Below are 287,557 nucleotides of genomic sequence, written 5' to 3'. Positions count from 1 at the left end.
ATGTCTCCTCTGAGGCAGATTAAGAAGAAATGAATTGAAATTTCATTGGTAACCACATGGCCCAAATTAGTCTCTGATAATTGTCAGTGAGATGCTTATCAGATTGTACAGAGCAAGTGAGGAATGTAAAATGGTACAAATGTAAATGATTTATATTACAAATGGAAATTGCCACTTTCATCAGCAAGTAGCTCAAAGAATATTTTAGCTGAAAAGCCAGGTCTATTTTGTTCAGAAGTAAACCCAGAAATGAGTACATAACAGGATCTCTATTTCAAGGGTTAATAAAAACACCTTTTATTCTGAAATTTTAAAAAGGGGTTGGCGGCGGGGGGGAGTTCCTTCTTGATAGAAATGCCAGGTTTAACCATTGGCATGTCGGAGAAAACACAAGTGACACCCAAGATAACTAGTGTAAGCTAAATTACAACATGTTCATTTTTTAAAATAGCTCTTTAAAATAACTCCAGTGCAACTCCAAAGTCAGTCATTCTTACTAGCAGTCTTAAAAAAAAAGTATTACCAACACTGGCTACATAAATGTAATTACCCATGCTCATTTCTGACATTCGCCTCTTCCCTAAAGACTACTAAATATAGCCACTTCAGCATGTAAGAATAGACTATCTTGGAAGATAAACAGGGCTTCAATAGTGCTTTATAACACTAAACTGATGTAAGGTTGCAATGTTCCCATGGGCTCATCTGGTGACACTACCGAAGTTAAAGCTGCAATGTATTTCAGTCTCCTAGGCTGAAACATGACCTTAGAAACCATCTAATGTGGTTGTTTTCAAACTTTCAGATGACTTTCCACCTTCTTTTTGCCCCATCACACTAAAAAGACACAGTATCATCCATCAATAATAACAGATGCAGAAAAAGACCCACAGGTCATTTGGAAATGTGCAGCCACCACCACACCCCACATTTCCACTCTGTGCCCAGTCTGAACAGCTTTCCCCATATTTCTATCCTTATTCACAAGCAAACCAGGAGGCTACTCGACAGAATCCTGGGATTCTGGGTAAATAGAGCTTGAAAAAAATCACTGATCTGGTCCAACCCTTCACTTTACAATTAAAAGTAAGATGAGAGGCAGTATGGCGTAACTAAAAAGGAGACCATGGAATAAAAGTCAATTCTGGTCCTAGCCCTTGCCAGGTGTATGACCTTGAGCAAATCTCTTAAACTCTTTACACTTCCTCATTATAAAATTGGTATGATCATATCTCCGCCCAGTATTTTCTATAAAATTCCTTTGTAAACAGCAGAGCATTACATACAATATGGTGTTTTTTTGTCTTGTTTTTGGCCACCACGTGGCTTGTGGGATCTTAGTTCCCCGACCAGGGACTGAACCCATGCCCACAGCAATGAAAGCTCAGAGTCCTAACCACTGGACCACGAAGGAATTCCCAATAAGGTGTTATTTTTATTGTCAGGTTATTATAAGCCAAGACAACACAGTGAGTTAAGAGCACCACCAGACCTGAAACTAGAGGCTCCTGACAGCCTCTCCAAGGCTTTTCTCACTACTTCACACAATACTTGTGTTCACTAGACCATTCTTATTAAATTCTCAAACTTGGGTTTTATAATAACCATTTTTATCAGGAAAACAAAATGGTACCATGCATAAATCAAAATCTTTAAGATTACGTGAAATAAATGTAAATGCAAGGAATTTACAGTCTCTGCAAGCCAAAAAGGGGAAACACAGATAAAGGGGGTACTTGCATTTTGCACGATGATATGCTGTGAATGCTCACTAAGGTACTAATGAAACAATTTTGACCATTCTGAGCTGCTGTGTGCTACTGATGTGCTGAAGAAAAAAATAAAAGCCTACAATAGGGCTGAATAATAACTGGAGGGTATACGCATTGATCAGAACACAACCGTTATTTTTAACGGTTAAAAATGTTGCAAAGCAATACATGGTTGAACTCCAGGTCAAATATAAATACAACTGGACAAAGTAATCTAACCTACAAATTATACATTAATAAAAGACTGAATGGGCATTATCTCTGCCACAAGCCTTACCACCTGGGTGCTGACCATTTAGTGCTCTCACATCTACTGGCCCTCCAGCCACTGAGCGTCCCCACTCATAAGCCTAAAATGAGTCATTGCTGTTTCATCTGCCTAAAGTGTGAGGAGGAAACAGTGAATTTAAGAAACCAGATGGAAAAAAGGATGGAGAAAATAAAGCCAGAGACGTCATTAAAATGTAGCATGAATGGGGAAAAAAGTGTGTGTATACATATATTATTCAAAGAATTTCTAAGACTAATGGAAAGCTTCTTCTCACCCCCAACCCCTCCAAAAAAACAACCCTTGGAAAATACTACCAACGTAATTTTTTTTTCAGAACACAAAAATTTCTTTTTAAAGTCGTGTTTATAAGCTCATATATATTCATAAAGTGATTCATTTGGTAGGAACATATAGTCATCCAGAAGCAGTGAACAAGCTATAGCTTTAAATGCTCAATCTACCCATCTAGACTTAAAGGTTATAGTAGCATTTCTGGAAAACATATTACTCATCACTGTTCTAACTATACATCTCTGTATAGAAAACATGGAAAACAGGGTGGACTAGTAGTACACAAGTTTGTCAGTGACAATGGTTAGAAAAGTCAAACCACGTTAGAAAATAGCATGGAACACTATTAACATCTGCATAGTTCATCACCCTGGAAATTTCACATCACAGACAATAAGCATATGGACTACTTTCAGGGAAGGCTGTTTTCTGAAAATGACTCACCCTAACCCATCTTCAGTGTCTAAACATGAGATGAGACAATGCAAAAATAAAGCAATGGGTCAATAATGCAACCAAATTATAGCAAAGTAAGGTAAACTAAACTATCTTGTAATTGATAGGTATGTCCTCCCTAAGTTCTGAGTAATTCTCCTCTTATTTCAATGAAGATAGTGCATTACACACATGCAGCCTGAACATACAGGATGCTTTTTATTACTGATAATAATACTAACTAAAATTTACAGAGTATTTATTGTTTAAAAAGCACTTGTATTATTATTACTACTACTATGATTGCCTCCATTTTGCAAAAGAACTGAAGCTCAGAGAAAGGAAATGAATTGCCTAAAATTATGAAGACAGTAAGAAATAATGGTAGGACTCAAATTCAACTGCTATGACTCTAAATTCTGTGATTTTCTTTAAAGTTAAACCTTTTTTCATTTATCAGCATGAAATCCTTCATTCATGAAACCTTTCGTTCATTCATTCCTTTATCTAGTCAAGAAATATTTATTCAACAACTATGTGTTGCACACCATTCTCTTCTTAAGGAAACAGAAAGGGTATGCCTGCTTTAGGTGGTAAAGAAGTGTATATTACAATCTAGCATAATGGTCAAGGACTGATTAATCCCTAAAAAAAAAGATACCAGCGTAGGAAGTGGCAAAAAGAAATGGGTATGTGGCACAATGGGAACACAGATGAGGAAGCCCTTAACTCTTCCTATAGAGGGCAAGAAAGTTTCCCATAGGAGGTTATAATGTTACCTGAATCTTGAACCATGAAAGAAATCTGGCCAGTAGATAGAGGAGGTAGGGGGCGTGTAGGAAATAAAAACAAGAGGGGCAAAGGCCAGAAAATTCATATATAATATATTGAGGAAACTAGCTCAGCATGACTAGGAGCCAAATCAGGCACCACCCGTGAAGGAGATGGAAAACAGGTAGGGGCCATGGCAATCAAGACCAGTCTTATTGATGCAATGCTAAGGAAAATGGGCTTTGTTTTACTGGAGATAGAAGACAGTGAAGGTGAGTAACATGCCGAAATTTATGCTTTAAAAAGATCAAACTGGTTTTAGTGTGGAGGTTGGAACTGAGGGATAAAAGGCCAGAAACAGGAAAATCAGTTAAAACTTTACTGCAGTAGTACAAAATATATGAGTGCCTCAATTAAGGCAGTGAAAAGGAGAATGAAGGGCAGGTAACAAATCAGAAGTCTATCTTGAAAACAGGATCTTAAAACTTAGTGATTGACAAGAAGTCGCCAGGCAAGGTTCAAGCAGTAATCTAGGCTAACTCAGATTTCTGGCTTATACTACTGGGTGAAGAAGGAGAAGCTATTTTGGTTAGATAAATAATGAGTTCTGTTTTAGGTAACTGAATTAAGTCTGTGATATCTATGTGGCATAAGGTCAAGATGTCCAAGATACAGTTAGAAACTGCACCCTAAAACAGCACCCTAAAACTCAGAAGAGGTATGGGATTTAGGAGTCATTTGAGTGTAAATTGTAGCTGAAGACATGGACCCGTCGCTGGTTAGCCCAGAAAGAATATAAATAGAGGAGACTGAGAAGGGAACATTAATGAACCCAAATATTTAAGGGATAAAGAGAAACAATGTCGGAAGACTGAGAAAAAGAGTTGTAGGAGGAGAGCCAAGATAAGATGTTTGGAAACCTAGAGAAAAGAGAATTCAAGAAAGAGCAGGGGGGCACTTCCCTGGTGGTCCAGTGGTTGAGACTCCGTGCCCCCAGTGCGGGGCCCTGGGTTCCATCCCTGGTCAGGGAACTAGATCCCGCATGCTGCCAGGAAGACTCGGCGCAGCCAAATGAATGAATGAATGAATAAATAAATACATAAATAAATAAATAAAAAAGAAAGAGCAAGAGTTACTGCAATTAAAAAAGAAAGAAACTAAAGAATAAAGTTTTACAAAGAAAGGGGAGTATGAGGGGACGTACACTGAAACAATATTTCTGTAAAGTATTCATATTTGGCAATGTGTGAAAGTTTTCAAAAGCCTGTAAGATACCCACACCCGATGACACAGTAATTCCACATCGAAGAGTCTATTCTAAGGAAGGAATCAGAAATCCTACAGTGGTTTATAAACAAAAATGTTCATCACAGGATTATTTATAATAGCAACAGAATGAAAAATTTTTTTGCTTCATAAAAAGATAGTTTTATTATAAAACAAAACATGGATACAGAAAGAAAAAGTAAAAGCTTGATAAGCTAAGGTGAATATTCTTTGTAACTGACATCCGGGTCAAGAAATAGCATGCTGGGACTTCCCTGGTGGTGCAGTGGTTAAGAATTCGCCTGCCAATGCAGGGGACACGGGTTCGATCCTGGTCCGGGAAGATCCCACATGCCGCGGAGCAACTAAACCCGTGCACCACAACTACTGAGCCTGCACTCTAGAGCCTGTGAGCCACAACTACTGAGCCCGTGTGCCACAACTACTGAAGCCCACGCGCCTAGAGCCCATGCTCCGCAACAAGAGAAGCCACCGCAGTGAGAAGCCTGTGCACCACAACGAAGAGTAGCCCCCACTCACCGCTAGAGAAAGCCTGCGCACAGCAACGAAGACCCAACACAGCCATAAATAAATAAATAAAAAGGGCAAGAAGAACAAAAGGGTAACATTTAAAAAAAAAAAAAAGAAAGAAATAGAATGCTGCCAGCCACCCCAGGAGCTTCTCTTTGTGCCTCATCCCAATCATAACCCTTCTCTGTCCTCCAAAGTATCCACTATCCTGGTGTTTACAGTAATCACCTCCTTGTATTTTAAGAGTTTAATTACTCAAATGTGCATCTCTAGACAATATTGTTTAATTTGGCAAAAATGTTTAAAATGTATGAGAGGAATGGCTAAATAAATTATAGTACATCCATACAATGAATATTAAAGTTATTAAAATTATGTTCATGGATAATTTTCAGTGACACAAAAAAAATTTATGATAATGTTTGTTGAAAAGAGCAGGACACAACCCCCATATTCAGTTAATTATGTAAAATTAAAATGCATAGAGTCAAAAAAGAAAAAGGTGTAAAACAACAAAATGTTAGTGGAAGTTATATACAGGTAGCGAGATCACTTGTGGTTTTTGTTTTCTTCTTTAGCCTTCCTTTTTGCATGTACCAAATTTAATAATGTTCATGTATTATTTTTTTCTTCTTTTTAAATTAACCATTTTTTTTTTTTTAGGGTATCTCATTGAGGCTCTACTTTGAATCCCGAATAACTAATGCTGAACATCTCTTCTTGTGCTTATGTGCCATCTGCATATCCTTGTCAGTCAAATGTCTTTGCATGTCTTCTGTCATTTACTAATTGTTTTTTTTCACTATTGAGGTTTAGAGTTCTTCATATATTATAGACAATAGTCTTTTGTTGGACATGTGGTTCACAAACATTTTCTCCCAGTCTGTAGTTCATCTTTTCATTCTTTTTAACACAGTCTTTAGCAGAGCAAAAGTTTCTAGTTTTCATGAAGTCCAATTTATCAAATTTTCTTTCTATGAATCCTGCCTTTGATATCAAGTCTGAGAAGTCTTTGCCTAGCTCTAGATTCCAAAAATTTCTCCTGCTCTTTTTCTAAAAGTTTTATAGTTTTATGTTTGCATTATTTAAGCCTATGATCCAGTTTGAGTTAATTTTTATATAATATATGAAGTTTAAGACAAAGTTCATTTTTTTGCTTATGGTGTCCAACTGCTCCAGCACCATTACTGAAAATGCTATCTTTCCTCTATTGAACTGCTTCTATATATTTGTCAAAAATCAATTGGGCAATGGCTAACAGGTACAGCGCTTCTTTTTTAGGTGATGAAAATGTTCAGGAATTAGATAGTGGTGAATGTTGTACAACTTGGTGAATATACTAAAATTCACTGAATTGTACACTTTAAAAGGGAAAATGTTATGGTTTGTGAGTTACAGCTCAATTTTTTAAAAAATCCACTGGAGATATAGGTATAGGTCCCTATTCTGTTACTCTGAGTTCTCTATTCTTTCCATTGATCTATGTGTCTGTCCCTCACACAAACTCGATTATTATAGCTGTGTAAGAAGTCTTGAAATCAGGTAGCATGATTCTTCCCATTTTTTTTTTATATTTTGCTATCCTAGTTCCTTTGTATTTCCATAGATATTTTATATTGAGAATAATCTTGTCTATATCTACAAAAAAAATCTTGCTGAAAGTTTTATAGGAATTGTACTAAACTCATATGTCAATCTGGGAAGACCTGATATCTTTATTATACTGAGCCTTCTAATCCAATATACACTGTTAGTATATTGAAATACAACTGATTTTTGCATGTTTATCTTATATCCTGTGACTTTGCTAATACACATATTATTTCTAGGAGTTTATCAGTAGATTGTTTTCTACATAGCCAATCATGACATCAGTAAATAGGGAGATTTTATTTCTTCCTTTCTGGCCTATATTTCCTTTGTTTCTTTTTCTTGCCTTATTGCCCTAGGTAGAACTTCCAGCACTATGTTGAATAAGAGTAATGAGAACAGACATCCTTGTCTTATGCCCAATCTTAGGAGAGAAGCATTCCATTTTCACCATTAAGTACAATGTTAGCTGTAGGGTTTTTTGTAAATGCTTTATATCAAGTTGAGAAAGTTGTGCTCAAAAAGGTTGGGCCCTTCTGAGATTATATATAAAAAGAGTCTGCAACTCATCAAGGGGGAAAGTAACTACTTGTATCTCTCTCTCCCTCTCTCATTATATATATCCAAAGATCACCCTATTAACCTCAGAAGGCAATATATGTACTATCTAAGCAATCCACTCTATGGTAAATTATCTACACTTGACTCTTAACAATGCTAATTAAATTCAACCATGATCTTTCCTATCAGGCATTTCCTACCAGAATAGCTCTGTCATAAACGTAAGACAACAACTTTCTGTTTTAAACTAGTAACCTAGATAACTTGGACAATTAGATTATTAAATACAGTAATGGCAGAGACTATGCCACACATTGCTTATATTCCTACTGTGCCTTGAACAGAACCAGAAATAAATAAAGCTATTGATTTAAGTCACTATTTTATGGCATCATTATACAGTTTTTTAAAAAGGAAAGGCCATGGGCTTCCCTGGTGGTACAGTGGTTGAGAGTCTGCCTGCCGATGCAGGGGACACGGGTTCGTGCCCTGGTCCGGGAAGATCCCACATGCCGCGGAGCGGCTGGGCCCGTGAGCCATGGCCACTGAGCCTGCGCGTCCGGAGCCTGTGCTCCGCAACAGGAGAGGCCACAGCAGTGAGAGGTCCATGTACCGAAAACAAATAAATAAATAAAAATAAATCATTCTTTCAAAAAAAAAAAAGATAAGGCCAAATGTTTCAACCCCTTCGATGTGAATTATAATGGACTACATCACTATTTAAGTATGACGGATATTTACAACCTATAGAGAGAAACAGTTTGCTTCCCACTTCTCAAATATCTCATCCAAATAATAAAAATGGGCTTCTTTTTCACATTTACTAAGAGGAGTCTAGATGAAAGTGGGAAAACACCCCTGTCAAGTTATAACAACTAAAGACTGAATATGCAGCAAAAATAATAATAAAAATTACTTGTCTACTTTTTGTAGATTCCTTAGGAATCTTTCCATTGACCAAGATTCTATTAATAGTCTGAAGCATTTAAAATATTTTCCCTTCGATGGCTATCATAACATAAGGTGGGGAAGGCTCAAAATGAGCAGACTGGTCTCTATTCAGGGTGTGTGTGTGTGTGTGTGTGTGTGTGTGTGTGTGTGTGTGTGTGTGTGTGTGTGTGTGTGTGTGTGTGTGTGTGTGTGTGTGTGTGTGTGTGTGTAATGTACACAAAGTGAGGTCCTCCTTGCAAAACTTTTTTAAAAAATTTTTTAATTTTATTTTATTTATTTTTATACAGCAGGTTCTTATTAGTTATTCATTTTATACATATTAGTGTATATATGTCAATCCCAATCTCCCAGTTCATCCCACCACCACCCCTGCCCTCCACCACCACTTTCCCCCCTTGGTGTCCATACGTTTGTTCTCTACACCTGTGTCTCAATTTCTGCCCTGCTTATAGTCATTACTTATTGTGGAAGTCAGGCTAATCCACAAATTAAAGCATTTTTCAAAGATTTTATTTTCAAGCCACTAACTTAGAAATGTTGCTTTATATAAAAGCACTCACCCTGTATATGTCAGTATAACCGAAAGCAATAAATATCTATCTGCCATTTCAAGCAGAATAGAAGTTATAAGTTCCTACCCCAGCTCCAGTATTTGGTGAGTGAGTATTTGCTCTTAGCTTGATTTCTTCTAGGCCTAGAACCGACTGACCCACACTAATTTGCTCAATAAACAATGGACCTAAAGCTTAACTACTAGTTGTTAGTCATCAAAAAAAAAAAAGCTGTTAGTACTCCCCCAGTTTCTTTTTACTTCTAAGTGGAACACAACCAAAACCCAGAGGGCAAATTCAAAAGAGAGAAGGGGGCAGGGAAACATGGCTTTGAGCAACCAGAAAGAAAATCAAAAGGTTCATGCAACCAAAGCTCATGCATTATGTTGAAGAGAAGGGTCTCTTGGGCCCTTACTAAAATCTTATTTTATATAAAAATCATTATTACATTTATCTCCTGGTTTCCAGCCCACAGCATATTAAAAGGGGAAAAAAGTAGAAAGAGGAACTAGGAGAGAAAAATATCCGTTGGAGTAGCAGTGACAGAAGAGACAGAAGTATTACAAAACAGAATTCAACAAAGCATTTAGTTCCTTCAGTTCATGGGAAAGAACTCTATACACTTCGGCACAAAAAATAATGTTCATAGTGATGACCCTAAGTTATCAAATAAATTTAAATTATACTCATATGTTCTGTTTAAAAAAAAAGAAAATATCAAATACATTAAACATACATATTCAGGAAAGTGTCACTATTAAGCTCATAAGTCAAACAGATCTTTAGACTGAAGCATGTACTGGCTCTGTAACCTTGGACAAGTTACTTATATTCACTAAGACCCAGTTTCCTTATATGTAAAATGGAGCTAATAAAACACACCTCATTGGGTTGTTGTCTGGTACTAAGAGCTCAACAATAATTAGTCATTTCTATTACTACTGCTCCACTACCACTATTATTCACATTAGAAGGATTTCTATTCCAAATGGTTTTTATTGAGGTATAATTACACACAATGAAACACACATATTAGCGTACCATTTGATGACTTTTGACAAATGTATGCACCCATGTAATTATCACTCCAATCAAGATCTAGGATACTTCCTCCAAAAAGTTCCCTCCTCTTTCCTACTCAATTCCATCCATCCACCTAGAGACAATCACTATTCTGATTTCCATAACCATCACTTAGTTTTTTACCTGTTCTACTATTCAGATAAATGGAATCATATAACATGTAGCCTATTGTGCCTGAATTCTTTTATTCAACATAATGTTTTTGAGATTCATTTCAAGTTTATCTTTTTAAATTTCTTTCACTGAAATCATAAAAAATTATTTGTATGAATATGCCACTACTTAAAATAAAATCATAGGGTATATAATGAAGATTCATTTACCAATAGTATTCACCATACAGAATATCTTACCATTGATATTAATAAAAGAAGCATTAATATAGAGAATGTAGATACTTCAAGGCCTATAGAGGGTCTTTTAATGATTAAATATTCCATACTTCTCACACACCAATAAATATACAATTGAGATTTCAGTTAGTCATAAAGCAATCTTTTATCATATCTGATGAATATTTTTTAATTCTGTAGATGATAAAGAATATCCTCAACACTATTAATAAATTAAAATCCTATACCTAAACAGGAGGAAGCTCCTGTGCCAACACTACTCTGGTTGACCCACTTAATGGAGAGCTTCAGCATAAGTCTTATATGAATTCAAACTCCTGATACAGACGCTACACAATTTTCTGCCTATAGGACAGTTCCCATCCATGCCCAGTATTGCTGAGTGTAGCAATACATTTTTACTAACATCCCTTAACACTGGTTTACAAGAAAGAACCTTATTTCCTGCGATGAGAAATAAGGCACAAGTTTAAAGAATTCATCTCTTTAGTCATTTTTAAATAATTAACTAATCTGTACAGCCGAAACCCATGCTCTGGCTGATAATATCAATAATAATGCAATTTCTCCCAACACAAATACATTTTAAGTCAAGTTAACTCAGGGAGGAAATTCTGCCTCATTAGTGAAGACCCTATCCTCTGTGAATTTAGACAATGACTAGGCTTAGAACTAGTTATCTAAGGAGAGTGGTTTTCAAAATAATATCCAAAAAATACGAGGACTTTAGCATTTACATTACTTTCATTTATTAAATAAACTGTAACTATTTTTAAGACTTCAATAACAGAGATGCACACAGATGTGTTATATGCCAATTTTAATAAAACGGAGACAAGCTCCAGGCAATTTCGCCTACCAGGTTAACTTGCTTTTGTGCAGGACTCAAAATAAGGCTTCTCCAGCCATTTCTGTCCATTTGCTGAATGTGAAATTCTTTAAGATATGCCCTTCACTAGAAAGACTGTAGCTGTGCACTGGTGTTTGTTCTTATTCTTCTTCTTACTCAGGACTGTGTATATCCACTTATGTAAAATGGTACAAGCACACACATATGCTGCACTCCATTAGTTGTCAGGCAGCACTGCCTCAGCACATGCTCTAGATGACACAGCATGACTGTCACAAAATAAGTGAACCTGTAACGTGAAAGTCTGGGTCCTTCTTGCCCTACTTTTATATTTATGATAGTATTATCATAAGCTTTCAATACTTCTTCAATAACTTAATGTCTGTGGTAAGGTAAAATGATTAATGAACAATATCAATGAACCATATCAAAATATGATTAAAATTCTGAGATTTAAGAAAAATATCTAATAATGAATATAGCAAGATTGGTCAGGCTCAAGGCAAATTGACAATTAGTGTTAGAAACCAATACCAACCAATTCTTCAACCATTATCAAACACACTGATAATAGTATGTGAAATGAAAGACTCTCATATCAATAAATAAGGTAATAGCTCTTTGTCAATGGAGGTCACCTTCTACAGCGAGAAAAAATATATATCTCAACTCCTTGATACGTTTAGTGAAGTTAAACCTTACAAAATAGATTTATGATCCCTGTCAAGTCATGACATAGTTTGTTGGGGGGAGGGGGGAAGAGTGAGCGTAAAAAGAAAGCTTAAGGTTATTGGGGGAGGAGAATTCAAACAAAATTTAAATCTAACAATGAAAATACCACAGCATTGTTCAAGGTAAGTTATCACACAGAACATGAGTAACTAGTACACACTCTGGAGGAAAAGCTTATTAAATCCTATACTACTAACACTGTAAAGAAGTTTATTGGATGAATATACTACTGTTTAAATATAATTATAACCATTAGTTGAAACAAGAAACTAGAGAAAAGCATCTACAATACTTGAATAATTGAAAGGCTAAAATTATGTGAAATCTCGACACTTTAGCTAGCAAGGTCATGAATGTTGAAAATCTCATCATGCAAGTGATGATGCAAAGGGTTTATTTGTCAAACATGCACAAAAGGAGGGAAAAAATTAATATTTAGATAACTTTTTAGTATGCCCTCAAATAAGTTGGTTAAAACATAATGAGATATGTACTAGTGATAATAAAACAATGACAGGAAAAACTGCAGAAGTAGTGGCTCTTATAAAAACTATTACTTAAATATAGTTTAAGTAAGAATGGCATGTTCCATAGATAAGCACGAGCTGTTAAGAAGATGCCAGCCAGTATGATTCAAACTATCAATTTATTAAGGCATGGTCTGTAAATTTCAGACTTCACAGAGCTATTTGGAACTATATAATGAGTTCCAGAAACTCTTCTTTCATTTGTGAAATTTGTTAGTTATCTAACCCCAAGTTCTATTATAAACAGTTCAAATAAAGCCCCCGCCCCCCCCCCCCCAAAAAAAACTTGCCGTTTTTAACTTTTCGTTACCAAGAAACTCCTTTAGTATCTCTCAGTTACAACACAGCTGCACCAGCTGGTGCATCCTGCTAATACTTTAAATAATTCTGCCAAGCAAGACTGTAATGCTACCAAGCTTTACAACTGCAAATAATGTCAACGATAAAATTAAGACAAAATCTCAACTGAACATACAAAACAAAATATATTTATCTGTTTTAAAATTTTGAGTGAATAAAAGACAACGACAGGCAACGAGGATTCTTTTTTTTTAGTGACTCTGATAATATTTTCAAACACTCAATGAGGATTTAAATTAGCCGAGAAACTTACACAACAATCACTCCAGATTGAACAAGTATGAATTAAGGAATATCAGTGATTCTACTACGAAATTAGGATTTCCCGCTACTCCATTTTAAAACTTCTAGAGCAGATTAACTGAAACGTTTTCAGAGCAATACAAACACAGCACAATGGTTAAGGGCACCAGATATGAGCCTAGCTCTGCCAAGTATTCACTATCTGTAAACTTTGTATTAGTTACCTTAACTCACTGTGCCTCAATTTTTTCATTTGTAGAGATAAAAGTAACTACCTACATTACTGGGTTGTTGTGTAAATCAATACACATAAAGCTCTTAACAGCAGTCTAGTGCCTGGGTGCTTAGAAATGTTAGATGCCATTGTTGTTTGTTGTTGTTAGGCAGGGTGGTCTTAAAAATGGTTACCATTTACAAGGACCCTTCTGTGTAAACCAGGATTTTTTTTGATACTGTGCAACTGAAACAAAACACAAAAATAACCTAGAGCTCCCTAGAGCTCAAACATAGACTGACTTTCTTTAAAGTTCAGCAAACTTAAATATATATTTATACTAATTTATCAGTTTTGCACTCATTAGGGCTCCAGATAAAAATTCATTTACAAAACCTCAGACTAGGTCAAAGAACTCAGGACAGAAATTTTGGCTATAAAAATGTTCTTTGAGAAACCAACCCAATCAGAAGTGGTCTTACACTCAACTTTTAAAATATCTGATAGAAGTAACAGTGCTAATTCATCCAAGCTCAAAATTGGATGCTCCCAGGTGAACCTGTTTTCAAAAGAATAAAAATATTTCAAAAAACGTTTTGGGGAAAAAAAAAGACAATGAATTATTTTCCTCTCAGTGAGTAACAAGATAATCCTAGTAAGGAATGTGTGTGAGGCTCAGATGAGAGAATTGTTTTCAGTGAGAGAAGAGAAACAATAAAGAAGAAAATACAAAACTACAAGGGAAAAATAAAAATTAAAACAATGTTATATGTGTTTTACCACAATTTAAATTTTTAATTAAGTCAAAATAAATTATTTTCCATGACCCCATGCATAGCATATAACTGTACTTCTCTAAAATCCAAGATCCAACCTTTTTGGACAGGATAGAAATAGGAAATAAAATTTTCAAAAATAATAATGTAAGTAATAAATTGTTCCTCATAAAAACACAAAGAATATGTAAGCTGTGTTTTCCTGAAAGTTGAGATATTGTGATATGGAGATATTTTACAAACAGTCCTCAGAAAAAAATAACCGTAACAAAAGGAAACGTGGAAATATGGATGCTATGGGGACAATTCATGGGTTCATGGGCTCATTCAAAGCTTTGGAAGGCCCACTCTGACTCTACTTAAAGAAGAGTCAGGGGCTTCCCTAGTGGCACAGTGGTTGAGAGTCCGCCTGCCGATGCAGGGGACACGGGTTTGTGCCCCGGTCCAGGAAGATCCCACATGCCGCAGAGCAGCTAGGCCCGTGAGCCACAGCCGCTGAACCTCCGCGGAGCCTGTGCTCCGCAACAGGAGAGGCCACAACAGTGAGAGGCCCGCGTAGCACAAAAAAAAAAAAAAAGAGAGTCAGCATTCTGACTATACTTAGAGAAGAGTCAGAGCTCCTGAAGACAAAAAGCCTTGAAACCTAAGGTAGCAATCATCATGGGAAATATTTTAGGAAGTAACTCGAGGTTTGTGTTTTCCCCACAATTTGTTAGAGGAAAGAAAGAAAAATGAAGATCTAACTACATCATCTCAAGAGGTCAGAACAGTTCCTTTAAAGTAAAATTTTAGACTTTTCTCCCCAAACAAAAATTGACATATCTGTTGTCACAATGCCATCACAGGCAACTTACATTAATGTACAGTTAGTTCCTTCAGAATTGTTACATGCCACCAAGCCAAAGTCAGCACAGAAAATATATTAAATGACTCTCTGGCAAAACAGAGCTTCCAACAGGGCAACGATAAACATAAAATAACTCTTATGAAAGTTGGGGTATTATATAAAAATATGCAGATTCCTTTTAAATTTGAAATCCCCAATTCATTAAGAAATAAATCCCCCCTTAAAAGAAACTCAGAGCACCATATCAACCAGGTCATTCAATTCTAATGTTACAGAGTGAATGCAGCAAAATTAGAACATGTTTTATACAATATTAACTAGTCATGTGAGATCTTAATTTTAAATGTTTGCTTGTTTATCTGCCCCCATAGCTAAGTACTGTATATCATTCGTTTCTGTCTTTAAAATATTTGGTGGTGAAAATTAAAGCTAAGTAAAGGATACTATCATTTTCTCTCCAAACAAAAAAACTACTTAAGATAAGTATTAATCTAGGAAGACTCTGGTGCCTGGTCTTTACACAGAATCTTGGTTGTGTCTGTAGGAAGGGGGAAAAACTGCTTTTATCAAGGTCAAAGGCAAACACTGCCAGGGAAAAATCAGTCACTGTAAAATGTATAGGGAATAATAAATCAACAACAGCCCTTCTCCTCAAGCAGCTTAACATTAACAATAAAAGTCAACTACAAGAGATAACACAAAGCAAAACAAGATTAACTGCCACATAACTCAGAGACAATTAGGCTGAGCTCAAACAAGGGAATGGATAACCTGGGCCAGAATAAACAGAAAGTTTCCCTAAGGCTAAGAAGCATTTAAGGAAGGTAATGGGCAGAAGTTCCTAGAACCAGGAAGGGCACTCAAGCACTGCTGTGCCTGTACTCTCATACTGATGAAGGAGGCTACCTTGGAAGGAAGTGGATCTGACACCTTTTATCAGCATTAAGCAACTAACATGAATGAGGATGGAAAAGAAATATAACTGATTTCCAGGTTTCTGCCACTCCCAAATAATAAAGCAAGCATCAAGACCTAAACTGGGTAAAACAGACTTCAGTGACTCAGCTTAGGACCAGCTGTAAATGAAGTTCTGGTTAAACAAAACAACTGCTTTCTTTGAACTTGCCTCCTGTGTCAGTAGGGTAATTGCCCTAGATAAAGAGACATCATCTTCAAAGGCAGAAATTATAAAAGACATGGCACTTTGTCACAGCTTACCCTCCCCCCCCCCCATATCCTCAAGTCCATTCTCGGACATATATACACTACCAAACGTAAAATAGATAGCTAGTGGGAAGCAGCCGCATAGCACAGGGAGATCAACTCGGTGCTTTGTGACCACCTAGAGGGGTGGGATAGGGAGGGTGGGAGGGAGGGAGACGCAAGAGGGAAGAGATATGGGAACATACGTATATGTATAACTGATTCACTGTTATAAAGCAGAAACTAACACACCATTGTAAAGCAATTATACTCCAATAAAGATGTAAAAAACAAATAAATAAAATCAGATAAATATCACCTGTAAAAAAAAAAGACAATGACAATCAAGCAAAAACAAACAAAAAAACATGCACAACAAAAGAACCACCACAGAGCCAGTGGTTCAAACGCTGCCTCCTTTCCTTGCCAAGAAACAAGTTAATTCCTATGCTAAATACCTTTCCTCTGTTTTCACATGGTTTTTCAAATGCTGAATGCATCAAGAAATCATACCTCTTAAGAAGTTCTAATGTTTTATGATTTCTCTTTTTTGTTGTGTGTTCTGTGGTCGAGATCTGTTTTGTCTTATTTCTGAATCAAAAGAAAGCAGAAACCTTAGCCAGAATAATTTACACCAGATATGTGAATTTACATATCAGACAATATTTTTAAAAACAGAAACATCCTCCTGGGGACTCTTCTTATAAGATGATTGAACTAAGGTGGCCTAAAGACAACCTTTTCCCCCTTCCAAGCACAATCTTCCTGTTCTCTCAGCCTCATCTGAACCTGCTCAACTAAACAAAGAACCACACAAAGAAAATTTCACAGAATACTAACTTCAATAATTTACAGACAAACCAACACACCCCTGGCTCCAGTCTAGAATAAATTACAAGGTTCTTTATTTGCAATGACTCTGCGCTCCTCTTCTCTTTATCCTCTTATCTCCACTCCTAATAATCTCATATTTCTTCCCTATACATGAATCAAAGCTAAGATTCTTTGAAATATCCCACACATTCACGCAGAATCTCTCAGATCAGAATCACCTCAGCTCTACATCGAGACTACAGCAATTCTCAGCACAGGAAGGTGACTCTTGAGGGTGCAATTTAAAAGAAAAAGCATAATTAATAAAATAAACCTTATTTGATCAATAAAAAGATACCCATTGCCTTCATATTACAAACACCAAAAATAAAGCTCAAAAATGAGAAAATATTCAGAACAAACTCAGTTTAAGACAGGCTTGCCATTAATGTACGTTTGTACGTGCAATGTACACTACAAGTCTTACTGCAGATCATAAATAGAAATGTTTCCTCTTCTCAGATAACAGTTTAATTTTGATAATTTTTATTTTAAGAGAGTATTTTTATTTTAAAAATAAGACAATTTTGTAACTATTTCAAAGTACTACAAAAGGGGATAAGGCATGAGATTTTTATGTTTATCAAAAGAGGCGATGAAAGCAGCAAAAATCTCTGATCAATGGCTAGAGCCACAAACTGCGTAACACAAACAACATCTCCTACAAAAAGTGAACTTACTGAATAAGAAAAATGTTGGAACCTAGTGCTTTGAGCTCCTAATCTAGTGCTCACTTATTTGCCGTGAAATAGAGAACAAATAACCTAAATGTTGGACTACTATCTTCCCCAAATTAGAAAATAAAATAATGTGAAGTAGAGGAAAAGAAAAAAAAGAATATCATAAAAAACAGATCTATTTAATACTTTCACTGAAATATGAAGGTCTAAGTTCAAAGGGCATTTTTTTTTCAAAGAGAGAAGCAGCTAGTTTTACATTAAATAAAATTTCCTGTTCTATAAGTAACATCAGTTGAGCACTTAATATGTACTGGGCACCATGCTAAGTGCTTTCCATGATTATCTGGTTTAATTCTCCCAAAGACACTAATGAAGTACCCACTGTTATTTTACAGAGGAGAAAACTGAGGTTTAGAACAGTTAAGAAACTTGCTAAACTAATAAATTAGGAAGCTGAAACTCTTATACAGGTCTTCAGACTCCAAAGCCTGGATTCACCACTATTCCCTCCACGAGGAAAGCAGCGGTTTCTAGCCTAGCACTGACTCTTCTTGGCTATACATAAAATCCTGCATCTCCCCATACACTCATCTCTACCGCTCCCTCAACCCACCTGAACTCTTGCTAATTGTTCTTTGTCATTTAGAACTTCTTACATGGCTAGATAAATGTCAACTTCAAAAAGGTGATAAGGAAAGTGCCTTACAATCTTGAAACACAGCTGATGGGCCCCTTTTCCAAAGCCTGGCTTACTCATTCATTCATCCATTCAAATATTCACTGAGCACCTACTATGGGAAGCAGTGCTGTGTAGAGATTAACAGCATGAGATTGCTTAGGTTCAAATCCTGGTTCCATCACTAACTTAATATGTGACTTTGAGTAATTTACCTCTCACTGCCTTAGTTGCTTGCCTCATCCATAAAACAGAGATACCTATAGGTCTGTAGTAAAGGATTAATCATGTAAAGAACTTAGAACAATGCCTGGCACTTCATAAACAAATGTTAGCTTATATTATTACTGTGTGGGGGACATTTAAGCTAGAAGCTATGCATGATAGAGGTGATATGGCATGGTATGCCCTCTCTTCTCAAGCTTGCAAAACATCTGCATAAATAACCACAGACCAATCTGTAAATACTACTACAGGTATTAGTAAATAAATGCTGTATGTCCGAGGAACGAGAGATTACTTCTAGCTAAAGAGATCAGGGGAGGTCTCATGGAAGAGCTAGAACTTCAGCTAGACCTTAATATAAAGGTAGAGAACATTCCAAGTACACAATAAAATCACGGAACAATTAAGAAATTGAGCTCCAGTAAGGAATCATCATGGGAGAACAGTGGTGAAAAACCTGAAAATGTAGGTAAGACTGGGGTCCGATTATCAAGAAACCTGAAGGTTCAAATAAGGAGTTCACAAAAATACTATCGTATTTTAAAATGTGAACTAGTATTAATATTCCCCCCAAGTGGAATACACACGTGGAAATGAGAGAGCGGAGGCGGGGGCGGGTAATGCAGGAGGAGTGGGAAAGAGAAAAAAAAAGCAAAGCAAGTCAGAGGAGTTGCAGAAATCCAGGCTTACGGGTAACACAATCATATATACCAGCTTTTCTCAAACTGTACAGTGGCCAACTAAATTCAAGAAAAGCTACACACTCCACCTCGTTTCTCTCTTCAGGGATTCACAAGGCACACTAGTATTTTACGAACTCTCAGATGTCCTATAGCAAAGAAACAGACTAATTTTGTTCACTATTTTGTTATTTTGTTGTGGAACCCTATCATTCCCCAAACTTACCTAATGATTCTTTTCCTCCTAGAACATATACTTAAACATTGCGGGACACTACTGTTCTACAGAACTTATTATGGAAAACTTTGATACTAAATATTTGGGAAAATGGGGTATGATCACATAAGAGAAAAGAGATATCTTGCAGCCCTATAATCATTTTTTGAAAGTCCCTTCTAAGATCACAGACTACTCTGGAAGTCTCCCTTATTTTGTTTTATCCTAAGTGGCAAATAAACGAACTAAAGGAGTACCATGAGTATCATACCTTTTTTTCTACCTTGAGAACAACAAAAATTTTAAGACTTATACTCCAACAACAATACAACTTGAATTAACTTCTAATTTACTTGCCCAAAGTGGCCCAAGAATTTCACAGATGTATTTTCCTTTCTTAAGCCAAAAAAAAAGGACTGGTAGAGCCTGTTTATGCCTACTCTCGTGTCTTTCTAATCTTTTTCTTTCCAATTTACCATTCTCTATTCTTCCATCCATAAGTGATTTTCCCTTTACTGGACCTCTTTTGTCCTAAATACCTCTGTCTTCTTTATTTCTCCCAGGTCCCTGTTGAAATTATTATCTTGAGCCTTTGGGCTCTCAGTATGATCAGAGAACGCATTCAACATAGGTGACAACACCATGGATGATAGACAGAAGGAGCAAATGCTGCAGTTTCACCATTCCAAACCCTAGTAGACACTGCCCATCCACCATAGCACTCCTCCCAAATAAACCCATAGTGCTCTCAACAGCTATTTCCAATCTCCTGAAAGTGAAACCGATTTACACATAGGTTCTATAGTTCCCATCTGCATTCTTTAGATTCCACCAGCTGAAATGTGAAATGCACTAGCAAACACATCTTACAGGTTACAAAAGAAACACAGATGGTCTTCAAGGCTGGAGTGGTGTCTTATTGCACATCTACATGAGTCTGGGTTTTAAAAGTCAGTACCTGCATCAAAAGTGCCTGAGACACACACAGGGCCTTACCAAAATAGTACCACATTCAGGAACCTTCGCCCAGTTAACATACCTATGGATGAATAAATAATGAAGATAAACTTTAAAACAACCTTGAAATATTTTACCTTCTAGGAGGCTTTCCGCTACCCTAATTGAATGTTTCAGTAAGTATGCATTTCATTATGCTTTCTTCCTGAGTTGGATTTCATCTAAATGTGGATAAAGCACTGTAATTAAGGAAAACCAATTGGCAAAAATGCTTTAAGAGCAAGACCTCTTTTAAAATAATTAATATCTGTCTCTGTTCAACTAAAAATGTGGAGTGCAGCAGCATGAAGGAAAATATAAGATTCATTCAATGACGGCACATAACTAAGCTAATTAAGGTAAGTAAAAAAAACTGTTTACTGTTCGTGCCCCGGTCCGGGAAGATCCCACATGCCGCGGAGCGGCTGGGCCCGTGAGCCATGGCCGCTGAGCCTGCACGTCCGGAGCCTGTGCTCCGCAACTGGAGAGGCCAAAACAGTGAGAGGCCCGTGTCCCGCAAAAAAAAAAAAAAAAAAGAGTCCTGTACCACAATGTTCATTGCAGCTCTATTTATAATAGCCAGGACATGGGAGCAACTTAAGTGTCCATCAACAGATGAATGGATATGGAAGATGTGGCACATATATAGAATGGAATATTACTCAGGTATAGAAAGAAACGAAATTGAGTTATTTGTAGTGAGGTGGATGGGCCTAGAGACTGTCATACAGAGTGAAGTCAGTCAGAAAGAGAAAAACAAACACCGTGTGCTAACACATATATGTGGAATCTAAAAAAAATAAAGGTTCTGATGAACCTTTAATAAATAAATAAATAAACTTCACTGTGTTGAGGGGACAGTCTAGGAACCTAGCCTGAGGAGCTGAGGACTGAAGATCCACTTTATTTTTATATGGTAATAGGTTTCTGTTTATACGATAAGTACGGATTTAATATTGAGATAGAAAAAGAAGTGAATTGCAGTTTAGAAATTGCTGTGTTTCCCTTCTGTTTTTTTCTTTAGTTATTAAACTTTCCCTTTCCTTAGTTTGTAGCGTTATTTCATGGCATCTTTGTGGGGCAGGATGTGATGATTTTTGCTGAATCAAAAACTACTACGGTTTCTCCAGTTTCACAGGTTAGAGAAACTGATGAAGTAAATAAGTTGTAATTTGAATATAGAGTCTGTTTTGGGGACTCCTGTGGGCATATCTTAGTTTTAAAAGGGAAAAAAAGATTTAGTGTTCTAAAGGGATATATAAACACAACTTTTTGACACTGGCTTCAGATTTCATTGGTTCAACAGATATCACTGTTGCATAATACATAATCTTCCAGTATGGTAGCTAATGAGATACAAAACTGCATAATTACAGCAACAATTATTTTCCTTATAGAATTTGACGGCTACTAAGTAAACAGTGGGGTTTTTTTGTTTTTTTTTGTTTGTTTTTTTTTGCAGTATGTGGGCCTCTCACTGTTGTGGCCTCTCCCGACGCGGAGCACAGGCTCCGGACGCGCAGGCTCAGCGGCCATGGTCACGGGCCCAGCTGCTCTGCAGCATGTGGGATCCTCCCAGACCAGGGCACGATCCCATGTCCCCTGCATCGGCAGGCGGACTCTCAACCACTGCGCCACCAGGGAAGCCCGGGTTGTTGTTTTTGATATTGAACTGCATGACCTACTTGTAAATTTTGGAGATTAATCCTTTGTCAGTTGCTTCATTTGCAAATATTTTCTCCCATTCTGAGGGTTGTCTTTTCGACTTGTTTATGGTTTCCTTTGTTGTGCAAAAGCTTGTAAGTTTCATTAGGTCCCATTTGTTTATTTTTGTTTTTCTTTCCATTTTTCTAGCAGCTGGGTCAAAAAGGATCCTGCTGTGATGTATGTTATAGTGTGTTCTGTCTATGTTTTCCTCAAGAGTTTTATAGTGTCTGGACTTACATTTAGGTCTTTAATCCATTTTGAGTTTATTTTTGTATATGGTCTTAGGGCGTGTTCTAATTTCATCCTTTTACATGTAACTGTCCAGTTTTCCCAGCACCACTTATTTAAGAGACTCTTTTCTCCATTCTATATTCCTGCCTCTGTTATCAAAGATAAGGTGACCATATGTGTCTGGGTTTATCACTGGGCTTTCTATTCTATTCCATTGATCTATATTTCTGTTTTTGTGCCAGTACCATACTGTCTTGATTACTGTAGCTTTGTGGTATAGTCTGAAAAGTCAGGGAGCCTGATTCCTCCAGCTCCGTTTCTCTTTCACAAGATTGCGTTGGTATTCGGGGTCGTTTGTGTTTCCATACAAATTGTGAAATTATTTGTTCTAGTTCTGTGAAAAATGCCATTGGTAGCTTGACAGGGATTGCACTGAATCTGTAGACTGCTTTGGGTAGTATAGTCATTTTCACAATGTTGATTCTTCCAATCCAAGAACATGGTATATCTCTCCACCTGTTGGTATCATCTTTAATTTCTTTCATCAGTGTCTTATAGTTTTCTGCATACAGGTCTTTAGTCTCCTTAGGTATGTTTACTCCTAGGTATTTTATTCTTTTTGTTGCAATGGTAAATGGGAGTGTTTCCTTCCTTTCTCTTTCAGATTTTTCATCATTAGTGTATAGGAATGCAAGAGATTTCTGTGCATTAATCCTGTATCCTGCTACATTACCAAATTCATTGATTAGCTCTAGTAGTTTTCTGGTAGCATCTTTGGGATTCTCTATGTATAGTATCATGTCACCTGCACACAGTGACAGTTTTACTTCTTCTTTTCCGATTTGGATTCTTTTTATTTCTTTTTCTTCTCTGATTGCTGTGGCTAAAACTCCCAAAACTATGCTGAATAATAGTGGTGAGAGGGGGCAACGTTGTCTTGTTCCTGATCTTAGTGGAAATGGTTTCAGTTTCTCACCACTGAGAATGATGTTGGCTGTGGGTTTGTCATATATGGCCTTTATTATGTTGAGGTTAAGTCTCCCGTATACCTACCTTCTGAAGAGTTTTTATCACAAATTGTTGTTGAATTTTGTCGAAAGTTTTCTGCATTTTCTGAGATGATTCTATGGTTTTTCTCCTTCACTTTGTTAATATGGTTTATCACATTGATTGATTTGTGAACACTGAAGAATCCTTGCATTCCTGGGACAAACCCAATTGATCATGGTGTATGATCCTTTTAATGTGCTGTTGGATTCTGTTTGCTAGTATTTTGTTGAGGATTTTTCCATCTATGTTCATCAGTGATACTAGTCTGTAGTTTTCTTTTTTTGTGACATCTTTGTTTGGTTTTGGTATCAGGGTGATGGCGGCCTCGTAGAATGAGTTTGGGAGTGTTCCTCCCTCTGCTATATTTTGGAAGAGTTTGAGAAGGATAGGTGTTAGCTTTTCTCTAAATGTCTGATAGAATTCGCCTGTGAAGCAATCTAGTCCTGGGCTTTGGTTAGTTGGAAGATTTTTAATCACAGTTTCAATTTCAGTGCTTGTGATTGGCCTGTTTATATTTTCTATTTATTCCAGGTTTAGTCTCAGGAGGTTGTGTTTCTCTAAGAATTTGTCCATTTCTTCCAGGTTGTCCATTTTATTGGCATATAGTTGCTTGCAGTAATCTCTCATGATCCTTCATATTTCTGCAGTGTCAGGGGTTACTTTTCCTTTTTCATTTCTAATTCTATTGATTTGATTCTTCTCCCTTTTTTTCTTGATGAGTCTGGCTAATGGTTTATCAATTTTGTTTATCTTCTCAAAGAACCAGCTTTTAGTTTTATTGATCTTAGCTAATGTTTCTTTCATTTCTTTTTCATTTATTTCCGATCTGATCTTTACGATTTCTTTCCTTCTGCTAAATTTGTGGGGGTTTTTTGTTCTTCTTTCTCTAGTTCCTTTAGGTGTAAGGTAAGATTGTTTATTTGAGATTTTTCTTGTTTCTTGAGGAAGGCTTGTATAGCTCTAAACTTCCCTCTTAGAACTGCTTTTGCTGCATCCCATAGGTTTTGGATCATCGTTGTTTTCATTGTCATTTGTCTCTAGGTATTTTCTGATTTCCTCTTTGATTTCTTCAGTGATCTCTTGCTTATTTACTAACGTATTGTTTAGCCTCCATGTGTTTGGGTTTTCTACGTTTTTTTCCTTGTAATTAATTTCTAATCTCATAGCACTGTGGTCAGAAAAGATGCGTGATATGATTTCAATTTTCTTAAATTTACCAAGGCTTGATGTGTGACCCAAGATATGATCTATCTTGGAGAATGTTCCATGCACACTTGAGAAGAAAGTATAATCTGCTGTTTTGGGATGGAATGTCCTATAAATATCCATTAAATCTATCTGGTCTGTTGTGTCATTTAAAGCTTGTGTCTCCTTATTAATTTTCTGTTTGGATGATCTGTCCGTTGGTGTAAGTGAGAAAGTCCCCCACTATTATTGAGTTACTAGCGATTTCCTCTTTTAGAGCTGTTAGCAGTTGCCTTATGTATTGAGGTGCTCATACGTTGGGTGCATTGTTATATCTTCTTCTTGGATTGATCCCTTGATCATTATATAGTGTCCTTCATTATGTAGTGTCCTTCCTTGTCTCTTGTAACATTCTTTATTTTAAAGTCTATTTTTTCTGATATGAGTATTGCTACTCCAGCTTTCTTGTGATTTCCATTTGCATTCTGGAATATCTTTTTCCATGCCCTCACTATCAGTCTCTATGTGTCCCTAGGTCTGTAGTGGGTCTCTTGTAGACAGCATATATATGGGTCTCGTTTTTGTATCCATTCAGCAAGACTCTGTCTTTTTTTTTTTTTTTTTTTTTTTTGCGGTATGCGGGCCTCTCACTGTTGTGGCCTCTCCTGTTGTGGAGTAAAGGCTCCAGATGCGCAGGCTCAGCAGCCATGGCTCATGGGCCCAGCCTCTCCATGGCATGTGGGATCTTCCTGGACCGGGGCACGAACCCGTGTCCCCTACATCGGCAGGCAGACTCTCAACCACTGCGCCACCAGGGAAGCCCAAGCCTCTGTCTTTTGGTTGGAGCATTTAATCCATTCACGTTTAAGGTAATTATCAATATGTATGTTCCTATTACCTTTTTCTTAATTGTTTTGGGTTTGTTTTTGTAGGTCCTTTTCTTCTCTTGTGTATCCCACTTAGAGAAGTTCCTTTAGCATTTGTAGAGCTGGTTTGGTGGTAATGAATTCTCTTAGCTTTTGCTTGTCTGTAAAGCTTTTGATTTCTCCATCAAATCTGAATGAGATCCTTGCTGGGTAGAGTAATCTTGGTTGTAGGTTCTTCCCTTTCATCACTTTAAGTATATCATGCCACTTCCTTCTGGCTTGTAGAGTTTCTGCTGAGAAATCAGCTGTTAACCTTATGGGAGTTCCCCTGTATGTTATTTGTCATTTTTCCCTTGTTGCTTTTACTAATTTTTCTTTAATTTTTGCCAATTTGATTACTATGTGTCTTGGCGTGTTTCTCCTTGGGTTTATCCTGTATGGGACTCTGTGCACTTCCTGGACTTGGGTGGCTATTTCCTTTCCCATGTTAAGGAAGTTTTTGACTATAATCTCTTCAAATATTTTCTCGGGTTCTTTCTCTCTCTCTTCTCCTTCTGGAAACCCTATAACGCGAATGTTGTTGTGTTTAATGTTGTCCCAGAGGTCTCTTAGACTGCCTTCATTTCTTTTCATTCTTTTTTCTTTATTCTGTTCCACAGCAGTGAATTCCACCATTCTATCTTCCAGGTCACTTATCCATTCTTCTGCCTCAGTTATTCTACTATTGATTCCTTCCAGAGAATTTTAAATTTCATTTATTGTGTTGTTCATCATTGTTTGTTTGCTCTTTAGTTCTTCTAGGTCCTTGTTAAATGTTCCTTGTATTTTCTCCATTCTATTTCCAAGATTTTGGATCATCTTTACCATCATTACTCTGAATTCTTTTTCAGGTAAACTTCCTATTTCTTCTTCATTTGTTTGGTCTGGTGGGTTTTTACCTTGCTCCTTCATCTGCTGTGTATTTCTCTGTCTTCTCATTTTGCTTAACTTACTGTGTTTGGGGTCTCCTTTCTGCAGGCTGCAGGTTTGTAGTTCCCGTTGTTTTTGATGTCTGCCCCCAGTGGCTAAGGTTGGTTCAGTGGGTTGTGTAGGCTTCCTGGTGGAGGGGACTGCTGCCTGTGTTCTGGTGGATGAGGTGGATCTTGTCTTTCTGGTGGGCAGGACCGCATCCGGTAGTGTGTTTTGGGGTGTCTGTGACCTTATTATGATTTTAGGCAGCCTCTCTGCTAATGGGTGGGGTTGCTTTCCTGTCTCGCTAGTTGTTTGGCATAGGTGTCCAGCACTGGAGCTTGCTGGTCGTTGAGTGGAGCTGGGTCTTAGCGTTGAGATGGAGATCTCCGAGAGAGCTTTCACCGTTTGATATTACATGGGGCTGGGAGGTCTCTGGTGGACCAACGTCCTGAACTCAGCTCTCCCACCACAGAGGCTCAGGCCTGACACCCGGCTGGAGCAAAAAGACTCTGTCAGCCACCCGGCGTAGATCTCAGCAACCTCAGCATATGATTTTCTTTCTTTCTTTGGCAGAGAACTTTCATCTTTTCACTTCAAGGAAGCAATTTACGGCTTCTCTTTGGCATATCTGAATTGCCAGCGTCACTACTCTGGTGCTTTGTGGCCATTATTAAGTAAAATCAGGGTCACTTGAACATAAGCACTGCAATACCATGAGGCGCGAAGTGACAAACGGCGGGACGTGCTGGACAAAGGGAACACAGTGAAGTTTAAATAAAATTTAAAAATAATACTGAAATCATCTTATATTCAACTCTCATAACTAAAGACTAACAACACTACCACTTACAAAACCAACTCCAGGTGACATTTTCATGGGAGTTCCCCCAAAATGCCTGAACTCTTCATAATCCTGCTAAATATACTAATCGTGCCTTAACATAGCTTGAACATAACAAAGCTTAGCTTCTGTATCATGTCGCTACTAGGATGAACATTAAACTGAGCTTCTCAGCCATAGGGCCCATGTCTTATTATTCAACCATATTTTGGCCTCCAAATCTAATTTCTATTTTCCCTGGTTCTGAACTTAAGTTATATTTTATAATATTATTGTATTCACTTTCACTTCCTGTCAGTATTTCAAATCCTTTGTAGAACAAACCGAGTATAAGTAATGTTTTATTCACCTTTGTGTCCTCAGTGTTTAGTGCAGTACCTGGCACATAAATTCTTCTTTTTTTTTAATTAATTTATTTGTTTGTTTTTATTTTTGGCTGTGTTGGGTCACTGTTGCTGTGCGCAGGCTTTCTCTAGTTGCGATGAGCAGGAGCTACTCTTTGTTGCAGTGCGCAGGCTTCTCATTGTGGTGGCTTCTCTTGTTGCGGAGCACAGGCTCTAGGCGTGCAGACTTCAGCAGCTGTGGCACTCGGGCTCAGTAGTTGTGGCTTGCAGGCTCTTGAGCGCAGGCTCAGTAGTTGTGGCGCATGGGCTTAGTTGCTCCACGGCATGTGGGATCTTCCCAGGCCAGGGCTCAAACCCATGTCCCTTGCGTTGGCAGGCAGATTCTTAACCACTGCGCCACCAGGGAAACCCAGCACATAAGTTCTTAATTCATGTTTCCTGACTTGAACGCTACTGCCCCAGTGCAGTTCTAGCTCAATAAAATACCTATGGCAAATGACCATAGCAAACCTTAGCAATATTATTTATTGGCCTGGATCAGAAGCTATATGCCCTGAGCTGGTGTTCTAGACAATGTTTTTGTCAATGAACAAAGGAATGTCAAAACTCTTTTTAAAATTGTTTTATTCCTTGAATCTTTTCAAAGAAAACAATCATTTCATTTTTACATAATAAATATAAAAATTCAAGTAGATGAAAGAGATTTTCAGATTTCAATTTGAATAACCATTATTTTTACTTACTTTTCTGTTTATTTTCACTTTCCAGGCTCTTTTCTTTTGAGTAGATGACAAAGAAACCTATTAAAATGCTTCTAAAATCATTTATCATTTATCATTTATTTATTTATTTATAAAAACCTATCTCATCTCAGTGATCACAGCAGACCTGTATCAGTCTATTGGACAGGAGAAGATGGCAGAAGAGTAGGACATGGAGATCACCTTCCTCCCCACAGATACATCAGAAATACATCTACACGTGGAACTGTTCCTATAGAACACCCACTGAACGCTGGCAGAAGACCTCAGACCTCCCAAAAGGCAAGAAACTCCCCACATACCTGGGTAGGGCAAAAGAAAAAACAGAGACAAAAGAATAGGGACGGGACGTGTATCAGTCTATTTCCATACATGGCAAGGCATAGTATATCTATAATATAATTCCTGTTTGGACAAGATTATGAGTCCTGGTGACTATATTTTAATTATGACTCATTCAGACAAGCCAAGACATACTACTAAACAAAAAGTAAACTGCTGACTTAAAGATCTGATGATACAAAACACAGTAGATTCTGCCAGGTAATAGTGTTTCCCTCTTCAGCAGCAAAAGGTACCAAGCCCTGTCACTTTAAAGATAGACCTCTTCACCCCATATTTTGTGCTGCCCCCCTCAAAAACAAAGTTAAAAACCTTAGGGTCCAATCTAAGTACCTACCTAACTGAGGCAAATCACTCAAACTATCCAATACTGAGGATAATAAATAAAGGAATCAAACTATCCAATACTGAGGATAATAAATAAAGGACAATAACATATGCAAATCAGCCACTATAATTTATCCAGTTATCTTTCTTGGACACAAACAACGGAGACGATGTTCAAGAACAAATATAGGAGATAAAGACTAGTGACAGGAGTTAAATAGATAATATTTGTATACATTAAACTACCACAAGTCAGTTCTACCTACTTCATTATTCTCCTTAAGCTCCAAAAACACAAAACAGAAGAAAAGTCTTCTATTCCAAAAGTTGTTTAGAAAGGATCTGTCAATATATAACCAAATATCTGCTTACTGATGGGAAAAATCTCTGTTCACCAGCCAAGGGACTTTGGAGAATAAGAACTGCATGTGGCATCTCCCCTTCACAGCCTCCTAATTCCACACCAGTTTGTAGTTATTCTTGTACTACAAGAGTATCAGTTTCAGAATGTAAGCCTCATAAGCCCCCAGGAAAGCCATTCTAGTGGAGCTGTTCCAGAAAGTTTCACTTTAGTTCCACAAAGAATCTAAGAGGCCCAGTCCATGACAAGAGTGAACAGTAATTGCTCTCTTGGTTTCCGTCTCTGACCTGTTAAGAGCAAAGCTTGGAGCTGTCTGTAATTCATAATCCATTTTAATATTCTGCTAGAACATTACAAAAATGTGGCTTTCACTAAAGGCCCTGGCATGAAGCTAAAATTGGGATTCTCAGTTACTAATCCTGTGTAGAATTTGTTCTAATTCTCAAAAAAGTAGAGGAAATTCTCCTCCCCCCCCCCCCAACCACCACAAATAAAAAGGGCAGTGGTGAGGCCCACAACACTTCTGACAGGCTGTATAACACACTGTCTTAATCACACTTCAAATAAATAACAAGTAGTAAGTAGGCTATTCTTCTCCGTGACATTACATTAAGCAAGTAATCTGCTCCATTATTCTGGCATCTATTTCTTTTTTTTTTTTTGTGGTACGTAGGCCTCTCACTGTTGTGGCCTCTCCGTTGCGGAGCACAGGCTCCGGACGCACAGGCTCAGAGGCCATGGCTCACGGGCCCAGCCGCTCCGCGGCCTGTGGGATCTTCCCGAACCGGGGCACGAACCCGTGTCACCTGCATCGGCAGGCGGACTCTCAACCACTGCGCCACCAGGGAAGCCCTGGCATCTATTTCTTAAAGTTTGATACAGCTATCACTTCCAAAACTTAGGCACTGTGTAAAAATGTATGGAGTAAATTGATGATTCTTAATTTCTGAGCTAGATCATCATCCAGTTTAAACACTTTTTTATAAAAGGAAACTAGAGTTCAAATGTGTTAAGTGATTTGGCCAAGGTCACATGGCCTAGGGTAGAGTCAGGACACGAACTGGGGTCTCCTGACTCCAGTCTCATGTTCATTATGACCAGAGGAACCAGACAATGAGACAGCTCTACTATTCATCAGTGCTAAGTGCAGTGGGTACTTTTCCTATCCATCTGTCTTTTAAAAGATACAGTCCCTCTCTGTTCTGCACAATAGCCTATGTGGAAACAGAGCACATATGAGCTAAATTACTATTCAAGGGTCATTTAAACAAGCATGATGCAACACTGAGGCACAATGTCCATGTTAAATAAGCAGCAAAATACAACCAAATAAAGGCTTTATTTAAGCCAAATTATGTGTATATGTCCCCACTCCATCATTCAACTACAAACCTTCTTTAGGGCAGAAACTGTTTCTTCTTGATCTCTATATACTTTGGAGTATTAGCTCCAAAAAGTTTTGCTTATATACCCCCTAAAATAAAACTGGGAGGAAAAAATCCTTCCTTGAATATTTTTAAGTTGATACTGAAAATTTTTTATCAAAAGTTTAAATCATTGCAAAGGCTGTACTTTCCTTTATAGATCAATATAGGCCAATTTAAAACTGACAACTAAAAAAAAAAAATTTATGTCATTAATTTAAATACATCCAATGAAATCTAAACACTTGAGTAATCTGATACCCACCATCCTCCTCCGTTTTAAAACTATAACAATATTTCATTTCCTATATGAAATGTTATACTATTTCTTTTCCTCCTTGAAATTATATCTCTATTCTTCTTCTTCCGTAGTATTTTATTTTAATATAAATAAATAAAAATTTTAATATAAATTTTTATCATCCTTTCCTGTAACGTATTGTTGTTGTTTTTAAATGACTGTTCTATGTTTTAATTAATTTATTTATTTATTTATTTATTTTTGGCTGTGTTGGGTCTTCGTTTCTGTGCGAGGGCTTTCTCTAGTTGTGGCAAGCAGGGGCCACTATTCATCGCGGTGCACGGGCCTCTCACTATCGCGGCCTCTCTTGTTGCGGAGCACAGGCTCCAGACGCGCAGGCTCAGTAGTTGTGGCTCACGGGCCTAGTTGCTCCGCGGCATGTGGGATCCTCCCAGACCAGGGCTCGAACCCGTGTCCCCGGCATTAGCAAGCAGGCAGATTCTCAACCACTGTGCCACCAGGGAAGCCCTGTTTTTTCCTTTTTTTTTTTTTTTTTTTGCGGTACACGGGCCTCTCACTGTTGTGGCCTCTCCCGTTGTAGAGCACAGGCTCCGGGCGCACAGGCTCAGCAGCCATGGCTCACGAGCCTAGCCGCTCCGCAGCATGTGGGATCTTCCCGGACCGGGGCACAAACCTCATGTCCCCTGCAACGGCAGGCGGACTCTCAACCACTGCGCCACCAGGGAAGCCCGAAGCCCTGTTTTTTTATTTATTAAAGTATTTCCTTTGGATTGAGTTCCTGTTACTATCATTGGTAGTTGCAATTGGTGAAAACAATGCAAATGTACTATAAATTTTGATAACTAACCATAAAAAGTTATTTCCTGTTTTGGAGATGCAGCTATTAATAAGATGTATGGAGAAGTGTATACACCTTGATAAAGAGAAGTTTCACACTTGATGCCAGTGTCACAGCTATCCTTTTGTTGGAACCCTGGAGTATTTTACACCTCAGATAAACATACATCAGTGAGATTCAAGATGAGTGAAAGGTATGGCTTTTTCTTTTGTCAACCAGAAGAGCTGGAACTAAAGGGAGAGTAGGAAAAGAGAGCAAGGATTTTGCCAGTCTTGTCTTCAGACAACAATTTCAGGAAAGAATATAAATGAATATTGAGGACTCTCAAAACTAGCCAACCTAGATACCTTTAGACATGTACTCAAATTTGAAGATCACTGCTCTAGCTGGGTTCATTTATTGGAACTTAATAAAATGACAACGATGCCTGGCAGACAGGAAGAATCAGTGTACATTTCCCACCACTAGGCAAATCTTATTTTTCCCCATCTCTCGTACACTTATTTAAATAAGACTAAAGTCTTATTCAGATATGGCAGTGTGATTTATTTTTAAAACATATATAGGACTTCCCTGGTGGCGGGCGCAGTGGTTAAGAATCCGACTGCCAATGCAGGGGACACAGCCCTGGTCCAGGAAGATCCCACATGCCACGGAGCAACTAAGCCCCTGCACCACAACTACTGAGCCTGCGCTCTAGAGCCTGCGAGCCACAACTACTGAGCCCACGTGCCACAACTACTGAAGCCAGAGTGCCTAGAGACCATGCTCTGCAACAAAGAGAAGCCACCACCATGAGAAGCCCGCATACCACAACGAAGAGTAGCTCCCGCTCGCTGCAACTAGAGGAAGCCTGCGTGCAGCAACAAAGAACGAATATAGCCAAAAATAAAGAAATTAATTTAAAAAAAAATATATATATACACATACAGCTCAGTCTGCCAAAGAATAATTGATCAAGTTGGCTACCGTCTTGGTACCACTTCTACACATACAATGATTTTTACACCACAAACATTCAGATTACTTTGCAAAAAACCAGAAGGTTTTTTAAGCATATATGAAAAGAAAAGTGTGTCACTGATGAAAATCATATTTTTGACACTTTTATAAAAACCCAAGGTGATTTACATTTCAAAAATTAATTAAAATACTTTTAATTCTATAAGGCCTATTAAAACTTTCCTTATAATTCACTATGAGACAGATTTCTCAAGATCTGTGAGGTATACATCCAAGACGGAATGGCAAGAACTTTAGCCTATCGAATTTAACAGGTCAGAACCTGCTTTGTTTAAAATACTTCTTGATCTCTCTCTGTGTTAATATATTTGTCTGGATTCTAAGAGATGGTAATTCCATCCTCATCTGATCTGCTCCTACTTCTACTCTGCCCACTAGGGTTATAGGGCACTGAGCAGTTACCAGGCTTAGGTCTGACAAAGCCACCCCCTTCTCCCACTAATCTTTGGCCTCACTTGGAGCTCAAATGTAAGTAACCTTATACTCATATTCCATCACACCAGGCAAACAGGTAACACCCCAAACCACATTACAGTTTAATACAGGAAGTTGGGAATACATTTTTTTGAGATATAATTCGCATACTATAAAATTCAACCTTTTAAAGTGCATAATTCAATGGTTTTTTGTATATTTAGAAGATTGTGCAACTATCTCCACTGTCTAATTCCAGAATATTTTCATCACCCCCAAAAGAAGTTCTATGCGCATTAGCAGTCACTCTCCACTCCCTCGTCTCTCATCCCCCTGTAGCTCCTGGCAACAACCAATCTACTTTCTGTCTCTATAGATTTGCCTATTCTGGACATTTCATATAAATGGTATCATACAGTACGTGGCCTTTTGTGTCTGGCTTCTTTCACTTAGCAAAATGTTTTCAAGCTTCATCCATGTTGCTGTGTTATCAGTACTTCATTATTTTTTATGGCTGAAATATATTCCGTTGTGTGGAAATACCTCATTTTGTTTATCCATTCATCAGTTGATGGGTATTTGGGTTGTTTTCACTTTTGGGCTATTATGAATAATGCTGCTATGAACATTTGTGTACATGTTTTTGTATGAACATATGTTTCAGATTTCTTGGGTATATACCTAGGAGTAGAATTGCTGAGTCATATGGTAACTCTATGTTTAACTTTTTGAGGAACTGCCAAATTGTTTTGCAAAGTGGCTGCACTATTTCATATTCCCACCAGCAATGTATGAGGGTTCCAATTTGCAAAATAAATTTTATTTTCCAAAATCTCTTCCTTTACAAGCCTTCTGCCTTCTTTAAAAAATGAGCATCAGGATAACACAAGATTGTAAATCAACTATACTTCAATTTTTAAAAAATGAGCATGAGGAAAATAAACTCTTTTCTCCACAATCCATTGTGTGTTTTAACAACTAGCTTATTTTTTAAAAAACATATTCTCTGTGAAGAATATAAGCATTAAAAGAGAATATAAACGGTATGGCTATAAAATATTGAGACTATCTTAACCAACACATTAGAATATTCACATCTAAATGAGTACTGTGCCTCATTTAATTACTTAAGGAGGTTATACACCCATCCCGTCTTTGGAAACTCCTCTTTTGAATTGCTTTCAAGGTCAGTTCATAAAAGTAGATAAAATCAGTCTTACAGTATCATATAGCCATACCTTTTTCCTGTTAAGGACCAGACACCATACTACCCAGCTTGATCACCCACCTAGTTTGTTTTGCAGACATGAGTTCAAGTGATTCCTGGCCACTTCCACAAGTCCAAAACAGCCTTTTGTAAAAAAAAAAAAAAAAAAAAAAGGGAAAAATAAGGAAGGAAGGAGGGAGGGAGAGAGGGAGGGAAGTTTTTTTCCTACCACTGAGAATATTCTTCAAAATGGAGTTTTTAAATGGACCTTGTATTATACTACAATTATATACGATATCATCATTGGGGGAGGCTAGCGGAAAGGTACACAGTACTCTATGTGCTATTCTGCAGTTTCTTGTGAGTCTATAATTATTTCAAAATAAGAAGGTTATAAAATACAGACCTTAAACAAGGGGCAGAGGGACTTCCCTGGTGGCGCAGTGGTTAAGAATCCGCCTTCCAATGCAGGGGACACGGGTTAGAGCCCTGGTCCGGGAAGATCCCACACGCCGCGGAGCAACTAAGCCCATGTGACACAACTACTGAGCCTGCGCTCTAGAGCCCACGAGTCACAACTACTGAGCCTGTGTGCCACAACTACTGAAGCCCGGGCGCCTAGAGCCCGTGCTCCACAACAAGAGAAATCACCGCAATGAGAAGCTGGCACACCGCAATGAAGAGTAGCCCCCGCATGCCGCAACTAGAGAAAGCCCGCCTGCAGCAACAAAGACCCAACGTAGCCAAAAATAAATAAATACATAAATTTATAGAAAAGAAATCTCTTCTCTGAATCAGTAAAAGGGAAAAGTTTTAACATTTCAATCTTTAGCAGACTTAATAAGAATAGAGTTGAAAAGGCAGAAACAGCTCTACTCATATGCAACAAAACAAAACAGGTCTGATAGAAAATAGACTTTCTAGCTTTGGACTGTGTTCCTTTAATCAAAAAACATTAGAGGTTCTCTTACACTCTGGGAGAAACTTCCTGCAAAGACCACACGCCATCCGCTGCATTCTGCCTGCTATAGGTAGGAAGCTTCATTGTAGTATCAAATTTCTGGTTGAAGAGCTCACTGAGGTCCTAAACAAACAGTTCTGTGTCTCTAATGCCATACTTTCAGAAAGCAATCATTTCCAGAAGATGTAAGACACTGATTGCTGAAACGCGGGAGGATCCAGCACTTTACTATGGGCCAAGCAAACAGCACGAATGATTCAATGTTCATTGGGGGCCACTGTGTACTAGATACCAGTGACACAGAGGTGACTAAAAGACAAGTTCTGCCTTCAAAGAAGCCACTTTCTATTGGGAAAAATACACCAAAAGAGTAACTGTAATAAAGGTGTAAATGCTATTGTAGACGTATGTAAGAGGTGCTCTGAGAATAATAACAGCTAATATTTATGAACTACTTCATATGTGCAGGTTCTATTCAAAGCATTTTTCCTATATTAATTCACTTAATCCTCACAATAAGAGTAACATTATACACTTTTTATAGATTAGAGGCACAGATAGGTTAAATAGTTTTATCCCACTTCTACAGCTACATTATTAACCAAGGCAGACTGACTCAGGGATTTTAACTACCCACTATATGGTCTCTTAAAAAAGGACCAATTAATGTTGCCTGGAAGGGCAGTTAAGACTAAAGAGAGGAAAAAGAGTAGATTAACATATTTATCAATGTATCCACTCATCACTGAAGGATGACCAGAAATTCACCACACAGATGAGGAGTTTGGGGTGGAGCTTTGGGTGCTTATTCACAGGGAGTGGTTGAGGGGGCAGCACCCTAAGCAAAAAGAAAAAAGAAGTAGCAATAACAGGGGAGGGACAAAGGCCTGAGTGTGTGGTGCAGTCGCTGAAGCGTCAGCAGTCTAACCTATAGACAGGGTAGGACCCAACAGTTCCAGGAACAAGAGATGAGGCTATAAAAGAAGACTGTGGGTCGTGGGCCTTGCAGGTTCACATGGCAGGTGAGAGGGACGCATCTGAGGCCTTTACCACTGAGTGACATGAGGAGATCTGCCTTCAGTAAACATAAATCCATGAAAGGTGGGAGGTAGCCTGGAGGCCGGGAGACCAGCTAGGAGGTAATAATAATTACCAATAATTATTATATTGTTGGTAACAATAATTCTGTGAAGAAGTGATAAGGAGTGGAACGAATGCAAGCAGATGCTCCTGAAGTAGAATCAACAGTACTTGGTGACTAACTGCAGGTGGAGGTAAGGAAGAGAAGGCAAACCGAAGAAGGTATTTCTCAGGCTCCTGTTCCAGGCAGAACAGGGCAAAAGGAAGATTGAATTTTGGGAAGAATAATAATAAATAATAATAAAGTAAGTCCTATTATTATCACCCTTTCGAAAATGGAGAATTTGAGGCTTAAAGAAAATGAGTCATTTAGCCATAGTCACTAAGCACTGAAGCCAGAGAAACACCTCAGATAGACAGTTTAAGGTACCTAGGGAGGTATCCAAGTGTGAGTCTTTAGTAGGCAGCTGAGTATCTTTGTATGGACCTCAGGAAAGCTGGGAGTCTTAGAGACAGAGTTACAGTAACAACACAACCTTACTATTATTACTATTCCTACTACTAGTATTTATGAAGCACTTGCTGTAAATGAGGTACGGTTTAAATGTTTTACATACATTATTTCATCTAATCCACATGACCCTGAGGTAGGTATCACTATTCTCCTTCATACAGAGAAAGAAACAGAGAAATGAAGTAAATTGTTCAGATCTCTCAGACAGAAAATAATGGAATCAGATTCAAACGTGGGTCTTTCTGATCTGGAGGAGGGACGAGAAGGGAAAGAGGACCTGAACATGAGTTGGGAGGAAGAGCTAAAGGACTGAATCCGGAAGAATATAAACACTTAAAAAGCAGGGAGAGAAAAAGAGTCAAAAGGGGCTTAAGAAGTAGTAGTGCATCAGTGAAGGGAAGAGAGAAATAGGAAGGCGCTTCTGTTTTGAAAACTAAAGGAAAGGAAGTTTTTAAAAAGAACAGGGTAATTATTAGTGTCAAATGATATAAAGAGCTCAGATAGAACAAGAGTTTAAATTAGGTAACTAGGTTTATCAGTGAGGCACTGAAAACCCTCCTCAGGTCAGTTTAACTGAAACTGCTGGGATAGACTAAAGATTACCACAGGTGTAGGAGAGAAAGAGAGGTGAAGAAACAGAAGTTAGGTGGTAAAAAGAAATAACATAAAAAATAAAGAGGTACTAGCAGGGTCAGTGAACTACACACTGTGTCCCATCTTTTCCTTTGTTTTTTTTTAAACAACCTTTAAAGATGTAAAAAGCATTTTTAGCTCGGATATACAAAAAACAGACTGCAGGACAAATCTGAGCAGTAGTTTCCCAGCCCCTTTTTAGAGCATGGTGGTTAAAAGCACATACTTTACAGCCAGACTGACTGGACTAACATCCAGCTCCTCACTATCTGGGTGACCTTGAGCAAGTCACTTAACTTCTCTGCGTCTTGCTTTCCTTACCTATAAGATGGAGAGAATAGCGGGAGCTACCTAATAGGGTCTTATGTAAGGATAAGTAAATACAAAAAAAGTATGTGGCTGCTGAAGAAAAGCCCTATTGATGTGGAGGATCTGTTAAAGGATCGGCAGACAGAAGAGAGCCAACAGAGGAGGTATGGAATGGAAAAGGTCTAGGGGTTTTTTTTGTTTTTTTTTTTTTTGCGGTACGCGGGCCTCTCACTGTTGTGGCCTCTCCCGTTGCGGAGCAGAGGCTCCGGACACACAGGCTCAGTGGCCATGGCTCACGGGCCTAGCCACTCCGCAGCATGTGGGATCTTCCCGGACCAGGGCACAAACCCATGTCCCCTGCATCGGCAGGCAGACTCTCAACCACTGCACCACCAGGGAAGCCCAAGGTCTAGTTTTTAAAAGTCCCAAAGAAGAAACGGAGAAACAGAATGAAGACAGTGAAGGTGAATGCACAGAGCACAGGCTCTATCCCAAACATTGGTCAAAGTATAAACTAATTTGGAAGAGAGCCTGTCAACTTTTATCAAATTTTCAAACGTGCACACCTTTTGATCCTTTCTCCTCTTCTAAAACTTGTCTGTGCATTTATATCCAAGCAAGTATAAAGCTATGAATGCAAAGATGTTCCCCCTTCAGTAGTGTTGGGAAAATGAAAAAATGGAAATAACTTAAAAGTGCATCAATTAGGGGAAAGGAGAAATGAAATAATGCATACAATGGAATCTTATCTAGCCATTTAGAAGAGATAAATATGCTGACATGGAAAGATTCTTATAATTTTTTAGTTAAACTTTTATTCTGAGATAATTGTAGAGTCACATGTATTGTAAGAAATAATACAGGGAATTCCCTGGCTGTCCAGTGGTTAGGACTCGGCGCTTTCACTGTCGTGGGCCCGCGTTCAGTCCTTGGTCGGGGAACTAAGATCCCACAAGCCACACAGCGCAGCCAAAAAAAAAAAAAAAAAAAAGAATACAGAGGGACTTCCCTGGTGGCACAGTGGTTAAGAATCTGCCTGCCAATACAGGGGAGAGAGGTTCAAGCCCTGGTCCAGGAAGATCCCACATGCCACTGAGCAACTACCCCCATGCGCCGCAACTACTAAGCCTGGGCTCTAGAGCCCGCGAGCCACAACTACTGAGCCTGCATGCTACAACTACTGAAGCCCATGCACCTAGAGCCCGTGCTCCGCAACAAAGAGAAGTCACTGCAAAATGTGAAGCCCACGCACCGCAACGAAGAGTAGTCCCCGCTCGCAGCAACTAGAGAGAAAGCCCGTGCACAGCAACGAAGACCCAGTGCAGCCAAAAATAGACAAATAAATTTATTTTTTAAAAAAACAGATATCCCATATACTCTTCACCTAGTTTCCCTAAATAGTGACCTCTCGCAAAGCTATAGTTCAATATAAAACGTTAACTTTTAATATAAAAAACAAACTTAGAATAGTATGCATATTACATACACTCCCTTTTGTGTATTTTAAGAGTGCATACAGTTTGTACATGTACAGAAGAAGGCATACATTTGACTGCTAGTAGTTGATAACTCTGCAAAATGGTAAAGGTTAAGGAAGAAAGAAAATGAAGGACACTTCCTTTGTGTACATTTACACTAAGTGTTCTTACAAAGTGCATATATTGCTTTTAGGATATCACAGGTAAACAGGTAGAGGGATTAACTTTTGAAATAAATAGGGCACCTATTCTTTTGATCAAAGGTATTTAACATTTGGAAGCAAAGGGGAAGGAAACTGAGGACAGTCACACTGAAAGCCTCTATTTACTCAATTAAGCAGAATGGCAGCTATGACTCATTCTGTCACAGCCTACTCACTGCCGGGCTCTGTTCTAGGCACTGGAGAATCAAAAATTAACCAGACAGGTGCGATCTCTGCACTCAAGGAACTCAGCACCTACCAAGGAAGGTGGACATTAACAGAAATGACACAGTTATAACTACCGGTACAGTGCAGCACAGCAGTTTAGAACAGGGGCTCTGGGGCCTGACTGCCAGGGTTCAAATCCCAACTCTCCTACCAAATGGCTCTGTGACTTTGGAAAAGTGACTTCACCCTCTTCACTTCAGTTTCCCCATCTACAAAATGGGGACAATTCTAGGCCCTATTTATTTACCCATCTATCTATCCCCTCGGGTTGCTGCAAAAACTAAAAAAGTCCACAAGTATAAGTGCTTAGAGTGGTGCCTGACACACAAACACTCAAATGTTTACCGTTACTGTTGTTACTCTCATGACCATTAACTATTTCAGGGAGAATATGGTCTATCTTCAGGTCAATGGAAGGTCAGCAAAAGCTTTTCCAAGCAAGTGACATATAAGTCCCAAAGAGGAGTCTGAATTAAACACCAGAAGAGAAAACCCGTCTGGCAGAAGAAAGAGAACCCTATGCTAAGAATGAGCTTGGCGTGTTAAGGATCTGAAAAAAGCCTGTAGAGTGGGGGCTCTGAGAGAAGAGAGATGGCTGGAAAACTAAAAAAGGCTGTTAAACTTGCCAGTTTATCTTTATCTGAATAACAAAAGGTGTTATACGGAAATAATAGATGTGCTGGGTTTTCTTAAATGGAGCATGTGGAAGCTTCTGTGATAGAGGGAGGTGAACCTGAGCTCAACAAAAATGGGTAAAGATTTAGAAAGAACAGTCATTCTGGTGAAGGAGAAATGAAATCAACTACAGACAAGTAAGAAGACTACTAAAGAGAATAACAAGCATAGATGAGGGGGGAACTCATGAATTAGTAACAGAACAAATTAATACGATTCAATCATTTCTTGAAGCCCTACAGCAGGAACACGGAAAATGGGCAGTATTGTTCATCCACAGCTGGAGATCTGCATGACATGTGGGAGAGAAGAACAAAGGTGCAGGAGAACTGAGGACACTTATGACTCATCGCAAGTGACCAGCTATGGTGTCCATATGGGATAAACCGATGCCAGGAAGAATGTCACAAATCTGGAGACAGAAGATTTAACGGGCTGGAGGCCTCAGTGAAATCAGAGAATACGTTCAGTAAATGGCAAACTGAGAAGGCAGGAAACTGCGTTCAGAGAGCCAAATTTCCAAATTTATGATTTCAGAGGTGGAAGTTCTGACTGGCCACAGGAACAGACTGCTACAGACAAGTGGAGGGACAGATAGCTGCAACAAAGATCAAGCCAGAATGAGATTAGGATATTGGACAAGTAAGCAAAATGGACATTAAAGGCACATGAGATCATGGAGGGAGTAAGAATAAACTATTACAAGGATTAGAATTAAATTTTCAGTTACATTCTTAAATATAATACCATGAGGAATGTGTTTTAAAGTATCTGGAATACAACAGGGATGCCTTGCTAAAAAACAAAGCTTCACCTATTCATTTAGCCAAATAATTTTCAAAGACCTCCCTACTATAGTAGGCATGCCTGACTAAAGCTCTTAGACAAACAGAGAAAGAAACTTTCTGGATTATTTGTCACAACTGGAGAGCAAGCCTCATGGTAATGGTAAAAACTAAAGGCATAGACAAGCCAAAAACTGGGAGGAAATCTTTGCAAAACATATATCTGACGAAGGACTGGCATCCAAAATAATGATACTAAGAACTCTTAAAAACTCAATAGTAAGAAAAAAAAATTGTAATGGGCAAAAGAGCTGAACCTCACCAAAGAAGATACACAGAGAGCAAACATGCATAGGAAAAGATGCACAGCTTCATATGTCATTAGTGAATCGAAAATTAAAAAATGAGATATCACTACACACCTATTAGAACAGCCAAAATCCAAAACACTGACAATACCAAACACTGGCAAAAATGTGAAACAGGAACTCTCTTTCACTGCTGGTGGGAATGCAAGATGGTGCAGCCGCTTTGGAAGACAGTTTGGCAGTTTCTTACAAATCTAAACATACTCTTACCATATAATCTAGCAGTCATGCTCCATGGTATTTACCCAAGTGAGCTGAAAACTTAAGTCCACACAAAAATCTGTATGTGGATGTTTACAGCAGTTTTATTCATAATTGCCCAAACTTGGAAGCAGACGAGATGTCCTCAGTGAATAGATAAATAAACTGTGGTACATCCAGACAATGAAATATTATTCAGGGATAAGATGAAATCAGCTACCGAGCCTCAAAAACACATGGAAGAACCTTAAATGCATACTGCTAAGTGAAAGAAGCCAACTTGAACAGGCTATATACTCTATGATTCCAACTATATATGATTCCAGAAATCTGGAAAAGGCAAAATTATGGAGTCAGTAAAAAGGCCAGTGTTTGCCAGGGAGCGGGGGTGGGGGAGGGAGGAATGAATAAGTAGAGCATGGGGTAGTTTTAGGGCAGTGAAAGTATTCTGTGTGATACCATAATCGTAGACACATGACATTAGACATAGGTCCAAATCCATAGAATGTACAAGATAAAATGTGGACCCTAATGTAAACTATGGACTTTAGTTTAAAATAATGTATCAATATTCGCTCATTAGTTATAACAAATGTACCACACTAGTGCAAGATGCTAATATTAGGGGAGAGAGAAGGTAAGGAGGTATATGGAAATTCTCTACATTCTGCTCAATTTTTCTGTAAACCTAAAACTGTTCCAAAAAATAAAGTCTATTAATTAAAAACTAAAACTACACTAAGGGCATTTACCATGTGAGTCACACGAGAGAAAATAATGTCTGCTACTGGTGAAGAAGTATATCCAAGAGGTTCAGGGTGCAAACTGCTTGAGCTGGATCTGGCTCTCCCACTTACTGGCTGTGTCACTTTGGGCAATAAGTCTCAGTTTCTTCACTGGTAAATTGGGGATGCTCATCATCACGGAGTTAAGAAGAGTCCATACATGTACAGCACTTAGAATAGTGACCAGAATAAATTAAGTGTTCAATAAATATTAGCTCCCTGTTACTCAAAATAAGGTCTATAAGCTTGTAAATCAATATTACCTGCGGGCTTGTCAGAAATGCAGACTCTCAGGCATGCCCAGATTTACTGAATCTGCTTTTGAATAAGATCCCCCAGGTAATTTCTGTGCATATAAGGTTGAGAAGTGCTGTGTCAGGTGGTACTACTAGCATCACAACTATTCTTCAACAGTGCCACTAGAAAAGGAGCATAAATACTGGAAGAATCCAAATTATCATTTGCTGATGATTATGACAGTCTAAAAAACAGAGAGTGAATCAACTGTAATAATTAATGAATTTTGAAATATATGCTAATGTGACAGTAATTAAAACATGTAGTACAGGTACACAGTACCCTTTATTAAGAGTATATGTTAACAAGACCATTTCAAACATGTAGGTAGTAAATGATAAAAAATATTGATAGCCAGTTGTCCTAGTAGTTTAAGTTAGATCTTTATCTCACACTATATTGAAAAACCTAAATATTAAAAATAAATTTACAAAACACCAGAAGAAAATACAGGGTATTTTAAACGCTCACGTAGGTATCTACATTCCTAAGCATACCATAAAACCCTGAAGTCATACTAGAACTACAGTTTTTAAAAACACTTTTATATGACAAAAAATACCACAAAAGTTAAAACTTAAGATAAATGATATGCGGAGAGAAAATACACCATATGTAACAAAGGATTAATAACCATAATATGATTTTTTAAAGGTCCTATATATGAATAAGAAAACAAACAACAGTCTTTCAAAAGCTAACAGAAAAAAATGGGGGTGGGGGAATAAAGTAGGTTTCATATGCAAAGGGAGTTACGAAAGCTACAGTACAACAAAATAAAATAAACGCCCCAAAATTTACCTACAAGTGTTTGTATGTACACAGGAAAAGGTATGGAAGAACATATACCAAACTGTTAATAGAAGTTACCTCTAGAGAGCAAAATGTGGGAATGTGGGACTGTCTTTTTCTTTATAAATTTCTACATAGGGTCTTCCCTGGTGGCTCAGTGGTTAAGAATCTGCCTGCCGATGCAGGGGACACAGGTTCGAGCCCTGGTCCGGGAAGATCCCACATGCCGCGGAGCAACTAAGCCCAGGCACCACAACTACTGAGCTTGTTCTCTAGAGCCCGCGAGCCACAACTACTAAAGCCCGTGTGCCTAGAGTCCGTGCTCCACAACAACAGAAGCCACAGCAATGAGAAGCCCATGCACCGCAACGAAGAGTAGCCCCCACTCACAACTAGAGAAAGCCCATGTGCAGCAACGAAGACCCAACGCACCCAAAAATAAAAACATTTATTTAAAAAAAAAAATTTCTACATAGATTGAACTTTTTACAATGTACATGCTTTTTTTTTTAACTTACCTTTGTTTAATTATAAAAGAAAAAATACTGATAGTTTTAGTGTAAAAGGCTAATATTTTCAGTAGGAATCACAAGCTTCCTGGTCTTCCCAACAACTACTTAACCTCAAAATCGTATGACATTTGGAAAATATATCTTCACATTATCAAAATTTTCCTAAGAATTCTTAACTAAAAATATGCCAACTTTTTGTCCTCACCAAATGGGCCACTGTATTCAATTTCAAGTGGCCCTCTGTTCAAAGCCGGTTCCAACCTAACTTCAAAAGTGAAGTGTCTAAACCAGACAAGAAATTTAGCAACATAACACAAAATATTGATATGGAACCCACATGTCCAAAATATGCCTAACAGTAACAGACAGCAACTGTTTAAGGGTAACTGCAAGTAACTCCATATCCACTTCAGTTTCAATTCTGAATCATTTCTCACTAAACTGGAAAAAAAAGTTTTGTGAGCCATTTGTCACCTCTGACTAAACACAGGCTTCAGCCCCCAAATCGCTAAGTGTGGAAAAAGTACATGCCCTTGAGAAGACTGCCAATGGAAGGGTTCTTCCAGAAAAAGTGGTTCACACACACAGCAGGAAAATCTTGTATAGAGGGAACTCGGCTACCACGTTCATTCCCTCAACCAATTTGAAAACTACTGGAAGTAAATGACTAAGAAGTAAAACATGAGACAAGATGAAAAAAATCTTACATACTGAAAAACACATAAAGTGGTTCAAGTCTGTTTGTTTTAAAAAGTTGTCTTTTGCTGAAATTAGAATATTACATTCTTTTGCTCTGGATGAAACAGAAATTAGCTTCACTAGTTTCCTATAATGCACTTAGAAATTTTTAGCTGCTCTCATGGATTATATGACTACTTATACTTAACAAAATGTATTACATGTAGATTCGCCTATTCTTCGCATCATTAGACCTGAATTTAATAAATAAATAAAACTACCAGTTGTTGGAATTCAGCACCCTCCCCTTTCCCTAACACTGTCGCTCAAACAAGTTTAAGCTAAAATAATCAGCATCCATGTCTCAGAAGATGTGACCATAACCACGATGAAACCTTAAATTAGTGAGGTTGGAAATCTTCCACAAAGCAAAGCAAAGATTCATTACCTTTCACCATTTATGTCACAGGCACAGTATCTTGGTTTCTAGAGCGGCCAGAGTCAGAACCACTAAGCAAGGCAGGACCCCCTGCTCAATCTAAATTCAGCTGCCAGGATATCTGCAACCAAAACAAACTGCAGGGTCTAGCTTCCCTTGTTCAAAAGGTAAACAATCCCTCTGGCCTGACTTACCAATAAAGATGTGAGTAAAAAGATTATCAGGAGGAGAGCAAACCCAAGTTTTAAGCTCTTAAGTTCTCAGTGAAGTTTCTTAAGATTCCTCACTTAAAAGAGAAAGACAAACCTTGTCAGTAATGTTAGAAATGGCACACTCTACTCCAGGAAAAACAAAACAAAAAAACCCTCTTCAGGTACACTGATAACTTTATCATACACCAATGAGCATATTATCAGAAAGATCTAGGAAAAAATGTGCCTGGAAGAATACAGCATTAAAATTCATACACTGGTCGAGAGAAAAAAGACCCAAAACTAAGGTCAAAATCCCTCAGTATTTTTAATGTTGGACTTGCTCCTGTCCAAGCTCCTAAGCTTGCTCTCAAGTGTAATTTGTCAGTAACTGCCAAGGAAAAAATTTTAAACAACGCAGAGTGCTTGTTTTATCCAATTTATAACATACTTCATTATCATCAGACAAACACTAAAAGTTACATAACCCTACGTCTTTGTAATTATCTCCTAAAGACATTTTAAATGAAAACAGCCCTACTATTTATTGCCTCCCTTTCTTAACTCCTTTTTCTTTATTTTTTGAGATTACTGACTCTCAAAACTGGATAATAGAGACTGGTTTACCCTTCCTCCAATTCATCTACCAGGCATTTGACCTTCAGTGGTAGTTTAGTGTTTAACCATCATTCACATTTCTTTTCTACTGATAAACACTGCCACAAATTAGGATGAACAATACAATTTGGCATGTTATCTTATCAGACTGTGTACTTACAATTATTGGCTGCTACCCAGATCTTGACTGGTCTACTCTTACACCTACGACAACTCCTTTTGGAAAAGCACCTTAAAACAGAACTTCAACTTAAGCTCTTTCTGCAGAAAAGGCAGGGTAATTAGTAACTAAACGGCCTACAAATTGAGTTCTCTTGAAACACTCAAAATAGTAAAGTTAAGTAGTAGATCTTAACTGCATTTGACTTTTAATTGCTATAAATCTTGTGCTAGAGAGAAATCAGGAATAGATCCCATAGAAAATAATTTGTCTCTAACGATTCTTTTTTTTTTTTCACATCTTTATTGGAGTATAATTGCTTTACAACGTTGTGTTAGTTTCTGCTGTACAACAAAGTGAATCAGCTATACGTATACATATATCCCCATATCCCCTCCCTCTTGAGCCTCCCTCCCACCCTCCCTATCCCACCCCTCTAGGTGGTCACAAAGCACCGAGCTGATCTCCCTGTGCTATGCAGTAGCACTAACCATTCATTTTACATTTGGTAGTGTATATATGTCAGTGCTACTCTCTCACATCGTCCCAGCTTCCCTTTCCCCCCCCATGTCCTCAAGTCCATTCTCTACATCTGCGTCTTTATTCCTGCCCTGCCACTAGGTTCATCAGTACCGTTTTTTTTTTAGATTCCATATATATGCATCTCTAACGCATAGGAATGTGGCTTGACTTCTTGCCCTGCTCTGATAAACCCCAAACTACTTTATTACTTTAAAAACTGAAAGGAGAAAATGAAGACTAAATTTTTAACTTTAACAGCTACTTAAAACAGTAAAATAAAAATAATCACACTAAATAATACATCTCATTAATGAAGGAAATGAATTTTTCATGCAGCAAATCAGACAACCCATAAACTTTTGAAAATAATTCATGAAAACAAATTTTAAACCTTACACTATATTTCATTTGAGAGCATGGAAATTTAAGTATGCTATAAGATAAACTATTCTATGTAAAGGAGTTTAACAAAATTGATGTATCTGTTATAACTATAAATGGCTATTTTCACACAAATCTAGCACCCTTCTTCAGTATCTTCAATTTTTTCTTAAATCTTCATAAATTGATTTTAATAAAGTTTATCCTCTGACTGATTGATTTTTTTAAACTTCTATCAATCTAAGATCCCTGACATCTTTACACCAAGGAGGGAGTCTGGTCTTCAATAGAAAACATGATTTTTCTATAAACCATGTTAGATATGGATGGGTATTATCCACACAAATTACTTATCTTTCAAATATTATTAAAATCTGATGATTAGTAAACAACACATTGCCATTGCCCCAAGTACCTGAGAAGTAGCTGGAAGACAGTTTGCATGTGCTTGTGTTATGGGTTAACAGCAAGGATTTCTTAGATATGATACCAAAAGCACAATTCATAAGAGAAAAATGGATAAACCGGAATTCAAAATAAAAACTCTTGCTCCTGCAAGACACTGTTGATATATGTATAACTGATTCAGTTTGCTGTACACCTGAAACTAACACAACATTGTAAATCAACTATACTCCAATAAATTTTTTAAATAAAATAATAAATAAAAGACACTCTTAAGAGGATAAAAAGATAAAGAAACGAAGAAAATCTTTGCAAAGCATTTATCTGATAAAGGACTTGTTTCCAGAATAATAAAGAATTCTTGAAACTCTACATTAAGAAAACAAACAACCCAATTTTTTAAAATAGGCAAAAGATCTGAACGAGTACTTCACCAAAGAAGATAAACAGCTAGCAAATAAGTACATGAAAAGATGTCAGTATCATTAGTTATCAGGAAAATGTAAATTAAAACCACAAGATAGCACTACACACTGATTAGAATGGTAATGGCTAAAATTTTATCACACTAGTGTTGGTGACGATAAAGAGCAACAGGAACTCTCACACACTGCTAGACAGAACGTAAGACAGTACAGCCACTTTGGAAGACAATCTGGCAGTTTCTTAAAAAGTTCAACACACACCTACTAACCAAAGGATCCAGCCATTCCACTCCAAGGTATTTACCCAAGAGAAATTAAAACATATATCTACCAAAAGTTTCACAAGTTCATAGCAGCTTTATTCACTATAGCCGAAAACTGGAAACAATTCAAGTGTTCAACTGACGAATGGATAAACAAATCCTGTTATATCCTTACAATGTAACAGTACTCCCATATACCACTCAGCAAAAAAACCTAACAAACTACTGATACAGGCAACAACAATGAATGATCCTAAACACAGGATGCTGATGAAAGAAGAGTACATCCTGGATAAGGCTGTTTACATGAAATTCCAGAAAAGGCAAAGCTAACCTATGGACAGCAAATCAGTGAATTTCTGGGGGTAAAGAGGGGTGGTAATGAATGCAAAGGGCAGTAAAGGAACTTCTGGGGATAACAGAAAAGTTCTTATATCTTGATTATGTGACCATTATTTGAGTGAGTATATCTGTCAAAATGCAAAACATGTATCTAAAATGGTTCAATTTTACTGAACGTAAATTATACATCAATCAAGTTGATTAAGAATATTAAAAGCAAGATACATAGTGGTAGCAATCAGAAGCATAAGGTAGGGGCATAACATTACACTGGGCAGATTTATCAATGGCAATGAAACAACTACCACCAAACAAACAGACAGGACAGAGGATAAACAAAGTGATGGGTCCTGATCTGCTAAAAAATCCTGGCTAGAACCACTTTTAAAAATTAAGGGCTGGGGGCTTCCCTGGTGGCGCAGTGGTTGAGAGTCCGCCTGCCAATGCAGGGGACACGGGTTCGTGCCCCAGTCCGGGAAGATCCCACATGCCACGGAGTGGCTAGGCCCATGAGCCATGGCCGCTGAGCCTGCGTGTCCGGAGCCTGTGCTCCGCAACAGGAGAGGCCACAACACTGAGAGGCTCGTGTACTGCAAAAAAAAAAAAAAAAATTAAGGGCTGGGAGGGACTTCCCTGGCAGTCCAGTGGTTGGGACTTCGCCTTCCAATGCAGGGGATGCGGGTTCGATCTCTGGTCAGGGAGCCAAGATCCCACATGCCTTGCGGCCAAAAAGCCAAAAAACATAAAACAGAAGCAATGCTGTAACAAATTCAATAAAGACTTTAAAAATGGTCCACATCAAAAAAAAAATAAACTTAAAAAAAAAATTAAGAGTTGGGAATTCCCTGGCGGTCCAGTGGTTGGGACTCCACACTTCCACCCATGCCCCCACGCAGGGGGCACGGGTTTGATACCTGGTTGGGGAACTAGAATCCTGCATTCCACAGGGCACGGCCAAAAAAATAAATAAAGAAAAAAAAACTTACAGGACATCCCTGGTGGCATGGCGGTTGAGAATCCGCCTGCCAATGCAGGGGACACGGGTTCGATCCCTGATCTGGGAAGATCCCACATGCCATGGAGCAACTAAGCCCATGCGCCACAACTACTGAAGCCCGCGTGCCTAGAGCCCGTGCTCCACAACAAGAGAAGCCACTGCAATGAGAAGCCTGCGCACCACAACGAAGAGTAGCCCCTGCTCGCCACAACTAGAGAAAGCCTGCGCGCAGCTACAAAGACCCAACGCAGCCAAAAATAAAAATAATTAATTTAAAAAAAATTTAAGGGCAAAGAAAAATATATATTCCCAAGAAGAAGGTGGGGTGAGAAAAGGCAGAAAATGCTTAAAGTCAACATTACCTATATGTACTACACATCTCAAATAGAAAAGAATACCAGTTACACAGAAAACAATTACCTTTAATTAAGCAAAGGGAGTAGAAGGAGCTCAGTACCCAAGATATCTGATCTGAACCCAGATCTGCCACTGACTCACACTTTATTAAGGGCATTAACTCTGAGCACCTCAGTGTCCCTCCCCTTTTTGAAACAGAAATATTAATTACGGTCGCTGAATAGCCCTTTTGAGACACTGTAGAAATAATTTATGTGAAAAAAGTTTAAGTTATACAGGAAAGTTATATTCTCCATGCAAAAGCATGCAACTAAGAATATACTACATTATCATCAAATCAAATTAATAATTGGGTATCTTAAGAGTCAAAACTGGCTCTCCAACCCAAAATGTCTCCCTATAGCCTATAAAGGCAAGCCCAAATGCCTCAGCTAAAAATTCATGTCCTTTATGAACTGACCCAATCCCATCTATCTAAAACATCTTGTATTAATCCAAATTCATCTACTTCTCCCAAACGTAGTATTTTCCCTCCCTGGACATGCTGTCCCCATACTTCTGTCAGCAATCCAACTCCTATACTTTGTTTAAAGGTGATCCCAAAGTCCACTGGCCTAATAAAACCTGCTTATCCCTGGGGGGAAGGATAAATTAGGAGGTTGGAATTAACATATACACACTAGTATATATAAAATAGATAACCAACAAGGACCTACTGTAGCACAGGGAACTATACTCAATATTCTGTAATAACCTATAAGGGAAGAGAATCTGAAAAAGAATATATATACATACATATATATGTATAACTGAATCACTGTGCTGTACACCGGAAACTAACATGATATTGTAAATTGACTATAATGCAATTTTTTTTTAATGGTAAAGAAACAAAACAAAAACTGCTTATCCGTAACCAAAAATGTTCTTTCCTTTTTCTTAATTTCTAGTGCTTACTCAGCACTATAAAACATGGCATTTAATTTTAAACCATAGTTTCCTATTCTCTAATTATGTATTGCCTTTTAAATCTTATTTCTTCACCTACAGAAAGGAAGAGCCTTAGAGATGCATAGTATGACTTCTACCCTGTTGTAATGTACCACACTGTTGGGAAGACAGAAAGTAGAGCTTGTTGCTTTCTCGATGATGCTGTATTACAGACAGATTACCAACTTAAGGGGATGGAAATCTAAACCACATTCCATTTTGGCAACATCAGCAAGAATCTATGGTTTTACTTGCCCCACCTGGAGTGAAGCTGGAAGAAGGCAGAAGTGTAGGTTTGACAATTCTATACCTAAGTTGTTGGGCTTTTTGTTTTTCTGTGGGTTTTAGTGTTTTGCTTTTTTCTTTTTTTTTAGTTTTTATTATTATGGGAACTTTCAAATATACACAAGAGTAGAAAGAAACTGTACAGTGCACCTCCCGTACCCATCAGCCATCTATGACAATTATAAACACAGGGCCATTTGTACCTGTACTCCTGACCACTTCTTCCTCTCCCCAGCAGATCCCAGATACCATATTATGTCATCTACATTACGTCAGTATGTATTTCTAAAAGCTAAGTACTTTTTCTTTTGAATATGACCACAATATTATTACTCTATCTAAAAAGATAATAATAATTCCTTAACATCAAATATCTAGTCAATGTTCAAATATCCTCATTCTCATATAATAATTTTTTTATCAATTGGTTTGTTCAAGTCAGGATCTCAGATTACTTCAGGAGGAAAAACGGTTTCTTTTCTCCTGCTCCATGGCCTTCCACTCCTTCAATTCCATATCCTACCTCTCTTAACTTTTAGGTGTAGGCAGAAGAGCATTTCCTTTTCCCAGTACCTACTACTCTCCTTCTTAATCAAGAAAACATCTATCCTCAGTCCCGATACTGAAGTCTATCATTACCTCAGAGCTCTTACCACATTCAGAAAAACATTTAATCCAATGACACAGCCTCCTTCCTTCACAGTTAAGCTGTCCATTTCATTTACTACTCCAAAGAGTTTTGAACTCTAACATCATATAAATATAAATAATGAAGCCCCATTAAACGATTATCTTTCCATTTCTATGAATCTCTCTGAGGAGCTCAATTTTAAGTTCTTACATTGTCAGCTTCCCATTTTAAGTGAGTTACTCTTAACAATTCATGAACTAAGGCACAGTAGGTAAGGCATTTAAGCCCAAAAGATTACAGGTACAACGCTGAGAGATCAACATTGGGTTGGCTCTCTTCCTTAGCCATGAAATTCATCCCTCACTAGTCACAAAGGGAACCAGGTAAGAAGCTATGTAATAATCAGCTCAAAAACAAACCCTAATAATCAGCTCAAAAAAAAAAAAAAACCCTTCATTAGAAAATAATATAAATGCAGACAGTGAATCAGTGGGGTTATTTTCATTCATTGTGAACACATATTAATAGAAGCAGATAGCAAATGTTTGGAAAACAACTAGAAGAGAAGAGAAAAAGAAAGCATAATCTTCACAACTACTTCTAAACCCTAAGAGCTAGTAACTTGGACATTCAGCAGGGCAGGATGAATCAAAACCCTTTTATTACCCACTTGCTTGGACTCAGCATTGTGAAGGACAAAAAACAACATGGCAGTCTCTGTCTTTAAGGAACCCACACTCTGGTAAAATTAGACTAAGGTATATCAATAAGCACTAAATTGTGCAAAGCACATTTAAAGCAGTGGAGCTCATGGAAGGGGTCAGCAAAGGCTAAAGAAGTCAAAGAGAATTATGTGACAGTCAGAAGAGCTGAACCTTGAAGGCAGGACATAGTAGGAATCAGTAACACTAGGACACACTGTAAGCACATGAGGGTGGAGACCATGCCTCTTTCACCACTCCATCCTAATGCCTGGCACAGAGCCTAGAACACAGGCGACCCTCAAATATTTGTGGATAAATAGAAGGACGAAAGGTAGAGGGAAAAAAAGAAAAGAAAGAAGGGGGGGAAAAAAAGAATAGGCATTCCAGATAAGAGGGTTTTTTTAAATTATTTTTTACTGGAGTATAGTTGAAAGAGTTTTTTTTTTTTTTAAATGAAAGATTAAACATGGCAATTTCATGAGGCAGTAAGGAAACACTGAATGGTGAGAAATTAGGTAAAATAGGTAAAATGAACCCAGCCTATCCATAGTTTTAAAAGTCAGCCAAAAAGATATAAAACTGCTTCCATATTAAGTACTAAAATGAATATGTCCAGAAAGCACAGTTATGTTTCCACTTTTCAGGAACACTAACAAAAAGTATAAATGGCCATTTTTCCTAAAATGGTCATTCATCTTTGTAATATTATTGGGCATAACCTAGAAACTGTGCTAACATTTCCCCAGAGGTGAACTAATACCATTTGCTGGTAAAGATGAGTAATTCTTTGTTTTTGTTTTTGTTTTTTGCGGTACACGGGCCTCTCACTGTTGTGGCCTCTCCCGTTGCGGAGCACAGGCTCCAGACGCGCAGGCTCAGTGGCCATGGCTCACGGGCCCAGCCGCTCCGCGGTATGTGGGATCTTCCCGGACCGGGGCACGAACCCGTGTACCCTGCATCGGCAGGCGGACTCTCAACCACTGCGCCACCAGGGAAGCCCTAAGATGAGTAATTCTTTTCCTGAATTTTTACTATCTGGAAATGTGACTGGGTTATCACTAAGGTCAGTCTCTTTGGTGGTTGTTTAATCAAATGCCTGAGACTCACCACAATTAAAGCAAGAGACGGCTGAGTGCAATCTAGCATAAAAGCCAGTGACTAATGCTGAATCACAGCTTCCAAGCGGTTATTTCACCATAATGTCAACCTCCCATATTAACACCCCCTACAGTGGTCCTTGGAAGTACATCAAAAGTATTATCCAATAGTACTCTCCAATATTTTGCAGGATAATGCTAAAGAATTGAGGGTGGTAAAATCTAGTCAGGTCTTCAGCCTATAAGCCAAAATTTGTGAAGTCAAGGAAATTCTTACCTCCTCAGACTACACAATGGGAGGAGTATTCATGATTATGGCATATACTCAGTGAATATGAATTCCCCAGACATTTCCCCCCAAGAAATGTTCCAGGTCCTGGCTACCACCAGCTACAGTCTTCAGTGGCAGCTATATAATCTCTATATAGAAGGACTTTAGGAACGTCAATCTAATGAGGGAAGGGGACCTTGGAGAATTCATCATAAAGCTACATATGCATGGTAAGTGTATTACTTTCATTTAAATTATATGCATGTTCAGAGTGAGTGTGGCCAGCTGTTAGCATCTCCAGTCATTTTCCTCAGCATTCCTTCTACTCTTCCAGCCCAAATCATGAGAAAAAGGCAAGCTGTCTGCTTATAGATTAACACTGTTATAATGACAGTGATAGAATTCTGGTTATTTACAATTTCACTGTTCAATTTGGGTGCCTAACACCTGGTAAGATGGAACTAACAAGAGCCCTGGAGTCATACTGACCTACTTATAAAATCTCAGCTCTACCACTTAAAAGATTTGTGACCTTGAACAAGTTACCAAACTGAATCTCAGTTTCCTCTATGGAAACTAGGTGTAACAACAGTTTCTTTGCAAAGCTGTTGAGAGATTAAGCATGAAATTATATGAAGTAACCAGAACATAGTAGGCACTTAGCATATGGTAATTATGATGGAAGGCTGGTGACCAGGCCTATACTCAGGTTTCCAAATACTATTAACTATATAATGAAAGCCTTTATCAGCCTCACTCTCTCTAGTCCAGTTGTGAGGTGACTTACCTACCCTTGTATAATCTCATCTGCTGTCTAGAGGAAAAAGGCTCCCTCCCACTAATCAGTCTTGGGGCCAAAAGTGACTCTGACATTACAGCCATCTCCTTGCCATGCTATCATCTCCTCCCTGTCTCTGGAGCCTCTAGAAAATCCTATGTTTTCTCTATTGCCTATTTGTTTCATGGCCTTAGGCTACATGCACTCCCTTAACAAATTCTGAATGCCCAGTTTTGCCCCCAGTCTATTCTAGGAAACTCTGAAAGTATCCAGTTTCTCAAGAACGACCATGTTTTGGTTTGCCCTACTACTATACTCCAAGAAGGCAGCCAACCCATCATGTTCTGCCAATGCCTAAAAACCTTTTTGTCTCTGTCACAGGCTGATTGCCAGCTCTTCTCTCCCCTGGTAAGCGAGATCCTGATTTCTAGAATGACAGGTACATCTCTCTCTCTCACAAGCTTGCCTCACTCAGGTTTATTTCATCTTATTCTCCCACCAGCACTTCCCCACATCCCCACAACAGTATTTCTAGTTTGGGAAAAGTGGAAAGATACTCAAATCAGAGTTAAAAGACCTTGGTTCTTCTACCTCGACCTCTGTTAGTCAAATTTATTCTTCTTTGTAAAATGCTGTGCTTACCTCACAAGATCGCAGTAAGGCTCAAATAAGACATCTGTGAATATGTTATAGAGATCCAAGATATTATTATAACTATAACAAGTTTCTGTTGTGACTTAATATTTACTTTTTTTATTTTTATTTTTTGACTGGATCAGGTCTTAGCTGTGGCGCACGGGATCTTCATTGAGGCATGAGGGATTTTTCGCTGCAGCGCGTGGGCTTCTCTCTAGTTGTGGCGTATGGGTCTTCTCTCTCTATTTGTGGCACGCGGGCTCTCTCATTGAGGCGCACAAGCTCAGTAGTTGTGGTGCATGGGGATCGAATTGGATTGCATTAGAAAGCGGATTCTTTACCACTGGACCACCAAGGAAGTCCCAACATTTACTTTTTTTAAAAAAAAAAAATCTTTATTGGAGTCTAATTACTTTACTATGTTGTGTTAGTTTCTACTGTATAACAAAGCGAATCAGCTATATGCATATGTATATACCCATACCCCCTCCCTCTTGCACCTCCCTCCCACCCTCCCTATCCCACCCCTCTAGGTGGTCACAAAGCACCGAGCTGATCTCCCTGTGCTACTCCCTGTGCTATGCAGCTGCTTCCCACTAGCTATCTATTTTACATTTGGTAGTGTATACATGTCAACGTTACTCTCTCACTTCGTCCCAGCTTACCCTTCCCCCTCCTGGTGTCCTTAAGTCCATTCTCTAGTCTGCGTCCTTATTCCTGTCCTGCCCCTAGGTTCTTCAGAACCATTTATTTTTAGATTCCATATATATGTTAGCACACGGTATTTGTTTATCTCTTTCTGACTTACTTCACTCTGTATGAGAGACCCTAGGTCCATCCACCTCACTACAAATAACTCAATTTCGTTTATTTTTCTGGCTGAGTAATACTTCATTGTATATATGTGCCACATCTTCTTTAACCATTCATCTGTTGATGGACACTTAGGTTGCTTCCATGTCCTGGCTATTGTAAATAGTGCTGCAATGAACATTGTGGTACATGATTTTGAATTATGGTTTTCTCAGGGTATATGCCCAGTAGTGGGATTGCTGGGTCGTATGGTAGTTCTACTTTTAGGTTTTTTTTTGGCGGTACGCGGGCCTCTCACTGTTGCGGCCTCTCCCGCTGTGGAGCACAGGCTCCGGACACGCAGGCTCAGCGGCCATGGCTCACGGGCCCAGCCACTCCGCAGCATGTGGGATCTTCCCGGACTGGGGCACGAACCCGTGTCCCCTGCATCGGCAGGCAGACTCTCAACCACTGCACCACCAGGGAAGCCCTACTTTTAGTTTTTTAAGGAACCTCCATACTGTTCTCCATAGTGGCTGTATCAATTTACATTCCCACCAACAGTGCAAGAGGGTTCCCTTTTCTCCACACCCTCTCCAGCATTTATTGTTTGTAGATTTTTTTTGATGGCCATTCTGACCGGTGTGAGGTATTACCTCCTTATAGTTTTGATTTGCATTTCTCTAATGATTAGTGATGTTGAGCATCTTTTCACGTGTTTGTTAGCAATCTGTATACCTTCTTTGGAGAAATGTCTATTTAGGTCTCTGCCCATTTTTGGATTGGGTTGTTCATTTTTTTTGATATCGAGCTGCATGAGCTGCTTGTATATTTTGGAGATTAATCCTTTGTCAGTTGCTTTGTTTGCAAATATTTTCTCCCATTCTGAGGGTTGCCTTCATCTTTTTTTATGGTTTCCTTTGCTGTGCAAAAGCTTTTAAGTCTCATTAGGTCCCATGTGTTTATTTTTGTTTTTATTTCCATTTCTCTAGGAGGTGGGTCAAATAGGATCTTGCTGTAATTTATGTCAGAGTGTTCTGCCTATGTTTTCCTCTAATAAGAGTTTTTATAGTGTGTGGCCTTACATTTAGGTCTTTAATCCATTTTGAGTTTATATTTGTGTATGGTGTTAGGAAGTGTTCTAATTTCATTCTTTTACATGTAGCTGTCCAGTTTTCCCAGCACCACTTATTGAAGAGGCTGTCTTTTCTCCACTGTATACTCTTGCCTCCTTTATCAAAGATAAGGTGACCATAAGTGCGTGGGTTTATCTCTGGGCTTTCTATCCTGTTCCATTGATCTATATTTCTGTTTTTGTGCCACTGTCTTGATTACTGTAGCTTTCCAACATTTACTTTTGAATATAAAACCCTAACTTTTTTTTTTTTTTTTTTGCGGTACGCGGGCCTCTCACTGTTGTGGCCTCTCCTGTTGCGGAGCACAGGCTCCGGACGCGCAGGCTCAGCGGCCATGGCTCACGGGCCCAGCCGCTCCGCGGCATGTGGGATCTTCGCGGACCGGGGCACGAACCCGTGTCCCCTGCATCAGCAGGCGGACTCTCAACCACTGCGCCACCAGGGAAGCCCAAACCCTAACATTTTTTAACTCCTCTAGCATTATTTATATTAGCAAAGGATCAGAAATAACTCAAATAGTCATCTACTAGGGGACTAACTAAAAAAATATATGATACATCTTTTCATGGGAATACTGTATAGCATTTTTTTAAATTAGAAAGCTCCTTATATAGCTACATGTAATAATCCTTAAGATATAATAGTGAAAAAAGATGCAGATCAGTGAGTATAATTTACTACAATTTGTTTTAAAAGAGGGGGTACAGTAAATAGATACACACATTTACTTATAAACACATAAAAAATATCACAGGATATATGACACTGATAATACTGACTATATAGGAAGGAGATCTGGATCGCCATGGGGTATGTGCAGACAGAAAACTTTTCTCTGTATTTCACTCTTTTGTAGCTTTAAAATTTTTGAAACCCTAGCCCCTAGAGGGGGTAGGAAAATCATCTCTTCATACAACTATACACCTGAGAAATAATATGGACCATTAATGAGGATGACAGCATAACTGACAATTCATTTCCTGGGCCAGCCTCAACATCAAAATTACCACCACCTAAAACAAACTATGTTCCCTTCCATGATCTCATTCCATCAAGTGACCAGAGTTAATTTATTCCTTCTAGTCAGACTTCCTGACTTGCTAATTATGTATCCATGTGCTATGCATTTCCACACTCAACGCTATTTATAAACTCTTAAAACTTATTGTCTTAAGGGATCTACTGCAAGTCTTAGAAAGGCCCTCTGAACCATAACATTTTCCACCTTCAAGCCTGGTCAAGGATCATTCCAATGCTAACTTTTCTGAACCAAAGACTGAGTTCTTCCTCTTAATTACTCAAGGTTCACCACAGGATCCAAGTAAATCAGTAATTTGAGTCTCTTTGGTTAGATGACTCTACTGCAGACCACCCCCTACTCAGAGAAGAGTAGATTATGTTAATTTCCTCTAATCTGGAAGAAAAACACTCCTTCCAAACCTTGCAAAATAACTCTTCCAGGGCCATAAATAAAATGTATGAAGGCAACATCCTCCCAAACCTAAACTGTAAACAACATTGCCTTAAACATGACTTTAGTCATGCTGGAATGATATCATAGGAGCTAAAACACTGCTCAAAACAGCAGCAAGTGCTACCTCCATTCTTGCTGTCCTATGACAAACAGGGTATTTTTGGACCTAGCCTATGAAGCAGCACTCTGTTGATTATGAGCTCCATCCTCTGAATTCCTTTCACATTCAACCTTGGTTTTCACTTTTCTGGCACAGCGCTCCAAAACCTCAATGCAATACATAACGAAATGCTGGGTTACTTTAGCGCAGACAGGTCAAGCCTCCAAAAGCTTTCTAATTAGGAAATCTCTTCAGTGAAAGCATATAGAAATGTGCTGACTCCTTTTCCCTTCTCTCTTTTTCCAACAGCTATTTGCTTTCTCCGGAGCAAATCTTCAGTCAAACACAAAAGCCAGCCACCTAGCAAAGCTCAAATACAGACAGGTGTTTTGCAAGCACAGTTAAATCTCAGGAGTAACTGATCAACATGAGATAACATCTATTAACAAGGTGCTTATTGGTGTGCTGGGACAGTTAACTGCCTAAAAATCTCTGTTAAGACTAGCATTGAGAAAAATGAGGAATACAACTAAAAGAAAAAGTAAGCCCACTTTCCACCAACAGAAAACTCGCAAAAGAAAGAATCACGTTAAGTCAACTGGTCCTGCCACACAAAAACACTTTATTCCAGGGTTGTTTTTCAGTGATACTTAATTCCATGATGGAGACTAGGGACCGTAAACAAACCTTTTTGAGTATTTTTCTATTTTAATTCTACTAAAGTCCATGGTTAGGCTTATTAAGAAAAAGTCTGAGAGAGTATGACAAAACCATTGGGTTTTTTTTGACAAAATGGGTACTCATCTGAAAATATACTTGTAAATTAGCAGTTACTTAGAATTAAGAGTTTCGTTGAAACACCCTAGAATACTGTTCCAACTGAAAAGAAAGCAAGGATCTTATCACAATAGGTATGCCCTGTTCCATTAGCTCTGTTCCCCAAACATCAAGTTTCTCTGCTTTAAACTTCTTTAATACTCACAAGACCCTAAAGTTGGTTCCTGCATGAGACAGACATGACAGAAAATCCCAAGAGAATGTTAATTTCAGACTGTAAGAATTTCTAATGTTTAACAGAGAAAAGAAGGCTCAAGAAAAAGAAGTGATTATTTAGCAATGTTACCTGGGCTTTGCCCAAGTCATATCCGAATCGATTTACTGCACGCCACAGGAGGGAAACAAGTCAAGCACAGGTGAAAACTCAAGGTCACTAAACTGAATTCTGTATAGCACTTTTAAGTAGTATCTGTTTCACTATGGGCTTTGACTTCAGCTGGGTGCCAGTGCAATTTCTTGATGCCTTTTCTGCCACCTATCCTCTCTCTCTGTATTCTGCATTAAAAGACTGTGAGGAAAATGTTATGTTTTCTAGAGATACCCAAGATTATAAAATGAGAGGTTTTTTTTTTTTAAAAAGGACACTTAGGGGCTTCCCTGGTGGCGCAGTGGTTGAGAGTCCGCCTGCCGACGCAGGGGACACGGGTTCGTGCCCCGGTCCGCGAAGATCCCACATGCCACGGAGCGGCTGGGCCCGTGAGCCATGGCCGCTGAGCCTGCGCGTCCAGAGCCTGTGCTCTGCAATGGGAGAGGCCACAACAGTGAAAGGCCCGCGTACCGCAAAAAAAAAAAAAAAAATACACTTAGGATGTCAAGCCAGAACGACGTATGTCATATCCTAGAAAAGCTCTTCAACAAGTAACACTCCCAGATCATTTCTACTTTGCAGGCTCTCAGAATGCATTAAATGTTTCATAAGTTAAATGAATGTTTTCTAAGGGAGAGCAAGGAGTTTTACTAAAGGAGATTACAGTGCTTCCCAAACTGGTATTATATTTAAGAATGTTTGAGGCTGACCTTCCAAATATACTTTAAGTACTACAAAGCTATAATAATTAAAGCTGTACAGTATCGAAGCAAGTAAAGACAGCACAATCAATGGATTAAAAGAGTTCAGAAATGTACCCAAGTATCTGGAGATTTTGTAGACAGAGTAGCTTTTTATTTTTTTATTTTTTATTTATTTTTTGTGTGTGGGATATGCGGGCCTCTCACTGTTGTGGCCTCTTCCGTTGCGGAGCACAGGCTCCGTACGTGCAGGCTCAGCGGCCATGGCTCACGGGCCCAGCCGCTCTGCGGCATGTGGGATCTTCGCGGACCGGGGCACAAACCCGTGTCCCCTGCATCGGCAGGCGGGCTCTCAACCACTGCGCCACCAGGGAAGCCCCAAAGTAGCTTTTTAAATCAAGAGGGAAAAGATGGATTATTTAATAATATTGTTTTGGGACAGACAACAAACTAGACATCTGGGGAAAAAGATAGATTCATTCACTCAATAAATGGAGGGCCTATTACCTGCAAGCACTGTGCTAGATACCGAAAATAACAACATGGGAAAAACTGTACAATCCGTTGCCCTCAAGGAGCTTCCAGTCAAGGGGAAGAAGAGCCATTAATAACCACAAAAATGAATGTAAACCTGCAGCTCCAATAAATTTCACAACTGATTCCCTTCTCACCTGGCTTAAACCAAAATGCATTCCATATGAAACAAAGATCTAATTTTAAAAACAAAACCATAAAAATACTTGAAGAAAACATGGGTAAATATTTTTATAAGATTAGGATGAGGAAGAAAACTGAGAAACCTTAAAGTAAAAAACAAAAAAAAATCTGACTACATGAAAATGTTTACATTTTATAGTAAAAAAATACACATATACTGTCGAGACAAACACAGAAACATATCTATAATATTTTAATAGGTAACTAATTTCCCTAATATTCAAAAAGCTATGCACATTAATGAGAAAAAGCCAAAAAGCCCAAAAGAAAAATAGACAGGACACAGATAATTCCAAGGAAAAATACGAATAGCCAATAGACAAATTAAATGATAGTCAAATTCACTAATAAATAACTACAAACTAAGATGACATTTTCTCACCTGTCAGACTGACTCCCTAAAAAGACAGTTGGTTGCCAATGTTTAAAGAGAGCAGAGGAGCACTGTCATACACTCTCATTGAGTGAATTAGCTTGGCCTTTCTTGGAGGGCAATTTAGCAACATTTATAAAATTTTAAGCACTCATACTTTGACTCAGGCATTCCACCTCTAGTGAATTATTCTATTAAATTACTGAGAAAATGAAGAACTTAGTTTCTAACATTGTATATATCATAATGGAAAAGAACACAAAACTTTTGGGAGGTTTACTCTAGGTTGGACCTAATAAAACACTTTTTTTTTTTTTTTTTTTTAGTTGTGGCTCGCAGGCTCTAGAGCACAGGCTCAGTAGTTGTGGCACGTGGGCTTAGTTGTTCTGTGGCAATGTGGGATCTTCCTGGACCAGGGATCGAACCCATGTCCCCTGTATTGGCAGGCGGATTCTTAACCACTGCACCACCAAAGAAGCCCTTTTTTTTTTTTAAATTTATCTATTTATTTATTTATTTGGCTGCAGAAGATCTTCATTGCGGCATGCGGGATCTTTAGTTGTGGCATGAGGGAATCTTTTAGTTGCGGCATGTGGGATCTAGTTCCCTGACCAGGGATTGAACCCGGGCCCCCTGCATTGGAAGCATGGAGTCTTAACCACTGGACCACCAGGGAAGTCCCCAAAACATTTGTATTTTTAAAAATTAAATTAAATCTGAGATTTATAAGTCTTTTGAATAATAAACAGTGCAAAAGCAAATAGAAAACCAGTACAAGCATACAAATATAAATGTGCAGAAACTGTTAAGTGACATATAATCTGAAATAAAAAAATAAAAGCCGGAAACAACCCTCAACCTATCAATAGGGCACTACTTAAATAAATTATAGTATATCCATAAAATGGAATACTCTGCAGTATTAAAAAGCTTGAGACTAGAGCAAAATGTATTGATGTGATAGAACGTGGAGATATATTATTAAAATAAAAAATGAGTAGCAAAACCACTATATATAAAATAAACAACAAAGACCTGTATAGCACAGGGAACTATATTCAATACCTTGTAATAACCTATAATGGAAAAGAAGATATACATATATACTACTGAATCACTTTGTTATACACCTGAAACTAACACAACATTGTAAATCAACTGTACTCCAATTCAAAAACAAAAAACCAAATAGCAAAGAAAACATCGGCAGTACATTCTTTGACGTTGATCTTAGTAATATTTTTGGAATATGTCTCTTCAGGCAAGGAAGCAAAAATAAATAAATAAATGAAACTACATCAAACTAAAAAGCTTTTGCATAGAGAAGGAAACCATCAACAAAATGAAAAGGCCACCTACTGAACTGGGAGACGATATCTGCAAATGATATACCCAATTAATATTTAGTTAATATCCAAAATATACATAGAACTCATACAACTCAACATAAAGAAAACAAACAACCCAATTATAAAATGGGCAGAGGATCTGAATAGACATTTTTCCAAAGAAGATATACAGATGGCCAACAGGTACATGAAAAGATGCTCAACATCACTTATCATCAGGGAAATGAAAATCAAAACCACAGTGAGATATCACTTCACACCTGTCACAATGGCAGGTCAAAAAGACACGAATAACAAGTGTTGGCGAGGATGTGGAGAAAAGGGAACCTTCGTGCACTGTTGATGGGAATGTAAATTGGTGCAGCCACTATGGAAAACAGTATGGAGATGACTCAAAAAATTAAAAAGAAACCTACCAGATGATCCAGCAATTCCATTCCTAGGTATTTATCCAAAGAAAACAAAGCCACTAATCAGAAAAGATATAGGCACCCCTGTGTTCACTGCAGCATTACTTACAATAGCCAAGATATGGAAGCAACCTAAGTACCCATCAACAGATGAATGTATAAAGACTTGGCATATATATATATATATATATATATATATATATATATATATACACATACACACACACACACACACACACACACACACACACACACAATGGAATATTATTACTCAGCCATAGAAAAGAATGAAATCCTGCCATTTATGACAACATGGATGGACCTAGAGGGCATTATGCCAAGTGAAATAAGTCAGAGAAAGACAAGTACTATATGATTTCACTTACATGTGGAATCTTAAAAAATAAAACAAATGAATAAACATAACAAAATAGAAACAGAGTCATAGATACAGAGAACAAACAGGTGGTTGCCAGAGAGGAGGGTGGGTAGGGCAAGAAGAGAAATAGGTGAGAGAGATTAAGAGGTACAAACTTCCTGTTGCAAAATAAATGAGTCGCGAGTATGAAATGCACAGTGAGGGGAATACTGTCAATAATTATGTAATATATTTTTATGGTGACAGATCGTAACTAGACTTATCATGGTGATCATTTTGAAATGCACAGAAATAATGAACCACTATGTTGTGTAACAAGAACTAACACAGTATTGTAGGTCAATTGTACTTCAAAAACAAACAAACAAACTCACAGAAAAGGAGATCAGATTTGTGGTTACCAGAGACAGGGGGAGGGGGAGGAGGAACTGGATGAAGGGAGTCAAAGCTACAAATTTCCAGTTGTAAGACAAATAAGTACTACAGATGTAATGGTACAACATGATAAATATAATTAACACTGCTATTATGTTATATGTGAAAGTTAACAGAGTATATCCTAAGAGAAAGGATTTCACAAGGAAAAGGAACTTTCACTTTTGATGTTATTTACTTTGTAGAGTCTGATTATTTTATAAGACACATGTATCAGATAGATACATACATAGATGTTTTTAAAGAGACTTTGCGGCTATAAAATGTCCTGGAAAAGGGAGATCTATCCCAAAGTGAGAGAAAGGTACAAAATGAGTACAGAGGAAAATATTTCAATAGAACATGTAATTTCAGAGTTAGAATAACTTTACAAATAAGGAAACTAGAGCATTAAAATTTAAAACCTTTGTGCTGCAAACAAAACCATCACAAAAGTGAAAAGACAACCTACAAAATAGGAGAAAATATTTGTATGTCATATATCTGATAAAGGACTTATATCCAGAATATATAAAGAATCCTTGCAACTCAACAATAAAAAGACAACCCAACTAAAAAAATGGGCAAAGAATCTAAATAGACACTTCTCCAAAGATCTACAAATGGTCCCTTAGCACAGAAAAGATACTCAACACCATGAGTCAGAAGAGAAATGCAAATCAAAACCACAATGAGCTACCACTTCACATTCACTTGGATGGCTAAATCAAAAAGAAAGAAAATAAGTTTTGGTAAGCATGTGGAAAAACTGGAACCCTCATACATTACTGGTCAGAATGGAAAATGGTGCAGCCATTTTGGAAAACAGTTTGGCAATTCCTCAAAAAGTTAAATATGGAATGTTTATGATGCAAAAATTCCACTCCTAGGTATATGCCCAAGAAAAATTGAAACACATGTCCCACAAAACTTTGTACACGAGGGGAATTCCCTGGCAGTCCAGTGGTTAAGACTCCACGCTTCCAACGCACAGGGCATGGGTTCCGTCCCTGGTCAGGGAACTGAGATCCTACATGCCGCTCAGTGCAGCCAAATAAATAAATAAAATAACGTAATTTAAAAAAAAAATTGGTACACGAATGTTCACAACAGCATTGTTCATAATAGCCAAAAGTGGGACTAATGCAAATGTCCACAATTTCATGAATGAATATACAATATGCAATATATCCATACAATGGAATATTATTCAGCCATAAAAAGGAAGGAAATTCTGACATGTGCTACAACATAGATGAACCTTGAAGACATTATACTAAGTGAAAGAAGCCAGACATGAAAGGCAATATGTTGTATGATTCCATTTATATGAAATGTCCAGAATGGGCAAATCTATAGAGACTGATTAGTGATTGATTAGGGTTGCAGGACGGAGGCTGAAGAAATGGACAGTGACTGCTAATGGGTCACTTCTTTTAAGAGGAATAAAAACATTCTAAAATGGATTCTGGGGGACTTCCTTGGTGGCGCAGTGGTTAAGAATCCGCCTGCCAATGCAGGGGACACGGGTTCGAGCCCTGGTCTGGGAAGATCCCACATGCCGCAGAGCAACTAAGCCCGTGCACCACAACTACTGAGCCTGCGCTCTAGAGCCTGTGAGCCGCAACTACTGAGCCCGCGTGCTACTGAAGCCCGCGTGCCTAGAGCCTGTGCTCCGTGACAATAGAAGCCACCGCAATGAGAATCCCGCGCACCGCAACGAAGAGTAGCCCCTGCTCGCCGCAACTAGACAAAGCCCGCACACAGCAATGAAGACCCAATGCAGCCAAAAATAAATAAATAAATTTTTAAAATAAATAAATAAAAATAAAATAAAATAAAATGGATTGTGGGGACTCCCCTGGTGGCTGCAAATCACCTTCCAATGCAGGGGACACGGGTTGGATCCCTGGTCAGGGAACTAAGATCCCACATGCTTCAGGGCAACTAAGCCCGAGCACCTCAACTACTGAGCCCGCGTGCTCTAGAGCCCATGCACTACAACTAGAGAGCCCATGTGCCACAACTACTGAGCCCACGTGCTCTGGAGCCCAAGCGCCACAACAAGAGAGATGCCCGCATGCTGCAACTAAGACCCATTGAGCCAAATAAATAAATAAATAAATATTTTTAAAAATAAAAAATAAAATGGATTGTGGCGGGGAATTCCCTGACGGTCCAGTGGTTAGGACTCTGTGCTTTCACTGCTGGGGCCCAGGTTCGATCCCTGGTCAGGGAACTAAGATCCCGCAAAACGCGCAGCACAACCAAAAAAGGAAAAAAAAATGGATTGTGGTGATGGTTGCACAACTCTGTGAATATACTAAAAACACTGAATCAGGTGAATTGTATGGTATGGGAATTATATCTCAATGCAGCTGTTGAAAAATGATATACATTAAAAAGAAACTGGAAGAAACTTCCCTGGTGGCGCAGTGGTTAAGAATCCTCCTGCCAATGCAGGGGACACCGGTTCAAGACCTGGTCTGGGAAGATCCCACATGCCGTGGACCACCTAAGCCCCTGCACCACAACTACTGAACCTGTACTCCAGAGCCCGTGCTCCACAAGAGAAGCCACCGCACTGAGAAGCCCGCACACCGCAACGAAGAGTAGCCCCCGCTCGCCGCAACTAGAGAAAGCCCGCGTGCAGCAACGAAGACCCAGTGCAGCCAAAAAATAAATAAATAAATAAAATTTTTTTAGAAAAAGAAAGACACTGGAAGCCCTATGGGGTTAAGTGACCTGCCCAAAGAAAGCTGCCAGGCTAGTAAAAACTGAGACGTGAAACACGTGCCCTGACTCCCACAGCAATGCTCAGTGCATCACTTAGACTGCCTCGAGCTGCTCTGATGGGCCAAAAAGGTTCCCCAAAGACTGGAAAAGCAGAAAACACTGCTACTAGCATAAGGAAAGGAAGAGAAATTTAGGTAACACAACTAAAATGTTGTTTTCAAATTTTAATGTGACTCCAAAATTGATTCTTGGCCTAAAAATCTAAAAAAAATTGATAGAAGAGGTTGTGACTTAGTAAAACAGTACCCCTTTTACTAAGAGCTCAATCAGAGCAGGGCACGGGATGCAGCTGCTGGCTGAAAAGGAAGAAGGAAAATGAGATGAGAAGAGGCAGCAGGCTGAAATCACCGGCCACTCTTCTGCATATGTCAGAGGCCAATGGCTAACAATGCTTCAAACAAGCTTTATTCTTGAGGACTGTGAAATCCTGTACCGAGATCCGCAAGTATCAGCTCAAAACTGAATTACCTCCCAGAATTACTATACACATATAAGATATTTAGAAATAAAAAATTAACATGGTATCTCTGCAGCTGACTTGGACACAAAGATCACTGCTGGAATACAACTGCCCCATTTGACTAGAATAACAATATCACTGTTGATGTAGAAATGGAAAGTAAGCCAAGAACATACAATCACTAAAAACATTATTTTGAGGGTTTAAAAAAATGAGCTACCAAAAAACCTCATCTATTGTCAGAACACTGCTTAGGCAACACTAGAACATTTCGACAGAAGGAAAGGACAACAGCAGGCAGGAAGCAGAAAGAAAGAAGTAAGAAATCCTGCAGGTGCCCAGCTAATCCTAATAAGAAACACACAGCTCTACTCCTGCCTTCCACAATAACAACAATCCTGTTCCTTGTGGTATACGAACACGATTTCTTTTGCCAGGAACAGAAAACAACTTACTACGTGAAAATGTCAACTTGTTCCATGGAACACTACACTGGCAGTGAACAGATATAAACCTTTCAAACTACAAAGTTTTGGCTGTTTCCTCAACCAAATTTTAACATCACTGGCCTATTGTCAAATTCAGTCCAGTTCATGCAAACTCTAACACAAGTGGACAAAAATACTACGCTGAAGTATACACTATAAATAAAAAACTCTATAAAATATCTTGTCCTCAAATTTCTAACAATTTGGCTTACTTATAAGTATAAAATTAATGCAGAAGTTCTCTTAACCCACCACCTCTCAACCAACCTGCCGAAATAACTGATGCTTCCCCTTTCCTCTGTAAAACAACTGGGGCCCCAGCATGCAAGCTGGCCCCAATTAATAGCCACTCCCTCTACTCCTGGATATTTCTGCTCCCATCCATTAAGTTGCATGCTTACCAAGAATTAACTGGTTTTCCCCAAACCTATTTATACCAGTTGTTCTTGTTATTATAGTAATGCAGTTTAATTATCTATGTAAACGGATGAGAAATCTGGGAGAAAAGAAAAACATGTTTCTTTGAAAACTAAGTTGAATGCTTAAAATGACTTGGTAAAGTCAAATTAGATGTGGATGAGACAAGTGTAAAAGACTAGGGGGAGAGAATCAAGAACTCAAGAGAGATTCTGTACTCATATTGCTTCACAAATGCCTTTAAATTCCTACTCTGCTTTAAAAAAGCAAAACAAAACTGGAAATCATAGATGATGAACTATGGGTATGTTTAACACAAACATGATGAAGAACTTCAATCAGGACATCAATATACAGAGAAAGGTCTACATCTAAGATTAGCGAATGTGTTTCTTAGACAAACTGCAAAGAAAAGAAAAGGAGGGGAAATCTATAGAGTAAAACAAACAATTTTTTAATACAAAACTTAAGGGACATCAATCAATTATAATGTATGGACTTTATTTAGACCCTGATTCAAACAAACAAGTGGATAAAAAAAGAAAAAAAATATATTTATGTATATAACACTAATTTGATACTTAATGACATTAGAGAATTATTGTTAATTGTTTTAGGTAGGATAATGGTACTGTGATTATGTTTTTTGAGAAACAATCCTGGCCTATATAGAGATACATGCCAAAATATTCACAGATGAAAAAAATTCTGGGAATTGCTTCAAAATAAACTAGGGAGAAAAGAGAAGCTGGAAGTGATATGGGTGAAAGATTGGCCATCAGGTAATAATTGCTTACACTGAGTGATAGGTCGATGGGGGTTCATTATATCATTCTTTTTAATTTTGCTTATGTTTGAAATTTTCCATAATAAACACTTTTTGAAAAAGAGTAGTGGATTAATGCATATTCACATTTTAAATTAAAATAAAATATTAAAAGTATATATGCATCATTATTTCTGATTTCCCTGCTTCATTCATTTCCCCTAATTAACTAAGCAAATCATAACCCAAACTGACTGTATAAAAGGCCTTCTATTGGAGACAAAAGAAAAGAGCATATTGTCAGATGCCTAAAATACAGCAGTGGTAACCCCCAAACATTCTAAGAACAATATTCCACATGACCCAATTACCCCTGAAAACCTCTTAACGCATACAGTGCGTAAAGTAAATACAAACATAACAGGACTGGTGTATCACCACATTTATTCACATAATTATTTCCTTTACAATTTCCTCACCACCTTTTTACCATTAAAAAAAGAGAGGAGTAATTTACAACCTTCATCAATCTCTGAAATTCTCATTCAAGTTTACCGAAGGATAGTTATTTAAAAATCAAAGATTCAAGTAATCAGAGTCTTTCTCATTAACCTTTCTTCTCTCCTTCGGCAATTTCTCCAATTTAAGTTTATGTCTCTTTGTAAAAGACCAGGAGAGAATGATGATTCATAAAAAACAACTGAAAAGGTTAGAGTCACACTTAACTCTTTTCATTCCTCGTCCAGGTTTGGTTCAGAGAAGGAAGGATTAGGCAGCTGCTCCAGCCCTCTTTAATGTGTCCCATACCTACTGCCCTAGGTTTAGAGGTGCAGCAGAGACTTAAAAGCCCTACACTCCCAAACCAAGGAGGGCAGAAGCGGAGACAAAATAAAAAAAGAAGAGTTCATTCACTTCTGGGAGGCTAAACCCTGGCACAACCTTTCTGGAAAGCAATGTGCCAATATATGAATCAGATATCTTAAAAACATGTATACCCTCTGACCCAATAATTTCACATCCAACAATCTATCCTGAGAAAAAATCAGAAATGCTTCAAAGATTCATGCACAAAAATGGTCATCACAGAAAATTTCTAACAGTGAAAAACTGGGAAGAACCTTAAATTATGAAAAAGTTAAAAAAATAATGGCAGTCATACAACAGCAAAGTACACATCCATTAAAATTGATGTTTACAAATAGTTTAAAATGATGAGAAAATGCTTATAATGATAAGGGGGGAAGAAATAAAATAGTATATCAATATGATCTCAATTATGTATTTTACAATATTAATAACTGTTGCCTCTGGGGGGCAGAATTATGGGTGATTTTTTTCCTTCTGCTTCTTTATAGTTTTCTGAGTTTTCCCAATTATAATCAGAAAAAAATAGGGCAAGGTGGTAGAAGTGAGCCAGTAATAATAAGCAACTGGGTTGAAGAGAATTTATGCTCAAGACTTCTTGTATTCCTCCTCTATCAGGTCCCGGCTGCGAGCATTCAATTGCTCCTTTAACTTAACCCTTTGCCCACCCTGACAAGAATAACACTTATCCTCTTGTCTTCTAGTATCAGTAGCCGCTACTTTTTGCCTACAGATGACAGAAAAAATACTATTTGAATGAATCCATTTAAGGTAAGGACCAATAAAAGTAACCCATTGAAATTAAGGACCAGTGACAGAAAAACCGTAGTCGTTTTAATCAGATCACTTAGTATAAAGAAAAGAACAAGTGGTAACTCCAACAAAGAGTGTGAAGTTACTTCAGGAAGTGCCAGCAGCCCAAGACAGCTTAGTGGGCCTCCTAGGCAGAAGAGGGAAAACAAGGCACTGGCTGACCATACTGACTGTACCCATGGGAACTTCTCAAGGAAGTAACCCAATGGGAACCTGTATGTGTAAGAACCTTCTCCTTAAAATAAGGGATTTGAATTTAAATTGCAGGATTTACTTTAAATTATACTGAACTTCTTAATAATGAAAGTTTGAGATATGCCAAAAGTAACTTGCCCAGAAAGGCTGTGAAATCTCCTTACCTAGAGATTTGTGAGAAAAAGGTAGAATATTATTTTTCTTTAACATCTTAACTGGAGATAGAAAATTTCAATAATAAAATTCTAAGATGCATTGAGTATAAAAAGCAAACTCAGCTCCCATTTTTTAAAATAAATTTATTTATTTTTGGCTGCGTTGGGTCTTCGTTGCTGGGCGCAGGCTTCCTCTAGTTGCAGCGAACGCGGGCTACTCTCCATTGCGGTGCACGGGCTTCTCATTGCGGTGGCTTCACTTGTTGGGGAGCACGGGCTCTAGACACGCGGGCTTCAGTAGTTGTGGCACGTGGGCTCAGTAGTTGTGGCTCACAGGCTCTAGAGCACAGGCTCAGTAGTTGTGGCACACGGGCTTAGCTGCTCCGCGGCATGTGGAATCTTCCCAGACCAGGGCTCAAACCCGTGTGCCCTGCGTTGGCAGGCAGATTCTTAACCACTGCGCCACCAAGGAAGCACCCTTTTTTTTTTTTTTTTAATCCTTACATTCATTCACTAAATGAGTATTTACAGGCATTGTAGTAGGCACTGGGAATACAGCAGCAAACAATAGCTTAAAATCCCTGCCCACATGGAGCTGACATTAAATTATCACCCTGTGCCTCCTAACCAGCTTTAAAAGTTAGGTATTTTCTTCTTTTTCTTTTTAAGTAAAATGATTTTTAGAAATTTCAAGCATGTCAAAACACTGCCAGAAAACAAACAGCACCTAGCATTTGGACTGATCCAGAGACGCCCTTAATAAATACTGGGGAAACAAGACTAAAAAACTGTGTCTCAGGCACTGGGGTGGCAGGCAGACAATTTCACTATATACGAGTTTGCACGTTTTGAATTTTGTGCCATATATCATTCATTCCTAGTTTTTGATAAACAATTTTTCAAAAGCTTATTGGCTGGCTGGCTGGAATGAATGAATGAAAAATTTCTTCTCCAAAAAATTCAGTCTCAAGAAATGTGGTTGGTTAACCTAAAATTTCACATTCAATTCTTCTGGAGGGAGCAAAGAGAAGCAAAGCCTACTGCTAGTAAGCATGGACTGGAGCTGAAACTAGGTAGAAATTTGAAGATTTCTCAGAAATTCCTAATCAATACCTAAATATAGTTTAAGATAACTGGCCAAAAGTACCCAAATGAGTGAGCCCAGCCTACACAGAGGAGCTTAAACAGGCGATGGGTTTGCATCTCCTTCCTTTTCAGTTTCTGGGAAATGAGACTGAGTATTTACAATCTGATTCCTAACTCTCTGACAAGCTAAATTCTGAGAAGAAATACTTATCAATGTGGCCAGGGACTCCTGGTCTACAGTGGATCACACACCTCCTGAACAGACATATGTTCTAACATAACTTCTCTACGGCTCATCCAACAGTTTTGTCCTTAGCTGATGGAATTTTACTCTGAACAGATCCAAAAGAAACCCTCTCAAGCTAATTCATCCAAGACTGTTGAGGGCTTCTCAAAGACATTGCCAAGGTCATTATACACATTCCCATGGACAAAAGTCCATAAGAATGTACACAATTTTCATCCTCTGGATGTTATCAGTCATCCACAAGACAGCATGACTATACTATTATGCCAGAAGGGGCCAAGCTATAATAGGGACCTATTATAAAGGAGGTAGGGACTCACCTGATGGGTGAGGTCATTCACCTGGGGAACAGGCCAAGCTCTTAGATGAGAAACTAGAACCACATAAGAGGAGCCCTAGATAAATGGTTCTCTTGGCCCTCACCTGCATCATCAAGGTATGTATCTTGGTGACCAGTTCTCTTAATGAGTTATAAGATGGCACTATTCCCTGGAAACTGGTAGTGTTCTGGTAAATAAGGAGTCCATCTAAGAAATGTACCTTCAAAGACAGACCAGACCAACCCAACACAGCAAAAGTATAATTTCTCATGTTCCCTGAGTGTGAGCTAGATATAGTGGCAAGAGCAAACTATATAAGGCAGACTGTGTTTATGGTCATTGCTTTTTCTGTGTTTCTTTCTCTTTTTACTTCCTTAGCATTTTGAAAGGCTCTTTTGACACCTCAGTCATGTCAAGGGAGCACCAAGGGGCATTTGAGTAGGAGATTGAAAGGCAAAGCAGTGTACCTATGGAGGACTGCAGGTAAGTGACAGAGGTGATAGAGTGAAACAATGCCAAAGGACAGGTTAAATACAGTGTTGGTATATCCCCTATTTGGAAAATTTTCCTCTCATCATGACTTCTCATCTTTGGAGTTTAATAGAGAGGATAAATAATCTTAGACTTTAATTAGTAGGTGTATCTTGTTTCTCTAATGAAAGAGTAAGTATTCAGAGGGCAAGGGCAATGTTTTCTATGATTGGAGGAGTCACGGTAGAGTTAACTAGGAGTAGGATACCTGGATTCTATTTCTACCTCCCCCACTAACTAGCTATAGGATTCTGGGCAAATGGGGGGTGGGAGAGGTATAGGAGAGAGCTGTGAGTCTAACAGATAATTGATCTAAACTACTTTGATGGCTCCTAAAAGCCTGAGATTCTAAATTCCGTTAAGTCCATCTTTCTAGACTCTAGAAAAGAAAGAGTTGGAATAGAACATCTCTAAGATCTTTTTTTTTAATAAACTTATTTATTCATTCATTCATTCATTCTGTGTTGGGTCTTTGTTGCTGTCCACTGGCTTTCTCTAGTTGCGGCAAGCAGGGGCTTCTCTTTGTTACGAAGCACAGGCTCTAGGCACACGGGCTTCGGCAGTTGTGGCACGTGGGCTCAGTAGTTGTGGCACGTGGGCTCTAGAGCGCAGGCTCAGTAGTGGCGCACGGGCTTAGTTGCTCCGCGGCACGTGGGATCTTCCTGAACCAGGGATTGAACCCGTGTCCCCTGCATTGGCAGGCAGATTCTTAACCGCTGCGCCACCAGGGAAGTCCCCCAACATGAGTTTTTAAAAACATAAATCAGATAATGTCAGTGCTCTGCTTTGATATCTTCTGAGGTCAGTCCCCTGTTTCACACCCAATTCCATAAAATGGCCTATAAGACCCATATGATCTGGCCCCTGTCTAACTTTCTGATCTCATTCCTTACCATCCTTTCTCTTGTTCACTAAGCTCTAGGCACCCTGACCTTGGGTCTAATCTTTGGACAAACCAAGTTCATTTCTACCCCAAGGCCGCTGCACGTGCCATTCCTTCTGCACTGAATATTCCATCTTCTGAATCTTCCCAAGCTGCCTCTTTCTCATCATTCAGTTGTCAGCTCAAATATCACCACCCTGGAAAGGCCTTCCAGCACCCTGCCCCAGACACTCTCTAGCCCATTTATTTTCTCCATAGTATTTGTCACTATATAAAATTATTTGTTTACATTTTCTTGCCTATCTCCTCCCATCGGAAAATAAGTTCCAAGAAGGCAAGAGCTTTTTTTCTCTTTTGTTTTTGGGGTACTCGAGAGCCAGAGTAGAACCTGACACAAAATCTGCATTCAGTAAACATACGCTGAATGAATGAATGGACAAGGGAAAGGTTCCATCTCTGTGCAGAGAAGTTTTAGGTGTTTTTTAGACTTACAAAGGCTCTGGTAAGAAGAGCACATTTCTTTTTCCTTCCAAAGCATCCATTTTGTTCTCTTTTATGCCAGGAACTAGAAAACATTAGCCAGATTGATGCTTGGAAAATGAAAACAGCACTTCTGGCACAGAAATAACTAGTCTGGGCACCTCTGGCTTGAGCCAGATCTATGACTTTCTAGGGAGCTGGCACCAAAGTCAGAATGTTAAAATAAACAGTTTTGATGCTGAAAGTGGAATACTGGTATTTTGACTCTGGAAAAACTAGTCCAAATCAGTCTTAGCTCTTCACAAAGTTTCAACAAACCTTTCTCAAAATGAAGTTAGTTGTCTTTCAATAGTCATTTCTAGATTATCTAGGGATGGAACTATCCTCCTCAAATGTAACTAATATAAATCTTGCTTTCAATTTCTTTTTGACATAATTCTCTTTTCTATTTACTAATGAATCTTGTTTTCAGCCTTCTAACGAGCACAAGCATCATCCTTAGAAGTGAAAATAATACTATTGGCCCACTTTGAGTTGTTCTCCTTGTGGAAATGAGTTTGCACTAAACCACACAGCACACAGATACGTCCTGGCTCGTCAGTATTTGGAAGGGGGTCAGGGAGCACAATGTTTTTTCTGTGTAATATCTCAAGTTAAGAATCCTGACCTTAGCCCTCTAGGTAGCACACCCTGCACCCAAGTGCAAGTGTCTCCTTAAGCTTGTAGGAATATTTCTTCATATTCTCCATGAAATTTAAGGGAATCTCTGGAGAAAAGACTGCACTCAAACTCTGTTCTGTCACCAGTCTGACAAAGTGTAGCTACACAAACACCCTGAATATTCAAGGCAGCCCAAATAAAAGCCAGTGTTAGTCACAGTTTTCATTAGACAAGTCTCATAACTATTTTAAAAGTTTAATGGAAAACTATATTTTTAAATGTCAATCGCATGAAATTAGCCCATAGTCCACAGGAATTAAATCCACTCTCTCAAAGAGGCACGTGAAATAATAGCAAACTACTTTTTTAACCTGAAAGCAGCACATCATCAGGATGACATCTACCTACACTAAACAAATGGCATTCACGAACTGTTCCAAAGTGGTGAAAAGCAAACAAAGGGGGCTATGTCTTACTCATTTTTGTTACTATTGCACCTGATGATGATGAAGAAGATGGTGATAGGGACTTCCCTGGTGGTCCAGTGGCTAAGCCTCCGTGCTCACAATGCAGGGGGCCCGGGTTTGATCCCTGGTCAGGGGACTAGATCCCACATGCTGCAACTAAGAGTTTGCATGCCACAACTAAAAATCCCACGTGCCGCAACAAAGATCTTACACACAGCAACAAAGATTCTGAGTGCTGCAACTAAGACCCAGCACAGCCAGATAAATGAATAAATATTTTTTAAAAAGAAGGTGATAATATTTACTATATACCTACTATGTGCCAGGTACATCTGTTCTAATAGTTTCACATATATTATCTTATATAATCTTCATAACACCCAAACTTGTGAGGTAAGTACTATTGTTATCTCATTTCATAGATGAGGAAATCCAAGCACAGACAGGTTAAATTACCCAGCTATGAAGTAGCAGAAGATCCAAACCCAGGCAGTCTCATCCAAAGCTCAAGCTCTTACCACAAACCAATAAACAGGCAGGTGATATATCAATATATTTGTTAAAATACATTTTTAAAGTATTTGACCAATGGCTTTTATAGTCATGTATGCTCTTTTTTTAAATGCATACAAAATATATCTACTCTTCGTTCCCATTCATCCAACCAGTGAAAGTATGATTAGGTACAGGCAACCAAATAAGCAATTGAGAAGAGAAAATCTTTTCTTTTTTTCAATCTCTTTAATATTTTATAGTGTCCTACCAAAAGAATAGGGCCAGAGAATCTCAGACCAAGGCGCCTCCAGAAAAGGGGACTCAAAGAAGGTAGGACAAAGACAGCCAGGGTGAGCTGCTGACCAAAGTATGTCACAGATGAATATTCTCTCCTGTTAACTGTTCTGCACTGACGCTCTAAGCACTGCAGTGCTGCCAATATTAAGTCTGAGCTCATGAATGCCGTGCTGCAAAAGTCACCAACAACCAAACAGGAAAATATTTCCCTTTCTCTACTAATTTTATTCATCCCAGAGTCCTGATCTAGGAGGTTTGAGAGTTAACAGAATTTGGGAAAGGGCCAGCTTTACCACTTATTATTGGACCGAGCACAGTAGCTTAGTCAATAAATAAAGTTTACTTTAGCCTCTCAGTCCATGGAATAGGTAATGTGTGTAAGAAAAGGTGACCATAAGTATTCCTCTGATGTTCAGAAAACACCTATTACCTAACCTCTTTCAGACAACACAAATATCATCTGAATTACCTAAGTCTGATGGTTATATATGGTTATAGGAAAGACCTAGACCATTCAGTGGCCTACAGGGAGAAAAAGGAGAAAGAAAAAAAATCACATACCTCCAAAAAAATAAAACAAAAAACATGATACATTCTGAAAAGAGATGGGGAAAAAAAATAGCTAGCTCTCTTTGGTTCCAAGTGACCTGACTGAAGAAGTAAGATAAACACTGCAGTGCATGGGAGAAAAATCCATCTACCTGAGTAACGGAACAGCAGCTTCTGCCACTGCCAATACCCAGGCACCTTCCTTGCCATTATATAACCAAACCATGGCCTCAATAGGCCATCATACTGTATGTCAACAGTTCTTAGACACATCTGAGCTGTCAGCATTTGAGAAACCTTTCCAAAGTGGATTCAGATAAGCATGAAGCAGGCCAAAATATGTTCATCATTTACTCAGAGCACATGACAGCTCCTTGTGAATTAAGCTTCACTCACGTCGTCAGAGTAAGTTAAGTAGAGAAACACAGGGTGCCTATAACTGTAACTAGGAAATTGCACACTGCTACAGAAACACAAATGAGTGCTGGTGTGGTCCTGTCACACATGCAACTCATTGCCCAAGCCATTTCAGCCTCATTCAAGATTTTGAATATTTCCATGCATAGGAATTGCATAACTGCACACCACAAATGATCAAAGAAAAAACCAACATAAACAGTGACACCCATTTATAAACAAGCTGATGTTTAAAATGCTGCAGTCCTAAAGGATACCAAAGACTTTGAGAAAAACTTAGACACAGACACACACACACACACACACACACACACACACACACACACACTGGAAAATTAGAAAGCGGGGAGACCAGCCATAATTAGCCACTGGCTTTTCTGACTACTGAAGATAGAAATGTCTCTATTATATATAAAGCCAAGAATCAACTGTTTGCAATTACATTTACAAAAATATTCAACCCTCTCTGTCACAGATTTTTTTAATCAATATTTTGGTGTATCCAAGGGCTGTAAGATACAAAATTCTTTAAACCAGAGATACCATAAACCAGGCAACCAATTAAGTTCATAGAGTCTGTCCCCCAGAGGTCAGAGCAAAATAATCACAGGAGCTCGACGTGATTACTTAGGTGGGAGGGGGAGGCCGTGGCGAAAGGAAATACCAAAACAAGGAACAAGGCTCCAACAACTAGAGCTGTTTGTAAACATAAATTTGGCTTGGCTAACAGTAAACACAACTGGAAACACTCAGGGGTGCAGAGATGCACCAGAGTCTTGGCTCAGTCTACTCCCCGCCAGGGGGCTGAGAGGAGCACCAGGAAACCTGGCACTTTGGGATCTCATTCCGCTCAGACCTGCAGACTTGAGGCCCTCTGACAGACACTGACAGAAAGGCTGAAGGCGGCCCCCCCAGAGGAAGTGAAACTGACCAATCAATTTTCCACAGCCACCCCCCAAAGCCACCCTGCTAAGAAGGGCCCCTAACAGTCTGACAGAAAGGAGGGAAAAAGGGACTTCGGGTCATAAGTGAGCAGGAGACAAGGCAGAGGTAAGTCACTGCCTTCTGAAAGCAAGGGGCTGCCATAAGAGCAGAAACAAGGTAGGTGACAAGAACCAGAGGCTAGGCTGAGGAGGGGAGGGGAATTGACGCGGCTTTGGTAGGAAGCAGCAGCAGCTGTAACAGTTCTTCATTAGTCAGGGTGAGGGAAACACAAATTGCAGCTTTAAATATAATGAATGACTACATCTAAAGTATTCATTCAAGTGAGAGACGGAGCAAAGAAAGAAATCCGGAGTACAAATGGGCTTGTGAGTCCTGTCAAAATCAAACAATTCCTCCTCGGGTCTTCGATTCCAATACTCCCAATGAAGAAGACCACAGGAAAGAGCCAACCACATTTCCTCCAAAAATGAATTTTCTATGTAAAATATTAAACGGATATGGCTTCCTAACTGACCTTGCCCAATTGCACCACCACAGCTCCACAAATCCCTTGGGAACCAAAGGGCCCCATGAGTGTCTGGGTTCCTCACACACCTCCTCAGTCACCAGGCTTTCCCCTCACCACTGACAGCCCACTCTGGGCTCTATAAGGCCCACAGTTCTGGACCCTCCAACAACTAAATATAACCAGCAATCCAGCTCTCCCAAACTGTTTAACCCCTGAGTACCTAGGGCCACCACAAACCTGGGCCCCCCTTGGGCCTCTGTTCCCTGACCCCCTTCCTGCAGAAAAATAAAGTGCTTTTTTTCCTCCACATTTCCCCATTTTTTTCATCACCTCCTCCAATAATCCTGTCTGTCCTCAGACTCCCATTCCCACCATCTATCAGTCTTGGACGATCAAATGCTGATTGGTGCCTCTGTCAGAAGGTACCAGGTCCCTCATACCTCTCAGTACCCTGTACCCACCACATACCCCTGGGACGTGCCCCAGCTATCCTCGTTCCCCTCATAATCCCACATCTGCGGGCTGCCGGTTTCACCCGTTTTCCCCCCATCCTCCTGGTCCACATTTCCTATTCCCCTGCCCTCATTCCCTTAGGATTTCCTAACTGCTGGTTCCAGAGGCTTCTTAGCTTACTGCCTCCTGGCTCCGGGAGAGTTCCAAACCTCTTCTTTCCAATCATCCCTTCTACGACCCTCCGCACAGCCCAGGGAGCCCCCTCCCCATCCCCGGCTCCCTAGCTCCCCAGGTCCCCGCGCTCAGTGGCCCCCTGCGTCCCCTCTGCCGTGCAATTACCCTCTCCCGGGTCCCCCGGTGTCCCCCACCTTCTGCTCGCCCTCTCCGCACTCTCGCTCGACAGCCCCCTACCCGTTTCCCCGGTCCCCAACGCTCTCCCGAGCCCCGCTCCCGCGCCGACCCCTCAGCCTCGGTGTCGCGGGGCTCTCCTGCGCCCTCAGCACTCGGACGGTCCCGGGCCGCGCAGCCCCGCCGCCGCCCGGTCCCACCGCGCCACTACCTTGGCCTTGGTGACGAGGTGCGTGGCCCGCTTGACCACAGCGAAGTTGCCCTTGCCGATGGTGCGGTCGATCTCGTAGTAGCCGATGCGGGCAGGCACCGGCCCGCGGGAGGCCGGGGCTGAGGGACGCGGCGGGCCAGCCGCCGGGGGCACAGCAGCGGGGGCAGCCGGGGGCCCCGAGGCGGGCGGAGGCAGCAGGCGGCCCGCCGGCCCGGCTCCCCCCGCTCCGGCCCCGGCAGCCCCGCCAGCTCCGCTCGCCGCCGCCGCCGCCATCTTGTTGTGCAGTGAAACCTCCGGGGCCGCGGGGAGCCGGCGGGGGGAGGGGGGGAGGGGGCAGAGGGGCGGGAAAAGAGGTTGGGGGGAGCCTGGGGACGTCACTCCGGGAGGCGGAGCGCCCGCGCCGCCGGGGCCTGGCGCCATGGCAACCGCTCGTCACGTGCCGACGCGCGTCACTGCCTAGAGCCATGGCAACCGTGACCTCACCGGCGAGCTCGACCTTCCCGCGTGGGCACGGTTCCTCGGGTGTCGGCTCCCGGGTGCCCCCCTTCGGGGAGGAGACAGTGGGCACCGCCAGTGTGCCAGCAGGTTCCAAGCCGCCGCAGCGTTGCCGGAGCCGGGGGGTGCTTATGCCTGACCCAAACCCGCCCTCGATCCCCCCGGAACAGCGAATGTGACCCCTAGTGTGACCTCTGTCCCAGTTCGGCAATCACCCAGGCTCCTTTAAAACAAAGTATTTCCTCATCACCAGAAATATTAGCACTGTCCCACTTTAGCCCTTGAGGCCCCAAAGGCAGGAATAGCTACAGTATCGAAGCAACTGTAACCAAGTCGGAAGCGAGGCAGGGGAATTCTTCAGTAAAATTCCTTCCTCTTAAAAAACCCAACTCACCCGGTACAACCACTCTAATTGTCACCGAATGTAGAGGAATGGGGAAATTAGGATTTGCGTGCTCAAGGGCGGAGAAACCAGCCCAAACACGCATTCCAGTCATTGGGTGGGTGAGGGCCAGAGCAGGGACGTCATTTTCCTTCCTCCCACCCCGTCTCTGAATAAGTCTATAGCTAGATGATTGTCAAAGAAGTGCCTGCGTCCTATTTCTGTCACTTGTAGAACCCTGATGAAGCAGTGGTGCACGTCATGGTTAAATGCGTTACGTCTGTTGGGCAAAATAAGTAAATAATAAAATAAAAATTCACCCTTACCAGCGACTCTCCAAGGACATTAAAGGTGATCAAATCAAATTCCAGTAGTAAATCTCATATCCCTTTTTCTTCTCTCCTGTGTTATCTGCTATTCCACACCCTCCAGAGCCCTCACTATCTCCCGGGTTTCCCCCTCTTTCCCCCCCACCCTTTATTAAGTAGATGGGCTTTAACAGCTTCAGGTAGGGCCGGGGAGGGGTAGGCTACTGGACTGTCAATAACGAGATGGTCTGGTCAGGCAAGTGGGGAGGAGGGAAGGCTGTGAGCACTCCAATGCTGAAATGTATTCCTCCTTCCAGTCCTGACCCCTCCACATCTATGTCTCTCCTGATGGCAGAACTGTGTTGTCAGGTCACTGCATGTACAATATTAAAAACTGACACCCAGGGCACTGTGAATGTATGAGAAGCAGAGCCCCTATTTACTCTCTCTGACCAAAAGATATTTACTAGCTCTCTGATTCCCCATCTGACTATGAATAATGGCTGGGACTAGGACAGGACAGGGAGGTCATTCCACAATTGCCTTGAATCAATTCCCTGGTTGCTGTTCCAAATTACCAGCACAATTAACACTAATTGGCTTCTTTACTAGCAAATAAGGATAAGGATGAAGTGGTCCTCAGCTTCTTGCAGTGGTTAAGCCGTTTCATTGGTTGAGCTCATTCAATTGCATATAAATGATGGCATGTGGCCAGCCTCTCATCACTTTGACCCTAATCACCTGCCTCGAACAGGGACTGTATATTAACTTTGGTGCTGGGCCCCAGGGTCCCAGTTATACTATCTCCTTAAGGAAAGGAGGAGGATGGGGGTCTCAACAGAAAACTTATGAGCAGTAAGGCAAGGGGGAAAACTCTTTTGCTCCGAGGGCTGCAAGAGCAGCACAGAAACCATTCTCGTAACAACTTTACAGCCTCTCCTCCACCCATGGAGATCATCTGAACATCAGGTACAGCAACTTCTGCTGCTCTCTGGAGGGTGTCAAAAACAAAGAAGCCTCTGGGGAGAAACTAGAAAATGGAGCATTGGTCTAACTTCCCAGAAGAAGAGGCAGGCAGATCACTCTTGTCCCTAGTAATGGCCAGAATGTGTATGCTGTGTATTATGTGATTTATGCTCTGTGCCTGTATGGATAGAGGCCAGTAGATGCTGTGTCCTATTGAGACTTGGACAAAGACTTGCTGGAGATTTCTCTGAAGAGTCCTCTTTGGTGAGAATAATATAGAAAATTAGGGAGGGGATTGATGAACGAAGATCATCAGGGAAAAAGGAAAACAGTTTAGATGTATGTATTTAATAATTATTTGTCGAATACCAAGAACCGAGTTAAATTTGGGAGGAACTCACAATAACAACAGTCTGCCAGGCACTATGCTAAGCAGTTTATATAAATGAACTTACTTAATCTTGAACAACCCTGTGAGACAGAATATATTATTATCCCCATTTTGCAGATAAGGAAAATGAGGCACAGAGGGATTAAAGGAGTTGACCATGGTCATAGGGCTAGAAAGTGAATCCTAGAATTAGCATTCAAACCCAGGAAGCCTACCTCTGGAAGCTGAGATCCTCCCCCACTGGATTATAAACCCTGTCAGAGTAGTAGCTAGTAGGAAAAGTAGTTCCCCCCAAAACTCAGTTTAGACCCAGGGAAGAAGAAGACTTGGAGAGTTCTGGAGAACAGGGCAGAGCAGGCACCGAAGCATATCAATAAAGAACAACAGATAGCAAAACTGATTGAAGTGATGGCTTTACTTGCAAGTAGCTCCAGAAAGAGGCTCACTACTTATTGTGCAGGAGTTTTGCTGCCCTTAGAAAACAGACGGGAAGGTGTGTTCCTGCCCTGCTGCAGATTCAGAGGGGTAGCTTGAGGGCTGGATTCTCGGAGTCCTGCAGTCCAGGGTGGAGACAGAGCTAGCCACCACCCAGCTTCCAATCCACCACCATAACAATTTGCTCTTTTCTAAAAAAGCAAAAGATAGATTCAAAGATGAAAATGAGACATTTTCCTCCATAATGTCATTGCGTTTTGTTTCTAAAATTTGAAAAGGGCAAACCAAGGCATTCTTGATGGATAGGATAGGCCCTTAAGAACTTCTGGAAGTGATGCAAAACCTCTGAGGACCTAAGGTCTGAGTGGGGAGTGATATAAGCAGTGGGAGGGAATACATTAACTCTTTTAAAGTCTGCAGAGCAGTTTACCAACAACCCGAAAGGAAACTGCAGCCTCACCACATAACTCCATAGATTCTCAGAGGCATCGGAACCTTGAAGAAAGTCTAACGCCTCACTCTACGTTGTCCCAGCTCATTACTGCTCTGAAAGAAGCTAGCATTATATGAGCATTCAGTGACACAGAAGCGTTATTCAGAAACTCCGTATGACAAAAGGCAACATCATATAATGTTTACATGCCACATATTCCCAAACAAGGCCATTATTAACCAGTTATAAATTCTGCCGTCACACAGAAATCAGGTCACTGTTGGATACACATTGTCAGGACACTCAGTGTGCCCTGGTTCTCTGGGTGAGCTGAAGGTGCATCTTCTCTCTGTTGGGGCAGTGCTCTGAGTTACCACCTCAGCTCTTGCCTTTCCTTTCCTATCCCAGACCAACCTAGTCATGACCAAGTGCATCCTCTGCGTGCCCAGAAACAGGTCTGAGCGAAGTAAGTACATAGTCTCCTGCTGTAAAATATCTTGGGGAGGGGGCTTGAGAGCAGCTTTCGGTCAAGGATTTTCTGTCCTGCTTGCCTACATTTTTCTTTTTAATGCAACCATTCAAGCTACTAAATGAAACATAAAAATTACCCTTACTACTTTGCATATGGCCTAGGATACGGTTTAAGCATTTTTAGATTATTATTAAATAATTACCCTTTAGATCATCCAAAAGACCTTTAAGTGTGATTTGTTTTAAGGTTTTCTGCATTCTTAGATGTGACTATATTATCATTTGGGATCAATGTTTTCCTCAGGTAAATACACCTGTGGTTTTATAAGGAAAATCAGTGGGAAAATATATTTAGTAAAGAAAAAGAGCTCATTCAGAACAACTTTTTTCACAAAAGGATATGATCCTTAAGGTAAGTCACACTTAGTTACTCTGTGATCAACTCCCAAATATTTACACTAATTAAAAAAATATGTTTGGGGCTTCCCTGGAGGTCCAGTGGTTAAGACTCTGCACCAATGCAGGGGACACAGGTTCGATCCCTGGTTGGGGAACTAAGATCCTGCATGCTGCATAGCTCGACCAAAAAAAAAACAAAAAACTATATATATATATATGTTTAACAATTTCTTTCTTTCTCTTAAATGAAAAGTATGATACTCAACAAATATTAAGATTTTGGCATATTTGGATGCTTTTCTTTCCCTTGAATATAGAAGTGTATCTCAATTCTAGGAATTCACCTCATTTCACAGAAAATAAAGGCACGCTTCAAAGGTCTACGTTAGACAGAAGTTCTTTATTTCCCTGGGTCTAAACCGACAGAACTGCAGCTTTCCTCTTTTCACTTTATCTTCACATCTCTCCTGACTACAAAGCCATCATCTCTGCTACACCTGCCTTGGGAATTGCCTCTCAGTTTTTAGTGCTCACCTTCAAACAGCCCTGCATTGTTTTGGTAGACACTACAGAAACACTGTTTTTACACTGCTTTTACGGCAGCTTCCTTTCATTATAATTGGGGTTTGCTTAATTTTTCTACCAGCCTTTCCAGCTATTAGTTAAGAAAAATTTATACTATTGGGATTGATTTCTGTAGATAGCTAATCTACCTTTGTTTGCTTCATTCCCACCACAATTTTCCTCAGTTAAACTAGAAAATCCATCATCTGCCTCTAAGGCCGAAAGTAGCCCTCTCCCTTGTCTGCAGCGACACCTGCTGGTCAAAGTTCTAAACTACATGATTCCTAGCTGGACTCCCTTTTCCATTCCACTTAGGCTTTCTAGTCCTCTCTGTTTAAACTACAGGCAGTTGAAAACCACAATCCCACAGCAGGAGCCAGGAAGCTGGAATCCAAATGCAAGCCGGTTCCAGGAAGCTGGATGTCTCTATGGCCAAATAGAAAGTACAGTGGGCTAAAGTTACAGTGGCTCTTTGGGCTGGGATAACAGTCCACAACTGTGGCTTTGTGCCACCCAGGGATGTCTCCGGTTATCCCTAGAGTCCTCGTGGCACTTTAAAAGACTTCTTTAGGGTGAAATTATTTCTGTTTGTTCTTATTTTTAAAATAATTTTATTCTTTTGGCATGTTTAAAGGGCAGCCTGGAATAATGAGTAAAAAGAGTGAGGGTTAGACCTCGCATAGACAGATAGACCTAAGCTTTCCAGTGGGCTTTTCCACTTCCAGGTTCATCTCTGAGCCTTGGTTTCCTTTTCTGGAAAATCACTCCTACTTCGTGCGGTTTTTAGACGAATCAACTCTCATAAATACGTAGCGGAACCTGGATTAGAGTCTGGTACATAGCATGCACTCAAGTATTAATTTTCTCCCTCTCAGTGCTAAAAGCATATAGATAACAACATGCTGCTTTCCAAATCACTTTCAAAAGATTAGGAAGATTGAGAATAGAATTAGGGCTGCAAAAATGGATTAACTTCAGAGTTAAAAAGAGAAAATTATAGTTTTAAGTGTTTTGGTTGGTTGACTAAGCATGTACATTTCAGTGATTAGAGGTTGGACATATTTGTGTTTATGGTGCAATTCTATATGTCCAATGAAAGCACTCTCACAGCTTCATAAAGTAGTTATTATTCCACTTTATAGATGGTCAGTTGACTTGACCAATCTGATGATTGGCTCACACAGCCAGGACATGGTGAATCTGGAAGCAAATCCAGGCCTTTGAATCTCCAAAGTGAGTTGTCTTCCCAAACTTTAGAGTATTCCAGTGTCTATGGTCTGTTTAAAAAAAAACATGCCAATGATTTTTTTCTCCTAAAATTTATTCAAAATATATATGTAAGAAAAATACTACAATATTTTTATCATTGCTATGCAACAGTCTGAGAAATTGTGTGCATTTCCAAACTTTCTGCAGAATGCAAGTGCTCTGTGAAAACACTATAGGAGCTCTATGAGAAAGAAAAATTCAATCCTGGTGCCATTTTTTCCTTCTAAAATTCATTTAAAACCATATATGTAAAAATTACTGATTATACTTATAATAATGTCTTTATTTTATGCAATATTCTGCCTTTAAGAAACTAAACACTTGTATGTGGTTTTTAAGTCTATTTTTCAAAATAAAATTAAAACACCCTAATTTCTTTTTATTCTTAATTAAGATAATAACATTGAGTTAAATTCTAAGTTAAAAATAGGGGCAAGATATGATGAAGTAGGATAATAGGGTTTAACCTCCGACCCTACCACGACTCTAAGCTCTGAGTTGAGCCACATTCCACTAAAAGCTGAATGTGGAAACCAAAGTAGGAATCAAATCCTCCATCCTTACATTTCATACCAATTTTAATAACAACTTCAATTTCTCTAGAGATTTTTTTCCTGTGACTTCCAAGCATCAAGTATTTATGGATTCATTGTTTAGTTAAGTCCAATTCAAACTCTTGCAACCTGGCTGCAACTTCTTTTTCAGCTTCTCAAGTTTCATGTATCTTCCCACCCAGCCCTTCTCCACCCAGGAGTGCCATGGGCTCCTTTCCTGTCAAAGTACATTCTGCACTTTCTCCTTAACTTTTGCTCCTGCTTCTCCTTGTGTTTGGAATACCCTTGAAGCTCACCCATCTGTTATTTGAAATTCTACTACTTCTTTAAAGCACAGCTCAGCGCAGGAGTTTTACAATCTCTGTAAAAATTAGTCACAGTTTTTTTTTCCCCCCTGGGGCTCCCAAGCATGAGTTCACATCCTGACTCCACAACATATTCGTTGTGTGATCTTAAGAAAACTACTCAACCTCTCTGGGCCTCAGTTCTTCAACTGTAAAATAGGTATAATAACAACACCTATTTCACAGGAGTATTGGGAGGATTGAATAAATTGCTACATTTAAAATACAGTAGTGATAATTGGTGCTCTACGAATGATTGCTAAGATTATTATTATTATTAATCTATTGTAGCATTTTTAACAGCCTAACTTATTTTTAACAGTCTAACCACTTTACATGAATGGCTGTCTAATTAAATAGCAATCTCCAGATAGGCAGGAACGTATCTGTTTTGTTAGCTACTATCCAGGTCTTCACTCTGTGCCTGGGAGACAATAAATACTCAGTAGATATTTCTTAAATAAATTAATGTCTCCCCATTAAATTGTGATTTCCTTGAGGCCAAGGACTTCTGTATGTTCAGAGCATTTCTTCATCACTTTATTTCAACATGTACAGAACCTAATGCAGTGCTGGTACCTTGTAGCACTCAGCATATACTTGCAAAAGTAAAGCAAGAGAAAAATAGGAAAGTTTTATCCGAAAGTGAATACTCTCTCCTTCTGAGAGTTCAGGCAGACATGACTGGTGCTCTAGGGCTGTCATCCAAAATCTAACTTTGTTCTGAGCAGTTTATCTTGCAGAAATGTGGGGATCCCATGGCACTTCTTAAAAAGCCAAAAGAAAAGTGAAGCGTTTGCTGGGCAATCAAGCACCCTCCAGAAAACTGAGCACATAGGACTCTGCCCCTGCAAGGAAACAGAAGGCTGGAAGAAGGGTACAAGAAGGGGTAGTTGGCAAAGATCCCATTTCGACTTCGATTTGAGAGAAAGGAAAGATGAAAGAGTCCTAACTACCATTAAATCATGACCCCAAGACTGCATAAGAGCTAAAAATAGTTTCTCCAAAGAGGTAGTTTAATCTTGTTCTGTCCCCAGGACAAGTGGGAAGCCATTGATTCTACTTCTTCACTGTCGTTATTTGTTAGACTCTAACCAGGTCTCCAGGGAAAATAAAGCCTTTTAAAAACTCTCCTGTCCACTCTTTCCACCTCTTTGAACATTGTACCAGAGGTTCCAGAAAGGGCAATTAGGCAAGAAAAAAGAAATAAAAGGCATCCAAATTGGAAAGGAAGAAGTAAAACTATCTCAGTTTGCAGATGACATGATCTTGTATATAGAAAATCCTAAGGAATCCACTAAAAAACCATTTGAACTAATAAGTGAGTTCAGCAAGGTTGCAAGCTGCAAGAGAAATATACAAAAATCAATTATATTTCCATACACCAGCAATGAAAATTCTGAAAATGAAATTAAGAAAACAATTCCACTTATAATAACATCCAAAGGAATAAAATACTTAGACATACATTTAACAAAAGAAATGCAAGACTTGTACACTGAAAACAACAAAACAGTGTTGAAAGAAGACCTAAATGAGTGGAAAGATGTCCATAGATTGAAAGACATAATATTGTTAAGATGACAATGCTCCTGCAATTGATCTGCAGATTCAATGCAATTCCTGTCAAAATCCTACTTGACTTCTTTTGCAGAAATTGACAAGTTGATCCTAAAATTCACATGAAAATGTAAGGGTCCTAGGATAGTCAAAACAATCCTAAAGAAAAGCAAAGTTATAGGACTCACACTTCCCTGTTTCAACACTTACTACAAAGCTACAGAAATCAAGACAGTGTGGTACTGGCATAAAATCATATATATCAATGCAAAAGAATACAGTTGGGCTTCTACCTCACACCATACACAAAAAGTTAACTCAAAATAGATCATAGACTTAAAAGTAAGAGTTATAAAACTCTTAGAAGAAAAATGTAGGAGTAAATTTTCATGACTTTGGGTTGCCAATGGTTTCTTAGCTATGACACCAAAAGCACAGCAGACAAATAAATGATAAATTGGACTGCTTCAAAATAAAAATGTAAATAATAATAAATAAATTTGTGCTGTAAACAATACCATCAAGAAAGTGAAAAGATTACTTATCGAATGAGAGAAAATATTTGCAAATCATATATCTGATAAAGACTTGTATCCAGAATATATAAAGAATTCTTACAACTTAATATGAAAAAGACAAATAATCCAGTTTAAAAGTAGACAAAAGATTCGAATAGGTATTTTTTCAAAGAAGATCTACAAATGATCAATTAGCACATAGAAATATACTCAACACTACTAGTCCTTAGGGAAATGCAAATCAAAACCACAGTAAGATACTACTTAATGGCCACTAGGATGGCTAAAATAAAAAAGACAGACAATAAAAAGAGTTGGTGAGGATGTGGAGAAATCAGAACTTTCATACATTGCTGGTGGGAATACAAAATAGAACAGTCATTTTGGAAAAATAGTTTGGCAGTTCCTCAAAAAGTCAAACACAGAGTTACCATATGACCAATTCCGACTCCTACGTATAGCCAAGAAGAATGAAAACATGTTCATACAAAAATTTGTACACGAATGTTCGTAGCAGCGTTATTCGTAATAGCACAAAAGCAAAAACAACCCAATGTGTTTTAACTGATAAATGGATAAGCAAAATATGGTATATCTATATAATGGATTATTATGCAGCAATAAAAATAAATGAAGTCCTGATACATGCTACAACAGATGAACCTTAAAAACATTTTGCTAAGTGAAAGAAGATACAAAAGTCACGTATTGTATGATTCCATACATATTAAATGTCCTGAATATGCAAATCCATAGAAACAGAAATTAGATTAGTGGTTGGCTAGGGCTGGCAGCACTGGACTATAGGGAGGAATGGGTATGATTACTAATGGATACAGCATTTCCCTTTCGGGTAATAAAAATATTCAAAACTTAGATTGTGGTGATGATTGCATAAGTCTGGGAATATCCTAAAACCCTTACCTTGTACACTTTAAATAGGTTAATTTTATGATATGTAAATTATATCTCAATAAAGGTGATAAATTTTTTTATTAAAGAGAAACTCATCAGGAAGAAATTCTCTACCAATAGAGACCCGGCTAAAAGGAGTTCAGTAAAGACTGGGTGGGGGTGGGGGCAGGAATCAAGCTTTTCATCCAAGCACCAAGGTCTTTGTGAGAAGAGGTGCTTTCAGGGAAGCCAGTGGGGAGGGTTAAAGTCTGAACTACTCTTCGACCTGTAGAATCCAGAATCAGAGTCAGTTTTATTTCTATAAAGAACACACACTTCAGGGAAAGAAGAGTGTATGTGAAATATCTCAAGGAGGGAGAATTTCACAGGAGGAGGAAATAAAATGTCTCCCCATTTCCATTCATCAATTTTATTGAACAAGAGCTCTCAAAGATACAAACCCAGCTTCATATGCAATGACTTAAATAGGCCACCAGGCACAGGGCTTCCCTGTGGCGCAGTGGTTGAGAGTCCGCCTGCTGATGCAGCGGACACGGGTTCGTGTCCCGGTCCGGGAAGATCCCACATGCCACGGAGCGGCTGGGCTCGTGAGCCATGGCTGCTGAGCCTGCGCATCCGGAGCCTGTGCTCCGCAATGGGAGAGGCCACAGCAGTGAGAGGCCCGTGTACAACCAAAAAAAAAAAAAAAAGAAAAATAGGCCACACCGCTGATCCCACTGATCAGCTGGCAACCTTGTCCTGCAGTCCCTGAAGAATCCCTCACAGTTATAAAAAGCTCATCTGGTTCGGTGGCAGTAGCAACGTCTGCTTATTTCTTGTCTATCCCTTGTTGATAGACCCCAAGGGTTGTTGACTCTAGTCTCATGGGCTGAATTATTTTCAGCTACCACGTGTTTATGCAGTACCCTGTATGTTGGAGGAGGTCATCAAAAGGATGTGACTGCTGGCTGACCCTTCAGGTGAGCCCGGGCAATTGGAGGTTCCTCACTCCCTTCCCTGTCCTTGGAAGGTACACTCTGCCTACCTTTCCCTCAGTAGGAGCTGTTCCAAGGATGCAGCCTTGAGAGAGTAGGGTGTTGTGGAACCCATCTGGACTGAATATGTGACTGAACCCAGTTAAGACCTCTATATAAACTTTTAAGATTCTAGTGCGGGGGTATGGAGACTTATTCATCTTGCCTCCGCCCAAGACAAGCGTTGTAAATACGTTCCCTTGCTTATTAAACCTGCCACCTACCAATTTGGAGAGGTTGGCCTCTTTATTCATTCTCTCCTTGCCCTCTGTGTAAGGTGGCCCGTTTGCAAACCAACCCTGTCGACTTGGGGGGAAAAAAATTGAACATGCATACCGCTAAAGCTGGGGTTTCACAGCAGCAAAGATGCAGTCACGGGACCAGCTGTTCCAAGTATGTGACAGACCCAAGAGGAGATCATGAATTACATCTCCTCCGGGATGGGGTTTGAGGTATGAATTGGGGAAAGAACTAGAATAATATTCACTTACCACACCAAAATAATGGAAAGAGGTTAGCAAAGTTTCCATAGAAGACAGTACGGCAAAGCTGCGCAAAGTACATCAAAAGTAGTGGGATAAAGAAAAGATCTAAAACAAAACAGAGCAGACCGCTTAACTTCAAGTTGTATAAACCAACAAGCCATAAACACTTCCTACATTGTGTACATGAACGAGCTTCAGTGAAGTGAACTCCCTGTCTTTGAGAAGCTGGTCTAAAATTTTTTTTCTTTAATTTACAAAGACAATACTATGCTGTAGTTGATTCTGTAGCAAAAATTTCCTTTCCCAGGGAAATAGCCGAGGTGTACATTAGCATTGCATCTGTTGATATGAAATATATGATCAGCACTTAGAAAGAGGGACAGATAGAATGTCGGAATTTGTGGCTGATAAAAAGGAATGCTGGGTAGTCAAGAGACAGAAAGCAACAGAGAGGAACCTAGGATGCCAGTTCAACTCGATAAAATCAGATCATTTCATACCAGAAAGGATCCTGTATCTTGTTTTTCAATCCCCTTATGTTGCAGCTGAAAAAACTGAGCCTTAAAGGGATGAAGCTATGAAAGGACTTGTCTGAGCTCACACAGATAGTAGCAGGGTTGGAATCTGAAACGACATCTTCTGACCCTCTCCTTATGAAGCCAGCACTTTTGCCTTCACACTGTTTCCTCCCAGGAGCAAGTCAAGAAAAGCCTAGGAACCAAAGGACCAAAGCAGCAACGAGGGATCCTCTCCTTACCATTACTATGGCAGGTGGGAGATCTGGGAGTCAAAGGCAAAGAAAGAGTGGGCTATGAGGTCTGTATTACTTAGCTCACGTTGCCAGAACAAAATAGATAGACTGGGTGACTTACACAACAGGAACTTATTTCTCATAATTCTGGGAGCTGAGAAGTCCAAGGTTAAGATGCTAGCAGATTCAGTTCCAGGAGGATGAGTTTCTTCCTGGCGTGGAGACGACTGCCATCTTGCTGTGTCCTCACCTCTCAGAAAAAGAGAGCTCTGGTCTCTCTTCCTATAAGGACACAAATCCCATCATGGGGACCCCATTCTCAGGTACTCATCTAAACCTAATTACCTATCAAAGGCATCACATTGGAGGTTGGGGCTTCAATATATGAATTTGGGGGCGGACACAAACATGCAGTCCACAACAAGGTCTCAGAGGTCCAAGCAAGAGAAGACCCCAAACACAAGAGAGCAAGTTGAAAAAGAAAGGAAAAATGATGAAATAAAAATGGGTTGCCCTGGACTTCACTGGTGGCGCAGTGGTGAAGAATCCGCTTGCCAATGCAGAGGACACAGGTTCGATCCCTGGTCTGGGAAGATCCCACATGCCGCAGAGCAACTAAGCCCGCGAGCCACAACTACTGAAGCCCGCGTGCCTGGAGCCCGTGCTCCGCAACAAGAGAAGCCACCACAATGAGAAGCCCACTGCAGTGAGAAGCCCACGCACTGCAATGACAAGCAGCCCCCGCTCACTTCAACTAAAGAAAGCCTGCGCGCAGCAACGAAGACCCAACGCAGCCATAAATAAATAAATAAATAAATAAATAAATAATTTAAAAGAATCTTAAACCAAAACTAGAAAACAAAAGTGTTGTCCTTAGTCCTCTTTCACACCTCCTGCTGAGATAGGGAGGATAAAGAGAGGTCAGACAGAGGGAAGATTGAAGCTAGATTGAGAGTATAAGCACTGTAGGTGGTCCCTGATGCGCCAGCAGTGCCGTAATGGTAAGAGACCTTCACTGGAGTCAGTTAATAGAGGATCAAGGCTCAGCTCCACCACTGAGGATCTTGGGACATCTTGACAGCTTGGAACATCTCAACTGCAAAATGAAGATACTGATAACCTAACTACAGGGTGGTTATAAAAACTAAATGAGGTAATGTTTATAAAACTACTTTGCAAATTATGGAGAGTTGTGTAGGTTTGTTTTGCTGAATGTTAGGATAGTTATGGGACTATGCTAGTGTTACAGATACAAAAGGAGTAGAAAGCATGGTTTCTGATCTCCAGTATCTCGTGATCCTATAGGTATAAATAAGGCTTACAAACATGAAAAGCCTTAGGATAGCACATGGCTGCACAGGGTTGATCAGGGATCTCATCTTGTCCATTGCAGGTGACTCCGTTAGGGCTGCTGTGTCTGGCTAGCTGGTAGGGTGGCTTTAAGGAAGTTTTTTGCCAGAAGCCTGCGGTACCTTATATGAGAGACCTCCTCCTAGGGGAATATGGAATCAGGCATGACAGGCACACCAAGAATTAGTGCCTTGGTCACCTGTGTGGAGTGTGGTTGTTACTACTCAAATGCAACACTGCCCTAAACACTTAGCTGAAGATCCAGGCCTCAGAGAAAAGACAAGTCTGTGGACATTGAAAAGAGTTGTTTGCCTATCTCTATAACACACTGGAGCTCAAACAACATGCTTTGGGACCACTCTCTGAGTGTATAACACAAAAAAGTGATAGAAATTATTCCCTACCCTGCTGCAAACCATGTGCTCCTTTGATACCCAGTAGACACCCAGTGGAGCAATGGGAAAGACCCAGAGAACCCGGAAGAAAGAGCAGAGTCATGGCAGTGCCAGCCTGCAGAGGTGTGAGTTTCCAGCAAGGACTGCAGCACAATAACTGAATGCGACAGTGTGTGTATTGTTGCCATCAGAGCGGTGACAGTCCCTAGCAGAAACTGCCATGCCAGGCAGCGTGGTCGGAGGCAGTGTTCATAGCTCAGCTTAGAGCAGCAGCAGCTCTTGATCAAGCATTGTGGATATTTTGGGAATGAAGGATGTTAGGTAGCCTATGGAGCATCCAGGAACATTGGGGTGGGGGTGGGATTTGCAGAGGGATGGGGCCCCTGTATTATCAGGTGAGCGGTAAAAGGCCAGCAAAAAAGTTCATGTAATACAGTCATTTCAGATAACAAAAAAGGTCAGTAGACTGGAATCACTGACATCACAGAGGAGGTGGCCACTGGACCTTGAAGCTGTTCACCATGCATGTTTAAATATTGAAAGATGCCTCTTAGCCCACAAGTCATAGAGCAAACATTCAACTATTAATTCTCCAACACCCAAAGTGCCAAGTGAGTTTTAAAAGAGCCCTTTTTAACACCACTGTGCCAGACTAAGAGGTAGCAAGTCTACCTCGCAGGTAATTCTTGCCATTTGCCTATACCCGGAGAAGCTGCTGCCTCTGCTTTTTCCAAAGAAAGCCTTCTCTGTGTTCTCCCTTGCCCCAGGGACCCAAAGGAGACAGAGGCTCCTTAGCTCTACCCCTGGTGAATAGGTTGGTTGAGTCTCTCATGTCTCCCAAAAAAGTCAGAAACAAGTGGTAGCTGGTGATACAATAGATCTAGATTATGCATAGCCCTTGCCCACTGAAGAGTCCCTGCAAAGATCGCCAGTGTTGCTTAGGGAACCTGCAGCAGTAAATCTCAAGTGGTGTGGTGGTTGCCATAGGCAACACTATCTTCCCTGAAAACAAGAGGCAGGTGTTCTCTTTGCATCTTTAATACATTGGGGATGAAGCTATGGAGGTAGGGAGAAAAATTGATTGTCCTTAATCCTGAATTTATTTTAAAGGTGACTACTCAATGAATTGGAAGCTGAATCTCCTTTAGGATTTCCTATGGTGGAAAGGATTTTTCAGTCTCCTGTTTTGGAGGAGAGACAATAACCAGCGATCTAGCTAAGTTACAAGTAAATCAAATGAAACTTAATGATGATAATAAAAGTTTCAAAGTTTATAAGCTTGTTTCCTGAATGTAACCAAAGAAAAGGGTGTAAAATCAGTGGTTCTTAACCTTTAGTGCCCCTAATATTCAGCTAGGAAATTTGCCTCAGGAATTCTAAATCAATGAGTCTTAGTTGAGGCATAGGCGGTGGCACCCTTATTTACTCTTCTTTCCACCACTATCAAGAGTTTGCAAGCAACTTATTCAACTGAAACTTTGGAGCCTTCAACAGACTTGTTGAAATGATTGGGGAAAAGCTAAGAAATTCATAAAACATAGGAGCCTGAAGACACGATTTTCTCCTTGAATGCTGATCCTTTCACTGATAAACTCCTTCCCTGTCCCAAGATCCCACCACTTCTGAGATTGGGAGAAGTTTGGAATATACCCAGAGCAAAAGAGATGAAACAGCTATTGGCAGGATTTTACCAGTTCATTCTTCCTATTGCTACAGAATAGCTACTCTCTGGGCTACAGATCCTAGAAATGGTGAAGAGGAGAAAATTAAGAGTCCCAGTTGGGCTTCAGGTACCAGTCCTCCTCTAAGCATGTAAAGGTAAATTTCAGGCTTCTGGTGGTTGTATATACTGCCCTGATGGCCCTCAAATTACAAAGCCCTTGATCAAATTATTGTAAGATCAATTCTGACCACATCCTCTACTTAATTCTGGTTGCTGGTTATCTTAGCTCAGACTGCCATAACAAAACACCAGAGACTGGATGACTTATACAACAGAAATTTTTGAAGTTGATTTATAGTTGATTTACAATGTTTGAGGTGTACAGCAAGGTGATTCAGTTATATATGTATACATATATGTGTGTATATATGTATATTCTTTTTCAGATTCTTTTCCATTATAGGTTATTACAAGATATTGAATACAGTTCCCTGTGCTATACAGTAGGTCCTTGTTGTTTATCTATTTTATATATAGTAGTGTGTATCTGTTAATCCCAAATTACCAATTTATCCCTCTCCCTCCCTTTCCCCTTTGGTAAGCATAGTTTGTTTTCTATGCCTGTGAGTCTATTTCTGTTTTGTAAATAAACTCATTTGTATCATTTTTTTTAGATTCCACATATAAGTGATATCACATGATATTATACAACAGAAATTTATTTCTTACTATTCTTGAGGCTGGAAGTCCAAGATCAAGGTGCCTGTATGGTCAGGTTCTGGTGAGAGCTCTCTTCCTGGTTTGGAGAAGGCAGCCTCCTGGCTGTGTCCTCACATGGCAAAAAGCAAGGGAGCTCTGTTCTCTTCTTTTTCTTATAAGGACACTAATCCAATCATGGGGTCCTACCCGAATGACCTCATCTAAACCTAATCATTTCCCAAAGGTCTATCTCCAAATAGCACATTGGGGGTTAAGGCTCCAACGTGTGAATTTGTGGGGAACACAAATATTTAGTCCATAACGTTGGTTGATTGCTTTATTTATTTATTTTTTAAATTCTCGGAGTCCCATTCTGCCCAGGACACTTCCCCTTTCTCTACCTTTTAAAACTTTTTATTATGAAAAATTTCAAACACAGAAATGTAAAGAGAATAGTACAATGATCCCTTATTTGCCTATATTCCAACTCAGTTATCACCTCTCTGCCTCTCTTTTTTCATTGGTCCCAACCTCCAACACAACAAGACAAGTAGTTTCTATGAAGACAGAAGCTGTGTTTATTTGGCATCCCTAGGATCAGGTAAAATGGCTGGCTCATGGGCACTTAATAAGTTGTTGCTGAATCAGTCCACTATGAAAATGACACTGTGCAAATGTGCTAGATGTTACGGGAGGTGCCAAGATAAATTAGACCCAGTTCCCGCCCTCAAGGAGTTTATAATCTAGAGGGGAAGTAATGGAGTCCACCTCACACTGGGTGAAAACTACCTGCCAGATACAGAAAGTGTATCTGTGTAAGATACATAGGTATCTATTCCCTGGGGCACAGTCAGACTCTAATCAAGGAGTTACTCTTCCTACCAAAGGAAAAGAGTCTTATTTTCCTCATCTCTACAAGAGAGGTGGCAAGAACACCAAGGGCTCAGATAAGCGCTCAGAACAGAAACCTGCAGGGTCAGACAAATGAAAAGAGAACTCATTCCTGGGAAGTGGGCATTTCACAAGAAGTGATAATGTGAGCAAACCTCTTCTGAAAGAAGGTGGCCAGGAGTTGGGTACCAAAAAGGAATGGTAAGCAATTGTAGATGAGGAGCTGGAGAATTGTCCACTAACAATAAGGGCCCTGATGCAAGAGGTCACATCCTAACCTAGATCGGATGGGACAGGAATAGCAGAGTTGCATAGAAAGTGGAGCAGGAGAATCTGAGATGGGCAGAGGAGACCAGAAGTCTTCAAGCCATAACTGCTTAAAGACCTCAGTAAGAAAAGAGCTAGAAATTACTATAAGAACCCTACTCTAAACTAGCTTTTAGTAGGTCGCAAACAATTTTATTCAAGTTAACTCTGTGGTGAATTGTATTATGTTTCTCATTCCAGGTTATGAGTTCATTCTAAATAAAATCCTTAACAAACATGCCCTTAAGAAGGTTTATTTCCATCAGGGAGTGCCCCACATAGTGCTAAGACATGTATTCAAACAGATGCAATGCCAGATGCCCACAGAAGACACAGGTGAAGTATTATGGAATCTCAGAGGAAGGAGAAATTTTCTTTTCAGCGGTTACAATCAGGGAAGCTTTGTGGAAATGGATATTTCAATTGGATCTTGAGAGATGGGTGAGATATGGATGCATATGGGAGATCAGAACAGGACATTTCTTAATAATAGCCACCTTTTTGTTTGGTTGGTTGTTGCTTTGTTTTTAATACAAACTATGTACAATTTTCAAATTTAGAAACTGGTAATAACACTTAACCAGTGTGGCTAAGAAATGAGTTTGGTTGCAGTTCCAGATCTTCTGTGTACCACCCTGGGCTCGTTTCCTCCTTGTTTAGTTGGAATGTTTTCTTGGCTCAGAATTCTGAATTTTATGCGTTTACACAAAATTCAGTCTATATTGGACCCGCTCCCATTCCCACCATCACCCCCTCAAACCCAGGTGTGTTCTCTTCCTTAGCTTTCTCAATGCACATGTGATGATATGTAGATGATAAATACAGAAAGACACATTAGGGGATTTGCTTGGTTTTTTTTAATCAATAGACTAATTTTTTGAGCAGTCAGGTTTACAGAAAAACTGAGCAGAAAGTACACAGTTCCCAAATACCCCTTACCACTCCCGCACCCACATTTCCTATTTTATTAACATCATGCTTTAGTGTGGTACATTTGTTATGATTGATGAGTCAATATTGACACATTATTAACTAAGGTCTGTGTATGTATGGTCCATAGCTAAGGTCTGTGTATGTATGGTCCATACATCTCCAAATATATAATGACATGTATCCACCATTACAGTATCATACAGAATAGTTTCACTGCCCTAAAAATTCCCCTATGTTCCACCTGTTCATTCCTTCCTCCACACCCCAACCAGTGATCTTTTTACTGTTTCCATAGTTTTGCCTTTTATAAATGTCCTATAGTTAGAATCCTATAGTATACAGTCTTTTCAGATTGACTTCTTTCACTTAGTAATATGCATTTACGTTTCTTCTGTCTTTTCATGTCTTGATAGCACATTTCTTTTCAGTGCTGAATAATATTCCATTGTCTGGATATACCACAGTTTGTTTATTCACTCGCCTACTGAAGGACGTCTTGGCTGCTTCCAAGTTCTGGCAATTATGAATAAAACTGCCTTAAATATTCCTGTGCAGGTTTTCATGTGGACTTACGTTTTCAACTCATTGGATAAATTCCGAGGAGCATGATTGCTGATTGCTGGATCATATGGTAAGAATTTGTTTCATTTTGTAAGATACCACCAAACTGTCTTCCAAAGTGGCTGTATAGTTTTGAATTCCCACCAGCAATTAATGAGCGTTCCTATTGCTGCACATCCTTGCCAGCATTCGGTGTTGTCAATGTTCTGGATTTTGACCCTTCTAATAGGTGTGTAGTGGTATCTCGTTGTTTTATTTGCAATTCCCTAGTGATATATGATGTGGAGCATCTTTTCACCTGAGTATTTGCCATGTGTATGTTTTCTTTGGTAAGATGTCTGTTCAGCTTTTGCCCATTTTTAGATTGGGTTGTTTGTCTTCATATTACTGAGGGCATTTGTTTTTGTTTTACAAAACAAAATGAGATTATGTATTTCTCTCTATCTTGCTTTTCTCACTTAGTACATTGTGGAAATCCCTCTAAATCAACTGACATAGATCTAATACATTCTTTTTCATGATTGGGTAACGTTCCATGGTATGAATGAATGGTCCACAGTTTATTCAAACATTCCCTGTGGATGGTTATTCCCCTTGCATCTGGTTCTTGCTATTACAAACAATGCTGCAGAGCACACCCTTGTGCTTATTTCCTCCCACCCTGGTGCTTTTATTTCTGTTATGAAAGGAGGATTTAGTTGGTGGCTAGGAGTACAAGTCCTGAATTCAGACAGCCTAGATTTGAAACCTAGCTCTTTACTTATGATCTGTGTCTCCTTGAGCAAGTCACCTGATCTCTCTGTGCCACGGGTTCTTCATTACTTCCTACAAAACAAGGATAATAATACCTCACAGGGTTGTTGTGAGGATTAAATGAGATAATATATTATTGTGCATGGAACAGAACCTGGCACAAAATAAGTACTCAATAATTGTCACCCTTGACTGTTTACAAGATAGATTCCTGGCAGTGGGATTGCTTGCTTGAAGGGTATGTGCATTAAAAATGTTTTTTTAATGATTCAATCTTTTTATTTTTTTTAATTTTTTTGACATATAGTTGATTTACAATGTGTTAATTTCTACTGTACTGTGTTAATTTCTACTGTACAACAAAGTGATTCTTATATATAGTAGTTCGTATTCTTTTCCATTATGGTTTATCACAGGATATTGAATATAGTTCCCTGTGCTATACAGTAGGACCTTGTTGTTTATACAGCATTTTAAATTCTAACAGATATTTCCATATTGCTTTCAAAAAGTCAAAAACGTTCATATTTCCACCACCATGAGAGTCCTTCCTTTCTATGTCACTGTCAGCAGTAGGCAGTATTACTCTTTTTAGTTCTTGCCAATTTGATAGGTATAAATGACAGCATTGTACTTGAATTTGCATTTCTCTGACTGCTGGGAAGATGAGCATCTGTTTATATGTCTTCTTGTCATTTGCATTTGCTCTTCTGTGAATTGTCCATTTATATCTTTTGTCCACTTTTCTATGTGTTGTCTTTTTGTTACCACATTGTGAAAATTCTTTACATTTATAGGTCTTAGTCCTTATACGTTCTTTGTATTGCAGAAACTTTTCTTGGGACTTCCCTGGTGGTCCAGTGGTTAAGAATCCACCTTCCAGTGCAGGGGACATGGGTTCGAGCCCTGGTCGGGGAACTAAGATCTCACATGCCAAGGGGCAACTAAGCTCGCGCATGGTAACTACTGAGCCCGTGTACTCTGGAGCCTGTGCACCACACCTAGAGAGAAGCCTGTGTGCCGCAGCAAAGATCCCACATGTCGCATCTAAGACCCAATGCAGCCAAATAAATACTAAAAAAAAAACAAAAAAAAACTTTTCTTAACATATTAACAGTCTCTTTGTTTATGGAATCATTTTCCACAAACAGTTTTTGGGGTTTTTTTGGTATTGTTAAATCTATTCTTTTATAGCTCCTGGGTCTCCTGTCTTGATTTACAGGTTACATAACATTTAGTTTGTGTGTGTGTAGGTGCCTAAATTTTCTTCTATAATTTTAATTGTTTACATTTAAGCAGGGGTTTTTTTGCATATGATGTGAGGTAATGATCAAACTTCATTTTCCCTCTAGGCCATTTATTAAAGCCACTTTTCTCCAATAAGTTCAACTAGCATTTTTAATATAAAAAAATATCATATATTTTTGATATATTTCTGGATAATCTATTCTGTTCTCATATATTTTATTACAGAGGCTTTATAATATAAATATCTATTATGGCTACTTTATCACTGTTGTTCTTTTTCATAATTTTCTTGGTTATTTTTAAACATTTTTTCTTCCACATAAACTTTAAGATAGTCTAATCAAAATTAAAAACCCTGTTATAAAATATCACAAAGTTTGCAACTATCTCCAACAAGGTATGCATATTCATATATATACTATCTTCCAAAGGTATACACACAAACACACATACTTTTTCACTGCACCATTTGTGGTGCACATTATATTCTAATATATTCTAACACACGGGTAATTTTATTTTCATATGGGAAGATGAGGATATATTTATTTTAATATGCAAATGTGAAAAAATATTAACAATTGTTGAATCTAAGGTGTTCATTTGGTTGCTTGAACTATTCTTGCAGCTTTTCTGTAAGTTTAAATTCTTCTAAATAAGCAATTTATATTTATTTATTTTATATTATTATATATATATTATATTATTATAATAAATAATCTGGGAATGTAGATTGGGGGATAAGGCCAATAAAATAAAGCCATAAGTTGCTAATTATTTAAGCTGGGTGATAGGGACATAAGGGCTCACTATATTATTCTATTTTGTATATTTTTAAAATAAGAATCTAATTTTTTTAAAAAATTGAAGTGGCCATTTCATTGGAATTCCATTTAAATCATGTAGTAAGTTGGTGACATCTTAGTTGTGTTAAGTCTTCCCATCCAAGAGCATGGTAGATCTTTCCTTTTATTCAGGTCTGGTTTTATGTCCTCTGGTAAGATTTCTCTTAGGTTTCAGATTGGTCATTCATTGTTCCAATAAGTATTTGCTTAGGTTCTTACCACAGGCTAGGCACTGTTTAGAGGCTTGGCATCCATCAGTGAGCAAGACAAAGATCTCTGTCTTTTTGAAGCTTAATACTAATGAGGGGAATCCAACAATAAACTATAAAAGTAATAAAGAAATAATATAATATGGTAGAAAGTGACAAATGTGATGGATAAAAGTAAAGTACAGCAGGATAAAGGATTCAATAGTGCAGGGAGTGGGTGGTCAGCAAAAGCTTTATTGATGGTGGTGACATTGAATAAAGACGTGAAGGAGGTGAGGGAGTTAGCCACAAAGAAACTGGAAGAAAAATATTTGAGGAAGAGGGAAAATGTTTGTATGCTGAAAGGAATTATCCGATAAAGAGTGAAAAATGATGACTACTAGGAAGGAGAAGGGACAATTGCTGGAGTGATGTCCTTCATTAGATGACAGCAATGGAATCTATGGTGCAGGTGGAGGGACTGACTTAAGGCAGGAGCACAGAGAGTTCACCTATGAGCATAGGTAGGAAGGTGGAGAGGTGTGGTGTTGGGAGTTTGTGAAAGTCTTCTGGTTGCTTCAACTTTCTCAGTAAAACAGGGAGCAAGGTCATGATCTGGATGGGAGTTAAGATGTTTTGAGGAGAGAGAAGCTATGAAATTCTCATCCAGAAGAGTGGATGAATGAATGAACTAGGGGTATATACCATCGTTGCTGGGCAGCACTGAAACTCACTTGAAGTTCATGGGACCAGTTAGCTAGGCTATGTTTTTTCTCCAGCCACTTTCAGCTGCTCAGAGCAAGTAAAATGTTTTTATGTATCTAGAGTTGTGGTTATTACCAAATAAATACGATTATATACATGGATTTGAATATAGTGACTGATCATGGAATTTAAGTTAGATCAAGAAAGAAGAAAGGCCACAAAGGGAATAAGGTATAGTGAAAAGGCAGTAGGAGGACAGGACGTCCTGGGGGATTAAAGAATTGCAGGTGTCAGGGTACTGAAAAGAGTGTGGGGTCAGAAAAGAGTGACAGTTGGTTAGAGAGGGAAATGCATGGCCATGATGAAAGGTTGTAGTTATTGGTAAAATAAGATGGAGGATTTCCCTGGTGGTCCAGTTGTTAAGACTCAGAGCTTCCACTGCCAGGGGAACGGGTTCAATCCCTGGTTGGGGAAGTTCCACATGCTGCGTGGTGTGGCCAAAAAAAACCCAATGGAAATAGGGTGGAGGACAATATTAATGGAGGAGAGGATGTCAAGGAATTGAGAGGTAGGATGTTAGAAGGATTGTCTACATGTGTATTGAGATTACCAAGAATTAAGAGGAGGAATTCTGGAGAGTAAGCCAGGAGCTAAAACAGTAAACACTACCGCAGAAAGAGCTGAATGGCTGCCACTGAGACCCTACAGCCTGAAAAGCCGAAAATATTTGCTATCTGGCTCTTGGCAGAAAAAGTGTGTCAATTCCTTCTTTTAAAGTCTTGTTCATAAAACTGCAGGGGTGGGACTTTCCTGGTGGCACAGTGGTTAAGAATCTGCCTGCCAGTGCAGGGAACATGGGTTTGAGTCCTGGTCTGGGAAGGTCCCACATGCCACGAACCGCTAAGCCCGTGCACCACAACTACTGAGCCTGCACTCTAGAGAGCCTGCAAGCCACAACTACTGAGCCCCCATGCCACAACTACTGAAGCCTGCAAGCCTAGAGCCCGTGCTCCGCAGCAAGAGAAGCCACCGCAATGAGAAACCTGCACACTGCAATGAAGAGTAGCCCTTGCTCGACACAACTAGAGAAAGCCCACGCGCAGCAACGAAGACCCAATGCAGCCAAAAATAAATAAATAAATAAATTTATTTTAAAAACTGCAGGGGTCACATCATCCAACGTGGGAAGAGAAAATGGGTTTTCCTCCTCCTCTCAAATAATATTCTGATCCAAGTAGACTAGCATTAACCAAATACCCTGTGTTCTGTGGCTTTTCTCTTTATTTTCTTCATTGCCCTGGTGGTTTTATCCCATTCTGTAGATGAGTCACTGATGCTCAGAAAGGTCCCAAGGTGAGTAAGCACTGAGGTCGGTATTCATCATTAGACTGCCTCTCTTGGAAAGGCAAAAAAGATAATAAAAACATTTCAGTTTATTACGATACCATAGGTGGCCTTATTGCATCTGAGAGTTGAACTGATAGATATGCAGTTCCTTCTTTGACATCTAAAAGTAAAGGAAACAAAACTAATGACATTGAAAGTAAAAAAGTAAAGAAATAAAATAAAATAGTAAATACATGAGGTGGGTATATTGGGATGAGAAGAATATCAGAAGATGCCCGAAGCTATTACAGAGAGTGGGTGATGTCTGAAAACATGAGATTCTGAGCTTGGGGTTTTCAGGGAGGAAAGACTGAGAATGATCTGAAAATAGCAGGACACCTACCTGATGTCCGGGCCCAATAATATGACAGTCGTGGGAGTATATACATACAGCCACCACTTTAAATGCAAAAAGATGAAGGGAATGTTCAAGAAATATTTGAGAATATAGGTGATTTTGCTGATAATGGATCATAAAATTTAGAGTAAATAGTGGAAGAATTTTAGGAGTTGGGAGGGGTGGGGGGGGACAGAGTAGGGGATATGCCAATCTTTATGGGGCTTCCAATGTGGGATACGGGGTGTCATGGAAGAACCCCAACCTCATTGAGGAAGGCAAGAAGTAACAAGACTCCAAAGGTGATAACTAGGCAAGCAAGCAGGTTGGTCTGCCACAACTCCTTGGTGGCTAAAAGTTGACATTGAAACTTAATGGATCAGAGCAAAACAGTTTCTTACAGCACAGCAAACAGCAGGAGTATCAGCCTAACTGTGCTGATTCCCCTTGCCCTTAGGCCCCACAGGATGATATAATAGGCCCAGATGGATGCTGCACATGCAGTGGGTTGTGCCACAGCTAAGAATTTCAGGCCCAAGCCTCAGTATCTTTTATAGTAAGCAGCAGACAAGCCAGCCCCCCTCCCCGCAGAAGGTACAGTTGAGCAAGCAAACAGCAGTCACGCCGTGGTCACCTTGAGCTACTTAGTTGCTCCTCTGACTATCGAAACTGCTCAATAACATGGGATATGTCTCACAGTTGGTACCCTCTGCAGGGATGTCCAGGACACACGAGGGATTGCCTCTCCCAACTTCATGGTGATTGATATAAACAGAGATCAAAAACATAATGGGATTAGTTCCAAGGGATTCAAGGCAGAAGTTCAAGTCTGTTCAGTGTGGTTAGGGAATAGGGAGTGGTGGGTGTCTGGGTATTATTTTTTACCCCTGTTAATAGAGGCAAGGAAGTCTAGGGATTCAAGATCTCAGTCCCAGTTCATGTACCCCTCTTGTTCTCTGATGATGTAGGTAGAAAGCCTGATGGAAGGGGAAGGTTATAATCAAGTTCTCAGGAGCTCAGGTTCACTCTTGGCCCTGTTGGTGGAGGGGCACATTTATACCAGATGCAGAATCCACTTTGATACCTGCTGAAGGAGTTGGGATTTCTCAGGAAACCAGGGGTTAGTCTAAGGTTAGAGATCCCCTCTTTGATCACATGATGTGAATAGAAGACCTGAGAGTTGTGTGGTCTTAGTTCAGTGCACGGACCAGTTACACAGGCACACCCTGCACTCTCTATTTTTTTTTGGCCATGCCACACGGCTTATGGGATCTTAGTTCACTGACCAGGGATCGAACCTGGGCCCACAGCAGTGAAAGCCAGTGAAAGCGTGGAGTCCTAACCACTGGACCACCAGGGAATTACACCCCTTCTGCTCTCTTGATGTTGGGGTAAAAGAACTCATGGAGACATGGTCTTAATCCCTACATACCAGTTCACTCAGACTCCTATTGGGGAAGGGCAAACTTGTTTCTTCAGTCTTTGTCTTTTTTTTTTTGGATTTTATATATATATATATTATATTATATATATATAATATATATATAATATAATATATATAAAACACAAAATGCACCATTTTAGCTTTTTTTTTGCAGTACGCGGGCCTCTCACTGTTGTGGCCTCTCCCGTTGCGGAGCACAGGCTCCGTACGTGCAGGCTCAGCGGCCATGGCTCACGGGCCCAGCCGCTCCGCGGCACGTGGGATTCTCCCGGAATGGGGCACGAACCCGTGTCCCCGGCATTGGCAGGCGGACTCTCAACCACTGTGCCACCAGGGAAGTCCCATTTTAGCTATTTTTAAGTGCACAGTTCAGTTGCATTAAGTTGCAAGTTGCATTCATATCATTGTGCAACTGTCACTGCCATCCATCTCCAGAACGTTTTCATCTTCCCCAACTGAAATTTTGTACTTATTAAACACTAACTCCCCATTCCCCTCTCCAAGCCCCTGGTAACCATCATTCTACTTTCTATCTCTATAAATGTGACTACTCTAGTACCTCATGTAAGTGGAATCATACAGTGCTTGTCCTTTTGTGACTGGCTTATTTCACTTAGTATAATGTCCTCAAGGTTCATCCACGTTGTAGCATGTGACAGAATTTCCTTTTTTTTTTTTTTTTTTTGACCACGCCATTCACCTTGTGGGATTTTAGTTCCCTGACCAGGGACTGAACCCAAGTCCTTGGCATTGAAAGCACAGAGTTCTAACCACTGGCCCACCAGAGAATTCCAGAGAATCTCCTTACTCTTTAAGGCTGAGTAATATTGCACTGTACACAGACTACGTTCTGTTTGTCCATTTATCCATCAAGGAATGCTTGGGTAGTTTCTGATCCTTTTGATTAAAACATCTGGGGAAACCAGAAGGCCCCTTTTCCTCCTTGATGGGGATAGGAAGTCCATACACTTTGCTTATAATCATAATTCATAATCTTCGGTATGTATGTGCTACTAACACTGATCCTGACCCAAGTACGGTCTTATTTATTTATATAATGAATTCACTGTCTAACGTTAAAAATGGAACGTTGCCAATAATTTACAATCTATTTATTTGCTTCTTCCTTATCTTCTCCCCTTGCCCACCCTAAGGGTTTTTTTCATATATTTTATTGCACCTTATTCCTGAAATATATACTGTTCATGACACTACCCATTTATAAAAACTGGTAGAACTTTATAGCACAAAGACTGAATCTTAATGCATGAAAATTTTAAAAAATCAACCAGGAGGACAGAAGATTCTAGGATGGAATATAGACTATTACAAAAGAATCTATATTATAAATGACATTATTTCACTGAAGTGGGTGAGGAAAAAGAGGTGCTGACTTAAGTAACTTTGGAAACTCTGGAAACTGGAAGACTGAAAAGGAACTATACTTAAGCTTTGTCCTCAGGTTGATAAAGTCGTTTTCCTTGGAGGTATGGGTTAACAATTCTAAAACCACTCTACGCATAGACCGGGAATGAACAAATAGGTATATGAATGGCAGACGATGGGAACCCGCTTTCTTACTGTTGGAGTGAGAGGGTACAGTTAGGAAAGGAGGGAAAGCTAGAGTGAACCATGTGATACTGGATTATAGTGAGAGCTATTAGTATGAACTCGTGTTTAGCTTAACACAGATACTGAGAGATGATGATAGTGTTGTGTATACACATATAGGTACAGATACGGTTATTTCCTAGCTCTGTCCTATGAGAGGCCTACAAGCAATGACACCCTGTAGCAACGAGGACACCCATTAGATCTTGGTGTCCAAGATCTCCACACCATTCTCCAACAATACATTTTAGGTGGGCTTCACCTTATATATTCTCTCTCTCTCTCTCTTTTTTGGTTTGTTTGTTTGGCCATGCCACGCAGCTTGTGGGATCTTAGTTCCCCGGGCCCTTGGCAGTGAAAGCGCTGAGCCCTAACCACTGGACTGCCAGGGAATTCCCTACCATGATACTCTTTTTTTTTTTTTTTTGCGGTACGAGGGACTCTCACTGTCGTGGCCTCTCCCGTTGCGGAGCACAGGCTCCGGATGCACAGGCTCAGTGGCCATGGCTCACGGGCCCAGCCGCTCCACGGCATGCGGGATCCTCCCGGACCGGGGCACAAACCCGTGTCCCCTGCATTGGCAGGCGGACTCTCAACCACTGTGCCACCAGGGAAGCCCTCGTTTTCTTTTTTTTTTAATTAATTAACTAATTTATTTATTTTTGTCTGCGTTGGGTCTTCATTGTTGCGCGTGGGCTTTCTCAAGTTGTGGCTAGCGGGGGCTACTCTTCGTTGCGGTGCATGGGCTTCTCATTGCAGTGGCTTCACTTGCTGCGGAGCACAGGCTCTAGGCGCGCAGGCTTCAGTAGTTGTGGTACGCAGGCTCAGTAGTTGTGGCACACAGGCTTAGTTGCTCCATGGCATGTGGGATCTTCCCAGACCAGGGTTCGAACCTGAGTCCCCATCATTGGCAGGTGGACTCTTAACCACTGTGCCACCAGGGAAGTCCCCATGATACTCTTTTTGAGGTATCAAAAAATTTACATTTTTTCCCGTGAAAATATCATGGAAAAAAATTTGTGTTTCGTTTTCTTGTTTTGTTCTCTGTCTTCAATATTAGAGTCTTTTCTCAGATATCTGGTAACTTTGGCTTCTGCTTGGCTCTTGGTTAAGAATGAGGAAGTAGGGCTTCCCTGGTGGTGCAGGGGTTGAGAGTCTGCCTGCCGATGCAGGGTACACGGGTTCGTGCCCCGGTCTGGGAAGATCCCACGTGCCGCGGAGCGGCTGGGCCCGTGAGCCATGGCCGCTGAGCCTGCGCGTCAGGAGCCTGTGCTCCGCAACGGGAGAGGCCACAACAGTGAGAGGCCCGCGTACCGCAAAAAAAAAAAAAGAATGAGGAAATAAATATCTGTTGAAATCTCTGAGCACATCCGTGGGGCTTGCTGACTTTGAGCTTCACTATAGGGGTGAACTGCATGGGTCATTTGTTGAGAACAAGATTCCCCAGAGAAATTTCTTTCAACCACCTGCCTTGATAGTAAAGGTGTATGTTCTGGGAGCCAAGTGGGAAAAAAGGTTAGGGACTCTGCGTACCCAGCATTCAGTATATGAAGAGTCATTTCATCCTCCTGCTTTACTGTGCCTCCCGTCCTCCAGTCCAGAACCTCTCTGTTTTACCTTCTCCAGAGAATATAACTCAAATATTCTCCTGGGATGAGGGACAGGCTCAACCAATGCTATGGAGTGGGAAATCTATCTTTCGCACTTAGCTTTCACACAACCCTCCTCATTTTAGTCCAGCCCCACCCCCACCCCCAGTTCCAGAGGTACTTAGTGCTGTCAACCCCTGTGCCTTCTGAGGATTTTGTGATGTAATTCAGGTTGGCTCTCAGATTTGCCCACTGCCAGTTAGGCATTGAGCCTACTCTGTTCTTTCAAACTAATAACGCTTTGATTATTACCTACTGTTCTTCCTGTCCTAGTGAGTCTTTTTTCTTTTAAAAATACCATTACTGTATTGCTAGTCGTGCTTTGAGAGGGAGTGAAATTAGATGGATGTGCTCAGTTTGCCATATTAATTCAGAACCTTCTTACCTCCGGTCTCGCTCCCGTCAAATCCTACCTACAAGTCTTTACCTCATCTCTTGCCAGAAACAAGTGGAATCAGGGTGAGGGAGTCTAGACAGGCTCCCTGTGGAGGGTGACCAGTGATTCAGGTCAATGTCAGTGAAGGCATGGTAAATCCTGTCTCCCTCTGAGTCAACACTGAGATCCAAGAGGCTCTATCTTCGGGGTGAGACAAGATAGCAAGCACCAACGCACCATGACAATGTTAATAATCAAGCCATTAGTTTGAAACAGAACCTAATGAGGAGGACCAGAGATGGGGCCTCGCCCCCAGAAAGGGTAGTCTGGGAAGAATTGTATAGGTTGTCACTTAACCCAATGGTGAGGTTCAGGATAGGCCTATAGTTTCAGTGAGGAGAACTAAAGGACTAATCCAGAAATCACATAGAGCTAGAGCTGGGATGGTAGGCTTCAGCTCCAAGGACTCACCACTGGAGCAAGACTAACACCAGAGAGACTGTAGCCCCTGGGTTTGTCTAGGTCCTTGCTACTCAGAATATGGGTTCAAGGACCAACAGCTGGGGTATCATCTACTAGCTTGTTAGAAATACATAATCACAGGACCTATCCTAAGCTTATTGTGTCAGAACCTACATTTTAACAAGATCCTCAGCTGATATGAGTCTGCCCACAGTTTAAAGGTCTTCTATACCTACCTCTGGGGGCAAGCTGAGGGCAACAGTTGCTACAATTAGGGATACTCTTACAGACTTGCAGAAAATAAATCAAACTGAACTGACACTACTTTATTCGTGGTGAGTGAATGGATTTTCCAGTGCTTGATCTACTCAGATAAAACCCAAGTATACCATTATGATGGGACCACAAAGTCAATAAAATTTGTAGGATGGTCATATTTTCTCAATTAATATGGAAGGGCCCATCATACTCTTACGTTATTAATTTTATGAAGGCACTAAAACCAGATGGAGAAACACGTGTCTTATGTTTCAACAATTGCCAAGGGTTTAGAAAAACAAACCAAGAAAAACATGAGGACCTTTGGGAATCTAAAAGACGAAATGTAGGATTTGTGTAGCCTCACATTCTTGGTGTAGTAGAAACATAGTATTTTGAGTCAAAAGACCTGGTTTGAATCACATGTCCTTCACTTACTGGCGAATAGTGGCCAAGTTATTCAACCTCTGAGTTTTCTCATCTGAAAATGAGGAATAATAATACCAAATCACAGGGTTAAGTGAGCATTAAATAAGATGGTAAAGGGACTTTAAAGCTATGAGGTACTGTGCAAATGTGACTTTTGTTGTTATTAAGCCCCTGGTTCAATTACAATTCTGTAAAGTAGAGCTATGACCAAACTGTATGACTAGAAAGTCTGGGGAATGCGGTAATTACCTGCATGTTGTGATTTGAGAGACACCAGAAAAGGTCTTTGCTTGAGTGATAACTACAGTGTCTGAAATTCCGCCATCAATGTTATTATTCCTTGAGGTTAAATTAGTCTATTGTCTCCGTGAATCCCTCTGTTAAAATCCAAATTCCACAATGAAAATGCAATCAGCCCCTACTTGTTTTATTGCTTTAAATGTTTCAAAATTTTTTCGTATTTATTATCTTATATTACCCTTTCAATTATGTGATATGGTGGGGTTGATATTTTTACTATTTTTGCCATTTTGCAAATAAACTAATTGAGGCTCAGACAGCTGAAAGTGACTTAACTGAGTTCACACAGTCACTTCCATCCCTCCTGAAACTCAAGTCAAACATTTAAGTAAGTCTTTATCCTTCCTTTCCCTGCTATCTTATATTCGAGGCATGAGAAGATGCTATCAGTTCTACCTCCAAAATATTTTAAAATCCATTTTCTCTTCTCCATGTCTACTGCTATTTACTTTATCTACCATATTTCTACATCATTATCATCTCTACACTATCATCTCTCACCTGGCCTACTGTGATACCCTTCTGACTCTTCTCCCTGCTTCTACCTTTACCCCCACAATGCATCCTCATAAAGTAACCAAAATGATCTTTTAAAAACAGAAAGTGGATTTTCAACAAATGGTGCTGGATATCCACATGCCAAAGAATGAAATTGGACTCTTACCATACACCGTATACAAAAATTAACTCAAGGGGCTTCCCTGGTGGCGCAGTGGTTGAGAGTCCGCCTGCCGATGCAGGGGACGCGGGTTTGTGCTCTGGTCCGGGAAGATCCCACATGCCGCGGAGTGGCTGGGCCCGTGAGCCATGGCCGCTGAGCCTGCACGTCTGGAGCCTGTGCTCCGCAACGGGAGACGCCACAACAGTGAGAGGCCCACGTACCGCAAAAAAAAAATAAAATAAAATAACTCAAAATGGATGAAAGATCTAAACATAGAAGCTAAAACTATAAATCTCTTAGAAGAAAAGCTTTATGACATTGGATTTGGCAATGATTTCTTGGATACAACACCAAAACCACAGGCAACAAAAGAAAAAATAAATAAATTGGACTTCATCAAAATTAAAAACACTTTGTGGGGCTTCCCTGGTGGCGCAGTGGCTGAGAATCTTCCTGCCAATACAGGGGACACGAGTTTGAGCCCTGGTCTGAGAAGATTCCACATGCTGCGGAGCAACTAGGCCCATGAGCCACAACTACTGAGCCTGTGTGTCTGGAGCCTGTGCTCCACAACAAGAGAGGCTGCGACAGTGAGAGGCCTGCACACCGAGATGAAGAGTAGCCCCTACTTGCCACAACTAGAGAAAGCCCTCGCACAGAAACGAAGACCCGAGACAGCCAAAAATAAATAAGTAAATAAATAAATTTATAAAAAAAACAAAACACTTTGTGCATCAAAGAACACTATCAACAGAGTGAAAAGACAACCCATGGAGTGGGAGAAAATATTTGCAAATACCTGATAAAGGATTAATATCCAAAATACAAAGAACTCCTACAACTCATCAACAGAAAAACAAACAAACCAATTAAAAATGAGCAAAGGACTTGAATGGACTTTTTCTCCAAAAAAGATATACAGATGGTCAATAAGCACATGAAAAGATGCTCAACATCACTAATCATTAGGGAAGTGCAAATCAAAACCACAATGAGGGGGCTTCCCTGGTGGCGCAGTGGTTGAGAGTCCGCCTGCTGATGCAGGGGACACGGTTTCGTGCCCTGGTCCGGGAAGATCCCACATGCTGCGCAGTGGCTGGGCCCGTGAGCCATGGCCACTGAGCCTGCGCGTCCAGAGCCTGTGCTCCAGCAACGGGAGAGGCCACAACAGTGAGAGGCCCGCGTACTGCAAAAAAAAAAAAAAAAAAAAAACCACAATGAGATACCACTTCACATTCATTAGGATGATGAAAGAAAGAAAGAAAAGAAAGAAGAAAGGGAAAAGAAAAGTAAAAGAGGAAAAGAAGAAGGGAAGGGAGAAGGAAGGAAGAAAGAAGAAAGAAGGAAGAGGAAGGAAGGGAAGGAGGGAGGGAGAGATGGAGGGAGAGAGGGAGAAAGGAAGAGAGAGAGATGAAAGAAAGAAAGAAAGAAAGAAAGAAAGAAAGAAAGAAAGAAAGAAAGAAAGAAAAAGAAAGAGGAAGGATGGAAGGAAGGGAGAAAGAAAAGGAAAGAAAAGAACAAGTGTTGACAAAGATATGCAGAAATTGGAACCCTTGTGCATTGCTGATGGGAATGGAAAATGGTGAAGCCACTGTGAAAAACAGTATGGCAGTTCCTCAAAAAATTAAAGAATTAGGGAATTCCCTGGTGGTCCAGTATTTAGGACTCCGCACTTTCACAGCTGAGGGCCCGGGTTCAATCCCTGGTCAGGGAACTAAGATCCTAAAATCCGTGCAGCACGTCCAAACAAACAAACAAAAGAATTACCATACAATCCAGCAATTCTACTTATGGGTATGTATTCAAAAGAATTGAAAGCAAAGACTTGAACAGATATTTGTACATTCATAGGAGCATTATTCACAATAGCCAAAGATGGAAAAAACACAAATGTCCGCTGATGTATGAATGGATAAACAAAACATGAGGGGGTTTTTTGTATATACATTCAATAGAATATGCTTCAGCCTTAAAAATGAAGGAAATTATGACACATGCTACAACATGATGAACCTTAAAGATATGATGCTGAGTGAAATAAGCCAGACACAAAAGGACAAATACTGTATGATTCCATTCATATGAGGTACCTAGAAGAGTCAAATTCATAGAGATAGAAAGTAGAATGGTGGTTGCCAGGGGTAGGGGGAGAGGAGAATGCGGAGGTATTTTTTAATAGATACCGACTCTAACTTTAGGAAGATGAAAAAGTTCTGGAGATGGATGGTGGTGATAGTTTCACAACAATGTGAATGTACTTAATGCCACTGAACTATACACCTAAAAATAATTAAAGTGGTAAATGTTATGTATATTTTACAAAAACAAACAAACCAACCAAAAATCCCTCCAAAGCAGAAACCTGATCCTCTCAATCCTCTCCTTAGGATCTTTTAATGATTCCTGTTTACAGTTAGCATGGGCTGCAAGGCCCTGCATGACCTGGCTGGTGTTTACTTTGCCAACCTCATTTTGGGAAGGAAGAAAGGGAGGTCAGGAGCGATAAAGGGAGGAATCAGAGCTGAGATCCAAATCCAGGTCTCCTGACTCTCAATGATATAGTCTGTCTACTGTGATTACCTGCCTCCTATATTTGTAAGTTAAACTTAATCAGCTAATTAACACCTTAGATCGAATAATTTAACAATTGTTTTCCAATGTGATACCTTGCTGAGAATACAGTCCTTACCTACATAATATGATAACTTTTACATGAAGAAAGATATCCTGAGCAGGTAGCACTGGAAAATAAAAGCAGAGTGGGGAACTGCAGTCAGTTCTGATTTGTTCTAACTGGGGAAGCAGGGGAAGCTTTACAGAGGAAGGGCTATTAGGACTCAGCAAAGCTTTAAGAAGAAGTAGAATTTCCATGGGTAAAGGATGGTAAAAAGGACACTGAAGGCAGAGGACAGCCAGAGCAAAGACAAGGGAAAATGCATGAGTGGAGAATGCCTGGGAACAGTCAGGTAGATGGAAGGGTGGAGCAGATGGAGTGTAGACTGGAGGGGTGGGAGATGAAGCTGGGGAGGCAGTTCAGGACCTAAAAGGGAGAAGGGAACCCAAAGCCATGATAAGGAAACTGGACTTTAAGAGAAAAGGAGAGTGAGTCACTGCACTGTAGAATCAGAGCCAAGGAACCCCAGGAGTTTTTGGTGGAGAGAAAGGGAAAGGGCAACGTCATGGGCCAAGTACCTGCATCTGAGCATGTGGGGACTTAGGATGGGGAAGGCAGAAAGATGGGGAAGAAAGAGGAAGGTCTCTTCCGGACCTATGCTCAGACAGGGAAATTAAGAGGAGGGGACCAGAGACAGGCGCTAGACAACTGTGGTACTGTTTGATGAACTCTCAAGAGTGTAGTTGGCACAGGAAACTATATTAAATATCTTGTGATAAACCATAATAGAAAAGAATATGAAAAAGAATGTGTATATATGTATAACTGAATCACTTTGCTGTACAGCAGAAATTAACACAACATTGTAAATAAACTATACTTCAATAGAATAATTTTTTTTAAAAAGAGTGTAGTTCGAACCTGGAATCAAGAGACCTTAATGAAAAAAGTAACAGAGGTGGGTGGATCCTAGAGGGTTTTGATAAAGATCTTAGATAATTTCCTTATTTTAGAAATTTTAGCTTAAGTCCTTGAAAATTGCACTAATACCTCTGGCTGACTGGCTATCTACAACAGCAGAGTGAATGGAATAAATAAGTAAGATTTTTTAAAGTTCAATGTTTATAGGCATATTTATTTTAAAAGTGACTGAGGACTTCCCTGGTGGCACAGTGGTCAAGAATCTGCCTGCCAACGCAGGGGACACAGGTTCGAGCCCTGGTCCGGGAAGATCCCACATGCTGCAGAGCAACTAAGCCCTTGCGCCACATTACTGAGCCTGCATGCCACATCTATTGAGGCTGCATGCTGCAACTACTGAAGCCTGCGTGCCTAGAGCCTGTGCTCTGCAACAAGAGAAGCCATTGCAATGAGAAGTCCGCACACTGTAATGAAGAGTAGCCCCCGCTCGCCGCAACTAGAGAAAGCCCACATGTAGTAACAAAAACCTAATGCAACCAAAAAAATTTTTTTTAATAAATAAATAAATAAAATAAAAAATGACTGAATTAGAAGACATTAAATAATGTTGATACACACCAGGAAGGGATTAGGCAAGGAAAGGCATGTTATTTCACCACAAGAAATAAAGACCATAGTTAGACGTTAATGACCAGCCAAAGATTTAGGTCTCGTGGTAGTTTTCCTAGCTCCAGAGGATCATTATGGTGGAAACTTCTTTATGGTACTTAGCTGACATAAACAGATGGCAGTTGGAGAATTTTACTCTGTGACCCCAATGTAGTGTTAAAAAGAAAGAACTCTTTTAACAAGTCTGGTGTGTTAGGAGGGAAGGCACAAAAATCCAAAATGGTTTGGTGATACTGAAAATCCTATCAAGTAAGAGGGCATAGTGAAGCTCCAAGAGGGCAAAGAGCTCTGTAGCCCCATCCGCTAGAAAGCGACCAGCACACAGAAACATTCAGTGAGTATTGTGAAAGAATGGGTGGATGCACAGGTGTGGATTCTTGCCTTTGATTTAACTTAGAAGATCTCCAGCAGTGAGCCACAAAGCTCTGAGCTTGGTCCTGAGCTGTTATGTTCTTTTGATTGAAGAAATACAAAGTATGCTTACCAAAGAGCTATCAATAATTAGGGCTGGCGAGTAATACGCTGGCCTTAGAAGAAAATTCCCTGTCAAGTGACTACTTAAATCAGAATTTGAGTAAATATCTGTAAGTTGTGCTATAAATAGATTTCTACATGACTTCTCACCTGAGATGCCTTCTAACTTTCAAGTTCCCCGATAATGATTATGTTACTCCTTATACTTAAGTGCCTGCAAACGTTCCCTATTGCCTATCTACGTAACAATTTCCTCTTTGCAATGCCCTGCTTACTTTGATCCTACTCTCCTTTTTTTTTCAGCACTTTTTTCTTTTCAGCACTTTTGAAAAGCTTTTTCTCATCCCACACAGAGGCCATGCCTGTTCTACTTCAGTGGTTAAAAGTTTAAATAACGTAAGTGTTGGATTTAGAAGGAACTGGCTCTGAATTCCAGATCCACCACTTGCTGTGGGGCTTTTGGTAAATTACCTGACTTCTTTCAGCTTTAGTTTTATCATAAAATGGTGATGATGATGATGATGATGTGTTTTCTGAGGATTAATAAAGATCATATGGAAGTTCCCAGGACTGTGTCTGATACTTAGTTCTGTCATCTTACTTCTTCACGGATTTTTTCCCCTTCTGTCAGGACGATACTATTCACTGCCTAATTGCTTTTGAATTGTTTCACATGTTTTCATTTTAGCATTACTACTAGATTGTTATGAAATCCTGGAGTCTGTAAGCAGGGTCGAAAAAGTTTGACCTCCCGTACCTGTAGTACTTGTCTATAAAATGAGACAGCTGGACCAAATAATCCTTTTATCTATGAATTCTGTTATTTCAATATGCCTTTTGTATCCCTGAGGTGGCCTGCACAGTCTGACACATAACTATTTGTTAACTGATTGACTAAAATCTCTTTGTTGTTACTTCTCTCTTTTCTATTTACAGTAGTCATAATATAGTAGTATTAGGATCAATATAGTAGGATCAACTAGGATAATGTATATGAAAGTAATTTTAAAATTTGAAGTCGTAATTATATGTGTGTATATAAATTATATATTTATATATATTATATGTATACATAAGCAGTACATAATATATATAAACTACCATCTATATATATCTGTATATAAATATATGTAAATATATAGATATAGCTAGCTAGCTAGCTAGCTAGATAGATGATGTGATAGCTGTAATAGTAGAAAGAATAGTGGTAATAGGACCATCCATGATTTGAGGCAATTCTAATTTATTTACCAGTATTAAGACTGAGGCTGGACTTATGTGACCCCAGGCCCAGCTTATGCTTGTCCAGGGTGATTCTCTGACAGCAGAGAGGTCCCATGTCATTGGGAAATTATTATTTATTAGTTTTACAGCGCATTGTACACAGAATCCATGCTCTGTGTTAGTCAAAGTGAAGAAAATAAAGCTGAGTCAGGCATGATCCCAATCTGGTGAAGGAGACCGCTAATATGAAGTTATCACCATAATATTTTACTCCTGAGAGATATTAAGCAAGGGAGATTTTTCTCCTGCCGCCTCTTCTCTTCAAGCCTTTAATCTTGCTGGCCCCTTACTTCTCTCCTTTACCCTCTCTGCTTTATACCTGGCAATTCCTATTTATTCTTTTGTTTTAATTAATCTATTAATCTATTTATTTTTGGCTGTGTCGGGTCTTCATTGCTGCACGCGGGCTTTCTCTAGTTGCAGTGAACGGGGACTACTCTTCCTTGTGGTGCACGGACTTCTCATTGTGGTGGCTTTTCTTGTTGCAGAGCACGGGCTCTGTGTGTGCAGGCTTCAGTAGTTGCGGCACGCAGGCTCAGTAGTTGTGGCTCACGGGCTCTATAGCGCAGGCTCAAGAGTTGTGGCACACAGGCTTTGTTGCTCCGTGGCATGTGGGATCTTCCCAGACCAGGTATCAAACCTGTGTCCCCTGCATTGGCAGGTGGATTCTTAACCACTGCACCACCAGGGAAGTCCTTCCTATTTATTCTTTAAGACTCAATTCAGGTACACAATGCTTCCACTCCCCCCATACCTTACCATCACATTACTAAAGGCCTATTTATAGCAGTTCCTTTTAGCTAGTACATCATGTTCAGCAATCAAGAAAAATTAAAAGGCATATTAAAAAGCAAAAAAAAAAACAAACCGCAATTTGAAGAGATAGCGCAAGCATCGAAACCAGACATCTAACCAGAGTTGTTAGAATGATCGGACCTGGAATTTAGAACAACTATGATTAATGTACTAAGGACTCTAAGGGATAAAGTAGACAGCATGCAAGAACAGATGGGTAATGTAAGAAAAGAGATGGAAATTCTAAGAAAGAATCAAAAATAAATGCTAGAGATCAAAAACACTGTAACAGAAATGAAGAATGTCTTTCATGGCTTATTAGTAGACTGGTCATGGCTGAGGAAAGAAACTCTGAGCTTGAGGACGTATCAATAGAAGTCTCCAAAACTGAAGAGCAAAGAGAATAAAGATTGAAAAAAACAGAATAGGATATCCAAGGACTGTAGGACAACTACAAAAAGTATAAGATATGCATAATGGAAATAACAAAAAGAGAAGAAATCGAGAAAGGAACAAGAGGAATATTTGAAACAATAATGACTCAGAATTTCTCCAAATTAATGTCAGACACAAAATCACAGATCCAGGGAGATTGGAGAACAACGAGAAATATAGATGTAAAAAACCTACACCTAGGCATAGCATTTTCAAACTACAGAAAACCAAAGATAAAGAAAAATGCAAACTCCTAGAAAATAACATAGAAGAAAAACCTAGATGATCTTTTAGATATTAATACAACGCCAAGGGACTTCCCTGGTGGTGCAGTGGTTAAGAATCCGCCTGCCAATGCAGGGGACATGGGTTTGAGCCCTGGTCCGGGAAGATCCCACATGCCGCAGAGCAACTAAGCCCGTGCACCACAACTACTGAGCCTGCGCTCTAGAGCCTGTGAGCCACAACTACTGAGCCTGCATGCTGCAACTACTGAAGCCTGCACACCTAGAGCCCATGCTCCACAGCAAAAGAAGCCACCGCAATGAGAAGCCCGTGCACCACAACGAAGAGTAGCCCCCACTCACCGCAGCTAGAGAAAGCAATGAAGACCCAACGCAGCCAAAAATAAATGACTAAATAAATTTTTTAAAAAATACACAGCCAAAAATAAATGACTAAATAAATTAAAAAAAATACAATGCCAAAGGCACAGTCCATGAGGGAAATAATTGATAAACTGGACTCCATTAAAATAAAAACTTCTGTACCACAAAAGACAATGTCAAAAGACTAAAAAGACAAGCCACAGAATGGGAGAGAATATTTGCAAAAGACATCTGATAAAGGACTGTTATCCTAAATATATAAAGAACTTTTAAAACTCAACAATAAAGAAACAAACAACCTGATTTTAAAAATGGGCCAAAGTCCTTAACAGATTCCTTACCAAAGAAAATATACAGACGGCAAATATGCATATGAAAAAAATGCTCCACATCATACATCATTAGGGAATTGCAAATAAAACAACGAGAATATCACTACATACCTATTAAAATAGTCAAAATCCAGGACTTCCTAGTGGTCCAGTGGTTAAGACTCTGAGCTTCTACTGCGGGTTGCATCTCTGGTGGGGGTAGTTCTGCATGCTGAACTGTGCGATCAAAAAAAAAAAAAAAAAAAAGTCAAAATCCAGAACACCGACAACATCAAGTGCTGAGAAGAATATGCCATTGGCTGGTGGGAATGCTAAATGGTTTAGCCACTTTGGAAGACCATTTGGTGGTTTCTTCAAAACTAAACATACTCTTACCATATAACCCAGCAATCATGCTTCTTGGTATTTACCCAAATGAGTTGAAAACCTAGGTCCACATGAACACCTGCACATGGATGTTTAAGGCAGCTTCGTTCATAATAGCCAGAACTTGGAAGCAACCAAGATATTCTTCAAAAGGCAAATGGTATATCCATTCAATAGAATATTGTTTATCACTGAAAAGCAATGAGCTATCAAGCCATGAAAAGACATGGAGGAATCTTAAATGCATGTTACTAAGTAAAAGAAGCTAATCTGAAAAGGCCATATGCTGTATGATTCCAACTACATGATGTTTGGAGAAGGCAAAACTATGGCGGCATTAAAAAAAAAGACAGTGGTTGCCAGGGTTTGGAGAGGGAGCGGGTAGGGAGGAATAGGTGGAACACAGAGAAATTTTAGGGCAGTGAAAACACTGTGTGATATTGTAATGTTGGATACATATCATTATACATTTGTCCAAACCCACAGAAAGTACAATACCAAGAGTAAACCCTAATGCAATTTATGGACTTTGGGTAATTATGATGTGTCAATGTAGGTTCATCAACTAGGGGCAGGACGTAGAGAATGGACTTGAGGACATGGGGAGGGGGAAGGGTAAGCTGGGATGAAGTGAGAGTGGCATGGACTTATATATACTAACAAAGGTAAAATAGATGGCTAGTGGGAAGCAGTCGCATAGCACAAGGAGATCAGCTCCGTGCTTTGTGACCACCTAGAGGGGTGGGATAGGGAGGGTGGGAGTGAGACACAAGAGGGAGGAGATATGGGGATATATGTATATGTATAGCTGATTCACTTTGTTATAAAGCAGAAACTAACACACCATTGTGAAGCAATTACACTCCAATAAAGATGTTAAAAATAATAATAATAAATAAATTAAAAATTTTTAAATGTAGGTTCATCAATTGTAACAAATGTACCATCCTGTTATAGTAGGGGAGGCTGTCCATGTGGGTGGGCAAGAGGTATATGGGAAATCTCTATACCTTCTTCTCATTTTGCTGTGAACCTAAAAGTGCTCTTTAAAAATTGTCTTAAAAAAAATTCAGATCAGGCATCATTTTCTCCTAGACACCTTTTCTAACCACCCCACCTCCTCCTTCCACTTCTTAGAACATTCAATTCTCTCCTCTATCATTGTGTATTGTATTAGAATCATTTGTCCTCACTATCACTAGATAGTGAGTTCCTTGAGGAGAGAAATGTTACCTTACTCATTTTTCTCCCCATTGTTTAGCAGAGTGCCTGACACATAAGTAAGAATTAAATAAATATCTACTGAAATGAAAAGAAATTCAGTGGGCCTAAGATGACTTTGTCAATTACTTGGACATTGCCTTTAAGAATATCCAGCTTTTTAAAACATACAAGAAGATGCAAGAAACTGTCTGCCAGAACTAATTTGGATGATGCCCGGTTACCTCCTGTGTTCCAACTTCCCACTGCACTGCAGCCTTTTAGGATTCCAGGTGCTGATTCCTATTCTTGACCTCGCTTCCACCATCTGCTCCCCTCAGCTTTAACGGTCTTCTTTCTTGAGACCTGAAAATTAACCTTGACTATTCATCCATCAAATATTTACCAAAAAATATTTATTATGCCTGGCACTTCCTGGTACTGGGGTTACAAGCAAACAAGGCTCCTACCCCAGAAGAACTCATTTAGTCAGGGAGAGAGACTTGTAAACACATGGGTAAGAGAAAGGTAGACATTGTGATAGAAACAGCCATGGACTATTGGCACTCAGAACTCAGGGTTTTATCTTGAGAGAGACCCTAAAAATCCATGATATAAGGATTTGTCATTTTTAATGAGGTGGAAATTTGAATGAAACTATCTTGAAGGTTGGTGGGCAATGAAAGCAAAGCACTTAGCCAGATGTCTAGACGGGGTGTGTATTTTGGCCTGGCATTGAGGTTCTTAACTCCTTCTCAAGCACATTGTTACATTCATTACAGATATCAAGCTGATTGTTTAAATTTTTCAGGTACATTTAATCAGAGAGTAAATGCTATTGTAGGGTTCCCAAAAATGGGGTGTTCTCTAAGACCTCAGAAAAATGTTCTTATGAATGTGAAGGATATATGTACTTAAGGATAAATTTATTAAATATATAGACCTGTACAATGAAAGTTACAAAATTTGCTGAGAAAAATTAAAGATGATCTAAAATGATGGCACAATAAACAGTATTCATGAATCAGAAGAGTCAATGTTGTTTTCAGTTCTCCCCTAAATATGTATTCAATGTATTCCAGTCAAAATTTCAAAAGGCTTTTTGTAGAAATCAAGAACATGATTCTAAAATTTATATGGAGGGAATATCCTGGCAGTCCAGTGGTTAGGACTCGGTGCTTTCACTGCTGGGGAGCCTGGGGTTCAATCCCTGGTCGGGGAACTAATATCCCACAAGCCACACAGCATAGCCAAAATTAATTAATTAAATAAAATTTATATGGAAATGCAAAGGACCTAGGATAGTCAAAATAATTCTGAAGAAGAAGACAGCTAGAAGACTTACACTATCTGATTTCAAGAGTAACTATATAGTTACAGAAATTGTGATAGTCTGGTATTGATATAAAGATAGACATAAATATAAATGGAACAGAATATAAGTCCAAAATTGACCCACACATATATAGCCAATTGTCTTACAATACAGCAGCCAAGATGTCAATAATTCAATGGAGAACTTACCTGGTGGCGCAGTGGTTAAGAATCCACCTGCCAATGCAGAGGACACAAGTTCAAGCCCTGGTCCGGGAAGATCCCACATGCCGCAGAGCAACTAAGCCCGCAAGCCACAACTAGTGAGCCTGTGCGGCACAACTACTGAAGCCCATGCACCTAGAGCCCGTGCTCCGCAACAAGAGAAGCCACCGCAACGAGAAGCCCGCGCATCGCAATGAAGAACAGCCCCCGCTCGCCGAGAAAGCCCATGCGCAGCAACAAAGACCTAACGTAGCCAAAAATAAATAAACAAATAAATAAATTGCGCCGGAACAATTGGACATCCATATGCACAACAATTAACTTTGTTCTTTACTTCACACTATACACAAAAATTACCTTAAAAAGGATTACTAACTGAAATGTAAAACTTAAAGATATAAAACTTCTAGGAGAAAACATGGGAGAAACTCTATTGTATTGATAACTAATAGTAAAGATTTCTTAAATAGAACACAAAAAATAACACACCATAAATGAAAGAGAATGATAAACTGTATTTTACCAAAGTTAAAAACTTCTGTTCTTCAGAAGATACTGTAGAGAATTCCCTGGTGGTCCAGTTAAGATCCTGCATGACGAGTGGCATGGCCAAAAAACAAAACAAAAATTTAAAAAAAAGCAAACAAAAAGGCACTGTTAAGAAAATGAAAACACAAGCCACAGATTGGGAGAAAAAAATGTCTGAAATAAATATATTGACAAAGAACTTTTGTTTTGAATATAGAAGAACTTTTACGACTCAGTAATAAGAAAAATAACCTAATATTTTTTAATGGGCAAAAGAGTTGAACAGGCACTTTGCAAAAGAAGATATATAAATGGCCAAAAAGAATATGAAAAGATGCTTAATATCATCAGGGAAATGCAAATTAAAACCACCATAAGATATCATAACAACTAGAATGGCTAAAGTTTTTTTAATTGATAATATTGTGTATTGCCAAGGATACAGAGCAATTGGAACTCTCACAGTCTGCTGATGGGGGTGTAAAATGATAAGCCACTTTGGAAAACAGATGGGAAGTTTACTATAATGCTAAACATACACTTGTCATATGACTCAGCATTTCCAGTCCTAGGTCCAAGAGATCCAAAAAGGAAAACACATGTCCACACAAAGATTTCTACATGAACTTCCATCCTCATTTTATTTATAATAAGCAAAACCAGAAACAACCCAAATGTCCATTAACTATTGACTGGATAAACAAATTGTAGAATATCCATCAACAGAACACTACTTGGCAAAAAAAAGGAGTGAACTATGTACTGGTACACACAACAACATGGATGAATCTTAACATATCATGTTAACAGGAAGAAACCAGAAACAAAAGTTGACTCTACTCTATGATTCTATTTATTGAAATTGTAGAAAAAGCAAAACTAAAGTGACAGAAAGCGGATCAATGTTTGGTCATGTCAAAATGACTCAGGAGCCAACTTGAATGGGATTATTTTGGGGCAATCTGGTTATCAATAAGAAAAATAATTGCAATGAATGAAACATATCAAATGTGTTTCAATCCATGAGTTTATAATGATATTAAACCACACACACACACACACAGTTAAAAAAACATAAGAATATGACAAATTAACAATTTTCAGTTGGGAAGACAAAAATGTTGTTATATAATATGTTTTTTTTTTTAATAGATCTTTATTGGAGTATAATTGCTTCACAATACTGTGTTAGTTTCTGCTGTACAACAAAGTGAATCAGCCATACGCATACACATGTCCCCATATCCCCTCCCTCCTGAGCCTCCCTCCCACCCTCCCTATCCCACCCCTCTAGGTCATCGCAAAGCAAGAAGCTGATCTCCCTGTGCTATGCTGCTGCTTCCCACTAGCCAACTATTTTACATTCGGTAGTGTATATATGTCGATGCTACTCTCACTTCACCCCAGCTTCCCTCTCCCACCCCATGTCCTCAAGTCCATGCTCTATGTCTACATCTTTATTCCTGCCCTGCAACTAGGTTCATCAGTACCAATTTTTTTTTTTTTTAGATTTGATATATATGCGTTAGCATACGGTATTTGTTTTTCGCTTTTTGACTTACTTCACTCTGTATGACAGACTCTAGGTCCATCCACCTCACTACAAATAACTCAATTTTGTTTCTTTTTACTGCTGAGTAATATTCCATTGTCTTTACATTATTTCTAACAATATCTTGACCTGACCACAAAGATCTTAAAATTGAGAAATAAAATACTTACTGACCATATGGTTACTGATTGAAATAAATCGAGGCAAATGAAAATGTGTTAATTTGTAAGAATGGGAGTGAAAAAAATTTTTCCTGTTGAAACATTTCTTAATGTTGTTTTAACAATAAATAAAACTCTGAAACTTTTTCTATAAACCATCGGACCTTGCATTCTACCCACAGAAATTCCCTGAATTCACACTGTGTGTCCATTCTCAGTCCACATAGCTTTTCTTCCTTCTTTTCATATCTGAAATGCCAGGTCCCCTGAAGTCTCCCAGTTTAATTACTGTAAGTGACGAAATGTCAAACAGTCTCCTAAATTCCAGGCCACTTGGGTGGTGTTTTGACACTCATTCTCAACATCCTAGGTTTACATTTGATCATGTTTACGTTACACCAATCAGTCCATAGACCTTTTGTCAGGGTTTCTATATTTCCTCCCTTTGGGTTGGCATGCAGTCATGAGCGAAACCAGAAAGAATCCGGATGGAATCATTAAACCCATCATCATTAATGGAAAGACAACTTGAAGAGCAAGCTCTCCTGATAGCTTTCAGTCAATTTGTCTCATAGTCAGAAAACAGCTATTTTTACCTATCACCAGCTGTATGGTGATATGGAAAACTGTATGGAAAACACAGACCCTGAATGGGGCCCAGGGGAAGGGGAGGTTGTGTGTGGGAAGTGAGGAGTGAGATAGCGTTGTATGCCCCAGAATTACGTTCCTGCAAGGAACTGAGGGGATAGTGGAGGCTTAGAGCTAAAAAGAACCTCAGCAATGACCTAGTCCATCCCTTTCACCTTACACATTAAGAAACAAAGGCTCAAAGAAGTAAAGTGAGCAATAGCCTTCAGAGAAGAACCCAGGGTGCCCTGAAGCTTAGTTTAGGGTCCTTTCCACTCTACCGCCTGCATTGTATAAATGAAATATTTAGAAAGCTAAAACAGACATATTAGGAGACAACATCAATAAATTTCAGGGTTCGGTGACATTCAGATTTTGCCAAAACACTAAAAACTGCCTGAGCCACAGAGGTATTCAAATATTAGCAGAGGCTAATTTAACCAGCTCTAGTGTTCCCTGGGGCACACTTCCCTTGTTTATGTTTATTAATTAAAAAGTTGAAAACAAGTAAGTATAAAGATAGGTCATAGGTTCCACATAGGCACAAATTCAACGCTTGATCATTCATTCCTGGTTGAGCAATACTTAATGAGTGTCTGCTATGCATCAGGCAGCATGCCAGGTGCTGGGAATCCACACAACAAGGTCTCTGCTCCCTCAGAGCTTAGAGTATAGCAGGGAAGACAGTGTATTGAAGTAGTAATTACATTAAAGTGTGTTGAGTGTTAAAACTGAAGAAATTCAGGATCCTATGGATTTATCCCTGGAGACTAATTCAAGCTGCATCATTTGAGTTCCCCAAACACAAATTCTTTTTGATAAAACATTTAAAGCAACAAACATTTACCTGCTGGTGTGCCATAAATTGTGTGAACATCTGCACGAGAATTCCGAGGTAAATTAGCGTTTTATAGGTGGACAAATTATTTTGGATTATATACGTCTGATAAATGTAGTACTATTTGACAGTACAGGTCACCTGAAAAATAATTTGACATATCTTAAAACTTTAGGCTTCCAGGTTTTCACAGTAATTCTTAACGGGTTTTGTCTGCAAAACCGACCCCCCTGATCATTTTCAGAACTCTGGAAGGCTCTACCAATTCAGACAAGGGTCTTAACGAATCCTATCCATTTTTAAAGGGCCAGCTCAGGGCCCTGCTCCACCAAACGTTTTCATAGCCTGCGTACATCTTTTGCCCCTCCTCTCTGTTATAGATTCCGCATTTATATAGGATTTAGCAATCATCTTTTTAATATTAACTGTATGTGTATATATATATATATATATATATATATATATATATATATATATATATATGTCTTCCCCGAAACTGGATGGATCTCTAAGGAAAAGACTGTCTCTCCATCCCCCTATAGTATCACCTTAAGAGGTGGTCATCCAAAATCCATACATTCATCATAAACAGAAATTCCACCCATAAATGTAAGGGACTGCCTCATTAACCTTGGGGCCCTATTTCCCTCCCACTGGCAGCAATCTGGTTTACTCCATGGGGTGGAGGAGGAAGCCAGGTTGGCGGGGTGGGAAGGGAATGGCGTCAGTGCGAGGTCACAGCACATTGTCCCGAATGCCATCTCCACACTACGGTGACATGAACGCAGGACTGAGGGATGCAGCCGTAGGAAAGATAGAGGCCCAAGTCACGCAGACTACATGCAAAACGAGGGCAGGATAGAGAACAAAGCGTGGAACCTTGCGGGGCGTGTCAGGACACCTGGGCGCCGGCAGCGAGCTCCTGCAGAAAGAAAGTGAGGAGAGGCGAGCTAAGCCAAGGCCTGGCAGGATGGGGCGGGACTTCCGGAAGCCATTTGCCTGAGTGGCAGGGGAACCGGAAGTGGGGGAGCTGCAGCGGGTGCTGAGGCCGGAGGAGGGACGCGCCGGAGCGGGGCTGCCGGGACTGAGCGAGCGACAGACGCGCCACCCGCCGACGCCGCAGCCGCTTGGGGCCCGCACGGACCCTGTGCCTGAGTGAGTGCAGTCCGGGACTCGGGGGACCGGTGGCTTAGAGGTGGGGGTTGGAAGAGGCTGCGATTTGTTATTGTGAGAGGCCCGCGACCTCCCCTCCCCCACCCTGCCGGCCCCTCCCCCGCGCCACCCCTCCCCCCCGACCCTTGGGGTGCCTCCCGCGCTCGCCCCTTCTCGGCTGGCCCGGCGTGGCTTCCCTGGCTGCCCTCCCTGCCCCCCGCACCTCCAGGCCGCTCGCCGCCTCCCTCGGAGCCTTTCCCCAGTACCCCACCCCCAAACCTGCCGCCTCCTTGGCCGCCCGGCCGCCCAGCCGCCCCGCCTCTTCCCGCGGCCGAGCACCGTGGCGGGGCGCGCCGCCCGGCCCGATCCGGCCCAGCCCGACCCCCGGAGCAGGCCGCCCTGAATCCCCCGCTACCGCGGCCCGGGGCTCGCCGCCGCCAGCCCCATTTCCAGCCACGCTTCTGCCTCGGGTCTCGGCTGTTGCCTTTCCCTCCTCCCCGAGGTTGAACCTCTGACCCTTTTTTCCCCTTTCCTCTGTCTGAGAGGCCGTTGGCGCGGGCTCAGACCAGTTACTGTTATTTTGACGGAGCACTTTTTGCCACCCGTCAGAAACTTCTCCGTTATCTTCTCTAATATATTCAAAAATCCATAGGCTGTCACGACTCAGAAGGGCTTATTTCTTAGGGGACTGTCCAGTCCAGCACCTCATTTTAGGGATGAGGCCCAGCGAGGCTGGTGATTTGCCCAAGGTCAACCAACTAGCTAAACCTGCCAATGGACAGGTTTTCTTAGGTGCTTTTTACCTGGTCCATGTCCATGTACCAGATCAGGATCTTCTGGCCTTCAGGTTTGAGATGTGCCCGTTGCACGGTGACTCACTATTTCCATACCTCCCAGGCCAGCGTTGCTTTTCATAATGTGTATACAAACCTTAAGAAAACCAAACACATGAAGCTTTGGCCTCTTTTTAGAGCTTACCCATGGAGAAAGGGAAGACCACCTGGACCCACCCTAAGGCCTCATTTCGTACAGCTTTAAATGGGGGGGGTTCATTTTGGGGGAGTGGTAAAGGTATGGAGAAAACAAGGGGTATTGTCCCCTTGAGCATCAGAATACGCCTTTGCCTTGGATATGCCTGTGTCTTTGGATTCTTCTCCTGGGCACATCGTTCTGATATAAAGGTTGCCTCCTTGTGCGGGAGCAGGGGAGGAGTATGAAATCATTGTGCTTTAATGTGTTGACTTGGGCATTTGATAATAAATTCTGATTGTGCTGGAACCCGGGGACCCATCCACCAGCCCACTGAGGCAGGGTACTAGGGATGAGGCCTGCCTTCGCCTTTAGAATAACCCTGCCAGCTCCATCTGAAACAAAATGAAGAGTCTGAGGTCAGAGTGGAAACATTCTGAATCTTTTAATTCTTAGTGCAACTTTCCCCCTCCATCTGTTTCCTGGTTAAACTAAAGAAACATACAGCTCAGCTTGAGTATTTATAATTCTTTGTTGTTGGAACTGGTTTTTGATTAGACACACACTACACCACGGTGGTATAAGCATTTGGAAATTCTGGTGTTAAGACTGTCATAGTCGGAGTTAAGTAGAGAAGACAGAAAATGTAGGAAAATTGGGAAATGCTGTGCAAGTCACTTACTCCTCATCTTCCCAGAGAACTCATTTTAATGGACAGTTAAAGCTTCCCTGGAAGAGTATGTCTCCTGATAAATTAATTTCTTCTGACCTTTATCTCCATTCTTTTGGGTTTTTCTAACTGAACATGCTGTTTGTGACCTCAGAAGTTAATGACTTGCTGCACAGAGGCGATTATTATGAACCAGTGAGGTGAGATGGGAGTCAAATCCCTCTCTGTTGCTACTTTTTCTGTTGTTACTAATTACAGCATTCTGAATACTTCTGTGCCACAATATCGCTCTCTACGTGAGGCAGGAAACCCCAAATCACTCAGATTTTTGTGACCCACCACAGGCTGTTCTCTGGATGGCTCCTGATTTGATTCTTCATTTTTATTATAAACAGTACACAGTTTTTTTTTATCTAACTCCCGAATTATTTGAATCCCCTAAATGCATAGTCCCCAGCTTGGTTCTTTCTTTTTTCTTTCTTTCTTTTTTTTTTAATCCTTTGGCCGCACCACATGGCATGTGGGATCTTAGTTGCCTGACCAGGGATCGAACCCACGCCCCCTGCGCAGAGTGTTAACCACTGGATTGTCAGAGAAGTCCCCCTAGTTTGGTTCTTAAAGAGGAGATTACATGGGTTTGCCCCTCAGTTTTTGTTTTTTTTTTTTAACAGCAGTTTAAAAATGTTACCAAGCTATAGGCACAGGTAAAACTGAAAACTCCTTTGTATTGTAAGATTTTGATTTGGCAAAATAATCCAAAATCCAAGTGTCTGAAGGCACAAAGAAACAAATTTTGCTCAGAGGAGGAAGGAGGATGACCTTGTATTCATTGTTAAAGAAGAAAAAGACTAGCTAATTGGGAATATTGTGCTAAATTCTCTCAGTTTTACCTGCCTAGTGACTTTAGGTAGGTGACATTTTGTTCCTCAGTTTCTCTGTCCCTATAGCTTTTTCATTTTGCTCATGACAAAATTTAGGACTGAGATGAAAGTGTTTTGCTAAGGGTATCAGAATGCCATTAAATTTGGGTAGTAGTAATAGGATATATAAGTGAATTGACTTAGTAAATTAGAATTTATCATTGTTTCATACAGTCTTTCCTATATAGAGCCTAATGCCCTTTGCTCAAGAGTAATAGGTTTTGGAGGGTAGTATATCACCCTGAGTTCAAATCCCAGCTCTCCCTATCATGGAGCAGTTTCCTTAAATCTCCCTGAGCTTCAGTTTTTATTTAAATAACAAAGCTCCTAGCACAGTGTCTTGTAAATAGTAAGTTCTCAATAAATCTTTATTGCAGTTATTATTTTTTGATCAGTTGTTTACCTGTTGGAGAAACTCTAAAAATCCATGTCTGTAAATTGAATCAGAGATCTAAAGAGATCTTATAGTTTATATAGACCACTGGTCTTGAAAGTCGAGTATGTGTGCTGCCCTGGGATGCATAAGGAGATCCATTGGAATATAGGAAAATATTTAGAACCTCTCTTTACATTCATTTTTTTTATGTAGAAAAGGAAAAAAATTACAAATATTTAATACACAGGTAAACAGCAATTCACATCTGATTTATAAATGTACATATATTGAGGAACATTTCAAAAAGATTCTAAAACATTAAAAAATGTTTGAATCCCACTAATCTGGACCAGTCTTTACTCATATGCTTTAGTTCACTTTATGCTTTTCTAGTAGGTGTTCACCTAGTTTCTGCAGCCCCTGGGAGGAATCTGCCTTGAGAGACAGGTCATGTCATTTGCAGTTCTGTTTGTTATAAATTTGTCTCACTGTACATTGTATCTGCTGGCCTTGTCTTCCTATTTGGGGACATGCAGAATAGGCCTAAAGTCCCTTCCTAGTAATCTTCAAATACTTTGACGGCTATTTGTCCCGTTATTTCCTCTTCCCCACAGTTTTTCTACAGGTTATAAACATACCTGTTTCGTTCAACTATTTCTGATATGACAGGTTTTTTAATTTCTCACCATCTTGGCTCCTTTCCTTGAAACACCCTCTGGTTTCTCAGAATTCTTAAGTTTTTCAACAAAATCTGAACCTGGTGTTCCAAGAACTGAAATGTAGTTGGAGTGCCTGCATTGTGTGTTTAAGTGGTGAGGGATGAATTTGGATACATTTTATTATGGAGGCACCTCATATGTACAGTTTTGTCATCCTTGTTCTTTTAACAATCCCCAGGAAAAATGGTTTCAGTTACATAATCACACAGTGAGAGGGGGACAGATTATTTTTCTCGTTTTTAGTAGTGATCGCTCAGTTAACCCTGCGTCAGTTAACTTTTGCCTCAAAAATACCTAGCATGTTAAGAGTTTCTCCAGGTGGGAAAATAAATGAGGAATGGTTGGGTTTTTAAAATCTATTTTAAAAGTTAGGAAATAGACTTTTTCAATTAGTGAGTGGAAAAAGGAGCTGTTTTGTTGCTGTATTTCTTTACATTATATATCTAATTTTGAAATACAGAAAATGGGAAAAGTTGCTCCTTGTTGGTCTTAAGGACAATAGAGCTTTTTGATCAGCGGGGAAGAAAGTTACTTACTAAAATTAAAGTGAGTATTAAGTGCCATATCAGATTTAACCTGAATAGCCAGACTTGAATCAAGAATTGAACGTAGACCCCCCAAGAAACTTTTATATAGAAGATTTAGAATGTTTTATTGGCTAAAAACAAAAAGTTTCTGTGTGGCTATTTGTTTTAACCCTGTAATCCTTTTTTTGTTTTCTTTTATGTATCTTCTGATTTTTCCTCACTTTTTTTAGACAGTGAAACTCCAAACAGATCATAGTCTGATTGGAACTATATAGGTTCATCTTGCAGTTCTTCCCGATTCTTGCATTTTACATTGATGTTTTTAGCTCCGTGTGGTGTAAGTCATAAGTCTTTTGGGTGAAATGGTTAGATATAGGTCCCCTTTAGGGAGTCAGCGTGAACTGGTTTGTGATCAGTGGGTCAGATGTGACGTAATTGGGGTCAGACAAACCTCATTTCAGTCACTGAACAAAGTACCTAAATTATCTGATCCTCGTTTTCTTCATTTTGCAGTACTTTTGTGAGGATCGGAGGTGGTATGTATAAAGCATAGAGTAGATAGTCCTTCATAGGTAGCTATTGTTTTCTGATAGTTGCAAATTTTAGTAATCTAAAGAAATATACACAGGTTGTGAATGATATTTTACATCTTTAGTCAGGTATAGGCTTAACCCTGAGCCCAATTTTTTTTAGACCTAGTGTCATTTGGAACTGATCGAATTTATTTGCATAATTAGTGTTAAAATTGTTTCCTTCTGTAATTTATTTTTCATGAAGATTTGCTTTCATGTTTAGGGCTTGTTACTTTGTGATCCTCAAAAACTACTACCTTGGTAATCCAGGGTGTTTCGTTTACTCAGTGAATACTTATTAAAAGGCTATAACTCCTTCTGAGAAAGTTTAGTTGTATTTGAGGATGGCAAAGGAAGGAAATAGAGAGTACAGCCTTTTTTTCTATAAGCCACAAAACCCCAGCTTTTTCTCTTTCATCATCCTTTGCATTTTCCAAGTAACCTCTTGAGCCTGATGTCTCTAGTATGTATTGTCCAGAATTGGTTGAAAACAGTCTGGTTTCTTACTTGTCTTTCTAGAAGATTAGCATTTCTAATATTCCTGAATTTCACTTACTCCTTCTTCTCCACTATCAGATGCCATATTTAGGTCATCATTAATCAAATTTTTTTTTAGTGGATACCTGTCAAAAATAAAAATACCTAGTAAAATTTGTAGAAAACCAATTCCAGGGACTTCCCTAGTGGGCTAGTGGTTATTAACACTCTCCTGCGCTCCCACTGCAGGGGACAGGGGTTTGACCCCTGGTCATGGAACTCGATCCAGCAGGCTGCGGAGCACTGCCAAAAAACATAAAAAAATTAAAAAAATAATAAATAATAAAAATGAAAAAACCACTGCCAAAGCCCATGACTAGTTTTGTCATCATCTGTAGTACAGGTATTTGTGTGATTTTAGTGATCACTGGATTCTAATCGGTGCTGTACTAATTCTTAAGTGTGTAACTCTAGCAGCCTAAAAGGCTCTAATGTAGATGTCATTGAACTTGAAGGGTTTAATTTCTTGTCATTTGTTTCTTACAATAACATGTATTTATGAAAAATTAATATAGGTGTAAGATATATACTGATGTAATGCATTGTTCCTGAATGATATTCAAACCTGTCTGGAAGTTTAGTAGTACTAGATATTTATGGGACTTAGACAGTCATGTCCTGGACCTCGTCTCTGCTGAAAATAAACTCCAGTTGCATCGTTTCTAGGCAAAACCCAATGGAATTTATTTAATTCTTACTGTTTAAAACCTGACATGTAATATTTAAGTAAGTGGTAACAAAGAAACATTCCTGTCAGTGAACAAAACATAACATAGACATTTTTTCCGCAGGTGTAGAATGAGCCAAGGAGACTCAAACCCAGCAGCCATTCCACATGCAGCGGAAGATATTCAAGGAGATGACAGATGGATGTCTCAGGTAAAAGGGGGTGCACATGCGTTATTCACATAGATGAGTCTCTTAAATTTTTCGAGTCTTTTGACCAGAGCTACAATGGGGTGTTTTTAATGGTCAACAAGAATTGATTACTGTAAATAAAAATCTAATGTTAGAGATGTCATTCCTAATCACCATGTGATGTTGGAACTGAGGAATATTTTGAGAGCATGGGCATTGTGTACTGTTAATTTTAATAGATGACAGTGTCTCTACAGTATTCTTTCTTTAAGCTTTTTTAAATTTTGAAGTAATTTCAAAATTATACAAATATTACAAACACTTTAGAAGCAACTTCCTATATCCTTCTCTAGACTTGCCACTTGTTAACATTTTGCCACATCTGCCTAATCATTCTGTCTGTATCTGTTTGTACTATTTACCAACTTACAGTTTTTTCTGAATCATTTGAAAGTATGTTGCAGTCATCACAATGCCCCTTTACCCCTAAATATTTGAGTGTGTTTTCTGAGAACAAGAACCTTTTCTTACATAACTACAATACAGTTATTAAAATCAGGAAATTTAACACTAACATTATACTGTTACCTAATCCAAAAACCATATTCAGATATCTGTAGTTGTCCCAGTAGTGTTCTTTTTTTCTTTTTTCTTTTTTTTTTGTGGTACGTGGGCCTCTCACTGTTGTGGCCTCTCCCGTTGCGGAGCACAGGCTCCGGACGTGCAGGCTCAGCGGCCACGGCTCATGGGCCCAGCTGCTCCGTGGCATGTGGGATCCTCCCAGACCGGGGCATGAACCCGTGTCCCCTGCATCGGCAGGCGGACTCTCAGCCACTGCGCCACCAGGGAAGCCCCAGTAGTGTTCTTTATATCAATTTTCTTCCCAGTCTAGGATCACACATTGCATTTGGTTGTCGTTTCTCTTCATTCTCCTTTAATCAGAAACATTTCTTAGCCTTTGTTTTTCATGACCTTGACCATTTGGAATAGTATAGGGCATTTATTTTGTGGAATGTCCCTCTCTTTTCTCATAATCAAGATTCACATACATTTTTGGCAGGAGTATCAGGGAAGTGATGTCTTCAGTGCATCACATAGAAGGCATGTGATGTTGATTTGTCTCATTGATGATAGTAGCTTTGATCACTTGGTTAAGATGGTGTTGGCCTAAACCAATTCTGTTTCGTTATAATATGGTCTCACAGGTTCTTATTTTAGTCAAGTGGGTTACAATCCACTGTAATTTTGAAACTCATTGTCCAAAGTTTAGCAAGTGGGAATCCCTTCAAGCTCTGGCCCCTTTGCCCTCTCAGTATGTCCCATTGTTTTTTTTTAGCACTTTATTTTTTTTTTCAGTATTTGTAGCTTGCTTTTAATAACTGTTATCCTTTACAATAACTATATTTAACCTTTATCTGTTTCCAACCATATTACCTTTTGAACTAACAAGTTCAATATGATTTTAAGTCCCCAGAGTTTCCTGTTTTAGTATTTAGTGATTCTCTTTATACTCTTCATAGTTGTATTCTCTTTCTGTTTTGGTCATCTCAGACTTAAAAATCAGTCTTTCAACTAGCTTATTTTGAGTGGTTGGTGTTTTTGCAGTACGTGGGCCTCTCACTGTTGTGGCCTCTCCGGTTGCGGAGCACAGGCTCCGGACGCGCAGGCTCAGCGGCCATGGCTCATGGGCCCAGCCGCTCTGCGGCATGTGGGATCCTCCCAGACCGGGGCACGAACCCGTGTCCCCTGCGTTGGCAGGTGGACTCTCAACCACTGTGCCACCAGGGAAGCCCCCGAGTGGTAGTTTTTTATTTTGACTGTTCTCCTATGGATCAATTATGTGATTATTCTTTCTTAATCTTCCTCATTTGTTTATATCTTTAAAAAAGTATTATGAAATATTTTGAGCATCTGTGTATTTGCTACTCATCCTAAAAAAATAAAACATTGCTAAAAGAATTGCTGTTCCCTGTATACCCCTCACTGATCACATTTCTTTCTCTTTCCTACCTCCCCACCCCCAAGCCAGTAATTTCATGTATTTACATACTACATATATAATCTCTAAACAATATAGTTAGTATTTTTGCACTTTTTTAAATTAATTAATTAATTAATTTATATTTGGCTGTGTTGGGTCTTCATTGCTGCATGCGGGCTTTCTCTAGTTGCGGTGAGCGGGGGCTACTCTTCGTTGCAGTGTGCGGGCTTCTTCTCATTGTGGCTTCTCGTTGCAGAGCGCGGGCTCTAGGCGCACAGGCTTCAGTAGTTGTGACACACAGGCTCAGTAGGTGTGGCTTGAGGGCTCTAGAGCGCAGGCTCAGTGGTTGTGGCGCATGGGCTTAGTTGCTCCGCGGCATGTGGGGTCTTCCCAGACCAGGGCTCAAACCCGTGTCCCCTGCATTGGCAGGTGGATCCTTAAGCACTGCGCCACCAAGGAAGTCCCTTTTTGCACGTTTTTAAATGGTAAATAGTATCTTTCTGAATGTATTTTTTTCTGCAGTAATCATACATATTAAAAATATAGCTGTAGTTTATTCATTTTTTTCTCTTTAAGTAGTATTCAATTATTTTATATGAAAATACCACAGTGGGTTGTCTTTTATCTCATTGATGGGCATTTAGGTCATTTATAAATTTACTAAAAGTAGTAACTAAAACCAGATGCCTTTGTTGTTTCTGGCATAAATTAGAAGACTTAAAATGATTAGCACTGACTGGGAAAAAATTAGTCAAATGGAAGAAAAACAGATACGAATATTTAAATTTTTTTAAAAACTTGTATAGTATGGAAGGACTAACTTATATTAAAATATATTATATACCCAGATCTTGGTTTTTAAATACAGTTCTCCAATGAAAGGAACCAGGGCTCCTTAGAGAAATGATTGATTCTATAGCTGGAGCAAAGAAAATAAAAATATGGACCTAGAGCATCTTCTAGTGCAAGAAAGCAAGAAACTACTCAAAAAAGAAAAAGAGAAAAAAAGATGGACGGCAGGAATATCACTGAAGTGATGGGTCCCCGGTGCATCACATAGAATACATGTGGTATTGGTTTGTCTCATTGATGATAAGTTTGACCACCTAAAAGACCTGAAAGAGCTCCCAGAGTGCAAAGTTGAACATTTTGAGCAGTGTGACAAATGATGGTATTATTGGTTTATAACTGAAAGAATAAAATAAGTGTTCATTAATGCATTCTGCTATAAATAAATGAGTGGATGAATAAATAAATAGGGGAGAAGGGCTAAATCTTCCTTACAGAATAATTTTAATTAATAAATGTAGAAGTAAGGAGGGAAAAGAAAATCATGGATAGAACACTGCAGTAATAATTACTGTAGGCATGATCCATTGATGAATACTAACATTAGTGGACACAACTTTAAGGAGAAATGGTATATTTGCCTAGCCTTAGAGTATCTCCCTGTAAATTACTTTGGTGGTTTTAAGGTACGCCCACATATTTTTTGAGACCCCTCCCTGCAGGAGGTGGAGCTGAATTTAGTGTCTTGTTTCTAACATATAGAGTATGGAAGGGAAAATAACTTGATGGTGGAGAAAACTGGCAAACACCACCTTACCCAAATGATCAGTATTAACATCACCAGTAATAAGTCATGTTCCCTGATATGATACAACAAGGGCACATCACCTCTGTGGTAGTCTTCCCCAAAAATCCATAACCTCAGCCTATTCATGGGAAAACATCAGACAGACCCTAATTGAGGGACTGTCTACAGAACACCTTACCGCAACTAAATGTGTCAGGTCATGAAAGACAAGGAAAGACCAAGAGACTGTCCCATATCGGAAGAGTTAAAGGAGATATACAGATTAAATGCAATGTGATATATCCTGATTGATTCAGGAAATGGGCATTAGTGGAAAAATTAGTGAGATCTGAATGAACTTTATTTTAGTTGATAGTATTCCCTAATGTTAATTTCTTAGGTTTGACAAATGTACCATGCTTATATAAGATGCTAACATTGAGGGCTTCCCTGGTGGTGCAGTAGTTAAGAATCTGCCTGCCAATACGGGGGACACAGGTTCAAGCCCTGGTCCGGGAAGATCCCACATGCTGCGGAGCATCTAAGCCCGTGCGCCACAACTACTGAGCCTGTTCTCTAGAGCCTGCGAGCTACAACTACTGAGCCTGCATGCTACAACTAATGAAGCCTGTGCGCCTAGAGCCCGTGCTCCCCAACAAGAGAAGCCACTGCAATGGGAAGCCCAAGCACCACGGCGAAGTTTAGTCCTCACTCACTGCAACGAGAGAAAGCCCACGCACAACAATAAAGATCCAACGCAGCCAAAAAGAAATAAATAAAAAGTAAATAAAATTTTTTTAAAAATCCTTACACCTGAAAATTCTGTTTTTAATAAAAAAATAAAAGATGCTAACATTGAAAGAAGCTGAGTTGGGGTATATGCAGATCCTCTACAATCTTTTCAGTTCTTCTGTAGATAAATTATTTAGAAACGAAACATTAAAAGAAAAGCAGTCATGATTAAAACAAGTATTGAAGTGATACTCAATACTACTCACGGAGTATTGCTAAAATATTCATCCCTATTCTAGACTTAAGTACCACATATCAAGAAGTACCTAGAACAGATGAACATGTCCACCACCACCACAGGAATGCAGTCAACAAAATCCAGACTATGGGAGAGTCTATAGGTCAGACAGTCATATTCCTTAAAAAAGAAGTTTGGGAGGTGGTGGCAGAGGGAGGGGGAGCCTATAGATTAAAAGGGATTTAAGAGACAAATTGTCCAGATTCTGATTTTAAAAAATCATAAAATAAAATTTTGTGACATTGAATTTGAACACTCACTAGTTATTTGTTGATATTAAAGGATTCCTGTTAATTTTAGAGGATAGAACTGGTATTGTGGTTATATATATTTTTAATCTTTTAAGAGCTACATGTTGAAATATTTATATATGAAATGTTATATCCTCAGTTTGCTTCAAAATAATCTAAGAATGGGGTGGGGCAATAGTTTCTGGAATGTTGAAATAATAGTGACCGTAAGTTAGATGATTGCTGTATCTGGTAATGGATACACAGAGATCCATTGTGTTATTCGCTCTGCTTTCCTGTATTTCCTTGATATTTTCCGTAATCGTAAGTTTTTTTTAAGGGTGATATTAAAAGACTTGACCGTAGACAAATTTAATAACAATTCGTATCAAAACATTAACCACCTAAAGAAGGCTTAGCAGCAGACTGACAGAAATATTTTCAGTAAATATTACAGATGAAGCACTGATACTGTTGTATTATCAATAAAAATATCCTCAAATATACTAGATAAGTGTCTCAGTGAGCATGACAGGAGCTTTAACTTTTTGTTTCCAAAAAGTACAGATTAAAACAATGGGAAAAGAAAGGAGGGAGAGAAAAATATTAATAACCCGTGCAGGTGCAAGTATAGTAAAATGAGTTCTGATACATTGCTGGCGTCAGAATAGATATAGCCAGTAGCCATTTTGTTAGTAATTTGGAAGTATATCCAAGATCCGTGAAAGTGTTAATCCCCTTTGCCCTAAAAATTCCCAGCCTGTAAAAGAAAATGTGTGTGTGTGTGTAAGTTTCTTCATCTCAGTCAATAGGAGGCTTCTGGCAAATCTGTCATTAGGATAAAGAGCTAAAAAAAAATGAATGTGCCACTGGATGCATCCAGTAGGATATTAAGTGGTGTTAAAAATTATGGTTATGGGCTTCCCTGGTGGCGCAGTGGTTGAGAGTCCGCCTGCCGATGCAGGGGACGCGGGTTCGTGCCCCGGTCCGGGAAGATCCCACATGCCGTGGAGCTGCTGGGCCCGTGAGCCATGGCCGCTGAGCCTGCGCATCCGGAGCCTGTGCTCCACAACGGGAGAGGCCACAGCAGTGAGAGGCCCGCGTACCGCAAAAAAAAAAATTACGGTTATAGGGAATTCCCTGGTGGTCCGGTGGTTAGGAGTCCATGCTCTCACTGCCGAGGGCCCGGGTTCAGTCCCGGTTGGGGAACTCAGATCCCGCAAGCTGTGTGGCGCTGCCAAATAAATAAATAAATGAAGATTTTTTTAAAAAATTACACGATAAAATTTTTTAAAATAATTATAGTTATGAAAATCATGTAGCTACATAGAAAAATATTTCTAATATAATGTTAATGCAGTTATAATGTGTGCTCTTTATTGAGTACCTACTGGGTGGCAGCCAGAAGCTGGGCCCCTTTTATACAACTCTCATCTTCACAACTCTAAAAACAGAGTTGCCAGCAGATGTGTAAAACAAAACTCGGGGTTATGTACTTGCTTAAGGTCACTGCACTAGAAAGTAAATAAGCTAGACTTCGAACATAGGTTTTTCTGTCCCCAAAGCTATTGTGCCTTAAGGAGATATATACATACGTTTCAACTGTGTTGCGGGGGGATGTGAAAAAATAATGAGAGAAAAAACCCTAAAACGTTAATAGGTACTGGGTTAAAATGGTAGGATTATAGATGTTTTGCTTTTATCTTCTTTGTTTTTCCAAGCTCATTGCAACTACTTTCATACTTAAAAAGAAAATTTAGAGTACTTAAACCTTTAGAACAGCAGAGCTTAAATTCCATGACATTCTTTAAACATAAGCTGTTCTGTTGGTATTGAGAGGTAGTTGGCACTTTAGCATACACAGTAGAGAGACGACGTGACGTGAAAGAGCACCTACTCAATAAAACTAGCTAAAGCCTTATTCTTGCTCATCTTATCCCTTCAGTTTAAAAATACTTATTGAAACAATAGTAATTTTAAAAAATTGTTTACACAAGACATGGACCCAAGAGAAAAGTAAATGTTATCCCAAATCCTGTCACTGTAAAAGAGATGTCTTAATCAGTTGTCAAATTATTTCCAGAAATACTTTTGTATTTTCACCAATAGCAGTGAAATATCTCAGTTTCACCACAGTGTCATCTGCACTTGTATTATCAGCAGAAATACTTAAATAGTAACTCCATCTTAATTAATTCCTAGGGGAAGCATAATTGAATGTAGAGTTTGAGAAAAAGAAACAGTATTCAGACCTTTCCATAGAACTGGGTTAGAGACCTGCTAAACCATCATGTTAATTTGTTTCAGGGATGAATATAAAAATTGAAGGGCTTCCCTGGTGGCGCAGTGGTTGAGAGTCCGCCTGCCGATGCAGGGGACACGGGTTCGTGCCCTGGTCCGGGAAGATCCCACATGCCGCGGAGCGGCTGGGCCCGTGAGCCATGGCCACTGAGCCTGCACGTCCGTAGCCTGTGCTCCGCAACGGGAGAGGCCACAGCAGTGAGAGGCCCACATACCGCGAAAAAAAAAAAAAAATTGAAACTATGTCCTTCAGTTTAGCATCAATGGGTAAAATCTTTTTAAAGGTGTCTTATGCCTTAAGAGCAAAGAGAAGCATACCAGGCCTAGGTCACCCTTGCTTAGAAACTTGAATTAGACTGAAAAAGCCTGAGTCCCAGTTTGCCAACATCTCACATTTAGAGGTTAGCAGACATTTTCAAAGGCCATATTAAAATCATTCAAATGAAATGCATGCCTTTTGATTGGATCCTAGTTCAAAAAATAGATACATATGATACTTTTGGAACAATTGTGAAGATTAAACGTTAGATTTTATGGGATTATTGTTTATTTTCTTAGATGTGATAATAGTTCTATGGTTTTATAGGAGACTGTCCTTATGCTTAGGAGATGCATGCGGAATATTTAAAGGTGAAGAATCACAATGTTTGCAGCTTACTCTCAAATGATTCAGCAAACACACAGATAAAGCAAATGTGGGAAAATGTTATTGTTGAATGTAAGTGAGTGTATACAGGTGTTCATTGTATTACATCAGCTTTAAGTATATCTGAAATTTTCTTTAAAAGAGTTGGAGGAAAGGTAAGCTTTTAAAAAAACATGAACGCATTTTTCTGTTCTCGTTTTCAGAAGGGCCCAGGAGTTAATAGCAGATTGAGAGGAATCAGCTTTAGGGACAGACCAAATAGAATGTTTAACAACAGAGTAACTGGTTGGACAACTGTTCTGTCTAGGCCAAGAAATCTCACAGGGGAAAATGCCAGTTTCTGATTGTTCTTTCTTCTTCACACCAGCACAACAGATTTGTCCTGGACTGCAAAGACAAAGAGCCGGATGTCCTGTTTGTGGGGGACTCCATGGTGCAGTTGATGCAGCAGTATGAGGTGAGGTGCAGGGGTGAGGGTGGTCCTTGGCTGCTCATGTCAACACATTCATTGATAACAGACTTGCATTCATTCCACTCTAGTTCAGAGTAGAAGGGAAATCAGACCTACCTGATCGGATTCTTTGTGCCATCAAGCATGATGAGACAAAGGAAAAAATACAACATTATTTATAAATAAGCTCCCTTTTTTGCCTTGGCTTCCAAGAAGCTTCACATTATATTTGTTTGTTTATATTTGTCCTAGTCATGATTTGTATTTTACTATTTTCTTATTTGTATTTGCTCATTTATGTTTGTCTTAGTCATGATTCTCAGTTCTTATTGTGTTTTACCATTTTTATATTTTATATATTTTTGTAGTGAACTGTTTTGAATCTTTTTGAGGTTAGGCATTCTCCCAAGGGAAATTTAAAAGAAAAGATAGCTTTATATCTTTTTGGCTCAAGCACTCTAAATTTTTTCATCTCATGTTTCTACTTCACCCTATTCCTTTAAATGGTTGAATAAAGGAAAAGGAGAGTTTATTGAGTTGGCAGCTTAATTATAAATGTTGGTACCTAAGTGGCATCAGGTTGAGCTGTGACTCAAGTCTTGAGCTGAGATCTAAAGCTGTACTGAAAACTGAGTTACACAATGGCATCTTCAAAGCCCTTTCAGCAGTTGGTAGCATACCACTTGCAGTGATACATTTGAATACAGAAAAGGGAAACTTATTTCAGATGCCTCACAACACATTGCAATTGAGGGATTTTATTTCCCACTAATTTCAGCTTAAATAAATCAAGTTTTTCTCTTTTCAGATATGGCGAGAGCTTTTTTCCCCACTTCATGCACTGAATTTTGGAATTGGGGGAGATACAACAAGACATGTTTTATGGAGACTAAAGAATGGAGAACTGGAGAATATTAAACCTAAGGTGAAATGAAACTTATTATTATTATTTTTTTAAGAATATCCTTATCTTGAGTCTTTTGCAGATAGTTAAATTGTCAGACACTGGTAGTAAAAAAAAATTGCTTCTTTAAAGCGTTATTTCACTGTTGTTCTTTGCTTCCTGCTCCTTTAAGTTAAATGATATTGTTTAAGAACATTCCAAAGGGATACATGCTTAATTAAGAATCAGTGTATTGCTTGCTTGGTTTGTACTTGTTATAAATATCTTCTGCTGTAGGAAGGGATTTGATGCTAATAAGGTATGCTATTCTGTTACCTGAGGCAGTATGAGGGGGAAAGTGCTCAGAGGTGGGCCGTGGGAGCAGAGCTATGATTCACTTGAGGAAGTAATTTTGGATCCATTTAAACATATAAACAGATTGGTAATCAAAGCCTCCAAGTTCTTCTGAAGAAAATTTGAAGCAGATGTGAACAAATGTTCAGCCCAAACATTTGCCCAGTGCCTTATAGCATTATCAACATCCTGAGTTGACACACTGCATATAAATTTTTTCAACCCAAACAACAAAAAGGAAACAAAGCTGAGCCATTGATAACAGTTGCTGTAGTTGAAAGTATTTTATTTTTGCCTTTCTAACAGAAAAACTCATGCATATTCCTTTCTTTTGTGACAGGTGGAAATTACTTTGGGTTACATAGGAAGGTGTGTGTCTCTAGGTGATAGCCACCTTATAAAATTATTTTTTTGAAGAGAAAAACTTTTAAAAACTATATCCAGCCTCCACCCCACTGACTCTTTTCCTTGAGTAGAACTGTGTATTTATACCCACTACACTCCCTTGGGTACTTTTATTTTTATTTTTTCTAGAAGGTACTTTAACTAAGGGAGTCTTATGATGTCGCAAGTATTTTCCCCCATGTTTCTTAGATTTCACTCTCTTTTTTTTTTCTTTTTTGACTTGCAGTGGTTTTATTTTTATACAGTTGAATTTATTATCTTTTTTGTATAGTTTCTGGATCTTAAGAGATTAGCTTCCAACTGCACATAAAATAATTTTCTCATCTTTTCCTAGTACAGTTTTCCCACTTAAGTGTTTTTCTGTTTGGAATTTATCCTGATGTATATGAGGCATACATTAATAATGTTTTAAGATGGCTGCCCTGTTGAAGTTACCAATACCATTTGAGAAGTTCATCTTTCCTTCTTTGATTTTTTAAAAAATTTATTTTATTTATTTATTTTTGGCTGTGTTGGGTCTTCGTTGCCGCGCCTGGGCTTTCTCTAGTTGCGGCAAGCGGGGGCTACTCTTTGTTGCGGTGCACGGGCTTCTCATTGCGGTGGTTTCTCTTGTTGCAGAGCACAGGCTCTTAGGCACGCGGGCTTCAGTAGTTGTGGCTCACAGGCTCTAGAGCGCAGGCTCAGTAGTTGTGGTGCACGGCCTTAGTTGCTCCGTGGCATGTGGGATCTTCCCAGACCAGGGCTCGAACCCGTGTCCCCCGCATTGGCAGGCGGATTCTCAACCAATGTGCCACCAGGGAAGCCCCTCCTTCTTTGATTTTTGAAATAAGATTTTCAACTAACTAGTGGACATTCCTGAGTATTTATCTTTTTTCTCTTTTTCTTCCTTCCCTCAATTATAGGTCATTGTTGTCTGGGTAGGAACAAACAACCATGAAAATACAGCAGAAGAAGTAGCAGGTGGAATCGAGGCCATCGTACAACTTATCAACACAAGGCAGCCACAGGCCAAAATCATTGTATTGGTATGTGGTCTTTGGGTGGGTGGAGACCTTGATATCATTAGGTAAGGTGGGGGGTCTTTTTAGAAATGTGATCACTCATGAACATAGAGAATCTTTAGGTTGGAAGCAGTTTATCAAGCTCCCTAGAAGCTCTTCTCTGATATGTCCCATCGTCTTATTGGTCTCATTTCCTAGAACAGCTGTGGGGTCATCTTTTTTCTGCTCATCCTTGTTTAGAAGTGGAAATCCTCTTTGTTGCCTCAGGTTGCCTTAATTTTTTTTTTTTTTCGCCTTGACTATCTTCTGATAATTTTTTAAGTTGCATATGAGACTTTTCCTAGTTCCTGAGTCTCTTTTTATTAGACCTGAGTTTGGATTAGCCTAGATGTGTTGTTTTGTTCCATGGTTAATATGGTAAAGGTGGTGTATTTATCAGAATCTCTGAATTCTTTAAGATATCAGAGATTCCATCAGGAAGAAAATGGGTTCTTCATAGTCTTACCACTAACAGGAAATGCTACCCTTTGTAGAATTAAAGCATTGTCTTCATGGTCTCAGGGATAAACAGCTGTCTATTTCAGTGTTAAAGTTTACCTGTAGATATTCTTAACCTAGCTAAAAATGTATGTTTTTGAGAAATCTGACGTGTATTCAGTTCTTCAATGAGATATAGTGTTAATAAGGTAGTCATTTATTCAACAAACATGCGAGAATCACGATGTACAAGGCACTATCCTAGGTCCCGAGCATACAAAAATGAGTAAGGCGGTTCCTCTCAAGGAGCTGGTGGATGGACACAGCAATATAAACAGAATTATTATACTGTATGCTAAGGAGAGAACAGGGTATATTTTAGACATAAAAATTGACATCTGAGTTTAGCTTTAAAGAATTCATTGGTTTCCAGACAAATAGAGAAATGAAAGAAGAGAAGGTATTACAGAGAAGAATGAGAGAGAGAGAAAGGGAGGGAGGAAGAAAGGAAGGAAATGATCAAAGGCTTATACATGTATGTGTTTGTTGGGTGAGTGAAGGAGGGTGCTAGAAGAATTTTAGGGTTATCATTGGAATAAAGTTCAAGTCTGGGATAGTTAGAGGCCACAGCCAGGTCCCATGTTAGGAGTTTGGATATTATCTTAGGACAGGGTTCTGGGAGCCAGGTCTTATTTTTTTATTACATGGTATTTAATTAATTTATGTATTTATTTATATCCTACATTATTCCAGAAAAGACTACATTGTGGTTAAGAGTCCATCTCTTAAGTACAGTGGGTGGTACATTGTAGTTGCTTAGGACATATTTGTTGCATGAATGTTGCTGAATAAATCCTCCATAAATATTCTTTGTTTCAACCAGACTTTTGAATTTGATATATGGTGGTGTTATCTACAATACTAAAACATTGGAAATAACCTAAATAATCAACCCCATGGGGGAATGATTGCACAAGTCATTGACTATAATAGCACTAATCATATGACAATTAGGAGGACTGTGTGAAAACAGAATTTATGATGTATTTAAGTGAACAGTCCGAATACTAAACGGTATGTATATTATATTTAGAATTGCTTGAAAGTAAATATGCAAATTGGAAAAGGAAATAAAATAGTTGTTACATGGTAAAGGAATTAGGAGTGTATTTTGTCTCCTTTAAAATAATGTTTTAACAATTATCAGTTATTATAGAGAAAAAAATCACATGGCATACCCTTGATACTCATTTATTAAGGAAAATGTTATGCAAGTATATCAGCTATTTTTCTTATCCTTGCTTGACAATCCCAATAGGTATGGCGCCCTGCTCTTGAGGCTTAATCCTTTTTTATGGCTTTAATTACTATGGTATTCTTTGAAAGTCAGAATAACATGTATTTATTGGTCACTGGCCATCCTTCCTGGTTGCTCATTATATCTCAACCAAGCTTTGATGTGCCAGCGCTGAGGGCTGATTTTCTTTGTTAACTATTAGATTCATAGCCTTATACTTTTAACAGTTATATAAACTAGGGTTTAGCATTGACCTTGTCTGCACTTGACAAGGATGAAAGGAGATGGATTGGGGTAGCATATTCATAATTCTCTGTAGTTCTCTTTGGAACTTTACGGTCACACAGTAAGTTAATAATCGAGGTCCAGCGTTTTGCTGAAAAAATTTAAAGCAGACGTGAATAACGCTTTGGGCATAAAAATTTTTTTGATTCTTTTAGTAGAACGCCTACAGAAAACCCGTTTTTATGAAATAAGACCTCTTATCATACCCTGTAGGAGAAACAGGTGACAACATTTTTGCCTAAATAACAATAACTTGGCTGTGTGGGCATCATTAGCTATAAACCAACTAAAAGGTTGGGGATTTCTGACAGTTTTATAATTGGATCAGTTATCTGTATAAAGGCCATTTCTAGTTTGAGATGATAAAACCTTGCACTTGCCATATAAGAGCTGGCTTTTATTTACTATAGTAGAAGGACAGACATCTGATTTATCTGAAAATTATATTAGATCATTAACAAATAAGTTAAAAATGAATTTAGAACACATCTCTGTTTTATACTACCAGATATTATGTGGCTCTGATTCATCAAGACAGCATTTGTTCCAACTCCATTTCTCGTGTGTTCTAGTGTAGGTTCCATGTGGCATTAATGAATAGATGTGTATTTGAGCTAGATTATTCTAGCTATGTGGTGGACTGTATGGAGGATAAATTGAAAGGGTAATACCACTGGAGGTAGGAAGACTAGTCAGGAGATTTTACATTAATTGAGGTGAATATTGGTTAAGTTCCCTAGCCATAGCAGTGTCTATAGTCAGAAAAAAGAATGGATTGGAAAAATGCTTAGGATGTAAAAGCTGAGTGATTTAATGATGAATAGATAAGGTACATGGGATGAGAGACTCAGGGATGTTGGAAGGTCAGTTGACACAGAGAATGTAGAAGGAACATAGTCTATGGGGGAGATGATGAATGGGTTTTTGGACGTGTTAAGTTGGGTGTGCCTCAGGAGCATTCAAATACACAGTTCTGAAGCTCCAGGAAGAGATCTGGGCTAAAGTGTGTAGGGTGTAGAGAGTACTGGGCCAAGGACAAAACCCTGAAGAATACCAGCAGTTAAGGGACAGGAGGAGGAGGAGGAGCTCAGGAAGAAACCTAGGAGGGATAGTCAGAGAACTTTCATTAAGACAGTGTTTCAGAAATCAAAGGTATAACAAGTGCTAGATGGAGAGTTCCAGGGATATTTGAAATCACAAGTAAGTAGGAAAAAACAGTGAGTCTTCTCATCTTATATTCTTCTCTGCTCTTCCCCAGGGTTTGTTACCTCGAGGTGAGAAGCCCAACCCTTTGAGGCAAAAGAATGCCAAGGTGAACCAGCTCCTCAAGGTTTCCCTGCCGAAGCTTGCCAATGTTCAGCTCCTGGATACAGATGGGGGCTTCGTGCACTCGGACGGTGCCATCTCCTGCCACGACATGTTTGATTTTCTGCATCTCACAGGAGGGGGCTACGCAAAGATCTGCAAACCCCTCCATGAACTGATCATGCAATTGTTGGAGGAAACACCTGAGGAAAAACAAACCACCATTGCCTGACTGGCTCCCATCAGTGTTAATAGCGTCCCAGCTTCCTCAGATCAGTTATATCACTGGCACTACAGAATCCTTCTCTTTCTTAAGGCACTTTGCATTGTAGAATGTTCCTGGATGTTCATATCTAGTGTTTGAAGGGGAGGAGGGATTTAAACTGGTCCTGTACATAGAAGGTTTGTTTGACACAGGAGAAAAATTAGCCAAGGAAGATGGTTGTTTAAATTCATTGGAAACCAGAAGGGGACTTTTTAGTTATATGTGTGACACATTCATTGACTTATCACTGTTTTTCCTAGGACAACATCAAGCCTAAGTACTGAACAAAATGAAGATTCTTTCCTTGGCCTTTCTTTCTATGGATTATGTCATATATAATAATAATTAGAATAACACCTTCTTGGCTTTAAAACAGATGTTTTTCCAGTTTTTAAAGTTCATAATTTAGCCTTTTGTTTTTTATTTTGCTTTACTCATACGTATTCTCAATGTTATAGCAACATATAACATCAGATTGAACGTGCTTGTCATTCAAGTATGGGAGATGCTATGGTTACAGGTGAATTTATTCCACTCTGTTAACCTTTCCCATGCTTAGCAGTGGAAAATAGGTTTTGCCCCATTTGGGGGACTCAATGGAGGGTATTATTTTTATGCTGCTGAATATCACGTCTGTAATAGACCCATGCATGCAGCCTTTCCTCTATTCCCCCTCATCCCCTCTTTTTTTTGGTGGGAGGGGTCCTTGTTAACATTACAAGCTTTTAACACGTTTTTGACCTAGGAGCTCTGTTGCTGGAAGTATAAATCCCCAGCCAGTTACTCTCATGATGATATTACTGATATGTAATTCATTCTTGTGTGGTGGTCTGTGCTATAGAGTCTGTGTAGTGCTATCCATATTCAGAGTTCTGGTTTGTTTTGTTTTGTTTTTCCCTTAGAACCTGTTACAGTTTTCCTTCTTTTGGGGAGAAAAAAAACCCAGAACTCTGTTTCCCACTCCATAAGCCCTGACTTTATTTCAAGTTTTGTAGTATTTTAAGGTGTATATTTTATTTTATTTTTATTGGCTTAGTTTTTAAATTATTATTAGTCCAGAAAAATTTGGCCTCTTCTCATGGGGAAATGTTGAAACTGCTCTTCCGAATAGATATTCTGCTTGATCCCACTGTTTTAGTAAAAAAAGAACTAGTAAAAAAGAACTTCGTTTAACCTTCAGGATTTCTCAATTGATCTTCATCTGAGAATTTCTTTCAAGAGAGCTCTTTATAATCTTAATGGTTTGTTGAGCTACAAGAACTGCCATTTAAAAAATAATAGGACAAAAAATAATAGGACAACAGGTGGTTTATTGTTTAATATACCTATGGAATATGTACAAACTGGATTTACAAACAAATACTTTAAACTGGACCAGGTGGATATTGAAGTAACCGATCAAAATGTGCTCTGCAATGATTCTGCTTAACGTTCAAGTTCAGTAACTAAGGCATATGTTTCTTACTCTGCTTGCAAGGCACATGGCATTGCTTTTGTGTGTTGGAGGGGGATTTGTGGTTTGTGCTAAGAGCCGCTTCTAACTGAAAGGGATAGAACTTGGGCGATTTTTTTTTTTTTTCCTCCTCGAGGCTTTTTCTGGGAATTTTGTTTTTTGGTTTTTTTGTCTTTAAAAAAAACAAAAACTTTCCTGAATGTATCATGTCTTCATTAACAACTGAAAATATATGTGGTGTTTACTAAACTTGTTTACTATATTAAATTTTCCTTTTTATTTTTAGTAGCCCAGGTTCTTGAGTTTTTCAAGACAGATTTTTTTTTTCTTAGCTGAGGTATAGTTCTAGGGAGGAGATTTAATTAAGCCACAATTTTGTGTGTGAAAAGACAGTTTCCTATCCAGGTCTTTTCTGTTGTCAGAGGGAAGGAGTATGGTCCAAACAAACCCCATTAGGTTACTCCTGCAGCATGTGCTTTTAGCTTCTCTCTTGACTAAGGATCAAATATCCCTTTGTGAATTGGCCTTCAGCTCCTTTGCTTCTGTGTATAAACCTTGGATGTTAACTACATTTTATATTTACCAGAGCTATTTGAGCAATAGTATTTGAACCACTAGCCTTTTAAATAAAAGTCTGCCCCATTGCTAATGTGCAGATACTGAGTCCACTTTCATTTCTTGCCAGCTTTCTTTGCACTGCTTTAGGCAAAAAATGTTCTTCTGTTTTTCTTTGATTGACACCCGTTTGTTGCAGTGACAGAACTTAATGCTTAATCTTTGGATTTCATATATATATATATATATATATATATATATATATATAGGAGAAATATATACACACACATATATGAAGTTTAATGCACTGTCCAAGTGAAATGTCCTAGTTGTCCTTGTGATTAAGGGGCCAACTTTCCAGGCAGCCAGCAGAGGTGTTAATTCTATTTGTCTCCCAGCAAACTTCCATTCCTTTGCCCACCCATTCCCACTGCACTAGATGGCAGCTGGTGATGGCACAATAAAGATTTCTGCAGTCCCATCTTGAATGTGGCAGGTTGAAGATGTACTGCCAAGGGTGATCTAGGGCATGTTGTTTTGCTGCCACATATTCTAGACTGCCATGGGCAGTGGTTTGGCTACCACCTTGAGTCTATTTGGACATCTGTCTAAACCTGAATTTTTTGTCAAAAACCTTAACGCAACAAAACAAATCTTGAGTAGCTCATGCCCTGCTCTTAGGAATTTTGTCGTCGTTTAAAAATAATGTTCAACTTTCTTTTATCTTTTTTATTTTTTTTAACCTAGTCACTGTTTACAGTTGTATGCTAACGCCTGAAATATTGTCTGTGCTGTGGTATATGAGCATTGCCAATTTTATATTTATTGCAGCGAAGAAGAAACTAAAGATATAAGAAAATGAGGAGCATGACTGTGCTCCTAAATCTGTGTGGGTGCATGTGGGAGAAGTGAGTTGGGATCCCTTGAAAGGAGGTTTTTTGGGGTGGGGTCTCCCAGGCTTCTCCTTGGTGTTCCTGCTTGGGGATCACTGCTGCTAGTAGACTGGACCTCCCCAACGGAAGTTTGTGATTCCGCTTTGGCAAAATTTCATTGACTAGTAGAACTCATTCTGTTTTAGTGCATATTTCAATATAAATGTAAAGATTTCACTCAAACTTACTGTCTTTCTGTCTCCTTTATCATAGTTTGAATTCCCATGAAGAGAGAAGGGATTTTTTTTTTTCCTGCCTTATCACAGGCAAATTGGATACTTAGATCATCCTGCTGCTTTTCTGTGGAGCTGAATGTACCAAGCTGACCCTCATCACTTATCTCCTTGGGGGTGCAGAATGGCAGGGTAGGATGAGCAGATAGAAGGAATCCTAAGTAGATACGTGGAAATATTGTCAAGTGAAATGTTTCAGATTTGTTAATAGTATCTGGTAGTTAAAAAGAGAATTAAGTCATTAAATTGACCTCTTGACCCTTTTTCCTAATTTCAAATCTTTAGAATTTTATTCACGTTAATTGTCCCAATTTCTATAGTTTCTCCATTCCTCATGCTAATAATCACCAGTTCTTTTTTACATTTTGGAATATTTCTTTCTACTGTTAACCGCCAGCTTGAACTTAAGTGCCTCAAATTAACTGGAGTATTCTGAGTTCCTGTGTCATCTAGGGAGAAAAGCTTCAGGATAACATTTCCCATATATTAACCACCTAAGCAATTTAGGTAGGTGCATTTCCACTTTACTGTTGGCTGGGAGACCTGGAGAAGTTTGCTGTCTTGTCAAAGATGAGTCATGTAATATAAATGGTTGAGCTGGGATTTGAACCCAGCTTTACCTGACTTCGAAGTCCTTGCTCTTAACCACTACTCATTCAAACCGGGGTGTCTTTTTAGCTCTAGATTGTGATTCACTGAGTTCATTGCAGATACATCCCTAGTTTCTTTTCAGTTGAAAGTCCTGGGAATGAAGTCACAGTCTTCTCACCTGGACCAAAGGCAACAGCTTCCTTCAGTCTCTGCAATCAATATACTCCCTTTCGAGTCCATCCTCCACGTGGCCATGGAATTATTAGAATTTATTTAAAGCGCATTATCTGGCCATCTTGTTTCCCACTTTAAAACCAGCAGTAGAATTTAAATTGTGTTTATAGAGCCAAGAATTTTTGGTGGTACGCGTGAAGGGGTTCAAAGACTGGCAACTGTATTAGCATGTCAGGAAGTTCAGATTGACAGGAGGATACTTGGGTAAGTGAAATAAGATTTTAAAGTCTAACACAGGAAAGTGTAAGTACAGTCAGTAATAAATGGAAGAATGATTAAAATAGGAGTTGTCAGCTTCCATATGCTGAGGGGTGGTGGTGGGGGCCACAAGTGCAGATGGAAATACTGAATGAGGGTTCATGTCAGACCTTCAGAAAACACAGCTGCCTCCCTTGAAGTCCACTCCATACATGAGTCCAGACAGTTCTGCAGGTGGGTTTCTGTGGATGTGTGCTGTGGACTACCTCATCTGACCTGGGTGAATGGCCTCAGTCTCAGTATAACAATGTGGCTGCTAGTGACAATGTGGACACAGTTCTCCTTTATCACCTTCGCCTCCCCAAGCTAACACATCTGCCCCAAGGACAACCTCTTTAGAGCTGTGTGACCAGAACAAGGGTCACTTACCTGGCCCATTAGGGCCTATCCAGATGACTAACTCCACCAACCACGCCAGCAATGATTACAGCAGATTGATATGCCAATAAAATGTTCCTAAGCGGCTAAAAGTGTCTGTGGTTTTTGCGACATTCGCTTTATCACTTCTCACCATGGTGAGGCTATTGGATTAAAATGATTTACTCCTATAAAAGGATAAAATTTGGAGATAACTAAACTGAGGGATTTTTGTTTTTCTACTTGCCTCCCCCTGCCCGCCCTCCCCATCTAATCACACCAAGTTCCTCTCCACCCACCCCCCCAGAGGCATTGCCTTGTGAGCTGGTCACAGGTTCCCCTTAAATCACAGGACAGCAGTGAAAGCAGCCTGGGGCCTGAGGCTTTGCTGATTGTTTCCAAACTGCTGTGTGAACCTCTTCAGTGGCCCAGAAGTGGAAGAGAGGGTAGTGTGGTGGAAGGGGAAGCTCCCTCACCAGCATCTACTTGGGGAAAGAACCAGCAGGAGAATCTATCCCTGTTCTTCTCCAGCCAAGGCAGGAGTGAAACCTTAGCTACATATTTTTACGTAGCCACAAAGCAAAGAACTTAATTGTTTTGCTAAACACATAGTCTTTCTTGGGCCTGATTTTATGCTATGCCTCTTGCCTCTTGCTTATTTGCTGACTTATTTTATCTTAACAAATCACATCAAAAATATGTATCAAAAAAACAAATTTTACACACTGATAGAGCTTTGACAGCACCCCTGTAAAAATTAATGACACATCAGTGTACTGCAGCATGCTCTTTGATAACCACTGATAGTCCAAGCTATTAAATATAACATCCAATGTGCTCCATGACCTGGCCCTCTTCAGTTCGTTTATATCCTCCCACCTCTTACTTTGAACTTCATGCCAATAGCATTGAACTCTGAGTCTCTGCCTTTGCCCCAAGTTGAGACCCTCTGGAATATGCTCCTGCCCCTTTGCCAAGCTAGCTTCTACTCATCTGTTAAGAATCCTTCAGAGAGTCCTGGAATGTTTTCTGATTTCTCCTATTTTCAGCTCACATCTGTACTAGGTCTCTCATCTCTGAATTCCCATAATACCCTGTGTAAATCTTTTACCATTGCACTTAATCACTTTTCTACACTGCTAGATATGAATTCCTTAAGAACAGAGAATGTGTTTTAAGTATCTCTGTGTCCCCAGCACCTAGCTTAGTGACTAGTACACACTAGGCACTGAATAAATGAATGAATGAATGAATGGATAGGAGATCGAGTAATTTCTTCATGATCATCTAGCCAGTAACGGTCAGAATTGAAACCGGAATACAAATCATTTGACTTCAATTTCTGTCCTTTCAATGGTATTATGCTGCTGCTTGTAAGAAACAGTAGACATTATTCCAGCTAGTGATAAATTTACCTAAGAACAGTGAAAACCAGAAAGATGCAGTATATACGTGTTACAAAAATTATTGAGACATTTTCTGGAATTGTTTGATTAGAACTAGATGGAATTATGAAAGATACATGCACTCCAATATTCATAGCAACATTATCTTCAGTTGCCAAGACATGGAAGCAACCTAAGTGTCCATCAACAGATGAATGGATAAAGAAGATGTGGTATTATATACACAATGAGATACTACTCAGCCATAAAAAAGAATGAAATTTCACAATTTTCAGCAACATGGATGGACATGGAGGGTATTATGCTAAGTGAAATAAATCAGACAGAGAAAGACAAAGGATATCACTTGTATGTAGAATCTAAAAAATACAACAAACTAGTGAATATAATAAAAAATAAGCAGACTCACAGATACAGAGAACAAACTAGAGGTTACCAGTGGGGAGAAGGAAGGGGGGAGGGGCAAGATAGCAGTAGGGGATAAAGAGGTACAAACTATTATGTGTTAAATAAGCTACAAGGATATATTGTACAACATGGGGAATATAGCCAATATTTTATAATAACTATAAGGAGTATAACCTTTAAAAATTGTGAATCACTATATTGTACACCTGTAACTTATATAATATTGTACATCAATATAATACAAGTATACTTCAATAAAAAATAAAAAAGAACTAGATGGAATTAATAAAGATGGTTGTTATAGGAAAAGTGAAGTTAGAAGAAAAAGCTAGACTGGTTCAGAGGGACAAAAATATCGTGAATGAGAAAATCACCTTTGTGAAGACTCTAGGAACCAATGAAATAACAGAAGCAGCTATAGGATGTAGCCTGTGTCCGAGCCAGAGTGTAAAGAGAGGGGACCTGTTCTGATAAGAACAACTTGGAATAAGGACTGGGTAGCTGTATGTGATCTTTAGATACAGTCAGAGAGGAGTAAAAGGTTCTTCAGTTGCATCTTCTGATTTCTTAGCCAGAGACCCAAGGTTTCTTGAAATAGGAGGATGGCTGGCTCAGTTTTATCAGTGATCTTTGGAGACACGGATTTGAGTTGATCAATTATTCATCTGCTTGTTTTCAGCAACCTGATGACCAGCCTCATTTCCTGGAAAGCCCTGATGTTGGTTCCATCACACGGCCACAGGGAACCGGATGCCTGAATGCACTGTGCACATTTCCCCTTCTGAATGGTGAAAACGAAGGTTTAGGAAATGCAGAGTGGCTGATCTGTCTCTGGCAGAAAGTCCTGGCCACTTGGTCAAAGCTCTTCTCCCTTGACTCCCCTTCTACTCTTTAGACAATAGTTCAGGATGATGAATTCAGTCAAGCCCAGCTCCACTGTGTGCGGCATTTAGGAGGACAATGGAGATGAGAGGTGGATCCTGAAGGCTCAGAAACTGCAATTTGCCTAAGATGCACAATACAGGGAATTAAACATAGAACTTTCTATCATCAAAGTCCTTCTTTTTTCCACAACACCATGAAGCTGTCCCCAGAATGACAGAGTAAATACTGTACCTTTAACTGATTCCTAATCTGATGTGCACCCCCTTTTCACAGTCTTTGATGGAGAGAAAACAGACATGAGGGCAGCTCTGGGAAAGAACAGAACTTGCATGGTGGGAAGAAGGGCTGTACTCTTGCTTCTGGAGCTGCCTATACCCAGGACAATTGTATTTGATCTCCAAGTAGATACACTGAGCCCTTTTTACCGTCACAGTGAAAACAGGGGACTTCAAGTTCATTTCCTTCAGGGGGGCTGGTTTTGCAACCTTTTTTTCTGGGTTAAAGTTATACCATTAGTTAATTCTAAAGTCTGTTTTGATTCTGCCACCCACCTACAGACACGGCCACTACCTACCACCCAGATTCCTAAATTACTCGATCGGATTCAGCTAATCCATCCTGCTGTTGGTGAGTCCTAAGGTCATTTTAATAATACCCCTGAGCCAGCCGAAGCTTCCTTCCTGTCTTCTTGCTCCAAACTCTGAAAATCCTGTGACACAAAATGGAGCTGGACTCGTGGAAAGCTGTGAACCTTGTCAGCTGCCTGGTGAATGGTCCCATTTCCCAGGTCCTTTCTGCATTCAGGATCAGAAGGATGGCCCACAGGGAAATGAAAGGAAGTCATCCAGCCTTGTGACCCAACACTGCCCCCTTCATCACCAGGGCTGGGGTTGGGCTTTTTATATAACATGGCAGAGAATGCAGTAGCTGGGCCTATGCAGAAGGCCAGGGGGCCTGCCCTCAGGACTTGGCATCTCTTTGCACTTAGAAGTCTAGCTTTGAGACCCAGCACTGCCCTTCTTTTTTTTTTGGCCGTACGCGGACCTCTCACTGTTGTGGCCTCTCCCGTTGCGGAGCACAGGCTTCAGATGCGCAGGCTCAGCGGCCATGGCTCACGGGCCCAGCCACTCCGCGGCATGTGGGATCTTCCCGGACCGGGGCACGAACCCATGTCCCCTGCATCGGCAGGCGGACTCTCAACCACTGCGCCACCAGGGAAGCCCTGCCCTTCTTTTACGCTGACTGCTGCAGCCAACAAAAAAAGCCTTCACTCCACTCAGGGCTGCCAAACCTCAGAAAGGGCCTATTCATAACAGGCTTGTGCTGTCTCTCCCTCCGGCCCCCAACCCTCCTACCCACCGTGGGTGGGGCAGCAGGGCTGAGGAAAGTTCTGCAGACCTGAGAAACCCTGGGAAAACACAGGGCTGCTGCCCTCCCACCCTGTCTGAACACTCAAGGTTAAGCCCTTGAGACCTTGAAAAAGGAAAAGATGTTGCCCGGAGAAAGGGAGCAAACAGAAATATTGATCGTCACAGTTGTTTGGCCCCAGATCGGTAGTTCTCAAAATTTATTGTGTATAGCAAACTTCTGGAGTGCTTCCTAAAATGCAGATTCCTGGGTTACACCTCTAGAGACTGTGATTCAAAAACTGCAAGTAGGGTCTCCATGAGCATTTTAAACAGGCCTAGAGGCACATTTTGCCCCCAAACCTGAGGCAGAATTGGAATGTTTCTCCCCACCCCCAAGCCCAGCCTGGGATTATTCAGTACAGCCTCAGCACCAACCAGCCTATGGCAGAAATGCTCCGGTCCTCAACTTGTGGTCCCCACAGAACCCGGGAAAGCTCCTGGCACAGACAGGGTAGACCAGTTAAATCACATCAGCCTCAGTGGGGAGCTCAAGCTCAGGGTGGCAGTATTTCTTAGAGTTCCAGATTTACCGGGAGGTTTGTGATGAGGGAAAAAGTGAAGTGCAGTTGGAATGTGGAAATCTACATTGACTCTCCACACTGGGTTGCTGACTGCATGGAGGGCTCATTGAGAAGATACCTCTTGTAATCCTGAGGGTCCTCTGATTCCGATTCAGGTTTGTATAGATATGTGGGATAGAGTACTGGACCAAGGCACAGGGGACTTTAGTGAACTACTCATGAGCTAACTTTTTCTGGGCTTCGCTCTGCCTATCTGTAAAATGAGGGGTTGGCCCAGGAGTCTGCTAAGGTTCTAGAGTTCTCTAGCCCCTGCAGCTTGCTTTTGTTCTTCATCCTCACGTATGAATGCCTGGGCAGGGGCTAGGTCTAATTCTCTCCCTCACTGTTTGCCCAGTATAACTAGAACAGTACCTGGTACATAGTAGGTGCCCATTAAATATTTATTGCAGGAATGAATACATATTTATAACAGGTCATAAGCTAAAATAGTCCTGACTGGAACAATGCGCAGGTAGTGAGGCAGGGGCAGGGACTGAGGCTGCTGGAATCTTGCAAGCAAGAGAACCCTGACAAGTCAATGGCCTAGGTGGCTTCATCAGGGTATCTGACAACTTCAGAGGTGGCCTTTCTTTCCCTTTAAACATATCTAATTTGTCTTAGGTATGTTCTTAGAATTTGTGTACATTGTAGAAAATTTTAAAAATATATTAAATAAACGTAAAGACCATCCAACCAGTGATCTTTCTTTTTTTCTTTCTTTCTTTCCTGAACTTGTCTATACTTTTGGAATTAGAGGAAAATGATATGATACATGTTATTTATTTACATTTATTTTTATTTATTTATTTTTGACTGCATTGGGTCTTCGTTGCTGCGCGCAGGCTTTCTTTAATTGGGGCCAGCGGGAGCTACTCTTTGTTGTGGTGTATGGGCTTCTCACTGTGGTGGCTTCGCTGTATGGCCTCTAGGCGCGGCCTTCAGTAGTCGTGGTGCGTGGCCTCAGTAGTTGTGGTGCAGGGGCTTAGTTGCTCCGCGGCACGTGGGATCTTCCCGGACCCCGTGTCCCCTGCATTGGCAGGCAGATTCTTAACCACTGCGCCACCAGGGAAGCCCGATACATGTTATTTAAAAAGCCACCTGTAATTCAAGGGTAATCATTGCTAAATTTTATGCAGTTTTCAACGTTTTTCTATGCATGTCTATGTATTTGGAAAACATACCGTTTATATAGTGTCATAACCTGAATTCTCTGCTTGCATGTCCCTAAATGTCTTAAGCATCACTTTCAATGGCTTCATGATAATAGTACATTTAAGCACTCCCTCATTATGGACATTTAAGCTGTTTCCTTTAAGCTTTGTATTATAAGGATCACAGTGATAAGGATATTTGCCCACACTTTTTTTTTATCTGTATTTCTTATTTCCTTAGGATAGCATCCCAGAAGTGGAATTATTTGGTCAAAGAGTGTAAAGCTCTTTAAGCTCATTGAGACGTGGTGCCAAACTATTTTGTAGAAGTTTCTTTCAACGAGCTTTGTAGCTGCCCCAGCAGAGAAGAAGAGAAACAGCCCTTCGAGCTTGAAGGCATCCTTGAAGCTGTGTGGCCGCTGCAGTGGGAGGCGGGAGCGCACAGGGTTTCTCGGGCATTTCTGTCTCGGCTTCCCCTCCACGGGCAGTTTCCTAGTTCTTAGAAATTTTTCTTTTCTTAAGATAATTGGGAGAAAAAAAAACGTCCCAGGGGTGGAGGATGTTAGTGGTAATGGCAGTGGTGGTGGGGGTGAGGGTGACCCTTACGTGTGAAAAAGAGAATTTGTCAACAAGAATCCAACACTTGGAGATCCTTCACGGAAACATCCATCTAATCCAAAGTGAGCTTCCAGAGAAGGTCGGGATAATGAAAGAGGAGCCGGTAACAGGATAGGAGTGGGAGAAGGCCTCCAGCTGGAAAGCGGCGTCCCCTTTAAGACCCAAGCCGAAGCCTGGCCCTTTAAATCTGTGTCAGTTTCCCCTGACGTCAGCGGGCGGGCCGGCAGCCCCGCTGTTTACCGCCCCGCGGCGTTGCTCACTCCCCGGAGTTCTGAGCACCGAAGCCGGCGCCCCAGAAACTCGCCGCGCCGCGCGGCGTCGGGTCGCTACCACCTATCACGCCCCTCACCCTCAGACTCTCCTCCTTTCGCGGTCGACCCCGCCGCCGGCTTCCGCTCCCTTCCGCCCTCCCTCCCTCCCTCCCTCGCTCCCCTTTCCCGGCGTCTCCAGGCTCCCAGCAACTAGCCGCCTCCGGGCTGTCACGGCCCTGGCGGGCGTCCGCCGGGTCTCCCAGCTGTGCTCGGCCCCTCGCGAGCTGGGGCCCCTTCCTGTGGCCCGTACCCCAACCCCTCCCCACCCCCTCCCAGCCGCCCCAACCCCTCCCTGGCCGCTGAGAGCGCGTCTGCGGCTTCAGGGGAGGGACCGTTTCCTAATCTCAGGCCGAGGTTAAAGTTCTGGTCCTGGTGAGATGCTGGAAGCTGCGGCCAGAGCCGCAACCCGCCCTGGAGGTGACCTGTCGCTTATCGTCGCCGCCGCCGCTGCCGCCGCCACTGCCGCCCGGCCGGGGCCATGTTCGCTCTGGGCTTGCCCTTCTTGGCACTCTTGGTGGCCTCGGTCGAGAGCCATCTGGGGGTTCTGGGGCCTAAGAACGTCTCGCAGAAAGACGCCGAGTTTGAGCGCACCTACGTGGATGAAGTCAACAGCGAGCTGGTCAACATCTACACCTTCAACCATACTGTGACCCGCAACCGGGTGAGGGAAGGGGCTGGGCTCGGGGCTGGTGGTGAGTGGGCTAGCGGACCAGGGTTCCGCGATGCTGTCAGTCCCCAAGAACAGCCGCCCCACTGGGTTTCCCAGAACCACGCTGGACCCTCTTGCCAGCCCTTCTTCCTTTGCCAGGGATGTTTGTTCTGAAGCTACCAGTGGACAGTTTCTGAAGTTGCCTCTTTCCCATCTTCTCTTTGATCCCTTCCTTTCTACCAGCTGTAGTCTGAGCAGGACTGGCCTGCTCCCTACCCAGCACCCAGAGTCTGACAGTGCTGTGGGGTCTGGGAGCAAGGAAGCAGGCTTGCTACTGGGCTTGGCCCAGAAAACCCCAGGGGGATGAGACAGGCCCAAACTGAAAGGCTCTGCCTCCAGGGAGTTATAGCTGAGACTCCCCAGGGAAATGAATGCAGGACTTCCCAGGCTGCGTTAACTGCTGGGAACTTCCCAGCCCTCTTCCTTCCCTTGGAAAGACAGCTGGCCTTGTAAGTTGAAGGTGGTGGAGGGACAGCCAACCCCAGGTTGGGTGGGAGGGGAGAAGGAGTTTGCCTACCGTGGAGAAGCTTCCTCACCCTGATTTCTCTTTCATTTCTCCCCAGCTGTGAGTTGAACATGGGCACAGCTAGGTCTGGGAAGCCTAGACCCCAGGCAGGGCTGAGATTTGGAGCACTCTTGCAGCCTGGCTCACGGTCTCCTGCTCAGCTCTCACCAGGACTGGATTTACTAAGAAGTGGTGGAGTTCAGAATGGGAATCTGATTTTTTTTTTTTTTTTTTCAGAATGGGGAGGGATTGGGTTTTGATGGCAGGCCAGGATCTGCCTTCAGTGCCTGGTTCTCTGAAGTTTGATCTCATCCAACTTAGAGTCCTTTCTCTTTTTGCCCCCATATGTGGGGTTACCCTGAGAACGGTGGCCTCTATCCGTCTGGGAGGTGCTGCCCTAAGGGCTTGGGTTTCAGCAGCCCAATAACAAGCAATCCCAGGGTTTATTTATTTATTTTTTTTTCTTTAAGCTCCGACTGTCCTATATACTTTCCTCCATAGTGCCAATGGTGGGAGTGTCTCCATTTTATAGAGGGGGATGTTGAGGCTCAGAGATGTGAAGTGACTTTTCCACAGCCCTATCCCTTGGTCAGAGCTAAGGATAGAACTTGGCCTTCTTGGCTTTCAACGATCCCTGTTTCCCCACCTCCCCGTGGCCTCTGGCTGCCAGATGAGTTGTAGAATAGGAACTTCCTGGCTCACAAGGAAGAAGGTTGGGGAGCACTTCTTGCTCTCCCGTGTCCCTGTGTGTGCGCATGTGTGTACATGCACGTGTGTGCAGACGCATGTGTGTGCAGGCATGTGCATCCGTGAACTTTTATAGCAATGGGGTATGCTGGGGATGCCTGAGGTCTCCATTGTGTTTCCCATCCTCTCCCCTAAGTCCCTCCTGGAGTCTGGGGGCTGCTCTGGCAGATGAAGGGGCATAAGGAGCTCCCCAGCTCGACCTGGATGGGGAAAGCACAAAGCCGTCTGCTTGAGGGAGGGCAGAGCTCACAGTCTCTGGAGCCATGTGTTCCCGTGGCAGAATTAGAGTCACCACGGGCTTGACTGAGGGACATTTCCGTGTCATCTTGCAGACAGAGGGCGTGAGAGTGTCCGTGAATGTCCTGAACAAGCAGAAGGGGGCTCCTTTGCTGTTTGTGGTCCGCCAGAAGGAGGCGGTGGTGTCCTTCCAGGTGCCCCTGATCCTGCGAGGGATGTGAGTAGGACCTGGGGACCAGGGAGGGGGGGTAGGCCCAGGCCAGGCCTTGCCCAGAGCCTCACTCAGGGCCTTGTCCAGGGCCCCCGACCACCTGGGTGCCCCTCTGTTTCTCCTCCCCATTCCCCGAGCCAGGAGGCTGGTCAACGGCGCAAGGGCCCAGCCAGCTGACCTGGAGCTTGTCAGCCTAGTGGAGGGGGGTAGGGAGGTAGTGGGACCAGAGCGGAGGAATTGGGGCTCTGCTCCCCTGGAGTGGCATGCTGGCTGTCATGGAACCGCAGTCATGTCTCATCTCTGCCTCGGACCATAGGTTTCAGCGCAAGTACCTCTACCAAAAGGTGGAACGAACGCTGTGTCAGCCCCCCACCAAGAATGAGTCCGAGGTCCAGTTCTTCTACGTGGATGTGTCCACCCTGTCACCAGTCAACACCACGTACCAGCTCCGCGTCAGCCGAATGGATGACTTCGTGCTCAGGTCTGCAGGGGAGAGCGAGGGGGCCACGGGACTGGCCTCCTTCACAAGCTCTGGGAGTAACGGTGGGGGGCTCTTCTCTGCCCCACAGGACCGGAGAGCAGTTCAGCTTTAATACCACGGCAGCGCAGCCCCAGGTAAGACCTCCCTGTCAACGGTCCCTCCAGAGGAGAAATGGGGAAGCTTGAACTTGGGGGTGGGAGTGGTCAGCACTCTTTGCCAGGAGTTTCAGGTTGGTTGTACTCTCCGTGGAGGACTCTCTAGAAGCAGGAGCACTTGCCCTAAGGTGGCAGGGGACAGACAGTATAGGAAGTGCAGAGACATGGGGTCTGGCTGCCATCTTTCCTACTTGCCCCTTGGGCACTGTCCTGAGTGCCCAGCTGAGGTTGAGGGGAGTGGTGTATGGGAAATGGGCCTGCTTGTGGGCAAGGCCTTTCTTCCCAGAGAGCCTCCACTGCCCAACCCTGGGAGGATTCACACTCTTCCCTTCTAGAGGGGCAAAGAGAGCATCCTCATGGGATGGGGCTCTCCCCGCCCTCCCTATGCCCTCAGTACTTCAAGTATGAGTTCCCGGAAGGAGTGGACTCAGTCATTGTCAAGGTGACCTCCAACAAGGCCTTCCCCTGCTCAGTCATCTCCATCCAGGATGTCCTGGTAAGTAACCTGCCCTTTTACTCTCCACCAGTGGATAGCAGGGCTGCTGAAGAGAGGGGACAGGGCCCAGGACCCTGCCCATCTGTCTGTCTCCTCCTCCCTCTGTAGTGCCCTGTCTATGACCTAGACAACAACGTAGCCTTCATTGGCATGTACCAGACTATGACCAAGAAGGCAGCCATCACCGTGCAGGTAGGAAATGGGCGTGGCCCGCTGGGGGATGTGGCCAGGTGGTTAGCTTTCCTAACCCTCTCTTCTTCTCCCCTGCCCCATTCCTACCCTACCCACAGGACTGAGTCTTGGCCGTCCAGTCCCTGAGACTTTGGGTCCCCTTATACATGCAAGCATTGAACCACAATCCCAGTTGCCTTTGGGGACAGGAAAGAGCAGAGTACCCTTTATGGCTGCTCTGTACACGTCATTCACCACAGCTGGGAGAGGAAAGGGCCCTGGCTGGTGTTGAGGGCTGCCCTTGGCAAAGGCTAAAACCTGTGCTGGGGGCAGGGAGGGAGAGGCATGTGTTCAGCTCACGATATCTAGTTGTGCAGCTGACGGAGGCAGCACGGCCCCTCCACTTTTTCTCCTGACTGATGCCCAGGCTATAATAGGGCACCCATGGGTTCCATGATGATGGGGCATACCCTCATTTGCTCACCTGGCAGTAGTGTTAGTGCAGGGTATGGGCTCTGGAGTCAGACGATCCTGGCTCTACCACTTACTGGCAGTGTGACCCTAAGCTGACATCCAACAGGGATAATGATAGTCCTCACTCATAAGGATCTTTGTGAGGATTCAATAAAATAATATATGAGCAAAGAGTTTAGCATAGTGTCTGGCCTGACACTATGTATTCAGGCCAGACAGGGTTAGGTATTCAGAAAAGGATGGTGATGGCGATGACAAATGATGACGGTGCTGTGATGATGGCAGTCATCTTCGTCATCACTGTCCTCACCATCCTCCTCATCGTCACCATCATCGCCATTATCACCGTCCTCATCCTGCAGCGCAAAGACTTCCCCAGCAACAGCTTTTACGTGGTAGTGGTGGTGAAAACTGAAGACCAAGCCTGTGGAGGCTCCCTGCCTTTCTACCCCTTTGTAGAAGGTACATTTTGTGCCCTGGGCCTGGCCAGGGGTGGGAGGGCTTGGACACTTCCCGGGAGGTAAAAGAGCCTGTGTGGCTGATTGATGGATCTGATGGGATGTGGGTTTCTGGCTCCAGACTCTCCCAGGCCTGGTCCCACCAACTCTAGCCAAGCTCCAGGCAGGCGCTGGTTTGCCATTTTGCCATTTTACTTCCAGATGAACCGGTCGATCAGGGGCACCGCCAGAAAACCCTGTCAGTGTTGGTCTCTCGAGCAGTCACGTGTGAGTGTGGGTGGCTGAGTGGGGATGGCCTGGCCACTGGCTCTTCTTTCAGGCCTGGGGTAGGGAGTGTTCTCTGAATGGGAAGGGTAAGGAGGACCTACTCGAGCAGGCTGACAGGGTAGGAAGGAGGAGTGGTCTTGGAGGGCTTCATGACGGGGGGTGGGGGGAGGGAGCGGCGGGAGGGTGAGTAATGTGCTTTGGAGCATCCATGAGTAAAGAGATGGAGGGACTGAGATCTAGATCTGTCTCTGCCACTGTGGGCAGTGTAATCTCATTGAGCCTCAGTTTCCCCATCTCTGTAACAGGAGTAATAGAATGTTAGTCTCTATTAGCCTCACTAAGTCGGCTTAGCACAAAATTAGTAGGAAAGTTCCAGGCCCCTTAGTCATGCTCGATAAATGTTTACTGAGTGATTGAATAGAGCCCTTTGTAAACTGGAAAGTATAAGATAAAAATAAAGGATTGTGGCAGAAGGGGAAAGAAGCTGCCTCTCCTGCATGGATTCCTTATTCAGCACATTTGTTTCCAGTCCCTTCTGTGTGCTTGGTGCTGTGCTCTAGCTGTGGTCCTCAGGGTGCCCCTGTCTAGAGCCTGTTGCTATGCAGGGTGCTGAAGGCTGTGAGGAACCCAGGACAGTCACTGTGGGAGGTCAGGGCAGAGAAAGCCTCCTAGAAGGCACAGCTCCTCAGCTGTGTTTTGAAGGTTAAGTCAAGGAGGGGTCTTGGAGAAAGAAGTAGGGGAGAAAGTTCTAGCAGAGGGAACTGTGTGAGCAGAGCCAGGAATCATGTCGAGTTTGGCATATTGTTGGCACTGGCTGGGTCATTCCACCCGAGGGGAGAGGTGGAGAGAGATGAGCCTGGGCCCTGCGTGCTGTGATGGGCAGGCGTGGAAAGTACTGGTGTATTTTCCTTCCCACTTCCCTGCCCACAGCCGAGGCCTATGTTGGCGGTATGCTCTTTTGCCTGGGCATATTTCTCTCCTTCTACCTGCTTACCGTGCTCCTGGCCTGCTGGGAGAACTGGAGGTAAAGTGGGACCGCTGGGCCCTCCCCTGCTCTGGGGTAGGTCAGGCACGGGGAAATGGCCTGGCAGGATCTGTGTGGCCCTGGATAATCTCCAACCACGAGGCATAGGAATGCAGGTCCCTGTGAGGGTCTGAGGTCCCTGGGCCTCTGCTCTGGAAACCAACCCCTCCCCTCAACCTTCTTCCCAAGCAGGGAGACCCCGCATTGCTTCCCAGCCTGGGAGGACCCCTGGGATCATGGATGGAGGACAGGGTTATGGGGTGGAGAGGGTGGAAGGCAGGCCAGCCCAGCATAGGAGGGATCCTCCGGCTGCCCTTCTGGTTTGTCTCTGGATTCCGTCCCTGCAGGCAGAGGAAGAAGAGCCTTCTGGTGGCCGTGGACCGAGCCTGCCCAGAAAGCGGTACCTCCAGAGGGTCTGGGTTGGTGGGCTGTTTGCTTTGTGGTTTGGTGGGGATAGTGGTGGATGGTTCCCTTGGGGGTTGGAGGAGGAAGGTCCCACTGAGGGCTTCTGGATGTTCAGATAGGGAGTAACACTGTAGGTGGAAATGGGCCTGGGGCAGTGTGCCTGTTGGTCCCTAACGTGCCCGTCTTAAAGACTGTCACTTGATTCATTCAGTGTCTGGGTCTAGGTACGCTGTCTGCCGCTTCAGACAATGCGACTCACCGCCTCTGGGATTATTAACCTTTCGTTCTCTTTCCCCTTCTTCTACCCCTCTCTCTCTATCCTCCCTCCTGCTTGGGACCTTCTCTCTCAGCTTCTCTCCTTGGTAAGCTCCAGGTGCTGTGGGCGGAGGAGCTGGAGTCCAGAGTGGGGAGGGGGAGGGGAAGTAGAGGGGTGTCTGGGTGGGACCCGGGCAGGCCGATGCTGGTCTGTTCTTGCTGCTGGTAACTTAGATGGTCAATTCCTTGACTTTGCTGTCTTTCTAGGGAGGAAAGAGGGGCCTGAGAGTTTCCAATGGGGCAGGTGGTGGTGGTGGGATAGGTGTTTGCTGGTATAGGTGCTTATTCTTTGCTGCCGCCATGGCCCCTCTGTGTCTCTCTTTGGATTCTTCCTTCCCCCTTCTCCCTGGCTTGCAGCCTCTCTCTGCTTCCAAGGCTAAGGGGTCCTTGACTTCTTTCTTTCTTTTTCTTTTTTTTTATGACTCATAAATTATAGTTTATTGAATTTTTAGAAACAGAATAATTAAGCATTGCAAATTTGTTTTAACATTTCTGTTGAAAAACCTTTAAAGTGTATACATACATACTTTAATAACCACAATATACTCTATGATATTTAATTTTTCATGGTAACAAAGGGCTTTGAATATTAATCAATATGCTAAATACTAAACTACTATAATATGTGCAAGAGATTTCCTAGTACATTATTCTCATTTTAGCCTGGTAGCACCCTGCAGGTGAGGAAGGTAATGTAAGGGGTCCCTGACTTCTTGTTGCAGGTCACCCTCGGGTCCTGGCCGATTCCTTCCCTGGCAGCTCCCCGTATGAGGGCTACAACTACGGCTCCTTTGGTACGCGTCCGCACTTGAGCTCATGCTTGCCCACTCGCCGGGTCACCACCTCCAGGGTGGCCTCCTCGGCGCCCCCTGGAGACGGGTCCGGAGTCCCCTGCCCTGAGGTCTCTTCTGCCTGCCTCACCATTTACTATTCCCTACAGAGAATGGTTCCGGCTCCACTGGATCCACCGATGGTCTGGTTGGCAGCGCGGGCCCTGGGGACCTCTCCCACAATTACCAGGGTGAGTGGGCCAGGCGGGGCAGAGCTGTGCGGTGCAGGGCTGGTGCTGGCTGCACGAACCGTGACGGTGGGCGGTTGCCTCTTCTGCCAGACGCTGGAACCAGGGAAGGGCTTGCTGTCTCCCCACCCCTCTCCTCCCTCATCCCTTCCTCCTTGGTCCCACTTCCCCGGTAACTTTCCCTTTCCTTTGAAGGGCACGACCAGTTCAAGCGGCGCCTCCCCTTTGGCCAGATGCGGCAGCTGTGCATTGCCATGGGTAGATGTGGGGAGGGCGAGTGCTGCTCTACCAATCAGCTCCTGCCAGGGCGGTTGACTGGAGCCAGAAGGCTCTAGGACCATAAAGATGCTTTGTGCATGGCTTCCCCATCTAATGCCAATAATTGCTAGCTCGTGTGTCTTTTGAGATAGGCAGGCACTGGCCCCTGATGCTGGCAAGCTGGTACCCCAGCCTCCCCCAGGCCAGATATTCTGGTTGGCTGTTGTGTTTTCCAGCACCTCACTCTCTGGCCTTCTGGGGCTCATGGGCCGGGGTGTCATGTCCTGGCCCTGGGGGCCTTTGGTCAGCAAGGTTACAGGAGGAAGCTTCCGAAGGCACAAGAAAAGAACAGGATAAAGGATTAGAGAGGAGGCAGCCTCTCACCCTTGCCTGCACCCCAGGGCCCACTGGGTCTTTACCCAGTGGGGGCCAAGGCAGTGTCTTCTCAGAACCCACACAGCTGGGCATCTTCTAATCAGCGTGACTTCTGCCAAATTCAGTCCTGCTGCTCGTGTTTGGGGCCCGGGGTCTGCTCGGTGTCCTGGCCTGGAAGCCTAGCTCAGTGAGGCGGCAGGGCTGGAGCGGTCCCTGTTTGGTGGCCTCTTCGCAGAGTCCACCCTTGTTGCCCTCAAGGACTTAGGAGCACCCGATACCTCCTCCCCAGGCCTGAGCCCACCTCTAACCCCGCTCTGAGCCCACAGTTTGCCTCTTCCCACTGCCTAGTAATTGTGACAATTGTCCCAGGTGGGTGGGGACAGACCTTGGGTTCTGTGCCCACTAGGTTACCCTTCTCCCCTTTCTGCCCCAGACCATTCCCTTGATCCTGTGGGCACCCGGCCACGACTGGACTCCATGAGCTCCGTGGAGGAGGACGACTATGACACATTGGCCGACATCGATTCAGACAAGAATGTCATTCGCACCAAGGTGTGACCCCACGTGGGTTGGCCCTGGTCACGGGTTCCCAAGGAAGGGAGATTGTGTGTTCAGCCCCAGCGTATCTCGCCACTGGGTGGCATGTTATGAAAGCAAAGGGAAGGAGCTTGCTGGGGTGGCACAGATTCCAGGGGAAATTGACTCGGCTCCCAGCCCTCTGGACCGCCCAGAACTCGGCCTGCTGGAATTCTGGCCTGTGGGAGGGAGGCCCCCCCATGTCCTCCTCTAACCTGGACGAGAGGGGCTTCTCTGGGGCAGTGGGGCAGGGGGCTCACTCCAGCTTCTCCCCAGCAATACCTCTGCGTGGCTGACCTGGCACGCAAGGACAAACGCGTCCTGCGGAAAAAGTACCAGATCTACTTCTGGTGAGTGGGGGAGCAGGCCGGCCTTCCTGTCATTGGCAGGACGGTGCGGTGGGTTCTCGGGTTCTTCCTCGGTGCTGCCACCTCACCGCCGCCCTCCCACTCCTCAGGAACATTGCCACCATTGCTGTCTTCTATGCACTTCCTGTGGTGCAGCTGGTGATCACCTACCAGACGGTGAGTGGGCAGGGGCCGGCTCCCCAGGGCCCAAGCTAAATGCCCTCGAGGAGCTGCCCCAGGCTGGGACAATGCCCCAGTGCAGAGCCTTCCAGCCTGCGGCTTTGGAGCCAGCACAGGTCCTAGGTCATGGGTCCTGGGTTCCCATCCCAACTCTGCCTTACCAGCTGGGTGGCCTTAAGCAAGTCACTCAACCTCCCTGAGCCTCAGTCGGTTCATCTGCAAAATGGGGGCAGCATGCCAGCAGTGGTGGCCCCTCCCCCAGGTCATGGGGATTTATGAAACAAAAGTGCTGGGACTTTGTAAGTCTCGGTTTCCCTTCCCTCTTCTCTGTACTGTGGGGCAAGAACCTCCGTCATGGTCATGCCTCAGGGTTTTCAGCCACACCTAGCGAGGGGGGCAGTGACTTTACCAAAAGTGGGGCTTGCTGGTGTCACGTGCGCACGCCTGCTGGCCGTGGCGGCACCTCCCATCCGTTGCAGAACGTGACTGGTGGTGGCGCAGGCTGTGGACTGAGGCACTTTAGCAGTGCCCCCTCCCTGCTCCCGCTGCAGGTGGTGAATGTCACAGGGAACCAGGACATCTGCTACTACAACTTCCTCTGCGCCCACCCTCTAGGCAACCTCAGGTGGGGATCCACTTGGGAGGAGGCCCCTTTTCCCGTCGTACGGTGAACCAGGGCAGGGGCAGGGGCTCTGCGAATGCCCGCCTCGGGTGGGGAAGTGGCCAGGGCATGAGGCCGAGGCAACGTGCCCGCTGTCGCCCCTTCCAGCGCTTTCAACAACATCCTCAGCAACCTGGGGTACATCCTGCTGGGGCTGCTCTTCCTGCTGGTCATCCTGCAGCGCGAGATCAACCACAACCGGGCCCTGCTGCGCAACGACCTCTACGCCCTGGTGAGGAGCGCTCGCCTGCCCGCTGAGGCCTCAGGCCCAGACCCTTCCTAGCAGGCAGGGCCCTGCCCAGCCCTACCCAGCCCAGCCCAGCCCAGCCCAGCCCAGCCCTGCCCAGCCCTGCCCTGCCCTGCCCTGCCCAGCCCTGCCCAGCCCAGCCCTGCCCAGCCCAGCCCTGCCCAGCCCAGCCCAGCCCAGCCCAGCCCTGCCCTGCCCAGCCCTGCCCTGCCCAGCCCTGCCCAGCCCTGCCCAGCCCAGCCCTGCCCAGCCCAGCCCTGCCCTGCCCTGCCCAGCCCTGCCCAGCCCAGCCCAGCCCTGCCCAGCCCTGCCCAGCCCTGCCCTGCCCAGCCCTGCCCAGCCCTGCCCAGCCCTGCCCTGCCCTGCCCAGCCCAGCCCAGCCCAGCCCAGCCCAGCCCTGCCCAGCCCAGCCCTGCCCAGCCCAGCCCTGCCCTGCCCTGCCCAGCCCTGCCCAGCCCTGCCCAACCCTGCCCTGCCCAGCCCTGTCCAGTCTTATCCTGCCCAGCTTTGTTGTGCCCAGCCCGGCCCTGCCCTTGCTAAATACCCACTCTACCCCCCATCCCACTCCTTTCTCATGATCTCCCTCTTTAGGGCCCCTTCCTTCCTCCCTTCTCGCCTTACCTCATCTCTCCCTTCCCTTCTCTCTCCGAAACAGGAATGTGGGATCCCCAAGCACTTTGGCCTCTTCTATGCCATGGGCACGGCCCTGATGATGGAGGGGCTCCTTAGCGCTTGCTATCACGTCTGCCCCAACTATACCAATTTCCAGTTTGGTGAGCGGGGCCTCCCTCTTCCCTGGCTGAACCTCAACAGGAATCTGCCTGAGTCTGCCACCCCCATTCACCCGCAGGGATTGGGATCCCCAAGATACAGCCATGTGGGCGACTCCAGGGCTGGAGGACCTGTGTGAACACGCATCCTAGCTTGTAGAACATAAGCGTCTGGATGCTGTTTCATACATCTGTCAAGCCTTTCCTGTGGAAAGGCACGTGCACGCACTGAGAAAACAAAGATAATTAAGATGCAGTCCCCGACCTCAGAGTGCTCGGACTAAGTTGTCCTTGTCGTCAGGGGAAGTCATACTGTGGGTGACAGCCAGTGGGGCGGCAGTGGGGCGTGGCAGGGACAGTTAAGGAGCTGCAGTTCAAGCGCCAGCCCGCCACCAGCTTGCTCAGTGGCTGTGACGAGGTGTGGGGACCGGGGTTCCATGCCCGGGCTCCGCAGATGTTTCCGTAGCTCACATCCACGTCCCTCCACCTAGACACGTCATTCATGTACATGATCGCGGGGCTCTGCATGCTGAAGCTGTACCAGAAGCGGCACCCAGACATCAACGCCAGTGCCTACAGCGCCTATGCCTGCTTGGCCATCGTCATTTTCTTCTCTGTGCTGGGCGTGGTGAGGCCCCGGCCTGCTCTGCTCACCTGTAGGAAAGGTGCACACGTGTGCACACACCCCCGTCCACCCCTGCAGGAGAGAGCCCTGCTCCTTCCCTAAAGTGCCCTCCCAGCCTGGTGGGCTTAGAGCCGGCTCTCCCAGAGGAAGGGCGGGCCGGGAGAGCAGCTTTCTCCTCAGCCCTGCCTTTGGTGGCCCCAACAGGTCTTCGGCAAAGGGAACACAGCATTCTGGGTCATCTTCTCGGTCATTCACATCATTGCCACCCTGCTCCTCAGCACACAGCTCTATTACATGGGCCGCTGGAAGCTGGGTGAGCGCTCGCCTGGGGCCTGCTGGGGTTGGTGGCCTCGGGGACCTGGTCTCACGGGAGGCTTTTGGGTTCTGCCCTCTCACAGGGGGCCCAGGGGAGTCACTGGGTACGAAATTCAATGAGGCCTTGGCACAGCTGTGCCCCCGAGAGGCCCTGGGTCCTCTCAGCTGGCACAGACCAGGGGCCGGGACAAAAGGGTGCCCGTGCCTTTCAGCACCTTCCCTTCTTATAGACTCGGGGATCTGCCGTCGCATTCTCCACGTGCTCTACACGGACTGCATCCGGCAGTGCAGCGGGCCCCTCTACGTGGTACCTGCCCAGCTCCCCGGGCCCCTCCTCCTCTATCTCCACTCTTCCTCTTCCCTCCACTGGGGGGCACTCGGAGCGCAGCTGAGAGCCCAGGGGCGGGGTGGGGACCCTCTGACGGGCCTCCCTCCACTTCTCTCCCTGTCTCTCAGTTCCCCTGTCTCTGCTTCCCTCCAGGACCGCATGGTGCTGCTGGTTATGGGCAACATTATCAACTGGTCACTGTGAGTCCGGCCATCATCTGTGTAGCCAGGCTGGGTGGGCAGCTCGACGCTTGGCCAGCCATGGGCTTCTGTGGGGAACATGGACAAATTTGGGCATGAGACATGGGGGCTGGAGAGAGAGGTGTTGGCCCCTGGGGTTCTAGAATCTTCTGTGGGCCTCTGAACCCAGCCCCACATCCTCATAAAACATGGGTTGGTGGGGAGGGAGAGCCCTTTCCTTGCTCCTCCCCTGCTTCACCAGCTCTTCCTCCCTCCTGCCAGGGCTGCCTATGGGCTCATCATGCGTCCCAATGATTTTGCCTCCTACCTGTTGGCCATCGGCATCTGCAACCTGCTTCTTTACTTTGCCTTCTACATCATTATGAAGGTGAGCGGGGCTGTCTGAGCCCCTCAGCCAGCGGCTCTACCTTGTGGGGAGGGAGATGGGCACAGCCTCCCTGGGGCAGCACCAAGAGGGAGTGAGAATTTTTCTGTCCATCCCTCCAGGCTACTGAGTCTTGAGGAGGGGAGAGGCTAGTCTCTTGCACGTACTCCCCGGGAGCCAGCTATATCCTCAGACCCGTTTCCTGAGCCCCTTCTGTATTCTAAGTATGGCCCGTAGAACTGGTAGCACTTGAGGCCACAGCTGGCAAGAGCCCCGTTCTGTGGAGAAGGGGTTGAGGAGGTGGGGCTTGCTGAGTCTGTGTTGGGCTTGGGCCTCCGAGGGCTAGGTGCTTCCCAAGGGCCCCTCGTGCCATCCACCGTGAGAGGAGCCCCCAGGCCGTACACCCCCCAGCACAGGGTTCTGGGCACATGGATGGAGGCCCAGCCAGGGTGGGCCTCAGGGGTGAGGACACCAGGCTGCTAGTGTGGGGACCAGTTGAGCTGTGTAGGGTGATGGGATGGATCCAGGAAGACTTCCTAAAGCATCCATCCTGAAAGCCTGGGACGGCGCTTCCAGGGCAGGCCAGGAAGTGGCGCAGGGCCCTCAGGCTGCTCTTCCCCGTCTTCCCCCCAGCTCCGGAGCGGGGAGAGGATCAAGCTCATTCCCCTGCTCTGCATCATCTGCACCTCGGTGGTCTGGGGCTTTGCACTCTTCTTCTTCTTCCAGGGGCTCAGCACCTGGCAGGTGAGTGGTCCTCCTGCCAAGAGGCTACGGGAGTCGCCCACAGGCTCATCGTGAGCCCACAAACAGCCAGTTCTCTTTTCAAAAATTGTTTGTGAGCATCGCCCGTGCTTTTCACAGCTGCTTTCTCATTTCGTCCTCCTACCGTTCACCACGCCAGTGTGGAAGTATCCCCATTTTACTTATGAGGCAGTGGAGGCTCAGACAGACCCAGTGACCTGCCCAAGGTCACACAACCAGTGGTGGCACAGCTGGGGTTTGAAGCCAGAGGTGTCAGGCTCTTCCCTCTGCCTCGTAGGGCACCTGCTGTGATCAGAACGACGTCTGGCAGCGTCTCTGCCTTTGAAGCACTTACAATCTAGTTCCAGAAAGAGAGAGACTGTCAGTTCCTGGCTTTTCTTTACAATATAGTACAATGAAGGGTAATAGACTAGACAGGTAGGGGATGTGTAGGAGGGCAGAGGACAGAAAGGCTTCTGTGAGTTAGGAGGTCCAGGAAAGCTGCTTAGAGGAGGCAGGGCTTGCTCTTGGCCTTTAGAGACCCTGGCTGATGGGGAAGGGCCCTGTGGCCCAGAGGTGCCGTGACTTGAGTAACGAGGCAGAGGCAGCTTAGGGGTCAGTGACTGCATTCGCTTGGGAGCCGGGTAAAGACCGTGAGCTCCTTGAGGGCGCTGCGGAGCTTTCTTGGTCATCTCTGTGGTCTCAGCATATGGCACGGACGGCCCCCAGACACAGAGTGAGGTCCAGCCAGTGTTTGCTGGACGGAGGTTGGGGAGATAATGGCGGACCTCGAGGGCCTCGGGTCATGGCCCACAGGTCCTGGCTACTATCACCCTCGGGCGGGGCCGTGTGAGCTGACAATAGTGCTTTGGAGAGAAAGTGAGCCGGGAGGAGCCCTGGAGGACTGATTGGAGCCGGGGGCGGAGTCCAAGGCCGGGAACGGAGTTAGGAGGCTTTGGTGGCCTTCTAGTCCTTCAAGGGAATCATGACCAGTGCTCTCAGGGAGCAGTCTGCAACTAAAGGCCAATTCTTAGGTGTGGGAGATGAGGGCAAGGGGTGAGCCTGAAAAAGGGTGCTCTCCACGGGCTTCCCTGGTGGCGCAGTGGTTGGGAGTCCGCCTGCCGATGCAGGGGACACGGGTTCATGCCCCGGTCCGGGAGGATCCTACATGCCGCGGAGCAGCTGGGCCTGTGATCCATGGCCGCTGAGCTTGTCCGGAGCCTGTGCTCCGCAACGGGAGAGGCCACGACAGTGAGAGGCCCGCGTACCACAAAAAAAAAAAAAAAAAAAAAGGTGCTCTCCAGCCTAGGGCTGGGGCTGGGAACTGGGAACAGAGAGTGCCTGGAGGGGATGGGAGCTGGTCTGGCCCAGCCTCCCCTGGGCGGTGTCAGCAGGCAGCTCTCCCTGTTCCACCCCAGAAAACCCCTGCAGAGTCCCGGGAGCACAACCGGGACTGCATCCTCCTCGACTTCTTTGATGACCACGACATCTGGCACTTCCTCTCCTCCATCGCCATGTTTGGGTCATTCCTGGTATGTCGGGGAGGCTGGAGAGGAGGCGGAGGTGGCCTCCTTTCCTGGGCTTGACTCCGCATCCGCCCTCCAGGTGTTGCTGACACTGGACGACGACCTGGACACAGTGCAGCGGGACAAGATCTACGTCTTCTAGTGGGAGCCGGGCCCTTGCTTCTCTCACTGGGCCCTTAGCTCCTCTGCCGCACTGCCCAGAGCCTCCGTAGTGCCAGGGGCGTGAGTCCCAGCCCTGCTGCCCAGTGCCAGGTGGCCGTGGGACAGCGAGGTCCAGCCCAGGCTTGGCCCAGGACAGTCACAGGGTGGCCTTGCGCCTTGTTCCTGCCCTCTGCCGGGGAGGAGGCCTGCCCCCCTGAAACCCTGGATGTTGGCCAAATTGCTGTTTTCTTCTCAGTGTTGGGGCCCTCCGCAGGTCCCTGTCCGTCAGCTCTCTGTTTGTCATCTGCAGAAGAAAGGAGGGAAGTGTTGCCTGCCCATCTCATGCCTTGCATTCTGCCCATCCTTCCCCTCCCCCCTGGCCTGGGACCCAAAGCCCTTTCTTCTTCCCCGAGCTTCCACTCCAGGGCCCTGGTCTGGGACCTGATTCTCTGTCCTGCACCAGGGTTCTCTCCACCACTCCTGGGTCTGCATCTGGCTGCCATCACTGCCCACTCAGCTCAGCCAGGATGGATGGGGCTGTCGGATTTTGGGGACCGGCCAGCTGGTGCTGGGCTTTTGGTGCTAAGGCCTGCGAGGGGTCCCAGGCAGTGCTGCCTCCTACCTCTGACCTGTGCTCAGGGCTGGCTCTTTAGCAACGAGCGTCAGCCCACATTGTCAGAACCACCTTTGATCGAACGACTGAATTCAGAGGTCACTTTCGTATCCCGTCAGCTCCCAGACTGATGTTGGCACCAGGATTGGAGGGAAAAAGCAACTCACTTTCCTTCCCTTCCTTTTTCTTTCCAGGCCCTTAGTCCTGCCAAGCCCCAGTTGGGGGCCTTTCAGTGCCATTGACACTGCCCGAGAATGTCCAGAGGCGAAGGAGGGGAGATACAAAGAGCCCAGCCCGGCCCGCCGCCTCCACGGCCACGGGAGCCCCAGTGCCTATCTTAGAAAGGGGCTCAGGGAAGGGACATGACATTCCCCTCTATGTCCCTGGTCCAGCCTCACTCTAGGACCCAGGGCTGGCTTCTAAGTTTCCGTCCAGTCTTCAGCCAAGTTCTGTGTCAGTCGCACACATGCACACATATGAAATCTTGGAGTTTACACTGAGTTGCCCCAGCTCCGGTTCCCCTGGCTGCTCTGCGCCTTGGATCCTCTTCGCCCTACCTGGTCTGTTCTAGATGCCAAGGTCGGGGGAGGTCAGGTCGGGCCTCTGCCTTGGGGATGGGAATGTGTTTTATTCTCCTCAGCTTGTTTTTATAGCTCTCCTTTGGGCTGGGGAGAGGAGGAGGGAGGGTCTGGATCTTTTTTCAGAGCTCCGTTTAATGTCTTTCCATGCTATGGTTGCATTTCTGTTTTCTATGAATGAGTCTGCATTCAATTAAAGAAACAACCAGATGCAGTTCTTGGGCCCATCTTTGCTCCCTCTTTCTGGGTGAAGATGTTGAGAATGATGGGTGGGGCAGGGCGCCCCCATTTCCCAGGTCTTCTGGTCTACCTTTCTCTTCCAAGCCCCAGTCCCATCGGGAATAGCAGTCCCTCGATGCCCTCACGTTTTTTTTCTCTCCTTTGAGCAACGGCATCAATTCAGTCACCATTTACCAGGGGCCTGCTCCATGCCAGGTGCCATGAGGGTGGAGAGGATAGCATAGTGAAAAAGCCTTAGCTGTGCCATCTCACCTCCGAGAGTCTCCCCTTACCTGGCAAATAGCAGCAGCCTCTGCCCACCTGGTCCCCACCCACCAGTCAGACGAGCTTCACTTCTGATCTGAGCCTCTCGCAGCTCGGCGGGCTGCAGGCCGCAGGCACAGGCAGTACTCCCTGACCTGCTTTAATGGACAGGTGGTACTCTGGAAACACCAGATGGTGATGGATGGTGGGAGAGTGGGCATGTGGCTGACATGCAGGCTCCAAGAGGAAGGAGATTTGAAATGACCCTGGAAGGTTGATTTAGATTTCCGCAGGCTAAGGAGGACAAGATGGGGAGCGAGTGGGGGTGGGAGCGGGCGGGGAGCAGGGAAGCTGGTGAATTCAGAACACAACCGGAGGTCTGAGCTCCTCTCTAGCCGATCCCCAGCTCCTCTCCGTGCTCTTCCCCGCAGATGCCACTAGGGGGCAATATAGCTCTTCGCACCACTAGGCTCTGGCGTCGGGAGCTGGCTGTGGTGGGCAGACCCTCCCTAGACTGCCTGGCCGGGCCGTCCCTCTCCTGGTGGTGCTGGGTGTGTGGTGGAGAGTGTTAGCCCCTCCCTGCCAGGCTGCCCTAGGATGGGGTGGTGCCACAGCAGGCAGGCCAGAGACCCCACTGGGGGCCTCTCACCTTTCTTCACTTCCTATCCGTTCCCGGTACCCCACCACCACCCCCGAAGCAAGATTTGAGCAGATCTCCTTCCTGGGTGATGGGGTCCAGTCTGTTTTCCAGGGTAGGTAGGGACTGTTTAAAAGGGAGGAAGGGATGACAGCAGCCTCTGAACCTCCTACCCCAGTGTTGGTGTCTCAGGCCCTAGAGACCCCCTGGATGGGGCCAGGGTCAACTGAGCTGTTGCGGAACCCTCAAATCCCACCCCCAGCTAAAGCGTGGAACTCAAGACCCACCCCAACTGTAAACTTAACCTGAGCAGGGGGCGGGGTGGTCGGCAGGGATGCCCAGGTTCTGCCACTCAAGACTTACCACGTGACCTTGGGTAAGATGCACTCCGAGCCCTTGTTTCCTCATTTGTAAAATGGGATAGTAATTTCGCTGTCACGATGCAGCTGTGAGTATGAAACGAGCGGATGTGCAAAGTGCCCGGTATGTAGCCCGTCCTCAGTAAAGGTGAGTTCCTAGCTCCTACTGGAGCCAAAAGCCCCTGGAGGAGAGCGTGGCTGCTTAGTCCCCCACAAACCTCAGGGAGGGGGGCCCCTAGCCTCTTTCCTCTTTCCCTGGACGGCCCCCTCTTGAATTTCCCCCTCCCATCAAACTCGGAGGCAGGAAACAGTGTTGAAGGAGCAGCCGTAAGTCCAGACAGCAGGGAAAGCCTTCACGGTCCTGTCCATAAAAGGCTTTTCCCGGCTGTTACCCGCCGGCAGCGCGGCCCCGCCCCCGCCCGCTCCATCTCCAAAGCACGCAGAGAATGTCTCGGGCAGCCCCCGGTAGACTGCTCCAACTTGGTGTCTTTCCCCAAATATGGAGCCTGTGTGGAGTCACTGGGGGGGCTGGGGGTGGAGAAGGAGCCAGTTTCCTCTAGCAGGGAGGGGACCGGGGCGAGCCAGCAGCGGGGAGGCTGACATCACCGCGGTGGCAGCCCTTTAAACCCCTCACCCAGCCAGCGTCCCGTCCTGTCTCTCCAAGTCCAGACAGAGCTCACTCCTTCCTGCGAGCACCAAGGAACGCCTGTAAGTACATCTGTCCCGGGGATGGAGGGGAGTTGGTCTGGGGCTTGGCAGTAGCGGTGGGTGTATCGCTGGCAAGGCCTCGGGTGCCCTGCCTGGGGCAGCCCACCCTCTTCCAGCACGCATTCCTAATCTCCACCTGCGGAGCTGGTCCTAGCTTGATGGGTGGGATGGGATTGCCAGAGTCCCGTATCTCTTAGACTGGGCAGCCTTGGGCTCACTGAAATGCCCAGGGAGACTTGGCTGGTGCAGAGGGATTGATGGTGGAAACCTGGGAACTGGGGTGAGGGAGGCTCCCCATTTTCAGCCATAGTCACACCCACGGGGGTGTGATAGGCTCCAGGTGGTGTTGGTTTAGACCCAGGTCTTGTAGTCTGCTATCTACCTGGGAGGATGTCCGAGGAGGTGAGGAGGCGCGTGGTACACCAGGGCTGGGGAGCAGTGTCCCACGGGTGGGTCCCCAGGTCCTGAGCAGCATCAGAGAGCCCCTGGGTAGCCACTGCGGCAGTGGGCAGGACCACAAGACTCGTCTTCTGGAACAGGCTGGGGTGGCAGGGTGCAGGGCCAGTGAGAGAGCTGCCTTTCCAGGCACACAGCTCCCTCCATACTCTGAGTGGGAGCCCCTCCCACCCCCACCCCGGGCAGAGGAGTGGGGGTGAGCACCTCCAGGAGCTTTGGAATGATAGCCTGGGTGGTGCGGGCAGGGCCTTCCCCAAGGGTCTGGCTGCTTCCCCTCAGTGGTGGCTCTTCAAAGGGCAGCAGTGAGTCGGAAAGGTCTCCTCTGTCCCCAGAATTCAGATGAGCCACCCCTCCTGCCTTCTCAGATCCACGTGTGCGCATCCTACGTGCTGTGTTTTATTCTGAAGAGAGAGGGGCACAGCAGTCCTGCAGAGACCCCTGGTTCTGCCAGTTTTTCTGGGTTCCTGCTGGTGCCAGCTTTGCAGTTGGGCTTGTATTTTTCTCAGGGGAGGGGAGGCTGATGGAGCCGCAGGCTAGGAGGGTCAAAGCAGAGCCTCAGGCTGCCCTGTCTATCCTGTCCCAGGGGGCTTTGCCTAGAAAGGCCCCTGGGTGGGCCGCCCTGCCGCCCTCACCCTCACCCTCTCCTCACCCCTCCCCTCCCCAGCAGCTCCAAGGTGGGCCTGGGGAGGGCTTTGTCAGAGGACTTTGAGGGATTCTTGGAACCCTCCACTTTCAGACTCTACCAGGAGGGAGGCGGGGGTGCCTTTCATCCCCCTTCTTTGTTCTGATCAAAACCCAAATGTTGTCTCTGGATCTAGGGGCCGCAACTTTGTGTACTTGTCACTGTGAGCCTTGACACCTTGACTGTCCTGAATCTCCTGAGACCGGAAGCTAGGGGTGGGGGACACACTGCTGGCACCCTGTTCCTCACGGGCCCAGCGCGAGGTCTGGGAGGGGAAGGCAGATGGGAGGGGAGGTGGGGAGGGGAAGGCAAGAAGGTCTGGGCATGGAAGGTGGGGAGGGTGGTGGTGCCTGGACCACAGGGATGAACCTTGCCTGCCTGGGATGGGACGGTGAAGGCTGAGATGAGGAGGGAGGGTGGGAGGCCAAGACGAAGGATGGCCTGGTCCCAGCTGCTTGTGTATTTTGACCACAGTTCTTCACCCAGGAGTCCTCGGGAGGTTGGGAAGCAGGGATGAGACACACAGCGGGGTGGGGAAGGGAGGGACTTGGCCTTTGAATTCTTTGGCCCTCACTTTACAAATAAGGAAACAGACTCAGAGAGAAGTGAGTTGCCCGGTGGCTGGAATTTAGAGGAGCCCTTCTTCTGTTTTGTTTTGTTTTTTTTTTTTTTTTGCGGTACGCGGGCCTCTCACTGCTGTGGCCTCTCCCGTTGCGGAGCACAGGCTCCGGACGTGCAGGCTCAGCGGCCATGGCTCACGGGCCCAGCCGCTCCACGGCATGTGGGATCCTCCCGGACCGGGGCACGAACCCGTGTCCCCTGCATCGGCAGGCGGACTCTCAACCACTGCGCCACCAGGGAAGCCCCCTTCTTCTGTTCTTCCTCTCAAATTTCGTTGTCCCCTCAGGGAATGATTTTGAACAGGGGTGGAGGCTGCAGCTGGAAGAACACTTACTGTTTTTCACCATTTGGTCAGGGGCTGGCTCTCCCAGGTCGCTACCAGGAGACCAGCTCTGGGGACAAAGGACTGACATTTTGAGGAGCTCCGCTGAGGGGCAGGCAGTGTGTTCGGTAGCCACAGACAGGGCCTCATGGAATGTTCCCAGCCCTCTGGGGTAGATAACATTATCCTCACTGCAGAGACGGGGCATTCGAGCTCAGAGGAGTTGTCGGTTGCAGGGAAAGAAGGGCCGGGCAAGTGCAGTTTGGCGGCTGAGCTGGGCCCATGTGAAGCGATGATGTTCACTGCCTCCCCTGGGGGTGGGTGGGGAGAGGGACTCAGCTCTGATAAGACAGGGAGTTGAGGAAACGCGCTGACTACCTCCATCCGCAGACCATTCTCTCCTCCCAACCTCCGACCTCTCTGAGGGCCAGGGGATGGTTTGGCCTCGTTTGGTTCCTCTTCGAAGGGTGAACTCTGGCACCACCCCAGGGTGATACCTGAGGCAGGTCAGGTTCCTCCTGGCTGGCCGCATGCTGGTCTGCCCAGCGGCCTGCCTGCCTGGCCCTGCTCCTGCAGCCTCCCCTCCCTTGGTAGGGTTCTCCTGAGCGAGGCCAGCCCCAGGCCCTAAGGCAGCAGCTGCTGCTGGTCTGGACGGGGAGGGCTTCCCATGCTCTGGTTGGCAGATTCTTGGCTCACGTCCCTGGAGAGCTCTGTCTTCCTGGTTACTCAGGCTCCCACCGTGGTGAGAGCCTGAGGGCACGAGGGCCAGCCGGTGGGTATGCCAGCTCGCAGCCCTCGCTCATCTGGCTCCCCGGGGAAATGCAGCTTCTTGGCCCAAAGCTCTTGGGCTTTGCTGGTTTCCTAGCCCTTTCCAGGGGTGGGTAAGCTTCGGCCTCTGTAGCTGCAGGCAGGAGGCTGAGCTGAGCTGGTAGAGAGGCTGAGTGCTGGAGTTCCCACTTCTGGGAACCTCCATAACTTTGGGCAGAGCTGCCAAACCGCCTCACTGGACAAAGACATCTGCTGGCTTTCTTTTGAGGGGCAATGTGACCTCTTCCGAAAGGCCTCTGCAGTGCCTCCATGGTCAATCTTGGCAAAGAAAGAATGCTCTAGACCAGGGGTTATCAAACCCATGGGCTAAGTACAGCCTGCCATCTGTTCGTGTAAATAAAGTTTTATTGGAACAGAGCCATGCTCACTTGTTTACACACTGCCTAAAGCTGCTTTGGTGCTACAGTGGCAGGGACCTTATGGCCTGCAAAGCCTAAAATATGACCATCAGTAAAATGACTGTCTGGTTATTTACCAAAAAAGTTTACTAACTCCTGCTCTAGACTGCCAAAGATCTGGCCTCCAAGTTCAGAGAGGCTCCGTGGACTGAGGGGATGAGCTGGCCCGGGTGAGCAGTGCCATGGAAACAAAACCAGGAAGCAAGGGGAGGTAGATAACCGGCTAGGGTGGTTGCCCAACACAGAGCTGGAAGACCTGCCCGGCACCAGGGACAGCAGAGCTGTTCTCTGAGCCTCTCCCTCCTCCGGCTTGTGCTGCTTTAGCTCCCCGCTAACATGGCCAACAAGGGTCCTTCCTACGGCATGAGCCGTGAAGTGCAATCCAAAATCGAGAAGAAGTACGACGAGGAGATAGAGGAGCGGCTGGTGGAGTGGATCATAGCGCAGTGCGGCCCCGACGTGGGGCGCCCAGACCGTGGGCGTGTGGGCTTCCAGGTCTGGCTGAAGAATGGCGTGGTGAGTGGCACCCGGGGCAGGGGGGCTGGGTCCATGCCATCCTGCCGGAGTTGTGGGGCAGAACCCCCAAACTGAGTGCCAAGCTACCTTCTACACCCGGCAGATTCTGAGCAAGCTGGTCAACAGCCTGTATCCGGATGGCTCCAAGCCGGTGAAGGTGCCTGAGAACCCGCCGTCCATGGTCTTCAAGCAGATGGAGCAGGTGGCTCAGTTCCTGAAGGCAGCTGAGGACTATGGTGTCACCAAGACTGACATGTTCCAGACTGTTGACCTCTTTGAAGGTACAGAGAGAAAAGGGGTGGAGGCAGGTGGGGGACAGGAGGGTGAGGCAGGGACGAGGGATGATCAAAACTGCCATGATGATGGCTCTGCACAGCAGGAGTGGGATACGCCAGGAGAACCCCACACCCGCAAGGGCGTACCCTGGGATCTACTGTGCCTCTTTCGATTTTAGGACCAACTCTGCCCCGGGTTGGCCAATTTTCTGAGAGGTGTGGGCAGGCTCTGCCTTGGAGTCCTGTTTACACAGTCCTGAAGATCATTTCCCCTCCCCTCTTTCTACTCACAGGCAAAGACCTGGCAGCGGTGCAGAGGACCCTGATGGCCCTGGGCAGCTTGGCAGTGACCAAGAACGATGGACACTACCGTGGAGATCCCAACTGGTTTATGAAGTACGCGGCCACCAGGGTTTCCCTGCACCCTGAGCTTGGGTCTCTGCAGGAGACGGGCTAACCCTTTAGTACAGTGATTTGGGGAAGCAGATAGCCAGGAAGGTATGAACTGAAAGTCTAGGATGGGGGGAAATGGGTCCCTACTACTTCTTGACTCCTCCCTTTCTACCCTCCTGTCTCAGCCAGTCTCCATAGCCTGTGCTGTGGGGCAAGCTAGATAAGGAAACGAGTGGTGAAATGGGGAGGGAATGGGATCGGCCTAGGAAGTAACACAGGAAACCAAAGATGGCTGGAAAACACACAGTCCTGGCAAGTCTTTGACCTGGTTCCTCCTCTCCTAGGAAAGCCCAGGAGCATAAGAGGGAATTCACAGAGAGCCAACTGCAGGAGGGAAAGCATGTCATCGGCCTACAGATGGGCAGCAACAGAGGGGCCTCCCAGGCTGGCATGACAGGCTACGGCCGACCTCGGCAGATCATCAGTTAGAGGTGGAGGGCTGGCCCCCGGCCCCGCCCTCACCCAGCTCGCCGGCCGCAGCCCTCCCGCCTCGCCAGCCTCACCCACACCCGTGTAGCTCCTTCAGCCCCGGCCAAGCTTCGAGGCTCCGTCACTGAGCAAAGGTGACTGCACTTGGGCAGCTCGCCCGCACCCCTCAGCCTCAGCCCAACTTCTGACCCCAAAGCACTGCTCCCCTGGCCCACCTCCCAGCTTCCCGGCCAGCTCCACTGTCTCTCCCTCCCGGGCCGAGCAGGGGAGACGTGGGCTGGCAGTGGCCTGGGTGTGGGCAAGTCCACCGTCCTCCTGGGCGGCTGACGCTCATAGAAGGAGACCCAGGCCAACCGCCCCCGGGTTTTTTGCTGGAATATTTTGGGGGTTGAAATTCAAAAGGAAAAAAAAAAAAATACATCAATCTTTTCTCAGGCCTGGCTGGCAGCGTCTGATTTGCCCTACTCACTTCCGTTCCGGTTACAGGAAATCTGAGCAGGGAACAGGCCGGCAGCTCGGGTTGACGTGTGTTCCTGGCTGCCATCCTCTGAAGGACCCCTCGAGTTCCAGGATTTCAGGGGCTGGGAGAGGAGAGTGAATCTCGGGACTGAAGGGAACGAGCAGCAACTTGGAGACTTGCATTAGCTTTGGGGAGGCGGCAGAAAGGAGATGGGAAGGAGCAGAACTGTGAGGAAGGTTTTTATTTTGGAAAAGCTGTGCAGAAAAAATTCAACAAAATGTTGCTGTGAAAAGAGAAAACCAAATCTTAAGCGTTAAAAAAAAAAAAAAAAATTCAAATCGACCAACTAGCTCAGAAGAGGGGAGGAGGCCAAGAATGGGAGGAAGAGTCGCAGCCTGCCAGGCAGATGGCTGGCCTCCGGCAGGCACGGCCATTTCCCTGAGCACTTTGCAGAGGAAGACGGGTGGTCGCAGGGCTGCAGGGCCAGTGACTGATCCGACACCTGTCCCAGTCCTGCCACAGACTCCCCCAGGATGTGCCCCAGCCCTGCCAGGTGCGTCGTACCGATCCTTCAGGATGAAGGGTGGGCGTGATGGTGAGGGGGTCAGGGGTGTGTTCAAGGTTGGCTTCTGATCAGGGCTAATGGAGGCCGCTGCTTCCAGGGCACGTGTGCCGAGCTGAGGGTTGACTGCCGTGCCCATATGCCAAGGTCCAAGGCTTAGGCTGGAAGGTGAGGGGGAGAGAGGAAAAGTCTGCTGTTTCTGGCCCCTGGGTCGTTAAAAGGACAGGCGTGTCTGGGGCTCTTCCCAGCCTCCACCCCTAAGCCCTCTTCCCAAGTGACCCCAGTGATGATTCTGCTGAGATGCTCTTCTGGCCATGTGTGGGTGAGGGTCCCTGTGCCCGACACCACTGGCTTGCCCTGGAGAAACAAGGATGGAGACCTGCCCAGCAGGGGCCCCAATCCCTTGTCCGGGACCTTCTCACCAAAAACTCCCGTTGGGTTGGAGGAAGGTTCCATGGCTGTTGCGAGACTGTAATCTGGCTCCGCTTGTACCTTCCGAAGGCCCTTGCCCTCCCTGAGTGTGGTCTTTAGCCAGAGGCGCTCTTTAGGCCCCTGGTCCCAGGTGGAAGCATCGGGGCTGCCTTCTCCCCAGAGCTCCCGGGCCTGCGGAGCCGCTTTCCAAGCTTCCCCAGTCTTAGGAAGTTAGAGCCTCTCCCACGTTGGCTGTCAGGCCCAAGGTCAGCAAATCTGCGCCTCCTTTGCCTGCAGCAGGTCTGGGGGCAGGTGCTGAGGGCAGTCCAGGGCACTCCTGCTCTGGGACAGGCTCCAGTCCCCTTGATCCAGCAGGTCTGGGGCGTGGAGCCCGGAGGTGGCGGGAGGGCCCTCGCTCTCCATCCCCACTCCACCTGGATCCTGGCTGCTGCAAAGGGGCACTGATTCCAGTTCTGTCCCCTCCTCCTTGGCTGTTCGGCTGCGCTGGGGCCGGTGGCGGGGTCCACTCCTACAGACTGGGTGAGAGGCCACATTCCTCTGGCTCAAGTACACTTCCAGCATGTAGTAAATGGTCCAGAAGACGGCGAAACAGCCTATCAGCACCAGGGTCTGGGGGAAAGTCAGACACCTGTGTAAGGGTGGTTTCCCAGAACAATGGGCTCAGAAACTCTCTCTCTTCCTAGGGGCTGCCTCTCCCACCCCAAACCACTCCCCCTGTTCCCCCCACACAAGGAATGCCCTGGAGAGTTAGCCTGTAGAGTGGGGACCTAGGTCTTCCCAACCCCTCACTCCCCAAGTCACCTTGAGTCTCCCACCAAGGACCACATCCCTCAGGACATTCCTGCCTGCCTGCAGCTTGGGTTTTGGCCCTCGTACCTTGAGGGTGTTCGGGGTGATGGTATAACCATCTTCCTCTGGGATTTTCAGCCCGGGAGGGCAGGGCAGCGTGAAGCCATCGTGCAGGTATTTCCCACTCATGGCACTTTCTAGTAACCTGTGGAGAAGAAAGGAGACGAGGATGCCCTACTCAGCTTGGTTCCTCTACCGCCTGCCTCGCCCATCCGCCCACCTCACAGCCAGACAGACGGAAGCCCCACAGCAAACAGGGGCGGGCCACGCTGTGGGTTCCCAGGGAGGTGGCACTCCCTAAGTGGCCTTCTCCCTGACCCCGTGAGTCCCCCTCCCTCTGACACATGTGTCTACACCTACCTTTGTCTGTCCCTGATGTCTACTGGACTCCACACAGAGCCATATAGGGTCAGCTGCCATTGCCGGAGGATGCCAGGCTGGGACGTCTCATCTCCTAGAGCCGCAAGCAGGGTGGTCCGTGAGCCACGCCCCGCTGTTGGCCACACAGACAGCAGAGGCCCTGCCCACCCCGCCACCCAGAGGGACTCAGACCACATGAGCGGCCACAGTAGTTGTCTACCTGTGTCCCACTGACCCCAGGGTACTGCAGACGTGCCTCTCGGGGTGCCCTTAGGAATGGAAAGGCGGAGGTGAAAGGTGGCACTCCCAAGTGGAGAAGTTTTGCCTCTTTCATACATACATATTTTGGGGTTTCAGCTGGGATTTTTCTTGGGAAGAAAAAAAAAAAAGTCCAGCTAAATTAAAGGAAGGTTTGAAAACCACCAGTCTGGTGATGAACACCTAACTTGGCTGCAAGTTGGGAGGGTTGGGTTCAATTTCCAGTCCTCACTGAGAAACTGTGTGACCTCACACAAGTCACTTCAAACCTCTGCGTGGGCCTCAGTTTAAAAAAAAAAAAACGGTGAAAATTAGTCCTGCCCTTACCTGCCTACCAGGGCTGGCCAGAGGATGGTTATATGAGAAAGAACTTGAAATGTGGTTTCAACAAGGAATTTTTGTTGCTATCCTGAGGAAAAATGGATCAGTCACTTCTCCAAGGAACATGAGAGGTAGTATAAATTAACAGTTCTAGGTATCAATGCCCATTTTTTTGGGTGGGGCTTACGTCTTGGCATCTACCCTCTTGGTCCGATGGCAACCCTATGTATTCCACCTGGGACAATTTCTGTGGGGACTCTGAGAGCCAGAGGGACCAGATGACAATCACGAAAGGCAGGGCCCTGGTGGGGGGCAGGCAGGCTTACCTACATCCCTGACGACGAGTCTGTAGGTCCCTTTTGCTCTTTCCCCCCAGCACCGCACAGTGGAGAAGGTCCAATCATTGAAGCCATTGGGGTCCCTGGGGCAAGAACAGAGGAGACAGAGGAAGGCATGGGGCAGGGAACTGACCCCTTTGCCCAAAAGCATTTTCTTACTGTAGTAGCAGTTGCTGTCTGAGCTACAGCCATCGGGAGGGTGCCATGGAGGGCCCTCAAGTGCTGGCCCTGGCCCCTGGGATCTCAGGGGCTGAGGGACCTGTGTCAACGTAGTGTAGTGGAAAAAGCAAACGTGGAGAGAACACGGGCTTGGGAGTCCCATAGGTCTAGGCTTACTGCTATTCTCTCAGGCACTTAACTAGCTCTGTGACTTGTTTCCTCATTTGTAAAGGGTTACAAAGTCTACACTGCATGGTCCTTACTAGGATTAAAGAAACTTGTGACCTAGAGGGGTGGGATAGGGAGGGTGGGAGGGAGGGAGATGCAAGAGGGAAGAGATATGGGAACATATGTATATGTATAACTGATTCACTTTGTTATAAAGCAGAAACGAACACACCATTGTAAAGCAATTATACTCTAATGAAGATGAAAAAAGAAAAGAAACTATATTTCAAGTGCAGTGCTGAGCACATTGTAAGCACTTGAACAAAGAAGGTAATAAAGCCAGTGCCACGGTAGCTTAGGGCAGTGCCAGTGTCCACTCCTCCCATATCTTTTCCTGGAAAAGGCCCTTGTCGCAGAGAGAGCTCAGGTGAGGGCACGTGTACGTACGAGTCCAAGCTGCGGGGGGTGCCAATAAGGGACATCATGCCACTGGGGCAAAACAGCTTCAGTTCCAAGCTGCCACGTCGTGGATGAGTGATGGAGACTGTCACGGCCACGTGCTCCAGGGTCTTCAGCCCCGACATTTCCAGGTCCATCCTGCTGACTGTGGGAAGTCAGGCTGGGCAGCTGGGAAACCAGCCCCACAAACGCTTATGCCCTCACTTCACCCCAACAGACAAAGGAACATACTCATGGAAGACACATACAAATATCTTTGGCAACCCTGACTGAACCTCATGTACACTAGTAAATGGAACGCAGTTGCTGCTTTCAAGTTTACAATCGAGTTTAGAGTCCAGTTGGGAGGACAACACATACCCAGGACACAATGGAAGAACCAAACGGAGCAATTTCCGACATTCGTTCACCCAAAAAATAATTTACTGAGTACCTCCTACATTTCAGGCACTGTGCTAGCTGCTGGGAATAGAGAGAAAAGTTGGACACGGTCTCCGCCTTCTATGTGCAAGTGGAAAATGATATGCAATGCGGTCTACATAACTGATGCTAGAACAGAGATGAGTCAGATGGGTTTAGGCAGCCGTGAGACACACTCAGAGGGAGGAAGTGAATACGATTGGTGGAGTGTTGGTAGAGGGTATTCTAGAAGGAGAAATGGCATGTAGAAAGGCAGAGGTGGACATGAACAAGTTTCATACTGAAGGAAATACAAATCAAGAAAAAAAACTACTGAAGTGAAAAAATTTTAAGGAAATTGTGCTGAATGAAAAAAAGCCAATATCGAAAGGATACACAGGGGCTTCCCTGGTGGCGCAGTGGTTGAGAATCCGCCTGCCAATGCAGGGGACACGGGTTCGAGCCCTGGTCTGGGAGGATCCCACATGCCGCGGAGCAACTAGCCCCGTGAGCCACAATTACTGAGCCTGCGCGTCTGGAGCCTGTGCTCTGCAACAAGAGAGGCCGCGATGGTGAGAGGCCCCCGCTTCCCACAACTGGAGGAAGCCCTCGCACAGAAACAAAGAGCCAACACAGCCATAAATAAATAAATATAAAAAAAATGTTAAAAAAAAAAAGGATACAGAGTGTGTGATTTCATTTACGTAATATTCATGAATAACATAACTGTAGCGATGGAGAACAGATTAGTGGTTGCCAGGTGCTAGGGATGGTACAGAGGGGATGGGTGTGGCCATAAAGGGGTGGCACTGAGGAGTCTTGGGATGCAGTGGTTCTGGATATTGGCTGTGGTGGTGATTACACAAGGCTATACATGTGGTAAAATTACGGACACACACACACACACACACAGAAATATGAGTCTAACTGGTGAAATCTGAATAAGTGCTCTGCATTGGACCAATATCATTTTCTTGGTTTTGCTATTGTCCTAGAATTAAGACATTTCACATCAGGAGAAGGGTGCACAGGACTTCCCTGAACATTTCTTTGCAACCTCCTGTGAATCTACAATTATTTCAAAATAAAAAGTCAAAAAACCCCCAAACAAACAAAAAAACCCCACCAAACTACTGAAGTGGAAGACTCAGTTGGGGAATATTAAGAAATTAGGCTGCAATGAGAAATGATTCTTTCCAAAGCAACTTTCCTTTCATTAATTCATGCCGACAGGCAAAGCAGAGAGTAGCACCCCCATTTCACAGATGAAGAAGCTCAGAGAGAATATGAAAGTATGGGCAGGGGACCTAGCATGGGAAGGGCTTTAAAATTTTTATTTTAAACAAGCAACTGAGCGCTATTAGAGATTATCGAGCAAGGACAGAGTTTTAAAAAAAAAAGTGCTAAAGGAAGGTTACTCTCAACAGCTGTGAGTGGGCTGAATCAGAGTAGGAAGAAGAAACAGGTGACAGGAAGCCCAGCTAAAATGCTTGATTCTAAGGGTAAGCCGATGTGAGCGTGGATAACTGATCAAAGAAGAAAGAGCGGGGAATTCCCTGGCTGTTCAGTGGTTAGGACTCTGTGCTGTCACTGCTGGTGAAATAAACCCGTTCTCAACTCTCGTGCCTGCTGGCGCTAATGGCATGGGCTCTGGAGCCACCCAGCCTGGGTTCAAATCCCAGCTCTGCCATTTACTAGCTATGAGAATTAGTTTATCTGTAACGTGTCCCCGTCATAGTTCATGGTTTATCATTTTTTTAAAAAATTTGTTTACTTTTTATTTTTGGCCGCATTGTGTCTTCGTTGCTGTGTGCGGGCTTTTCTCTAGTTCCGGTGAGCGGGGACTACTCTTCGCTGCAGTGCGCGGGCTTCTCATTGCGGTGGCTTCTCTTTGTTGCGGAGCACGGGTTCTAGGCACACAGGCTCTAGGTGCACGGGTTTCAGTAGTTGTGGCAAGCAGGCTTTAGAGCACAGGCTCAGTAGTTGTGGCGCACGGGCTTAGTTGCTCCACGGCATGTGGGATCTTCCTGGACCAGGGATCGAACCCGTGTCCCCTGCATTGGCAGGCGGATTCTTAACCACTGTGCCACCAGGGAAGTCTCCATGGTTTATCATTTTAAGGTACACTCTCTGTCTCTTATTTTCTGCTGTACCTGGGGCCCCGGGCTCTGGAGAATAAAATTCCCAACTCCTGCCCGGATAAGGCTGCTAAGGATGGGAGAAGACACCTGGGAGTCTACCTTTTAATTGATCTCTCGTTTTACTCTCACACCTCATCTCTGCCTTCTGTAGTGCATGGGGCCTCCGAGTCCTGAGCCTTTGGGGATTCTGAGGCATGAAACGAGCCTGTTGCCTAGGTTCACCCTTACAGGTATTTGGTTTGCAACTTTCTTAGCCCTGCCCACTTCTCCACTCGTTTTCCGTCTTCCAAAAATGTGCTGCAATCTCTCCTTTGCTGTGGTCTCGCCTCTCATTCTCTTTGTCCTTGTGCTTATACCACTTTTATTCCTTTATTCTCACTTTGGTGAGGTTTTGGGAGTAAGCAGAGATAAAAGCACGTGTTCAATTCACCGTCTTTAACCAGGAATCTTCTTCTGTCCCCACGAATTTTTCAACCCACCGCAGTCTAGCTTTTGCCCCCATGAACAGACTGAAACAAAGTACTCTTGGCAGTGGAAGCACGGAGTCCTAACCACTGGACCGCCAAGGAAGTCCCAAAGTATTCTTCTTAAGGTCACCAATGGCCTCCTTGATAAACCAGGGACGCCCTCAGTCCTTGCCCGCTTGCCCACTCCCATCAGAACTACCCTAGATTCCAGTGACACCATCCTCCTGTTTTTTTTCCAACCTCAGGCATCTCTTCTCAGTTTTCTTCTGAGGCCCCTTTCCTCTGTCCACCCCCTTAATGTCAGCCTGTGTCCTAGGTCCTCTTTTATCCTTGTCTACCCCCAACCCTAGTGATCTCCTTCTTTCCCAGACCTTTCTCTTCCATTTTTATGCGGGTGACTCCCAAACCATTATCTCCAGTCTAGACTTTCAAACTTATTTATTCAACTGCTTTCTGAATACAACCTTTAGATGCTGCATAGAAGCCTCAAACACAGCAGAGCCCAAATTCTCTTCCTCAGCTCTTCACACTCCATAGTCCTTGCCCAAACCTCTTCTTCCTCCTGGGTTCTTAATCTCATGTGACGGCGCCACCATCTAATCAACGACTCCAGCTAAAAATTCAGAAATCTTCACATATACAGGTGCGTGTATATAGACGTACATCTGTATACGTACACCTTTATATATAAATTTTTACCACAGAAAGTTTCAGACCTATATAAATGGAGAAAACAGATGTTCTCAATACCTCACTTCAATAACTACCAATATATATGGCCAATCTCGTTTCATCGATGATCCCCACTTCTCCCCTCCCCAGATTCTCTTTTTTTTTTTTTTGCGGTACGCGGGCCTCTCCCCGTTGTGGCCTCTCCCATTGCGGAGCACAGGCTCCGGACGCGCAGGCTCAGCGGCCATGGCTCACGGGCCCAGCCGCTCTGCGGCACGTGGGATCCTCCCGGACCGGGGCACAAACCCGTGTCCCCTGTATCGGCAGGCGGACTCTCAACCACTGCGCCACCAGGGAAGCCCCTCCCCAGATTCTTTTGACAGAATCGCCAGGCATCATATCCTTTCATTAGTGAAGATTTCCCATGTATCTCTAAAAGGTAAAGCCTCGGGAATCTCTCTAACTGCTCTCCTTCTCCCTTACTGCTAACATCAATTGGTGATAATTGACCTCGAAGGCTCCCCACAAACTTCAAGATAAAGGCCAAACTCCTTACCATGGTAGACACAGTTCCATGTGGCCCTACCACCTGAGTTTCCAGTCTTCCTCTGCCAGTCAGGAGCCATGCTCCAGCCACACCACGTGACTTGCGCTCCCTGAAGATACCGTCGACTCTGCACGTGTTGCCCCTGCTGCCTGGATGTCCCTTTCCTCGCCTCTTCCCCCGGCTAGCTTACCTGGTGGGACTCAGGTCAATCTCAGTTGCTTTGAGAACCCTCCTGTGTCTTCCCTGGTGGCAAGAGGCACCTGCGCCATCTCCACTGCAGTGCTTGTAACACTGCGCTCTACCTGCAGGAGGGACTGTCTTTCCTACCAGACTGGGAGCAGCTCTCTGGGGGCAGGAATCGTGTCTTATCTCTGAATCCCTAGAACTTAGTACAGTGCCTGGGATGAGGTAGGTCTCATACTTGTAGAATGAATGAGTCAATCAATCAAGAGACATTTCAGAGAAATAAATGAAAGACAAAATTCTGAGGGCTGGAGGAAGACCTAGGGAGAGGCAAGGGATACAGTGGGATTGAAAACTCCCGAGTTTCAAGTTTGGGAGCCTAGGGAATGGTGATGGCACAGACAGAAATGAGAGAAACTTGGAAAGTAAGCTGGCTGTCGATAGGTGATAATGAAATCTAAGATGCTGTACGTTTTAAACGTAAAGTACTGATGGGATGTCCAACAGCACACAGCGATTTAGGTATAGAAAGATGGAGGAAAATATTCCTGGCATAGTTGAAGGAGAGTGTTAACATGGAAGATAAGGGCCTAACGGAGAGTAAATGACACGTTATAGAGCACGACAGAACAGAATGGAATCCAAAAAGAGCCCCGCGAGTGCTTGTCTGTGTTAGCATGTGTACGCAGTGGCACGTTACATGCATTTCCTTATTGGGGTGTACAGCAACTTGGGTGGCCAGCCATGTGGCAACACGAGAACTGTTTTATTAGAATTAAGTGAGTTAATCCTTAAGCCAGTGCTTGGCACCTAAACACTCAAATCTTAGTTGATGATGATCATATTATTTTGCCTTTGGCAAGCTGGGGTCTTTTTCAACCGCCCTCCCCCCGCCCCACCCCACCCCGAAGATCCCAGGGATTTATTTGTCCATAATCTTGCGGAAGCCAGAAAAATCTCTACCCCTCTCACTGGTTAGGGATCAGAATAAGAGATGTTGATCTAGGAATCATTTGTGGAGAGGTGGCAGCGGAAGCCATAAACACAGCTGTGCCGTCGAGGGAGAAAACGTAGAGGGAGGGTCAAGAACATGGAATGAGTCGTAGAAGGCACTCTTGGTTTGGGAGTAGTGAGGAGAGCGAACAGAAAAACCAAGTTCCTTGGGCAGAGAAGCCAGAAGAGGGCCATGGAGCAAAGGAGGTCACTGCAGCCGCAGGAAGAGGGAGGCTGCCACACAGGTCTCGTTAGTCCAGTCAGAGAACAAGAGGGCTGAGAAGGATGGGCTCTGAGCTGGCCCCTGGTCTGAGCAGGAGAGGGGCGCTGTGAGTGATGGAGTAAGTCTTCAGCGGTGGAGAGGGTGTGATAAAGGCGAGCAATTGCTTTGGTTAATTCATTTGAAAAGGTTACTGGTTGGAGGGGGGCAGAGACTTAAAAGTGTTTCCTAACAGATGCTCGGAGGGTGTTTGAAGGCAGGAGGAGGAATCAGTGGGGAGAGAAAGACTGGGCAGGAGAGGAAGATTCAGAGCCAGGAAGGAACAGGACTCAAGCATGGCCAGAGGGGGAACCAGCACTGGCTGTAAACAAGGATAAAAGGGTAATTGCAAGTGGTGTTCGGGAATCTTCTGTAAATACACACAGGCTCCCTTGTGTTTTGGATACTCCTCCCAAACCCCGCCCTCCCTCTCACCCTCTGGTAGAGATTTCAGACCCAGAGTCAGAGCTAAAGGAACCAAGGGGCGCCAATCCCCTTCCCCCTACATCCTCCTCCTGTCTTGCTCTAGAGCTGCCCTGCCCAAGAAGGTGGCCACCAGCCACATGTGGCTATTTAAATTCAATTACAATAACACACAAACTTAGTTCCTCAGCCACACGAGCCACATTTAAAATCTTCAATAACCTCACATGAATTGCACAGCACAGATAGAGAACATTTTCATCATTGTAGAAAGTTCTCTTGGACACCACTGCTCCAGAGTCTTAGTGGTATTGCACCCCTTTTCCATCTCAGGGATGTTCAGTTCCTTCTACCTTACAAAAAAGTTCACCTTCCAGCCCTTGGACACTGACTCGCCCAGGTCTTGGTGGGAAAGACTGTTCCTTGGCTATAGGGAAAGAGGTTTACTAACTGTCCGGGACTATGCTCAGCTCTATGTGAAATGGACTTTCTGCAGCCTCCAAGCACGCCCACAAGCGTGAACCTTCAGTTCTGTCTGCTCAGGGGTGAATGGGGTCACGACAGAGGGGAAGACACCTTTGCTGACCTTGAAGATCGGCAGTCCGCTTGCTGCCCTCCAAACCAATGAAGGGCTCCATTGGCAAAACTCGCCGGGTCTTCACCTCCCTTCTCTCCGTCCTTCTCTCCCCACTACCCCACCTCCCACTCTCCTCTGCCCAGGACAACCTGTCCTTCTTTCTCTTGCTTCCTAGTGACAAACGAGCAGGTGCCAGATGCCTCTACACCGAGGGAAGTTCGTTAGACACGCCGGGGAACATCCCTGGTTAGTGGGAAGCAGAAGATGTTGAAGCTGGGAAGGACCCTAACTCGACCCCCTCATCTGAGGGATGCGATTGCGGGTTAGCAGCCCTGGATGGGAGGTGCAAGTGAAAAGACATACTGTCCCCAAGACATGCACGTGCGAAGCCCCGAGGTTCCTACTGAACCGCATTCCTGGGAACGTTCCTGCACTTCTCTGCCTTGGCTGACGCTTTATGCCCTTTCCAAGACAGCATTCCTTTTACGGAAAATGCAATGAACTGGGCCCATGGATTTCCTTCCACGTAGAGGGGAAACTGGGCAAGTGCTGGACATGGTTAGGGAGAGAGACAACGGGACTATTCCCAGTGAAACCTCCACCCCAGGGATGCCGTCTCCACCTCCCCTCCATGCTCCCATCTTTGGCCATTCCTCCTTTTGCCACTGTTGTGGTTTGAACACTTCCTAGGAGGATGGGAAATGCGAAAACAGTTCCATTTGTGTACAAAGCATGACACGCTTCAATCTTCACAAAAATCAGGGAATAACTCTGCCTGTCAAAAATCCTTGAGGAAAAAAATCCCCAAGGAACTGGAGGTGAGGAAAACTCCCCAGTGGGAAGTCCGGGAAATCTGCAGACAGAAGATCCTCTTGCTCAAGTGTCCCAATCCAGCTGCCCTCTTCTCTGGGAAGGGGCTCAACCTCTGTGCTCAACGTAAGACGACATCTCTGACTGACAACACACGGCCCTCACCCCTTCAGAGAGTCCTAGCGGCCCCAGGTGTGATGGACGCGTGGGCAGAGGGAGGGCCACCACAGTCTAGGGAGCCCTCTGGGACTCCTCTGTCCTCCCCCTACAGGCCCCAGCTGACTCTCTCTGTACTAGACAAGCCTGAGAATCAAAGGAAGACATCCTCAACTCCCTCATTCCAGCCAAAGGCCACCAGGTTGCAGAGAATCGCCTGGCAAGTTCCTAGCATGGAAGTCAAAGGAAAGTCTTTCAACTCGTGCCTTGTCTCCCAGGTCCCAGTCCCAGCCCTCCCACCAGCCTTCCTAATCGCTTGCTCGGCAGTCCTTTCCACCACCAGTAACTCAGGAGAAAGGTCTCGTTTAAGCACCCGGGGGGCCAGCCAACTCAGAAGCAGCAACATGTCCTAAAATGGTCAAAGAAAACTCCACAGGTTTGGCTGGAGCTCAGCTCCTACAGGAAGGGGGTAGGATCCGGCAGGGAGGATGAGTTTAGCTTCTCCATCACCCCGCCCCAAACCTCAGGCCCACGATTAACCCCCTTTCTGCTGACTGCTTACCATTCCACAGGACCTCCAGGGGGCGGGCGGACAGTGGGATAGCCTTGTTCTCTTTCAACACGGGGCTGACGTAGGAAGCTAAGTAAGGGACAGACGTCCAGATCTATGAAAGGAAGGGGGGACGGCGAATGAACAAACAAGATGGACCCCACACACCCACTCTCATCTACTTGGCCCCTAGGGCACTGCTCTTTTGATTTCCCCCTTCCTCACCACCTTCCTTCGCTCCCAAGGCCCCTGCGGACCACCTGGACTGCTCCCTATGGCACCGAAGCAAGGAAATGCTGTGTCCAGGACAGCAGATGAGGGGCAGAGCACCCTGAAGGCTCCAAACGATACTCAGGTCCCATTTACTCTCCACCAACAGTTTAGAAATTTTAATTATAGTGTTGAGCCTGCTTCCTCACTTGTAAAAGGGGTCTCAGATGAACGAGCATTTATTAAACACCTACGATGTGCCAGGCAGTGTCTTAGGCATTCTCCCCACCTCCTCCGTCATTCCACGCAGGACACCTATTCACCTTGGCCGCGTTCACGAGTCTCCAAGCATTGAGCAGGCCGAACCCGTGCTGGTGGCTGTGGCTAAAGCCGGCCTCGTTGGTGATCCAGTCCGCGCGGCGATCCTCATACTGAGAGGACAGGGGTCCCGGTTAGTCTCTTGGATTTTAAGTTTCCCTGCTCGCCGTGCTAGCTGATCCAGCCCAGACTCTCCCACCAAGGCTGCTAGGAATGGATTTCCCAGGGAAAGCTGGGACAAAAGGGCAAAGGCCTGTGATGTCACCAGCCCAATGGCCTGTTTCTAGAGAGGGAGCCAGGAGCCACAGGCTCGAGTCAGGAGCCCAGCCGGAGCTCTCCTTTGCTGGTAAAAGGGCAGCCCCAGAACAGGTGCGAGTGAATTTAGGTCTGTGGTCTTGATGGGGTCCCCACACTTGTTCCGTGCACATGCAACTCTGGACGGGATTTGGCACCCAACGTCTGGGACACCTAGAACCTGAAGCCTCCTGAAACCTCCAAGTCCTTGGGACCGAAAGTCTGACGTGGGCTGGGCCAGGCCATTTGTCCACCTGCAAGGATCTCACCTGGGTGGCTGTGAAGACGATGATGTGCTGGACGTCACGCCACGTGAGGCAGGGCCGCACCTGCAGCATCAGGGCTATCATGCCGGCTGCCAGAGGGGCCGCGGCTGAGGTCCCCGTGTGGCCCTCGGTGCAGCCTGTGCCCTTCTGAAGGTCCCAGTCTGTGGTCACCTGGGAAGCGGAATGGAGAGGATGGGGACTGGGTTAGGGACTGTTCCCAGGTGCTGTGGAGGGAGGGGTGCGGGGCTGGGCCTCAGCGCGAGCCTCCGGGGGCCCTTCCATTGCGAGAGCTGAATGTCTAGCAGGTCGGGACGATGGAGATTCTTCCTCCTTCTTCGCCTAACAAGAGAATCTCTGGAGAGTTGAGAAGAATTAAAAAGTTACTCTGGGGGTCTGGTTACTGTGGGGGAGGGGGCGGAAAGGAGCTGGAGAGAGGGGAGAGGCCTCACGTGCAGAGGATGGTGGTTTCCTGATTCCGGCTCCTCTGGTGACCCCTTCCCAAATCCTCCACCCAACCCCAGCCCCGCCCCTCCAGGCCCCGCAGCCCTTGGAGACAGAGGAAGTGGCCGGGAGCTCCTGGGCCCCAGCTGGAGCGGGGACAGCAGTGACGGCACCGGTCGAGGAAATCCAACTTGGCAGCTCAGCGACAGGGCCTGGAGTGACATCCGTGCGAACAAAGGGAGTGTGTTCCCAGCGAGAGGAAGCTGTCCCCTTGTCCACCCGTGGGCTCACCATGGGTGTAGCATCTACAGCCCCTGCCCACCCTGGCCCGGGGCGATCCACAGGCCTCCCTGCCTCCCTGCTCTGGGCCTGGTGCCTCAGGTGGTTTCCACGAGTCCCCCCTTTTCCACCTGTGGTCCTGAGGTGGGAGGTGAGAGCGGGGGTCAGGGAGACACAGCATCTGTCTGGCATCCAGTTCTTTTCACGCTCTAATCCACCCTGGAGCCACAGAGGGTTTAGCCGAGGGGGCCCTGCCTAAACCTGCTCCAGGCCATGGCCCTCCGGATCTGGCACGCGGTGCCCATGCCAAGACCAGAAAATCTTCTTCCAAGCTTCTCTCCTGGGTCAGATACCAAGGTGCTAACTTCTCTCAAGAGCTGCCCTTTCTCCACTGTACTCACTGCTCGCCTTCCAGCTGTTACAGAGGCTGCCAAGACATGTCATTTTCACTCAGACGTCGTGTGCATGGAAGAGGAGGCAAAAACTCTCCAAGTGGAAGTCTCAGCGAGGGTGGAAAGCCTGGTCTGTGCCAGGGAGCAGGTTGATTTTTTCCTGCTACGGAAACAGCCTCACAGTGACAGTCTAGTGTGTAGCTGTGAGGCCCGTGAACTTGCCTGTGGCAGGAGCCCCAGGCAGCCACTGGAAAGGGCCGGGCAGCAGACGGTGGGCAGCCTGTACCTCCGTGCCCGCCCTCAGGAAGGCAGCCCCACCGAGCTGGTCATTGAACAGAAACTGGGAACTGGTTTCCAAGGCAAGAGCGTCCCAAAGATGGGAGCCTGGCTAAACAAACTCTCTTTTCATTTCCGGACAATTTATAGCTCAGATGGAACGTGGTAGGGGTGGGGGTGAGATGCGGAGCTGCGTCAGGAGAAAGGCAGGCGGCGCACAGTAAGAGGAACCACTATGCTCGGCAGCCTTCGCGGTCCCTCGCTGGGGCCGGGTCGAGCGGGTTCCCGAGAGTTCTGCCAGGATGTTCCTGCTCGTCCTCCCAACCCAGCCTGGCCTGGGGTGGGCGTGGGCGGTGCCCTCCGCACCCAGACCCCTGCCTGCTGAGCGAAGCCTCCTGCCCACTTACTTTAGTCAGCTCCTTTTTCCTTCTCTCGGGGTGGGGAAAGGGGCTGGGGTCACCGGGCCCTGAGCCTTAAAACACTGTGCTGACCAAAGTCATTTAGTGGCAAAACAGAATTTCAGTCTCTGGGAAAGTGAATGTGACCCAGAGGAAGCAGCCTAATTCCCAATGGCCCTGGAGAGCGCTCCCAACCCAGAGCCGCTGGAGAAATGTGACACCACCTGGCTGCAGCCCAGCTCTGCCCCGAGAGCCCCTTGTCCCCGTATCCCTCTGTTCGGGGCACTGGGGACCGGCAGGCAGCTCTAGGATGACGGGATGAAGCTCGGCCAGCTGGGTGTAGGCACGGAACCCTGAATTCTTTCACAGGTTCCCACAGCTTGAGAAACTCCACTCCCTTGCTCCGACCTCTTGTTTGCTGTGGCTCCAGCTCCAGCTCCAAGGAAAGAGCTGTCTCTCGGGCTGACTGAGACATTCCTGACTCCTTTTCCCGCCCATTCCGTGCCGACAACCACTAGCTTTACTCCCAAGGATGAACAGGAACAGAGCTCACAGTATTTACATAAGGGCTGCATAGCAGTGGAATGATGATCCTTTTTTTATAAAGGCCACAGAAATTTAGCCAAAGACCATGTTCTGCCAAAGGAAGACGTTTCAATCAATGTGATACTTAATCAATGTGATTCCTATGATAACATGCATATTTGTAAGTTAAAATTTTAAAGATAAAACCCCTTTACACAGATATATTTAGAGTCCTCAGCTCCATTCTTCCAACAGGGGCAGACCCTTAGGGACACAGATCTGCTAGGGAAGAGGAACCCGAGGGCCCGGCGGGGGGCGCTTACGATGCTCCGGAGCATCTTGTCCCCACCGCTGAAGGTGACCGCCAGCGTGGAGGCACACTCCTCTGCGTAGAAAGGCATCCGTCCCTCCTCGTCCACAGCACCTGGGGACAGAGTAGGGGAAATGGGAGCAGAGATAAGGGCCTGATAACACCAGAGTCATCTCTGAGTTATCACCTGGGGGGTTGTCCTGAGTTTAAAAAATGATCTCAGTGGTCCAAGTCCTTCAAGTACCCACACTCCTCACCAGGACAGGCAGCCTCAAATGGCAGAGGGTATTCTGCGCCCTAAGACCATTCTTTCAACAGGCTCCAGGGTGCATCTGGGGGGCGTTCCACCTCAATACCTACTCATCCATTCGCACATGCATTTTCCTCAACATTTATCAATTACCTACCGTAAGTCGCACACTGTGTGAGGCATGGGGGCCATGGGAGAAGGGCACAGACCTGATCTCAAGGAGCCCATAGTCAGGGAGGAGGTCGGGTAAGTAAATGAAAACAACCGGGATGCTAAATGCTATGGGAGGGAGCACAGGCAAAGGGCATTTGGGGGTCAGGGAAGGCTTCAAGCAGGAGCGAAGGGACCCATGGAAGAGAGGCCAAAGCAGAGGCCTAAGCAGCTGTGGGGAGTGGAGGCGGGGGGTGGGCTTGGTATCCCCGATGATGGGTGGAAAGTGCTCCGGGGTATGACTTCTAAGGAAGTCCTGACATCCTCCGAGAGCAGGGCTAGTCCCTCCTAACTATCAGAGCCTGAAGAGAAGAGCAGATCATGCATACACTTTTAGACAGACCCATGGAAGCTGGGGGCACACCCACATACACGGTCCCGTCACGACTGAGTGTCTCTCTCTCTCACACACACACAGGCGTGAGCACACATGCACACTCGGGGCCACCAGGCCACTACCTATGGTGACTGTATAGATGGAGTTGGCATAGCCATCGTAGTTGCAGTTGTCGTTGTGCTGGCCCCCATTGCCACTGGCTACCACGAAGATGCTCCCAAAGCCCTGGCGGCCAGCGATCACCCCGTGTTGCAGGGCAGCCTGAGGGGCAAAACGTCCAGGTCAGTTGAGGAGTTCATAGGAAGACCCCAACCTCCATGCCGCTCACTCTTTCCTCCCCTTCTAGAAGGAAAAGAAAAAAAGCCAAGGGCACTGGACATGGGAGAAACAGATTTAAAGATGGACTCAAGGTGAAGAGGCTGTTAGTGGAACAGCTGTATGGTGCATGGGCTCTGCTTATCAGAGAGGGTAGGGCCAGAAATGGGGAGCCAAGCACACAACCAGAGTGAAACAATCTCAAAGCACTGCTCCATTTCTCTCTAAGAACATCCTCCACACTCCCCCAACCCCAGGTCAGGAGCGCTCTTCCCAAAGGAGGTGCCCGGGCTACATGGTAGGTCTGGCCCTGCAAATGGGGGTGGGGCGGGAGCAGTTCCAGGAACGGAATGAAGAGGGGGTCCTAGGTCTCCCAAGTCTCCACGCGGTCCCCAGTTACCTTCCCAAGCTGATGGGGACCGTCCACCGTCTTTCCATCGTCATCTGGTCCCCAGCTGTTGAGAGACACCCAGTGGGAAGAGCCAGAGCCAGGCTGTGGCTGCCCACCCAGGCCCCCCAGGCTCAGCCAGCAGTCCCTCCGCCCGGGCCCTTCCTCTCCTCCCAAGGGCTCCAGCTCCGGACTCCCACGATGAAAGGACACAGGGGTCAAAGGTCCAGCCCTCACTCCGAAGTGGAAAACAGAAGTACGTGCTAAAGTTCTTCTTGTCCTTGGAAACTTTCCCAGTTTAGGACTACTTTAACCTGACCCTAAAAACCCTTTCTCAGGTCCCTGGGGAGTACAGAGTGGTAGAGATGGGTGGGACCTAGGGATCTAACGCTAGGCTTGATGGCAGAGCACCAGCGAAGGGAGTATCTGTGAAAGCTCTCGGGTCTGAGGAGTTCTCCATTCTTTCTCTGAAAGGAAATGTCCCTGTGGATAATGCCATGCATTCACAGGAGACACTGCTTGGGGAAGAGCAGGTACCATCAGTGCTGGGGGGCAGCCCAGCCTCAGCCCCTCCTTATCGAACACCCCCTCCCCGCCATAACCGTAACCTGGAGCTGCAGGTGTGTTTCTGGGGGGTGGTGCTGGGTGTCCAGCTCTGCTGTGGTTGGAAAGGAATGCCCAATTTCTTCCAGAGCCTTCTGAGTTTGATAAACAGATAAACACGAGGCAGGATGGAGCACTCCTCGTGTGGCAACCTGATTACTGGGGTGACAAGGGGCTTAAGACTGAGAACCCAGACGCTGGGGGTCTGGAGAAATGAGGGCAGTGGACTTACAGGCTGAACCCAGTGGGGAGAGCCCTGCTGGGAGCTGCCCGAGTCAGCCCATCCTGCTGTTCTTTGGTTGGAGGATTCGCCCAGGGCCCGAGCCTCTGGCCCCCTCACCTTGTTCCTGGCTCTGCCTCACCTGCAACTGTAGATGTCATTGATCTGATAGTGCTTGTTGAACGCCACAGCCTCCATGCTGTCTGTCAGGGGTCCATCCAGTACCCGGATACCTAGGCGGTGAAGGCCATACCGGCTCCTCAATAAAGCTGGTCCCCTAGACGGGGAGCTGGGTGCTGGGGGGCCCCCTGTGGAGACTTACTTTTCCTCTAAGTGCTCTTGGGTCTTTTGAATTTTTATACCATGTGCATGTACCTGTCAGGAAATATTTTTTAACATAATGCTAAATCTTAGACTTTAAGGATCCTGGGGTCCGGTGGGAAGATGCAGAGCCTAGAACGTAGGGACTCCAAGGTCCCCTTCTTATGTGCATCCTCAATCATGTCAAACACTGCAGTGGTGCTCGACACACAGAGGGTATTCAACAGATGGTACTCATCAGCATTACTCCTCTCACGGATGCCTAATCTCACCCAATAAAATGGGGTGGGTCACATCCTGGTGACCACATAGGGCGGAATGGAGCTTTCAGAAGGGACTTGGGCCCTGAAGGTTTCTGGCTCCCTCTGTAGCCCCATTCGCAGAGAGGGCTGCTGACCTCTGCTGGAGTGTAAGAGGAATACAGCCAATCTATTCCAACCTCGGAAATGCAGGTCCCAAGCATTTATGAGGAATCACGCGGACAGCGTGTCCCCATTCATCCCCTTCACCTTCTGCCTCAGTGGACAAAGACCGAGAGGCAGAGGAGCCGCAGTACCACCCCAGCGGGGGCCAGGGCTGTTCCGCTCTCCTGAAAGGTTGGAGAGCAGACGGTGACCATCAGAAGGGCTGGGAACGGGAGAGCTGGGAGAAGGGAGAGGGGCCTCCACAGACACACGGGGGTCACGGAGGAAGGGCAGACCAGGAGGCACTTGGTAAACCATTAAAATACAAATACAGCATGGATGAATATAAGGAGTTATCATCACAGTGAGCTGAGCATTGACAGGGCGTAACCATGATCAGAAAAAGGGAAGAGTCGTCTGCGTAGGTGGGGCCTGGGCCTCCATCTCCCATCCAGAGCACTTCATACTTTCAGCTGCTTTATACAGTGGGGTTCACTGCTAAAAACATGTTGGAAACACAGTGCATTGAAAAAAATCAATGAACTGATAAGTCCTGCAGACACCTATTCATAAGCTTAACCTTTGCTTTCTGCTGTGTGTTGAAAGTGAAATAAAGTCGGGTTGGAATTCATGGGGGAGGGACAGAGGATGGACAGCTGTCACAGGAGGAATGTACCGAGGCTGGACTGGAGGTACCTGCTATGCGGCTCCCATACGCCACTCCCACGGCACAGAAGCTGTTGTTGGGCACGGCAGCGATCTCTCCTGCACACCTCGTGCCGTGGTGGTTGCCATTCTCCACATCCGGGTGGGGCATGGGGTCAGGGTCGTTAGAGTTGAGGTCATAGCTGCCCTCGGGGCTCTGAAACAAGGTGGGGGGACGGGCGGGGCATGTGGTCACTCGCTGGTTTACAAGGGGTCAGGTCTTGGAGCTCAGGGAGAGAGGGGAACTGGGATTTGGGGGCTCTAAGCCAGCACTGTGGGCCCATCTCTGCAAACCACATGGGCTGTGAGATATGAGGACAGGACACCTTGAGGCAAAACTGAGGAGTGCTGCAGCTCTTGGGAAATTTCTCTCTTGGCCATTATAGATGTGCCTAGGAGCCGCTTCCATGGTGTGGGAAGCCTGGGATAAAAGAGGTTTGGGGCTACCTAAAAGTCGGGCTTTAAGGAATTTGTGCAGAGAGGGAAGCTGCCCGCAGGGGCCACTCCTTACTCCCCAGGGCAGGGAGTGGCAGCAGGAACCAGGAAGTGTCTCCCTTGCTGAGCTGGAGCCACGTCCAGTGTCTTAGCTACCAGGCTGGAAGGCTGGCTGCGGAAAAGGAGTAGATGAAGAACACCATCCCACCTTCCAGGCCCTTTCATTTGGCCCAATGACCTCTAAGAAAGGGGACAGGCCTGAGGGAACATCAAGAATCAGATAAGGCCCAGCGGTGGGGGACGGGTCGTTCCAGTGCCACTCACATAGTTGGGTGCGATGTCCTGGATGGTGTGCTCCACACCGTCGTCCACGACCACCACGGTCACCCCTTGCCCGGTTACATTGCGCTCCCATACACCCGTCACGTTGATGTCCCTGCCGGGGCTCCGCCGGTTATTCTGCAGGAGAGACAGGGTCAGGAACTATTCTCTGAGCCCTGGGAATCCAGTGACACACAGCATAGCCCATGGAGAGACAAGTTACAGCGAGCAGCCCCTGTGCACTCTTGGCCGCCGTCAAGGAGCCAGAGAGAGGTTGCAGACCAATAAGGGTAGGTGGGGACAGAGCTAAGGAGGGACACGTGAGAGCTTTGCCACCACCGAGGTCTCCAGGAAAGCCTGGCATCACTCACGGGCAGTAAGGGTGAGAAGGTGGCTAGGGTCAAGGATTGGACAATATAATTCATAGGCCATATGATACACATTATATTAACACCGTATAATATAACGTTACTAGTTAACTCTTGTAAAGCGTTTCCCATGTGGGCACAAGTACCTTAGTTCACTTAACCATAACCATAACCATTACAATCTCCATTTGACAGAAAGGGAAAGTGAGGCACAGAGAGGCTAAACAGTGCACCCAAAGGTACACGCTAGTCAGTGGCAGGCGGCCCAGGCAGCCTGGTCCCAGGGCCCACGCCCTGCCACTGCAGTCCGCCGGCTCTCTGAATAAGAGCACAGGGAAGGTGGAGCCCGAGGACGAAGCCCACTGTGGAAGCCCACAGAAATGTCTCCTCAGGCAAAGGATGGGGAACACTGAAGAGTAACACAGACAAGAGGCCACTAAGGCACGGGGTACCCCCCGCCCAGCATCTGAGGCCCGAAGCTGCAGGGCTGGACTCACCAGGTGCCACTGCTGCGGGTACTTGGGGTCATTGAAGTGGACGCTGCGCTTGGTCCGCTTGAGCAGCCTCTGCTCTGAATGCCAGCGCACGGCTTCGTGCCTGGCCAACACGGCCTCCACCTGCTGCCGGACGGCCTCCACCTGCGGGGCCTGCTGGTGCCCTGCTGGCTGGACCAAGAGGTAGTGCCCCTGGAGCTCCCCGATGCGTCCTGCATTCACCAGCCCTGCCGCCTGGGCCAGGGCATCTGCCCGCTGCTCCAGCGACTGTTCTTCCCTTTCGCCTTCTGGGCTGTCCACACGCACCGCCCAGCTCAGCCCCTCCGGACCCCGGGCCCCAGGCCCACCTGCCCCCACCAGGCCCATCACCCAGGGAAGCAGTAGGAAGAGCCCGGCTAGCTCCAGGCAGAGGCAAATGGGCCTGGGGCCCAGGGGGGCATCTGAGTGTGGCACTTTCTGCCTCCCCTTGGGCATCAGAGCAGTAGGCTGCAGACAAAGAGAAAGGACACCAGAGGTAAGAATGTGATAACACGGCACACCTGGAAATCCCTAAGCCATGCCTTTTAAATCATTAAACATGTGATCCTCTCCTGTTATTCACAGTTATCTCTGACCAACAGGGATAAGCCCCCATGGGCAGCGTGGGCCAGCACAAACCCCGGGGGGTCCCTCAGTGACATGATTATCACTAGATGATCAAGCAGGATGTCTAGTTGCTAACAGGCACCGTGCTGCTCTTTCCCACTGTTGCCATGAAAAGGGCTCAGAGGTCATAGGACTCCTGCAAATTCCTGGCAGAGTCATGACCGTTCTTTAGAAGAGACCCTCCTCCCTTCTTTAGAGGCGACAGAAATCTTTCCCCAGCTGACGTCTTGGTCCCCTTGTCCTGAGGGCTAACTCCCCGCAGTGGGGCCCCGTTCCCACCTGGACCCTGAGTGAGGCTGAGCTCCTGGTCTGGCTAACCACCTCACGCTCATTTTGTGCAAACGGAGAAAAGGCATCCCTTTCGCTGTGAGCAGTGGTGACTCCAGGCACAGATTGCAGACCTGTAGGCCCCAAGAAAACAAGAAATGGTGTCCTCCCAAACCCAGTGGAGCAAGCAGAGGCTGGCCATGAACTCTAGGATCCGTGATCAAAGAAACTGCAAGTGATTAAGTATCATTTCCAGGAATCCCAAATAGGTCACAGTCTAGAACCGAACTGGTCCAGTAAGGCCAGATCAGTATATAATCCAGAAACCGTACTTCTCGACCTAAACGTCAGGCCATAGTCTTTTCTTTTTTTCCTAGATGCCTAGAAGAGGGCTTGAACTCTTAGCAAAAACCCCTCTTGAAAAAGTAGGTGTCCTAGAAGTCCGGGGGGTAGTAGCTAACTTCCTGATTTCTGTACCTGTGGATGCCAGGGGAAGTAAGAGTAGGCGGGAGGCGGGTGAAATGGGGAAAACCCGAGCATGCAAACAAAACTGAACAGGCGTAAGAGGCAAGTGGACACCCTGGGGAGAAGGGGTGATTGGAAAGCAGCACTAAAGGGCTACTCTTAGTCACTAGCTCAGCAAGTTGGTTGAGAAGTGAGGGCTCAAGCTCTAAACCTGGGACTGCCACCCATGGTTTGACAGAAGGGCCAAATGAGAACTGGTGGGCAACTGTGGGGACAGAGACAGGTGAATGGGTGACAGAACATGTGTGTCCCTATTGGTGGCTGGGCTTCAGAAGCATCTGCTCTCTACGGGGGTGGGGTGTAGGGGGGTCACCTTGAGGTAGGGCTTAGTACCCACACAAATATGCAAATGGATTAGTCTCAAAACATTACATAAACATGGGTATTTTACCGAAGTCTCTTTGGAAAGGGAGAAGGGGACTTCCGCCACCTAACATTTCCCTCCCCAAATCTACATATCTCCTTCTCTCTTTTCCTCTGAGGTTCCCGGGCAAATTCCTCCCTGCGCTCCAGCAGCGTCGACTGTCCCAAGATATTCAGGTGTCCTTCCCAGTGTGCATACAAAAATCTTGTTAGATAGCCTGATAGTGACCCAACTAGGCAGGCTCCTTCAATCTCAGTAGAGCCCATAGATTTCCGGAAGAGAGGAGAAACCTGACCACTACATCCTCCAGTCCCTCTGGCAGAGCGGTACGTTAACCCCACCCCAGACCTCACCCTAGGCTTCTGGGTAAGGAAACTTAAATACCCTCTGAAAGTAGATCTCAAACTTCACCCAACTGCTAGGCGTGTCTTTACAGCTCTGAGGTGCCAAGAGAGAAGAGGAATGATACGGACAGCCCAGAGTCCAAGATTCTGCTCCCAAGAGACTGTCCTCCTCGCAACCTCTACACCTGTTCCTAGAAACCAGGCTGCGTACCGGGGTCAGTTTCATTGATTTCCCCCTCCCTGGCCTCGACTGCCCCGTGCAATGTGCCCCTCTCCTCGGAGGACCCACACTATCCTGGATCCAAGACTCCGTGGCCCCGTCTCCCTGGGCTCCCCCACGCCGGGACTGAAGGCGCCCTCTGTGCGGCTCCCTCGTCCTCAGACACCGGCTGCCCCCCTGTTCTAGGCCACCCGGACTTCCAATGCCCCGCCCCCACCGAGTTCTCAACTCACCCGCCTGGCCGCAGCTGCTGCCGCCGCCTCCTTGCGGAAACTCACGGCTTCCCGGGAGCCCGAGAAGCCAGTGACAGTAGCATCACTTCCGCCCAGCGGCGCAGCCAATCAGCGACGGGTCCCCCGGCCGGCCCGACCAGCCGGGAGCAACTGGCTCTAGGGGGCCGGCTCCTTCGGGCATCCTCCACTGAGAGAGCAGCGTGTGTGGGTGCTCCTCGCGGGGGCCCACCGCCCCGAGTTCTCGGGGCATCTTCAAGAGGGACCTTCTCTATAGGGACGGTCCTCTCCTTCATGGTGTCCTCTGGAAAGGGCATCTCGGTTGCGACCTTTAAAAACACTTCGTTCCTGTTCTTCCTCTGATCGTCATGACCCCGACTCTCCCTGTAATCTTCCTAGAGGGGGTCCTCCCTCCACCAAGTCTCCTTCCTTCTCGCGGTCGCATCTCCCTTAGTCCCTTCGCCCCGGGAGAAGTCCACTAGTATCTTAGGGGCTTCCTCAGCGTCCGCGACCCCTTGACGGTGCCGGCTCCGGCCGCCAGAGGGCGCCGTCGGGGGCGGCGCAGTGCCACCGCGGCCTCTCCTCTGCCGGCCGAGCCTCGCCCCCGCCGCTCGTGCCGCCGGAAGTGGGAGGTGTCGCGCGCGGGCCGGCGCTCGACCCCTCCCCCCAGGCTCGGCCGCCCCCTCCCCCCGCTCCGCCCGCTCAGGTGAGTCCCGTCCCTCCCCCCCTTCCCTCCCGGGGGCGCGGCGCGGGAGGTGTGTGCGGGGCGGGCGCGCGGGCGGGGGCTGCGGCTCGAGGGGCTGGGGTCGGGGCGGGGGGCGTGGAGGGAGCTGCGGGGATGGGGGGCGGGGGTCCCGGCCTAGAAGTGGGACGGGGGTGGCAGCCGGGCGGGGGGCGAGGGCAAGGTGCGGAGGGGCTCTGGCCGGAGGAAGCTGCAGGCTGGGCCAGCCCCCTGTGGAGGGCGGCCGGGACCACCGGCGTCGCTTCCCCCCATTGTCCCCTTCGCGACCGTCCCCCGATCTCCCCCCGAGGACCCGTCGCTCCCAGCGTCGCCGTCTGGTCGCCGCCGGGTTGCGGTGCGGGGCTTCCCTTGGCTCCTTCGACTTAAAGCCCCCTGCCGCAGCCTCCTGCCAGATGTCCCTGTCCCTCTCCCCTTTGGGCTCTCAGCCACGGAGTCGCACGTAGGACCCGTGCCCTGTGATTTCGTTTCCCGGGCGCCAAGGACCCCCGGCCCGGGCCCTGATGGGGCAGGATGTTTGCACCTGTGCGAGCAGTAATGGCGATCTGGGGCCTGTTTTCTCCCCGGAGCCTCGTATAATTTGATGAGGGAAACTGAGGCACAGGGGGTCTCTGGCCTGGGACTGAAGTGTGGACACAGCCCAGCCTCCGTGCCTGCCGTATGCGCTCTTGGAGGGTCAGGGATGTACCTGGGATGCTATTAAAATAAAAACAAGAATTTAAACTAACCCTGTGTTACACCACCAACCACCCGCCCCCCCCCCCCGCCCCAATATTCATTTTTTTTCTTCCTCTTCACCATAGAAGGCGTGAGTTTGTCCTGCAACATCTCTTACTTGGATTACCGTGTTTTTCAGCTTCTCATTTTCATGCTGGAGTAACCAAGATTCTCATACTCTGGCACCTTTAGTAACTCTAAAGAGTCTGTACTTTCCTCAGTCAGTGGTTGTCAGACTCTTCCCATCTGTGGGGAACCCAGAGTAAAAGTGAAAGATACTTGGATTGCCCAATAAAATATTGCTTTTTCTCTCTCACACGAACATCTCCAAATTAATGGAGAATGCTTTTAATGTAACAGCCATAAAATGATTTTAAAACATATTCTCATGGTCTGTGAGACTGCATTTCTCCTAAAGTGAAAAAGCTTTGCGCACGTATACGTGTATGTGTGTATATATATATATATATATACACACACACACATATATATACATACACATACATATACACATATAGTGACGTGTGAGGATCGATATCCCTATTGCATGTGATGGCTCTTTTAATATCCTACTAGAGAATACCCTTAAGTGTTTTCTCCTGGAGCCCAACTTTTTCTTTGTGTTTCTTTCCTGATATGACTCTGTTGTATGGACATTCTGAGAGGGTGAGATATATTTGTTTTGAAATTTTGGAACTTGTAGCCTGTACTTTGTTTCTGAATGTGCAGAGCATGATGGCAGCATCTGAGGTCGCTGGCGTGGTGGCCACTGCTCCCAGTCCTCCGGAATCCTCGTCTAGTGTATGTGCTTCCAAACCAGACGAAGTTCTCCCAGACGGTCTAAGGTAACGTGTGGACTCTCAACTGGGAAGATTTCTTTTGGGTAAAGGGCTTTGGAGATGGGCTTCTTGTGGAAGTGTAGTTCGTCTTTCCCCTTTTTAGCTCTAGTGACATTGCATTAGATGAAGCTTTTTAAAGGTAGGGACTATCTGATCTATATTTGTATATCTGGTACCCAACACAGTATCTGACACTCAGCAGGCATGCTAATTATTTGTTGAATAAACAGATTAAAATACAGGGGATCAAACTCATTTGAAAGTGCAAATATTTCCCACCTTCTCCTACATGGACTGTTTATTTAACTATATGTTTATATGTTACATCTGTGTGTGTGTGTGTGTATATATATACACACACGTTATATCTAATGTATATAGACACATGTATATGTATCTATGTCTATCTATAGGTAAATAGATAGTTTTATTAATATGGCTTACTGCTTCATGTATGTATTTCGCCTTCCAGCTAAACTCTTGAGCACAGGAATTATGAATACCCAACCTTGTTTTACAGTGCTTAAAACATTGTTATGTATAATGTTGTACTAGGTTGACTATGTATACTACCTCAACTCTTTTTTTAATTTAATTTTTATTTATTTATTTATGGCTGTGTTGGGTTTTGTTGCTGCGTGGGCTTTCTCTAGTTGCGGCGAGCGGGGGCTACTCTTCGTTGCGGTGCGTGGGCTTCTCATTGCGGTGGCTTCTCTTGTTGTGGAGCATGGGCTCTAGGCGTGCAGGCTTCAGTAGTTGTGGCATGCGGGCTCAGTAGTTGTGGCTCGCTGGCTCTAGAGTGCAGGCTCAGTAGTTGTGGTGCACGGACTTAGTTGGTCCGTGGCATGTGGGATCTTCCTGGACCAGGGCTCGAACCTGTGTCCCCTGCGCTGGCAGGTGGATTCTTAAGCACTGTGCCACCAGGGAAGCCCCCTACGTCAACTCTTTTGTAGAGTACCTAGGACCTAATACAATAGATAACACTGTGCTAGCAGCTTTATATGTGTTAACACATTTAATTCTCTCAACAATCTCAGCAGGTAGGTGCTAATGCTGTTATTCCCATTTATAGGTGAGAGAACTTGAGACACAGAGAGGTTAGTAACTTGCCTAAGGTTACCAAGCTATGTTGGAGTCAGTGTTTGAACCCAGGCTCGTCTGACTCCAGCGTACTTAATAATGTAACAAATCTGTTACATTTGTATTTATTATTTGTCACTTGTTATTAAGTGGGTAATGGGGAAAAATGTTAAGTAAACCTAGCCATAAACTTGGATCTTCATTTTATAAATAAAATCAGACACATACTACTAGTAATAATAATAACAGCTAAGGTTTATTGAGTGTTTACTGTGTGCCAGAACTAAATACACCAGATGCTTTATCTCGTGTAATCCTCACAATAATCTTATTAGGTAGGTAATATTATTTCTGTTTTACAAATGAAGTTAAGTAACTTGCCCAGAGTTAAACAGCTAGTAAGTAGCAGAGTCAGGATTCACACCCAGGTACTGTATCTGCCCAAATTTATAATTAAGTGTCCCCCCCCCCCCCGCCGCCACTTAACCCCCAGCAAGGAATCAGCTTAGAGTATTTATAAAGATTTTTCATGTCACAAGGTGCTGTCTCTGTTGTTTTATTTTGAACAGTAGGTACTATTGAGGAAAGGAAGGCACAGTGACCTGAAGCCTAAGTCACTACTAGTTTGGAGTCCTTAAGGGCATAGTTGACAGAAGCAGTTGTTTTGTTTTGTTTTTTAATAGCAAAGGAATTTAACACATATTATTCCTGGTAAAAGACTTACAGTCATGAATGTTGGATGTCATAGTAAATAGGTTTTGAAGATCTCTTAAAAGCAGTATGGTAAATGGTTGTAGCAAACAATGAAACAACGATTTCAGTGTATACATGTGTGTATATTTGTTATCTGGGGTAAAAGTTCTGCTGACAGCTTCAATTTTGGATTCAAAATCGTCTGTACTTCAGTCAACTTGAAGTGAAGATGCTGTGCTCTGGAAAGCTGTTGGTGGTTCTGGTCAAAGATCTGTAAAATGAATTTGAATGAAAATTATTTTTGTGAAACGAGAGTGGAATTTAAAACAATATTTCTCAATCAATATTTTATTTATTAAAATATGTGGAACAAAATTAGTACATGTACCTAAATGAAATATTCTAAGTAACAGCAGGCTATTTCACCTGCATCCCCCCAAACCTTTGGCTCCTCAGCGTCATTTCTGTGTGACCGTTCACTGCGGACTGTCTCCTGAACCCAGCTTCTTCACCACCACACCATACTCCCTGCATGTGGGACAGAAATCACTGGGTGGAAACTAAGTTCCTTTTCAGTTGGCTAATTTGGAGGGGTTTATATAGTCTCGTTTTGTTCTTCTAGTGGTTATGTTAAAAGTATTATATATTTAAGCCTCTTTAAGATTGGGTGAAGAGAGAAACCTTTTATCTTATGTTTTTGATAGCCCCAAAGACCCTGCACAGAAGCACAAGAACTCGCCTCTGTCGAGTGTAAGTAACCAAACGATAACCAAGGAGAATAACAGAAATGCCCATTTGGAACACCCAGAGCAGAATCCTGGTTCATCAGCAGGTGACACTTCAGCAGCGCACCGGGCGGTTTTAGGAGAAAACTTGATAGCCACGGCCCTTTGTCTCTCTGGCGGTGGGTCTCAGTCTGATTTGAAGGACGTGGCCAGCACAGCGGGAGAGGAGGGGGACACACGCCTCCGGGAGAGCCTCCACCCCGCCACTCGGTCTCTTAAGGCAGGGTGCGATACAAAGCAGCTTGCCTCCGGGAATTGTCCTGAAGAGAAGGCCCCACAAGCCTCCATCCTAAAGGAAGGGAGCAGGGACACAGGCTTGGATTTCCCACCTGTGGTGCCTCCAGCAAATGGGGTTGAAGGAGTCAGAGTGGATCAGGATGATGATCAGGATAGCTCTTCCCTGAAGCTTTCTCAGAACATTGCCGTCCAGGTCAAGTATCAAGTTTCTACTACTAAAACGGAATTTGGGCTTTTAATTTTTTTTTTTTTTTGAGGGCAGGAGATATTTCTTCATAGTTGGTAGAGAACTACTCTGTCTCGTTTTTTTACTGGCAACTCTCATACTGTTTTCATACGGTGCTCTGTGATGACTTCATTCTGGTGTTCAATAAGTAACAGCCCGTGTCTAATCGTGGCGACCAGGAGCTTCATGACCTACATACAATCACTTTCACTGAGTAATTGATGAGCGTAGGTCATTAGCATTCATATTTCCTGTCTTCCATGTTGCAGGAGGAATCCTTGTTAATTCTCTGACCTATATCTTAAGAAGTACGGGGTATCCTGCCTTCTAGTGACTGGTGTGCTTTTTTGTAGCAGGAAGGATGAGCACAGTAAATTGTAGGGGCCAAAATTCTTATCTGAGTCTCGAGCTTGTCTCTCCATCAGTTGTTGGGTCTTGTTCAGCTTATTTTGTGGGGTAAATGCTTCATGCTACATGGATGTCAGTGGACATTTGCCAGAACTACAGTTCTCTTGCTATGAAGCTGATAAAGGGAGAGAGTAAAAAGTTAACTTCTCAGTTCCTTGTGGCAGATTTCTCAGTGAAAGGACGAGAGCAATTCTGCCTTTTAGAATGTCTCTGAACAGTTCTGAATATAATTGTTTCTTTCTTTATAGACTGACTTTAAGACGGCTGATTCAGAGGTAAACACAGATCAAGATATTGAAAAGAATCTGGTAAGTAGTTAAACTGCAATTGTTCATGTATGAAACCATTAATGCAGAAGATCTAGAGTCACATCATCTCAGTTGGAAAAGGTGCAGGAACCTCCTTTATAAAATCCCTGACAGATGGTCAGCTAACTTCTACTTGATCACCTCCAGAGATGGGAAGCTTACTACTCATGAATCAGCATATTGCATTTTGAAAATAGCTCTTATTGTTAGATCTTATTATGAGGTGAGAACAGAACCACTAAAACTTCTTGTTATAGTTCTCTCTTGAGCTACGTAGAGTAAATCTAAATCCCTTTACTTGTTAGCCCAAAATATATTCAAAATGTTTTTTTAAATGCTTTTTCCTCTTATCCTTTAAGTCTGAACCTTTCCAGGTGAAACATCCCCAGATTTTTTTTTTTTTTTTTTTTGCAGTACGCGGGCCTCTCACTGTTGTGGCCTCTCCCGTTGCGGAGCACAGGCTCCAGATGCGCAGGCTCAGTGGCCATGGCTCAGTGGCCATGGCTCACGGGCCCAGCCGCTCCGCGGCATGTGGGATCTTCCTAGACCGGGGCACGAACCCATGTCCCCTGCATCGGCAGGCGGACTCTCAACCACTGCGCCACCAGGGAAGCCCCCCAGATGTTTTTTTAACATTCTTCTTTTCTTCATATGATATATTTTTGAGTCTTTTCTTCAACCTGGTTACTTTTTCACCTAGACATGTTACACCTTCTCAATGTTTCTTTTGCAATGTGATCCTGAGAGCTAAATGTAGTAATGCACATACAGTGTAATTACTTCACTATACAATGGAACTGTTGTGTCATTCTGTGGTGACATTCTACACACCATTTCCTAAGCTGACATCGTCACACTGTGGAGTTTTCACTTTTACTCCATCAGGTCTTTTTCTCATGTATTGTTTAATTGTATCTTCCAATTTTATGCCTAGGTAATTATTATTTTTTTTTTGAGCATCACTTTTTAAATCTGTTTTTTACTTAAAAATAAGTAATTGGTTTTTAAAACTTAGAGAACTTCACATTTATTTTTGTTAAAGTAGTCCCCTTGATCTTTCCCTGGCATTTTGTGGCAAAACTTCCACCCTGTAAGTGTGTGGATATCTGAATGTCCATTTTTCAAGAGGAAGGATAATGCTAGAAAAGGCACCCTAAGTTCAGGAAGGGGTCTTTAGGGTAAGATATGTTAATTGAATGGAAATAAAGAGGAAAACCAGGTAAGAAAGTGGATATTTGGTGCAAGTTGAAGAAATTGAGGGGCAGATGGAAAGAAGTAAGTTATTGGAGTACATTAACCACATGAAAACTTTTAAATAGAGAGTAGCAACTCAGGAGTTATTTATAACAGGCAAGTAAAAAGATCCTAGAGATGAGAGACCTGATGGCGATGTGCTGGGTGAGAACCAGGCTAGGAGAGAACCTCCAGGAGAAGGAGGAGAAGTCGCCTTTTCTTGAGCATTTATTCTAAACACTTTACATGGAGTGTTTATTTGGTCCCCACAGTTGTAAGGCAGGGTTTTGTTGACCATATAGCAATTGAAGGGGCCAACTAAGAGGTAATAGATAAGCTTTAGCATCAGTCTGAAACAGGGGTGGAAACTGGCAAGCCATTAGGCCAAAAGAGGCCCAGAGTTGTGTTTTGTTTGGCAGTATTCTTTTGGGTGGTGGTGTGGCCCACATGCTGTAATTTTTTAAATTATTATGATTTTTTAAATATTTATTTAGTTTGGTTGCGCCGGGTCTTAGCTGCGACAGGTGGGCTCCTTCGTTGTGGCTCCAGGGCTCCTTAGTTGTGGCATGCAAACCGTCAGTTGCAGCATGCACGTGGGATCTAGTTCCCTGACCAGGTATTGAACCGGGCCCCCTGCATTGGGAGCATGGAGTCTTAACCACTGTACCACCAGGGAAGTCCCTATTATTATTATTTTTAAAACACAATATGATTATATTTTAGTACACAACCAAAATACAAAACACCGTAGTAAGTTGACAGCAGTAGAACATGGTATTTCATTTGCATTGCATAACAGACGGTTAACATTCTTAGTTGTAAATGAGTTCTCCACATGCTTTTTTTTTTTTTTTTTTTTTTTTCTCTTCTCGGTACGTGGGCCTCTCACTGTTGTGGCCTCTCCCGTTGCGGAGCACAGGCTCCGGACGCGCAGGTTCAGCAGCCATGGCTCGTGGGCCCAGCCGCTCCGCGGCATGTGGGATCTTCCCGAACCGGGGCACGATCCCATGTCCCCTGCATCAGCAGGCAGACTCCCAACCACTGCACCACCAGGGAAGCCCTCCACATGCTTTTAAAAAGGCATTGGGACTAAGCAGGTATTAAGCTTAGTGGCAGTACAGGGAACTTTGCTCCTGTTTTATTTGCTACCCTTTTCATGCATTTACAGTAATTGCCCACTGCCTGCATTTGAAATTGTGACTCCTGCCTCTCAGGACCAATTCACCATCAATGAAACAAAGTAACAATGTGTAACCCTTTGGCTTATTAAGATGAGAATTGTATCAAGTAATTTGCTGTATGCCTTTAAGCCATCCATTTGTATGTACTAATAGTATGTACCTTGAGACTTCTTTCCGTGAAGACTAGAGTTTTTTTCCCCATCCTGTGTTGTTAAAAAGATGCATTATCGGGCTTCCCTGGTGGCGCAGTGGTTGAGAGTCCGCCTGCCGATGCGGGGGACACGGGTTCGTGCCCCGGTCTGGGAAGATCCCACATGCTGCGGAGCGGCTGGGCCCGTGAGCCATGGCTGCTGAGCCTGCGCATCGGGAGCCTGTGCTTCACAACGGGAGAGGCCACAGCACTGAGAGGCCCGCGTACCGCAAAAAAAAATAAAATAAAAATTTTTTAAAGATGTATTATGGACAGAGAGGTACCATAAGGAAGTAGAGAGAGAAGAAAAGAATCCTCTAATCTACTAGTTTTCATCAATTGGTTCTTAACCTTTAACTTTTCTTGGGTTAAGGTCCTCTTTCAGAATCTTCTGAAAACTTTGAATTCTCATCTCAAAAAATTTTATACACACCTATCCATAGACCTCAGGTTCAGAATCCCTTTAAAGTTATGATGCTGAGGTGTCATCTGTTTAGGGAGCTTTAGTTACATTTCAGTACATGGACTAAGGACTAGCTTATCCCAAAGCTAAAGTCCCATCTTGAGAGCTTATTTTTTTATTATCATAGTGTGATAAGTTTTTCGCTATTCACTTCTAAAACCTTTCTTTTCTTTGAAAGTAGTTATCGTCTAATGAACAAATTCAGTTTAATGCTCTGTTTAAATTTTACGCTGGTTACCTTATACCAAGTGTGCTTTAAATTGACCCTCTAAGTTTCAGTGTTCCTTTGAAAGGTAATCATTACTTTTCTTGATTTATTAATGTGGGGGAGGCAGAGCTGAACTGTGACCCTTAGAAGCTTCACCTCTTTTATTGACTTATTTATTTATTGGCTGCGCTGGGTCTTGGTTGTGGCATGCGAGAGCTTTAGTTGCAGCCTGCATGCGGGATCTAGTTCCCCAACCAGGGATCAAACCCGGGCCCCCTGCATTGGGAGTGTGGAGTCTTACCCACTGGACCACCAGGGAAGTCCCAGAAGCTTTACTTCTGCTCCCTGTTTATATGAGAGCTTGCCGATTTGACCAATCTGAATACCAAGTGCCCCAGAACTCTTTGGTGGATCTGCCAATTTGTAGTGCTAATGACCAGTAAGGAGTCCAGTTTCTGGATGCATTTTGAGTAGTTGATCTGTTCTTTGTTTTTGCTCGTTCTTCTTCCTCCTAATAGATAAAATACCTTATTTCTCTTATTCCCTACTGCAGGGAAATTAGCCTATAAAGGGTCAGTTAGTAGATATCTTAGGCTTTGTGGGCTGTATGTGCTCTTTTGTAACCACTCCACTCTGCTGTTGTAGTGTGAAAGCAGCCAGCCAGCTGTCGGGTATGGCTGTGTTCCTATAAAACATTTACTTATAAAAACAGACGGTGGGGGCTTCCCTGGTGGCGCAGTGGTTGAGAGTCCGCCTGCCAATGCAGGGGACGCGGGTTTGTGCCCCGGTCCGGGAAGATCCCACATGCCGCGGAGCGGCTGCGCCTGTGAGCCATGGCCGCTGAGCCTGCGCGTCCGGAGCCTGTGCTCCGCGACGGGAGAGGCCACAGCGGTGAGAGGCCTGCGTACCGCAAAAAAAAAAAAAAAAACAGACGGTGGGACCTCCCTGGTGGCGCAGTGGTTAAGAATCTGCCTGCCAATGCAGGGGACACGGGATCAAGCCCTGGTCCGGGAAGCTCTCACATGCCGCAGAGCAACTCAGCCCTTGCGCCACAACTACTGAGCCTGTGTGCCACAGCTACAGAAGCCCACACACCTAGAACCTGTGTTCCGCGACAAGAGAAGACACCGCAATGAGAAGCCCCCGCGCTGCAATGAAGAGTAGCTCCCGCTCGCCACAACTAGAGAAAGCCCGTGCACAACAATGAAGACACAATGCAGCCAAAAATAAAATAAATAAATAAAATTTAAAAACAAAAACAGTTGATGGCTGGATTTGGCCCACAGGCCATAGGTTGCCACCCTCCATCTTAGCGCAGTGTTGTACAATAGAATTTCCTTTAACGACGGGAAGTGTTCTGTATCTGTGCTGTCCAGTATAGTAGCCACTACTCACATGTAGCTACTGAGTACTTGGAATGTGGTAAGGTGACTGAGGAGCTGGATGTTTACATTTGCTTATTCTAATTAATTTAGCTACAGCATCGGACACTGCAGCCATAGCGCCCTGCATGGTGCCTTGAACAGGGACATGGTGAATGTTTCTTGCAATGAAATTGGCGAATTAAACTTCTCATCTGTTGTTACCAATAGGATAAAATGATGACAGAGAGAACCTTGTTGAAGGAGCGTTACCAGGAGGTCCTGGACAAGCAGAGGCAAGTGGAGAATCAGCTCCAAGTGCAATTAAAGCAACTTCAGCAAAGGAGAGAAGAAGAAATGAAGAATCACCAGGTATTCTGCTTATGTTAAAATTGGCAATAAGTAAAGTATAGTCCCTAATCAGACTTTAATTTTGTTTTCAAATTAATAGAAATAAAAAAGCAGTATTTAACTTTTTAATGGTTATCATAGAATTTTAAGGATAAACAAGAACCTTCGAGGGCATCTCGTCCAAACTCTCACTCCTATTTTGGTTCAGAGAGGAAAGGATTTTTTTTTTTTTTTTTCGGTACGTGGGCCTCTCACTGCCGCAGCCTCTCCCGTTGCAGAGCACAGGCTCCGGACGCGCAGGCTCAGCGGCCATGTCTCACAGGCCCAGCCGCTCCACAGCATGTGGGATCTTCCCGGACCGGGGCACGAACCCGTGTCCCCTGCATCGGCAGGCGGACTCTCAACCACTGCGCCACCAGGGAAGCCCAGGATTATTTATTTAATATATTTGTTTGACTGCCTACCTGGAAAGTCATTTGATTAGACTCCTGTCTCACACTATATTTAAAAATACAATTCTAAGTAAATTAAAAATATACATATAAAAACTGGAAAAAAATTTTAAATCAGAAGAAAATTTAGAAGAATATTTGTATACCTGAAGTTGCAAGAGGTCATTTTAACCCAGGCAGAAAACCTAGAAGATTTTTTAAAATTAATTATATATAATTAAACTTTTTGGCATGGCAAATGATATAGAAAACAGTCAAAAGATCAATATTAGACTGAGAGAAAATATTTATAGCACATATGACGAAGGGTTTAAGATGACATTCTGAGATTCCTACAAATTCATGGTAAAAGCCAAACAATCTAGAGAAACCAGGAAAAGTTACTGTATTACTTTCCTATTGTAATAGTTTTCTACTGTAATAGTTTCCCATTGCTGCTGTAACAAGTTGTCGTGAATTTAGAGCTTAAAACAACACGTTTATTATCTTACAGTTCTGTAGGTCAGAAGTACAACGTGGGTGTCACTGGGCTAAAATCAAGGTATTAGGAGGGCAGCATTCCTTTCTAGGGACTCTAGGGGAGAATACATTTCCCTGCATTTCTGGCTTCTAGAGGCTGTTTGCATTCCTTTACCTGTGGCCCCCGTCTCCATCTTCAGAGTCAGCAACGTTGCATTTCTGTAACTGTTCTTCCCTAATCACATCTTCCTCTGATCACAAGTGGGAAAGTTTCTCTGCTTTTAAAGACCCATTTATGGTTAGATTGGGCCCACCCCGATAATTCAGGATTGTCTCCCTATCTCTTTTGCTATGGAGGGTAACATAGGTTCCAAGGAGTAGAACATGGACATTTTTGTGGGGAAGAGGTTATTATTTTGCCCATAACAGTCACAAACAGTAATTCACAGAAGAGGAAAAGCAAATGGGTAACAAATGTATGAAAATAAACTCAGCCTTACTAGTGTCGATCCATTTGTATAGCAAATATTTTTTGAGTTCCTGATGTACGCTCTGAAGATTTAGTGGTGAACGAAACATAGTCTCTGCCTTCATTGAATGCTTATTCTAGTTGGAGGAGACAGACAATAAAAACAGTAAAAGAACAGGAGGTAGTGAAATGCTCATTAAAATTACTAGATACCATTCCTCCCTCTTTCCCAAGAGATTGGGAAAAATGAAATAAGTTGTCAAAGGTAAGGAAAAATGAACTCTTTTTAGACATTGGTAGGAGTGTGAATTGGTATGACCATTTTAGAAAAGATATTAGGGCGACTTCCCTGGTGGTCCAGTGGTTAAGACTCCAAGCTTCCAATGCAGGGGGCACAGGTTCAATTCTTGGTTGGGGAACCAAGAATCCCGCATGACGTGCAGCGTGCCAAAAAGTTAAGTAAATAAATAAACAAGTAAATAAGTATATAAATAAAGTCTGAAGAAAAAAGATATTAGGAATTGTCACTTAAAATTTTAAAATGTATATATACCTCGATTTAGCAGTCTCATTGTTAGGAGTCTATTCTACAGAAATAAAAGCTTTTGTATGAAAATATAGGCATACAGGATGTTTATTGTAGTATTATTTGTAGTTACAAGAAAACTGAAATCAGCCTTAACAGGATGGACTCTTAACAGAGACTGGTTGACTAAATTCGTTATATACATGTCATGTCGTGTTATACAGCTATTTTTTAATTTGATCTATATTTATCGATAGTATGCTCATGTCAGGTGAACAAAAGCAAGATGCAGAATAGTGTATATAAAATTACCTCATTATAAAGAAAACAAAAAAGCAAATACGTACGTAAGTACACATGTATTTGTGTAAGAATGGAGAAAGATGTGAAAGCATAGAACAAAACGCTTAACACATTGATTACTTTATGGGTGGAATTGGTGTGCATTAGGGGTGACTTAACTTTATTACTTTTTGTTCGACTTCTTATTATAAATATATATGTATATAGTTAAATAATTTAAAAAGAACAAAGGTAACCCCTACGCATAATAAAGTAGAGCCGTAACAAAACAAAACAAGACCATATTTGTTGGAAGTAGCAAACTCCCACCCTGTGCAAGAATGCCTTTCTCAGCAGTCTTGACAGGTGTTCATTCAGCCTTTATATGAGCACCAGTAATGGAGAGCTTATTGCTTCACAAGGCAGTAAATTCCGTTTTTGAACAGTTGTGATTGTTAGAAATTCTTTTCTCCTGTTGAATTGAAATCTGCTTTATTATAACTTACTCCCTTTTGGGACTTTTTTGACTGCTTTTGGGACTACTCATCACCAGATTCCTTCAATTCAATTTGAAATCACTAAAGTCAATATGTTAATTTGAGATAGTTGAAAGTAACCTTCAGACCAAAAGAACTAATTCATTTCCTTCTTTATTTGTGTGTGACTATAATTGTGCGGGACTTAGGAGATATTAAAGGCTATCCAGGACGTAACAATAAAGCGAGAAGAAACAAAGAAGAAGATAGAGAAAGAAAAGAAGGAGTTTTTGCAGAAGGAGCAGGATCTGAAAGCTGAAATTGAGAAGCTTTGTGAGAAGGGCAGAAGGTAAATGATGCTGTTAAGAATAAAAACCCTGGGTTTATGTGTGTGTGTTTGTACATAACAGGCCGGTTCTATTTGTGTTTCTACTTTCTTTTCTTTCAGTCTAATTTTTATTTGAAAAACAAGTGCACAAATTAAAATCCTTGAGTGATTTTAGCTTTTTCAGCACCCTATGTTAAATTTAATAAAAAGTGTTTCAGGGATTCATCAGTACATTGAAATAACAGCAGCTCATTGTTTGGTCCCAAGTCTGATCAGGATTTTGATATATATCTAACACCTATTTCACTTGCCTTATCTGATGTTTGACAGTTTAGGCTATGAGGCTACTTTGATTATGTTAAATTCAGCACCAAAACCAAATTTCAAACTAACATTGCAAGCTGTTTGCAAAGCTATTTAATGGATCTGTGTCCTTTTCAGGGTACTGCAGCAAGGCTAAGGCGGGCATAGAATTTGGTCATAGTTTCAATTTTCTAAGTTTCTTAATGTGACCTGTTTGGAAGTCAAAATAGTTGTGAATATTGTGATTTTATTTAAATTCTACTAAAATGCATTTTTATTTATCAAGAAAATCTTGGCTTGCTAATGTGTCCGAGAACTAAGTGAAAAGTAGTGGGATACTTGGAAAATGATTCAGCAAATGAGGAAAGATGATAAATAAGACAGAACATTTTGGAATAATTGGGAAATTTTGAATATGGATTACGTATTAGGTAATATTGTATCAATGGTAAATATTTTGTGTGTGATTATGTAGAAGGTTCTTATTCTTAAGAGATACTTGCTGAAGTTTTAGGGGTTGTCATGATGTCTATAACTTTCAGGTGGTTCAGAGGGAGAAGTAAAGTAAATGTGGCAAAAAGCGTTAACAGCTGGTGAATCCAGATGAAGGGCATGTGTTCACTGGACTATTCTGTTAACTTTTCTGTTGGTTTGAAATTTTCAAAGAAAAAGTTGCAGGAGTGGGGGTAGATATAGGGAGAAATTAGCCAGGCAACGAATAGGGAAGAAGACATTGCAGGCAGGGGACCTATAGACGAGAGAGATTAGCAACTGAGACCTGAGGTAGAGAGGAATGAGGCTAGTGGAGGAGGCAGAAGCCCGATCACAAAGGCTCAGATCCCGTGTAAGGAGTTTGAGATTTTCCCTGATAGTGAGAGACTAGAGAGTTTTAAGGAGGGGTGGGGATCAGAGGATGAGATTTGCACTTATTTATTTATTTATTTATTTTTAATTAAAAAATTTTTAATTGAAGTATGGTTGATTTATAATATATTAGTTTCAGATGTACAACGTAGTGATTTAAAACCTTTATGGATTATATTTAAAGTTATTATAAAATATTGGCTGTATTCCCTGTGCTGTATACTATATCCTTACAGCTTATTTATTTTATACACAGTAGTTTGTACTTCTTAGTCCCCTACCCCTATCTTGCCCCTCCTCCCCATCTCCCCACTGGCAACCACCTGTTTGTTCTCTGTATCTGTGAGTCTGTTTCTGTTTTGTTACATTCATTCATTCTTTTCACTTTTTAGATTCCACATGTAAGTGATGACATACAGTATTGTGTTTTTCTATCTGATTTATTTCACTTAGCATAATGCCCTCCAGGTCCATCCATGTTATTGCAAATGGCAAAATTCCATTCTTTTTTATGGCTGAGTAGTATTCCATTGTGTGTGTGTGTGTGTGTGTGTGTGTGTGTATGTATGTATGTATTACCACATCTGTTTTATCCATTCATCTGTTGTTGGACACTTAGGTTGCTTCCCTATCTTGGCAACTGTAAATAAAGATTTTCAGTTTAGATAGATGATGATGCCAGTTGGAGAATAGACTGGAGTAGTGTAGAGGACCAGTTAGGAGACTTATCTGTCAGAGCCTGCGTTACAATAATGGTGGCCAAAACTGAAGTGCTGCAGTGGGGAGGAGAGATGTGAATCCATTTGTAAGGTGTTAGGGGTAGCACTAATAGGTGGAGAGGGAAGAGTTATAGAAACGCCCATATTTCTGGCTTGGAAAATTGGGGAAATAATGGGGTTTTCTAATAAGATGTCTTATTTAGTTACCCACTTTACAAGTTTCAAGTTAAATTCTACCTCCTTTGTAAAATCTTCCTTATCCAGTTCTTCCTGAACTAATCTCTCCCTCCTCAGAACATCTATACAGCTCTCTGCTGATTTTGCTTATTTTTTTATTTTTATTTTTTTTAATTTTTTTTGTTGTACGCGGGCCTCTCACTGTTGTGGCCTCTCCCGTTGCGGAGCACAGGCTCCGGACGGGCAGGCTCAGCGGCCATGGCTCACGGGCCCAGCCGCTTCGTGGCATGTGGGGTCTTCCCGGACTGGGGCACGAACCCGTGTGCCCTGCATCGGCAGGCGGACCCTCAACCACTGCGCCACCAGGGAAGCCCCCTGATTTTGCTTATTTTTGTATTATACTGTACTCTACATTTTTTTCTACCTGTGTATGTCTTGGCTGGCCATTGATATTGTAAGCCTCTTGAGGATAAAGACTGGACTCTCCCTCTTCGTATGTATTTAAAAATTTTTTTTTTACTCTTTTGTGTTCTTTTACACTTAGCTCAGTGCTATATACTGATAAGTATTGGACAAATATTTGTTGAATTACTGGATAGGAAATTAAATTTCACCTTGATATTATAGATGAATTTACGTAATAGAAATTTGCTAAGTGCTTTGTACTGTTTAAAGGTAATTACTGTGTTTTTTATTGTAATTATAATTTTTAAAGAAGACACGATGAACTGACCAAAAAAAAAAGACCAAATATTCAGTTTAGTCACGTATTTGATTTTTTTTCTCCTTGACACTTGGCTGCTTTATAATGGACATTGTCTTGCCTTTGTGGGGACACTTTCTAGTTTCCAGCTTGCATCCTTCAAGATTATTGCTGGTATTAGAAAGGTGAGGCTTCCAAGCTAGTTCTCTTCTACGGCCGAACTTCTTTTTAAGCTCCCTGCCTTTAATAGTGACTCATCAAGAATAATAGCAAATAAGGCTCTTCTTGAATAAAGATGGTGAGCTTGCGCTTTAAGAGACATCATCGGTTGATTCACAAAGGTAGGTTGGGACCAGTAGCCGAAAAATTGCAATATCAAGCAAAGGTCTTCTTTTTTTTTTTTAATATTTATTTATTTATTTGGCTGCACCAGGTCTTAGTTGCGGCATGTGGGATCCTCCCGGACTGGGGCACGAACCCGTGTCCCCTGCATTGGCAGGCGGACTCTCAACCACTGCGCCACCAGGGAAGCCCGGGTCTTCTTTTTTAAAATGCCCTGAGCTTGCCTGATGAACTCGTGATAGAGTGATAGGTAAATAGCAGATCAAGGGAGTTAATGTTGGAAGCATTACTTTGGATGTGGTATAAGAGTTTATGCTATATTGAAATTGACAGGGTACAAGAGGATTCTTTTTGGAAATTTCTCACCAAATGCTAGTTTATTTAACTGGTATGCTTTGAAGTCCTAATAGATTGTCTGGCAATCAGTAAATCTAGTGAGTATTTCTTAGGTGCAAAGCAGTGAGCCAGACTGTTCAGCATCCTGTATTTTGACCACAGCCTTCAGTCCTTCCAGCTTTCTGTCTCATTCCCAGTAAATGTACACTTTGACATCAAGTCCTCTTTCTTGTTTTTTGACTTCATTCCAGTTTCTCCCAGTCCTCCAGCTCCCTGGAAGCATTTCTTTGCCTAGCCAGACTGGACTCATGGTCCATTACTTGAATTTCTCCCTTACCATTACCATCAATTCTGTGGAGGCTTGTTCCTTTCCTTTCATTTTTCCATAGTACTCCAGTCCTGGGCCAAGTCAACCCCCACACCTACCCCCCCACCCTGCCCCCTCCTACATCTATCTCTATTCTTCTTATACTTGGGCTGCTGAGGGCTGCTGCAGGAGATCACACTGTGTGTCTTGAGGCCAGAATAAATTTGACAGAATAAATTTGACTTTCAAGAACACCCGGGCCCTCAGGACTCCCTCTTCCTCTGAGGGCTGTCCCTAACTATTACCTCTCTTTCTAAACTTTCTGTCTCCACCACTTCTCTCCTTAGTCTTAGCAAGTGATCTTGCCTTTTATTTGACTGAAAAAATAGGGGCCATCGAGTAAACCTTCCTTCAGTTTCCTATCAGCAGATACATCCATCTTTTCTTCCTGTCCTTGTATCTGAGTCTAAACTACCTGTGTGTGAATCCTGTTCCCTCTTGCTTTTCCCACTTCTCCGTAAGTGACACCACACTCTCCTCCAGTGACTAAGCCGAATAACCAAGTCATTCTGAATTCTTCTCTTAACCCCTTTCTGCTTTACCAAGTCCTGTAGAGTCTTAATATTAATTGTCCCTTTCTCTCCATTCACTCTGCCACTCTTAGTTCAGGTTTCTGTCAGTTCTCCTAGATTCTGAGGCAGGCTACTAAACGTTCTTTGCCTCCAGTCTCCTCCATTTTAATTGGTCTAGTACAAATCTGTCGAAGAAATCTGTCAAAGAATACGGATCTGATGATGTCATTTCCCTGCTTAAAGTCCTTCATAGTTCCTAGGGTAAAGTTTAAACTCTTTAGTTTACTATAAGAGGCCCTCAATTATCTAGTCCCTGTTTATGTCCCTAGCTGCATCTTTTACCATTCCCCCAAACCACCATGCTAGTTTATACCTAACTACTACATGTTGTATCCTGAACTCACTTAAAACTCAGCCTGTATCAACTGCTCTAGAAAGCTTTCCCAGATACTCCCCTTATCCTCCCCTTCACACACCCTGACCATTTAATTTAGATGACCTTCCTCCGTATTCACCTAGCACGGTGTGTATGCTTCTGTCATAACACTGACCTCTGATGGTCTTTTGTGTTTACTGGAATGTTTCCCACATTATATAGTCAGCTTCTTGAGGGCAGGTATTTCGATTATCTATCGCTGTCAAAAAAACACTGTAGAACTTAGTGTCTTAAAACAGCAACAATATTTTATTATTTCTCTCAATTCTTTGGGTTGATTGAGTCTCAGATGGATGGTTCTTCTAGTGTCCTTTGGAGTCTTTCCTGTAGCTGCCGTTATGTGGCAACTGGGGCTGGAATGTCCAAGATGGCTTCATTCATATTTCTGCCTTGGCAGGGACACGTGGAAAGCTGAGTTCCGGTGGGACTCTGGGATGTCTAGGCCTTTTCACTCTATCTCTCCATGCTGTCTCAGGACTTTTTCCTCTCCAGGTGGTCTTTCCAGCTAAGGAGCCAGATTTCTTACTTGGTGGCTCAGGGCTCCCAAGAGTACAAAAGTGGAAGTTTCCAGGCTTTCTTAAGGCATAGACTTGGGACCAGTACAGTGCTACTACTGTGGCATTCTGTTGGTTAACATGAGTGACAGGGCCAGCCCAGATTCAGTGTGGGAGGGGACTGCGAGGAGGAGGCCTGGTTCACTGGGACGACTCCATTTTTGGAGATTTGCTACCACGGCAAGTAACACATCTTGTTTAACTTTTTCTGCTGAGCACGTAATAGTTTCTTTTAGATACGGGAAATCATAGAAGTTATATAAACGGGTTACATAATTGGAGGTGTTTTAGAAGTATGCAGGATGAATTATGAGGAGAGACAGAGGCTGAGACATCAACCAGTAAGCTCTTAACAATAAAGTGAGTTTATAAGAATTATTATAAGACTAATGGTGGTTGAATGAAAAGGGAGAAATGGATTTAGGAGGGATTGGTGTCGGATTATTTTAAGGATTAGGACAGAGGGAGAAGTCAAAAATAACTTCATTGTTTTGACCCTGGGTAACTCTGTGCCGCCATGGACAGTAATCGGGAAGTAGAATACCAGTTCTAAATTTTGAGGATAAAGTAATACTTTTGATGATACGGGACATGCAAGTTAAAATACTTAGTAGGCAATTAGAAATGGGAGACTTGAATACAGAAGAGATGCTGTCTTCATTTGGAGTTGCATATAGGTGATAGTTAAAATGATAGGAGTGAATTTTCTGTGGGAAAAAGTATAGAGTAGGGCTCAGTTCTGAACTTTGAGGTACACCTGCAGTTTGGGAGTAGAAAGAGGAAGAGAAGGCAAAAAGAATAATCAGAGAAGGAAAAGGAAGCAGTTTAAAATAGTAGTATAGGGTTTCAACGGGAGAAGGTGGTTAACAGCGTCAGAAACTATAGGGTAGGAAATGAGAACCAGGTCTGATTAAAGGCTATTGGTAATTTAAAATAATTAATTAATTTATTTATTTATTTATTTTTGGCTGCACTGGGTCTTTGTTGCTGCACTCGGGCTTTCTCTAGATGCGGCGAGCGGGGCTACTCTTCATTGCGGTGCGTGGGCTTCTCATTGCAGTGGCTGCTCTTGTTGCAGAGCACGGACTCTAGGCACACGGGCTTCAGTAGTTGTGGTGTGCAGGCTCAGTAGTTGTGGCTCACGGGCTCTAGAGCGCAGGCTCAGTAGTTGTGATGCACAGGCTTAGTTGCTCTGCGGCATGTGGGATCTTCCCGGACCAGGGCTCGAACCCGTGTCCCCTGCATTGGCAGGCGGATTCTTAACCACTGCACCACCAGGGAAGTCCCGCTATTGGTAATTATTGAATGTAACCAATAGGGATTTTTAGGTAGAGGAATTAGGTTATTGGATTGATTTTTCCCCCAATATTTTATTATGAAAATTTTCAAACATTCAGAGAAACTGCAAGTATCGTACACTAACACTCACCACCTAGATTCAGCAATTAACGTTCTATTAAATTTGTTTCAACAGTATCTTTCCCTCTATCTATTCATCAGTCCATCTTGTTTTTTATGCATATTAGAGTAAGATGTAGTCATCAGTAAGTTCACCTATAAACTCATAAACTTGTATATCATTAATTAGACTTTAATATTATTTGTGTTTCCTTTTTTGTGGTAATAAATTGTATATGCAGTTAAATATATAAATATTAAGTTGTACCATTCAGTGAGTTTTGACAAATGTATATACCCTTGTAATTCAAAGCCCATCAAGATATAGAGAATACTATGATTAAACCAGATAATTTCTCATGTACCTTCCCTGTCATTCCCTGTCCTTACACTCCCAAAGGTAACTACTGTTCTGACTTTTTTATCGAAGACTAATTCTGTATGTTCTAGAATGTCACATAAATGAAATCATACAACATGTACTCTTTTCTTTCATTCAGCATAATGCTTTTGGTAGTTTTCATGCTGTCTTTTTTATTCTTGAGTAGTATTCTTCTTGTTAATATACCACAGTTTATCCATCTTCCTGTTGATGGTAGGTAGCAGTTTCCAGGTTTTTGACTATTATGAATAAAGCTGTGAATATTCAAGTGCAAGTCTTTGTGTGATCATATACTTTTATTTCTCTTGGATAAATTCCTAGGAATACAATTGCTGGGTTGTAGGGTAGGTATATGTTTAGTTTTATAAGAAAAGGCCAAACATATTTCCAAAGTGGATATACCTTTTTATACTCTACCTACAATGTTTGAGAGTTTGGGTTGCTTCATATCCTTGCCATTCAAGTGGTTGTGCAGTAGTATTTCATTGTGGTTTTGATTTGCATTTCCCTAGTGACTAATGATGTTGATCACTTTTTCCATGTGCTTATTGGTCATTAATTTACCTGTTTTTGTGAAGCGTCCTGTCAAATATTCCCCCCTACGCACACCTTTTTTGCGGGAATTGAGGTTTTGGCTTTCTATGACTGTATAGTAGATGCTCTTTACATATTCCAAATAGTCTTTTGTCAGTTACATGTTCCGTGAAAATTTTCTTCCAGTCTCTGACTTATCTATTCATTTTAAAATTGCATCTTTTGGTGAGCAGAAAATTTACTTTCAATGATGTCTAATTTATCAAGTTTCCATTTACAGGTATTGCATTCTCTGTCCTAAGAAACCTCTGCCTCCCCTGAAGTAGCAAAGATGTTCTCCTCTGTTTTCTTATGGAAGCTTTATCATTTTAGCTTTTAATATTTATGTCTCTGATCCATCTCAGATTAATTTTTGTGTATGGTGAGAAGTAGGGGTTGAAGTTAATTTTTTCCCATGTGGATATCCAGTTGTTCTGGCACCATTTGTTGAAAAGACTTTCCCCATTGGGTTGCTTGACACCTTCGCCAAAAACCAAATGGCAGTATGAGTCATTTGTATAAATAGTGGGTTTATTCTGAGTACAGTACCAATCTATTGCATTGATATATTTGCCTATCTTTATGTCAGATCACAGTGTTGTAATTATTATAGGTTTATAGTAAGTCATGAAGTCAGATTATGCAAAGTCTTCTGCTTTTTTTTTTTAACTTTAAAAAAATAATTAATTTTTGGCTGCGTTGGGTCTTCATTGCTGTGTGCAGGCTATCTCTAGTTGCGGTGAGTGGGGGGGCTACTGTTCGTTGTGGTGTACGGGCTTCTCATTGCAGTGGCTTCTCTTGTTGCAGACCATGGGCTCTAGGCGCAAGGGCTTCAGTAGTTGTGGCACGCAGGCTCAGTAGTTGTGGTGCACGGGATTAGTTGCTCCGTGGCATGTGGGATCTTTCCGGACCAGGGATTGAACCCATGTCCCCTGCATTGGCCGGCGGATTCTTAACCACTGCCCCACCAGGGAAGTCCCAAAGTCGTCTTCTTTTTGTTCAAGATTGCTTTGGATATTCTAGGTTGTTTGCACTTACATATATATATTTGAGAAGCAGCTTATCATTTTCTACAAAAACAACAGATATTCTGAGAGTTCTTAATATGATTGGATGCTTAATTTTATCAAATGGTTTTTCTGCATCTGTTAAAATTATCAAATGCTTTTTCTCCTTTATTCTGTTAATATAGTGAATTACGTTGATTTATTTTCAAATGTTAAACCAATTCTCCATTCTTGTGATTACACCCAACTTGGGCAAGATATGTTATTGTTTATATATTGCTGGATTTGACTTGCTAATATTTTTGAAGGATTTTTATGTCTACTTTTATTGAGGAACAGTATTCTGTATTTTTTTTATTTTAAAAATTTAGTTATATCAGTTGCTGAGGGGGCGATGTTAAAATCTCTGTGATTATAGATTTTTCTGTTTTTCTTTTTAATTCTGTCAATTTTTGTTTCTTATATTTTGAAGCTGTGTTGTTAGATGCATATACAGTTATGATTGTTATGTATTCTTGATGAATTATCTTCATCATTGACATTGACATTTTATCATTATGAAATGTCTCTATCTTGGTCATACTCTTAATGTTTATTTTATGTAATATTAATATAGATATTACAGTTATATATGCTTACTCTTTACACAGTATATATCTTGCCATCTTTTACCTTCAACCTATCTACATTTTTATATGTTTTGTAGACAACATATAATTGGGTCTTTCTTTTTGATCTATTCTGACAAGCTTACTTTTAATAATAGGCTTTTAGTGTATTTGTATTTAATATGATTATTGATATGATTAGATTTAGGTCTACGTTTTTATTTTGTGAATTGAATATTAATTCATTGACTATTCTTTAGAATTCCATTTTAATTTGGCCTTTTCCACCCAGAATACACATCTATTTAATTCACTGGCAACATGCATCATAAAGACAAACTACATGCCTGTTGATTATGCTATATTAGAAAGAGTTGTAATTTTCTTGAATAAAGTATTTGGGAAATTTTCATAGTTTTAATTGTTGAAACTTAGAATTATCCTTCAGATTTTTTTAAAAAATCAAAAAAATTTAGGTATAATTTACATGCAATAAAATGCACTTATTTTAAGTTACAGTTTGATGAGTTTTGACAAATTAATCACACATGTAAACACTAACACAGTCAAGGTATAGCACATACCCACTACCCTAAAATCTTCCCTGTATTCTGTTTTTTTTTTTTTTTTTTTTTTTGCAGTACGCGGGCCTCTCACTGCTGTGGCCTCTCCCGTTGCGGAGCACAGGCTCCGGATGCGCAGGCTCAGCGGCCATGGCTCACGGGCCTAGCTGCTCCGCGGCAGGCGGGATATTCCCGGACCGGGGCATGATCCCGTGTCCCCTGCATCGGCGGGCAGACTCTCAACCACTGAGCTACCAGGGAAGCCCCCTGTATTCCTTCTTAATAACTGTGCTTCCTCCCCACCATTCCCAGGTAAACACTGATCTGCTGTCACTGTAGATTACACTTATCTTTTCTAGACATTCGTGCCTTTCTTTCACTTACATTTTTGAGATTCATCTATGATGTGATGAATGTGAACTATATCAGTAGTTCATTGCTTTTTTTTAAAAGACTTAATTTTTTTAGTGCAGTTTGAAGTTTACAACAAAATTGAGAGGGAGGTACAGAGATTTCCCTTATGCCCCCTGCCCATACACATGCATAGCCTTCCCTTTAACAATGTTACTCACTAGCGTGGTACATTTTTTACCAAAGGTGAACCTACATTGACACATCATAATCACTCAAAGTACATAGTTTACCTTAGGGTTCACTCTTGGTGTTATACACTTTATGATTTGGACAAATGTATAATGACATATATTTATTATTATACAGAGTATTTTTCACTGCCCATCCTCGGTGCTCTGCCTGTTTATCCCCCACTCCCCAACTGATCTTTTTATTGTCTCCATAGTTTTGCTTCTTCCAGAGTGCTGTATAGTTGAATCATACAATATGTAGGCTTTCAGATTGGCTTCTTTCACTTAGTACTATGCATTTGAGGTTTCTCCATGTCTTTTCATGGCTTGATAGCTCATTTCTTTTTAGCATTGAATAATATTCCATTGTTTGAATGTACAACAGTTTTTTATTTATTCATCTTTGAAGGACATCTTGGTTGCTTCCAAGTTTTGGCAATTTGCATAAAGCTGCTATAAATATCCAAGTGCAAATTTTTGTATGAACATAAGTTTTCAGCTCCTTTAGGTAGATACCAAGAAGTGTGATGGCTGGATCACATGGTAAGAGTATGTTTAGTTTTGTAAGAAACTGGCAAACTGTCTTCCAGAGTGGCTGTACCACTTTGCATTCCCAACAGAAATGAATGAGAGTTCCTGTTGCTCCACATCCTCGCCAGCATTTGTCGTTGTCAGTGTTCTGGATTTTGGTCATTTTAATAGGTATGTAGTGGTATCTCATTGTTTTAATTTGCATTTCCCTGATGACAAACGATGTAGAACATCTTTTCATATCCTCATTTGCCACCTGTATATCTTTTTTGGTGAGGTGTCTGTTAAAGTCTTTGGCCCATTTTTAAAATCTTTTTTGTTTTTAAACTGAGAGATGATATTTTAAATTTAATTTTATTCCTATTTTTTTGGCTGTGCTGTGTGGCCTCCAGGATTTCAATTGCCTGACCAGGGATTGAACCCGGGCCACGGCTGTGAAAGCCTGGAATCCCAACCACTAGGCCACCAGGGAACTTCCTTATTGTTTGTTTTATTGTTGAATTTTAAGAGCTCTTTGTATCCTTTGGATAACATTCCTTTGTCAGATGTGTCTTTTGCAAATATTTTCTCCCAGGCTGTGGCTTGTCTTCTGATTTTCTTGATACTTTTTTTCACAGAGCAGAAGTTTTTAATTTTATTTATTTATTTGGTCTCACTGCATGGCTTGTGGATCTTAGTTCCCTGATCAGGGATTGAACCCAGGCCCTTGGCAGTGGAAGCGTGGAATCCTAATTACTGAACTGCCAGGGAATTACCAGAAGTTTTTAATTTTAATGAAGTCTAATTTATCAAGTATTTCTTTTGTGGATCATGTCTTTGGTGTTATATCATTCATTTAGGTTTTCTCCTATGTTGTCTTCTAGGAGTTTTATAGTTTTGCATTTTACATTTAGGTCCATGATCCATTTTCAGTTAATTTTTGTGAAAGGTGTAAGGTCTGTGTTTAGATCCATTTTTTTTTGCATGTGGATGTCCAGTTCTAGCACCATTTGTTGAAGAGACTCTTTGCTCCATTTTATTATCTTCACTTCTTTGTTAAAGATCAGTTGACTGTGTTTATGGAGTTCTGTTTCTAGGCTCTCTGTTCTGTTCCACTGATCTATTTGCCTATTCTTTCACAAATACCACGCTGTCTTGATTTTATAGCTTTATAGTAAGTCTGGAAGTTGAGTAGCATCAGTCTTCCAATTTTGTTCTTCTCTTTCAATATTGTGTTGCTTATTCTAGATCCTTTGCCTCTTCTTATAAACTTTAGAGTCAATTTGTTGATATCCATAGAATAACTTGCTGGGATTTTGATTGGGATTGTGTTGACTCTGTAGATCAAGTTGGGAAGAACTGACATCTTGACAATGTTGAGTCTTCCTTTCCATGAACATGGAATATCTCTCCATTTATTTAGTTCTTCTTTGATATTGTTCATCATAGTTTTGTACTTTTCCTCATACAGATCTTGTACATATTTTGTTAGATTTATACCTAAGTGTATGTAGTGTAAATGATAATTGTGTTTTTAATTTCAAATTCCACTTATTCTTTTTTTTGGCCGCACAATGTGACTTGTGGGATCTTAGTTCCCTGACCAGGGATTGAACCCACACCCCCTGCATTGGAAGTGCAGAGTCTTAACTACTGGACTGCCAGGGAAGTCCCAAATTCCACTTGTTCGCTGTTAGCATTTAGGAAAGCAATTGACCTTTGTATATTAACCTTGTGTTGTGCAACCTTGCTTTAACAGCTTATTAGTTCAAGGAGGGTTTTTTTGTCTGTTCTTTCCAATTTTATAAGTGGATGATCATGTCATTTGCAAACAAAGACAGTTTTATGTCTTCCTTTTCAGTCTGTATACCTTTTATTTCTTTTTCTTGCTTTATTACATTTTCAAGGACTTCCAGTATGATGTTGAAAAGGGGTGGTGAGAGGGGACTTCTTTACCTTGTACCTGATCTTGGGAAACTTCAAGTTTCTCACTCTTGAGTATGATGTTAACTGTAGACTTTTTTGTAGATGTCTACCATGTTGAGAAAGTTCCCGTCTATTCCTAGTTTACTGAGAATTTTTACCATTAATGGATGATGGATTTTGTCAAATGCTTTTTCTGCATCTGTTGACATGATCATTTGATTTTTCTTTTTTAGTCTTTTGATGTGATGGATAATATTAATTGATTTTTGAATGTTGAACTAGCCTTGCATACCTGGGGTAAATCCCACTTGGTCATGATTCTTTTTATACTTTTTTGTATTGATTCGCTAATATTTTGTGAAGGATTTTTGCATCTGTGTTCATGAAAGATATTGGTCTGTAGCTTTTTCTTCTTTTATTTTTGTCTGGTTATGGTACTAGGGTAAGTGCTGGCCTCATAGACTGAATTAGGAAGTATTTCCTCTGCTTCTGTCTTCTAAAAGATTGTAGAGAATTGGTATAATTTCTTCCTTAAATGTGTGGTAGAATTCACTAGTGAACCCATCTGGGCCTGGTATTTTCTGTTTTGGAAGATTATTAATTATTGAATCAATTTTTAAAATAGATATCGATGTTCATTCCTTTTTAATGCTGAGTAGTTGTCCATTGTGTGAATATCCAACAATTTGTTTACTCAGTTGAAGGTGTTCTTCTAATATAAACTGTCTCCTATTGTTTCTGATGAGAAGTCAGTGACAGTTGTTTCTCTCTGTGTATTGTGTCATTTTTTCCCTATGGTTTCTTTCAATGTTTTCTATCCTTGGTTTTCAGCAGTTTGACTTTGATTTTCCCAGGTGTGGCTTTCTTCCTGTTTTACCTGTTTGGGGTTTTCTCAGCTGCTTATTCTGTAAAGTTATGTATTTCACCAAATTTGTGAAATTTTGACATAATTTTCAAATATTTTTCCTGTCCCATTCCCTCCTTTCCTTCTGGGACTCCACTTTCACATGTGTTAGAACTTTTGATATTGTCCTATAGCTCATGGGGGCTCTTTCATTTCTTTCCAATTCTTTTTTTTTAATATTTATTTTTGACTGCGTTGGGTCTTCGTTGCTGGGCACAGGCTTTCTCTAGTTGCGGCGAGTGGGGGCTACTCTTCATTGCGGTGCGCGGCCTTCTCATTGCAGTGGCTTCTCTTGTTGAGCATAGGCTGTAGGCGCGTGGGCTCAGTAGTTGTGGCTTGCAGGCTCTAGAGTGCAGGCTCAGTAGTTGTGGCACACGGGCTTAGTTGCCCTGTGGCATGTGGATCTTCCCGGACCAGGGCTTGAACCTGTGTCCCCTGCATTGGCAGGCGGATTCTTAACCACTGTGCCACCAGGAAGCCCTCCAATTCTTTTTTACTCTGTTCAGCATATTGGATAATTTCTCTTGATGTGTCTTCAAGTTTACTTTTTATTATATCATTTCCAGTCTATTAAGCCCATGCATTGAATTTTATATTTCCAGTATTGTATTTTTCAGTTCTTTCATTTCAGTTTAGTCTTTTTTATAGTTTCTATTTCTCCGTGAAGAGTTCTTATATGTTCACTCCTTGTGAGCATATTTTTTCCTTTATGTTCTTTTGCATAGTTAAAATAGATGCCTTAAATCTTTACCTGCTAATTCCAACATCTTGGTCTCCTTGGAGTCCTTTCTATTGATTGCCTTTTTTCTTGACCAGGAGTCAGAATCAAAAGCATTATTCTAAATAAGAAACTAGACGCAAAAGGTATGCACTGTATGATTCTATTTACGTGAAGTTCTAGAAGAGACAAAACTATAGTGAGAGAAAGCAGATCAGTTGCCAGTGGCTCAGGGTAGAGGGAAGGGATTAACTGCCATATAGTAAATACTTGAGGCTTTGCAGACCACCTGTCACAGCTACTCAGCTCTGCTGTTGTAGCATGAAAGCAGCCATAGACAGTAAGCAAGCAAAATGAGCATGGCTGTGTTCCAATAAAACTTCATTTACAAAAATAGATAGCAGTCTGGGTTTGATCTACAGACCATAGTTTGCAGACCCTGCTTTTCCTGTTTCTTTGTACATTGGTAATTTAGGGTTGAATCCTGAATATTGTGAATAATACATTGTAGAGACTCTGGATTCTGTTGTATTCCTCCATTAAATCTTGTGGTTTGTTTGTTTAAATTTGTTTTATCAGGCTATTTCCTTGGTTGGGCTTAAACATCATACATACATGTTTGGTGGGCAGCAGCTGTGGTCTCTGTTGAGTTCATTTATCTGTAGATGGGTTCCTTGGAGTCTCTTCTGTGCATGCATGGTTCAGGGATCATCCAGAGATTTAGATAGATTTATATGCAGAATTGGGGGTTCCCCATTTGTGGCTTTTATCTTTTGGGGATTTCTCCCTCATTTTCTAGCTGTTATGGTAGCTCCCAGTTTTGTCCTTTGGCTCTTGAGCTGGTAAGGCTGCAAGGCTTCTATCTCAGTTTTAGTCATCAGCACAGAGCTGTCTGGGGTTTGTCCTTAGGTGAAAGATGAATAGCCATTAAGAAAACAGGAAACAATAGTGGTATTTACTTCTTCCAGTTGTCAGGTCTTCTCCTGGTTTTTGTTTGTTCTTTAGTATCTTTTTTTTTTTTTTTTTTTTTTGCGGTACACGGGCCTCTCACTGTTGTGGCCTCTCCCGTTGCGGGGCACAGGCTCCGGACGCACAGGCTCAGTGGCCATGGCTCATTGGCCCAGCCGCTCCGCAGCATGTGGGATCTTCCCAGACCAGGGCACGAACCCGTGTCTCCTGCATCGGCAGACAGGCTCTCAACCACTGTGCCACCAGGGAAGCCCCCTTTAGTATCTTTAGATAGGTGTTTTTTTACATTTTGTGTAGAATCTATAGTTTTTTGTTTTTGTTTTTTTTTAAAGAATTTATGATTCCCAGGTGCTGGTCCAGGACCACACTTTGAAAACCACTAGATTTTTTTTTTTAATTAATTAATTTATTTATTTTTGGCTGTGTTGGGTCTTAGTTTCTGTGCGAGGGCTTTCTCTAGTTGCGGCAAGCGGGGGCCCCTCTTCATCGCGGTGCGTGGGCCTCTCACTATCGTGGCCTCTCTTGTTGCGGAGCACAGGCTCCAGACGCGCAGGCTCAGTAGTTGTGGCTCACGGGCCTAGTTGCTCCGCGGCATGTGGGATCTTCCCAGACCAGGGCTCAAACCCGTGTCCCCTGCATTAGCAGGCAGATTCTCAACCACTGTGCCACCAGGGAAGCCCGAATCTATAGTTTTTTATCTGCAGAAATGGTTGGTCTATTAGGAGCAACTCTGCCCTTAGTGGAAGTGGAAACTCTCCAGATTTAATTTTTAGAAGGACGACTGTGGCTGCATTACGTTAGATGTGCTAAAGTGCAGATAAACTTATGTCAGGAAGACAGTTTTAACAAGATAAAATGAGGGCCTGATCTCAGTGGCAGCGAAAGAGAAAGGAGGGGTATTCTGAGGTAGGATTGCTGAGATTTGTTGATTGTTAGAGGGAGAAGAGGAGTAGTGACAGTGAGATGGCTGGAATGGCAGAGATGATGAATATAGGAAGTGGAGCAGGTTTAGGGCAGTGGCCTTGAAGGGGAGGTTGTAAATTCTTGTTTTAAATTCAGTTTTAAGGAGGTATATTTTATGTAAAATACACCGTTTTTTTTCCTACAAAAAGTGTAAAGTTTGGGGACTTCCATGGTGATCCAGTGGTTAAGACTCCATGCTTCCACTGCAGGGGCCGTGGGTTCAATCCCTGGTCAGGGAACTAAGATCCCACATGCCATGTGATGCAGCCAAAAAAGGAAAAAAAGAAAAGAAAAGAAAAGAAAAAGGGTAAAGTTTTTCTTTTTTTTTTTAATGTGTAACATAGGCAAAATTATTTAAGTCAATAAGTTTTTGAGAAATTTCACATTTTCTGATTCCACCCACTGCCAAGCACCTTAGTGGGTTTTTTTTTTTTTTAGCATGCAACTTTTGTATTGTTTTCTCAATCTAAAGAATACAGTGATACAGTATACAGTGATATTATACTGCATCTACTCACGTGAAAAGGAACAAAGTATCGCCCCTGAAATAATTACTAATTACACAATACTGCAGACTGATAAACACTGTAAGTACTAAAATGTTAACATTTCAACATACAGTGTCAACAACATCCTGCTTTCTTTTTTAATTGGTTAAAACATTTGTTAAGGTCATGCAAAATAAACACTTTGTGAAAATGTTAGATTACACTCAAACATCAAGGCAATGAAACCCCAAAGAGCAACTTTTTAATGCAACGACTGGTCAAGTAGATAAACTATTCAGCATATTAATAAAAATCCAATAAGTGAAAAACATCAAAAATGTAAACACTAAATTTAGGTAACTGCTTGTCTACGATCTCACCACCTACAGTCTTACCTGTGACTGAAGATATACTGCCAAAATTGTTCTACATAAGTAAGCTATGTTAAAATGACCAAAAAAATGTCAATGCATGATGCCAGGGTAAATTTCTAGTCCACACAATACTTAAATGTGATCATTGTCTTAACTCTGCTAACAGTAAATGAAAAGTCACCCCAGATTTATCTTCTTTTTACTCTTGGTTTGTTACATGTTTTTAAACTTTTGTCTACAAGTATTTCTTATGATCCTCCCCCAGAATTAACATGCTTATTTAGGAACAGGTGAAGCAGATAAACCCTGCCTTGGTATAGAAGGCAGTGATTTCGTTTTCCCTAACTAAGTATTTCCTTGTCACTTGTCAACTGTCACTGACCTTTCTGCTATAGTTATGTCCTCAGTGTCCCATTCCATAAAGATTTTTAGTGCCTATTATTATCCATGTCTCCCAGATTCTCCCAGAAAAAGAATTCATTTTTTTCCTCTCATCGCTAGGCTCACTAAGGAAAGCTGAGCACACAATTTAAAGGAGTTACAGAGTAGACCAGGGAGGGTTCTCGGGCAGGTGGATGGTGCTTGAAGCCAGGTCTGGGATCTGGAGAGAAGAGCATCCAGGTCATAGGAAGATGATCGGTCATAGGAAGGGGTCATAGGTGATCGGCCCCTCTCCATGGGCCACTCTCCTAGCAGCTCCCAATGACACAGTTACTGGGCTCTCCTTTGGGCACTGTTGACTCACTTTCTTACCAATTTTTAAAGCCCTCTTTATATTTTCTACTTAAAATTTAAAAACTCTTTGATAAGCAATTTGTCTATTATATAGAACACCAGTTCTCAACTTACAGAGCATTAACCTTAATCTCTAGGTTATTCCATAACCTAGTGTTTGGGTCATACTCTTCAAGAGAGTCCTTTCAAGAATTTTTGCCCAATCCACAGTTATCATTGTCAGTCAGTCTTGCCACAATTTTTTCAGTTGGGCTTCTTTGCTCTCTAATGAAATACGGACACACTTCAAAAATTCCCCACGTGTAATCTTTGGGATCCAGTTTTCTCAAGCAGTTTACTTTAGGACCATGTTTAGGGTCAGACAAGATGGATCAGCCTGGTTCTGAATTTTAGACACCCTAGAAAAAGAGAAGCATCAGTTCCTATTGAAGAGTATGTCAAACTGAACAGTATGAGAAACTATAGGAATACTGTATCAGTAAAAATACCAGGTTTAACATGCACAAAGCCAAGAAAAACAATGATGCCAGATACTGAATTTATATTAGCATTGTCCTTTGAACTCCCAGCAGAATAAACTGCTGAATGCAGGTACCACACGGTGCAATAAAATTCACCCATTTTAAATGATGAATTTTGACAAATGTATACTGTTGTATAACTACCACCACAATCATGGTATGAAATATTTCCGTTACTCCAGAAAGCTTCTTCCTGACTCTTTGGAATCAATTGCCTCCTCTATCCTGAGCCATTGGCAACCACTGGTCTGCTTTCTCTCAGTGTAGCTTTTGCCTTTTCTAGAACTTCATGTAAATAGAACATAGAATATATAGCCTTTTCTGTCTGTTTATTATTTAAGATAAAGCTTTTGCAGTTTATCTGTGTTTTTGCATGTATCAGTAATTTAATTCCTCTTTACTGCTGAGTAGCATTTACTTATAAGATTATACCAAGTTTGTTTACTAGTTGATGGACATTTGAGTTGTTTCCATTTTTTGTCTGTTATAAATAAAGCTGCTCTGAATATTCAAGTACAGGTCTTTATGTGGACATGTTTCTTTTCTCTTGAGTAAGTACTTAGGAGTGGAATCGTTGGACCATATGTTTGCTTAACATAAGAAACTGGCAAACTGTTTTCCAAAGTTGCTTTACTATTTGGCATTCCCACCAGCAATGCATAAGTGTTCTGGTTACTCTGTATCCTCACCAGTACTTGGTGTTATCAGTCTTTTTAGTTTTAGCCATTCTAATAAGCGTTTAGTAGTATCTCATTGTGGTTTTAATTTGCACTTTTCTAATAACTTTTTTTGTGTGTGTGTGGTACGTGGGCCTCTCACCGTTGTGGCCTCTCCCGTTATCGAGCACAGGCTCCAGACGCGCAGGTTCAGCGGCCATGGCTCACGGGCCCAGCTGCTCCGTGGCATGTGGGATCTTCCCGGACCGGGGCACGAACCCGTGTCCCCTGCATCAGCAGGTGGACTTTCAACCACTACGCCACCAGGGAAGCCCCAACTATTTTTTTTTTAATTCATTGATTTGGTTGTGCCCAGTCTCGGTTTTGGCAGGCAGGCTCCTTAGTGGCTGCTTGCCAGCTCCTTAGTTGCAGCACATGGGCTCGCTAGTTGCAGCTCACGGGCTTCTTAGTTACAGCTTGCTGGCCACCTGCGTTGGGCGCACAGAGTCTTAACCACTGGGCCACCAGGGAAGTTCCAACATTTTCCTAATGACTGTTGATGTTGAACATCTTTTCATGTGCATGTCTGCCATTTGTTGTTCTTTTTTGGTGAAGTATTTATTTGAATATTTTACCCATTTAAAAACATGTTTTCTTATTGAGTATTGTCAATACAGGTCCTTTTATCAGATATGCGTTTTGCAAATATTTTTCCCAGTATATAACTTGCTTTGCATTTTGTAGCAGTGTCTTTTGAAATGCAAAAGTTTAATTTTTAAAAAAATTTATTTTTTATACAATTTTAAAGGTTACACTTCATTTACAGTTATTACAAAATATTGGCCCTATGCCCCGTGTAGTACAGTACATCCTTGTAGCCTATCTTACACCCAATAGTTTGTACTTCCCACTCCCCCATCCTTATATTGCCCCCCTCCCCTTACTGGCAATCACTAGTTTGTTCTCTGTATCTGTGAGTCTACTCCTTTTTTGCTATATTCACTAGTTGTATTTTTTAGATTCCACATGTAAGTGATATTACACAGTGTATTTGTCTTTGTCTGACTTATTTCATTAAGCATAATGCCCTCCAAGTCCATCTGTGTTGCTGCAGATGGCAAAATTTCATTCTTCTTTACGGCTGAGTAGTATTCTATATATATATAGAATATAGATAGATAGAATATATACCACATCTTCTTTATTTGTTCATCTGTTTTTTTGTTTGTTTGTTTGTTTGTTTTGCGGTACGCGGGCCTCTCACTGTTGTGGCCTCTCCCGTTGCGGAGCACAGGCTCCGGACGCGCAGGCTCAGCAGCCATGGCTCACGGGCCCAGCCGCTCTGCGGCATGTGGGATCCTCCCGGACCAGGGCATGAACCCGCGTCCCCTGCATCGGCAGGCGGACTCTCAGTCACTACGCCACCAGGGAAGCCCCCATCTGTTTTTTTAAAAAATATTTTCTGAAATTAAGATTTTTTAAAATTTATTTATTTATTTATTTTTGTCTGCGTTGGGTCTTTGTTGCTGCACACAGGCTTTCTCTAGTTGCCGTGAGCGGGGGCTACTCTTCGTTGCGGTGCGCGGGCTTCTCATTGTGGTGGCTTCTCTTGTTGTGGAGCATGGGCTCTAGGCACACAGGCTTCAGTGGTTGTGGCACACAGGCTCAGTAGTTGTGGCTCACGGGCTCAGTAGTTGTAGCTCACAGACTCTAGAGCACAGGCTCAGTAGTTGTGTGCATGGGCTTAGTTGCTCTGTGGCATGTGGGATCTTCCTGGACCAGGGCTTGAACCTGTGTCCCCTGCATTGGCAGGCAGATTCTTAACCACTGTGCCACCAGCGAAGCCCTCATTCATCTGTTGATGGACACTTAGGTTGCTTCCATATCTTGGCAATTGTAAATAATGCTGCTATGAACGTTGGTGTACATGTATCTTTTCGAATTAGTGTTTTTGTTTTTCTTTGGATATATACCCGGGAGTGGAATTGCCAGACCATATGATAGTTCTACTTTTAGTTTTTTGAGAAACTTCCATACTGTTTTCCACAGATGGAAATTGGCTGCACCAACTTGCATTCCCACCAACAGTGTATGAGGGTTCCCTTTTCTCTGCATCCTCACCAACATTTGTTATTTGTGTTCTTTTTGATGACAGCCATTCTGACAGGTGTGAAGTGATATCTCATTATGGTTTTGATTTTCATTTCTCTGATGATTAGTGATGTTGAGCATCCTTTCATGTGCCTCTTGGCCATCTGCATTTCCTCTTTGGAAAAATGTCTATTCAGTTCTTTTGCCCCTTTTTTTTAAAAAAAAATAAATTTATTTATTTATTTATTTTTGGCGGTGTTGAGTCTTCATTGCTGTGCGCGGGCTTCCTCTAGTTGCGGTGAGCGGGGGCTACTCTTCATTGTGGTGCATGGGCTTCTCATTGCAGTGGCTTCTCTTTGTTGCGGAGCATGTACTCTAGGAGCACGGGCTTCAGTAGTTGTGGCACGCAGGCTCAGTAGTTGTGGCTCACGGGCTCTAGAGCACAAGCTCAGTAGTTGTGGCACACGTTGCCCATTTTTTAATTGGGTTGTTTATTTGTTTTGATGTTGAGTTGTATGAGCTGTTTATGTATGTTGGATATTAATCCCATATTGGTTATATCCTTTTCACATATTTTCTCCCATTCAGTAGGTTGTCTTTTCATTTTCTTGGTGGTTTCCTTTGCCATGCAAAAGCTTTTAAATTTAATTAGGTCCTGTTTGTTTATTTTTGCTTTTATTTCCTTTACTTAGTAGATGGATCCAAAAAAAAATATTACTGCAGTTTATGTCATACAGTGTTCTACCTGTGTTTTCCTCTAGGACAGTGGTCCCCAACCTTTCTGGTACCAGGGACCGGTTTCATGGAAGACATTTTGTCCATTGGGGTGGGGGGGATGGTTCAGGCAGTAATGAGAGCATTGGGGAATGGCAGATGAAGCTTCACTCACTCACCCACTGCTCACCTCCTGCTGTGTGGCCCGGTTCCTAACAGGCCATGGACCAGTAGCAGGCCGCAGACCAGGGGTTGGGGACCCCTGCGTTAGTAGTTTTATAGTATCTGGTCTTACATTTAGGTCTTTAACCCATTTTGAGTTTGTTTTTGTATGTGGTGTTAGAGAATGTTCTTATTTCATTCTTTTACATGTAGCTGTCCAGTTTTCCCAGCACCACTTATTGATGAGAGTGTCTTTTCTTTATTGTATATTCTTGCCTCCTTTGTCATAGATTAATTGACCATAAGTGTGTGAGTTTATTTCTGGGCTCTCTATCCAGTTCCATTAATCTATGGGTCTGTTTTTGTGCCAGTACCATACTGTTTTGATTACTGTAGGCTTGTAGTATAGTCTGAAGTCAGGAAGCGTGATTCCTCCAGCTCTGACCTTCCTTTTCAAAATTGTTTTAGCTATTCAGTGTCTTTTGTGTTTCCATACAAATTTTAAATTTATTTGTTCTAGTTCTGTGAAAAATGCCCTTGGTATTTTGATAGAGATTGCATTGAATCTGTAGATTGCCTTGGGTAGTATTGTCATTTTAACAGTATTGATTCTTCCAATCCAAGAACACGGTATATCTTTCTATCTGTGTTTTCTTCATTTTCTTTCATCAGTGTCTTATAGTTTTTGGAGTACAGGTCTTTTGCTTCCTTGGGTAGGTTTATTCCTAGGTATTTTATTCTTTTTGATGTGATGGTAATAAATGGGATTGTTTCCTTAATTTCTCTTTCTGATATTTCCTTGTTAGTGAATAGAAATGGAACAGATTTCTATATATTAAGTTTGTATCCTGCAACTTTGCCAAATTCATTGATGAGCTCTAGTAGCTTTCTGGTGGCATCTTTAGGATTTTCTATGTATAGTATCATGTCATCTGCAAACAGTGACAGTTTCACTCCTTCCTTTCCAATTTGAATTTCTTTTATTTCCAAAAATTTAAATTTTGATGACGTCCAGTTTACCAGTTTTTTCTTTTGTGGTTCCTGCATTTTGTGTCCCAAGAAATCTTTGCCTAACCGAAAAAAGAAAAAATCAGTTTAGTTAGAAGAATGACATTGTTTACATTTTTGTAAGCCTCTTTAATGGAACAAGCTTAATCCTCCTATCTACCTCTGCATATAATCTCCTGCAATATGTTGTTTTGGTTAAAGTACAGGAAGAAAATCTAGTGATATGCAGGTATGCAGTTGGAAAAGCAAGGAGTATTTTAATAGACTTTTTAGATAACTGTGAATATTCCTCTTTGACAGTGCTCCAAAACTTGACAGATGATAGTTTCTTAAAGTTTCGTTGCATCGTGGAAACTGAAACCACTTCAGTGATTTTGTACTGTTTTATTAAAATTCATTGTCTTAACTTGCACTTTGAGTGGATCTTTTAACTGTGTTGGCTAGGGAAGGAAAACCTTTTCCCTCTATCCTAGTAAGTTCAATTTCTGAGGCCTGTGAATTAACCTGACAAAGGACAGAGTAAGGAGAAAAAACCCAGTTTATGCATGCAACATGCATATAGTGAAATAATTCAGCAATGAGTAGCTCAAAGGAATAGTTAGAATCTGGGGCTTATGGGAGAACAAATGACTTCTTAAAGTGGGGGAGAAAGGACACTTTCTGGACTTTTGGAAGGATAAATGGGTTTTCAGGAGAACAAGCAGGAGTTTAAATTTGTGATAATATTTATATGTACAGGTATGAATAGTTTTTCCGTCTCCTTCAGGGCCATAAAATTCCACTGGAGAAGAGATTGAGGGTAGGTTTTATTCACATTCTTTCTTCTGGGAGTAGCTCTGCCCTGAAGAGGTGTTTAGGACAGTCTTATTTCCCAGAAATTGCTGCTGTTAGCTAGAGAAAGCTCTGAGAAGGCTTTCTTTCCTGTGTCTGTTGAATCTCAAATGTTTTCATCTTTTTGTTGTTGTTTCATTTTATTTTTTATTTTTTTGGCCGCATTGGGTCTTTGTTGCTCTGTGCAGGCTTTCTTTAGTTGTGGCGAGCGGAGGCTACTGTTCGTTGCGGTGCGCGGGCTTATTGCGGTGGCTTCTCTTGTGGTGGAGCACAGGCTCTAAGTGTGCGGGCTTCAGTAGTTACAGCACGTGGGCTCAGTAGTTGTGGCACACGGGCTTTAGGGCACAGGCTCAGTAGTTGTGGTGCACGGGCTTAGTTGCTCCGTGGCATGTGGGATCTTCCCAGACCAGGGATCGAATCTGTGTCCCCTGCATTGGCAGGCAGATTCTTAACCACTGCACCACCCTGGAAGTCTACAAGTATTTTCATCTTAAAATAATCTTTATACCAATTCGTGGGTTCCAAGTGGGCCCCATCATTGATTTGGTAAAACAATGCATTGATAATTAGGAAAATATTGCTTCAGAGTTATGCAGCTCTTCCAAGTGTTGATACATTTTATTATACAATGTTTAAAGAATCACATTTGTTGGGACTTCCTTGATGGTCCAGTGGTTAAGACTCCCTGCTGTCAATGCAGGGGGTACAGGTTCGATCCCTGGTCAGGGAACTAAAGTCCCGCATGCCGCATGGTGTGGCCCAAAAAAGAAAAAGAAAAAAAAAAGAAGAATCACATTTGTTTATATCACTGTGGATCTCATCAGAATAGTCTTTAAGTAATGGGAAGCCTTCAAGCTCCCAGTGGCCCATGCAGACTTTCCAAAATTCTGATCTTTACTTGAAAGCTCAAATGTTATTGTTGGCAACAAACACTGTCAGTTGTTTTCTTTGAAATAACAAGAGTAATTTGTTCATTTTTCAAGAACGTGTCTGCTAAGTACTCAAATTCAAATAACCATAGTTTCTCAGTTCTTTTAAGTAAAAATGATTTTACATGAAAAAAGAGGCTAGTTCAAGTTTCAACTCAAACAGTCTCACATGTGCTTTTCCTCAAGGCAACCATTGTATTTTGGCATGTAGCATTTCATAAACAGAATATTAAACAGTTATGTATTTAAGGGTTGAAATTTAAGAGGATTATTACTTTTGATGGCTTCATCAAGGGCATCCTGAAGTAAAAGTGCCCCCCTACTCCCAACTGCAAGTGTGTGGCATTAAAGAATACAATGACTAGTAGTATAATTTTGATGCCACTGCCTTCATTTGTGTATGGTGCCAATATTTGTATCCACTATAATTTTCATACAAGTAGGAGCAGTGCAAGTATCAACACAATTGTTCCCAGATAAACCATGAGATTCAAAAGAGTTATTCATCTTGGATTAGGTCAGCATCACTTGTGTTTGTTGCCAGGAATTCATACACGACATCATCTTCAGTGATTAGTTGGTGCCAATGCTAGATGAATGTAAACAAAATAGCAAGACTAGTCTTGTCTGTGGATTCGTCTATTTGTAAAGTAAAATTACAATTCTGCAGATGAGTTATTAACCAAGTCTTCAAATTTGCAGCAAAATCTTTAATTTGGTGAATTAATATATCATTAAAAAAGGGGCACTGCCATGATTTATTTTACTGACTTCATTCAGCAGGCATATAGCAATGTCACCTGTACCAAGTCGTGCTTCTCCAGTTAAGGAAGTACAGTAACTTACCCTAAGGTGCTTCAGTGGCTTTTTCATTTCTAGCTTGAAAGGTGTTAACAATTTTTAAGACTTGTAAAGAATTCATCACATCTGCATTTAAAATATTCAACTACTTTTTCTTTAAATTCTGAATGATTGATCTCAAAATGTCACTATAACTTAACTGGCATAATATAATTAGAAAATGTTGTGTTGCCTAAGATACAGTAAGATAAATTATTAACATCTATAAAGTCAAGAGAAAGATGACTCTTGTCATACTTTGGTTTCATATTTACAATTTTGCCTAGTTTTTTTGGAGTAGATTCTTCCTTTCCATGAGTCAGATAACTCTAGGCCAGTTGCATCTTTTTTAGTATCTTTAAATGTATGTATTGCAGTTGTGGGTTGAAAAAGTAAGTCTTCTAATCTCCCTGTTTGGAGTCAATGATTCATTCTTAAATATAAATGAAAAATTACAAATAAATTTTCTTTTATTTTAGAAAAAATTAAATTCTAAAATAATACATTTTAGATATAATTTAAAAATTGAGAAGAGTTTTCCAAAAATTTTTGAAGTGTTATTGTAAAACAAAATAACAAAAAGTACTTGTTTCTACCTGATGTGTGAACTTTGAAATATTACAGTAATGATTTATTGAATAGTAATGAGATTAGTAAGTATAACTAAAGATAGCTGTAAGAGCACAAACAGAAGTACTGAGAAGGAAAATACCTTAAATTATACCCTAAACCTACTACCTTAAAAAATGCTAGAAAACGTTAGAATACAGAAGCATATATTCCACTAGCCATCAGAGTGATGATCTCATTACACTTTGTGTAGTCTCAGGGAAACTCCATTGTAGACTCATGAAAGGATGAGAGTGAAAAAGGCAAATGAATTTAGTGTTATTATGAAACTAATATTGCTTCATAGACCAGGCCCTCAAAGGATTTTGGGGACCATGGACTGTGTTTTGCAAACTGCTGTTCTAGATTATTTCTTCCATACCTAGGGCTTCTACTACTATCTCTGCTAGTGACACTCTCATCTGTATCCCAGCCCAGACTACTTATATATCCCTTGCCTGCTGAACTGCCTGGACTATTTCCTCTGCTTGGTGCTCTGTTTCTCTTTGGTATTTGCATATGCTGTTTGATCTGCCCAGAATTTCCTGTTCCTTCTGTTCAGTTGGAAAGTTACTGAATTGTGAGCTGCTTGCGGGGCAGGAACTAGGCATCTTTATATCCCCAGCTTTTAGCAGAAATGTGTAGCACATTGTGCTGCTTGGTAGATATTGAGTTAAATTGAATCAAGGAAGAACTCTAGCCTCATAAACAAAAACTTTGCAGTGCATCTTAGGGTAAAGTTTTTTCTCTTTTTGTCTGATCTCATTCATTCTATTGGGTTGGCCAGAAAGTTCCTTTGGTTTTTAAATAAAAATAAAGGACACATTTTTCATTTTCACCAAGAACTTTATTGAACAACATATTCACCGTTTTGGTCCACTACCTTCTGCCATTTTTCAGGCAACTTCATAATTCCATCTTTTCAAAACTTTTTATCTTTTTGAGCAAAGAACTGGTCCAGGTACCTTTTAGTCTTCCAGGGAATTGAAATTTTTTCCATTAAGAGAATTTTGTAAAGACTGAAATAAATGGAAATCCGAAGGTACAATGTCTGGTGAATATGGTAGATGAATCAGAACTTCCCAGCCAAGCTGTAACGGTTTTTGCCTGGTCATCAAAGAAACAAGCAGTCTTGCGTTATCCTGATGGAAGATTATGTATTCTCTGTTGACTAATTCTGGACGTTTTTCATCGAGTGCTGCTTTCAGTTGGTCTAATTGGGAGCAGTACTTGCTGGAATTAATCATTTGGTTTTCCAGAAGGAGCTCAAAATAGAGGACCCTTCCAATCCCACCATATACACAACATCACCTTCTTTGGATGAAGACCGGTCTTTGATGTGGTTGGTGGTGGTTCATTTCACTTGCCCCACGATCTCTTCCATTCCACCTTATTGTACAGTATCCACTTTTCATCACCTGTCACAATTTGTTTTAAAAATGGAACGTTTTTGTTACGTTTAAGTAGAGAATCACATGTGGAAATATGGTCAAGAGGTTTTTTTCTGCTTAACTTACGTGGAACCCCAATACCAAAGTGATTAACATAACCAATGATGTGGTGCAAAAATCATTTGGTGCGAATGATTTTCAGCGCTTGATTTGGATATTTTGAGTATGTTGGCTCTCTCCCGAGTGGTATAACATTGATTGTTCTCAATTAATGTCTTGATTTGATCGCTATCCGCTTCACCTGGTCTACCTAACCGGAGCATCGTCCAGTGAGAAATCTCCAGCATGAAACTTTGCAAACCGCTTTTGACACGTTTGATCAGTCACAGCACCTTCTCCACACACTGCACAAATCTTTTTTTGGGTTTCAGTTGTGTTTTTACCTTTCTTGAAATAATAAAGCATAATATGCCGAAAATGTTGCTTTTTTCCTTCCATCTTCAATATTAAAATGGCTACACAAAAATTCACCAATTTTGATAAGTTTTTTTTTTAAACGCATGCTGATATGACAGCAGTCACAATACAGCCTAACAAAATTATCTCGAATGAAGTTAAAGACAACTAAGCGCTACTGGACCCATCTTAACGGAAAAAACCAAATAAACTTTTTGGCCCACCCAATATATTGGTTTGTATTAGCTTCAGTTCAGAGAAAAGACTTTTATAACCTACCTCAAATTCAGGACGGCCAACTCCTATCTATATTAACACATCCACCGGTATTTGTTTTGTTTCCTTTTGCCTTGTTTAGAGTATAATATATTCTGAAAGGAAGGTATTTCAGCTGAGGACTCAACATCTTAATTTTTAGTTCTGTCTTTGACTGTTGAGAATATTTCACAAGACACTTATCATCTGCTTCTCTGCATTAAAATCACCTGATTGCTACCACCACTTTTGGTGGAAAAAAATGTATTCACGTATTTTAGTTTCTCTAACATCCAAATGATAACTAACATTTCTTAAGTTCTTACTATATGGCAGAGACTGTCCTATATGTTCTGCATGTATTAACTCATTTAACCTGCATAATGGCTCTGTATGAGAGGTAGATTATTTTATTATCCCCATTTTTCTTTAGGAAAATGAGGCAAAGGTTAAGTAACTTGCCAATGGTTGCACAGATAGTAGATAGTAATAGTCTGGGTTTGAACTGTGAGTTTAGTTTGGCTCCAGAAGCTGTGCTTTTAACTGCTGTGAGAAGCTTCCTCTCAAATCTAATTACTTTTATCATTAACCTATGTTAGTACACATGCACAGATAGATGCTCATTATAATATTTATAATTGTGAAATTGAAAATAAGAGAATACCTAAATCAATAATGGGATATATGTACAATGGATAGTTACTTAAAAATCACAGTTTTGAAGAATACTTAATGATATGGAAAAATACATTAGGATGAAAAAGTAAGATAAAAACCACAGTTTTTGTTTGAAAAGCGTATATAATGGATTTATATGTTACATATGCATATATAAATATACAAATTTATTTTAAAAGACTGAAAAGAAGTATAATAATGATTTTTTTGTGGGTAGAGCAATTGTAATTGTAGAGCAATTTGTTGGATGCTTCCCATGGGCTAGGCACCATATTAAATTCTTCATGTGTGTTTTCTCAGTGAACTCTCCCATCAGTCGCATGATGTAGGTCCTACTCGTTTCTCAGATGAAGAAACTGAGGCCTAGAAAGATTAAGTAACTTGTCAAGGGTCATACAACCAGTAATCAGAAGAGTTGGGACCTCTGTATTAGGCTCTTTCTGTTTTTTTTTTTAAATTGAAGTATTGTTGGCTTACAATGTTGTGTTAGTTTCTGGTGTACAGCAAAGTGATTCAGTTTTATGTGTGTGTGTGTGTGTGTGTGTGTGTGTGTGTGTGTGTATATGGGTATTCTTTTTCAGATTCTTTTCCATTATATATTATTACAAGATATTGAATATAGTTCCCTGTGCTATATAGTAGGACCTTGTTTAACTACTTTATATAAAGTAGTATGTATCTGTTAATCCCAAGCTCCCAATTTATCCCTCCCTCCCCCTTTCCCCTTTGGTAACCATAAGTTTATTTTCTATGTCTGTGAGTTTGTTTCTATTTTGTAAATAAGTTCATTTGTATCTTTTTTTTTTTAGCTTCCACATATAAGTGATATCATACGATATTTGCCTTTCTCTGTCTGACTTACTGCACTTAGTGTGGTAATCTCTAGGTCCATCCATGTTGCTGCAAATGGCATTATTTCATTCTTTTTTATGACTGAGTAATATCCAGTGTGTGTGTGTGTGTGTGTGTGTGTGTGTGTGTGTGTGTGTGTGTGTACACATCTTCTTTATCCATTCATCTGTCAGTGGACACTTAGATTGCTTCCATGTCTTGGCTATTGTAAATAGTGCTGCTATGAACATTGGGGTGCATGCTTTTTTTGTTTTTTTTAATTAATTTATTTATTTTTGGCTGCATTGGGTCTTCGTTGCCATGAGCGGGCTTTCTCTAGTTGCAGAGAGCGGGGGCTACTCTTTGTTGCAGTGCGCGGGCTTCTCATTGCAGTGGCTTCTCTTGTTGCAGAGCGCAGGCTCTAGGCGCACGGGCTTCAGTAGTTGTGGCACGTGGGCTCAGTAGTTGTGGCTCACAGGCTCAGTAGTTGTGGTGCACAGGCCTAGTTGCTCTGCCGCATGTGGGATCTTCCCGGATCAGGGCTTGAATCTGTGTCCCCTGCATTGGCAGGCAGACTCTTAACCACTGTGCTACCAGGGAAGCCCTTGCATGTATTGTTTTGAATTAGTAGACTCTTTCTGTTTTGTATTTTCTAAATTTTTTACAATTCGTATTATTTACATGATGAAAAGCAAAATTAATTTTTTAAAGTATGCAAACGTATTGGGACAAGTCAGACTTGTACAGTCTGGTAGGATTTATTCATTGGAACCATTGATTCTTTAAACTAGCTAAGCAAAATAGCAGAAGCATGGGACTTGAAAGAAATTAGACCAAGCATTTAAAGAGTTAAAACATACTCAGTGGTTTCTATTATATCAAGGATTTTTGGGGCATCTACTATGGGCAACTGATTTTTTTTTTCTAGCATGGGTTGCAGTTAGTACCCCTTAGTGAAGTGAAATCTGTTACATATCTTACAGGCTAGTGAACGTATGGTAAGGCTGACCATTTTTATGACTGTTTAAGAATTCCTTAACCATTTTTGTTGTGGTTGCTAGTAGTTCCTTTTGTCTTGTTGGATCCCAAGGAGGTAGATGTTGCCAGATGCCCAAAGAAGAAGATTTTTCTGTGTGTGAATTTGTGGGATGTCCCCTGTGGACGTGGCAGTATTTTTCTAATATAATTGTAATCCCTAGTTGATAAATGAATTTAATGAAAATTAGAGGTGTTCGATGAACACCAATAGTCTTTAAGAACAGCATCATTCACAGAAAGCAGCAGCCATGTTTTCCTACAATCATCCCATCGTCACAGAGTGTCTAGTAGGCTAAATGGACCGCTGATTGACCCCTCAACGTATATCACATATTCTTATGGTAAGAGGATTCTGACTCCTCATATATTTTTTCACTTGAGGAATATGTGCTGTATTAGGAAAATACATCTACTTATAAACCTTTGTCTAAAGAACTGTTAGAGAAAGAAAAAAAAAGAACTATTAGAGAATTCTTCCTCTGGCAGGAAGTTTATTTGGAGAGGACAACACATGGAGATGAAGGAAGAATATGCCCTCCTAGTTGTATCTATTACATGAGTTGACCTTGTCAGCAGAGGGCCAGACGGATGTTAGTGAATCAGTAAATGAATGTGTGTGTAAGAGACACACAGACATACACACTTGTACTTTATGAAATAGCTAGCCAGGGGTGTGTGGAGAGCTGGGCAATGAAAAAAGGGACCTGAAACACTTACGTTAAGTGGATTTTTTCCTTTCATATTATATTTAAGGTTACTAAAAAAACCAGAAGATGAATAAAATTATTTCTCTCACCGTAGAAAAGTGGGAACATTTTTCTTAAGACAGAATCCTTCCCAATCTTTTCTTCTTATTTTCACCTTTTAGAAATTCAGTGAAAATAATGTACACATTTCCATACTGTTCTGTCCACTGATCTGGGTAATCCTGTTGCTTTTAGCTATGTAACTCATTACATTACAGTCAAGTGTAATACAGGGAAATTCTTCTGCTGGTTCTGTTCCTTTGTTGGCATCTTCGGTCCTGAGTAGAATGATCAACCACCCCACATCCTGGGAAATCCCTCATTCCTGGGCAAACTGGGACAGTTGGTCACCCTAATCCTAAGGGTGTATATTACACTCTAGGGATGGGGCTGGGGAGCTGGTGTAAGAATGAAGGAAACTGATGGAAAGGAAAAGTCCTGAGGTATGAAGACAACATTTTTTCCTTTTGAAGAATGTTTACTATAGCTAAGGATGTGTGAAAATCAGTAAGCCAGTATCTGTGTGGTTAGTAGTGAATTAGTGATTGCTGCCTTAGGGATAAGTATTTTGGGTTTAGTCCTGTATTCTTCAGTACCCATACCAAAAGACAAGGAGTCAGAGGAATGCCATTTTGATTTGAGCACTCCTGGATCATAGAAGAACATTCTGCCTTCAGTGGGTTTTGGTTCTAAGTACGCACTTTGTTCTGGGTAACTTTATTTTAGCAAATGGAGATGTGAACATTTTTACTTTCAAATATAGGGTGATTATGCAATTTCAGACCACTTTAAACATAATTTATATATATCTATAGTTAATACTTAGAGTAACACTTCCTCTAACATACTAGGTAGACCAGTTTCAGGTTTTACTTTTGCCTTGGTGTTCCTTAGCAAGCTTGTCTTTCTCTCCTAAGTCTTGTTCTTGGCTTCTTACCTTACAGAGAAGTGTGGGAAATGGAACTGGATAGACTCAAGAATCAAGATGGTGAAATAAATCGAAACATTATGGAAGAGACAGAACGTGCCTGGAAGGCAGAGGTGAGAATAGCCGCTATGTTGAAGCTATGTTGAAGGTCTTGATTTTGGGCTTCCAGATGGTGTGTACTTTTGTTATGGTATCAATACTGTACACTAAGCTATTTAAGTATTATACCGTAGAGCCACTAAGCATTGTTTTAACTATCTAAGGGTAGCTTTGTGTACGTAAAATTAATAAAGTGTGTGTGTGTGTGTTTGTGTGTATGTGTGTGTATGGTTTCCTTAGATCTTATCACTAGAGAGTCGGAAAGAGTTGTTGGTATTGAAACTAGAAGAAGCAGAAAAAGAGGCAGAACTGCACCTTACTTACCTCAAGTAAGTACCTTCCATTTCTGGGGTCTTAATGGCCCTGCAGTTTTGTGTTTTGGAGGCATTTCTTTTTAGGTTTTGAAGCCCTGGGCCAGCTAGTCTGGCACTTATTCTGTCTTCACGGGGAGTCATCTCTGTGTGATAGTAATTTGTTCAGCGATTTCTCTTCCCATACTCTAAACTTCCTCACTCTCTGACTCTTCCCTTTCTACAGTCTTATAGTTTTGTACTTTTTATTGTATTATTTCCAATTGGATAAACAGTATCTCTTATGCTGTCAAGCATAACAAATGTCTTTGGAGATTTGTTTCTTATACAGTCATTTCTCCTCTTTCTGCCGTGAAATTTGGAGGACCCCCGTGGCATTTTCAGCCAGACAAGAGCCCTCTCTCTGTGGTTGGTCCGCTTTCTCCAATACTTGTTTTGCAAGATGCTGGAGTTAAAGTGAGGCGAACGGCTTAGAACCTTGACCTTCTCCTGCACATGCTCCGACCTCTTCTCTCCAGGCCCATTAGCCAGCTACTGTTCTGCTATCTCAGAGAGTTAGGAATTGGGTTTTCTTTAATTCTGTAAATTACTGTTGGTTTCTTGAAAGGTCAACTCCCCCAACACTAGAGACAGTTCGTTCCAAACAGGAGTGGGAGACAAGACTGAATGGAGTTCGGATAATGAAAAAGAATGTTCGGGTAAGTGTAGTGATGCGTGATCATTGAGTCAGTTAATCTGTGCTTAAACACTTCTGGTGATAGGGAGGGACCTTTTGCATTGCCCTTAGGGCCTGTCCTACCACTCCTCTTGCTTTCCTGATATAGGATGGTGCTCTCTTTTTAGGCAGGCTCATTCTGCTTAGCAGTAAAGGATAATTCTTGCTTTTCTCTCTTTTCTAGGACCAATTTAATAGTCATATCCAGCTAGTGAGGAATGGAGCCAAGCTGAGCAGCCTTCCTCAGATCCCGACTCCCACTTTGCCTCCACCCCCATCAGAGGTAAGAGCGCTGGCTTTGGGGAGTCTACCTTTGTGTGTTGGTGGCAGAGCCTAGAGTCTTTCACTTGTTCTTTTTATGAAGATATCGGGACCATCCTTATTTGGTACAAGAAACAGTTGCTCACTGATCTCTGCTCCAGTTTCCTAAACTTTCATTTTCTTTCTCTCCCACTTGTCTTCCACCTCGTCCCCTCTGCAGACAGACTTCATGCTTCAGGTGTTTCAACCCAGTCCCTCTCTGGCTCCTCGGATGCCTTTCTCCATTGGGCAGGTCACAATGCCCATGGTTATGCCCAGTGCAGATCCCCGTTCCTTGTCTTTCCCGATCCTGAACCCTGCCCTTTCCCAGCCCAACCAGCCTTCCCCACCCCTTCCTGGCTCCCATGGGAGAAATAGCCCTGGCTTGGGTTCCCTTGTCGGCCCCCATGGTCCACACGTGCCCCCTGCCGCCTCCATCCCACCTCCCCCAGGCTTGGGTGGTGTTAAGGCTTCTACTGAAACTACCCGGCCCCAACCAGTAGACAAACTGGAGAAGATTCTGGAGAAGCTGCTTACTCGGTTTCCACAATGCAATAAGTAAGTATCTTTAAGGATTAATTTTAAAAGTGTTTTTCAGAGAAATGTTTATGGGTTAAAATAGGAGAGGTTTCATAGATATTCCTCATGAGTGTAGTATAGAATCTCTCCCCCTCAACATTTTTCTTTCTTAGGGCCCAGATGACCAACATTCTTCAGCAGATCAAGACAGCACGTACCACCATGGCAGGTCTGACCATGGAGGAGCTGATCCAGCTGGTAGCTGCGCGACTGGCAGAGCACGAGCGGGTGGCAGCAAGCACTCAGGTAAGAAAAGCTACTTGGCGGAGAACTCAGACCTGCTGAGATGTTGGGGAAGAGGTAGATTTCAGAAATATTTGGGGTGGGAAGAAGCATTGCAGCCAGGGGTATCTGGCCTGCTTTCTTCCTTTGCTGCGCTGGGAAATGAATGACTTCTCTTTGTTAAATGCCCTGTTTCTCAGATGTTCCTCCCTCACTGTGACAACGTTTCTGCCCACAGCCCCTTGGTCGGATCCGGGCCCTGTTCCCTGCTCCATTGGCCCAAATCAGTACCCCAATGTTCTTGCCTTCTGCCCAAGTTTCATATCCTGGGAGGTCTTCACATGTAAGACTCTATTCTTTGAAAACTGGGATGTGGAGAAGCTGGGGGTGAGGAGGGAGTGGGTTTATAGGTGGAGCGCAGGAAGAAGCCGTCATCTCCTCAGCTGGGTTGTTGACAGCCCCAGCTGGGAAAATGCAGGTACTCTGTATTGGAACTTTTCTTTCTTTTGGTATAAAATCTTTTTGCTACATGGAAAGAGTAGATGGAATCATGGGCATATAAGGCAAGGAGGCCCAGAGGTTCCTTACTCTTTTGACTGTCCCTCCTCTGCTGTACAGGCTCCAGCCACCTGTAAACTGTGTCTAATGTGCCAGAAACTTGTCCAGCCCAGTGAGCTGCACCCAATGGCATGCACCCATGTGCTGCACAAGGAGGTGGGTGCTGCATGCCTTCCTCTTTTTTCCACTCTTTCTTTTTGACAGCTGAGATCGTTTAATTTTCTTGAACATTGTACAGTGTTGACGCTCATCGTTAATATCTAAACATAAGGTTTCAGTAAACCGTGGCTTAAATGTCAGCAGAATTCAGAATACTGGCAGCTAGGCTCTCCCAGCTTCCTTCTACCCCATTCCCTGTAGGGGACTGGACTGGGTAAACAGTTCATACTAGAACGCCGATAGTCACTGCCTTGGAAAATTGACAATAAGATATACATATCTAACCATTGTTTCAGACGTATCATTGCCAAGAGACTTTGCTTAGATGAGAGGAATGGAATAGGGAACCTGAATATGAGATTAGTAACTCCATTAATAAAATAGTTGGAAGGCTGACCTATTAGAGATTAGCTTCACAAACTGACAAGTTATTCCTGTCTTTTATGATGGTACCAGACAGAGTTAAATCTCTTAGCACCAGGGATGATTTTTTTTTTTTTACTATTTTGTTCATTTTGTTTTTCTAAGAGGTAGAAACTGAATTTATATCTAAATTCTTGGTAAGGGAAAATCCTGAATAAGATTTGAGGGCAATGGGTATTAGGAGATGGAAGCTCATCTCAGGCTAAATAGATGGCAAGAAGGAGCAGGTCTGTAGACAGTCAGCAGGAAGCAGCTTCTCACTGTCATTAGCTGATTGTTAATGTTCCCTGTAAAACAAGATCAGGTTCACCTGCTCTGAAGACTCTTCTGGCGGTAAAAGCCAGTGAAGCAGCCCTTCCAGTCCCCCAGTGAGCTTTTCTGACTCAGTAAACATCCCTTAGACCTGTTGAACCTTAACAGCGCTCTCTCCCCTCCTTCCCTCCGTCTTTCCTGATGAACCTGAGGTATGTCTTTCTTTCTTTCCAGTGTATCAAATTCTGGGCCCAGACCAACACAAATGACACTTGTCCCTTTTGTCCAACTCTTAAATGACGGACCTGACTGGGGAGGAAGAAGAGGAGAAACTGATGTGAACAGGAAGCGCGGGTTCAAGATTTCTAAAACTCTATATTTATACAGTGACATATACTCATGCCATGTACATTTTTATTATATAGGTAATGTGTGTATAGAAAGTCTGTATCCAGATGTTCGTAAATGAAAGTATGTATATTATGCAGAAATGGTCTGTCCCCCTCACCTTTCAGTTCCTCTGGGGGAAGCAGATTGTAGGTAAGATGGTATTTAATTTGGCCTTGAAATTATGATATTCCTGCCTAGGGCTGTTTTCAGATGCAATATAAAAACCATCTAGGAAGCTGCTCTTGCTCTAAGGCCACCCTGCTCTGATTTGGCTCAGCCTCTAGTCCATTTTCTTAAGGCTCATGTACGCCGATTTGAACCCTGGTGCTCACCTGCTGTCCAGCCAGATGCCTTGCTTATTGAAAGCCTCCGGAAGCCTCAGTGCTATTCTAGCCCCCCTACTCCAAATGGAGAAAATGAGACTGATTGAGGAAAAAATATATAACCCTGATAGTTTGATTTTTCGTTGAACATTTTACTGTTTTAACACTCATTATTTGTACATAGACATTAGGTTTACAGAATAGTCTGTTTACATCAGCAAAATTCACAGTCCAAGAATAACAACATAACCAGGTCCCGTTTCCCCCATGCCTCCACAAACTTCTGTCCACCCTACTTCCTGGATAGTCATCTCTTTAGAAACTAGCATAGCCCACAGGTCTTTCCTGGGCCAAGCCATCCCTTTCCACCACTGACTTGGCTTCTGATCAAGCTTTCACAGACCAACCTTGTGAAGTCCTCACCGCTTCCCCTTCACTTCTGGTCTTCTAGTCTAGCTATCTCCCCTCCCCTTGAAGGTTAAGGCAGTTGGTTCACAACCAAGTTGTTTGGTGACCTTGGGTGAGTTCCAGGCAGGCACTGGGGTGAGGGGATGTCTGTGCAAAATTCCTTTCAGGATGATCTTGGGATATGGGTTTGAATTTTTGAAGCAAGAAAGCTATGGGGGACATGCTTCCTGTCCTGGGACAAATGGAGACCAAAGTGCTGTGAAGAAGGGAGGTTAGATTTCAGGTTTATAAGTCATTTGTTCTGTCGGTAGCTGTCTGGAGCGAGGTCATTTTTCCACCTCTGCTTATTGAGCACTTCCAGTTTCTAGGTTTATACCGAGGAAAGCTGCATTTCTATTACAGCTTTGAATCCTTTCCTGTCGCTTTATCTTTACTCCTAATGGAAATGGCTTCAGCTCCCTTCTCTTTTGGAATTAAAAAAGTAAAAATTAAGCAGTAATAAAAAAAAATTAGCTCCAGGAAAGGATATTATTATATTACCAACAGGTGAATTTTTCCCATTCTGGGACCTGGAAATGCTTACTCGCACTAGTGGTACATATGAGGGTAGCAAAGATTTTTCCTTTCAGAGCCAAATAATTCTCTCCTCTCTCTTTATGTTACTCTTCCTTGTCTTTCATCCTTGCCTATCAGCTCATGAACATACTCTTTCTCTTCTCTGGTCTTACTTGTCCCGGTTTATTGACTGGCAACAGTGTAAGGAAATGGACTTCCTGGGATGTCCTTGGCATCTTTTAGGATGATGGAAATGGCCTGAGTACTCCCCACTGTAGAGGTCAGATGACCCACTTTCTTTGGTTAATGAAATATTAATGACTCTAGTTTGGTAGCCATCATGAACAGGGAATGTGGCAAAATGGAAGACCAGTTCCTTTGTTCTTTTCATTTGGTGTGGGGGGGGGATTCATTTTTTATCTTGTAATCTTAAGATTTTATCTCCCCTTAACTTTGCAGCAGCCTTTGGGCCACTTGCAGTATTTTTCAGTATCCAATGAAAATATAGAAATTAGAAGTGGGTCTAAAAAATATCCTGTTTCTTTTCTACAAATCTTTGACACCAAAGGAGTAAAGAGAAAACAGGAGGGGATGGGGGGCTTAACTGCTTCCTAGTGAAAGCCCCTGGAAACCAGCTGCAGCAGGAAGACAGTGTGGTGGAGGGTGTGCGTGGGGGCCGGGACTCATCGTCGCTCTTTGCTCCTTCTTGTTCAGGATCAATCCGAAAGCAACAGTTAAGTTTTGGCCACCCTTGTTCTCCCTTTTCCCTCTGTCCACTGGCCTGCACTGGTACAAGCTGTGCAGACCCCTGGGGAAGGCCCCTGATGCAGGGAGTGGAGATGGGACAGTCATTTTTCTGGCATAGAATTTAAAAATAGAAATATAGAATACATATTTTTACAAGGAAGAAGCTGTTGTCTAGATTTTTTTTTTTACACTTCAGAGTTCACGGTTTCAGGGTAGAAAGGAAGAAACTGTTAAAAGAAAAATAAGTACAAGTTTTCTCTTTCAAAGAAAAAAATAGGACAATGAGACTTACTAAGGAAGGGGTTGAGTTTTATACCCTGGAAAGAGCTGGGGAAAAACCAGTTTTCCCCAACGTGGGTCGAAATTATAAAGTGGAATGTGGCATTTTCATTTCACGGTAGCGGTTCTGGAAGTTTATTTACACAGTAAGTTCCAAGCTGGAAGTGGACAGGCTCCAGTCTTCCTGTCAGTCTCTGTGGTTATGGGGTGTTCCCCGTCAGCCAAAGCAGCACCAGGTGCAGTGGGAATGAAGAGGACTCAGATAAAAAACTGCGACTCAGTATTCTTGTTTTATTGGTTTATGGCTTGTGGGCAGCTGGCCGAGGCCAGGATCTCCAGAGGCCCTCTTTGTATTTCCCTCTCCCTCATCAGGTAATTCTACGCTGTGCAGGTCCCATACTTGGAAGCAGTGTGTTGACCAGAGAGGAATAGGATCCAGTGGAATAGTAAGACAATTCAGCTCTTCCCATTAACACTGGTATCATAGTCGACTGGCTTAGAACTGATAGGGAGGAAATGAACTTGGTCCCCACTGTCTAGCCCAAGAACCAGCCTGGGTACCCAGGTACTATTAGGAGCGGGGAATAAAGAGCAGGATAGGGGCAAAGGATGGCCTCCATCAAGGGGCTCTTGTGGTGAAGGGAATTAGGAAGCCCGGAGGCTGTCATCCTTTTTCCACGCAGCCTTGATACTGAATGCGATGCTGGTGGAGCCAGAAAGCCCTGTGTTCCTGACATTCTTGGTATAATACTAGTGCCACTGTGGGATGCCTTAGCCGAATAAATGAGGGAGACCTTAGAGACAGGGAGAAGGCAACGAAACTGCTCTGTATTATGTCAAGATCTTACTACCACTTACAGCTGAACAGGAAGAACTCCAGGCAGGGGGTATAGGGCATCAACTCTATCCCTGTTGAATGAATCTTCAAGAGTCTGCTTTCAAGGATTAGATAGGAGAGGTTTCCTATCTATTCTTAGCACCTCAGCTACAAAGCTCTGGAGAAATAGGACTGGGGGAGGGGGTGAACAGGTAGCCAGGAAGACAAAGTGCAGCCCTGTTATATTTGCTCTATTCCAGCTGCTTTCCCATAGGGCACCTGGGGCTTCCAGGGTTGGGGATGTTTCAGTGCTACCAGTCACGTGTACAGTAGAAGGTTCAGGTAGGGACAAGGAATTAATAAGGTAGAAATTCATTTGTTAGACGGAACGTTTTAGTGGGCACTTTTCCTTTAAGAGAGTTAAAAAGAGCTTTTTGGCTAGAGAAGCCCTCCTTCCCATCGCACTTTTGGTCAGGCTGCAACCACAGAAAAGAAGACATTGGGAAGCAACACCCATCTTAGAAGGTGGGATTCTTATCTTGGAGATGCCGTCTAAAACTGGGACTGGCGAGCGGTCATGTTCTGGCCTTGCCTCGCTTTGATCCCAGCTTCCCTGTCTTTGCACTCCCTCTCCTTCTCCTCGTCCAGCCACCCCCATTTGTACAAATTATTTGTACAAATTATTTTTAAATTATTTTTTAATTCAAGAGGCAGTCTTTGCACCAATGTTATAGGCTTGTCTATACAGTCCCTATCTCTAAAGCAAACAGCAAACGGTGTGTCCGTTCCCGCTGACTGGCCAGCAGGGAAACAAGATTGGCCCTTTCTCTGCTAGGGTACTGCAGAGACACACACTGGGGTCACCTTACTTCTGGAACTAAGAAAAGAAGAATACTTTGGGTTGGAGAATCTAAAGGGATGGTGGACAAAGGCTCAGGGCTGAAGTTTCAAGCAGCAGAATTTCCCAACTCAAGTTTGAGGTGACCAAGGGTATTCCCGCCATCAGAGCACTTCTTTCTTCCCTCTCCTGGTTCCTACAGGTGCAGTCCCTGCAACCCACCTTGCCAGCTTTTCCTTTTCTGTCAAGGCAGAGGCATTTGTGGGTGGGTGAGGGTCTTGAGGTGCTCTGGCCACAGGTGCCATCTGTGTCTCCTCCTTGTGACCAGAGCGAACCACCAGATGTGGTCCAGGGGGATCTCTCTCTTCTGCCCGTGGGACTCCTCACTTCAGCAGGGAGATGTCATCAGCAAAGTCATCGTGCTGATGGCGCAGGCAGCGGAGGCAGCGCCACTGACACACCATGAGGCAGAGGGGCAGCATGAAGAGGGCGCAGATGGCAGCCATGACATAGGCTATGGTCATGAGGGTCGATTCATCTGTCTGTGGGATGTTGTAGCCACAGTCTTCCATGTCCAGGGTGACAAAAGGACCTTCTACCGCTGCTGTCCTGAACTCATCGTGCACTGGAGAAAGGGCAGATGTGAGTCACAGAGCAGTTTGGATCACACACCCAAAAGAACTTCCCGGGACAGGCCTTGAAACCGGCCCTGAGGAGGCCGTAGAGTCTCCCTCCTGGGAGATGTTTAGGAGCAGGACAGAAAGCCGTTGCTACGTGGAGGCATGGCTCTCCTCCAGGTCACTGGGGACAACAACCCTTTCCTGTCTACCTGTCCAATAGGACAGGGCCCTAAAAGTCAGTCATTCTAAGCTGACCAAAAAGCCAGCCCTACATATACCTAGTAAACTCACCTGCTCCTGCTGAAATTCAGTTGCAAGACCCTGCCAGTAGCATTCAACCTCGGCATACGGCAGCTGGCAGGGTCACGATAGGCCCAGCCCGCCACCCTTGGATCTAGAGCTTCCCAAGGTGCCGAGGCAGCTCTTGCTGTTCTGGGTCTCCAAAAGAGGTTGCCAGTCCAGGCGGGGGTCAGCATGCCAGGCGATACAAAAAAACCACAAGCACCGGGGCTTCCCTGGTGGCGCAGCGGTTGAGAGTCCGCCTGCCGATGCAGGGGACGTGGGTTCGTGCCCCGGTCCGGGAAGATCCCACATGCCGCGGAGCAGCTGGGCCCGTGAGCCATGGCCGCTGAGCCTGCACGTCCGGAGCCTGTGCTCCGCAACGGGAGAGGCCACAACAGTGAGAGGCCCGCGAACCACAAAAAAAAAAAAAAAAAAGCACAAGCACCGACACTAGCTTTTACACAATACGTGGACTCTGGCTTGAGGCAACGGTTACTCCCTCCCAGACTGACCTGGGCCCGGGTACCCTCACCACTGGACAGGGAGAACGGGGATAGACTGACCCCACACCCTCGTTCCTGGCTCTCTCACCATGGCAAGCACTGACAGCAAAGCCAATTCGTTTCCGGGCCCGATCAAAGACAACGTAGAAGCCCTCCATGATAACGGCTCCCATGACAGTGCCCGTGGATGACTGTGAGATGGCGAACTTGTAACAGTCGTCTTGGGATGTGGCCACATCTTCCACTGGCCGCAGGTATTGCTAAGGATAAGCAAGCAAAGAGTGAGAGTATGTCTTCCTCCACCCTTCACCCCATCTCTGCCTTCTTGGTATCGATGCCCTTAGGCTGCCCTTCCCTTTGCCAGCCCTGAGCTCCGAGAGGCTGGTTTTTCCCAGAGCCCTTTACCGCTGGATCCTCATCTATTTTGTCTTCCAAGTTCTAGGAAGCCATGCCTGCTCACTCTTTCTCAATATATCCTTTGTTCTCGTCCTGGGATCCCACTGATTCAGGCCAGGGACATACCTGTGGAAGGATGGTGATTCGGAAGGACTGATTGGTGACCTCACCCATTAGGTAGAGTGAGATGACCGGGAAAATGTTCCACGGGGTGGTGCCTGCTTGCCAGCACACCAGCTGCTCCCCGAGCCAGAAACCGTCTGGGAACTTCTCCGTCTGTGTTGATGGGAAAAGGATAAAGATGAGGAAACGGCCTCTTTCACCATCTCGCCTCTCCCATTTTCAGATAACACTTACTGGGCCCTTTACTTGCTTTTCCATGAAATATCCAAACTGGGGAAAGGTCAGCCGAAACCCAAGGCTTAGAGGAAGAGAGCAAGAGAGTAAGGCCAAAACTTTGGGCTGGGGGACTGTGTGCTGAGCAAGCTGAGGCCCATAGCAGAGAACCGTTGTTTAAGAGACCTAAGTAGAGGGATCTAAGGATAGACATCTTGGCTCTTGTGGAGGAACGTGCCTCTCACAGACTTCCCGTGACACTCTGTCATCTCTTGTACCCCTGTCCTGAGTCCCACTGACCGAGGAGGCTGCCTTGATGGATTTGACAGCAGCTTCAAACACTTTCTTGGGCAGACGAAGGTTGGTGGTGCCACTGTCAACGATGCTCTTGTCATAGTTGTACTAAGAGGGAGAAGAGAGGGTTAGAACATCAAAAGCCTTCTTGATGCCAGGCTTTGGCCAGAATTGGAGGGGTGAGGCTGACTGCTTGGGGTCCTTCCTGGGTTGGCATCCTGGCTTTGCCACTTCTTAGGTGGATCTCCTTGGGCAAGTTACTTAACATCTGTGCCTCAGTTTCCTCATCTGTAAAATGAGGATAATAATAGTACCTACCTCAAAGAGTTATTAAATAAATAAAGAGCATTAAATTAATTAATATATTTGAAGTGTTTAGGATTGTGCCCTGCACATAGGAAGCAGTCAGTACATGTTAACTCTTACTATCTTGGGTGGGTAGACATTCTCTAAATCTTGAAAATAAAAATACCTTGTATAATGCTTTTAACTTTTCATAATACGTTTGTATCTGTTCTAAGTTAACATACATGAAGAATCTAGGTAAGGAACACCCAAATAGTTTAACTGCCATTATTGGGTCTTGCTGTGTGTCAAGCACTGGGATAAACACTTTATTCACTTTCTCTATTTTCACCACCGTCTTTGGAAAAGCTGTTTTTACTTCTGTTTTGCAGGTGAGGAAACTGAGACACAAAATAGTAACTTGCCTGAGGACACATAGCTAGAGCAGAGCTAGAAACCCAGGTCTTTCTTACTCCAAAGCCAGACTCTTCTACTACGTCATGTTACACTGCCTCGCGGACGACTTGCCCAAGGTCATAAAGCAAGGCAGTGACCGGAGTCCAGATATGCTTTTTTCCGTACCAGACCTTATGCCACGCAGCCTCTGGGAAAGTGCTAAGCCAGTCCCTAGCCCCAAACCTCAGGTCCCGCCATGTGACCATTAAGCTCCTTGCTGTTCTAGGCTCAGCCCCCAACCCTCCTGCAGGTCCTGCACCTCAACCTCATCCTCCCAGCCTCATAACTCGGGGTCTGGCCTCACGCGATGTTGCCTCCCCCTTGCCTCTCCCTGCCTCCCCCAGGTTTTATTACCTCCTTGCAGTCCATTTTCAGATCCTGTCCATTGATCTCCACCCGCACAATGATCACCTCGTAATACCATTCCCGCCGGATGGGTGTGTACCAGAGGCTGCCCATGTACAGCGAGTGGTCGATACCCCCGATGATCTAGGGAGCAGAAGAGCCAGTACCCGTGTGCCAACACAGAAGGACAACAAGTCACCCAGAGGGCAAGCATAGGATCAGTCATTTCTGGGGTGGCAAGGCGCTCTGCACATCACCTTTCTCATCTTCCTGCTTCTAATCAAACCACGCCGTAAAGCGACTGATACTTTCTTAAATGTGTTAAAGGATGTGTTCAGGGGGAAAGGCTTTCCAGGATTTTTAATTGTTTCAGAATCACACAGCCCTTGATATAAAGTTATTTAAACCTAAACTGGCATAATAAATGTTGAGTGAATGATAATTTGCTTCTGTTGTAAGTTTTATTTTCTCTGCTTGTTGGAGATAGAGTTCACCAGTTGTCCTAAATGAATTAATAAATAGACTTTTAAACTCCTTACATCTCCGCCTTCTCATCATCAGACTGAACAGTCTTGACTTGAGAGGCCTTATTTTCATTTCCTTTGAAATTTTCCTAATCATCTGTCATCCTTGCCAAGTTTACCATAGGAGCCTCAAGTCCTTTCTGGAATAATGCAAGGAAGAAAAGGGTAGAAAAAGAAAAATGGAGGTGGGGAACATGAAGAGGTTTCTCTCGATTCTCAGCAGTGGAGCCCGAGGCTGTGGTGTGGCCTCAGAGGGCAGGGAGGCAGCAGGTGCTCACGTCTCTGCCCAGTGCCCGGGCCTCCCCTCTCCTAGGGCCTACTCACCATGCTCCCTCCAACTGAGGCCAGCACCTCCGACTGGTTGAGGGGGAAGCCAGCACCACAGAGCTGCAGGGAGAAGAGATTGGGCACGTGGGTCTGCTTTACCAACGAGTCAAAGAATGGCTCCAGGGAGTCGTCAGGCTGTGGCAGAGAGAGACAAGGAGTGAATCCTCGCACAGAGGGCCCTAATGGAAAGAGGAATGGGAGGGCAAAAGCAAAACTTGGGGGATGTTCCTTGGGAAAGACCATCCTGAGGTACTGAGATTTGGTGGAGAGAGGGACAGCAAGACACACTGGCAATGCAAACAGGAAAGATCTGTAGGATCGTTGATCCCCATCTGCTTAACCTGTTTCAGAGTTATGGGGGCCTCTCTTATTCTTAAAGATCTTAGCGTCAATAGAAAAGATAGCCTGTTCCTCCACCTGTCACCATAGTTCTGCCCTCTGTAGGGATGAAATTCAGACTGCCACCCTATCCACCTGTAAAGTAATTCTTTAAACTGATTTGTTTCCCTCCCTTATTCAGTTCCCTCCCCTTCTCTCCCGTAACTCCGTCCCTGTGTAGCATGCAGTGTGCAACGTTCAGGCAGAATGTCTAGGGCTAGCCCTTGTTCCTCTCACCCTGGCGATCTCAGCGTAGGCCAGCCCCAGGATGCCCTCCCAGTTGGAGCCATTGATGAAGAACTTGTCTGATTCAGTGATGGCAGCGATGTTGGCACGAACGGTGACGTTGGGGCCGTGGGGGATGCTCACCAGGTCGGTGCCCAGCTCCCCCTCCCACTTGCCCTGGGTGTAGGGCACATACACGCCCTTCCGGAGGTCCCGGTATGTACTGGACCTGTGCAAAGGAGGCAGAGATCTGTTGGGTGCGTAACCACAGCTGGTACATGGAGCCAGCATCTAACCTACTCCCAGACGCCGAATCTCATCTCGGTCATCTACATAAGACAGGATGCTGTCAGGCTGCTCAAGAGAACATCCATAGATCCTTCACCGGGAACAGAATAAGTGACCTTGCAGACAGACGTGGGGAGCTGTCTCTGGCGCTCGCTCTCCTGTGTCCGTAGCTCGTATTCCTAGATCTGGAGCTCAGGCCCTGGAAGAACAAGTCTAGGCTTTGTGTATTGTGACTGCTGCTGCTGAAGGGACAGCTAGCGGGCATCTCCCACTCCCCGCCCCCTGACCTTATCACGCTCTTAAAGAAAAGGAGCCATTGACTCTTGCTGCCTTGGGACCCAGTGGTACCATCTGAGTGGTAGAGAAAGTACCAAGCGGGTGAGCATGGAACTTCTTCAGCAAATTCTTCCAAGGAAGGAGTTTGCACGAGCACCTCAGCAGGGCGAGCAGGCAAGACGCACCACTCGGATGGAACATGCTTATCACCATGTGTCACCCCCACCTGTGTGGAATGACGCCTCTGACCAGGGCTGGTGTGTATGATGGGGGCAGTGATGGGACACGGGCAAGGAGCTGGAATGAATTCCCTTTCATGGACCCTGGCCATGCCCCCTTCCCTGACTGCTTTCTTTAGATAGGGAAGTTAAAGGGCAAGGGACCTAAGAAGGCGCCTTTGGCATTTGCCTAGAAGTCCAAGAATGGGGTGTCAGTCTCGACTCACATGTTTTCACACACACATACGCCTCAGACATTAGATGGCCTCTCGCCACTTCCTGCTTTTCTGTTAAAGGGGCTCCCAGATCATCCCTCACTGGCTCTGTTACCTTAAAAACCCACTTCCACCCTCCCTCCCACCTGTTAGCTAAGTCCAGCTGCTGGAACTCCCGGGAGGCAGGGAAGCATTTAGCTTTCAGTCCCTGATATCAGGCCAGGCAGTGGAGCCATGGAAGGCTCTTCCTTCCCTTCCTTGAACCGTGCAAAGCCACCAAGAGTAGCCCCCAGGCGAGGACACAGCGAAGGGAGCTGTCACTGCAGCCTGCTCAGCCTAGACTTAGGTGGTGGCGTCAGAAAACCAGAGCCACTGAGGGGTGTGGGTTGGAGTCCCTGGGCCTCCCAGTTCAGGCAGAGAGAAGGAGACCTCGAGACTGCACTGGGAGCTTTGGGGCTGCTCTCCTTCCTGCTTTCCCTCCCCCAGGAAGCTGCCCTATCTCGGAACTGACGCACTTCCTGGCTGTCCCTCAACTTACCCTTCCCGTAGTTTACCTCCTCAACTCTCCAGCCCCTCCACTCTTCTCTTCTGGTCACTGTTGCCTTCTTTTCCCTCCCTCCTGCCCAGCAGGAAGAAAGGCTCTGTGGAGCTGGTCTTTCTCCCTGCAGCCCTCCCCCGACCCTCCTTTGCCCTGGATCCTTGGGAAGAGCCTTCCCCCTTCCTCTCCCCGCACTCACAGCTGCCTCTGGTAGTAGCGGTGCAGGAAAGGGTGGGGGGCGGCCCCAACTGCGAAGTTACTGCTGCCTGTGTCCACCAGGATGTTGAGCTGTCAGAGAAAAGGGAGAGAAAGATGCTAGGACAGGAGGCCTGGACTCACTCCCTTCATTGTCCTGTACCCTCCCCATCCCCCGGCTATGTGGTCTTCCTTTGGAGTGTCCAGGGTGAAGCTTCCAGATGCAGGACTGCACAGGCTGGCCCTGCTAGTACCGTGACCACAGTCAGAACATGGGGTCCTGTGACGCCCTCAGCATGGCCTCAGAAACCTTGTGTCTGCTTTTGTCTTCGCTGCAGAATTGGAACATTTTCTGTGTCATCAGAGCCATATAACTGGTGTGTGTGTGTGTGTGTGTGTGTGTGTGTGTGTGTGTTTCCATTCCTATTTCTGTCTACCTGCAGATGCCCTTCCTCACTCTGTACTGGCCCAGTCTGTCTGCAGAGCTTGCCCCTTCCCCTCCTCTCTGGTTCTCCTGGGAAGCACATCACCGGCAGGCAGCCTGGCTCATCCCCCTCCAGCTCAGAGACGAGCTATTCTAGGAGCTGGCACTGACCAGGGGCACTGTGGGGACCACAATGGCATGTTGAGGCCCACGTGTTTCTGACCCTGGCTGCCAGAATGTGGCTCCCCATGAAGGGCCCCCTTCTGTCTCAGAGGTGACACAGACCTATGAGTCCCACTGTCAGAAATAGTGGGACTATAGCCAGGAGCCCTGTATGAGGTCCTGGTGAAAAGCCATCTCCTCGGGGCCCTGGTTTTGGCTCATTGAAGATGGACAGGTGTTGTCTTGCTGTTCCTTCTGTGCGGCTCCTTCTACGTCTCTTCTACTTTGTCCTCCTTCCTCCTGAGATGGCCTGACCCCTCCTCAGCCAGTCAGCCGTTTTTTTGATGCCTCCTATATCCTCACAGGCAAAAAGGAAAGGCCCCTGTCCTCAAAAACACAGCAATCTATAAAGTGAATCCTCTCTCTTTCTTTTTTTAATGAATTTATTTTTTAAATTTATTTTTGGCTATGTTGGGGCTTTGTTGCTGTGTGTGGGCTTTCTCTAGCTGCGGCGAGTGGGGGCTACTCTTCATTGCGGTGTGCAGGCTTCTTACTGCGGTGGTTTTTGTTATTGCGGAGCACGGGCTCTAGGTGCAGGAGCTTCAGTAGCTGTGGCTCACGGGCTCTAGAGCGCAGGCTCAGCAGTTGTGGCGCACGGGCTTAGTTGCTCCGCGGCATGTGAGATCTTCCCGGACCAGGGCTGGAACCCGTGTCCCCTGCATTGGCAGGCGGATTCTTAACCACTGCGCCACCAGGGAAGTCCAAGTGAATCCTCTCCTGCCCACTTGTGTGTCCTTCACCTCAGCTTCTCCTCTGACCTCAGGGCCCTCCATTTCTGCATCACCTCTCCTCAGTGCAGTGAAGTCAGCTGACCTTGGCCTTGCTGCAGGCTCCGACCTTGTCACATAGGGCAGGTCACTGTGTTTCGTCCCCTCTGCCGGATCCTCCGGCTCCTTCCTGCTCTCAGTGGTCCCTGGTAGGTCTGCTGACTGCACCTCCCCCAGCGGCCGCTCAGGCTTCCTGGCCTCCCCATGGCCGCTGTCCCCTAGCTCTCTGACCCTGCCTCCTCCCTCCTTCCCAGCCCCCACTCCTGGCCTGCCTCCCATTTCCCTCCCCGCCCCTCTGCCCCTACCTCTCCCTGGTGTCCCTCTCCCCGGTCTCTAAGCAGCCACTGGCCCCAGATGCTGTGCTTTCAGAGAATCAATAGAGCTAGAGGCACAGCAGTTCAGATTTCAATCAGCCAGGTTAATGATTAAAAAGGCTTCTTCACCCACCCACTCCCCAGAACCCGCTCTCCCACCTGCCAGGACTCTGGTCTCCGCGCCACGGCTGGCCTCAGGCTTACAGGCGCCCCTGCTATCACTGGACCCCAAAGAAAGAGGGTCTCCTCCACAGCGCTGGCGCCGGTGGTGGTAGGGGGAACCGCCTGGAGTGTGTGTACCTGGCCGGCTCTAGGAGAATCCAACCACCTTTGACACTGGAATGGAGCTGTATCTGGGGGCTCGGCTCAGCTGGTCCAGGCCCCCTCCTCCCCACTCCTCTCTGTCCTGTACGGGAGGAGCCCTCTCTGCAGGCCACTCACCCCCCCCAGCCCGGGGGCCCATCATCCCTGGTGCCCTTCCAGTTCCAGCCTTTCTCCTCACCTGAGGAAGTTCTCCCCACTCCGCCCCCAAGGGGGTCAAGCCTGGGGAGGAATGACCCCTCCCCTCCCATTGCTCTCTCTTTAAACCCCCAGCCCCAATACCAGGAATTCAAGCCACCACTGCTCTCTCTGCTGCCCCCTCTCCACCCTCCACGCACACAGAAAAGGGAAACCAAAATAAACAGTTGCCTCTTCCTCCTGAGCAAATGTCCTTCTGTCTGTTTGCCCTTTGCACTGTGATCCTGCTTCTGAGAGAAGTGATTTTGATCCTGTCCTTCCAACATTTCTATCATGAGCCCCCTGGGCAGCCTGAAGGAGGAGGGTTTGCGTGCGTCCAACCTTAGCAGACGCCCTCCCCTCTAATTTCACCCAGCAGGGGGCCGTCAGAAGACCCCTCCCCCCATCTCCCACAAGATCATTCCCACTTCGTCCATCCTGCCTTTCTACAATCCCTCCTCCTGCCTAAGGAGGATCCACCCCTCATGCCACACCCCCCCACCCCCAAATCTGGATTCTTCCTGTTGGCATTTACAAATGCTTGTCTCTTCATTTAAAAAAAAAAAAAAAATCTTTAATCTCACATCCGCCTCCAGCTACCCTCTCTCTCCTCTCCCTTCACAACCAAAGTTCTCGGCCAAGCTGTCTTCATTTCTTCACCTCCTACTCATTCCTCAACCCATTCTCAAACTGAGTTTCGCCTCTATCCCTCCCTCCACTATAAAACAGCCCTTACTACAGTTACCAATGATTTTGTGTCACCAAATACAAAAGACGGTTTTCAAATCAATCCTCATCTTGCTTGACCTCTCTGGAGCATTCAACGCTGCCGACCCCTCCCTCCTTGAAACACTCTTCCCTGTCACCCTATCCCGTGCTTTCCTCCTGCCTCTCTGATAGGATCTTCTGTCTACTTTGCAGGCTCACTTCTCAAGGCCTGGGCATTGGTCCTCTTCCCCTCCTGCTCTACTCTGTCCTTAGGCCATCTCATCCATGGCAGCGGCTACAATTACCACCTATGTCCTTATACCTCCTGAGCTTTCAGCTCTAGCCCCTTCCTCCCCTTCGAACTGCCTCAAAGACACCTCGAATTCAGGATGTCCATGGCTGACCTTACCTGGCCCTGCCCATCTGTTTTTTCTTCACAGTTTCCTACATTAGTCACCATCCATCTGTTTCATAAGTCAGCAACTTCAGAGACATCCAAACACCTTCCTCTTCTTCACATCTCCATCCAAGGCATCAACGAGTCCTGTCCAATTAACCTTCTTAAAAGTCTCCGAATGTATTCATTTCTTGCCACCTCCTTTGCCACTCCTGGCCAAGCTATCATCATCTCATCCCGGAATACCACAATAGCTTTTCAACTGATCTTGGTACATCCACTGTTGACCTCTCCAACCTGTTTCTGCACTGTGGCTAGAATGATCTTTTCAAAGCGCAGATGTGACCACGTTACCCTCCCGTGTCAATGGCTTTCCTTTGCTATTATAATAAAGACTTAAAGCTTTAACATTTCCTATAGGGCCCTTCATGGTCCAGCCCCGCCTACATAGCCAGCCTAGCTTGTCCCATACTCCCCCAAGCCCTCTGCCCACCAGCCACACTGGGCTCATTTCAGGTCCTCCAATCAGCCATGGTCCCTCCCGCAAAGGCTGTTGGTCATTCACTCTGCCTGGATTATCCTCCTTTCCACTTGCAGTTTTGTCTACTCATCTCCTATCATCCTTCAGTCTGAGCTCAAAAGGGACTTCCTAGGGACCTCCCTGGTGGCACAGTGGTTAAGAATCCACCTGGTAACGCAGGGGACACGGATTCGATCCCTGGTCCGAGAAGATCCCACATGACGTGGAGCAACTAAGCCTGTGCACCACAACTGCTGAATCTGCGCTCTAGAGCTCACGAGCCACAACTACTGAGCCCGTGTGCCATAACTACTGAAGCCTGCACACCTAGAGCCCATGCTCCACAGCAAGAGAAGCCACCGCAATGAGAAGCCCGCGCACCGCAACGAAGAGTAGCCCCCGCTCGCTGCAACCAGAGAAAGCCCGCGTGCAGCAAGAGAAGCTGCGTGCATCAATGAAGACCCAACGCAGCCAAAAAAAAAAAAAGGGACTTCCTAAGGGAGAAAGACCAGGTCATATTCTCTGATTAAAATGCTTCTGTAGGACTTGCCACTATAATGTCATACTGAATCTCATCTCCCCTTGTATCTAATTTTTAAAAAAATCCCCATTGTCTCCCTACTGGGTATCACAGTGGCTGGCAATAAGTATTTCTTGAATTAATGAATGCTTAAAGGAAAAAGGAGAAAGAGCTAATCTACCCTATTTTCGGGGTGAGGGAGGGATCTCTCAGTGGCCCCCAAACTATGGGTGTTTTTAGGTTATAGGTGTGGCTCTAGCTCAGACCTGCCTTCCTCTCGCCAGCCCCCCTGGTTTGATACAGGCAGCCCGGAGTCCTGGAGCCATCTTACTTCTTCCCTATCCCTTGGGGCCAGGCCAACTCAGAAGTCCCTGTAGAGCTTGCCTTTAGATGCCCAGAGGACCGCAGCATGGAGTCAGGGCTAGGTCAGTGCCAATCACTTAACAAACAAATATGCCCCTGGGGGCCTCTGAGGGATTGCAGCTTCATGGGAAGTGCTAACAAGCCCCACAGGGAAAGGCACACTTGCCCATTCCATCCTGCAGGCAAGGCTCCCCTGGAGGAGTCTGCAGCAATAGATCTTGGGCAATGAGACAGATGTGGAGCTGCTGAGTCCAGGGTAAGCTCTTTGTTCACAAATCCCACCTGTCTTGGCCCCAGCTCTCACTAGCAGATGGGAGTTACTTAGATTCTTCTGGGTGAAAAGAGCCTTCAGGAGTCATCTGTCCGTTGGCCTGGAGATATGGGAGCTTGTTCCAGTTCCGAAAGATCTCTAGTTATTAAGATCCACAACCTTTCTTGGCAGCCTGTGCTAGGGTCTTACCACTTTCACGCACCTCTGGGAAAGGGCTTTTTTTTTTTTTTTTTTCTGCCGTGCGTCACCATGTGGCATGTGGGATCTTAGTTCCTCGACCAGGGATCGAACCTGTGCCCCTACATTGGAAGCTCGGAGCCTTAACTGCTGGACCGCTGGGAAGTCCCTGGGAGGGGGCTTTAATTCCTCCTGCTAAAGGAAAGTCTGTTATCTTCTGTGTGGGCCTCAGAGTTTACGGGGGAAGAGCCCTTATATTCTCGTAGTATAAGCCTTTCAGCTGAAGCTGAGATGTAGGAGCCTTTCTTCCATTTCACAGAGGAGGAAACTGAGACCAAGGGTGAATAAGAACGTAACCCCTCTTACACATAAGCCACAAAGCTAGGACAAGAGCCCCTTGGCTCTGACCAAGCCCCAAGTCTTCTCTTTCATCTCCTTGACCTTCCTGTCTCTCTCATTCTCTCTCATTGGGAAAGGAAATACATGGTAGATTGTTACACTAATGAATCAGACGCCCTGTATCCATGCCCTGGTGTGATCCCCTCTGACATTGACGCTGGGCTTGGCCATGTGACTTGCTTTGACCAATGGGACATCAGCAAAGGAGGAAAGCAGAGGCTTGTTAAGTGCTCTGTGCACTGGGGAGACTGGCCTCTTGGAATGCGGCCCTGAGCTTGTACGTGAGGAGGCTCAGTCTTGCCTCCTTGAGGATGAAAGACTTCACAGAGAAAGAGGTCCAGCAGCCTGGCGTAGTCCGGCCCCCAGCCGACCCACCAGCTGAATGCAGCCACACGAGGAGCCCAGGTAAGATCTGTAGGATCACAGCCAGCCCACAGAATCCTGAGAGGCAATGGCTCTCGTCTTAGTTTGTTACACTGCATCAGATAACTGCTACAAAACTACCTGAATTAAATCCTGAGATCCTTGACTTTGGGGCACCTACCCACCCATCGGTCAACTCCAAATACCATCTCTTATCACTTTTCCCCTCTCTCACCATCAAGTTTCTCAGTAGCACAATGATCTGTCACCTCTGCATACGCCGTTTCCTTTTCTTGAAATGTTCTCTCCCCGTTCCATCTAACTTCTGTTCAATTTTCAAGTCGTGGTTTAAACATTCTTTCTCCCAAAGGTCCTGCCCTGATGCCCCCGCCCAGATTAGGTTCCTCCTCTCGTAGGTCCTCAAGAACAACTGCGCTTCTTTGCCTACCCTTTCATCCAACTTGAAACCACTTATCCAATGTCTGTCTGTCCTACACACTATGAGTTCCACAGGGTAGGGAGCACATTTCTGTGCTTATTATCTAATTCTTACCTAGCTCTCAGTAGGTGCTCTGTAGCAATTGTTTTTAACTGTAATTGCCTCATTTGCTGCAGGTCTCTGTGACTCTAGAGCCTTGCCATTAGTTCTCAGCCTCAGGGTCCTTGCAGGGGGGATTTTCAATCCGGTACTGCGTATGGTGATGATGGCAATGGATGCCCACTGTACCCACGAAACTGAGTAGCCACCCAGGTTCTTAGAGCAGTCCGAGTGATTTCAGGACTCGCTGCTCCCGGAGTCCTCTGAGTTAGCTTCATCTGCTTCCCTAAGTGGACATTCCCAGACCTGAGCTTGCCCGAGGCTGAGAGATGGGGGCAAGGAAGGACATGAGGAACCTCAAGTCAGCAGCTGGTCCTGGCTGAGAGCCAGCGCAGCACACAGCTCCTGCCTCGAACTGAGTCCGGCAACTGGGTCCCATCCAGGCTCCTCCCACCTTGACCAAATCAGCTGACCCAATGGAAATGGACTCCTTTCTCAGACATATCCTCTGCTTCCACTTCGCTCTCCAGGCTGAAGCTGGCAATCAATACCTCGGAGCAAGCAGGCTCCCTGGTGCCACTCACCCCATCTTGGGCTGTATTTTAAAAGGAATCCCAAGGTGGCTGGGTCATCCCAAACCTTATCTAGGGCAGCCTTCCCCCTTTAGACAGGATGCTCCATTTCCCCCGGGCTCAAACCCAGCTCAACTAATATCTATCAGTGCTTCCTATTCAAATGAGATGATGATGCGAATGGTCAAAAAGCTTACCTGTCTGTTCTTAAAGAAAAGATCTGAGACAATGGTTTTCAAACTTATTTTTCAAGCAGCAGAACCCTTTTGCAATCTCATTCAGGATCCCAGCATACCAAAGAGAAAAAGCAGAGATGCTCTGCTTTAGGGAGAGCTTTTATTTCTTTGTCTCCATCCCCTCCCTGTGGTGGCTCTCGAGGCGTCTCGTTAGCACCTTCAGCCTCCACGGAACCCGTCTGGGAAATCCTGCTTGGAGGGTAGCACAGCCACTGCTACCTGCTTTTCATTGTCAGACAGTTCCTGTTGTCTAACCTTGTCCCGTCCACAGGTTACAGGGGCTGTAATAGTCTCTGAGTCTGTCCTCAGGTGAGAATGAAGCTGATCTCTGGCCTAAGCCCACTTTCCTCCATGGCACCCGGTTGTGCTCAGCACATAGGTCTGTTTGCTTGAGCCATTGGGAGATGCCAGGGTTCATGCCTTGTGCTATTTGGTGAAAACTCCACAGGCGCTGGAGTCGAACAATTGGTGGGGTTCACCAAGCCTGAGAGGCCAACCAAGGAGACATCCAGCCTGTACATAGTGGGGTTACAGTGGCCAGGAGACAGGGTAGCCACTGGGCCCATCCTGCCAGGGGAAGCTCAGGGCAGCTCTAGGACCAGGAAAATGGTGTTTCCTTTCCAGAACTCCCCACTGCCCAGGCCCCCCAAGCGAGATGGCTCCCAGCAGACACAGAAGTTAGTTGGTGGGTAGGAGGGCTTCCCTGAGAGATGTTTCTCTTCCTGGATTTTCAACCAAAATTTCTGCTTAGCTCTTTACTGGAGATACCCAAGAAGGGCCCTTGACCATCTACCTTAGTGAGGGGGCACGGTCTTTCTCAATGCCTCTCTCACTCCCAGCTGAATTCTTTCTTTCCAGACCTGGGGAGGAAGAGCAAGAGATAGGTGTGAAAGGACAGCCTAAGAGTCCCAGCAGAGGCCTACGTGCAACTGAAGCCCAACCCCAGTCTCTAGGTTGCCTCCCAGTGCCTGAGGCCAAAACTGTCTTGACGGGGGCTGGGCTTCAGGGTCATCTAACTTGGAGGGTGATTCTTTGAGTTCAAAGGTTTTCGACCTTTTAAGTACCAGAACTCAATCAATCAATCAATCAAACAAACCTGGAATTCCACTGTATAAATACAACAAAAGCTGACCTATTCTGGGAGATTTGGGGGCAGGTGGGACAGGGGAGGGCTTGGTGAGGGGAAAGGTGGAAGGTACAGTCTTGCCTCTTACCTTTCTCTTAACCTCTCTCTCACCCTTGAGGTCCCTTTACAGAACCCCACAGATCTCAGTTTGAAAACCATTCTAGGGAGGGGGTCAGGAAAACCACTTGGCATCTTCATGGGTTTTGAGATCCTGAATCCTCACAGTTTTCTACTTCTCTGATCATTTTCTTTTGCTCCCTTGATCCCTCGTCTACATCCGATATTCTTTCCCTAATCGTTTTCCTCTTCTCTCTCCATTCTCTCAAACAAGTTCATTTGCTAACTTGGCTTCCACAAGCACCTCTCTACAGGTGACCCCTGAGTCTACCTGTCCAGTCCCAACTTGTCTCTTGGCTTCCAGTTCCCCATTCTCAGCTGGTTGCTGGATACATCCACAAGAATTGTCCACTGGCATCTCGAACTCAACCAACATGTCCCAGACTATGGAATGCTGGAAAGAACCAAGTATTTGGACTTGGAATCCAAAGACCAGGATTTGAACCCTAGCTCTCTTCTTCCCTTAGCTGTGTAATTTTGGGCAAACCACTTAATCCCTCTGAGACTCAGTTTCCTCCTGCCCAAAACAGACATGCTAATACCTTGCCCTTTTTAATTAAAGCAGAGTAATAAACATGGAAGTTTGGTAAACTATATTGTGCTTGAAAAGCTTGCTCCTTTTGCTGTGTGTCCTGTTGCAAACACAGTCAGAGAAGTTCAAAGGCGGGAGACTTCTTCTCTTCCCTCTCACCCATCAGGGACAGGGAACACCTGGTTGACCTGACAGGTGAATGCTGGCTCTCTGAAGACTTCTCCTCTTTTATATCTTCTTTCAGGCCCGTGTGTCCTAATTGAAATCCTTGTCTCGGACTCTAGAACATCCAAGTTATCCTGCACCCTGGAGTAGTTTTCCTAAAACCAAAATTCACGAGACCATTTCTCTGCTGCCCCCAGAATGAAACCCAACGCCCACTCAGCCTCACAGCATCCCTATCACAGCTTCCAGCTTCTTAGCATAGTTCACGTCTCTCTTTACGAAGTTTTTTCTCCCCACTCTCCAAATAGCAAAGCTTTCTCATCTTTCTAGGCCATATTCAAATGCTACCTTTTCTCGCAAGCCTTTCCTAACACTCTGTCAGAAGTAGCTGCTTCTTTCTTTATACTTCCAAGACTCACTGTTCTTCTATTTGTACCAAATGTACTTGGTCTTGTGTGATATATAGGCGTTTACATGTCTGTGTCTCACACCAAATCGTGAGCACTCCAAGGGCTGAGACTATGACGTATGCTTCTCTTTGGTAAGTAGGTGCTCAATAAATATTTGTTAAACTGAAAATTGACCATCACCAGATTTCAATCCTAACAATTAAATTATTGGCCTGTGTTTGGATGGCGATGCTTGTACTGTTATAATGAGATGATATCCTTTCATTTAAGCAAAGAGAATGAAAATGCTTTCTCCAAGATCTCCACTTCTGTACTTACAGCAGCCCATCAACAGTTCTATTGAAAGGTCTTACTCTTTATTTATTCATTTGCTCAACACTTTTTAGGTGCCTGTTCTGAGCCTGGCGCTGTCATAGATACTAGCCAAAGAGAAATAAAACACTACAAAAATTCATTAATTAAAAAAGACATTGTCCTCAAGAGCTTGGTGTTTTATGAGGGAAACAAACACAGAAACAGTGACACGTGCTCCTAAGTGTAGTAAGGAAGACGTGAGTTGGTGTCAGGAGAATGGAAGCAGGATCTCTGATAAACTCTCTCTTCTTCTCAAATAGGTGGTATGGAAGAGTAGGGAGGTCAAGGGTGAGACACGGTCTTAGCTTACTGACCTGCCAATTATTTAATCTTTCAGTCCCCATTTCTTCTGCTAGAAGCTGCAAATAGTAAGACCTTTTTATATACTGCAGGAATTACTGTAAAGAACAAAATAGTCTATGTAGAATATATTTTAAACTTTTATAGGACTTCCCTGGTGGCGCAGTGGTTACAAATCCACCTGCCAATGCAGGGAACGTGGGTTCGAGCCCTGGTCCGGGAAGATCCCACATGCCGTGGAGCAACTAAGCCCGTGCACCACAACTGCTGAGCCTGCGCTCTAGAGCCCGCAAGCCATAACTACTGAAGCCTGGGCACCTAGAGCCCATGCTCTGCAACAAGAGAAGCCACCACAATGAGAAGCCCGCGCACCACAAAGAAGAGTAGCCCCTGCTCGCCGCAACTAGAGAAAAGCCCGCGTGCAGCAGCAAAGACCCAACTCAGCCAAAAATAAGTAAATTAATTTTAAAAAGCTTTTATAAACTGTAACCATAAATACAAGGATATATTTGTACACCCATAGTCCTAAACCATCCCCTCCTGCCAACTTTCTCACAAATGGTCTTGTCATGTTCCAATTCATCCCAGATCGGAATCTTGAAATCACCTTTGACACCTTCCTCCTCACCCTTCACACCAATGTCACCGAGCCTTGCATCCCAGTCTTCCCTCCTTTTTCCACCTGATCACAGCCTCACTCTGTCCTTGTCATAGCGCTCCACACTTGGACCTTTGTGACAGAGCCTCCTGCTGCCTGCATCTCTCAGTTCCATTCTTTCTAAAATTCAGATGCCTCTTCCTAAAAGATTGCTTTCTTTGTCATTCCCCTGCACAAATAAATTCAATTTCCCCCTTATTTCTGCAGAGACCAAAGTCCAAACCTTATGGCTTGACATTTAAGGCTTTTGGCCACTTGGTTCTATCTTATTTACCCAAACCTGTAACATTAGCTGGCCTGGGTTTCTCACTGTCTCCTGAATGAACATGCATAAGCCCAAACACACATAACGCATTCTCTTCATTCACTGTGTCCTCGCTTGGTCTCAGGGGAGAGGGTGGGAAGGAGTGGACACACAAATGAAGTTGCGATCCCAGTTCGGGAGGACTTTTCTGTGCTGGGAATGGTCTCGACCCTCCTATGCATCCTTCAAGACCATGCTCGTAGCACATCTTCACGAGGCCTTGCCTGATTTTACCTCCTTCAGAGCACCTATAGGGACTTCCCTGGTGGTCCAATGGTTAGGAGTCCGCACTTCTGCTGCAGGGGGTTCCGTTTCGATGCCTGTTTGGGGAACTAAAATGCTGCATGCCGTGCAGCCAAAAAAATAAATAAATAAAAATAAACTGAAGAAAAGAACCCCTCCCTTAAAAGAATATAGATGGAAAAAATTTAAAAAAAAAGAACACCCGTAGCACTCACTCATGGTACTGCTATAAATCAATGCTTTTCAAACTTGAGACACAGCCCCTGAGGTTCTGACCTCGTAGGTGTGGAGAGGGGCCAGAGAATTTACATTTCTAACTGGCTCTGATGACAAGGTCTGGGGTCCTCACTTTGAGTACAACTGCTGCAGATTACTTTGTACAAGCACTTATACTTTCACTTCCACACTAAGCTCTTGAGGTAGAAAATGTATTTTCTGTCTCTTTGTGGATCAGTCCCCCAAAACCAGCAATGAATTGCCTGGCATATAGAAAGTGCTCCCCAAGTTTCACTGTTGCTCGTTTACAGTACTGTGCCTTTCACATTCTCATTTGGTGCTTATAACAACCCCACTGGGTCGGGAGAAAGGGCATCCTTCTCGCAGACTGCGGGGGGCAGAATCAAGTCACCACAGAGCACAGACTGGCTGGCGTTGGCTCAGGTATGGAGCCGTAAGCCAACTCATAGGGTGGCTCTAACTGGGGTCTCCCTGCCACTGGCTTCCTGGACTGGTGCTGAACTTGAAGCCCACTTTTCCCTTCTCCTAGGAAGGAGCAGGAATGGAACTGACATTTATTGGGCAATTACTCTCTGCCAGTTTCTGGGCTGGGGGATGTACATATTATCTCAGGGGTCCAGGGAAGTACAGTAATGGGATCCCCCATTTACATGTTTTACGTGTAAAACATGGAGGCTCAGAACACCCAGGTTTTTATGCTTCCTTGCAGAGCACAGAAGAGGCAGGAGTGGCCAGACAAGTAGGAGAAAGTGATTTCACATTTACTGGAGGACAAGTGGGTGTCCAGGTGCATTGTTCTAGGTGCTTTCACCTGCCTAGTCTCCTTAATCCTCACAATCACCTTCCAAAGGAGATCTCATTTCACCCATTTTTAAAGACACGGCAACAGCCTCAGAGAGGTTATATAATTTTCCCAAGGACACACAGCTGGGAAAAGGGAAAGCTGTGGGTTGTGGAGCTGGAATTCCTGGTCTCTCTGACCCCAAAGCCCTTGTTGGTCCCAGAGCCCCGTTCTGTGTCCATGTCACAGGGTCTCTGCACAATTTGCATGGTGCATCAGTAGCAGAAACGGGACTAGGAACCAGGTCCACACAGCTTCCTTCTCTCTGACAACAGCTGGCATCCTGTTGGCTCAGGCTGCTAGAGGCCTGGATTCAGGCTCTGTCCTTACACCGGTTCAAGACTGTTTACAGCACATAGGCAAGAGGAGGGGTAAGTGGGGAAGACCAGAGCCTTGGATCAGCTGAGAGGTGGGAGGTAGGCCTGGGTGGCATGGACCTCGGAAGGCTTGCTTCCATCAGGTAATTGGGAAGCGGAGGCTTGTTTTCCCCCTAGATCTGGTGTGAGAGCTGTTTAGAAGTCCAGGAAGTGTGGTGGTTCCCTCTGCCCATAGACACACTCCCACCTTCACAGACCCTCCCAAGGACAAGCCTCCCAGACACAGATCAGGGGGAGGGGGGTGGCTCAGAGATGTGCGGGCTCAGATTCAAGGTGACACTCACCAGCACACACAGAGCCATCCTGCCACCCGTGCCCGGGCTCAACCACAGAGGAGGCAAATGCTCACAGAGGGCAGCCACGGCACCCCGCGGAGGGCTGCTCATGGCACACTCCTACCCGGCCAGAGGTACAGAGGGTGAAACCTCCAACCAGCCACCTTGAGTGTACCTTGGAGGATTGTCAGGAAGGATGGGGGGAGCTGGCAGGCAGTGTTTTCTCCGTCGCTGCCATCCCCCACCCCTGAGCACCTATCAGCTCGTGGAGGGAGTCTCATGCTTAGAAGGGGGCTCTGGCTCCTTTGCTCTATGCAGTGTGTGATCTGTCCTTTCCCCAGACTCAGTTCAGTTCCCTCTGGCCAGTACTTGGGAGGCATCAGGTAGGGGAGGGACTGGAGTGCAGGATGCAAAGCTGGGGAGGAAGTAGGGGCAGGGGAAGGCAAGAGTCAGCCCGGGGCTTCTGGAGGTCACAAGGAACTCGGAAACCTTGTTTCGCTGTCCTGTGGCAGCTCAGACACGGGGAGAAAAGGGCCGGTCCAACTCCTGCCAGGATTCCTTGGTCCTCAAGATGCTGGGAACCAATGGTCAGAACCCCAGATGCCAAGATTGGGTGACCAAGATCCAGAGCAGTGGGGCTGGGAGACTCAAGCTCGGTCTGGGCTGACACCTGTTCACAGCACCCCTGTGGTTTGGACTCTTCTCCAGGTCAGGCTCCCCCCACTGATAAGTTTCTCTTGCCCCAAATCCTTCCTGAGCCATGTGTGTGTGTAAGACAGAGAGAGAGGGGAGGGCAGACAGAAGCCTGTGAGGGGAAGGGAAGTGAGAAGGGGGGCTTTGGGGCTGACTGCTGCCAGTATGATCCCAGAGGACAGGTTTGGGTGAGGGTCCCTCCAGCCCGCACCGTGCAGCCCATTTTAACAGGAGCCAGCATGCTGCACCCCCAGCCTGTCTCCCCTCGGCTCGTGCAGGAGGGAGGGTAGGGCTGGCCCGACAAGCTTACCGTCTGTGGGGGGCTGCCCACGGTCATCTCCACGTAGTAGCCCTGACCGGACTTGCCCCTCAGGTTGTCCACCATCTCCACAAAGCTGCCCCTCCGGCTGGGCTCCTCGTCGGTCTCCCGGGGCAGCCGCAGCCCCAGGGGGGCGCCCCCCAGCCCGCTTCGCAGGGGCAGCCGGATGCCAGGCTGGGAGCCGTGGGCAGGCAGCACCCCAGAGCCCATCCACAGCAGGAGCCAGGGCAGCGCTTGGGCCATGGTGGGCCCTGGCCTTGGGGCGCTCTGGGCTCACTCCAGCCTGCGACCGTCCCTGTGGCCTGACCCCAACTCTGGGTGCTGGAGGTGGCTTCTCAGGAGAGTGAACGGTGAGACATCAGGGCTCCAGCGCCTGCAGGCCCCTCGGCCAGCCCTGGCTCCAGGCTGTGGGGAGCGGGCAGGAGAGATCCACAGAGAGACAGGAGGGGAGAAGACGGATCCGGAGCCTGGCTACATCTGGCCAGCGGTCCAACCTCAACAGAGGTCCGGGAGAGGCCGGCTCGGGCCCCCCGGGGGGCTGGGCGGGGCGGGCATGGCAGGTCGGAGGCTGCTTTCCTGGTCCTCCCGGCGGGGCGGCAGCAGGGGAAGGGTCAGGGGCTCCGGGCTCCTACAGCTGCGTTTGCAGCTCAGGCCACCATAATCCCGCTCCCAGCTCCCAGGCAGCCTGGGGAGACGGAAAGACTTGTGGCAGCGGCTGTCAAAGCCAAAGGGTTTTCGCTTTTCCCTGGGATCGCTGGGAAGTGTAGTCTTCCCGTGGCAGACAGCCCGGCTTCCGGGGTTGGTGAGGGGTCTGGGATGCCCTCTGCCGAGATGGAGTCCACCCTGCAGGACCCTGGCAGGATGGGAAGGGCCATCGGGATGGAGTGGCGGCAGACCTCTCTTGTTCCGTCAGCCTTTCATTGGGCATTTCTGGAGCACCCACTGTATGCCAGGCACGCTGCCAGGCCCTGGGGCTACAGAGAGAAATAAAATGCATATGCACCGCACAAAATGATGGGGAATTAAGGAGCAGGGGTTGGGGGGACGTCTGGGGGGTCTGGGAAGACTCAGCGGGAGGAGGTGGTATTTAATTTGAACCTTAAAGAATGGGTGGAATTTCTAAGAGCAGAGATTTGCGAAGCAAGAGTAAGGGGGATAGAAGGGTATTCTACGCAGCCAAAGGAATAAGCAAGGGCAAAGGGGAAAGTGCAGGGGGCAGTCTGCCTTCACTGGAGCCTGCAATCTGCAGGGAGGTGAGAGCCAGCTGGGGCTTCTCTCAGCTGAATCCTTTTGTGCCTTTGGTGCTCTACCTGCCCTGACCTCCACCCCAGATTCTGTGAATCTTCAAGCCCATCCAGATTTCTGTGCTGGCAGTGAGCTGAGGGTAAATGGCTGTTGTCAGCTTTAAAGTGTTTTCACTCCAAGAAGTATCTTTATGTTAATAGGTAAGAGGTTAAAACGAAAAGCTTTAGAGCTAAAATAGCTTGAAGGAGAAAAGACATATGATTATATCAACATATTATTTATCAAATGTGGAAAGCTGTTGTTAAAATTCAGCAGTCCTTCTGATAAAAACCAAGGAAGAGGGACTTCCCTGGTGGCGCAGTGGTTAAGATTCTGCCTGCCAATGCAGGGGACGGGGGTTTGAGCCCTGGTCCGGGAAGATCCCACATGCCGCGGAGCAACTAAGCCCGCGAGCTACAGCTACTGAGCCCATGTGCCACAACTACTGAGGCCTGCGTGCCTAGAGCCCGTGCTCCATAACAAGAGAAGCCAACGCAACGAGAAGCCCGCACACCGCAATGAAGAGTAGCCCCCGCTCGCTGCAACTAGAGAAGGCCCCGCGCGCAGCAAGAGGACCCAATGCAGCCAAAAATAAAACAAAAACAAAAAACCCCATGAAAAACCAAGGGGAAACTTCCTAAACAAGATAACAGAAAATCATAGAAAACATAATAGTGACAGGCTAAAGTTATTACCATTAAAGTCAGGCTTAGGAAAGAGAAGGTCATTATCACTACTCTTATCCCACATAGCTTAGATCAGTCTAGTTAACTAATAAGATGAGAAAATGGAGCAAATATTAGAAAGCAAAGGATTATTATTTGCAGATTATATAATAAGGATAGAAATATCCTAACCAATACAGTGGTTAGACACAGGTTAAACAATAAAAATCAATAGATCGATATATGTATGGGAATTTTGTGTATATGATAAAGATGGCATTCATATTAGAGGGAAATAGATACATTTATTCAATAACTGTTGTTGGGACAACTGGCTACCTTTTGGGAGGAAAGAAAACTAAATCCCTAACTCATCTACAAATAAACTCCAGATAGGTCAAAGAGCTTAACATTAAAAATAAAACTACAGAAAAAAATAGAATATTTAAAAGATCTTATATTGAAGAAGTTCTAACAAAACTCAGAAGATATTTTTAAAAAAATGGACAGGCTTGACTAACATTTTTAAAACTTCTGTAGAATCAGGCTTCCAGTATTCCAATTCTGGTTCTGCCACTTAGTAACTGGGATACCCCATGCTAGTTACTTATTCTTTCTGTGTCTCAATTTTGTCATTTGAGAAAAGGGGATAACAATAGTACATACTTTGTAATGTAGGAATTAAATGAGATACTCCATGTAAGGCACTTAGAATGGTGTCTAGCACATTGTAAATGCTCAATGAAGGTTAGCTATTAGTGTTATTACCACTACAACTTCTAAGAAAAATGATGTTTACAAAGTTAAAAGATAAGTCACAGACTAGGAGACATTTGTTGCACAATAAAGAGACAAAGGGTAAATGTCTATAATACACAAAGAGCTTTTACAAGTCAATAACGCCCCCCCCCCCCCCCCCCCCGCCTGCCACGAACAACTTGGGGAAAAATGAACAAAGAATGTGAACAGGTTATTTGACAGAAATTCAAATGGCCACTAAATATATGAAAAAAGTTCAACTTCATTAATAGCAAAAGAGGGACTTCCCGGGTGGTCCAGTGGCTAAGACTCCACACTCCCAATTCAGGGGGCCCAGGTTCGATCCCTGGTCAGGGAACTAGATCCTGCATGCTGAAACTAAAAGATCCCGCATGCCACAACTATGACCTGGCACAGCCAAATAAATAAGTAAATCAATATTTTAAAAAAGTCATTAATAGTGAAAGAACACAATTAAAACAATATTTAGATAACATCATCAGAATTTTTTTTGCCTCTCACATTGGTAATATTTGGTGTTGGTGAAGGTGTTGGTTGGACTGTAAATTATTCCATTTTTAGAGAGAAATTTGGCAACGTCTATTAAAATGTAAAAAATGTAAACTGAGCAGTGTCACTTCTAGGATCCTATCCAACAAAAATCCAACAGTATTTCAGCATTGTGTACAACATCAAAACTTTGGAAGCAAAAAAAAAAAAATTACCAATAGGGACATGAGACATTCAATCAACTGAGTCTTATGTAACCATTATAAAGAATGGAGTAACTTCTTATGAACTCACCTTGGAAGATGTTTATGACATGTTCAATGAAAAAGGTAAAGGGACTTCCTTGGTGGTCCAGTGGTTAAGACTCTGTGCTTCCACTGCAGGGAGCACAGGTTCGATCCCCTGGTCGGGGAACTAAGATCCTGCATGCTGCATGGTGCAGCCAGAAAAAAAAAAAAGAAAGCCTATTGTAGAACAATATGTACATTATGATCTCATTTCTATAAAAATTAAAAAGTATGCACAT

The 287,557-nt window shown here is 43.6% G+C and overlaps 7 protein-coding genes, 2 non-coding genes and 1 pseudogene across 21 annotated transcripts in view; 4 read left to right on the top strand and 6 right to left on the bottom strand.

Annotated features, from left to right (window-relative positions):
- The window catches only part of SIK3 (SIK family kinase 3), a 247,073-nt gene extending 166,269 nt beyond the window's left edge, over positions 1 to 80,804 (bottom strand). For 4 of the 5 annotated variants that reach the window (XM_060017902.1, XM_060017904.1, XM_060017903.1 and 1 more), the window contains exon 1: positions 80,491 to 80,804. In XM_060017902.1, the coding sequence (XP_059873885.1) occupies positions 80,491 to 80,763 (273 nt within the window). In that variant the 5' untranslated portion in view covers positions 80,764 to 80,804. Of the gene's footprint in view, positions 1 to 34,740; positions 46,926 to 80,490 lie in introns of those variants that run through there. The other variant, XM_060017906.1, reaches the window with a different exon arrangement.
- TRNAW-CCA (transfer RNA tryptophan (anticodon CCA)) lies at positions 62,691 to 62,763 on the bottom strand. The gene has a single exon. It is a non-coding gene; the product is annotated as a tRNA-Trp (tRNA).
- Positions 80,805 to 127,663: 46,859 nt separating the features above from the next.
- LOC132429364 (uncharacterized) lies at positions 127,664 to 130,188 on the bottom strand (annotated as a pseudogene).
- On the top strand, positions 128,166 to 153,638 carry PAFAH1B2 (platelet activating factor acetylhydrolase 1b catalytic subunit 2). Its single transcript, XM_060017901.1, has 6 exons — positions 128,166 to 128,291; positions 134,370 to 134,457; positions 142,568 to 142,657; positions 143,460 to 143,576; positions 145,196 to 145,318; positions 148,612 to 153,638. The coding sequence occupies exons 2-6, from the start codon at positions 134,377 to 134,379 to the stop codon at positions 148,888 to 148,890; spliced, it is 690 nt and encodes a 229-aa protein (XP_059873884.1). The 5' UTR covers positions 128,166 to 128,291; positions 134,370 to 134,376; the 3' UTR covers positions 148,891 to 153,638.
- Positions 153,639 to 160,249: 6,611 nt separating this feature from the next.
- On the top strand, positions 160,250 to 177,130 carry SIDT2 (SID1 transmembrane family member 2). Of its 2 annotated transcripts, XM_060017898.1 has the most exons (27): positions 160,250 to 160,945; positions 162,578 to 162,699; positions 163,010 to 163,174; positions 163,263 to 163,308; positions 163,724 to 163,825; positions 163,934 to 164,017; positions 164,833 to 164,932; positions 165,130 to 165,195; positions 166,126 to 166,219; positions 166,567 to 166,619; positions 167,662 to 167,733; positions 167,880 to 167,960; positions 168,153 to 168,215; positions 169,024 to 169,142; positions 169,443 to 169,516; positions 169,624 to 169,690; positions 170,245 to 170,318; positions 170,463 to 170,586; positions 171,257 to 171,374; positions 171,863 to 171,999; positions 172,201 to 172,309; positions 172,542 to 172,618; positions 172,793 to 172,839; positions 173,101 to 173,206; positions 173,837 to 173,947; positions 175,363 to 175,476; positions 175,550 to 177,130. In XM_060017898.1, exons 1-27 carry the CDS (start codon positions 160,763 to 160,765, stop codon positions 175,610 to 175,612), a joined length of 2,571 nt encoding a protein of 856 aa, XP_059873881.1. In that variant the 5' UTR covers positions 160,250 to 160,762; the 3' UTR covers positions 175,613 to 177,130. The 2 variants fall into 2 exon arrangements, with proteins under 2 accessions (XP_059873881.1, XP_059873883.1); XM_060017900.1 differs by lacking the exon at positions 168,153 to 168,215.
- A 1,613-nt stretch (positions 177,131 to 178,743) lies between these two features.
- Positions 178,744 to 184,403, top strand: TAGLN (transgelin). Its single transcript, XM_060017897.1, has 5 exons — positions 178,744 to 178,989; positions 182,621 to 182,812; positions 182,916 to 183,093; positions 183,381 to 183,483; positions 183,825 to 184,403. Exons 2-5 carry the CDS (start codon positions 182,633 to 182,635, stop codon positions 183,967 to 183,969), a joined length of 606 nt encoding a protein of 201 aa, XP_059873880.1. The 5' UTR covers positions 178,744 to 178,989; positions 182,621 to 182,632; the 3' UTR covers positions 183,970 to 184,403.
- Positions 184,404 to 184,655: 252 nt separating this feature from the next.
- On the bottom strand, positions 184,656 to 208,265 carry PCSK7 (proprotein convertase subtilisin/kexin type 7). 3 transcript variants are annotated; one of them, XM_060017895.1, is made up of 17 exons: positions 208,191 to 208,265; positions 206,517 to 206,638; positions 205,596 to 206,078; positions 204,734 to 204,868; positions 203,966 to 204,131; positions 202,687 to 202,777; positions 201,734 to 201,788; positions 201,141 to 201,279; positions 200,235 to 200,335; positions 197,604 to 197,771; positions 197,046 to 197,153; positions 196,525 to 196,627; positions 188,324 to 188,480; positions 187,538 to 187,632; positions 186,633 to 186,726; positions 186,300 to 186,417; positions 184,656 to 186,032 (listed from the first exon to the last, which is right to left on the bottom strand). In XM_060017895.1, the coding sequence occupies exons 3-17, from the start codon at positions 206,064 to 206,066 to the stop codon at positions 185,670 to 185,672; spliced, it is 2,364 nt and encodes a 787-aa protein (XP_059873878.1). In that variant the 5' UTR covers positions 206,067 to 206,078; positions 206,517 to 206,638; positions 208,191 to 208,265; the 3' UTR covers positions 184,656 to 185,669. The 3 variants fall into 3 exon arrangements, with proteins under 3 accessions (XP_059873878.1, XP_059873879.1, XP_069397012.1); XM_060017896.1 differs by lacking the exon at positions 206,517 to 206,638 and having other exon boundaries at positions 208,191 to 208,211; XM_069540911.1 differs by lacking the exons at positions 184,656 to 186,032; positions 186,300 to 186,417; positions 186,633 to 186,726 and adding an exon at positions 187,218 to 187,299.
- A 562-nt stretch (positions 208,266 to 208,827) lies between these two features.
- Positions 208,828 to 259,548, top strand: RNF214 (ring finger protein 214). 6 transcript variants are annotated; one of them, XM_060017891.1, is made up of 15 exons: positions 208,828 to 208,893; positions 210,373 to 210,488; positions 212,960 to 213,005; positions 214,160 to 214,219; positions 219,087 to 219,227; positions 222,080 to 222,219; positions 254,914 to 255,010; positions 255,237 to 255,325; positions 255,915 to 256,005; positions 256,207 to 256,305; positions 256,504 to 256,880; positions 257,015 to 257,147; positions 257,362 to 257,466; positions 257,742 to 257,837; positions 258,750 to 259,548. In XM_060017891.1, the coding sequence occupies exons 2-15, from the start codon at positions 210,376 to 210,378 to the stop codon at positions 258,813 to 258,815; spliced, it is 1,653 nt and encodes a 550-aa protein (XP_059873874.1). In that variant the 5' UTR covers positions 208,828 to 208,893; positions 210,373 to 210,375; the 3' UTR covers positions 258,816 to 259,548. The 6 variants fall into 6 exon arrangements, with proteins under 6 accessions (XP_059873874.1, XP_059873871.1, XP_059873872.1 ...); XM_060017888.1 differs by having other exon boundaries at positions 212,960 to 213,470; XM_060017889.1 differs by lacking the exon at positions 257,362 to 257,466 and having other exon boundaries at positions 212,960 to 213,470.
- Positions 240,682 to 240,819, bottom strand: LOC132430372 (small nucleolar RNA SNORA8). Its single transcript, XR_009520467.1, has one exon. It is a non-coding gene; the product is annotated as a small nucleolar RNA SNORA8 (small nucleolar RNA).
- Positions 259,549 to 260,630: 1,082 nt separating the features above from the next.
- On the bottom strand, positions 260,631 to 284,617 carry BACE1 (beta-secretase 1). Its single transcript, XM_060017894.1, has 9 exons — positions 283,805 to 284,617; positions 269,578 to 269,666; positions 267,856 to 268,072; positions 267,238 to 267,375; positions 266,399 to 266,533; positions 265,310 to 265,411; positions 264,800 to 264,949; positions 264,366 to 264,537; positions 260,631 to 263,497 (listed from the first exon to the last, which is right to left on the bottom strand). Exons 1-9 carry the CDS (start codon positions 284,054 to 284,056, stop codon positions 263,256 to 263,258), a joined length of 1,497 nt encoding a protein of 498 aa, XP_059873877.1. The 5' UTR covers positions 284,057 to 284,617; the 3' UTR covers positions 260,631 to 263,255.
- Between the last annotated feature and the right edge of the window lie 2,940 nt (positions 284,618 to 287,557).

The sequence above is a fragment of the Delphinus delphis genome, chromosome 8, assembly GCF_949987515.2.
Source record: "Delphinus delphis chromosome 8, mDelDel1.2, whole genome shotgun sequence".
Lineage (NCBI taxonomy): Eukaryota > Metazoa > Chordata > Mammalia > Artiodactyla > Delphinidae > Delphinus > Delphinus delphis.
The sequence above is the reverse complement of the archived record's forward strand: the minus strand, read 5'-3'. Positions and strand labels throughout refer to the sequence as shown.

Excerpts from the sequence above, each read along its gene's own strand:
- PAFAH1B2 (XM_060017901.1), top strand. The coding sequence starts at position 134,377 with ATGAGCCAAGGAGACTCAAACCCAGCAGCCATTCCACATGCAGCGGAA. Across the intron at positions 134,458-142,567 it reads ATGACAGATGGATGTCTCAG|CACAACAGATTTGTCCTGGA; the intron begins GTAAAAGGGGGT and ends TCTTCACACCAG. Across the intron at positions 145,319-148,611 it reads AGGCCAAAATCATTGTATTG|GGTTTGTTACCTCGAGGTGA; the intron begins GTATGTGGTCTT and ends GCTCTTCCCCAG.
- SIDT2 (XM_060017898.1), top strand. The coding sequence starts at position 160,763 with ATGTTCGCTCTGGGCTTGCCCTTCTTGGCACTCTTGGTGGCCTCGGTC. Across the intron at positions 172,310-172,541 it reads CATGGGCCGCTGGAAGCTGG|ACTCGGGGATCTGCCGTCGC; the intron begins GTGAGCGCTCGC and ends CCCTTCTTATAG. Across the intron at positions 172,619-172,792 it reads GCAGCGGGCCCCTCTACGTG|GACCGCATGGTGCTGCTGGT; the intron begins GTACCTGCCCAG and ends GCTTCCCTCCAG.
- TAGLN (XM_060017897.1), top strand. The coding sequence starts at position 182,633 with ATGGCCAACAAGGGTCCTTCCTACGGCATGAGCCGTGAAGTGCAATCC. Across the intron at positions 182,813-182,915 it reads TCTGGCTGAAGAATGGCGTG|ATTCTGAGCAAGCTGGTCAA; the intron begins GTGAGTGGCACC and ends TACACCCGGCAG. Across the intron at positions 183,094-183,380 it reads GACTGTTGACCTCTTTGAAG|GCAAAGACCTGGCAGCGGTG; the intron begins GTACAGAGAGAA and ends TTCTACTCACAG.
- PCSK7 (XM_060017895.1), bottom strand. The coding sequence starts at position 206,066 with ATGCCCAAGGGGAGGCAGAAAGTGCCACACTCAGATGCCCCCCTGGGC. Across the intron at positions 197,772-200,234 it reads ACAAGATGCTCCGGAGCATC|GTGACCACAGACTGGGACCT; the intron begins GTAAGCGCCCCC and ends TCCGCTTCCCAG. Across the intron at positions 186,727-187,537 it reads ACTCGTCGTCAGGGATGTAG|GAGATGAGACGTCCCAGCCT; the intron begins GTAAGCCTGCCT and ends TTGCGGCTCTAG.
- RNF214 (XM_060017888.1), top strand. The coding sequence starts at position 210,376 with ATGATGGCAGCATCTGAGGTCGCTGGCGTGGTGGCCACTGCTCCCAGT. Across the intron at positions 255,326-255,914 it reads CTGCACCTTACTTACCTCAA|GTCAACTCCCCCAACACTAG; the intron begins GTAAGTACCTTC and ends GTTTCTTGAAAG. Across the intron at positions 257,467-257,741 it reads ATCCTGGGAGGTCTTCACAT|GCTCCAGCCACCTGTAAACT; the intron begins GTAAGACTCTAT and ends TCTGCTGTACAG.
- BACE1 (XM_060017894.1), bottom strand. The coding sequence starts at position 284,056 with ATGGCCCAAGCGCTGCCCTGGCTCCTGCTGTGGATGGGCTCTGGGGTG. Across the intron at positions 269,667-283,804 it reads TGGGCAGCCCCCCACAGACG|CTCAACATCCTGGTGGACAC; the intron begins GTAAGCTTGTCG and ends TTTCTCTGACAG. Across the intron at positions 264,538-264,799 it reads GAATCACCATCCTTCCACAG|CAATACCTGCGGCCAGTGGA; the intron begins GTATGTCCCTGG and ends GCTTATCCTTAG.